The sequence below is a fragment of the Leucoraja erinacea genome, chromosome 6, assembly GCF_028641065.1.
Source record: "Leucoraja erinacea ecotype New England chromosome 6, Leri_hhj_1, whole genome shotgun sequence".
Classification (NCBI taxonomy): Eukaryota; Metazoa; Chordata; class Chondrichthyes; order Rajiformes; family Rajidae; genus Leucoraja; species Leucoraja erinaceus.
Genome location: NC_073382.1, coordinates 15,018,778 through 15,262,570, shown reverse-complemented (window position 1 = coordinate 15,262,570; position 243,793 = coordinate 15,018,778). Strand labels below are relative to the sequence as shown.

The 243,793-nt window shown below is 43.8% G+C and overlaps 4 protein-coding genes across 6 annotated transcripts; 1 reads left to right on the top strand and 3 right to left on the bottom strand.

Annotated features, from left to right (window-relative positions):
• The first annotated feature begins 12,158 nt into the window (after positions 1-12,158).
• ubac2 (UBA domain containing 2) lies at positions 12,159-205,260 on the top strand. Its single transcript, XM_055636664.1, has 9 exons — positions 12,159-12,226; positions 24,522-24,649; positions 37,990-38,109; positions 40,675-40,781; positions 116,319-116,442; positions 120,093-120,140; positions 141,039-141,284; positions 194,251-194,373; positions 204,819-205,260. Exons 1-9 carry the CDS (start codon positions 12,196-12,198, stop codon positions 204,924-204,926), a joined length of 1,035 nt encoding a protein of 344 aa, XP_055492639.1. The 5' UTR covers positions 12,159-12,195; the 3' UTR covers positions 204,927-205,260.
• On the bottom strand, positions 41,600-48,305 carry gpr18 (G protein-coupled receptor 18). Of its 3 annotated transcripts, XM_055636665.1 has the most exons (3): positions 48,050-48,303; positions 46,563-46,683; positions 41,600-45,662 (listed from the first exon to the last, which is right to left on the bottom strand). In XM_055636665.1, exon 3 carries the CDS (start codon positions 45,628-45,630, stop codon positions 44,650-44,652), a length of 981 nt encoding a protein of 326 aa, XP_055492640.1. In that variant the 5' UTR covers positions 45,631-45,662; positions 46,563-46,683; positions 48,050-48,303; the 3' UTR covers positions 41,600-44,649. The 3 variants fall into 3 exon arrangements, with proteins under 3 accessions (XP_055492640.1, XP_055492641.1, XP_055492642.1); XM_055636666.1 differs by having other exon boundaries at positions 41,600-46,683; positions 48,050-48,305; XM_055636667.1 differs by lacking the exon at positions 48,050-48,303 and having other exon boundaries at positions 46,563-48,011.
• LOC129697928 (G-protein coupled receptor 183-like) lies at positions 84,395-87,582 on the bottom strand. Its single transcript, XM_055636663.1, has one exon. It carries the CDS (start codon positions 87,294-87,296, stop codon positions 86,220-86,222), a length of 1,077 nt encoding a protein of 358 aa, XP_055492638.1. The 5' UTR covers positions 87,297-87,582; the 3' UTR covers positions 84,395-86,219.
• A 28,351-nt stretch (positions 205,261-233,611) lies between the features above and the next one.
• LOC129697927 (G-protein coupled receptor 183-like) lies at positions 233,612-236,499 on the bottom strand. Its single transcript, XM_055636662.1, has one exon. It carries the CDS (start codon positions 236,447-236,449, stop codon positions 235,385-235,387), a length of 1,065 nt encoding a protein of 354 aa, XP_055492637.1. The 5' UTR covers positions 236,450-236,499; the 3' UTR covers positions 233,612-235,384.
• Between the last annotated feature and the right edge of the window lie 7,294 nt (positions 236,500-243,793).

Below are 243,793 nucleotides of genomic sequence, written 5' to 3'. Positions count from 1 at the left end.
TTCTCATCTGGCCAGCTTTCCCCCATCACCCATGCACACCTTTCTTCCCACACCGCCCCCTCCTCCCCCCCCCCCCCCACCCCAAGCCCCAATACTGAGTTCCTTTCTACTCTACCACCCCCTCCATCCATTAATCTCCTACACCCTCCCTGCTTTGAATCCCCCAGTTTACTTGCTCTCCCCCACCCAGCATCCTTCTACCCACCATCTCTCCCTTAAGTCTATTTCTCCTTCTTTATCAGATTCCACCTTCATCCTTTTGCCTTCTTCACATCACTTCCAGCCACGATTCCTATTCCCTCTTATCTCCCCCACACGATTAATCTGCCTATCAATCCCTCCTCACTTGGATCCACCTACCACTTGCCAGCTCTTTCCCATTACCTTTCCCCTCATTTCTTTCTACCGGAATTCTCCCCTCTACTCCTTCAGTCCTTAAGTGCAGCACGGTGGTGCAGCAGTAACGTCGATGCCTTAGTGCCAGAAACCTGGATTTGATCCCGACTACAGGTGCTGTCTGAACGGAGTTTGTACGTTCTCCCCGTAACTTGCGTGGGTTTTCTCTGAGATCTTTGGTTTCCTACCATGCTCCAAAGACGCACAGGTACATAGGTTAATTGGCTTGGTATTAATTGTCCCTAATGTGCAGGATAGTGTTAATGTGCGGGGATCGCTGGTTGCTGACTTGGTGGGCCGAACGGCCTGTTTCCATGCTGTATCTCTAAAACTAATAAGCAAAACTGAAGAAGCTTAGTTTAGTTTACAGATGCAGCATGAAAACAGGCCCTTTGGCCCACCAAGGCCACACTGACCATCAATCACTTAAATGTTCACACCAGTTCCATGTTATTCCCACTTTCTCATCCATTCCCTACACACCAGAGGCCAATTAACCGACATACGCGCATGTCTTTGGGATATGGGAGGAAACTGGAGCATCCGGAGGAAACCTGTACAGTCACAGGGAGAACATGCAAGCTCCACACAGACAGCACCAAAAGTCAGGATTAAACTGGCATCTCTGGTGTTGTGAGGCATTTGCTCAACGAGCTGCACCACTGTACCACCTTCGTATCGCAACCTGAAATGTCATCTGTCCATTTCCCTCTACATATGCTGCCTGACCCCCTGAGTTCTTCCAGCAGTTTAGCTTGAGCTCAGTACCACTGCCCTGGTTATTGTAATTTTCCTGAGTTTCTCCTTTCCTTTCTATTCCTGATTTTCAGCCATTTCTGTAGTGTTATTGGTCCTACGGTTAAGACCCCTTTAGTTCTTTTGCCATCTCCTTACTTTCCATTATTAATACTCCAGACTCATTTTCTAAAATCACGTTGAGTTTGTGGTTCTTTTGCATAAGTATAGTGAGGTACATCTATATTACTAAAAGTCTGATTTTGACCGCATTTGGCTCGCTGTGCTGCGATTTCCGAGAGAACGCCTCCACCTACGGTCGTCATTTTTGGCCACCTCGCTCAGATCCCCCCTCCCCCTTCTGGGACCAGAGGATTTTTCCCATCAATGAAAAATCAGAGAGATATTAATGTTTTTAAATAATTTGCCATTCGCTCTGCTGCCACTGCTGGAGGGAGGTGGGAGGGGGGGGAGGGGGACACTATAAAACCAGAAAGTGGTGTGCCTCACTCAGTGTCTGCAAGATGGAGGAAGCCAGAGGTTCGTGTCTCTCTGAGCTCTAAATAACACTGACCACATGTCAACTGTGAGTGCCCTTAATGTGGTTTGAAAATGAAAATATTGTTGGGTTGAAGTAACAATGCACTGCTAATAGCTCTTTGGGTTGAAGTAAAAATGCACTGCTAATGGCTCTTTGGGTTGAAGTAAAAATGCACTGCTAATGGGTTGCTATTCGAGTTGAAGTAAAAATGCACTGCTAATGGCTGTTCGGGTTGAAGTAAAAATGCACTGCTAATGGCTGTTCGGGTTGGTGAAGTAAAAGTGCACTGCTAATGGCTCTTTGGGTTGAAGAAGTGAAAATGCACTGCTAATGGCTCTTTGGGTTGTTGAAGTAAAAATGCACTGCTAATGGCTCTTTGGGTTGAAGAAGTGGAAATGCACTGCTAATGGCTCTTTTGGTTGTTGAAGTGAAAATGCACTGCTAATGGCTCTTTGGGTTGAAGAAGTGAAAATGCACTGCTAATGGCTCTTTGGGTTGAAGAAGTGAAAATGCACTGCTAATGACTCTTTGGGTTGTTGAAGTAAAAATGCACTGCTAATGGCTCTTTGGGTTGTTGAAGTGAAAATGCACTGCTAATGGCTCTTTGGGTTGAACAAGTGAAAATGCACTGCTAATGGCTTTGGGTTGAAGTGAAAATGCACTGCTAACGGTTGTTTGGGTTGAAGAAGTGAAAAATGCACTGCTAATGGTGCTTTGGGTTGAAGAAGTGAACATGCACGGCTAATGGCTCTTTGGGTTGAAGAAGTGATAATGCACTGCTAATGGCTCTTTGGGTTGAAGCGAAAATGCACTGCTAATGGTTGTTTGGGTTGAAGCAAAAATGCACTGCTAATGGTTGTTTGGGTTGAAGCAAAAATGCACTGCAAATGGTTGTTTGGGTTGAAGTAAAAATGCACTGCAAGTGGTTGTTTGGGTTGAAGTAAAAATGCACTGCAAATGGTTGTTTGGGGGGGGGCAAATGTTTGGGTTGAAGTAAAAATGCACTGCAAATGGTTGTTTGGGGGGGTTGGGTTGAAGTGAAAATGCACTGCAAATGGTTGTTTGGCTAAACTTGACAACTTCCAGTTTGCACTATATTGATTTTAGGTAAAATGCTACCACTTATGGCTGTGATTTTTGCCCATCTTACTCAGTCCCCCTCTGCTGATCAGGTGCAGAGGATTCTTCCCATCAATGAAAAATAAAAGTGTTATTAGTGTTTAAAAATGTTGAGAATCTCTCTCCTGTCAATCACACCATGAAGGCCACACCTTTTCTGGTGGAAGGGGGAGGGATTATAAAACCCGGAAGTGTGGGTGTGGCTCAGTCTCTGTATGATGGGGAGGGAGAGGTCACAACTGTCTGAGCTGTGAATCAACTGAACACACTGAATGTCTACTGAACTGTGAGTGTGGTGTTTTGTGTGGTTTTATGGTAGTTTCACCTTGCTTGAAATGGTATGAAACTGCATTTGAATGTGGTGGCCTTGCACCCTGCATGAAATGGTATGAAACTGCATTTGAATGTGGTGTCGTTGCACCCTGCTCGAAGAGGTAAGAAACTGCACTTGAATTTGGTGGCCTTGCACCCTGCTTGAAATGGTAGGAAAATGGATTTGAATTTGGTGGCCTTGCACTCTGCTTGAAATGGAATTTCAAGGAATAGCCGTAAGTCAACTGCCAGCCCACCAGCCGTGAGTGAGCTGCCAGCACATCAGGCTTGAGGGACTGAGCTGCCACCCCAAGAATCCATTTGGCCCACAATGTCCATAATAGCCTTCTGGAGACCAGTAATCCCTGCAACCAACAACACCCATACCAGCTATCCAGAAAGCCCACCCCCACCATTGGCCACCAATATTGGAATTGGTGGAGAGGTGGAATATTGCGCCGGGGGACCAGTCCTCCCGTGTGAACATGGGACCCAATGGGTCCCACTTAGTCTAGTATACAACTAAAATCTCATTTGTAGCAACATGACAGGCATGTAGACTCAGACCATTAAATAAAAAAACATCAATTATACATACCTTACCCCAAAAAAGACACACTACAACATCAAGGATATTAAGTGGTGGGACAATCAGAGCAATAGTTGTAGGATGCATCATCAGCAATAATGTTGGAAACTACTTGTCTCAAAAATGATTTGGCTCATCAGTAATTATTTGCTGAACTCGCAATGATGCTTATAGATACCGTAAAACTGAACTTTTTTACTGGTAAACACATCCAGCAGATGTCACCCATTTTCGACAAGAAACCTCAGGCTATTGGCAATATTCCAATTCTTTTGGTTTTGATTATATTTAGCATGCTTTGAGACACCAAGGCGAGAGATGCAATGCACAAGCAGTTGCTCACTACTATTTCTCACTTCTGCAATGGTTTCAGTTCAACTAAATCTCACAAGGGGCCAACTTCTGCAATCGAGCACATACAGCACAAGAGTCTGAGGACACATTTCTGTCACTAACCATCCAGACCTTCTGTCAACATTAATGGAGACATGCCAAAATACTGTAGATATACATACCAAAAGTATGGGAAACGTTTGGCTTGGCCGCGTGTGGTCCAGAGAGGGCTGTAGCAGATGGTCTGCTGTCCCACAACTCCAAGGATCTGGGTTGGATTCTCACCTCAGCTGCTGTGTGGCACCTGCATGTTTCCCCAATACCATGTGGGAGTCCTCCAGGATACATCAATTTCCACACACAATCCAAAGACGTGCTAGCCATTTTAAAAGACTCCTTAATGTACGTAAGTGGAAAAAATAATTAAAGCACATTCCTGGGTGTGAACAACTCTGATGGTCTGTCCTGGGATCACCACATTGTCGCAATTGCAAAGAAAGCTCATCAATGCCTCTACTTCCTCAGAGATTTGAGTAGTTCAGCATGTCACAGAAAACTCCATTGACCTTCTACTGTGGAAAACATACTGACTGGTTGCATGACGGCCTGATTCGGTAGATAAAATGCACAAGAACGATGGACCAAGATAGCGCCCAATCCAGGCGACTATTTGCGTGCTAGCCACAGAAGCAGATCTACAACCACATATTACAATCGCTTCACACTTTTAACCATATAACCATATAACAATTACAGCACGGAAACAGGCCATCTCGACCCTTCTAGTCCGTGCCGACCACACAATCACCCCTAGTCCCATATACCTGCGCTCAGACCATAACCCTCCATTCCCTTCCCATCCATATAACTATCCAATTTATTTTTAAATGATAAAAACGAACCTGCCTCCACCACCTTCACTGGAAGCTCATTCCACACAGCTACCACTCTCTGAGTAAAGAAGTTCCCCCTCATGTTACCCCTAAACTTCAGTCCCTTAATTCTCAAGTCATGTCCCCTTGTTTGAATCTTCCCTACTCTCAGTGGGAAAAGCTTTTCCACGTCAACTCTGTCTATCCCTCTCATCATTTTAAAAACCTCTATCAAGTCCCCCCTTAACCTTTTGCGCTCCAAAGAATAAAGCCCTAACTTGTTCAACCTTTCTCTGTAACTTAGTTGCTGAAACCCAGGCAACATTCTAGTAAATCTCCTCTGTACTCTCTCTATTTTGTTGACATCCTTCCTATAATTAGGCGACCAAAATTGTACACCATACTCCAGAATTGGCCTCACCAATGCCTTGTAGAATTTTAACATTACATCCCAACTTCTATACTCAATTTTAAATCTCTACTCCTACAGGAACAGGTCTTACTTTAACGACGATCTTCATAATCTCCTCTCAGATCTATTTATTAGAAACATAGAAACAAGGTGCAGGAGTAGGCCATTCGGCCCTTCGAGCCTGCACCGCCATTCAATATGATCATGGCTGATCATCCAACTCAGTATCCCGTACCTGCCTTCTCTCCATACCCCCTGATCCCCTTAGCCACAAGGGCCACATCTAACTCCCTCTTAAATATAGCCAATGAACTGGCCTCAACTACCCTCTGTGGCAGAGAGTTCCAGAGAATCACCACTCTCTGTGTGAAAAAAGTTTTTCTCATCTCGGTTTTAAAGGATTTCCCCCTTATCCTTAAGCTGTGACCCCTTGTCCTGGACTTCCCCAACATCGGGAACAATCTTCCTGCATTTAGCCTGTCCAACCCCTTAAGAATTTTGTAACTTTCTATAAGATCCGGCAGATTATTTATGTCTTCCTTAGTGAAGATGGAACCAAAGTAGTTATTCAATTGGTCCGCCATATCCTTGTTCCCCATGATCAACTCGCCTGTTTCTGACTGCAAGGGACCTACATTTGTTTTAACTAATCTCTTTCTTTTCATATATTTATATAAACTTTTGCAGTCAGTTTTTATGTTCCCTGCCAGTTTTCTTTTATAATCTATTTATCCTTTCCTAATTAAGCCCTTTGTCCTCCTCTGCTGGTCTCTGAATTTCTCCCAGTCCTCTGGTATGCTGCTTTTTCTGGCTAATTTGTACGCATCATTCTTCGCTTTGATACTATCCCTGATTTCTCTTGTAATCCACGGATGCACTACCTTCCCTGATTTATTATTTTGCCAAACTGGGATGAACAATTTTTGTAGTTCATCCATGCAGTCTTTAAATGTCTTCCATTGCATATCCACCGTCAACCCTTTTAGAATTAATTGCCAGTCAATCTTGGCCAATTCCAATTCACGTCTAATACCCTCAAAGTTACCTTTCTTTAACTTCAGAACCATTGTTTCTGAATTAACAATGTCACTCTCCATCCTAATGAAGAACTCTACCATATTATGGTCACTCTTGCCCAAGGGGGCACGTACAACTAGACTGCTAACTAACCCTTCCTCATTACTCAATACACAGTCTAAAATAGCCTGCTCCTCTACATGTTGATTTAGATAACTATCCCGCATACATTCCAAGAAATCCTCTTCCTCAGCACCCCTGCCAATTTGATTCACCCAATCTGTATGTAGATTGAAGTCACCCATTATAACTGTTTTGCCTTTGTCGCACGCATTTCTAATTTCTATTCTCCACGGACTTCACTGGGTTTACCTTGCACAACACGATATTCCCTTATTTGTATGGTGTGTGTGGCTCGATTGAGAATCGTTACCTCCAGGTCAAAGAACAGCTTAGTCCCATCAACCATCAACATAGAAACATAGAAAATAGGTGCAGGAGTAGGCCATTCGGTCCTTCGAGCCTGCACTGCCATTCAATATGATCATGGCTGATCATCCAACTCAGTATCCTGTACCTGCCTTCTCTCCATACCCCCTGATCCCTTTAACCACAAGGGCCACATCTAACTCCCTCTTAAATATAACCAATGAACAGGCCTCAACTACCAAGCTTTTGAACCACACTGCACAACTCTAACCACTACGCTACGCTACACTACATATTATCTAAATGGTGGCAGATTGGGAAAGGGGGAGATGCAGCGAGACCTGGGTGTCATGGTACACCAGTCATTGAAGGTAGGCATGCAGGTGCAGCAGTAAAGAAAGCGAATGGTATGTTAGCTTTCATTGCAAAAGGATTTGAGTATTGGAGCAGGGAGGTTCAACTGCACTTGTACAGGGTCTTGGTGAGACCACACCTGGAGTATTGCGTACAGTTTTGGTCTCCAAATCTGAGGAAGGACATTATTGCCATAGAGGGAGTGCAGAGAAGGTTCACCAGACTGATTCCTGGGATGTCAGGACTGTCTTATGAAGAAAGACTGGATAGACTTGGTTTATACTCTCTAGAATTTAGGAGATTGAGAGGGGATCTTATAGAAACTTACAAAATTCTTAAGGGGTTGGACAGGCTAGATGCAGGAAGATTGTTCCCGATGTTGGGGAAGTCCAGAACAAGGGGTCACAGTTTAAGGATAAGGGGGAAATCTTTTAAGACCGAGATGAGGAAAACATTTTTCACACAGAGAGTGGTGAATCTCTGGAATTCTCTGCCACAGAAGGTAGTTGAGGCCAGTTCATTGGCTATATTTAAGAGGGAGTTAGATGTGGCCCTTGTGGCTAAGGGGATCAGGGGGTATGGAGAGAAGGCAGGTACGGGATACTGAGTTGGATGATCAGCCATGATCATATTGAATGGCGGTGCAGGCTCGAAGGGCCGAATGGCCTACTCCTGCACCTAATTTCTATGTTTCTATGTTTACCTCTGCACTGAATTACTGTGGATTTTGCACTACTCGGGGTGCTTGACATACATTGGCTTGCAATGTCATGGTCTGGTCTTTGAATAGCTGTAAATGTATTTGTCAGGTTGTTGCTTTTAATGACCCTATAAAACTTAACAGGCAAAACATTCTTATTTCAGTCCCAATACATACGACAATTAACCAATCTTGACTCCTGTAGGGGAGTTCAACAAGTGGGAGAGAATAACATTCAAGTCACAGGGAAGCCCTGGGCCCAGACTGACCTAATATAGCTCAGTCTTAAATAATGAAGAATAACAAAGTCCAGGGACATTTCTGTTCACCCCTGGCACGGAGCCAGCGTTCTTCCCGCTTATCATTGTCACCTGCTTCCTGTTGCCGGGGCTGTTTTCATTCCAGTTACTCTGAAGTCACATATCATTAATTCCACGATTAGATCAGTTTATTCTCATTTACACCAGGGTGCAATAAAATCCATGTTCACATGAGCTCACAGAGTACACAGTATACACGCAGTAATGATAAATGCAACAATAATTACAATGAGGAGTGCAAAATAACAGGAAGGATTGTAATGTAAAATCCAAGTAGTGCAGCAGACTACTAAAGTACAGTAAAACAAGTCAAATACAATAAGGTTAAGAGTAAAGTCTGTGGCAGCATCTCTGGCGATGAGGTGTGAAAGATGTGATTGGTTCAGGAGTTCATGGCAGTGGGATAAAGCTCTTCTTAAGTCTGAACATCCATTCTTTTTTTGCTTCTGCATCTTGTCCCAGAAGGTGGAAGGCAGAAAAATAAGTATCCTTAGACAGACAAGACTCCTTAACGGTACTTCCAGCCTTGCTGAGGCAATGGACTGTGAAGATGTACTGGATAGAATAAAGTGACGAGCCTGTGATGGATTGCGCTGTCATTAACCACTCTCTGCAGGTTCAGGCAGTCAAGAGCAGAGCAGTTGCCATAAGAGGCTGAGATGCATCCTGTCAGAATATTTTCTTTTGCACGTCTGTACAGGTTTGAGAGAATCCTCATGGATATGCCAAATCTTCTCATACATCATTAGAAATAAATACACTGTTGCATTTCTTCATCGCCGCTTCAGTGTGAAGATACTAGATTAGGTTGCGGTTGATATTGATGTCCCACATCCCAAAGATGTGCAGGTTTGTAGATTAATTGGCCTCTGTAAAATTGCCTCACCCCTCATCCTCCTGCACTCCAAGGAATAGAGTCCCAGCCTACTCAACCTCTGCCTACAGCTCAGACCCTCCAGCCCTGGCAACTTCCTCGTAAATTATCTCTGTACCCTTTCCAGCTTGACAATATCTTTCCTGTTATACAGTGCCCAGATACCTCCTTTAGATATCTTCAATGGTAGGGAAGTCAGTACCCATGTTGCTGTTGTAGATGTTATTATGGTGTTGTTATGGTATCATAGTGTTAAAGGTTGAACCTATGCATCTTGATTATAGCTGTTCCAATTGTCAAGGTGATTCACAACTGAATAAGTGTTTTGCAAATGTATGAAATTGCACCTGACTATTATACCCAAGTAATAGTCAACCAATAGACAACTAATTCTCATTCCATGTCCAACAAAGTGGATTGTCAGCATGCCACAAAGTGTGGGCATAGACTTTGCGTGAATTCCATATATCCACATTCATATGTCAGTATTACAAAGGAAGAATATTTTCTCCCAGTTACATTACCTGTAATTAATTACTACTATAATATTATCGAGAGACTTCAGAGCAGTGGTTTGCCGATATACTCTCTCACCTGTGAGGCTTGAATTGTAGGTTCTATGCTCTCTCTGAGTATTCATGATCACCAATCAAGTCAAGACCAGTCCAGCTCCATAGATGCTGCTGCACCCACTGAGTTTCTCCAGCATTTTTGTGTACCAGCTCAAATTCAAGATTACCAGTCCCACTCCTGCAAATGATGCATTAAACCAAGCCACTGTCTGTGCACTCTCATACACAGTATGTAAAATATCCCACAATACCATTATAAAGAAGGGATATACTTGCACCCCAGTTATTTTACTCAACCCATTCCACAAACACAGGTAGACTATTATTGGCTGTGCACAAATTGGTTGCCACGCAAATGATCATCGTTTCCTGATGCAGGATTTTGACCCCCTATGTGGGCCATACATTTACTCCACAGAGGCTGCCAAACCCGCTGAGTTTTCACCAATTTTGCTCCAGTTTCCAGCATCCTCAGTCCTTTGCATCTACGCTTGAAAAGTAGTTTGTTGGGTCGCAAACATTATGGAATGAATTGAGGTTGTGTAAAGTGTGTCCTTGTCAATTGATTGAGTGAGTGCAAGTGTCAGAGAGCATGCTAGAGAGAGTGAGATAGAGCATGTCAGTCAGTGTGTCATTAAATGAGCGTTGAGGAAAGAACTGCAGATGCTGGTTTAAATTGAAGGTAGAACACAAAATGCTGGAGTAACTCAGCGGGTAGCTCAGCATCTCTGGAGAGAAGGAATGGGTGACCTTTCTTCAGACTGTCAGAGCGTGTCAGGAATTGAATGAGTCAATGATTTTATCAGTGAGTGAGTGTCAGTAAGTGAACATGTCATTGAATGAGTGTCAGCCCTTGATTAGCCAGGTTGTGATCTGGTGCAGTTGGTGATCCCACCGAAGCCAGGGTGTGGTGTGTGAGGGCTATGGTTTGCTAAAGGGCGTAGTCAGGGCTCACAGGTGGGCATGGTTCCCCAGGAGGATGTGCCGATAGAGCTCAGTCAGAGTGAATTGGCAGCAACGCCTCCTCCTTGCTGTCCATCTGCGCAATGGCAGCGCAGGGCTGATTACTCAGTCCACTGCTCCACTCCATATTTACCCACCGCTGTGTAGCCAGATGAAGCTTCAACGAAACAGGACTTTGGGTCAACCAAGTCTGTACCAACCAACCATGTCTGGCCGAGCCAGCTGGAGTTGTTGCGTCTGTTGGGGACGTGGCCAAAGATCTTAGAGTGAAGATACCAGATTAGGTATCTTCACTCTGACATTCGGTGGGTGGCGCGACTCTGGTCAGCAGCGGCCTCTGCAGTCTGTCCGCGTTTTATTATTTTCTGTCTGTGCTTTTATGTAGTTTTTGTTATTTTTTGTTGGGGTGTGTGTGTGTGTGGGGGGACGGGGGGGGGGAAACTTTTTTAAATCTCTCCCTGCACGGGAGACCCGACCTTTTCTCGTCGGGTTTCCGTTGTCGTTGGGGCCGAAACGAGGAGCGGCCTCCAACAGGAAGAGACCAGGGACTCTGGTGCTACGACTCACCGTCGCCGTCGCGGGGCTGGCCGAGTCCGGAGCGGGTGGAGCGGTGGTGGAGCGCTGCTGCTGCTGCTGCTGCGGCCCGACCGGAGAGTCAGAGGCTCCAACCGCAGGTCTGTGGACGGCGGCACCGGGAGCCCGCGGCTCCCTGGAGGGAGACCGCTTTTCAGGGCTCTCGCAACGGCGACTTCCCCCGCCCGAGTTGCGGGGTCGAAGAGCTCCTGGAGCGGGGCCCACATCACTGCCCCGCGCGGCTTGGAATGGCCGCGGGACTCTGCGAGCGCACGCCGGGGGCTCTAACACCAAGACCCGGTGTGCGACCTCGCACCACCCGGCGTGGCTTTAATGGCCGCGGGACAATCGCCATCGCCAGCCGGGGGCTTTGACTTCGACTCTGACATGGGGGGGGGGGGAGAGGGCAGTGGAGAGATAAGTTTATTAGGCCTTCCATTAGAGCGATGTGATGGATGTTTATGTAAATTATGTTGTGTCTTGGGTCTATTTGTTTGTAATGTATGGCTGCAGAAACGGCATTTCGTTTGGAACTCAAGGGGTCCAGATGACAATTAAATGTATCTTGATCTTGATCTATAAGATCTTTGGACGTGGCTGCACCCGCGGGGGCGTGGCTTCCCTGGAAGGCGTGGCTCTGGGCAGGGGCGGGGCTTCCCTTTGATGGCATGTCCGGACGCGGGGGAGGGGCTCTAAGCGCGGCCCGTCGATGCGGGCGGGCGGGGTGATAGAAAGCGGGGGTGGGGGCAGGGTTCTAAGCGGGGGCAGGGGGGCGGGGGCGGGGCCTGGTGGCAGGGCGGGGCAGTGGCGGGGTTCAAAGAGGGGCGGGGCTACGCGAGGCGGGGGGACTGTCGATGGGGGTTGGGGGCGGGGCCTGTCGATGGGGGCGGGGCCTGGTCGATGGGGGGGTTCAAAGCGGGGCCTGTCGCGAGGCGGGGCCTGTCGTTGGGGGGGGACCTGGCGGGATTCTAAGCGGGGGGCGGGGCCTGGTGGTGGGGGCGGGGACTTGTCGATGGGGGCGGGGCGGGGCGTTGGGGGCGGGGCCGGGCGTTGGGGGCGGGCTCTGGGCGGGGGCGGCGGAACAATGCTGAGCGGCACCGGCTCCAGCGGCCTGTGTGAGTAGAAGGAGGGGGTGAGGGCGGAAGGTGCAGCCAGTCGAAGGGCAGCGTAGCCGAGATCGCTGTTTCCGGCCCTCGGGGTGCGGGCTGCCCACGAGCCGGGACCCTGGCGTCAGGCCTGTGCCCACCTGCGGGCGCTGGGACACGGCCTGTGACAGGATCGGTGGAGCAGACACGCCCTCCACTGATGCGCCGCTGCTTCACTTCCCCCAACCCCAATTCCACCCGTTAAACCGGGCCGGTCCCCGATCCCCATCCCAGGGCCGCCCCTCAGCCTCATCCCTACCCCTCATCCCGGGCCGGTCCGACCCCTTCCTGATTCCCACCCTCACCTTCACCTCTCCCACGCCGGGCCAGTCTGGTCCATCTCCTCGGGGGCTGTCCGGCCCCTCACCCCCGACTGTCTGACCCCTCATCTCTTCCACCCCAACCCCCGGGCTGTGTGGCCCCTCACCTCCTCTCCGGCCTGTAGATGTCCAACCTCACCCCAGGGTCCCCACCTCCACCACCCCTGGGCAGGTCTGGCCTTTCACCCCCTGGGTTACTTCCAGGTACTCCGTCTCCGAGGAGCATTGAAGGAGTCCCCGCACTCTGGGGTACTTACTGCCTTCTGATATGTATAGGATATTCCACTGAACTATCAGAAAGAGAGACAAAATTCTTCCTTATCTACTGGGCACAATTTTCACTTTGTTTAACCATTTATTATGGATGCTCTCTGTGAATAAATTGTTTGTGGGGTTTCCTACATTGCAGGTTCATAAATGTCCGATGTTGGCTATATATAATGACAGGCAATACTGTCAATAGAAATGTTTCTGTCCCAGTAGTGGAATGGAGATCCCTTTGTTTTAATGGTTAAAATGTATTCCTCGTTCATAATAACTTGATATAAGTATATTTGAACAGTGATCAAAAAATAAACTGCTGAATAGAACTATTTCATTGGGTGAAATGGACAGACTGCTTTTTGGGACCGTTTTTGTATTTTGATCAAGATTCCAGCAACTGCAGTCTTTTGTGTCTCAATATCTGGACATTATCTTGGGCAGATGCGTGGCAAATGCAGTATAATATAGATAAATGTGAGGTTATCCACTTTGGTGGCAAAAACAAGGATTATTATCTCAATGGGGTTAGGTTAGGTAAGGGGGAGGTACAGCGAGACCTGGGTGTACACCGGTCACTGAAAGTTGGCGTGCAGGTACAGCAGGCAATGAAGAAAGCTAATAGAATGTCGGTCTTCATAACAAGAGGATTTCAGTATAGTAGTAAAGAGGTTCTTCTGCAGTTGTATAGGGCTCTGGTGAGACCACATCTGGATTATTGTGTACAGTTTTGGTCTCCTAATTTGAGGAAGGACATCCTTGTGATTGCGGCAGTGCAGCGTAGGTTCACGAGATTGATCCCTGGGATGGCAGGACTGTCATATGAGGAAAGATTGAAAAGACTAGGCTTGTATTCAGTGGAGTTTAGAAGGATGAGGGGGATCTTATAGAAACATATACAATTATGAAAGGACTGGACAAGCTAGATGCAGGAAAAATGTTCCCAATGTTGGGCGAGTCCAGAACTAGGGGCCACAGTCTTAGAATAAAGGGGAGGTGAGAAAAAACGTTTTCACCCAGAGAGTTGTGAATTTATGGAATTCCCTGCCACAGAGGGCAATGGAGGCCAAATCACTGGATGGATTTAAGAGAGAGTTAGATAAAGCTCTAGGGGATAGTGGAGTCATGGGATATGGGGAGAAGGCAGGCATGGGTTATTGATAGGGGACGATCAGCCATGATCACAATGAATGGTGGTGCTGGCTCGAAGGGCCGAATGACCTCCTCCTGCACCTATTTTCAATGTTTCTATGTATTATCTCACTTATTGTGGAAACTTGAATGAAAATTAGCTGCCATATTTACTGCATTACATGGATGACTGTATCAGGCTGCTCATCTTCTGTGTTCAAGTAATGCTGGTCACTGAATAGTTATTTTTAGAACCCATACACATGTCTACAAGATACAGAGGATGATCGACTGATACATGTTCTTTTTAATAGTGTGACTGACTGTAAAACTATTTAAAGCATTTAATGTAGGTTTAAAGCATTTAATGTGGGATGGGCCCTCTGCTTATAATGACTTAATTTCCTTTGTGGGTGTTTACAAAGATAAAAATTGTCTGCTGACGCGTAGAACATCCTGCCCATGGTATTATTATGGAAGAAATGTGTATGTAAAACCATGTTTGTATGGGTGAAAAAATGTGAACTTTAACCATGACTCAACCTGAAGACGCACCAAAATTAATGTAGGCGGCAGTGGGTGGAAACACTCAACAGGTCAGGCAGTGAGTGCAATAGATCAATTTGATGATGTATCGCTTGAAGGGGAAGTTTAAGATAGGTTAACAGCTTTAAAAAACACACAGCCAGGAAAAAGAGTAGGATTTGGTGGGGGAGAACAAAATTTGTAATAGATTGGATTGCAGACCTGTTTGTTACATAAAGGATGTACTACAAGTCAGAAGATAATGGTAAAGAGAGGTGGAAAAAGATGGGCCATGAGAAAACGTTAATGGGAACAGCAGATTCATAACCAAGAGGTTTGTGCATGAAAATGAGAATGGTGATTATGATCTAAAGTCATTGACCTGGACAGCTGTAGAGTGACAAATTGGAAGATGATATTGTTATAACAGGGCTCCCACTTAACTTTTTTTCTCTGTTGTCAGCCTGGCAACCATGGCAGCTTTTTAGGTTGCCAAATGACAATTTAGGTGGTCATTTAAGACAGCTTGCATGACGCGTGCGATAATGTGCTTGGACGAAGTGCGTAGTTACCAGTAGGAATTATGCTCAATGAATCATTCACATTTTATTTCTGTTTCAAATAAAGTCACAATCTAAACATATTCACCAATCAAGACATGATATATACCACAGTGACATGCTGCAAAATTATAATACAGTATCTCAACTCTTTTTACATGTTGCAATGAATGCAATTTCTATTATTTCCACTTCCAAACAAAAATGTGGTTGGATTATTCAGCGTATATGATCAACCTTGGTGAGACCAAGTGCAGGCTTGGCGCTTGCTTCGCACAACACCTCCACTCAGTTTGCAATAACCAACCTGATCTCCCGGTGGCTCAACGCTTCAACTCCCCCTCCCATTCCGAATCTGACCATTCTGTCCTGGGCCTCCTCCATGGCTAGAGTGAGGCCAAATGCAAATTGGAGGAACAGAGCCTCATATTTCGCTTGGGTAGTTTACACCCCAGCGGTATGAACATTGGCTTCTCCAATTTCGGGCAGTCCTTGCTTTCTCCCTCCTTCCCCTCCCATTCCCAGCTCTCCCACAGCCTACTGTCTCCACCTCTTCCTTTCTTTTTCCCATCCCCTCCCGACATCAATCTGAAGAAGGGTCTCGACCCGAAACATCGCCTAGTCCTTCGCTCCATAGATGCTGCCTCACCCGCCGATTTTCTCTAGCTTTTTTGTCTACCAATGGGATCCCACCACTGACCACATCTTTCCATCTCCTCCCCTGTCGGCTTTCCGCAGAGACCGCTCCCTCTTTAACTCCCTGGTCAATTCATCCTTTCCCACCCAAACCACCCTCTCTCCTGGCACTTTCGCTTGCAACCGCAGGAAATGCTACACTTGTTGCTTTCCCACCCGCCCTGACTTCATTCAAGGATCCAAGCAGTCGTTCCAGGTACGACAGAGGTTCACCTGCACCTCCTCCAACCTCATCTATTGCATCCGCTGCTCTAGGTGTCAGCTGCTCTACATCGCTGAGACCAAGCATAGGCTTGGCGATCGCTTCGCCCAACACCTCTGCTCGGTTCGCAATAACTAACCTGATCTCCCGGTAGCTCAGTACTTCAACTCCCCCTCCCATTCCGAATCTGACCTTTCTGTCCTGGGCCTCCTCCATGGCCAGAGTGAGGCACACCGCAAATTGGAGGAGCAGCACTTCATATTTCGCTTGGGCAGTTTACACCCCAGCGGTATGAACAATGACTTCTCCAATTTCATGTAGTCCCTGCTTTCTCCTCCCCTTCCCAGCTCTCCCTCAGCCCACTGTCTCCGCCTCTTCCTTTCTTCTTCCCGTTCCCCCCCCCCCCCCACCCTCACATCAGTGTGAAGAAGGGTCTCGACCCGAAACGTCGCCTATTTCCTACGCTTCATAGATGCTGCCTCCCCGCTGAGTGTCTCCAGCATTTTTGTCTACCCATTCACACAAGTTCTGTTATCCCACTTTGCTCACCCACTCCCGACACATTAGGGGCAATTTTACAGAGACAAGTTAACCTACAAAGCTAATGCGTCTTTGGGATGTGGGAGGAAACCCACACGCTTGCAGGGAGAATGTGCAAATTCAACACAGACAGCGCCCGAGGACAGGATCGAACACAGATCTCTGGCGTGTGAGGCAGCAAGCCAACCAGCTGTGCCAATATATTTTGTTTTCTAACACACAAAAAATTATACGTTGATAACTTTGGTTACTAAAAACAAGAAACTATCCATTTTCAGTTTTAAATCTCCAAGTGAAGCTATGTCCCACTTTACAGCTACTGTATGTTTTAATTCAGTTCAAGACTATGGGGCAGTACATTGGCAGTAAAGTTGCTGCCTAAAAGTGCCAGAGACCCGGAATTGATCCTGAATGTGGGTGCTATCTGTATGGAGTTTGCTCCTTTTCCCTTTGATCGCATGGGTTTTCTCCGGGTGCTCTTGTTTCCTTCCACATTCCAAAGGTGTGCAGGAACCTTTTTCAGATCCAACCCAAAACGTAATATTTTCCTTTTGTCCCAAGATTCTATCTGACCTGTTGAGTTACTCCAGCTTTTTGTGTCTATCTTCAGTTTAAACCAGCATCTGCAGTTCCTTCCTACACACACGATACTATACGATAGAACTTTATTAATCCCAGGAGGGAAATTATGTGTGTGTGTTTATATATACACACACACACACACACACACATATATATTTATATAGTTATATATTCATATATAAATATACACTGTTTTGTTTTCTCGTTTATAACATTGTTTACAGAGTACTGTGTTTACATATTCTGTTGTGCTGCTGCAAGTAAGGATTTCATTGTTCTAACTGGGACATGAGAGAATAAAACACTCTTGACGCGTTGTTAATGTGTAGGATAGAACTAGTGTAGGGGTGATTGGAGGTCCGCATGGACTCGGTGGGCCGAAGGGCCTGTTTCCACTCTGTATCCTTAAATTAAATTAAAAACACTAAAACTAGAGGGAGTCTAAAGAAAGGTCTCTATCCGAAACGTCACCCAATTTCTTCTATCCAGAGATACTGGCTGCTCCATGGAGTTCCCCCGCACAATTAAAGCATGGAATAGTCTTCATCCTACCACAGTTACCCAACCAGACGCAGCTAAATTTAAGGTAGCTCTTTTTTCCCCAAGAACCATTTTTTGCTTAAGTCCAAGTCAAGAGTCAAGAGAGTTTTATTGTCATGTGTCCCAGATAGGACAATGAAATTCTTGCTTGCTGCAGCACAACAGAATATGTAAACATAATTCAGAACAGGGGGTAAAAGCTCAGTGTGTTTATAAACCATAGACAATATATATACACAATAAATAAACAGATAAAGTGCAATAGGGCTGTTATTGTTCAGAGTTTGGAGTTTGGTGATGGACCCTCCACCGTCTCCAGTTTAAATTCCATTTAGAATATTTTTGGAGGACCAGGAAACCAAGAAGCAAGAGTTACTCCAGAGAGTTACTCCAGCTCCAGGGAGTGATTCTGCATTGGTTTTCAGTGGTCACGGCGTGGCGGCGACCGGATAGCAATGGTGGCCAGATCTCCCACAATGCAAAGGGAGAGAGAAAGTGCCCGGCGCGACCAGTTGCCGTGGCAGTGCGCATGTGTAGGGCTGCTGATGATGTACTGACCATTGTTGTGTGCATGTGCAGGGGAAGGATGTGCTGGCTGTGGCAGTGCGCATGTGCCAGCGGATGATGAGTGGCAAGAGAGCGAAGACCCGGACACGGATGGTGGGCGGAGATTGTGCATGACGGATAGAGAGGGGGACCGGCTCAGAGTTGAACGGCGCGTGTCCCGGGTGCTTGCCAAGCCGGGCAAAATACAGACCGGCTCAGAGTTGAACGGCGCGTGTCCCGGGTGCTTGCCAAGCCGGGCAAAATTACAGGACTTTCAGGTTGTCCGGCAGGACGTTAGATGGCCATTGGCACCCGGGCAACCGTTAATTTCGAGCCCTGTATAAGCATCTATAAATCAGTGTAGGATTTTTTGAGTTGGAGTTGAACTCTGCTTTTTGTGCCAGTTACGTTAGAGCATTGGAAACTAAATGACTTTCCCCTGGCGCCATCAGTGAAAATAGATTTCTTGGATCGCTCATAATTTTGAACACTTTTTCAAAACTGGTTAACATTCTTTATTCTTATAAGAAGAATCTCAATTTCTCCAGTTACTCTGCATAATTGAAAGCTGCAGCTCTTGAGACCATTCTTATAAATTTTGCAAAGCGTCTTCTCCAAGACCTTTCCCTCTTTCATAAAGTGTGATTCATAGTTATGAACAGCTGAACTGTGTCTGAGATGAAACTCAATTAGTGATACACAGAAGACAGACACAAAAATCTGGAATAACTCAGCGGGTCAGGCAGCATCTCGAGAAAAGGAATAGGTGATGTTTTGGGTCGAGATCCTTCTTCAGACTGTCTTTGGGTTAAACCAACACCTGCAGTTTCTCTTGCAGGGGCCGTGGAGCGTTTTTGAAAGTGTGGGGGGCTGAGTGATCAGTGGCCTTCTGGGTACCCAGCGAGGGAACGGAGCAACTGAGGGGGGTATTCCCCCTCCCACAGTAGGGACATTTTGAAATGTGATGTATTAAAATCATGTTTTAGTCCATTGTAGAAGGATGATTCCAATGTTTTTTGTTTGAAGTATTTTTAAAAGATAATGTAGGACCTATATGAGAGATAGGAGCAGGAGATTATTATTTTTGTTATTGCTCGACCACCGAAACTGGGGGATAATAATACATGCCATCCCCCGTCTCTAAACCAGAGGACAGATTTAAGGGGAAGGGGAAAAGATTTCATACGAATCTGAGGGGTAACATTTTCCACAGAAAGGGTGGTGGGTGTATGGAATAAGCTGCCTGAGGAGGTAGTTGAGGCAGGGACTATCCCAACATTTAAGAAACAGTTAGACTGATACATGGATAGGACAGGTACATGTTGGTGGGTGTGGGCAAGTTGGGCCGAAGGGCCTGTTTTCACACTGTATCACTCTATGACTACATTATACCTCCACCATGCATGAATGCTTCAAAATTAAGTGGTTGAGTGTTATTGCCATATACTCAAGCGTAGAAACATAGAAAGTAGGTGCAGGAATAGGCCATTCGGCCCTTTGAGCCAGCAATTCAATATGATCATGGCCGTTCATCTGAAATCAGTACTCCTTTCCTGTTTTTTCCCCATATCCCTTGATTTTGATCCCTAGCTCCAAGAGCAAAATGTAACTCTCTTGAAAATATCCAGTGAATTGGCCTCCACTGACTTCTGTGGAACAGAATTACACGGATTCACAACTCTCGGGGTGAAGAAAGTTTGTCCTCATCTCAGTCCTATATAGCCTACCCCTTATTCTTAAGCTGTGACCCCTGGTTCTGGACTCCCCCAACATCGGGAATATTTTTCCTGCATTTACAGTAAGTGAAAAGCTAGCAGGCAAGCAGGATGCTTTCCCCAACCACCCCCATTTGAAGGCCACTATCTTCCACCGCTCCTACCCAGTGCTAGGTGCCTACTTCCAGCAGCCACTGGTTGTCCTCCAGGATGTACCGAGCCGCAGTCTGGTCCATGCCGGTCACCAGGGAGAATTTGGTGCAGAGACTCTCATGGCAGCGGCACAACGCTTCTGACGGCCCAGGACTCTTGCATTGAGGTGACTCGCCAGCCCGGCAAACACTCGCCAGCCCGGCAAACACTCGCCAGCCCGGCAAACACTCGCCAGCCCGGCAAACACTCACCAGCCCGGCAAACACTTGCCAGCCCCGGATCCCCGTCCGCATCTGCCCCCGCTGCTACTTCTGCTTCCATCCCTCCCTCCGCCCCGGTTCTCCAACACCCACAACCAGGTTGCTCAGAGCACACCAGCGCCTCGTCCAAAGCCGGAGACATTGAAACATATCTAGCCCCAAAGTGGGGGGGGGGGGGGGGGAGGGGCCCGCAGCTCTCCCCCCTCCCACCCCACCCCCCCCCCCCCCCGGTTCCCCCCCGGTTCCACGGCCCATGTCTCCACAACAGAACAATGAAATTCTTAATTGAAACAGCTTAATAGGACCATAAACATAGTGTACACAGATGAAATATAATTTTAAAAAATCTATAAATTAATTCACTTCTCCAGAAAAACATTAGGCTGAATGATTTTCTCCCATTTCCCAAAGACGATCAGGTTTGTACATGAATTGGCCTCTGAAATTGCCCCTAATAGGTAGAGACTGGATACGAAAGTGAGATAAGATAGATCTAGTATAAACGGGTGATCGATAGTCAGCACGGACTCAGTGTGCCGTGGGGCCTGTTTCCATGCTGTATCTCTAAACTAAACTAAACATTCCATACCTGAATGGTCAAGTTAAAATCTGTTGGGGATTTATATGCAATTGAATCTTTCAAAACGTGAGATTAGTCAACTTACAAAATGAAAGTGACCAACTTCGATAATTTCCATGTACAGTCAATCTAGTCATTATGACAAGTTTTAAAAAAAAAGAGCAGGGCCAGGATTGGTCTCAATAAATATCAGACAGAATATCTAATGCTCTTGTGACTATAGCAATGATTTGAATGTAAATATAAGCAAGTGAATATGGAGGCGTACGAAATCATGAGCGGAATAGATCTGATAAATGGTTGGGAAAATCATGTATTGGCTTTCGGCTGGCTGGATAGCACGCACCAAAAGCTTTTCACTGTACCTTGGTACACGTGACAATAAATGAAACGCACAGAGTCTTTTGCCCAGAACAGAGGAATTGAGAACCAGTGGACATAGGTTTAAGGTGAGAGAGAAAAGATTTAATAGGAACCTGAGGGGTAACTTTTTTACACTATGGGTTGCGGGTGTATGAAACGAGCTGCTGGAGGAGGTAGTAGAGGCAGGTACTATCGCAATGTTTAAGAAGCATTTAGACCAGTAGAAGCATCCGGTAGGCGGCGCGACTCTCATCAGCAGCGGCCTCTGCAGCCCGTCCGCGTTTTTATTATTTTTTGTCTCTGTTTCTATGTAGTTTTTGTTTTTTTTTGTTGGGGGTGTGTGGGTGGGGGGGGGTGGGGTGGGGTGGGACGGAGGAGGTAACTTTTAAATCTCTCCCTGCACGGGAGACCCGACCTTTTCTGTCGGGTCTCCGTTGTCGTTGGGGCTGCAACGAGGAGCGGCCTCCAACAGGAGAAGACCGGGGGCTCTGGTGCCGACGACTCACCTCACCGTCGCGGAGCTGACCGAGTCCGGAGTGGGTGGAGCGGTGGTGGAGAGCTGCTGCAGCTGCGGCCCGACCTCCGGAGATTCGGAGGCTGCAAACTGCGGGTCTGGCGGACGGCGGCACCGGGAGCCCGCGGGTCACTGGAGGGAGACCGCTTTTCAGGGCTCCCGCAACGGCGACTTCTCCCGCCCGAGAAGCGGGGTCGAAGAGCTCCTGGAGCGGGGCCTCACATCACCGCCCCGCGCGGCTTGGAATGGCCACGGGACTCTGCGAGCGCTCGCCGGGGGGCTCCAACATCAAGACCCGGTGTGCGACCTTGCACCACCCGGTGTGGCTTTAATGGCCGCGGGTCAATCGCTATCGCCAGCCAGGGGCTTTGACTTTGACTCTGACCTCGGGGGGGGGGGGGGGGGGAGAGTGCAGTGGGGAGATAAGTTTATTTGGCCTTCCCTCCCAGCGGGGGGAGGGATGTTTATGTAAATTATGTTGTGTCTTGGGTCTATTTGTTTGTAATGTATGGCTGCAGAAACGGCATTTCGTTTGGACCTCAAGGGGTCCAAATGACAATTAAAATGAATCTTGAATCTTGAGCATTGGATAGGTTTGGAGGGATATGGGCTAAATGCAGGCAGTGTAGATGGGGTATTTGGTCGGCGTGGGCAAGCTGGGCTGACGGGCCTGCTTTCATACTGTCATTTCTTTGATGTTTAAACTCAGCAGTCCTTACTGAAGGCTTTTACTTCCTCAAATTTACAAATTAATGATGACAAATGACTCTTTCCAAATTATCAGTACCAGCTTTCCTCAGCATTTATGATAAAATTATTGTGCTGCAGGAAAATCCATGGACATCTTGCACATAAAAAGCTCCCACTCACAGCAATTCGAAGATGAAGACATCATCTGGTTTAATGATATTGCTTGAAAGATGCCTCTGTTATTGGTGATCTATTACATCCATTGAGAGCGTAGTCTGGGTCTTCTTTGAATGTCTCATTCAGAAGGTTGTCACCCTTGTACAGAATGCCATCCTAAATTATGTGCTCACATCTCTACAGGAGGACCTGAACACATGACTTTCTAACTCTGAGATTATGTACCTACCCACTGATATTTAAACAATTATGGTGATAGAGTCTTACAGCGTGGAAACAGGCCCTTTGGCCCAACGTCCACACCGGCCAACATGTAAGACCTGCCTGCGTTTGGCCCATATCCTTCGAAACCAACGTACTTGTCGAAATGTTTCTTAAATTTGCGATTGTACCCGCCTCAACTACCTCCTCCGGCAGCTTGTTCCATACAACCACTGCCCTTTGTGTGAAAAAGTTACCCTTCAGGCACCTATGAAATCTTTCCCCCCTCATCTTAAACCTACAGTGCCCTCCATAATGTTTGGAACAAAGACCCATCATTTATTTATTTGCCTCTGTACTCCACAATTTGAAATTTGTAATAGAAAAAATCACGTGAGGTTAAAGTGCACATTGTCAGATTTTATGAAAGGGTATTTTTATACATTTTGGTTTCACAATGTAGAAATTAGAGCTGTGTTTATACATGGTCTCCCCCCCCCCCCCCCCATTTCAGGGCACCATAATGTTTGGGACACACAGCTTCACAGGTGTTTGTAATTATTCAGGTGTGTTTAATTGCCACCTTAGTGCAAGTATAAGAGAGCTCTCGGCACCTAGTCTTTCCTCCAGTCTTTCCATCACCTTTGGAAACGTTTATAGCTGTTTATCAACATGAGGACCAAAGTTGTGCCAATAAAAGTCAAGTAAGCCATTATGAGACTGAGAAACAAGAATAAAACTGTTAGAGACATCAGCCAAACCTTAGGCTTACCAAAATCAACTGCTTGGAGCATCATTAAGATGAAAGAGATCGCTGGTGAGCTTACTAGTCGCAAATGGACTGGCAGGCCAAGGAAGACCTCCAGTGCTGATGATAGAAGAATTCTCTCTACATTAAAGAAAAATTCCCAAACACCTGTCCGACAGATCAGAAACACTCTTCAGGAGGCAGGTGTGGATTTGTCAATGACCACTGTCCACAGAAGACTTCATGAACAGAAATACAGAGGCTACACTGCAAGGTGCAAACCATTAGTTAGCTGCAAAAATAGGATGGCCAGGTTACATTTTGCCAAGAAGTACTTAAAAGAGCAACCACGTTTCTGGAAAATGGTCTTGTGAACAGATGAGATGAAGATTAACTCATATCAGAGTGATGGCAAGAACAAAGTGTGGAGGAAAGAAGGAACTGCCCAAGATCCAAAGCATAACACCTCATCTGTGGAACACGGTGGTGGGGGTGTTATGGCCTGGGCATGTATGGCTACTGATGGTACTGGCTCACTTATCTTCTTTGATGATACAATTGCTGATGGTAGTAGCATAATGAATTCTGAAGTGTATAGACACATCCTATCTGCTCAAGTTCAAACAAACGCCTCAAAACTCATTAGCCGGCGGTTCATTCTACAGTAAGACACTGATCCCAAACATACTGCGAAAGCAACAGTGGTAGACAAAAATGCTGGAGAAACTCAGCGGGTGAGGCAACATCTATGGAGCGAAGGAAATAGGCGACGTTTCGGCTCGAGACCCTTCTTCAAACTCTAAGATATGTGATTTATATGTTGATATAATCAAATACAGTGAGTAGTGTACACTGTGATGGAGTGTATCATGGTTAATCCTGGATTAGAGTGATGGTAAAGAAAACAATTCTCGGCTCGATCATTTGGTGCCATCCAATTTTCTCCTTTTTTGTTTTACAGATAAAGCCCCTCTTTCCAAGAGTCTTATGGTGGTGCTCAGTATTTTGGCCTTCATTTTAGCTGTGCCATTTCAGCAATATCAAAATTATTTCTTGTATGACCTAAAAGCAATTAAAGAAGAATCCAGAGTAAGTTCGGTTTGGCATTATTTTGATTATACTTTAAGTTTGTTTGTCGGCTTATCTTAATTTTCATCTCTAACTTTAAAAGAATGATTTTATAGAGTTGTGCGATGTCATGATAAATATTGAGAGAACAAGGATGTAGCAATTTTACTGGTTCAAGATTGAAAATGATTGAGTTTAACATGAAACTAAAATAGTAAATTTAAACAAAGCCATCTATAAAATATGAGTAATTTAACCACTAACTTCCACCTTGCCCTCAAATTCATCTGGACTGTCTGACACCTCTCTCCCCTTGATCACGCATGATCTCTCTGTCTCCATCACAAAGGACTGACTATCGACCGACATCTACTACAAACCTATCAACTCACACTGTTATCTGGTTTACACTTCCTCTCACCCTGCCACTGGCAAAGATCCTATCCCTTAAGGGCCTGTCCCACTTAAGCGATTTTTTAGGCGACCACAGGCGACTAGTCTGCCGTCACACGGTCGCTGCGGTGTCGCCTGTATGGTCGTGAGTAGTCTCCTCAGTCGCCTAAAGAGTTATAGCGTTTTTCTGTTTGCCGCTGGATTTTGGAATGTTCAAAACTTTTCGGCGACAGTCGGCGACCGTGGACTTGTCATAGCTTGTCTTTTCCTGACGTAGGTGCTGCCATAGGTTGTCGCCAGGATGGTGTAGGTTGTCGCCAGGATGGCGTAGGTTGTCAGCAGGATGACGTAGGTTTTCGCCAGGTGACGTAGGTTGTCGCCGGTGCTGACTTCGGTGAATTCTATTGTTGTAGTCGCCGGCAGTCGCCTAAAAAATCGCACAAGTGGGACAGGCCCATTAGTCCAGTCGCCGGTTTTTCGGCCACCTGCTACGACTATGACAGTCGCCGGCAGTCGCCTAAAAAATCGCCTAGTGGGGCAGGCCCTTTACTCTCAATTCCTGTCTCTGCTGCATCTGCTCCCAAGATGAGGATTTCCGTACGAGAGCATCTGACTCGTCCTCATTGGTTTCTCCCCAGCTGTCATAGATGGATCCCTCACCCGCGTCTCTTCTGTGTCCCGGAGTTCTGCTCTTATGCCCCTGTCCCACATAGGAAACCTGAACGGAAACCTCTGGAGACTTTGCACCCCACCCAAGGATTCCGTGCGGTTCCGGGAGGTTTTTGTCAGTCTCCCTAATGATAGAAAATAGTTTTCGCTTCTTCTATGTTCCGGCGATTATTTCAAAAAATACCTTTTTTTCACCCATTTTTATTCCACCAGGGAGGTCTTACCTTCCACTACCTGCAACCTCTGGCAACCACCTTCAACTAGCATCGCAACCGGCTTCGACTAAAAAATTACCGATTTTTAAAACGGCAACCTATTTTTAGTCGCGGCCGGTTTTGAATTTATTAAAATAATCGCCGGAACATAGAAGAAGCTCGACTACACGGAAACCACTTTCGACCATTAGGGAGACTGACAAAAACCTCCGGGAACCTCACGGAAACCTTGGGTGGGGCGTAAAGTCTCCAGAGGTTTCCGTTCAGGTTTCCTAAGTGGGACAGGGGCATTACTCTCTCTCGCCCCAGACACAACAAGGACTGAGTTCCCTTTCTCAGCCCACCAACCTCCGCATCCAACACGCAACCTCCAACATTTCTGCCAATGTGATCCTACCACCCGTTACATCTTTTCTTCTCCACCCTTTACCGCCTTCCACAAAGACTGCTCCCTCCGCAGCTACTTGGCCACATTCATTCCTTCCCACCCAGGTACTTTCCCCTGCAACCACAGGATATGTAACAACTGTCCTAATACCTCCTCCCTTGACTCCATCGATGGACCCCAGCTGAGACAGAGATTTACATGTACCTCCTCTAACCTCATCTACTGCATCCGGTGTCCTCAATGTGGGCTCCGGTACTTCAGCGAGACCAAGCGTAGACTCGGCTAGCACTTTGCCGAAGACTTGTGCTCGGTCCTCCAAGACTATTGGAAATCCTGATCGCTAACCATTTTACCTCCCTTTCCCAAACTGACCTTTCTGTCATGGGCCTCCTCCATTGCCAGAGTGAGGAACAAACTGACACAAACTGGAGGAACAGCACCTCATATTCCCCTTGGGTAGCTTACAACCCAATGGTATGAACATTGAATTCTCCAATTTTAGGTAACTTCTACAAACATCCACCTTCTCCTCACCTCTTTCTCCTCCACTGACTTTCCCCCACACTCCCTTCCCCTGAACCCTGGCTGACTTTGCAGCAGTTTCTCCCTCCCCCTACTCCACTAAAGGACCGTTAACTAGCTTCACAATTTGCAACTATGTACCCCTCTTGGGCTCACACCTGTTTTTATATCTAACCTTTGTCTAAAAATCTGCCTATCAGGAAACTCCCTCACCTAATCATCCGTTGCCAGCCATGATTTGTTCAGTCTCTTTTGGCTTCCCGTTTCTTTTTTCTCCTACAATCAGTCTGAAGAAGGGTCCTGACCCGAAACATCACCCATCCATTTTCTCTAGAGATAATAATAAGGGTAGGCCATTTAGGACTGAGACGAGGAAAAACTTTTTCACCCAGAGTGTTGTGAATCTGTAGAATTCTCTGCCACAGAAGGCAGTGGAGGCCAATTCACTGGATGTTTTCAAGAGAGAGTTAGATATATCTCTTAGTGCTAACAGAATCAAGGGATATGGGGAGAAAGCAGGAACAGAGTACTGATTTTGGATGATCAGCCATGATCATATTGAATGGCGGTGCTGGCTTGATAAGCCGAATGGCCTACTTCTGCACCTATTTTCTATGTTTAAATGAGGTGCTGCCTGACCTCTGAATTATTCTAGCATTTTCTGACAATCTTTGGTATAAACCAGCATGAGCAGTTCGTTGTTATATGAAGCTATCAGTTGGTTCTGCATTATGTTAAAGGTTTGAGTAGTAAACAAATTTTGGCTAACAATTAAAGATTTAATACATAGTTCACAATAAATATATCCCTTTAAAGGCAAAAGGAAGAAAAGTTAAAGGTATTAAAAATCGAAGAATGCCTGACCTGATGAGTTACTCCAGCACTTTGTGTCCTTTTGTGTATTAACCAATATCTGCAGATCTTCGTTTCTCCATTTTGACTGCTCTACTGTGAAATCTCCTCTCTTCGCTGGGAGTTCTGTGAAACCTTCCCTCCTCTCCCTTTTCCAGCTTTGGGCTCCCCCCTGCAATCAATCTGAAGATGGGTCTCCGCCCAAAACATCACCAAACCATGTTCTTCAGAAATGCTGCCTGACTTGCTGAGTTACTCCAGCATTTTATGTCCTTTTATGTAGTAACCTGCAATAGCAGTTCTTTGTTTCTATATATAAACACTTACTATGTTGCCAATGAGACTAGTAAGCCAGAAGGTTGGGAGATTTTTAGAATTCACCAAAGACGACAGCCTTCTCTGTGGATTTGGGGAAGAAGATTGAAGTGGGCTGGATGTGAAAGGAAGATTTCATAGAAACATAGACATAGAAACATAGAAATTAGGTGCAGGAGTAGGCCATTCGGCCCTTCGAGCCTGCACTGCCATTCAATATGATCATGGCTGATCATCCAACTCAGTATCCCGTACCTGCCTTCTCTCCATACCCTCTGATCCCCTTAGCCACAAGGGCCCTCTTAAATATAGCCAATGAACTGGCCTCAACTACCCTCTGTGGCAGAGAGTTCCAGAGATTCACCACTCTCTGTGTGAAAAAAGTTCTTCTCATCTCGGTTTTAAAGGATTTCCCCTTATCCTTAAGCTGTGACCCCTTGTCCTGGACTTCCCCAACATCGGGAACAATCTTCCTGCATCTAGCCTGTCCAACCCCTTAAGAATTTTGTAAGTTTCTATAAGATCCCCTCTCAATCTCCTAAATTCTAGAGAGTATAAACCAAGTCTATCCAGTCTTTCTTCATAAGACAGTCCTGACATCCCAGGAATCAGTCTGGTGAACCTTCTCTGCACTCCCTCTATGGCAATAATGTCCTTCCTCAGATTTGGAGACCAAAACTGTACGCAATACTCCAGGTGTGGTCTCACCAAGACCCTGTACAACTGCAGTAGAACGTCCCTGCTCCTATACTCAAATCCTTTTGCTATGAAAGCCAACATACCATTCGCTTTCTTTACTGCCTGCTGCACCTGCATGCCTACCTTCAATGACTGGTGTACCATGACACCCAGGTCTCGCTGCATCTCCCCCTTTCCTAAATGGCCACCATTTAGATAATAGTCTGCTTTCCCGTTTTTGCCACCAAAATGGATAACCTCACAGTTATCCACATTATACTGCATCTGCCAAACATTTGCCCACTCACCCAGCCTATCCAAGTCACCTTGCAGTCTCCTAGCATCCTCCTCACAGCTAACACTGCCCCCCAGCTTAGTGTCATCCGCAAACATGGAGATATTGCCTTCAATTCCCTCATCCAGATCATTAATATATATTGTAAATAGCTGGGGTCCCAGCACTGAGCCTTGCGGTACCCCACTAGTCACTGCCTGCCATTGTGAAAAGGACCCGTTTACTCCTACTCTTTGCTTTCAGAGGAAGTGTGATCTGTTGCTCTCTGCAAAACAATGATTTGAGTCTGATCTCACGCAACCACGGTACTTCCTGTTAATAGTTAAGTTCTGAGAAGATTTTGGCCAAAAATTAAATTTCTGTTTCCCATTTAGCCCCTTGACCATGGGTCAAGTCAGACTGAAACAAAAACAAAAACATGATGTAAACACTCAACAGGTCTGGCAGCATCCATGGAAAAAGAAGCAGAGTTAACCTGAAACATTAACTGTTTCCCATCCCTCAGATGATGCCTTTTCACTTTTGATCCGGATTTCCAGCCTCTGCAGCTATTTATTATTACCTTTTACTTCACCTTTGTCCTTTCAAAAGTTGTACTTTCTGGGGTTACTTTGATCAAAAGAGATGAAGTGAAGATGGAATCTCATGTTGAGAAAAGTAATCATTAAACTGTGTGATACCTTGTGAGTAATGCTATCATTTAAGTTTGCCAAGCTGATAGTTGCTGCAGAGAAGCAATGTACATTTATGTTGTGTTGAAGATGCTTTAACAAATAGCTTTAGAACTAAAAATAAACTATTCTCATTATCAAAAAACATGGATCCTGTTCCTCTGTGTCATATTGATAGTTTTGTATTTCCTACTGGAAGCAGTTATTCTCAGTTGCATTTGATTAATGCAATAATTTCCACTTTAAACCTGATGTAGCAGCGGGGTTGCATTGACAGCCTCCTTGTAACGAAGTACGTAACACGTGGCTGGTTAAAACAAATTATCATGGAGCACTGGCTTTACCTGCTGAATTCCTCAAGTAGTAGGTCTTTTGCCCCAGACTCCACCATCAGCAGTCTCTTGGGAATTCATGTTTGGTTCAGTTTAAATATCTCACTGCCCAAGAACAAAATGACCCAACGTCGCATGTTGAGAAAGGTAATCATAAAACGGTCTGGTTGAAGGGTTCTGACCTGATTCCTTTTCTCCTGTGTCTGAAGAAGGGTTCTGACCCAAAATGTCTCCTATTCCTTTTCTCCAGAGATACTGCCTGACCTGCTGAGTCACTCCAGAATTTTGTTTGATTCATTAGACAGCAGAAAGAAATTCTAAACACCAAGCAATCCATCCAATTTGTTTAAGAAGGAACTGCTGATGCTGGAAAATTGAAGGTAGACAAAAATGCTGAAGAAACTCAGCGGGTGATACAGCATCTAGGGAGCGAAGGAAATAGGCAACGTTTCGGGTCAAAACCCTTCTTCAGACTCCTATCCGATTTCCCTTTTTTCTAAATTTGCATCTGACCATCATGCAAATAATACATCAAAATATTTTTTCCCCCCTTCTACACTGTTCCTCACCACCACTTCCTTCCTTTCCTCAGGATCAGCTGACAATATAACAAATGCAAACAATCAGTTGATTGCAAATGGAAAATAAATTGCTGAACTCATCCATCAAATTTGTTTACTGTCAATGTTAGCCACTTATAAGCACAGTGCTTTCCTGACATAAGTTTGTCAGACAAAAGCTGGCTTCATTAAGAAGTTATACCAATTTCCCTCCTGAGATAAATAAAGTTTTATCGTATCATATACATCAATCGGAGGAACTCCCAACTCTATTGTTCCTTCCTTTGTTTAAAAAGGGGTCTAAGAGTAAACCTAGCAATTATAGACCTGTTAGTTTGACGTCAGTGGTGGGCAAATTAATGGAAAGGATACTTAGAGATAATATATATAAGCATCTGGATAAACAGGGTCTGATTAGGAACAGTCAACGTGGATTTGTGCCTGGAAGGTCATGTTTGACTAATCTTTTTGAATTTTTTGAAGAGGTTACTCGGGAAATTGATGAGTGGATGTTGATAAAGCAGTGGATGTTGTACATATGGACTTCAGTAAGGCCTTTGACAAGGTTCCTCACGGAAGGTTGGTTAAGAAGGTTCAAAGGTTGGGTAGTAATGGTGGAGTAGCAAGATGGATTCAACAGTGGCTGAATGGGAGATGCTAGAGAGTAATGGTGAATGGTTGTTTGTCAGGTTGTAGGCCAGTGACTAGTGGGGTGCTGTGTTGGGTCCACTGTTGTTTGTCATGTACATCAATGATCTGGACGATGATGTGGTAAATTGGATTAGTAAGTATGCAGATGATACTAAGATAGGTGGGGTTGTGGATAATGAAGTAGATTTTCAAAGTCTACAGAGAGATTTATGCCAGTTGGAAGAGTGGGCTGAAAGATGTCAGATGGAGTTTAATGCTGATAAGTGTGAGGTGCTACATCTTGGCAGGACAAATCAAAAGTGGACGTACATGGTAAATGGTAGGGAATTGTAGAATGCAGGTGAACAGAGGGATCTTGGAATAACTGTGCACAGTTCCCTGAAAGTGGAATCTCATGTAGATAGGGTGGTAAAGAAAGCTTTTGGTGTGCTGTCCTTTATAAATCAGAGCATTGAGTATAGAAATTGGGATGTAATGTTAAAATTGTACAAGGCATTGGTGAGGCCAATTCTGGAGTATGGTGTACAATTTTGGTCGCCTAATTATAGGAAGGATGTCAACAAAATAGAGAGAGTACAGAGGAGATTTACTAGAACGTTGCCTGGGTTTCAGCAACTAAGTTACTGAGAAAGGTTGAACAAGTTAGGGCTTTATTCTTTGGAGCGCAGAAGGTTAAGGGGGGACTTGATAGAGGTCTTTAAAATGATGAGAGGGATAGACAGAGTTGACGTGGATAGGCTTTTCCCACTGAGAGTAGGGAAGATTCAAACAAGGGGACATGACTTGAGAATTAAGGGACAGGTGTTTAGGGGTAACATGAGGGGGAACTTCTTTACTCAGAGAGCGGTGGCTGTGTGGAATGAGCTTCCAGTGAAGGTGGTGGAGGCAGGTTCGTTTTTATCATTTAAAAATAAATTGGATAGTTATATGGACGGGAAAGAAGTGGAGGGTTATGGTCTGAGCGCAGGTATATGGGAATGGGGAGAATACGTGTTCGGCATGGACTAGATAGAAACATAGAAATTAGGTGCAGGAGTAGGCCATTCGGCCCTTCGAGCCTGCACCGCCATTTAATATGATCATGGCTGATCATCCAACTCAGTATCCCGTACCTGCCTTTTCTCCATACCCTCTGATCCCCTTGGCCACAAGGGCCACATCTAACTCCCTCTTAAATATAGCCAATGAACTGGCCTCAACTACCCTCTGTGGCAGAGAGTTCCAGAGATTCACCACTCTCTGTGTGAAAAAAGTTCTCCTCATCTCGGTTTTAAAGGATTTCCCCCTTATCCTTAAGCTGTGACCCCTTGTCCTGGACTTCCCCAACATCGGAAACAATCTTCCTGCATCTAGCCTGTCCAACCCCTTAAGAATTTTGTAAGTTTCTATAAGATCCCCTCTCAATCTCCTAAACTCTAGAGAGTATAAACCAAGTCTATCCAGTCTTTCTTCATAAGACAGTCCTGACATCCCAGGAATCAGTCTGGTGAACCTTCTCTGCACTCCCTCTATGGCAATAATGTCCTTCCTCAGATTTGGAGACCAAAACTGCACGCAATACTCCAGGTGTGGTCTCACCAAGACCCTATACAACTGCAGTAGAACCTCCCTGCTCCTATACTCAAATCCTCTTGCTATGAAAGCCAACATGCCATTCGCTTTCTTTACTGCCTGCTGCACCTGCATGCCTACCTTCAATGACCATGACACCCAGGTCTCGCTGCATCTCCCCCTTTCCCAATCGGCCACCGTTTAGATAATAATCTGCTTTCCCGTTTTTGCCACCAAAATGGATAACCTCACATTTATCCACATTAAACTGCATCTGCTAAACATTTGCCCACTCACCCAGCCTATCCAAGTCACCTTGCAGTCTCCTAGCATCCTCCTCACACCTAACACTGCCCCCCAGCTTAGTGTCATCCGCAAACTTGGAGATATTGCCTTCAATTCCCTCATCCAGATCATTAATATATATTGTAAATAGCTGGGGTCCCAGTACTGAGCCTTGCGGTACCCCACTAGTCACTGCCTGCCATTGTGAAAAGGACCCGTTTACTCCTACTCTTTGCTTCCTGTTTGCCAGCCAGTTCTCTATCCACATTAATACTGAACCCCCAATGCCATGTGCTTTAAGTTTGTATACTAATCTCTTATGTGGGACCTTGTCGAAAGCCTTCTGGAAGTCCAGATACACCACATCCACTGGTTCTCCCCTATCCACGCTACTAGTTACATCCTCGAAAAATTCTATAAGATTCGTCAGACATGATTTACCTTTCGTAAATCCATGCTGACTTTGTCCAATGATTTCACCACTTTCTAAATGTGCTGCTATCCCATCTTTAATAACTGACTCTAGCAGTTTCCCCACTACCGATGTTAGGCTAACTGGTCTGTAATTCCCCGTTTTCTCTCTCCCTCCCTTCTTAAAAAGTGGGGTTACGTTTGCTACCCGCCAATCCTCTGGAACTACTCCAGAATCTAAGGAGTTTTGAAAGATTATTACTAATGCATCCACTATTTCTGGAGCTACTTCCTTAAGTACTCTGGGATGCAGCCTATCTGGCCCTGGGGATTTATCGGCCTTTAATCCATTCAATTTACCCAACACCACTTCCCGACTAACCTGGATTTCACTCAATTCCTCCACCTCCTTTGACCCGCGGGCCCCTGCTATTTCCGGCAGATCATTTATGTCTTCCTTAGTGAAGACGGAACCAAAGTAGTTATTCAATTGGTCCGCCATATCCTGGTTCCCCATGATCAACTCACCTGTTTCTGACTGCAAGGGACCTACATTTGTTTTAACTAATCTCTTTCTTTTCACATATCTATAAAAACTTTTGCAGTCAGATTTTATGTTCACTGCCAGTTTTCTTTCATAATCCATTTTTCCTTTTCTAATTAAGCCCTTCATCCTCCTCTGCTGGTCTCTGAATTTCTCCCAGTCCTCCGGTATGCTGCTTTTTCTGGCTAGTTTGTACGCATCATCCTTTGCTTTGATACTATCCCTGATTTCCCTTGTTATCCATGGATGCACTACCTTCCCTGATTTATTCTTTTGCCAAACTGGGATGAACAATTTTTGTAGTTCATCCATGCAGTCTTTAAATGCCTTCCATTGCATATCCACCGTCAACCCTTTTAGAATTACTTGCCAGTCAATCTTGGCCAATTCACGTCTCATACCCTCAAAGTTACCTTTCTTTAAGTTCAAAACCATTGTTTCTGAATTAACAATGTCACTCTCCATCCTAATGAAGAACTCAACCATATTATGGTCACTCTTGCCCAAGGGGCCACGCACAACAAGACTACTATCTAACCCTTCCTCATTACTCAATACCCAGTCTAAAATAGCCAGCTCTCTCGTTGGTTCCTCTACATGTTGGTTTAGATAACTATCCCGTATACATTCCAAGAAATCCTCTTCCTCAGCACCCCTGCCAGTTTGATTCACCCAATCTATATGTAGATTGAAGTCACCCATTATAACTGCTTTGCCTTTGTCGCAAGCATTTCTAATTTCCTGTTTGATGCCATCCCCAACTTCACTACTACTGTTAGGTGGCCTGTACACAACACCCACCAGCGTTTTCTGCCCCTTATTGTTTCGCAGCTCTACCCATACCGATTCCACATCCTCCAAACTAATGTCCTTCCTTTCCATTGCGTTAATCTCCTCTCTAACCAGCAACATTACCCCACCTCCTTTTCCTTTCTCTCTATCCCTCCTGAATATTGAATATCCCTGGATGTTCAGCTCCCAGCCTTGGTCACCCTGGAGCCATGTCTCCGTGATCCCAACTATATCATAATCATTAATGGCTATCTGCACGTTCAACTCATCCACCTTATTACGAATACTCCTTGCATTGAGACACAAAGCCTTCAGGCTTGTTTTTACAACGCTCTTACCCCTTATACAATTATGTTGAAAAGTGGCCCTTTTTGATTTTTGCCCTGGTTTTGTCTGCCTGCCACTTTTACTTTTCACCTTGCTACCTATTGCTTCTACCTTCATTTTACACCCCCCTGCCCCTCTGCTCTTGTACCCATCCCCCTGCCACATTAGTTTAAATCCTCCCCGACAGCAGTAGCAAACACCCCCCCAAGGACATTGGTTCCATTCCAGTCCAGGTGCAGACCGTCCTGTTTGTACTCGTCCCACCTCCCCCAGAACTGGTTCCAATGCCCTAAAAATTTGAATCCCTCCCCCTTGCACCATTTTTCAAGCCACGTATTCATCTGCAATATCCTCCTATTTCTGCTCTGACTGGCCCGTGGTACTGGTAGTAATCCAGAGATTATTACCTTTGAGGTCCTACTTTTAAGCTTATCTCCTAGCTCCCTAAATTCATCCTTTAGGACCTCATCCCTTTTTTTACCTATATTGTTGGTGCCAATATGCACCACGACAACTGGCTGTTCACCCTCCCCCTCCAGAATGTTCTGCAGCCGTTCAGTGACATCCCTGACCCTTGCACCAGGGAGGCAACATACCATCCTGGAGTCTCTTTTGCGACCGCAGAAACGCCTATCTATTCCCCTGACAATTGAATCCCCTATTACTATTGCCCTTCCACTCTTTTTCCCCCCCTCATGTGCCGCAGAGCCACCCATGGTGCCATGAACTTGGCTGCTGCTGCATTCCCCTGATGAGCAATCTCCCTCAACAGTTTCCAAAATGGTATACCTGTTTAGGAGGGAGATGACCGCAGGGGACTCCTGCACTACCTGCCTACTGCTTTGCTGACTATTGGCCACCCGTTCCCCTTCCGTCCTCTTACCTTTTACCTGCGGTGTGACCAACTCACTGTACGTGCTGTCCACGACTTTCTCAGCGTCGTGGATGCTCCAGTATGAATCCAACCGCAACTCCAATCGTTCAATGCGGTCTGCCAGGAGCTGCAGCTGTACACACTTCCTGCAAACATAGTCACCAGGGACACCGACCATATCCCTGATCTCCCACATGTTGCAGGCTGAGCAAACCACGGGGCCAATCTCCACCGACATATCCTACTCCCAATTTAACTATATTAAATATTAAAAAACACAAAACTTTATCTGTTAAACTTTACTAATAAATACTGTACCCTTAACTCCCAGAATCCTTACCTCCCAGAATCCTTACCTCCCAGAATCCTTATCTCCCAGAATCCTTACCTCCCAGAATCCTTAAAAGGCAAAAATGTAAAAATGTAAACCAATCAGAGGCTTCCTCTGAACCAATCAGAGACTCCTTCTCTGGAACGTTGGCGATTTGGTCGCAGGTTCCAGCGCAGGTACTCCTCCCCTCTCACCAACGGCTCCCTGGGCCTCTACCTCTCAAGCGTATTGCGTGGTCTCCTCTCCTCAGCCTCCTCTCCGAAGATTCTCGAGCCAAAGACTCACACTTTTCTCACAGGGCACTACTCTCGAGCCAAAGACTCACACTTTTCTCACAGGGCACTACTCTCGAGCCAAAGACTCACACTTTTCTCACAGGGCACTTCACTCACTGCCGCTCGCAAAGCGCTGTCCTGCTTAAATTGACTGATAAATTGCCTGATTTACCAATTTACACAGCCAATTCCTCAGTTTTCACCCCTCTCCTCACACTTGGGCTAGAGCCAATCAGTGGTATCTCTTGCTAATCTGTTGCTGCTGTTGTTCCTCCCAAATCCTCCCATGGCCTGTTTTCGTGCTGTAATTATTATATGGTTATATGGTAGAGGTACATGTAGTGAACACTTTATGTAGAAATGCCTCCATTCCAATTTAAGGCCATGGACAAAAGATGTGGCGCTTGAGCGGATTTCATTTGTGTCTACGTTCAATTTCTGACGAGGACAGCATTCTGTTTCTGGGGGGGGGGGGTCAACAATGGGATTGGAAGCTGCAAATCTATTGAAATGTAGAGAGCATTTTCACAGAGAATGCTGCATCTTGATGGGGGATACCTGAAATTAAGAGCACTTATTTTTTACCAACTTATGGTTGTCTGTCCTGAAGCCGAAAGCGACACACCATCAGGTTCAGCAACAAATACTTTCCGATAACTATTAGATTCATGGACCTACCCATACCAGGGCAATGGAACACTGTGGAATATCTCTTGCACTGCCATGGACTGGCTTTTTTTCCTTCTAATTGCATTTTTGCACTAATGTCGTGTTTTGCTCAGACTTATCCTTTTCACTGTTTTTCAGAAATTATTGTTAAATTTCTGTTTAATTAAAGTATAACATATTTTTGTATGCTGACTGAGTCTATGATTTTCATTCGTCTGCATCTCACGGTTTTTGTGCATATATGACAATAAACTTGACGAGACAATTATAATAGTTTACACAAAAAATGTAATTAAAAAAACAAAAAATACAATGATGAGAAAATTATACATTGACGATAAAATTCAGAAAATATTAACAGGTGAAAAAGAAATTAATTTGATCTGAACAAATTATAAAACAAGATAAAGTTGGACATTTGGCAGGTAGCAATAGACCAGCTGGTCTTGTCAAACCATGCTTACGATGGCTGGAGTATTGCGAATTATGATTTCATCCCTTCCCTCTGGTACTCTCCCCTCCCTCCATCAGCCTTCCCATTCTTCCCAGCCTTTCCTTCTCTTTTGTCCTAGCATCCATTTCTTCTTCCCTCTAACTCCTTCCTTTTTAATCCTTCCTCTTTCCTGCATCCTGTTCTGTCCCGTTCTCTTCATTTTCCTCCCTGTTTCCCCTTCTCTGCAGGGGCTTTTGTGGAGTGATTGCTTTTACATGAAATATCCTTGAAATGTAATTTTCAATCTCTGATTTATGATCTCTTTCAGATATGGAGATTGATTGCTGCTCGGATCGTTTACCTCGACCTCAAGGACGTATTCTGTAGTTGCCTTCTTATCTACAATTTTAGAATTTTTGAAAGAAGATATGGTAGCCGGAAATATGCGGTATGTTTCATTTTATACCTATTATATTTTTATCTGCAGTATCAACTGAAAAAGCTTATTGAGCCAAACACAGTGCTGGAGTAACACAGCAGGCCAGGCAGCATCCCTGGAGGGAATGGATAGATGATGTTCTGACTAAAGACTCTTCTTCAGATTGGAGAGCTGTCCTGACCTGAAACTGCACCTATCCATCCCCACCACAGATGCTCAAAAAAGCTGGAGAATCTCAGCGGGAAGCAAACTCAGAAACTCAGTTTCTCCAGCTTTTTTGTGTACCTTCGATTATCCAGCATCTGCAGTTCCTTCTTAAACCCACCACAGATGCTGCCTGACACACTCCGATACGCCAGCACTTAGTGTTTTACTCAAGATTAATTATCTGCAGTTCCTTGTTTCTCCAAGCTTATTTCTCCACTGCTTCTCATTGAAGTATGATATCTTTGCATGTACTTGAGAAAGAAAACAAGTCACCAATTTAATACCTCATCAATAGATTCACCTCTCACAGTGTGGCACCTTCTCTGTGCTACTTTTTAATGCCAGCCTAGATTGAGAAAGTGAAAGTATCTCCTGCAAGATTGTTTCCCCCCAACTTTAACATCATCATGACTTCTAAATGTAAAACCATTCCTTCATTCTGTCAGGATCCAAATCCAAACACACTGCCCCGAGCAACAATGAGAATACCTTCACCACACAGACTGCAGTGGCTCAAGGAAGTGGCTCACCGTTAAATATTTATCAACGTGTAAGGATGGATAATACATGTGGAAGCTAAAAATATGTCTTAGCTTAAGTGTTAGCTTCTTTTACTGTTGTACCCATGTCTCCGTATTAACTTCTTTAAAATAGTAAGTGCCAAATATTTAGGTGTTAATTTCTCACACCTCTTTTAACAGTGTTAAGAACTACATATTGAATAAAATGTGTGAAAAAATGCTGAAAATACAAAGATCAGGCCAAAGTCAGAGTTATAGACCAGTGGAACATCTAGTGTGATGTATGAGATGAGATGTAATCTGAGAAAAGGCATTCTTGCCATCGAGGGAGTACAGAGAAGGTTCACCAGACTGATTCCTGGGATGTCAGGACTTCCATATGAAGAAAGACTGGATAGACTCGGCTTGTACTCTCTAGAATTTAGAAGACTGAGGGGGGATCTTATAGAAACTTACAAAATTCTTAAGGGGTTGGACAGGCTAGATGCAGGAAGATTGTTCCCGATGTTGGGGAAGTCCAGAACAAGGGGTCACAGTTTAAGGATAAGGGGGGAATCTTTTAGGACCGAGATGAGAAAAACATTTTTCACACAGAGAGTGGTGATTCTCTGGAATTCTCTGCCACAGAAGGTAGTTGAGGCCAGTTCATTGGCTATATTTAAGAGGGAGTTAGATGTGGTCCTTGTGGCTAAAGGGATCAGTGGGTATGGAGAGAAGGCAGGTACGGGATACTGAGTTGGATGATCAGCCGTGATCATATTGAATGGCGGTGCAGGCTCGAAGGGCCGAATGGCCTACCCCTGCACCTAATTTCTATGTTTCTATGATATATTTGGGAGGTATGGACAAATCAGACAGATCAGAGTTGGAAATACACCCGAGACGAGAGGAACTGCCTATGTGGTATATGAAGACATTCTGTAGTTGCCTTCTTATCTACAATTTTAGAAATTTAGAAATAAGTTATGGCAGCCAAAAATGTTTAGTATATTTAATTTTACACCTGTTATATTTGTATCTACAGTATAACTGAAAATGCATATTGAGCCAAACACAGTCTAGAGTAACTCAGCGGGTCAGGCAGCATCTCTGGAGGGAATAGATAGATGATGTTCAACCAACCAGAAAAGGCTCTCTTTAATCCCACTCTTTGCCTTCTGCTAGTCAGACAATCTTCCATGCTCTATGACTGACTTCGAGCCTGACCTTTCTAATTCCAGAAAAAAAAGCTCGCAGGGAATAGTTCCCTTGCAACTACCGCCTTATGTATGTTTGGGACGTTCTTTTGAAGAACTCGTAACTTGTTGAAGTAGAACCATAGAATCACATAGTATGGCAACAGGCCTCCATTCACTGACCATCAGCCATCTATTAAACACCCAGCCTACGCTAATTTCACTTTATTCTTTGCACATCACCACTCATCCCCCAGGATTTCATCGCTCACCTGCATAATAAGTTGTCCTACAACTTTAGGCTGTGTACGCCATATGCAAGAAGGAGAAGATCCTACACAATAGGGGCAATTGGTAGTGGGCAGTTATTATGTCTTTGGCATGTGGGAAAAAAGCTGAGTAACTGGAGGCAACCCATGTAGTTACAGAGGGAGCATGCACACTTCTCACACACAGTCCCACCTTCAAGAGTGAACCTGGGTAACTGGAGCTGGGAAGCAGTGGCTTTACTAGCTGCATGACTGTGCCGCCCCATAGATCCGTAGATAATGAGTTTGGAAGAGGATAGGCTAACACATTAGAGGCTGTAATTCTGTAATTAATTATATGTATTAAACTTAAACAACCTTAAATAGGGTTTGGTTACATGGAAAATTATTTATTTTCTATAGTCCTTCCTTCTGGGTTCCTGGGTGCTGTCTGCATTTACGGACTTGCTGCTAGTGGAAGCCCTGCAATATACACTTGGCATGTCTGTGATCATCTTGCCGTCTGGTTTGTAAGTTAATATTCATTTCTTGTTTTATTTTGTTCTAGACAAATGAACCTTTCGACTCTTATCTATTATATATTATCTATTGACTAAAAGTATGAGCTAGTATTGCATTTTTGGGGATGTTATGTTTTTTATAAGGTGAAAAAAAAGAAGTCTTGTATTGTAAGCTTTTTTTTCATAACGTCAATGTCAATAAAGTCTAATCACTATAATGCAGTAAATGAGGCAACTGATTTGTACTTAGAAAGATTCCACAAAGCTACAAACCTTAAAATCTTTGGGATGTGGGAAGACACTGGAGCATCTAGTGGAAACAAAGAATCGGAAGGAGTACGTGCAAACTCCACACTGACAGCATTAGAAATCAGGATCAAAGTTGGGTTGCTAGAGCTGAGAAGCAGCATTGTTTAATTTAATAATTTGGTAATTAAGGGCCTTTCGGAAAGAATGATCATATTGGTAATTTGTCTGCTAGTGAGCATGCAATGGCTATTTAAAGAATGAATGCACAATTTACAACAAATGTACTGCAAAGCTCAATAGGAAACTGCCTAGCAGTGGTTTGTTTGCAAGAGAAGTTAAAAATATATTGGATCAAAGGAAATGCCTTACAAAAAAAACAATAAGCCTGAGGCTTTGGAACATTTCAGAATTCGGCAGAAGAGAACCAAAATATTGACATGGCAAGGAAAGCAGAATACAAGAATTATCTTGTGTGAAACATAAAAACAGACTAAAAAAACTTGTTAAAGCAGAAGATTAGAAAAAAGTTATAGTGGTTTCCTAATCTGGAGAACACCAGGTCCTGAGTGAATGAGAAATTGTATTGGAAACTGCAAATCCATTTAGCTACAAAACCTGATAACCCGTAGACCAAGGTTTTGAGAGAGGTGGATGTTGGGATAATGGATGGATGTTTGTCATCTTTCCATAGATTCTCAAACCGTGTGCACACATTAAATGGTACAAATGTAAACCCGCTATATCAGAAAGAAGGAGAGAAAACTGAGAGCTATTGATCAGTTAACCTGATGTAAGCAGGAAAAATGCTTGAATCTATTTATTAGTGGTAACTCGGCACTCGGAAGTCAACCTTGAATTTTTGAAAGGGGACTCGTGTTTAACAAATAGAAAGTGCTGCCAATCCGTAGGTCAGAGAACATCTAAGGAAAGTGAAACAAAATTAATGTTTCAGATTGACTATCCATCTGATGGAGGTTGTTATGAGCAGAATAACGGGGAAAACCAGTTCATGTGGTGTTAGTAAATTAATTATCCCTAGAACTTGTCAATTGGTTTAAATTGCTGCTTTCTTTACATTGTTGTTTCAAAGTTAAACATTATTGGAAGTCAAATGGCCAATTGAGTTTGCTGTGCTGTTCAATAAGATTATGGCTGATGTTGTATTTAGTCCACATTCCTGTATACAATTTTCCCAGTGTCTAAAAGTCTATGGATCTCGGTCCAGAATGAACTCAATACTGTAATTGAATATTTGTGGTGGAGAATCCTAGATTCTATACAATGCCTTACTCTAACAAGACATATATCCTATTTACTCAAGATGGGAACAGTACAGAATAGTTATAGTTATACAGAATGGAATCAGGCACTTTGGCCCTACTACCCTTGTGGCAAAAGGTATCAGGCAAAAGGTATCAGAAACCAAACCCAGCCTGCCATAATGACTTTCGACCAGTGGCCCTAACACCCATTGTAATGAAGTGTTTTGAGCGACTAGTTATGCAGCACATCAAAAATAGTCTACCTGCCGACCTAGACCCACTGCAGTTCGCCTACAGAGCCAACCGATCCACAGAGGACGCAGTCTCAACAACACTGAACCTCGTATTGTCACATCTCGATCAGAAAAATACCTATGCCAGGATCCTCTTCATAGACTTCAGCTCTGCTTTCAATACAATCATTCCGCAGCAGCTGGTGGAGAAGTTGGAGCTATTGGGGGTTGATGCTGGCACATGCAACTGGGTCCTGAACTTTCTGTCGCAACGGCAGCAGACAGTCAGGGTGGGCAGTAGGACATCAAAAACCATAGCCGTGAGCACGGGCTCACCGCAAGGCTGTGTCCTAAGCCCCCTTCTGTTTAGTCTGCTGACACACGACTGTACTGCCAGACTCAATAACAACTTCATCAACAAGTTCGCTGATGACACAACAGTGGTGGGTCTCATCAGTGACAATGATGAATCGGCGTACAGGATGGAGGTGGAGCTGCTCACAGGTTGGTGCAAATCCCACAACCTCATTCTTAACGTGGGAAAAACTAAGGAGATGGTGGTTGACTTCAGGAGGGCGGGGAAACAACACCATACACCTCTGCACATCGACGGAGCTGATGTGGAAAGGGTCAGCAGCATGAAGTTCTTAGGACTACATCTGTCTGATGACCTGACGTCCACGGCCAACACCACAGCTCTGGTCAAGAGAGCCCAGCAGCGACTTCACCCTCTCCGAAGACTACGTAAAGCAGGCCTCCCCACCACACACTTACGGACTTTTTATAGGGGGACTGTCGAGAGCACACTGACATACGGCATCACTTCCTGGTTCGGGAGCTGCAAGGCGTACGAACGGCACCAACTGGACAGGATAGTGAAGACCGCAAGCAGGATTATTGGTGCTCCCCTTCCTGCTGGACATATACAGGAAGAGATGTATCAACAGAGCCATCTCCATCATCAAAGACCCTTACCACCCATCGCATGACTTTTTCTCCATCCTCCCATCGGGGAAGAGGTACAGGAGCATTAGCTGCAAAACCAGCAGGATGCTCCTCAGCTTCTTCCCACAGGCTATAAGACTGTTAAATGGACTTTGCCCCCTGCCAAGTATCGCGCACAAACCCCCACACTGCAGCAGAGCCACTGTTGTGCCGCTGCCGGTCGGAACGGCTGTTGAATGTTTAGTAGAGTGTTAAATTTGTTCATGACATGTATTTTTTTTTTTATTTCTATTTATTTTTTCATGTACACTGAATGGACACTGGTTGAGCAACGTTTTTTTGTTTCCTCTGGGTATGCGAATACTCAGGAAATGACAATAAAGATATACAATACAATACAATACAATACTATCCATGCTGACCTAGCTGTCTATCTGAATTAATTCAATTTGCCTGCATTTGAAACATAGAAACATAGAAAATAGGTGCAGGAGTAGACCATTCGGTCCTTCGAGCCTGCACCGCCATTCAATATGATCATGGCTGATCATCCAACTAAGTATCCTGTACCTGCCTTCTCCATACCCCCTGATACCTTTTGCCACAAGGGCCACATCTAACTCCCTCTTAAATATAGCCAATGAACTGGCCTCAACTACCTTCTGTGGCAGAGAATTCCAGAGATTCACCATTCTCCGTGCGAATTTGACCCACATCTCTCTAAATCTTTCCTAACAGCATATCTGTCCAAATGTTTTCTAAACATCGTAATTGTACCCACATCTATTACTACTTTGGACAGTTTACACTACATACCCAAAATTCTTTCATATATTCGGCTTCTACATCTTTTGATGTGATGATCTAGTAATAGGAATGACAAAGTTGTTAAATTACAAAGAGGTGTGATTTCATTACTAAATATTCAAGGATAAGCATTTATTAAGAATCAATTTGAGAGCAGTTTCATCATAGAATTATATTTGCATGGTTTTCTGATCATCATTCTTCCTTCCATTAGCAACATTATAAACAAATCAACTGACCATTCTGGCGCAATGACATTTCATTTACTGCATTTACACACAAAATGAAAGGTCTCTTTCTTCAAAGGTACTTTCAGTTTGTAAAATACTCGGAGGAACTGAAACAAGATAAAACTCAATTACTTGGTCCTTATTTCATAATTTACATGTTGCTAATGTTGACGTTGCTCAGTGAATGGAAACTCCCATGTCTGAAGCTTTTCCTTCGTACGCTCCTCAGGTAGTTCCTATAGTAGATGACGCTGATGACTCTGGCCTGAAAGTGCTTTGACACTATGTAGTACAGGATCATGTCGAGACATGTGCTGAGGTTCATCAAGAAGGTTGTAAAGGCAGCCCAGGCGTTGAAATTACTACGTCCAGATTGTAATAGTAAGAAAATGGAACATATGTGATATGGGACAAAACAGACAAGCACCTGAACGATGAGGGTCACAATTATTTTAATAGATTTTTCCTTCGTTTTTGGCTTCAGTTTGGAAGTTTTTCCTTTTATTAGGCTTTTGATGATAATGCAGTAGCATCCTATCATAATGAAGAGAGGCAGAAGAAAAAACAATGTCACTCGGATGAAGTTCAGACTGTTGACTTCCTTCAAGTGCATGATGTCGAGCATTTTGAAACAGGTTGTAAAATTAGAAGCCCTGTCTGGGTCGTTCTTGGAAAACATGAAGGGAAGAACAGACACAATTGTCATTACCCAGATTCCTACACAGCTGGCAATAGCTTTACCAGTGTTACGAAGTTCCTTGCTGTGTTTGGGTTGCACCACTGCCGTGTAGCGGTCAACGCTGATGAAAGCCAAAAGCCACAGAGCAATGCTCGGGTAAAATATAGTGACGGTGGCATTGATGCGGCAGAAGATATCACCAAAGGGCCAGTAATTCTTCCCATAATAAATCAGGTGGAAAGGCAGCAGCATTATAAACATGAGGTCCAACAGAGCGACATTTGTCATGTATATGTTCACAGATGTGCCTTTCTTAGTGGTGCAGCTGAAGACCCAAATTGCAGTGGCATTTACAACCAGTCCAATTGTGAAAATGATAACGTAGAAGGTAATTGCACCAATTCTGAACTCGAGAGGCTGATGCTCAAACATGCTGCTGTTTTGTGATTGCATTTTTAAAATCCTGTTTGAAGATTTTCATAAACCTGCATCAAAAATATTTGAACAATAAAATTAACTTTTCATAAAGAGGCTTTGTGATTTTTTTTTTTTTCAAAAGTTCATTGACTGGCATTGGTATTGATATGGTATATTTTTGTCATATGTACTGAAGTACAGTGATAAGCTTTTGTTTACATGCTATCCAGTCAAATCAAATCATACTATATATATTACAATAAGCTATACGCGTGCAACAGGTAGTGCAAAGAGAAAAATACCAGAGTACAGAATTGAGTTTTACAACTTTATAGCATTGCAGTTACAGAGAAAAAGTCCAGAGTTCACAATGAGGTAGGTTGGAAGATTGAGATTTCATCCTGGGTTATGGGAGCATTGTTCAATAGTCAACAGGGAAAAAGCTGTTCCTGAATCTGGTCATTCCAGCAGTTATTAATCATCCCTATTTGCCTTTGAGGTGGTAATGGTGAGCTGCCTTCTTGAGCTCTTGATATCTGTGTGTGGTGATATGCTCCCAGAATATTTTTGCTTGTGTTTGGTAGTTCCAGATTTCTAAACAGTGGCAGTGAAGGCACAGCCGTACATTTTAAAGAGGGTATGGTATGTAACTTGCGCTTGTCCTCCCAAGTACTCAATGTGGTGGGTTTGTGAGATATTGTTGAATAAGCCCCGACGAGATGCTGCAGTCCATTTTGTAAATGGTATGTAATGCAGCATGGTCTTGGTGCATATCTTGTAGCAAATAGGATCAATTTACAGACTCCATTTTGAAAGTGTCTACAGCAATAGAACTGTTGTTCCGACCAAAACTGTAGAAGTCTCCAATCAGCAGTGGGCTAATTCTCCACCAAATTGCAGGACCTCTCCTATAAAGTGAGGGATTGGCACTGTTGTGAAATCGTAATCAAAAATGAATCATTACTTACTGCAAAGCGGTCATCCAGGTGTAATTGACAGGATAACAGGATAATTATTTCACCCTCTCCATTCCAGCTTGGGGGTTTGTGGTTTCACTGCATGTGATTCTTTTCACAGATGAGACTTGTACTGTGGACAGAGATGTGAAAATTCAGCCTGATTTAAAGTTCTGTATGCGGTCACGTATGCGTGAACACATGGACGGGAGCTTCAGTTTGTTTCCATTCTAGGCTTCAAATCGCATATCAACAAAATCTAATGGTGTGATTGTTTGCAAAATTTTCCAACAAAAAGTCAGCACTGCTGAAATAATCCCTGCAGATTTTGCACTATGTCGATTCGGAAAATTTTACATTTAACTTAAGATGAACATGAATGAATAGAAGAAGGCAAAAACATGTAGATATGATCATAAATGTGGTCCTAATCAGCTGGATCAGAGGATATTGTTTCCTCGTGCAAATAAAATGTCATGTTTGTATGAATGGGAAACACGATCATAAGTAAACAAGATAGGCTTAGCTAGAGTTTTGAATTCTCTGCAGCTTTGCTTGCATTTATTCAATGAGTTTGCAAACTCACTGACTTCTAGTTTGCTACTTTGTAGCAATTGTGTTAGCTTGGCTATAGGGGATTTTTTTTTAATAGTTAATGTCCAATTCTAATTCTGTAAATGTTTTATGGTTAAATCGAATCTGAGTGATGAATTGTTTGTCATAGGATCATACGACTCGGTACGCTAATCAAACCCTTGTGCATATGTTGACTTTAAGTGAGATTGAAGTCACTGGAGCAATTGTTAAAATGAAAGTTGAGAGCAGAGACCAGCCTGCACATTTAACAGTTCTACCGAGATGGTTTGTACAAATTGGTATATCTGCAAAGAAAGACTAAAGATATTTACATTACTTTCAGCGCACCCTGTATTCCTTTTCAGATGTCCAGCTGAACGTAACAGCTGCTTAAATGCTTTTAAACTGGTGTTACTGTTGTAATGGAGAAACTATGGGTGTTAATTTGCACACAATAAACTTCCAAAAGAATCACTCGGGTCTCCCCCTTGCATCCTGCATTTCAGAATAGTGCCTTGGAATCTTTTGTGTCCATCTGGGAGTAGATTGTGCCTTGTTTTAACATCTCATCTGAAACGATGGCATGTCCAACAGTGCCCCTATTCCTTCTGTGCTGTGTTGGAATATTGCCTGGATTGTGGTGTTTAAAGTTGGACCCAGGGTTTTTCGACTCAAAGGTGAGCAAGATATCTGCATTGTGTAAAACTTGAAAGTTTGATTAAAATCAGGACTTTATTGTACAACAACAATATCATCCTGTAATTCAAGATTAACCTTAAGTCTTGAGGTCCTCAGCCTAACTCGGAAGATCCATTGTTAAAATCACTGACTTTGCTACGTGCCATTTTCTGTTCTCCAAGATGTTAAGGTTAAGTTTAAACATAGGATTTATCAATGTAACAATATTTTCGACACATTCTTACCTTAAGAAGCCAGCAAATTGTAAATGTCAGACTGAACAAGTTCCGGAGCGTAAAGGAAATGTGTTCCTCTTTTGCTTGTGGCTGTTTCAATAGTGTTCTAAAATAGCATTGAGCTGTTTGCAGATTTGTAGGGGCGGAAGTGATAGCTCCACTGGTTAAACTTACCACCAGTGCTGTTGGGAACTGTGAACAACTTTCGAGATTGATTGCAGAAACTCTGTCTTCCTTCTTCTGTCTGCTGTTGGAAGCCTTTCACTTGTAAATCCTTTCTTTTTAATTTTTGTATTGAATGTTTATAGGATTAAAGTGTTTTTGAGGGAAACTTGGTTCCAGAGACTCAGGTGACGATGACCAACCCAGAATGAATCAATGAAATTATAATAACTCAAATATTCATCTACTTTGCAATGGATTTATCAGGAAAATATACTTCTTGCAATCTCCCTCTATGATGAGTAACAGGGAATTACAAAGAAACGAGTTTAAAAATAATAGTTTTAATTGCAGGTCCATATACAGTTGTTTATAGGTGGTTTAAAACCATGTATAGTCAACAGGAAATGTGCATAATAGGAACATATTACATTTAAATTTCCAGATGCAAATAAACATTAACTCTCAAGTGCAGGCAGGAACTACAGATGCTGGTTCATATTGAAGGTAGACACAAAGTGCTAGAGTAACACAGCAGGTCAGGCAGCATCTTTGGAGAAAAAGGATGGGTGACATTTCGGGTTGGAACCGACTGAAAGTGGAATCTAGATTGTACATGGCTTTAAAATTTGTGTGCACAGGCAGGGTAAATTTTATGAAACTTCAGCAGCTATTGAGGTCTCATAGGCCAGCTGGTAGATTGGTGATTCAAGTCTCAATCAAAAGGCATGAACACAAATATTATAAGCTGGCACATCCAGCACAGTGCACTGTCAGAAGCTCCATCTGCTCCCTCAGGTACATGGAAAAGATCCCAATGCACTTTTTCCGTATAAGAGCAAGGATAGTTTATTCTTGCTGTTTTGGACAATATTTATCCTTCACTAGACATTATTGAAACCAGATGGTCGAGTCATTGACATGTTCTGTTTGTGGGGGTGCTCTGCTGTGCTTTAAGATGTCCTGAGGCGGTCAAAAGTGATGTCGACATTCAAGACTGGCTGCTCTTTCTGATGCAGGTACTTTGGCCTTGATTTGTTAGGTTTTGGGCAGAGCCAATATCTATCAATATGTTTGAAACAAATGTTTTTGAAGTGTAAGATGTGCGTTTTTTTATTCTTTTTATTCAATTGTGACTCTCCACAAAAGAAAGATTCTCCATCCATCCATCCATCCATCCAGTTTTTAAATTTGCGCAAAACGGTAACCTATTTAGCTAGGATTACTCGCCACCTTACACCGTTCTCTGCTCCAAGCCACCAAGTTTTGTTCCGATTGGTGGAAGATTACAAAAGTTATGAAGGTTTAAAAAATCGTCAGATCAGCAGATTAGTCTTCTCGCCTTTCAGGCACCATGAAGATAACGCTCCTTCCGGCACCCGCTGGAGAATAAAGCCCTGGAGGTGGGACTAAATCCGTGAGCACGTCCACAAGCCGCCCGTCCTGAAGCCGCCGAGAAAAAAGCTGAAGCAGTGGAGTTTGGGCTGTGTTCTGCGGGTGGGGGCGGGCTGTGTTCGCGGGTGGGGACTGTGAGCACGACAGGTGCTGGAGACGGGAGCAGCTGAGTGAGTCTGGAGCCGGGTCCTGGAGCCAGGAGTGCAGTCGGAGCCGGGGCCAGGAACCGGTGAGCCCACACACCTACCTCCCACACCCCCCCCCCCCACACCCCCCCCCTGCCCCACACCCCCACTCCCCTACACCCCCCCCCTACACCCCCCCCTCCCCTACACCCCCCCACATACCCCCCAACCCCCCTCCCCCACACCCTCCATTTTACACTGTAGGCATTTGTTCAGTATTGACTCTTCCCCAGTTCAGTGCTCCCTCAGGACTGCTCCAACATTGCAATGTGACCTTGGTGCTGTCCCTTTGATAGTGCAGCTTGGTTTCAGTACTATATTCCAACAATGCTAAACAAGGATATTTGTGTCCCTGTTTTTGGACTGAACCTTGAACCATCTGACTGAAAGACAAGTGTACTTTCACCCGAAACAAAATGAAAAATGAACATATTCTCTCATTCCCCTCAATGTTCACCCTAGGACATGTCATAAGTGATCGAAGTAGAATTAGGCCATTTGACCCATCAAGTCTACTCCACCATTCAATCATGGCTGATCAATCTCTCCATCCTAACCCTATTCTCCTGCCTTCTCCCCATAACCTCTGACACCTGCACTAATCAAGAATCTATCTATTTCTGCCTTAAAAATATCGACTTGGCCTTCACAGCCTTCTGTGGCACAGAATTCCACAGATTCACACCCTCTGATTAAAAAACATTCTCCTCTTCTCCTTCCTATAACTCCTTCCCCTTCTAGTCCGTGCCGTTCCTATAGAATGTCATTTAATTCTGAGGCGATGGCTCTTGTCCTAGACTCTCCCACTCATGGAAACATCCACTCTATTCAAGCCTTTCACTATTCTGTATGTTTCAATGAGGTCCTCCCTCATTCTTCTAATCTCCAGCGAGTACAGGCTCAGTGCTGACAAACGCCCATTATAGGTTAACCTACTCATTCCTACTGATACGTGGATGTGGTAAAAGCACAGGATGTAAAGCTGACCTTTAAATTCGTTATTCAATCCAGTTTTATGTTTTAGGTAAAATGATGCAGTCACAACAAATTAACATATCATGAAAGGCTGAAAGGAAACAAATCAATTGTAAATCCACTTGTATATTATTGATCAAGTGGTGATATTTTTTTTGCACCAGTGTTTATTGCTCACTTCTAACTGTACTCGAGAAAGTGCGAACCACTATTGTCCATCTGGTGAAGACATTTCCACAATGCCTCTACCGAACTTAGACCAGCATTGTTGATGGACTACTGTCCAGTGGCCTAGACATCCACCATTATGAAATGTTTTGGATTGGATTGGATTCCTTTATTGTCATTCAGACCTTTCAGTCTGAACGAAATGTTGTTGCTTGCAGTCATACATATAATAAATAACAAAACATACAATAAACACAAATTAACATCCACCACAGTGAGTTCACCAGGCACCTCCTCACTGTGATGGAGGCAAAAGTCTTAAAGTCTCTGTCTCTTCCCTCCTTGTTCTCCCTCTGCGCTGAGGCGATCCAGGCTTCCGTTGTTGTGACCCCGCCGGATGATGGTGAGTAAGTCCCGCGGCTCAACCAAGCTCCGCGAACGGGCCGGTTCAAGCTCCGTGGCCTGGGGTGGTAGAAGCTGCCGAAGATGCCGCCCTCCAGTCCAGCGGATGCAGTTGTAGTTGCGGGAGCTCCGGAAAAATAGGTCACCAACCTGTGACCTGCGAGCTCCCGACGATGTCGTCCACTGGGTCCGCGGCCGAGCCCCGAATTCAGGTCGCCGCCACCAGAACGCCGCCTCAGCCCCAAAGCCCCAAAGCCGGGCCACCGCCACCGGAACGCCGCCGCAGCCCCGAATTCGGCCAGCCTCGCGTTGGTAAGTCCTGGCGGGCTCTGCCTCCGGAGCCTCGAGGTCGGTCGCAGTTGGAGACCGCCAGCTCTGCCATTAGGCCTCAGCGCAGACGGAGGCAGAGAAGGGGGATACGACAAGAAAAAGTTGCATTCCCCCTGAAGGAAGAGACAAAAAAACATGCTTCATCCCCCCCCACACACATATACACAACCTAATAAACTAAAATTTAACCAAAACAAGACAAAAAAAAAACAACAAAAAAAGTAAAAACAGACGGACTGCAGGCAAGCCGCAGCTGTCAACAGCGCCACCACTTCCGGAAGGGTAGTTATGGAACGCATTAACTCCAGTCTACATAGCACCCTTGATCCACTGCAGTCCGTCTACCACCGCACCAGGTCCACGTTGATGCCAATGCCTTAGCCCTACACTGATCCTTAGAACACCTGGATAAGAGAGACGTCAGACTCCTATTCATAAACTACAGCTCTGTCTTTAATGCCATTATACCATCCAAGCTTGTCATCAAACTCACGGAATGGTGTCAGCGCCCATCTCTGCAACTGGATCTTCAACTTTCTGACCACCAGACCCCAATCAGTGAGGATAGGGGACAAATCATCTACGTTAATCCTCAACATGGGGTCTCCACAAGGAGGCATTCTCAGCCCCCATTTTTACTCTTTGTACACCCAAGACTGCAGTCATGTACAAATCAAATTCAATTTTCAAATTCACTGACGCACCTCCATTGTGGGCCGGAAAGCATATAATGATGAAACGGAGTATAGGAAGCAGATCAAGAACCTTGTGTCCTGTTGTCGAGATAACAACCTTTCTCTCAAAGTCACTGATTTGACTTCAGGAAGCGAAGTGGTACACATACCCCAGTTTGCATTGACGGTGCCAACGTAGAGATGGTTGAAAACTTCAATTTCCTTGGAGTCAATGTCGCCAACAACTTCTCCTCGACCACCCATATTGAAGCAATGGCTAAGAAAGCACACTATTGCCTCTACTTCTTTAGACGGCTTAGGAAGTTCAGCATGTCCCCTACAACTCTTACCAGTTTCTACAGATGCGCAATAGAAAGCATTTTATCGGGAAGCATCACAGCATGGTTTGGGAACAGCTCCATCCAAGACCGCAAGAAATTGTGGATGCAGCCCAGACCATCACACAAACCAACCTCCCTTCTATTGAATGTTAGCTTTCAATGGTATGTTAGCTTTCATTGCTTTCATTGCAAAAGGATTTGAGTATAGGAGCAGGGAGGTTCTACTGCAGTTGTACAGGGTCTTGGTGAGACCACACCTGGAGTATTGCGTACAGTTTTGGTCTCCAAATCTGAGGAAGGACATTATTGCCATAGAGGGAGTGCAGAGAGACGGTTCACCAGACTGATTCCTGGGATGTCAGGACTGTCTTATGAAGAAAGACTGGATAGACTTGGTTTATACTCTCTAGAAATTTAGGAGATTGAGAGGGGATCTTATAGAAACTTACAAAATTCTTAAGGGGTTGGACAGGCTAGATGCAGGAAGATTGTTCCCGATGTTAGGGAAGTCCAGGACAAGGGGTCACAGCTTAAGGATAAGGGGGAACCGAGATGAGAAGAACTTTTTTCACACAGAGAGTGGTGAATCTCTGGAACTCTCTGCCACAGAGGGTAGTTGAGGCCAGTTCATTGGCTATATTTAAGAGGGAGTTAGATGTGGCCCTTGTGGCTAAGGGGATCAGGGGTATGGAGAGAAGGCAGGTACGGGATACTGAGTTGGATGCCATGATCATATTGAATGGCGGTGCAGGCTCGAAGGGCCCAATGGCCTACTCCTGCACCTAATTTCTATGTTTCTATGTTTCTATGAATCCATTTATACCTCACGCTGCCTCGGCAAAGCCAGCAGCATAATCGGGGACGGGTCGCACTCAGGCCACTCCTTCTTCTCCCCTCTCCCATCAGGCAAAAGGTATAGAAGTGTGAAAACACACACCTACATATTCAGGGGTACTTTCTTCCCAGCTGTTATCAGGCAACTGAATCATCCTACCACAACCAGAGAGCAGGGCTGAACTACTAACTACCTCTTTGATGACCTTCGGACTATTCTTGATCAGATTTTGCTGGCTTTACCTTGCACTAAATGTTATTCCCTCAATATGTATCTATGCACTGTTAATGGCTCGATTGTAATCATGTGTTGTCTTTTTTTGTTTCCTCTGTCAAACATTCCTCTGGCAAACATTGTCAAACATTCTGTTTGTAGTTTGTTTGGTTGTTTGTTTGGTTGTCTTTTTAAACAAAGTCCACCAGCATTGCCACTTTTCATTTCACTGCACATCTCGTATGTGTATGTGACGAATAAACTTGACTTGACTTGACTTGACTTGCTGACTGGATAGCACACAATAAAAAGCTTTTCACTGTACCTTGGTACACGTGCCAATAAACTAGACTGAACTGAAGGAATGGCTATATATTTCCACATTTGGGTGGCAAAGCAATTTTTTGGGGAAACTGCAGGTGGTGATGTTGCCTTACACTTGTTGGCTTACACTTGCTGCCTCAGTGGTAGTGATATGAGTTTGGGAGATCCCATCAGAATAGCCTAGACAAGATTCAGCAGTGCCTTTTGTAGGCAATATTGCAGTAATTGTGTGCCAGGGATAGAACATAGAACAGTTCAGCACAGGAATGGGCCCTTCAGTCCACAATGTTTGTGCCGAACATGATGCCAAGTTAAACTTATCTCCTCTGCCTGTAAATGATCTATGTCCCTCCGTTCCCTGCACTCCCACGTGCCTTTCTAAAACCTCTTAAACACCTCTGCCTCCACCACCGCTCCGAACAATGCATTCCATGCCCCCACTACTCACTGTGTAAAAAAAAACGTACCCCGCATATCTTCATTGAACTTTCCCTTCTCACCTTATAGCTCTGCCCTCTAGTGTTGAATATTTTCTCCCTGGGGAAAAAAGGTTCTGACTGCCTCTCATAATTTTATATACTTCTATTAAGTCTCCCCTCAACCTCTGTCTTTCCAGAGGAAACAACCCAAGTCTATTCAACCTCTCCCTGTAGCTGAAACACTTCAATCCAGGAGGAATTCTGGTAAACCTCCTTTGCACCCATTTCAAAGTATCCACATCGTTCTTATAATGGGGTGACCAGAATGTCATGCATTAGTCCAAATGCGGCCTAACCAAAGTCCTATAGAGTTGCTCGTGGCTTTCTGTCTCCTATATTTAATGCCACTAGCAATGACGGCAAGCATACCATTTACCTCCTTTACCACCCTATCTACTTATAGCATTACATATAGTAATGCTATAAGTAGCATGAACTTATTAAACCAGATGAATTTCCGCATAATATTGGTAATTCACAGGAACTTTGGTTGTAAATCTTTCCATGAAAACAAATTATTATTTTTATAATTGAACAGATTTGCTTTCACTCCTAGTTTATGATTGGGTTTAAGATCATGAGGAAAGCCTAGAATACTGCCTGAATATATCTCTGACCATGCTTTGGGGTTGCCTGGTGTAATATTTCCTGAGCAAGGTCTCTATCCAAAATATCAACAATTTCCTCCCCCCTCCAAAGATGCTGCTCGACCTGCTGAGTTCCTCCAGCTGTTTGCATTCTGCTCCAGGTTCCAACATCGGCAGTCTTTGTATCTCTAATATTTCCTTATGTGGCCTGTGTTTTTCTGTGCTATAAAAGCAGCGGATGTTTAAAAGATGTTATAAAAAGTTGAAGCAATGTTTCAAATGATTAAATTGATTATTTACCTGGTAAATGTTTTTTTTAGATTGGAGAGGATTTGTAACCATTCATGTAGAGGGAAAATTTCACATGTAGAAAAGAACATGACTGAGGACCATCAACATAAGGTGGTCACTTGCAAATTCAATGAAGAATTCAGGGGAAATTACTTTGACCAGTTAGCACTGGGAATATGGAAGCTGTTCCCACAGGGAATGGTTGAGATGTATTGTGTAAATGTGTTTATTGTATAAACCCATCACGGAGAAAGTTTATGAAGGACTTGTTGATACAGTGAGATAATGGGTGGAAGCCAGATTGAGTGATGCATGAAAATCAGCTTAGATTAAATGATCTGTTTTGATGCTGTGTCCACCATGTAATGTAATTCTGGTTGAGTGGTGCCAGTAACAACAATCTTATTCTCAATGTTCGTAAGACTGAAGTGCTGATTGTTGACCTGTGGAAGGGAAAGCTGAGGAATGATGTACCTGCCTTGATCGGCAGGACGCCAGTAGAGAGAGTCAGCAGCTTCATGTTCCTGGGGTGCACATCTCTGAAGATCTGCCATGCACCGAGCCCATTGATGCAATCACAAATGCACTCTACTTCCTCAGGGGTTTGAGGAGATTTGGCCTGTGAACTTCTACAGGTATAGGGTGCAGTGACTGGTTGCATCATGGCCTGAAGGTAATGGTTGTCAGACCTATATCTTTTTCCCCTTAGTTTCAGCAGGTTGAGAGTATGATGAGTTTTGTGTGTGTGACACTAACTGCCTTCTTGAAACACCGCTTCCTGTAGATGCCTCTGTAGCCAGAAAGTATCTGCTGGTAACACGAACACCCAAGAACAAAGGTAGTTGCAGATGGTATCTACAGGAAGTACTGCTTCAAGAAGGCAGCTAATATCATCAAAGACCCACACCAACCTTGTTATGCTCGCTTCTCACTGATACCATAGGAAGAAGGTAACAAAATTACCTCCACATTTCCGCTTCCTCCCTGTTATTCTAATCAATCTGAAGACATGTTCTGACTTGAAATGGAGTTTGTCCATTCCCTCCACAGAGCCTGACCAGCTGAGATCCCCCAGCACTTTGTGTTTTGTTCAAGATTCCAGCATCTGCAATTTCTTGTGTGTCAAGAATAGCATCTTCCCGTCAGGGTCTTGAAACACACTGCACATGTCTAACCACAACCCTACCTCAGCACTGAACTGTTTATACTATTGTGGTTCATTGTTCCGGTCCTGGTAAATATGATAATTCAAGACTCTTGACTCTTATTAATTGCATAAAATGTTAAGTGCCTGCTAATAAAACGTGTATATTCAGACCCTTAGTCACTTTTGTTCTTTTTCTTTGGTTAAGCAACATTAAAGGTTGGCATTTGTAGCGTGGCATGAACATGTGAATATATTTTTAATGCAGCATCATAATGTAGCAAAGTATATATATTTTCAAATGCTAAGTGGACCAGATTGTTGCATATTGTTAGAAACCATCCAGGCTCATTACTGTGCAAAACAAGAAGACGTTATTAATTTTAGTGTTTTAATTTATATGAGTATTTTCAAAGGCTTTTCCACCCAAAATTAATTGCATTCTTGAGGATCGAAATAATTACCTTTAATGTATGAATGAGTATACGTTAAGACTATTTTTGTTACTCTAGCAGCTGATTAGTGCACAAATTATTTGCAATATTCTGAAAGAGGATTTTCGAAACATAGAAACATAGGTGCAGGAGTAGGCCAATCGGCCCTTCGAGCCAGCACTGCCATTCAATATGATCATGGCTGATCATCTAAAATTAGTACCCCGTTCCTGCTTTTCCCCCATATCCCTTGATTCCTTTAGTCCTAAATGCTAAATCTAACTCTCTTGAAAACATCCAAGTCGTCAAGTCAAGTCAAGTTTATTTGTCACATACACATACGAGATGTGCAGTGAAATGAAAGTGGCAATGCTCGCGGACTTTTGTGCAAAAGACAAACAACCGAACAACCAAACAAACTATAAACACAATCATAACACACATATTCTTTTACATAATAAATAATGGAAGGAAAAACGTTCAGTAGAGTTAGTCCCTGGTGAGATAGGCGTTTACAGTCCGAATGGCCTCGGAATTGGCCTCCACTGCCTTCCATGGCAGAGAATTCCACAGAATGTTATATGTTTCTATAAGATCCCCTCTCATTCTAAATTCCAGTGAATACAAACCCAGTCGACCAATTCTTTCATCATATGTCAGTCCCGCCATCCTGAGAAATAACCTGGTGAACCTACGCTGCACTCCCTCAATAGCAATAATGTTCTTCCTCAAATTAGGAGACCAAAATTGCACACAATGCTCCAGGTGCGGTCTCACCAGGGCCCTGTACAGCTGCAGTAGGACCTCCTTGCTCCTGAACTCAAATACTCTAGCAATGAAGGCCAACATGCTATTGGGTTTCTTCACTGCCTGCTGTACCAGCATGCTTACTTTCAGTGACTGATGCACAAGCACACCCAGGCCTCGTTGCACCTCCCCTTTTCCTCATCTGACACCATTCTGACAATAATCTGCCTTCCTGTTCTTTCCACCAAAGTGGATAACATCACATTTCCACTAAGAAGGAGTTTAATGCAGGAATTTCCAGATTTGGACAGCAAACAAGTGAAATAGAGAATAAGAGTTAGTAAAAGTGGTCTAATAGGCTATTTCAGTTTGGCCCTGAAATTCAGGATGATTCAGCCCTTGTTTGGTGGACACTTTTAACACAGCCATTGAAAAGTAATCAAGATTGATTTATTTTTTTAGCTCATTCACCAGCTTTCAGGTCAAATTTAGTATTTTTTGCATTGGTGGTTGGGATGAAAGCTTGCTGGCATTGGATAAGTTCTGCCTAGTTAATTCTATTGCTGTTGCCATTGTTCTGCCTCTGCCTGGGACTAGATAGATTTTAGCTGTCGTGATCATCTATTTGGTGTGGAGTTCCGCTTCATCAATCAATATCCTCCCAATCTTTTCTCTCCCTGTCTCTGGCCAATGTTATCAATACTTGCACTGTTACCACCTTATAAGTAGTAATGGGAAATAAAGATATGACAGATGAATTGAATACATTTTTTGCACCAGTCTTCACAGTGGAAGCCACCGGCAACGTTCTCGAAATACAAAAAAGTCAGGAGGCATTAGTTAGTGAAGTTACTGTTACTAAGGGAAGGTAGGCGGCGCGACTCTGGTCAGCAGCGGCCTCTGCAGCCTGTCCGCATTTTTATTATTTTTGTCTGTGTTTTTATGTAGTTTTTGAAAGATGTTGGGGTGTTGTGGGAGGGTGGTGGAGGGGGTTAGCGGGGGGGGGAAACTTTTAAATCTCTCCCTGCACTGGAGTGGCCCCTGAGACTCGTCGGGTCTCAGCTGTCGTTGGGGCTGCAACGAGGAGCGGCAAGAAACAGGAAGAAGCCGGGGGAAACTCCAGGTGCCGACTCACCTCACCGTCGCGGAGCTGGCCGAGACCGGAGCGGGTGGGTGGATGGAGGAGCGTTTAGCTGCCGCTGCCAGCATGCTTGCTGCTGCTGAGTCGGAGGCTGCTGCTGCGGGTTGCGGACGGCGGCACCGGGAGGACGGCTCCCTGGAGGGAGACCGCTTTTCGGGGCTCCTGCAACGGCGACTTCTCCCGCCCGAGTTGCGGGGTCGAAGAGCTCCTGGAGCGGGGCTTAGCACCACTGCCCCGCGCGGCTTGGAATGCGGGACTTTGCGAGCGCACACCGGGAGCTCCAACATCAAGACCCGGTGTGCGACCTCGCACCACCCGGCGTGGCTTTAATGGCCGCGGGACAATCGCCATCGCCAGCCGGGGGCTTTGACTTTGACTCTGACATCGGGGGGGAGAGAGTGCAGTGGAGAGATAAGTTTATTTGGCCTTCCATCACAGCTATGTGATGGATGTTTATGTAAAATGTAATTATGTTGTGTCTGGGGTCTATTTGTGTGTAATGTATGGCTGCAGAAACGGCATTTCATTTGGACCTCCAGGGGTCCAAATGACAATTAAATATACTCTTGATAAGGAGAGGATACTTGGGAATCTGAAAGGTCTGAAGGAGAATAAGCCACCTGGACCAGATGGACTACACATCAGAGTGCTGAAAGACGTCACTTTAGAGATTGTGGAGGCATTAGCGGTGATCTTTCAAGAATCACTAGAATCAGGAGTGGCCCCTGAGACTGAAAAATTGCAAATGTTACCCCGCTGTTCAAGAAGGGAGCGAAGCAAAAGAGAGGAAACTCCAGGCCGGTTAACCTTTCTTCAGTGGTTGGTAATATTTTTAAGAGTCCATTACTAAGGATGAGGTTTAGCAGTAATTAGAGGCACATGTCAGCATGGTATTGTGATCTTGCCTGACAAATCTGTTGGAATTCTTTGAGGAAGTAAATAGCAGGACGAAAGCTTGGCTGAATGGCAGAAAGCAAAGAGTGTGGATAAAAAGGGGGCTTTTTCTGGTTCACTGCCAGTGACTAGTGGTTGGTGTTGGGGCTGCTACTCTTCACGTTGTATATCATTGATTTGGATGAGGGAATTGATGGCTTTGTGGCCATGTTTGCGGATGTTACAATGATAGGCGGAGGGGCCGATAGTGTAAAGGAGGCAGGGATTCTGCAGCATGACTTAGACAGGTGGGAGAGTGGGCAAAGAAGTGGCAGATGGAATACAACGTAGCAAAGTGTGCAGTTATGCACTTTGGTCGTAGGAATAAAGGCATAGACTGCCTTCTAAATAACCATATAACCATATACCAATTACAGCACGGAAACAGGCCATCTCGGCCCTACAAGTCCGTGCCGAACAACTTATTTCCCTTAGTCCCACCTGCCTGCACTCATACCATAACCCTCCATTCCCTTCTCATCCATATGCCTATCCAATTTATTTTTAAATGATACCAATGAACCTGCCGACACCACTTCCACTGGAAGCTCATTCCACACCGCTACCACTCTCTGAGTAAAGAAGTTCCCCCTCATGTTACCCCTAAACTTCTGTCCCTTAATTCGGAAGTCATGTCCTCTTGTTTGAATCTTCCCTATTCTCAAAGGGAAAAGCTTGTCCACATCAACTCTGTCTATCCCTCTCATCATTTTAAAGACCTCTATCAAGACCTGTAAATGGGGAGAATGTTCAGAAATTTGCAGTGCAAAGGTTCTTGGGAGTGTTGGTGCAGGATTCCCAAACGGTTAATTTACAATTTGAATCAGCAGTAAAGAAGGCAAATGCAATGCTATCATTTATTTTGAGAGGACTAGAATTAAAAGCAGGGATGTGATGCCTGCATTTGGAGGATTTGTGCAGTTTTGGGCCCTGTATCTGAGGAAGGATCTGCTGGCATTAGAGAGGGTCCAGAGGACGTTTATCAGAATGATCCCAGGAATAATTGGGAAACATTGAGCATTTGATGGCGGTTGGGGTTGAGAAGGAAAGATTGATCGGCCATGATTGAATGGCGGAGTAGGCCAAATGGCCTCATTCTGCTCCTATAACTTATGAACGTATGTGCATAGGTGTTAAATTTGAGAATTGCTTTCTAACATGTAAGTGCAAGGTTTGGTTCATTCGTGCACAAAACAGTTTAATGGGGAACTATAAATGAGGTTGACCAAGGAAAGTTTTTATGGTGGATTTTGTGGTTCCCAAGAATGGAGTTGAAAATTGTTGGGGAGGGTGTTTTTGCGAGGTAGGCAATAAAACCATCAGCATTGATCTATTTTCCAAAGAATCGTATGAATACTATCATTCAATTGGTCAAAATTCAAAAGAAACTGCCTATATGAAACACAATGATTTGAACGGATTCAAAAGTAGAATGTAAATCTAACCAATTATTTGACAATGCTTATTGACATAAAGCCATTTATGGGATGTGGGAATTGCTGTATGGCCATTATTTATTGCTCAGAAATTATGATTTGAATTGTCATTCTGATCTACTTCAACCAATGTTGTGAAGGTGTTTCTGCAATGCTACTTGGTGGCAAGTTCCATGATTTTGATCTGATGAAGATGAAGCAATGGTAAATTTAGTCTGGAGGATGGTGCGTATGACTCGTGTGGAAACTCAAAGTTGCTGAAGTACCCTTGCACATATGGGCCTTGCTTTTTTCAGTGTTAAAGATCGTGACTTTCAGAGGTGCTGCAGAAGAAGCCACAGCCTTTTGCAATCTTTTAAATGCAAAAGTGGATAAACATTGTGTTTTTTTTAAATTCAGCTGAAGTGTCTTTTAAAAAAAATATTTCCAGATATTATCATAGTTCATTCAGGCCAAATGAAACAGAGGATCTACAAATGCTCGACTGAGTTCAAATTGGAAGGAGCTGATATTTCATCATAGTTTTCTTTTAAAAAAAACCTCGGGTTATGTTTTTGAGTGAGGGAAAGTGGTGAGAAAACTCTTAAAACCACAGACAATTTTGTTCTTCAAGCATCTTCAATCTTGCCACATCCTCCTGCAGCATAGATTGTCCAGCTCTCAAGATATATGGGTATAGGTTGTTACATAAAATATATAGTATCGAAACAGTTGCTGAATTCCTCCTTTGCATGCTGGTGTTTATGTTCTACACAAGCCTTCTCCAGCCGCCTTCTTCGCGTCCTATTAAACATCCTTTGGTTTGTTTCTCCATCAGATGTTTATTCATTTAACCCTAAGTGTACATGCAATTTGCTTCAACCAGTTCTTGATGAACTATTATATATTTTGTTGTCAAAATGGTGATGCGTTTGTATAGAAAGACAATTTTGGGGTTGAAGTAAGAAACCTTTCTTGGAATGCTCTGTATAAAGCACCTGAGTGTTCTGTTCATCGTATTAATCATCATTTTCCTCAATGGACATATCTTTGAGGTACATCCAGAGAGTGCATCCAAAGACCTGTATGGCTAATGGAGAGTTTATAATGGGGACATAAATAAATAATAGAGGAATTAATAGAAATAGTCGACGGATAAGAAAATAGGAAATCAAGGATTTTTTTGTCTGTCGTCATGGAATAAGGCACAAGAAAAACCCGCACAACCATTGGGGAGATAAAACTAAACTGGTTCAAATGAGTGCCAAATGGGCAGCACAGAAATAATGGGCAGATGGGCCTGCTTCCATACCGTATAACTGTGAAACATTCTATTGATTCAAAAAGGTTTGTTATTCTGAAATTGTACATTAAAGGCTCTGGAGTAATTAATTTGTGTTTGATCAATGGGGTTAAGCATGTCTGAGGTGAGACTGAGATTCAGTGCAATTGAATTTCGAGGGGTGAATACAAGCTGCTGGCCAATATTCTTTCAACTGTTTAGTGTGTTCAACCAAAAAGGAATTTCTCCTCTCACTATTCCCTTCCTTCCCTGCAACTTTGCTAGAAGGAGGAAAGTAGGCTTTTTATACTGCATCTTGACCCCTGCTGCAGTTGTTCATAAATGTACGGAGGAAGTCATGTCTTCCAAACTTGATTGAGATTTTGGGGAGGTGACAAAGATGATGAATGATGCTAGGGCAGTGATATTATATTTGTGGATTTTTGTAAAGCTTTCAACGGGTTTCCTCATGCTAAGCAGATGCAGAAGAGTTAAGTACATGGGTTCCATGGAGTTAATAGATTGGATTCAAAATTGGTTTAGCCACAGAAGACAGACAATATTGGTGGTGGATTGTTTGTCTGACTGGAGGTCTATAATCAGTGGCGTTCTGCATGGGTTAGTGCTGGGTTCTCTGGTTTGTGATACGTTTAAATGATTTAGGCAAAAATGTGGTGGTTTGATTGAGAGGTTTGCAGATGACATACAAAATTGGTGGAGTTTTGGATAGTGAGGAGGGGTCAAAGGATTCAGTGGGCCTTTGACCAATTGTGGGCAAATATGGACAAGGAAATGGCAAATAGAGTTTAATCTAGACAAGTGTGAGGTGTTGCACTTTGGGAAGCCAAATGTAAAAGGAAAGTATACAGTAAATGACAGGATCCTTAGCAGTGATGTATGGAGGGATCTTGGGGTTGCAAGTCCACAGCGCTCTAAAAGTGGCAGCACAAGTAGACAAGGCGTAAAGAAGACGTGCAACATATTTACCTGAATTGCTTGGGGCATTTTGTATAAAATCAGGAATTATGTTGCAGCTGTAGAAAGGTTTGGTTAGGCCACATTTTGGGTACTATGTGCATTTCTGCTCACCACACTATAGGAAGGATGTGGAACTTGGGGTGCAGAAGAGGTTTGCCAGGGTGTTGCCAAGATTGGAATGTGCTGGCTATATAAGCGTAGGTTAAACAAACTTGGTTTATTTTCTCTGGTTTAGAGATGACCTGATAGAAGTATATAAAATTATGGGAGGCATAGATAGGGTTGTCTTTTTCTGAGGGTGTGAATGTCAAATATGAGAGGACCTAGTTTTAAGGTGAGAGGGGGCAAGTTTAAAGGAGATTCATGAGGCAATATTTTTGTTACACAGAGAATGGTAGGTGCCTGGAAGATGCTACCAGGAGAAGTAAGGGACACGGATGTGATAGTAATGTACTTTCCAAAATAAGAGAACCATAGACACAAGCAACTGCAGATGCTGGAATCTTGAGCAAAACACAGATTGCTGGAGGAACTCAGTGGGTCAGACAGCCCACTGCTCTGTCTTCTTCTTGGGTATGGCATGCACAGCCTAAAGTTGGAAGACAACTTGTTCTGTTTGACCTTCTGTTTGTGCACGCCAGGTTGATTGCATTTGTCGAAACACAGTGGACCACATGAAGATTGCAATCCCCCACCCCACTGGTCTGTCAAGGGAATGTAAGATTACTTTTTGGGTCACAGGGAACGGAAACAGGCCCTTTGGACCGACTTGTCCATGCCAATTTGATCCATATCCCTCTAAACCTTTCCTGTTGATGTACCTGGCCAAATCTTTTGAATCTTTCTGCCTGATCTACCTCCTCCTGCAGCTCATTCCATATACCCACCTTCCTATTAAATCCTTCCCCTCTCACCTTAAACCAATGCCCTCTGGTGCATGCAGTTCGCATACCAAACAAAGATGGGGGTCGAGGACACCATCATCCACCTGCTCCACCGTTCCAAAGCTCACCTGGATAAGCCGAGAAGCATTGTGAGAGTCATGTTTTTTGACTTCTCCAGAGCTTTTAACACGATCCGGCCTGCACTGCTAAGGTGCAAACTGACGAAGATGTGGGTGGATGCTCCATTGGTGTCCTGCATCACCAACTACCTGACCGGAAATACCACAATATGTCAGGCTACAGAACTGTGTCGCGGACATGGTGGTGAGCAACACATGGGCCCAACAGAGGATGATCCTCTCTCCCTGCCTATTTACCATCTACTACTCAAACTTTGGATATATCTCTGTCTCCTGCCAACTGCAGAAGTTTTCGGATGACTCTGCAATTGTGGGCTGCATCAGTGAGAGGAGGGAAGCTGAATACAGAGGCCTAGTCAACAACTCTGTTGAGTGGTGTGGGCTGAATCACCTGCAGCTCAACACCATCAAGTCGAAGCAGTTGGTGGTGTATTTTAGGAGGAGAGGAACATGTCTGTCTCCATCAATTGTGAGGATGTGCAGTTTACTAGGGAGTTCAAATACCTCGGAGTGTACCTGGACAGTAAACGGGACTGGTCCAGGAACACTGAGGCCCTGTACAAGAAGGGATAGAGCCAATTGTACTTTTTGAGAAGGCACCACTCCTTCAATGTCTTCATTAAGATGCTGCAGATGTCTACCAATCGGTGGTAGCCAGTGCCATCTTCTTTGCTCCTGTTTGCTAGGGCAGCAGGGCAAAGGCTGCAGACACCAATAAGATCAACAACCTCATCAGGAAGGCTGGCTCTGTCATGGGGCAGAGTTGGATTCATGGGAGATGGTCTTGGAGGGGAGGATGCTCCTCAAACTGCGGAGCATCCTGAACAATACAGCTCGCCCCCTCCATGACACACTGGTCATCCTGAGGAGTACCTTCACCAACAGACTGGTTCCACCAAAATGCAGGACAGAACGCCACAGGAGATCCTTCTTCCATGTGGCTATCAAACTTTACAATTCCTCTCCCTTCTGTCTTGGGATAGACTGAGACTGAGATTGACTCCCCTCCCCCCCTCCCACAGCCGGAATGGTGCTTCTGTTTCGTTTCGGGGTGTTAGAGTTAGGGTTAGGGTATGGGTTTGGGTTAGGGTGCTACAGCGGTGGGCCAGTGGAAAACAATTTCCAGACTTGTTAACATAAAGCTGGTACACAAAAATGCTGGAGAAACTCAGCGGGTGCAGCAGCATCTATGGAGCAAAGGAAATAGGCAACGTTTTGGGCCAAAATTCCTTCGCTCCATAGATGCTGCTGCACCCGCTGAGTTTCTCCAGCATTTTTGTGTACCTTTGATTTTCCAGCATCTGCAGTTCCTTCTTTAACATAAAGCTGATCTCACTTGCAATATCCTTGGCATAGGAACTTCTTGCAGAGGGTGATGAATCTCTGGAATTCACTATCCCGGAGTATTGTGACGCATAGTAAGTAAGTAAGTAAGTTTTATTTATATAGCACGTTTTAAGTCAACTCGCATTGACACCAAAGTGCTTTACATAAATTAAATAATAATTTTCCATACAAACCATAGAAAAAGTTTTAAAAAATGAATAAAATGGACACAACACATTATAGAGTTCAACACAAACGTCCCCCCACAGCAGAATCAAAAATTTCCAATGTGGGGAAAGGCACCAGAAAGTTAAGTCCTCTTCCTCTGTGAAACACCCGAGGTCGGGGCCCATTTGTGGCCTTGCAGCCAGTCCGATGATTTTCAGGGCCCTCTTGCCGTGAAGATGGAACTTCGGCGTCGGGTGAAACATTCCTCAGCGGCTTGGAAAAGTCTGGAGCGGCTGTCTCCTCCCCGGACACCGAGGCACTCGTAGTCCTCAGGCCACGCCAGTTGGAGCTCCGACCCTGGTGAACTCGATCCCTGGCTCTGCGACGCACCAAATCCAGTGCCGCCCGCGGCCGAACGCACGCAGCCCCAGCTCCGCGATGTTGGGATCGACGGCCACAGTGCTCCAGAGCTTACCGCACGGCGGCCCGGTAAGGCATCGCCCGCTCCGTGTTGGTATCCCAACGCTGCACCATCGCCGCCGAAGCTGTAGTCCCGCCCGGTCCCGACAGGAAACGCCGCTCCATTCTCGATGGTAGGCCGCGAGGACGGGGCGAAGAAGCAGCTTGGAAGGATGCTGCCTCTCCGACCAGGTAGGGGACTAAGAAATAAAGTTTCCCCCTTCCCCACCCCCACCCCCCACATAGAAGACCTCCACTAACATTTTTTAACAGGACTTAAAATAAAATAAAATAAAAAAAAGGTGTAGAGACGGACTGCGGGCAGGCTGCCATACACAGACGGCGCCCACTCCTGCACATCCGCCATCTTGAGGGAAAGAGGGAGGGGCTCTCCCCCAAGATGGCGCATGGAACACTTTTATTTATCTGGAGGTATTTACAGAGGTTAGGGTTCTGATGAGTACAGATATTATAAACGGAGGCGCCGAAATAGCGGCGCCGAAAAGTACCCGATCCCCCACCGCAACCTCCTCAATCTTTGCACATCCCCCAAGCCTTCCCACTCGTCACATTAATTTCATGTTTCATGTATTTTGTGTGTTTTATGACTGTTGGCAGATCAATTTCCCTCCTGGGATAATAAAGTTCTGTTGTATCGTATCATATCGTATGATTTTCCTACACAGGGTAGAAGACTGTGCCTCTACCCTATTCCCCTCATGATCTTGTACACTCTATATCACCTCTCATCCACCTATGCTCCAAGGAATATAGCCCCAGCCTGCGCACCCTCTCCCTGTAGCTCAAGTCCTGGCAGCGTAAATCTTCTCAGTACTCTTTCTGGCTTAACAACATGTCTCTCCTTTAGCAGGGTGACCAAAACATAATACTCCAACTGTGGCCTCACCAGTGCCTTGTATAGCTGTAACATAACATCCCAACTTCTATATTGAAAACCCTGATTGATGGAGTTCTGCAGCACAGAAACAGGCCCTTCGGCCCAACTTGCTCATGCTGACAGACATGCCCCATCTACACTTTGGCCACATCCTTCTAAACATATCCTACCCATGTACCCGTCCAAATGTTTTTAAAACGTTCTGATCGTATCGGTCTCAGTTGCCTCCTCTGGCAGCTCATTCCATATACCTATCATCCTTTGGGTGCACGCCTAGATTCCTCTGCACCCCAGAGCCCTGCCATTCACTGTGAAGGTCCTGCCCTCGTTAGACTTCCCAAAATGCCACACCTCACATTTATCTGCATTAAACTCCATTAACCATTCCTGTGCCCACTTGCCAAACTGATCAAGGTCACGTTGTAACCTGTGATAACCATCTTCGCCATCTACAATACCACTCACTTTAGTGTCATCTGCAAACCTAAGGATCAGGACGCTTGTTCAGAATTAGAGAAGAGATTTTGGAATGAAATAAATTGGCATCACTTTTCAGGGAGGCCATTGCATCAGTCAGTGAACCCGTGGGCATGAGAGTCCAAAGTACTCTTGTGCAGTGAATTGTGATTGTAGATTTCTCAATATGAAATGATGCACAATGCTGTGTTTTGCTCCAGGTTGAATGATGCTGGATATTTCAGTAGGTGGCAGTAAAGGTTCATGGTTAACGTATGTGCATGTTAATAAATGAATACTTCAATATTCATGCTTATTTTAATACCTCTGCAGCAATGCATGGTTGAAGAAGGCTTTAGTTGGCTTGTAAACAGTACGATATTTCAGGTAAGTGCAGTTATGAGAAATTGACCTTGTAAATTCTTCCCAGCTTTCAAAGTTTGCGTGCCAATAGATACATTCCTTTCATTCCAATTTATTCACAGCAAAAGAAAGAAATGGCAGGATGTGTTCATAAGCAAATGGCAGCAACTTAGAACTGTGCAGCATCTTCAATGTGGGGAAGCAGCCCATGGTGTTGTGCTGAAGCATTTTCATATGAAATTGTATGCCTTGTCTAAAGAAAGTATTAGGTCAAAGAGGTTATTTTTTAAGATGCCGGTTAAAGGATGAATTAGAAGTAAAGAGTTGTGAGAATGGGGAAAAGATAAGGCAGCATCCATGGCAAAAAATACAGTCTCATGTCCCATCTGTGACGGGGGGTGGGGGTGGAGGGGGACGACGACACGAAAAGATACTGAATGATATAAATGGTGGTGCTGCTGGCAAACTTGGGGTAATGAACATTTGTTCACTGCAGCTGATCTGCCTGGAGGAGATGTAAATAGAAGATGAACAATAGTAGAGGAGGGAGACAGGAAAACTGTGCCATGGGAAACATTGCATTTTCTGGAAAGCCTAAAAAGAGAATGCTTTTAGAAACTCAGCAGGTCAGACTGCATCTGAATATTGCAACATTTCCAGGATTCTCTGTTTTATGATGGCAGGACATATGCAGTTAAAAAGTCTTATTGGATCCTGGATCCTGGCACAGAATTAAATGCAAGATTGTTAAATTGAATTGTTATAAAACACCCTATTGACCAGAAGACCGCGTGGCCCACCAGCTCTTCTGCGCCTGATTTTATACACCTCTATAGGTCACTCCAGCTTCCTGTGATCCAAAGAATGAAGTCCTAGCCTACCGAATCTCCCTACAGCTCAGCCCCTCAAGTCCTGGCAACGTCCTTGTGTGTCTTCTCTGCAGGGGTGGAAATCCCAGGGGGGGCCAGGGGGGCCAGGGGACACACGTCCCCCTCTGTTTTGAGAGGTGGGGGACGATCCCCCCAAGTTTTTGAAATCCGGATTTTAAAATCCGGTGAAATCTCCACTTTCCGCGAGACAGTGGAGGTGGGACTGAGGATAGAGCGCGATGATTGGACGAGAGAGATGTTGGTCAGCAGGCAATGGGGGTGGGACATGATGATTCAGCACGATCATTGGAGGAGGGAGGAGTAGGGGGGGGGCTGGGACTGAGGATAGAACGCGGTGATTGGAGGAGGGAGACGTACCAAAACACTATCGGCACAGACCTACGCCTCATCAACAGCCAGGATCGTTCCCGGCTGAGTCTCCGGCGCTGTCCCGTTCCCACCCGAGTGCCCCCCTCCCCACTGGTGGCCAGAGACGTCGGGAGTCAGACAGGAGCTGTACCCCCAGGCCCACAGCCAGCGCAGAGAAGCAGAGCAAAACCCAGCTCAACTCTGCCTGTCCTGCCAGGTTAACCTACAGCCCTACCTGGGCTTGCGGGAAATATGGCCCAGGTTTACAGCCAGCGCAGAGAAGCAGCGCTAGCTCCACGACTCCAGGCTGGTGTCCCGTCAGTCCAGGCAGGGCTGTAGGTTAACCCGGCGAGACAGGCAGAGTTGAGCTGCATTTAGCGCTGGATTGAGCCTCCGAAGCCTCGCGCGCGTGTGTGAGTGTGCGCATGCGCGTGCGGCCGCCAAGAAATTGTGTCCCCCCCCTGTACCCCGGTCCCCTCCATATTTTGATAGCGATTTCCGTGCCTGCTTCTCTGCAATCTTTCCAGCTTAATGACACCCTTACTATAAACCATAACTGAACAAATACTCCAAACACAGCCTTACTAGTGTGTTGTACAAGTGTAACATAAAATCCCAACTTCAATATTCAATACCCTGAAGTTTATACTCAATACCCAGTCATACTATAAAGGGCAGTAAAAGTCTTAACGTGCAGCTAATATTCATGAGAACAATCCCGGGACAAACTTATTTGGAGAAATTAGAGAGACCAGGTAGTTCTTGCAGCAAAGAAGGTTAAGAGGTGATTCGATAGCCATGTTCAGGGTCGTGAAAGGTCTGAACAAGGTAAATAAAAATACATTTGTTTCATTATGCAGGAGAGTTGAGCACTACAGATTTAAAATTACTGAGTTAACACAGATGAATAAACTTTCCCATGCAGTGAACAGTTATGTCACGGAAATCACTGAGAATATTCAATCTTGGGTTTTGAACAGAAAGTTGATTAATGCTTGAACAAAAAATAATATTGCAGCATTCCAGAGAAAGATCTAGAAATGAGACTAAGCGAGACCTGTGACTAAATTCTACATGGATTCAGCGGTCAGAATGGCATCTTTCTGCTGCAATGATTATACATTTCTTGGACATTATACTGTCATATGCTCCCTTGACCTTCTGGCTGTTGAAAGTTGGGAAGATGATGTTGACAAAGCGCATTTGCAAAGCAGAATTATTCCTGTATCATCAAACGGAATGGAGAGCAATTCCAGTATTAGCATGAGTGAAATGGACAGCGATTTCTGTATCAATGTGGGGTGAAGTGGACAGTGATAGTTGAGTAGACAGCAATTCTGTGGTGAGATCCACAATTCCTGTATTGGTGGGGTTAAAATGGACAGCAATTCCTGGATTGGCAAGAACCACATAGACAACAAACCCTATGCAAATGTATGATGGGATTCCTAAATCAGCAATGGTGTGATGTAGGCAGTGGTTCTATTATCACAGGGGTGAAGTGGATAGCATTTCCTCTGTAAGCAGGCAATGATTCCTGTAGGTACACAAAAATGCTGGAGAAACTCAGCGGGTGCAGCAGTATCCATGGAGCGAAGGAGATGGGCAACGTTTCGGGCCGAAACCCTTCTTCAGACTGCTAGGGGGTGGGGGGAGGCGGGGAGAAGTAAGGAAAAAGGAGGAGGAGGAGCCCGAGGGCTGAGGTAGGAAGGGGAGGAGACAGCAAAGGTTAACAGAATTGTGAGAAATCAATATTCATGCCACCAGGATGCAGACTCCCCAAGCGGAATGTGAGGTGCTGTTCCTCCAATTTCCAGTGTTGCTCACTCTGGCCGTGGAGGAGGCCCAGGACAGTGAGGTCGGATACGGAATGGGAGGGGGTGTTGAAGTGCTGAGCCACAGGGAGGTAGCAATGCTGGGAGGAACAGACTGCAATTAACGCAGAGAGCAGTGCACAGCGATCCTTGCACTTGATAACGTGTAGAATGGAAAATACTTTCTTTGCTGTGAGAGAAGTGCATGGAAAATGATGAATTCAGCAATTTTGAAGCAATTTTATTCAGAATGCTGGCAAGAATATGGACATGATCGGATGGACTTAGTGAAATAACTTGTCTGGGAAGAATTATTTGCTTTGATCAGCATGCCTCAGAACTGTTGCTGTTCAGTGAGATAGCTCTCAAACTTCAGAATGTGTGAAGTCCAGCAGGCCAGTATATCCTCTGCTCCAAGAGAGGAAAAAAGGAAGGAAAAGAAACAAGCTGAGCTAATATTACAGATAGATGATTGATACAGACGGAAAAATCATGTTAAACTGCATTGAAAATGATGGAGATGGAAAGATGTGTCTAGTGGTGAAGTCTCTTTGAAGATGGCCAAAATTGCAGAAAATGATCTGTTGAGTGCATAGGCCGGTGGGGTGAAAGGTAAGGATCAGTGGAATTCCTATGATTTCCTGGCCCATTCTTCCATTCCCAAACCTTTGCAATTTTCCCTTGCAACCACATGTAATGCAACATCTGTCTTTTCACCACTCCCTTTCCCTCCATCTAATGACCAAAACAGTCTTTCCAGGTGAAGCAGCAATTCACTTGTACGTCTTCCAATCCAGTATAATCCTGTGAGGTTATCCGTTTTGGTGGCAAAAACGGGAAAGCAGACTATTATCTAAATGGTGGCCGATTGGGAAAGGGGGAGATGCAGCGAGACCTGGGTGTCATGGTACACCAGTCATTGAAAGTAGGCATGCAGGTGCAGCAGGCAGTGAAGAAAGCGAATGGTATGTTAGCTTTCATTGCAAAAGGATTTGCGTATAGGAGCAGGGAGGTTCTACTGCAGTTGTACAGGGTCTTGGTGAGACCACACCTGGAGTATTGCGTACAGTTTTGGTCTCCAAATCTGAGGAAGGACATTATTGCCATAGAGGGAGTGCAGAGACGGTTCACCAGACTGATTCCTGGGATGTCAGGACAGTTTTATGAAGAAAGACTGGATAGACTTGGTTTTATACTCTCTAGAATTTAGGAGATTGAGAGGGGATCTTATAGAAACTTACAAAATTCTTAAGGGGTTGGGACAGGCTAGATGCAGGAAGATTGTTCCCGATGTTAGGGAAGTCCAGGACAAGGGGTCACAGCTTAAGGATAAGGGGGAAATCCTTTAAAACCGAGATGAGAAGACTTTTTTTCACACAGAGAGTGGTGAATCTCTGGAACTCTCTGCCACAGAGGGTAGTTGAGGCCAGTTCATTGGCTATATTTAAGAGGGAGTTAGATGTGGCCCTTGTGGCTAAGGGGATCAGGGGGTATGGAGAGAAGGCAGGTACGGGATACTGAGTTGGATGATCAGCCATGATCATATTGAATGGCCGAATGGCCTTCTCCTGCTCCTAATTTCTATGTTTCTGTGTTTCTATGTTTCTATAATGCCTTCCATTTTCACACACATTGCAGAATTAGTGTAGGCTTATTATAGGCTTGTGTACTGAGATACAATGAAAAATATGTTTGCGTGTGACCCAGTCAAATCATTCCGTACAACAAAGCCATCCACTAGCACAACGGACATGCAAAGAGAAAAAACTAAACATAGTGCACAAACCAAATACGGAGAAAACACAGATTAGAAAAACAGGACTGCACACTAAACTTCCTTTCAGTAGTCCAATAACAGCAGGGAAGAAGCTGTCCCTAAATTTGCTTGTTTGTACTTTCAAGATTTTGTCTCTTCTACTCGAAGGGAGAGGGGAGGATGGAATGACTGAGGTGTCAGTTGTCCTTGATTATGTTGGCTGCTTTCCCAACTCCACTCAGAGCTATTGTTTTGTGGCCTCCTACATCATGGCCTGCTGTGAAGTATAATTGAAGAGACATGTTGCATTGTGTTGTTCACAGGTCCCAAATCTCCTTTTTGGAGAAGATACAGTTTCAGCCCTCAGGCAGGAATTGCAATGTGAAAACTGCAAGGTGCAGTGGACAGTCACTGGTGTTGTTTTTCCGTAACATCACAAAATGTTTAAAGCTGTGTCAAAATTAAGGGCCTCTGAATCTCCAAAGAACTTATACTTCCACAGGTAAATAATCTTGATTGCTCCTAATGGACAGTGGTCTATGTTCATCTTGTCAATTGGCTTAAATATTTCATTGACAGGAGGTGAAAATAAACCTTCTGTTCACCAGAGAGGTAGGTAAAATTTCATTTCTTAATTAGTGAAAATCTATGATGAATTCTTGTAAACTTTGTTGAAATTACACAGTTACGACCCAGTAATTACCACAAGATGAGCTAGCAATTTTGCTAAGTTTGATCAACATCTTGCCTTACAGATGGATTTTTTTTCTTCTCTCAGTTGCACACTTTTGCATGACTAAAATTGATGCAGCCACTTTAAAACGAACATAATTCTGAAAAGGATTACATTTTCCTGATTACAAAGTTATTTTAATAATGCTTTGAAAGTACCTTGGTTAGTATTTCCCTCTTGAATTGTGTCGTTTAAAGTCTAACCACAGAGTATTTGACAAAATCGTTTAAGTATTGTGAGGAATATGCAAACTGCAATGAGTAACTTACTTCTGATGACCTATTGATTTACCGAGAATTTTACATCACAGAAACAGACTATTTTACTCCCACTGGGCCATGCTTACATTTATATTACTCATGAGCCTTGCATCTTGTTCCTCTTTTGCTTTCACGTTTTTATCAGGCTTACCGTTAAATATGGTCTCATTCACCGTAACTGCTCTCTGTGGGAGTGAGTACAATCTGATTCAAGTTGTTTTGCCTGAGTTTGCTTTTAGGTTCATAATAATTGACTAGCCCTCTCGATGGCCCCAAGTTTTGGTCACACCGTAGGTAAAAGGTAAAAAGATCTACCGTTCTCAACATCTTTCTTGAAGAGAGTGGTGATTCATCCTAACAGATAAAGTAGACCAATTCCTAAGGATTTGGTCTCCATTTGTCGACTTCTTACAAGCATATGGTGCAACACAAACGTAGAAACGATCCGTTTCAGGACTGGGTGAATGGTGGTCAAGAATAACAAATAGCTATCTCTCCTTTATTCTTCTGCCTTCTACCTCTGCTTCTTTTCTCTTCAATTTCTTTCTTTTCCCCTCTTCCTTTTCTCACTTTCTGATATCACACACTTCTCTATTTATTTCCTATTCTTTTTCTGTCTCTTTTTTATTGTTAAAATAAAAATAATAAGAAGCTGTACATGAATTGTAACATGTCAATATATACTAGGTATCTATGGTATCATATTATTGTACTTCTAATTTAAAAAAAAAGAAAACATTTTTTTTTAAAGAAAAGAGTGGTGAATCTGTGGAGGGAAATGGGGAGGTGACTCAGAGTTTGACCAAGAGGAAGGTCTGAATTATTTGTAAGTTGAATCTTTCTTTAATGGATTCTCAACTGTCCAGAGGAAGGCTCTCAACCCAAAGTGGTGATTGTTCATCCCCCTCCACGCATGCTACTTGATGTACTGAATTCCTAATTCAGGCGACAGATAGCACAATGGGCTAAGAGTTCGGCTGGCGACCGGAAGGTAGCCGGTTCAAATCCCGCTTGGAGTGCATACTGTCGTTGTGTCCTTGGGCAAGACACTTCACCCACCTTTGCCTGTGTGTAATGGAATGTAATTACGGCGGCAGGCGCGGGCACACCGCGACGCCCTGTGTCTCCCTTTCAAGGGAGATGCTAAAAATGCATTTCGTTGTCTCTGTACTGTACACTGACAATGACAATTAATTGAATCATTTCATTTCATTTCATTTTCTAATGTTCTCCTATCCATCTTGTATATCTATAATTATGCTCCCATGTGTCATCTGTAATCATTTGATGTAATAATATCTAATTTGATGCAATCATATTAAAAAAATACTAAACAAATCATGTCATTTAACTTTTCCTGCTTCTGATTGTACTTCCTTATTAGTCATTTGGTTATGTGTTTGATATATAAGTATGTGGAGGTGGGGGATTGCAGGAGAACGGTGGTTAACTTGACTGTTAATGTAAAAAAAAGATATTGGTAAACCCCTTGAATTTTTTGTGCATAACATTTTGTGTCATAGATGGAACATTGATAGAAGATGGTTAGCATGCATGGATATCATTCGTCATTCACAAATTTATTTTGTTTCTTTAACTGCAAAATAGTTTTTGTTCCTATTTAATTTCTATTCTTCAGCCTCACAATGACAGTTATCTAAAAATAAAGTATAGAAACAAAGTTGAGCACAATCTTTCTAAAAGCTGTTTTAGTTTTGGGTACCTTGCACTATGACCACATTGTACTCGCGCTGTTGGGAAGTTCCTGGCAACTGAGCCCACGTGTCCTGTGAAGCACAACGGTAACACTCTTTTCAGAGCAGTTAACGGTGCATTATATTGATTGAATTAAAAATTGGTTCATTGAAAGAACACTTATGGTAATGGAGAATTGAATTTTAAATGACTGGCGAGCTGTGTACAAAGAATTTCTATAAGGATCCCTTTTCAGCCGCTTGCTGTTGTGCACTTCATTGCAGAGGCCATGATTAGGAATGTTGCTGATGATTCCCGAACTGGCTGTATGGAAGTAAAGTAGAAAGTCCAAGGCTGCGCATGAGATAAATGTAATTGTTTAGGTTGGTACAGAAGTGGCAAATAGAAATCAATCTGAAGAAATATGTGGTGGTGCGTTTTGGAGAGGGGAACCTGCCGAACAAATAGGTAAAATGCTAAGAAACGGAAAGGAACAAGGGAAATCTGCCAAGTGCACGTCCACAGATACTTGGAAATAGCAGGAAAGGTGGGTGTAATGGCTACGAAGACATACGGGATACTTGCCTTAATTGGGAGAGGCCAGAGTAGAAGCGCAGAGAGGAATTGTACCAAACCTAGGTACAACTAGTTATGTGTACGGTTTAAGTAGACAAAAAATGCTTGAGAAACTCAGCGGGTGAGGCAGCATCTATGGAGAAAAGGAGTAGGCGACGTTTCGGGTTGAGACCCTTCTTCAGACTGATGTCGGGGGGGGGGGAAAGAAAGGAAGAGGCGGAGACAGTAGGCTATGTGGGAGAGCTGGGAAGGGGGAGGGGAAGGAGGGAGAAAACTACCTGAAATTAGAGAAGTCGATGTTCATACCGCTGGGGTGTAAACTACCCAAGCGAAATATGAGGTTTTGTTCCTCCAATTTATGCTGGGCCTAACTCTGGCAATGGAGGAGGCCAAGGACAGAAAGGTCAGATTCAGAATGGGAGGGGGGGGGAGGGGTAGAAGTGCTGGGCAACCGGGAGATCAGGTTGGTTAGTACAGACTGAGCGCAGAGCGAAGCGGTCGGTGAGCCTACGCTTGGTGTCGCTGACGTAGAGAAGGTGACACCTACAACAGCGGATGCAGTAGATGAGGTTGGAGGATGTGCAGGTGAACCTCTGCCTCACCTGGAAAGACTACAGTTTAGATCATTACATGATCTGAAGATGGGACTTGCAAGAATTTTGCTGGAGCTGGGGAAGAGAGGTCTGAGGAGAGATTGTCAGTGGGTTTCTTGGAAACTTGGTGTTAGAGATTGGAATTTATCTCCAAAATCCTCACCGTCTGTAAAAAAGTACGTGTGACATTCAGAACCCATATCTTCAAAGGTATGTGGACCCAGAACATGGGGATAATGTTAACATTAGCTTTATTTGTATCTGCCATGGACACAGTGGGGGAAATAGCTTATTTCTAAGTCATCAGTTTCAGATTTTTTAACTAGTTCATCGCTGTTCATTTGTACATCAGTGTGAAGAAGGGTCCCGACCCGAAACATCATCCACCCTTGTTCTCCAGAGATGCTGCTTGATCCAGCATGTCGCCTTTTTTTGTAAACCAACATCTGCAGTTTCTTCTTTCCAACAGTACATTTGGTTGACAGTTCGCAGACATTACTGCAGATTACAGAGGCATACTACCAAACTCTCTTGTGCTTGCATGCTCTGATGTTACAAACTGCACTCTAGTTTGTGCAGTGAGCAGCCATACCAAACTCTCTGACAGAACTGAAGTCAATGGTATTGACTGTCATTGTAACTTTAAAGTTGGACCCAACTCGATGTTCCTGGTGGTATTGAAAATCATCTTTCCTCAAGAGAGCTTGTGGAAAGACCCAGACCTAACAATCTATTAGGACCTTTCTGAACCCTGCAACTTGCCTCATGGTTTGCTCTTGGAACCCTAGCTTTGTTATTTTCATCTGCAATGATGAATGAAATAAGATTGGACCATCAAAAAACCAAGAAACACATTCTGGAGCTAATAGGTTCCATGGGTCTTGCCAGCCTCAGAGGCCAAGGGAAATAAGGCCATTTATGCACACGTGGTATAACAAGCCTCTTCCTATGAAATTGGTTTTACAGATCAAATACTGGGTTTTGCTCTCAGTACAAATTTGACCAAGGTGTTTATGAGGGAAACACCCTCTCTGAAAAGGCTGCGCTGTGACTTACAACATTTGTACGTAATTTATACATCTTGTTGTAGCCACATGCAAAAAGCAGTGAGTACAGCATTATACTGTGCTACCCAGTTGCAACTAGTTTATGCGTGCACTTTCAAGTCATTCTACAGTCAAAAGAGCAAAAACTTTGCAAGGCTCTGAATTGGTTCTGTATGCCAAAGGTGCTGTATTTGAAGGTAGATAAAAATGCTGGCGAAACTCAGCAGGTGAGGCAGCATCTATGGAGCGAAGGAATAGGTAACGTTTCGGGTCGAGACCCTTCTTCAGACTGATGTAGGGTGGTGGGGGCGGGAAGAAGAAATGAAGAGGCGGAGACATGAAGTGGGCTGTGGGAGAGCTGGGAAGGGGAGGGGAAAGAGGGAGAAAGCAAGGACTACCTGAAATTGTAGAAGTCAATGTTCATACCGCTGGGATGTAAACTACCCAAGCAAAATATGAGGTGCTGCTCCTCCAATTTACAGTGGGACTCACTCTGGCCATGGAGGAGGCCCAAGGCAGAAATGTTGGATTCGGAATGGGAGCAGGAGTTGAAGTGCTGTACCACCGGGAGATCAGGTTGGTTAATGGGGTCCGAGCGGAGGTGTTGGGTGAAGCGATAGCCAAGCCTCCCCTTGGTCTCACCGATGTAGAGCAGCTGACACCTAAAGCAGCGGATGCAATAGATGAGGTTGGAGGAGGTGCTGGTGAGCCTCTGCCCCACCTGGAAAGACTGCTTAGGTCCTTGGATGGAGTCAAGGGGGGGAGGTTAAGCGACAAGTGTAGCCTTTCCTGCGGATGCAAGGGAAAGTACCAGGGGAGGGGGCAGTTTGGGTGGGAAGGGAAGATTGACCAGGGAGTTACGGAGGAGCGGTCTCTGTGGAAAGCACATTTGCTTCTGCAGAATGTACATTTGAATGTACATTGCACTTGAACCACTCCCAAGTGCACATTAACTGTTCTTTGGCTCAATTTGAAGAAGTCAAATGGAGCTCTCAGTGATATCCTGACCAATATTTACGCTTTAACCAACGTCAGTCAAAAAACTGAAGTTCCATGGATGGGAAATTCTTGTTTTTTTTCTCATTTAGTAATTAATTCTCTTTTTCACTAACCTTTTGTAAGATTCATTTTCCCTTTTGTGCACTTTGCATGTTTTTAACTTTTCCCACTCGATTGCAGGAATTATTTGTCATTTATGCTCGTCGAGTAGTGTGTGTGGGGGAGAATATTACACAGGTCTGACAATTCTCTAATTTTCCCCAGTTGCATCAAATTTAGTGATTTTTAGGATTGTTAAGTTGTCTTCATTGCATAATTTGTTATTAATTCCTCCCAATTCAAGCGCAAATTCTTTATTTTCTTGTTTCCAGTTACATCAGAGTGACTTAGTAAAGTACTCTAGCATTTGTAAATCTAATGCTTGATGTGTGTACAAGAGTAATATAATTGAGATGTTTGAAAAATTCGGAAAATGGACTGATAAGAAATCACTTTGGGTTTGGGTTTGGAGTGGAAGGTACAAAGTCATGTGATCAAATCTAAGCCCAGTTACTTAGGACTGATGTCAGGAAGCACTTCTTGACATAAAAGCTGGTGGAAATTAGAACACTCATCTGATCAACGTGCAATGAAAATCTTTCAAGACCGGGATTGGTCTTGAATCCTTATTTTAGAAAATTGTGTTTGAGTAATGGTGCAAATTTGAACAAGGATGTTCAGAAGGATGTGGAGGGAACTCATTGAAAAGTACCGAATAGTGAAAGGCCTGGATAGAGTGGATGTGGAGAGGATGTTTCCACTGGTGGGAGAGTCTTGGACCAGAGGCCATAACCTCAGAATAAAAGGATGTGCCTTTAGAAAGGAGACGAGGCGGAATTTCTTTAGTCAGAGTGTGATGAATCTGTGGAATTCATTGCCACAGATGGCTGTGGAGGTCAAGCCAATGGATGTTTTTAAGACAGAGAGTGACAGATTCTCGAATAATAGTCAAGGATGTTGGGCGAAGGCAGGAGAATGGGATTGAGGGGGAAAGGATAGATCAGCCTTGATTGAATGGTGGAGTAGAATTGATGGGCCGAATGGCCTAATTTTGCTCCTATCACATGAACTTTTGAATGAATGAAGGATATCTTGCAAGGATGGATGAAACCCAATGTCTAGTGCGATCTATTCCAGCACGTTGTGAGATACGAGGGATGAGATTGCTGGGGCGCTGATGGAGATTTATTCATATCTGTTAGCCACAGGTGAAGTGCCAGAGGACTGAGAATAGCTAAGGTTGTTGTCATCTTTAAGAAAAACATCTAGATGAGCTACATAACTGAAGGCTCGTGAGCTTTATGGCAGGAAAATTATTGGAAAACATTCTGACGGACAATATTGAAGTACACTTGGAATGACTTAGACTGATTAGGGATGGTCAGTGTGGCTTTGTCAAAGGGAATCCTGTTTCACAAATGTGATTGTGTTTTTTGAGGAGGCAACAAAGGAGATGATTGCAGGTAGGCTGGTAGATGTTGTCTAAATGGACCAGTAAAGCATTTGACAAGGTTCACTCTGGTAGACTAACCCAGAATTTTAAAGCACATTCAATTCATGGTGAGCTACCTAATACCAATATGGCGATAGACAGCAGAGGGTAATCGTGAAAGATGTTTTTCTGATTGGCAGCTGATGACCAGTGGTGTACAGCAGTGACCTGTGCTGTTCGTGATGTATATTACCAACTTAGATGTGAATGTAGGAGGTGTGTGTGCAAGGACACAAAAATTGGTATTGTAGTTAGAGAGGAAGGTGTCTAAAATTACAGCAAAATATAAAAAAAATGCAATGTTAACTGGAGCATTGGCAAGGAATCTCAGGGGTGGCTATATAGAAATATCTAAGATTATGGGTGGCTTTGATGAATTAGATCAAAATCTATTCTCCCATGGGAGGGGTATCATTGAGGTCCCCCCTTCATCTAAAACTCCAACGAGTGCAAGCCCAGTGCCATCAAACGCTCATCGTACATAAACCGAATCATCCGCGGGGTAATTCTCTTAAACCTCCTACGGACCCTCTTCAGCACCAGCACAACCCTCCTCAGATATGTGGAATAGTTTATTTGAATTCTTGCCTGTTTATTCCACAGTGCCTTGTACAGAAGGCTTAATTTCTCCATTGTTTCTGAGTATTAGCTAGAGTTTGATATAGAGTGATATTAGTGATGTTTTATCATTTGTGGTAGGGTGGTTTGCAGATTTTGCAGCAGGATAATGCTGAAGGACTTTCAATGTTCTTGGGAATTTCTCTTTTGTTGGCAAGAATGCCGATGTAATCGTGGAATTATGGTCTTCAGTCAGGGGAATTGTGCTTTGTTTCTTAGAAATCATGAATGTTGCAATCTCGAAGTTGGGTAAGTATTTAATGAAGCAACATAGTGCTGCAAATCAACAATGATAGATTGCAGGATTTGGATTACAACATATATATTGCACAAGCTGATTTCAGCTTAATGTTGCATGAAATTTGTGCACTGTTTCTACAGCAGGAGACTTCTGAATAATAGCATAAACGAAGAAACTTGCTTTCATTATAGAACTTATCAAATGTTAGGAGATATCTTGCAAATATCTGCAATACTTTACATTGTTTTTCACATTGTAGTAATGTCAGATATGACATAGTGTTGGAAAAGAACAGCCAACTTACACATAGCAAGGTCCAGCAAACAAACCTTGAGCTGAAAACCCATTTAAGAACCCAAGATGTAGCAACAGGAGCGAGCCCCAGCTGCCCAATTCAATAAATATGTTGTTTCCCTGATATTGGCGTAATCTCCACTTTCCTGCTTTGAGACCAAAACCTATCTATCTTAGCGCTGAGTATATTCAATGAGCTTCCACAACCCTCTGGGGTAAGGAATTACACAAGATTCATTCTGTCTTGAGAAAGAAACTCTCCTTCATCTTCATCTTAAACAGTGGTTAAACAATCTCAACTCTGTCAAACCCCCTCAAAATTTTATATCGTAGTGATATTTTTTTGAAGTGATCTTTGCTAGAAATCTGAGAGGGATCTCCTTTAAAAAGGATAAAAGTAATAATGGCATACAACATGGAAAGAGGCCCGTTGGCCCAACTCATCAATGCTGACCAAGATGCCCTATCTAAATTAGTCCCTGCATTTGGTCCAGATCCATATCCTGCTCAACTTTTTGTATCCTCTCCTACCTTTGCCGTCTAATTGTATTTTAAATGCTGTGAAAGTACCTGCTTCAATTATTTCCTCTGGCAGTCCATTCCATATACCCATCAGTGAGTGAAAAAGTTGCCACTTGGATTCTTATTAAATCTTTCCCCTCTCACCCTAAACCTATGTCCTCTGGTTCTTGATTCCCCTACCTTGCGTAAAATACTCTGCATGCACCCAATCAATTCCCCTCATGATTTTATACATCTCTATATGATTAGCTCACAGCCGCTTGCGCTCCAAGGAATAAAGTCCTAGCCCGGCCAACCTTTAGCTCTCCCTATCCCTATATAGTACGCGTCTTTGAGTACTGGCACCACGTAAATCTTCTCGGCACTATTTTCAGCTTAATGACATACTTTCTGAAACAGGGCAAACAAAACTGAACTAAATACTCCAAATGCAGCGCCCCCAACATGTTGTACAACTCCCAGCATGTTGTAACATCCTAACATCTATCATCAGCACATAATACAACCTCGCCACTACCAACCAAATCCCACCACTAGTCAATCAACCCATCCCCACCCCATTCCGTTTTCCGCAGAGACCTTCCTTGCAACCGCAGGAGATGCAACACTTGTCCCTATACCTTCCTTGACTCGATCCAGGGACCCCTACAGTCCTTTCCGGTTGGGCTCCAGTGTGGACCCCTATATATTGGTGAGACCAAGCACAGACTGGACGACCATTTTGCTGTCACTTAGTTCGCCTTGACCTACGCGATATCCCATTTGCCAAACATTTGTATTCCCCTTCCCTTTCCCGTACTGATCTCTCGGTCCTGGCCCTCCTCCACTGTCATAGTGAGGCCACATGCAAATTGGAGGAGCACCTCATATTTCGCTTGGGTGGTTTACAACCCAGAAATATGAATATTAATTTCTCTAATTTCAAGTAACCCTTGCATTACCCCTCTCTCCCTCTCTCCCTCTCTACCCCACCCTGGTCGTCTTGCTAGTTTCACGGTTGTATCCCATCATTATCACCTCTTCCACAGCCAACAATGGACCATTGTGGACTTCACCTTTCTTGAGTCATCGGTGCTGGCTCTGATTTGTTGTGTACCTTTTCATACCTCTAGTTTCCCTTTCTCCTGACTCTCAGTCTGAAAAAGGGTTTTGGCCCAAAACATCACCTGGTCCTTTTCCCCAGAGATGCTGCCTGACCTGCTGAGTTACTCCAGCAATTTGTGTCTATCCCAACATCTATACTCAATACAATGACTGCTGAAGACCAATGTACCAAAAGCCTTCTTTACTGCTCTATCTTTCATATCCACCTGAGTGGGCAAGCTTGGCCACAGCTTTAAGTTTAAGTTAGCTCTCTACTCTCTTAGATGGTTAAATACATGATTAAGAATTCTCTTAAATTTAGTAAGATTTCAAGAAGAATAAACTCAAAGACTGTTGCCCCTCTGGAGAAGAGAACTACTAAATGCCATTACTAAAGAAGTTACTCTGGTGGGGAGCTGCTATTTGAGGGACCCTGCTGTGTGAAAGTTTATTGTGTTAGAATAGTGATCACACTATAAAAAAAAGCACTTATGTGTCGGTAAGGTGGGTTTGGACATCTATAGATTAAGAATGGCACCATAAAAATACTGGTCTTTATTTATTTTTCAGTAATGACCAATGAAGAGTATTGTGAACGTTGTATTGAAAAGGTGTTATTGACATTGCATAGAGTAGAGATAGAAATAGTCACAGGTCAGTGAAGTTATTCAAGATGTTAGTTTAATATGCAAAACACTGCAGTAAAAACATTTAATAGAACTTACTTTGAGCACATTACTAATCATAGAAACATAGAATATAGGTGCAGGAGTAGGCCATTCGGCCCTTCGAGCCTGCACCGCCATTCAATATGATCATGGCTGATCATCCAACTCAGTATCCCGTACCTGCCTTCTCTCCATTCCCCCTGATCCCTTTAGCCACAAGGGCCACATCTAACTCCCTCTTAAATATAGCCAATGAACTGGCCTCAACTACCTTCTGTGGCAGAGAATTCCAGAGATTCACCACTCTCTGTGTGAAAAATGTTTTTCTCATCTTGGTCCTAAAAGACTTCCCCCTTGTCCTTAAACTGTGACCCCTTATTCTGGTTCCTTCCTACAAAAACGATACTATGCGATAGAACTTTCTTAATCCCAGGAGGGAAATTGTGTGTGTAGGTATATATATTATACACGCACACACACACATATATATATTTATATAGTTATATATTCATATATAAATATACACCGTTTTGTTTTCTCGTTTATAACGTTGTTTACAGAGTACTATGTTTACATATTTTGTTGTGCTGCTGCAAGCAAGGATTTCATTGTTCGATTAGGTCATCTCTAAATAGCACCTTCTGCAGCAAAATACCCCAGCGCACTTCACAAATCTGACCCAAAGCCATATATGGGGTCTTTAGGGAAGATGACCAAAAGTTTGGTCAAAGTAGGTTTTGAAGCAACATCTAAAAGAAGTAGAGTGATAAAACAACAAATGGGTTTTGGGACAGAATTCTAGAGCTGTGGCTACTGAAAGGAAGGTTGCCAATGGTGGAGCTTAGGGATGCATGAGGGGCCAGAATCAAAAGTGCAGATATCTTGAAGCATTGGAGGACATTGCTGAAGTGAGAAGATCCAAGATTATGCCAGGATTGGAACAGGAAATGATGAAGATAAGACCATGCAGAAAGCTAGTGTTGCTCCTTAATTGTAGAGAAGATGGGTCAACAGGATTTTTTGCAAGCTAAGGTGGTATTAGATAACTCCGTTTTACTGTGGTCTAACCTTATGACCAGGGATACATGAAAATAGACGAGCTTCGAGGTAAAGGATGAAGAATCTGGTAGAACTGCCTAGTGCACATTAAGAGTAACCTCAACCAGAGAACAGTGCTGAACTACTATCTACCTCTCAGGCTATCCTTGATTGGCCTTGGCTGGCTTTACCTTGCACTAAACGCTATTCCCTTATCATGGATCCATACGCTGTAAATGGCTCGATTATAATCATGTATTGTCTTTCTGCTGACTGGATAGCATGCAACAAAAGTTTTTCACGGTACTCGGTACACATGACAATAAACTAAACTAAACTAAAGGGTTTCGGCCCGAAACGTTGCCTATTTCCTTTGCTCCATAGAAGCTGCTGCACCCGCTGAGCAGCTGCGAAGTTAAGTTGAATGAGAAGCTATGTTTGAGCAAAGTTGAATGTGTAACCCAATCAAAGTGAAGAAATGGAAGCCAAAGAGACTGCAGATGCTGGATTCTTGAACGAAAAAACAAAATGCTCAAGAAAACCAGCAGGTCACGCACCATTGTAGAGGAAAGTAGACAGATGACATTTCAAGTCAGGACAGGGAATAGGTAAGTCCCCTCTACTCCAACCATGAAGAACTGAACCGACCTGAAATGTCATCTATCCATTTCCATCCACAAATGCAGCCTGACCTGCTGAGTTCAAAAAGGAGTTTGTTTTTGCACTAAGTGAATAAATCTCACACCATTGCAAACATTAAGTTATCACTCATAGCCCCATCTCATGGAATAGACAAATGGAAAATTATTGACATTATCTCTTTAATATTTTACGTAATTAAATTTCAAGATAAGAGGAAACTACAAAATATAAATTAAAATCATTTATCCTTCATCCTGTTGAAGACAAGGCCACTATTTACTGTGTATCATTAATTGTTGCTGATCGGTCTTGATGAACCGCTGCAGTCCACTTGGTGAGGTACTGTTGGAAAGCATTGTCTGGGATGTTGATGCAATGTCATTAAGGAAACTGCAAATATTATTTCCAAATATTACCAAGCGTAACGTGAAAGTGCTGCTTTTCTCACATTTGTTCTCTCGTTTATCTGAGGAGGGATGTGGGCGACCAGACAGAGGTTGAAAGGTACTGTCAATGGAACCGTGATTTGTTGCTGCAGTGCATCTTGTGGATGAAGCTTTACTGCAACCATGGTGCATGGGAGTGAATGTGTTTAGAGTGTGGATTGGAGCGGTAATCAGGCAATACACATTCTGCGAATGGATCCGGTTAAGGATCCGGTTATTGCTGTGGTTTACATATCCACGAATTACAACAAAATGTTCTATAAATTGCCGTCAGAATCCGTCCTTGCGTTCTGCAAGATACTCCTTGTGCCAGGGGAGCAGTTGTCCGCTGTACTCTTAACTCCACTTGAAATGGATACACTAACAGACCGCTTGATCATCTTGAAGACGATGTTTCTGTAGCCCTTGCAGGCAAAGAAATAGATGAAAGGGTCCAGGCAGCAATTTAAGTTCATTATGGAAACAGTTATATGGAGAGCCATTTGAAAATACTGTTGTTGCTGGCAGGTTGGTGTATACTGCAGCTTTTTGATCATGTGCTGCATAATGACCACGTGGTATGGGGTGAAACATACGAAGAACACGAAAAGGACAAGAAGGATAACATTGTTGGCTTTTTTGTTCCGTCCGGATCGTTCAGTTAAAGGATTCTGTTTCGCTGTCCTGATGAGTTTTGAACTGACTTTGGAATAACTAAACACCATAAAGACCATAGGTAGGATGTAACCCACAATGCAAGCAACAAGGAGAATTTCTGGGAGTCTTGGCAATTGTTCAAAATTTGGATATTCCATGCAGGTTATGAGGTTGCCTTGAACTTTTTTGGACATTGTTGTCAGTAACAGTGGTACAGTTTGGCAAAGTACAACGCACCAGATAACTATGCATATCTTTTTGACGTTTTTGATGTTTCTAAATTTGGAATAGCGGATTGGATATATGACAGCGATGAACCGATCCACGCTTAGGCAGGTCATGAAGCTTACACTAGCGTATATGTTGCTGTAACAAATAAGTGCCGTTATTCTGCAAAATACTTCACCAAATGGCCAGTTAAATCCACGTGCGTAGTACACTATCCGTGCAGGTAAAATAGCTGCAAAGAAAATGTCTGAGACCACCAGGCTCATGGAGTAAAGTGTCGTTGAATTAACTTTCTTCTGTTTCCTTTTAATGGCCAATATAGCCAGGATATTCCCAAAGATACCAACGATACATATGATAGAGTAGACAAAAGGTAAAAAGATTCTGGCTGTATTGCGGTGAAAATACAGATCACATTCTTCATTGGTGATATTTGTAGAAGTGTTCTGATGCGCTGTTGAATAATTCATGGTCTAAATCTCTCCCACTGGTTCCTTGGAAACTGGAAGTCAGCTCTGTTAAAGAAACATATCATTGTTTTAGTTCAGGATTTAGCAGGCATTTACCATTTGTGCTGTGGGGGCAATAGTTTAATGAACGTGGCATATTATTGTAAAATTTGGCAGGTCTCCAATAACTTACCAATTTCTATAGATGCACCGTAGAAAGTATCCTATGGTGATGCATCACAAAACGTGTAGTAAGGAACTGCAGATGCTGGTTTATACCGAAGATAGACCCAAAGTGCTGGAGTAACTCAGCAGGCCAGGCAGCATCTCTGGAGAAAAGGAATAGGTGATGTTTCGGGTTGGAACCCTTCTTCAGGCTCTGAGTCTGACCAAAAGGTCACCTATTCCTTTTCCCCAGAGATGCTGCCAGACCTGCTGAGTTACCCCAGCGTTTTGTGTTTTTCTTTGGGATGCATCACAGTTTGGTTTGGCAGCTGCACTGCCCAGGCCATAAGAAATTGCAGAGAGTTGTGGACCTTTCTCATTGGGCAGAAGATACAAAAGCTTGAAAGCACATACCACCGGATTCAATAACATCATTCTTCACCGTTATTATCAAACTACTTGAGCAGAGGGAGAAGAGGAGGGAAGAGACTGCGACCTAAGACTTTTGCCTCCATCACAGTGAGGAGATGCTGGGTGGACTCACTGTGGTGGATGTTAATGTGTGTTTATTGTTGTTTTATTGTATGGTATTATATGTATGACTGCTGCAATTTCGTTCAGACTTCGGTCTGAATGACAATAAAAGGCTATCTATCTATCTATCTATCTAAATGTTCTTCCCAATCTCCCAAGCTATGTCATTGCAGCCATTGACCCTTTTAAACTCTGCATTTTCCCTGTAGCTATAAACCACAATGATGTAGCATTATATGTTCCTCTTTTCACTACTTGTAATTGTAGTTGTATGGCATGATTGTATTCATGTATGATGTGATCTGACTCAACAGCATGAAGAATAACTCCATAACTCTTTCTCCATATGCATGATAATAGTAAACCAATATCATTCCCAATACCAACGTGGAAATTGATGCCTTAAGAAAGTGTGCAAACAGTTTCACTTACAAGTTTCAAAAGGGGAACATTAAATACTTGAAGGAGACTAATAGCATAAATATTGTGTTTAAGAAGGAACTGCAGATGCTGGAAAATCGAAGGTACACAAAAATGCTTGAGAAACTCAGCGGGATGCTGCTGCACCCACTGAGCATAAATATTGTGGCTGTTTATTGATTTCTTTAAATTCTTTTGTATTATCTATCTGTATTGCATTTCAGGCCTGTTACGCTGCTACAAGTAACAAGTTATTTGTTCTATTGTCGGTACATTTGACAATTAAACACTCTTGACTTGATAAAAGAGCAAGAGGAACGTGCCTATTTGGAGATCTCTTTTGTGAGGAAAGGCACACATAATTGGATCAAGTACATTCCTGTGCTGATTCTTTGATTGTTCATTTGATTTTTAAAAACCTTTTAGCTTACCCTCTGGTTGACTTATATTTTGTCTTTTAAGCACAATCTTTTTGGTTTTTTTTATCGGGTAAACCTTGAATAATATAACCACTTGCTGGCCAAACAAAGAATATATCTCGTACTGTTTTTTTGAGAAAGACTATGCACATGAATGCATATTTCAGGGATGTGGATTTTTGATTAAGTAGAGAGACCGAAGCAGCTATGGTGGTTTACCTTCAAACAAACAAGTTAAAGGGAGACTCAACATGTTCAAAATTATTATAATAATAATAATAATAATAATAATAATAATAATAATACATTTTATTTATGGGCGCCTTTCAAGAGTCTCAAGGACACCTTACAAACATTTAGCAGGTAGAGGAAAAACATGTAAGGGGAATTAAATAAATAGTAGAGACATGACTAGTACACAAAGTAAAGACAGAATTCAATACAAAACACAATATGAGGCAATTAATGCACAGATGAAAAGGGAGGGGGACGTGGGGCTAAGGATAGGCAGAGGTGAAGAGATGGGTCTTGAGGCGGGACTGGAAGATGGTGAGGGACACGGAATTGCGGATCAGTTGGGGGAGGGAGTTCCAGAGCCTGGGAGCTGCCCTGGAGAAGGCTCTGTCCCCAAAACTGCGGAGGTTGGACTTGTGGATGGAGAAGAGACCGGCTGATGTGGATCTGAGGGACCGTGAGGGTTGGTAGGGGGAGAGGAGGTCAGTGAGATATGGGGGGGGGGGGGGGGGGGGGGGGGGGACAGATGGTGGAGGGCTTTGTAGGTGAGGATCAGGATTTTGTAGTTGATCCGGTGGGAGATGGGAAGCCAGTGAAGTTGTTTGAGGACTGGAGTGATGTGATGCCAGGATTTGGTGTGGGTGATGAGTCGGGCGGCTGCGTTCTGGACCAGTTGGAGTCGGTTGATGTAGGTGGAGCTGATGCCAAGGAGAAGTGAGTTGCAGTAGTCCAGTCGGGAGGAGATGAAGGCATGGATGGGTCTTTCAGCAGCGGGAGGTGTGAGAGAGGGTCTGAGTTTGGCGATGTTGCGGAGATGAAAGAAGGAGGTTTTAATGACATGGCGGATGTGAGGCTCAAGGGAGAGGGTGGAATCAAAGATCATGCCAAGGTTGCGGGCCTGGGGAGATGGGGAGACAGTGGTGCCGTCGATGGTGAGAGTGGGGTTATTGATTTTCCTGAGTGTTGCTTTGGAGCCTATGAGGAGGAATTCTGTCATCGCTGTTGAGTTTGAGGAAATTATGTTGCATCCAGGTTTTTAGAGCTGACAAACAGGAGTTGATATGGGAGAGGGGGGGGGGGGGGGTTGTGGGGGGATTTGGTGCCGAGGTAGATCTGGGTGTCGTCAGCGTAACAGTGGAATTGTTATTATGAATTGTTTTGGAGGGGTAAATTGGGAGAACGTTTCTAATACAAAAGATTTAGCAAGCTAAAGAAAGGCAATCGGCAAGCGTGGCTCAGCAGGGACATTTACTACATATTATGATTTGTCTGAGGCGCTGAATGGAATCTTCCTGTTTTTGCCTCTTGTGTACATTTTATCTCTTCCGGCACAATTATGCAAGCAACAAAATGATATGACGAGCCTCCCCCTTGTAAGCTATGGCACCATTCTATCCCAAAATCACGCATTTATTCCAAACCCTTTATAAATTAAGCAAATTTAACATGGAATTTGATTGTACACTTGAAAAAATATTGCGGGTCTTTCATCCTGCATTGCTCAATTTAACTTGAATCCACAGCCTCCAGAGGCCAATAACTGAAAACACCACTAAATGGTTTTGATATGCATAAACTATAAAGGTTGTCGACATTCGCTACCCAAGCTCAGACACAAATTCCACTTTATTTGTTGTGGAAGGGAAAGAAATCAGAGCCATATTGTTAGTTTGTTCATAAAAACAGAAAAAACAGAAAATTCTGGGAATACATTGCAAATCAGGCTGCTTCTATGGAGAGAGAAGCGAGTTAATGTTTCAGCTCGAAGATCACAAGTTATCTCCTTGTGCTTTGAAGTTCAAAATTCGAATGTAATCTTTTATCAACCTGAAACTTTAACTATGCCTTTGGGTTAAAAAGTTACCCTCATTATTTTTAATATGAAGACTTATTTTTATCATTATCATAAACACAACAAAAAAGCAAAGATAAACCTAATTTATTATCAGGTGTACGAGGCCTTTTACTTCCAGAGGTATTTTCTTGCAAACCTTTCATGAAACCTTTTTGTTTTTTCCCCAAAGGATTACATCGAATTTTGCACTTCAAAGCACAAGGAGAAACCTTTAAAAAAAATTCATGTGATGGTTTTCTGATTAGTTCAGAACTCTTAGCTTTTTATTTGCTACTTAAATACTTAGTTGAGCAGATTTTTGATTATCTGCTGATGCGCTTTTCCTCATAATGTTGTACACCTGATAATAAATAGCAAGGCAGAGGGTGGTGAATCTGTGGAATTAATTGCCACAGAAGGCTGTGAAGACCAAGTCAATAGATATTTCTAAGGCAGAGATAGATACAGGGCTGCCAACTCTCGCGCTTTGAGTGTGAGAATCACGCCCTCAAGCAATCTCTCACGCCCTCACGCTGATCAGAAATTTCTCCCGCTCTGTGGTGAGAAATTCTGTGATCAACGAAAATTTCAAAACTCGGATAAACTGCATGGTCCACGGGTGTTGGAGAGCCGGGGCTGAAGGAGGGATGGGAGCAGAACCAGCGGCGGGAACAGATGCGGGGTGCCGGGATCGGCGAGTTTTTGCCGAGCAGTCGAGTGTTTGCGGGGCTGACGTGTCGCTCGCTGCAGCTCTGGCCATGGAGCACTCCGGATAGTGCAAGTCCCGGGCTGCCAGGGGCGTCGGAGGCGTTGCGCCGCTGCCACTGCCGCGGGAGTCTCTGTGCCGAAGGGACAGGGAGGTGGAGAGAGAGAGAGAGAGGGGAAGGAGACAGGAGTGGCGTGGAGAAGTGTGAGTTGCGTGCGGTATCGCGCAGCGCGCCAGGATTTCGTGCTGCACAAAATCTTCGTGCGCCACCGGCCTGTCGCGTAAATGATGGCCAAGTGGAACAAGGTAGAATAGAATAGAATAGTTTCTTTATTGTCATTGTACCATGAACCATGTACAACAAAATTAAAAAATGTCAGCCAGTCAGTGCACCATTCAAACATTTCTAAAAGCTAACGATACATACAAGGTAAAATATTAAAAAAAGATGAACAACTAAAATAAATATCTTGAAAATAGCACGCATAAACACCCAACCCTACATCCTTCTGTCGATTTCACAGTGTACGACAGTCCCTTAGTGTGTATCGCCCCTGCGTTCCTTGGCAGCTACATTTAGTGCTTTTATAGCAGTGGGGTAAAAACTGTTTTTAAGTCTGTTTGTCCATGTCCTTGTATATCTGTACCATCTGCCTGACGGCAACAGTTCAAACAGGGAGTGTCCGGGGTGGGAAATGTCCTTTATATTACTCTGGGAATTTTTGATGCAGCGGGAACTGTGTAAGTCCTCCAAGGTAAGGAGAGGGCAGCCGACAATCCTCTGGGCGTTGTCAATGGCCCTCTGGAGCGCTGTCCTCTGAGCCGCTGTGCAGCTGGTGTACCATACGCATACACAGTATGTTAGGATGCTCTCAATGGAGCACCGATAAAAGGACAGCAGCAGTCTCTGAGTGATGTTATTCTTCCTGAGCACCCTCAGGAAGTGCAGTCTCTGCTGGACCTTTTTCAGCAGCGCAGAGGTGTTCACGCTCCACGTCAGGTCCTCCTCAATATGGATTCCCAGGAAGCGGAAATCCGCCACCCTCTCCACACAGTCCCCTCTGATAATTAATGGTACCATGTCCGTTTTATTCTTCCTGAAGTCTATTATTATTTCCTTTGTCTTTAAGGTGTTGAGGAGCAGGTTATTTTCTCCACACCACACTGTCAGCTGCTCCGCCTCATCCCGGTAGGCGTACTCGTCCCCCCCGGAGATGAGTCCCACCACCGTAGTGTCATCCGCAAATTTGACAATGGTGTTGCTGTGGTGGGCGGGGGTGCAGTCATGTGTGTAGATGGTGTAGAGCAGGGGGCTCAGCACGCAGCCCTGTGGAGAGCTGGTACTGAGGCTGAGGGCCGTGGATGTGTGATGGCCCACTCTGACTCTCTGGCTGCGACCCGACAGGAAGCTATTTATCCACATGCAGGTGGAGTGTGGAAGTCCCAAGTCCCCCAGTTTGTCCACCAGTTTGTGGGGAAGGATGGTATTAAAAGCAGAGCTGTAGGTGACGTTTCGGATCGAATTGGTGACGTTTCGGGTCGAGACCCATCTTCAGACTGAAACATCATCCATTCCTTCTCTCCAGAGATGCTGCCAGTCCCGCTGAGTTACTCCTGCATTTTGCGTCTATCTTCAATTTAAACCAGCATCTGCAGTTCCTTCCCACAGATTAATTTGGTCTGCAGCTTGCTACTTTTCATTCACCTCTTTTTTTGAATAGGGGCATTACATCTGCAGTTTTTCCAATTGCTAGTATCACTCAAGAAACTGGAACATTTTAGAAAATCAACATAAATATCATAAACTGGGTAAATATCATAAACTGGGTATTCAAATGATGTCACGCACTCCAGACGACTGTGCGGACGCATGATGATGCACGCGACAGTCGCACGTCAGTCACTATAACCATATAACCATATAACAATTACAGCACGGAAACAGGCCATCTCGGCCCTACAAGTCCATGCCGAACAAATTTTTTTTCCCCTTAGTCCCACCTGCCTGCACTCGTGCCATAACCCTCCATTCCCTTCTCATCCATATGCCTATCCAATTTATTTTTAAATGATACCAATGAACCTGCCTCCACCACTTCCACTGGGAGCTCATTCCACACCGCCACCACTCTCTGCGTAAAGAAGTTCCCCCTCATATCACCCCTAAACTTCTGTCCCTTAATTCTGAAGTCATGTCCTCTTGTTTGAATCTTCCCTATTCTCAAAGGGAAAAGCTTGTCCACATCAACTCTGTCTATCCCTCTCATCATTTTAAAGACCTCTATCAGGTCCCCCCTTAACCTTCTGCGCTCCAGAGAATAAAGACCTAACTTATTCAACCTATCTCTGTAACTTAGTTGTTGAAACCCAGGCAACATTCTAGTAAATCTCCTCTGTACTCTCTCTATTTTGTTGACATCCTTCCTATAATTTGGCGACGAAAATTGTACACCATACTCCAGATTTGGTCAACTACCAGCCTGTCACGTAAATAACGGCCGTGGGACAGGCCCTTTAATGATTGCAGTATTTCTGTTTCTGAAAAGAACCCCAAACTCATGGTCATTAAATACTATCATTGGAATCTGCTTTGTACCACAAATTTGTTACACAAGAATGCAGAACTTGCAACCTCATGCGGTAATTCAATTGAAAAACATAAATGCATTTCGGTGAAGACTAGAGATAATAGATAAACACATGGTGATAAAATGTAGAAGGATGTTAAGAGATGTGCAATATAAGCATCAGATATAGGTTCTTGAAATGAGATGACGGGACAATGGAATAAAATTCTGTAAATGCTTAGTAGCATAGGTGTAGAAAAGATCTGCAAGTTATAACAGGTAACAGCTCTACTGACAGCACCTGTGATTTGGATTCATTCCCGACCTCCCGAGTTTCCTTCCATAATCCAAAAATGTCTGGGTTGGTAGGTTAACCGGACACTGTACATTTTCAAAACTAGTCTTAAAACCCTTTTCAATTCCTTGGCTTTCGCCCCTGCATGAGACATTGCTCTTGTTTTAGTGTTTCTATTATTGTTTTTTTTATTGTTTTTACTGTCTTTTAATGTTTTTATTGTTTTGTTTTATGTTTATGATTAGTCATGTACAGCACTTTGTTGCAACAGTGGTTGTTTTTAAAGTGCTCTATAAATAAAGTTCAGTTTAGTTCAGTTCAGAAACGTCACCCATTCCTTCTCTCCAGAGATGTTGCCTATCCTGCTGAGTTACTCCAGCATTTTGTGTCTAGCCTGCTTCCAAGCTCTATGACTGATCTTTTGTTTGAATTAAAGCAGGGAGAAGAATCAAAACTCAGTCTTGCAAAGACCTGTCAGATGAATACCAAGGAATAGGTAATTAACGTTAATGAAGAAAAGGGTGTATCAGAGACACGGATAGAAAGCGTTTGGTGGGATGTGGGCCAAGTGCGAGAAAATGGGATGAGCCTTGGTTAGCATGGACATGGTAGGTCGGATAGGATAGGATAATTTGATATAGACAGGCAGGGAAAATAGCTCATGATGCATTTATAAAATGTTCAATTATTTGTTCAATGTTCAATCATTTGGTGAACTTCTGACTAACTTGTGGGGAAAATAGCTAGGTTTATGAGGGGTAAAAAAATGGATGGGTCTGCTGATGGGTAAAATTTAAAGAATTAGGAAGTGGATCATGAGGGGAATAACCATGAGCCAAAAGGACACAGTGCTGGAGTAACTCAGCGGGTAAGGCAACATCTCTGGAGACCCGTTCTGGTCGGGACCCTTCAGAGTCTTTTTAGGTGGGAAAGGGCTGGACAAGGGAGGATAGGATGGAATCAAAGCATGTGGAGATAAATTTAGTGGGGCAGGTGCAGGCAGAGATAATAGGTTTACAGGGCAGTCCTGTTTTTGGATTTGGAGGCAGGATATAGTGAGGGGCAGTGCATTGCTGTAGAATGATAAATTTGGAGGCTGTGGAGGGGAGATCACCAGAGGCGATCAGATTTGATTTTTTTTATGTGGGAAGGGAATAGATCAAGTGGGCCGAATGGGCTGGTTTTATGTTGACAGTTATTTAACTCTTTGCACTCTTAACTATGTGTTTAGTTTAATTAAGTTTAGTTTAGAGATACAGTGTGGAAACAGACCCTTCTGCCCACCAGGTCTGCGCTGACCAGCGATCCCCGCAAATTAACACTATCCTACAACCACAAGGGACAATTTTTAGATTTACCAAGCCAATTAACCTACAAACTTGAACGTCGTTGGAGTGTGGGAGTAAACCAAAGATCTTGGAGAAAACCCATACAGATCACGAGGCGAACGTGCAAACTCCATACAAACAGCACCCGGACTCAGGTTCGAACCCTGGTCCCCGGCGCTGCATTCACTGTAAAGCAAAAACTCTACCGCTGCGCCACCGTGACCGCCCGTGTGTGATTTAGCGATAGATGTAGTAACTTAGTTACATCAATTTAATCTGCTTACAATTCATGTATTTAAATAAATAATTTCTTATTTTCTTTTTTAAAACGTCCATCTGAATATTTTAACTCCACATTAATATTGCATGAGGGCTATTCCCCTGACTATTTTCCCTTCCAATTTCTAAATTTCTGACCCCAACCAGCCTGATCCCACCCTCTCTTTTCAAATACACTGTTCCAAGTCTTTTCCGAATATCCACCTCCATGCCATTCTCATTGCAATCAACCAGTGATCACAGTTTAACGCTGCTTGAGAGGTTTTGTAGGATGGAATGAAGTTGGCTCTGGTTAATTCTCTTCCGTTATTTTTAAGAGACCCCGTTAAAATTTAGGATCTCACTGCTTGGAGAGCAGGAGAGAAGTAAATCACATATTTTAGTACCCTGTAAGTTGATTGAGCTTTTCACCTATAACCCTGTATTTTTATTATTGAAATATGTTCATCGATAGTATAAACCATGTTTCATTTTGGGGAAGGAATTACATGATTGCTAAAATATTGCTTTTAACACTTCCAGATTATCTGGTCCTCATTTGTCTCAAATTGTCAATTTTAAAGCCTTTTCAGAAATACTTTGACAATTTACAAAATGTGTGCATTCAAAGGTATTTTTAGGAAATTAAAACTGTCAGCGCTCTTGAGGAAAATTGTTCCCCAATTCTCACATACTTTACCCCGTACAAACTCGTAAAAGCACTTTACCCAAAATTATTGTTCATATTGAACAAATATTACATATTATACCATTTTAATAGAAATATATCACAATATGTCAAAATGATCTATTACAAGATTAAATGTAGTGATTAATTCTGAAAATTATATAAACACTGCAACAAATTTCTCAAATTCTGAGTGCTGGCACTTACGTACTGTAATTTCTCTCAGTAGCTGGACCAAACTGCCGATCTTGCGATGTTGTACCTGGTTTCAAATTATATTCACTGAACAAATCCGCTATATATCAGATAAATGTAGTTATGATGCATTAGCTTTTTAAAATACGAGCTGAACCTTGAATAGCTTATCTGTTTCCTGTGGTTTGTTCCGACAATGTGCTCAACTCATGTCCATCTCGTTCTGAGAAGTGAAACCTTTAGCGGTTCTTACTCACTACACGTGTATCTGTACAAACGTTCTGAAAGTTATACACCCACATTGGTTGGGTTATCCCACGATGACCCTCCCCTCAAGCTTCGACTCAAAGCTTTTTACCTGACAGTACAAAGTGAGGATGGTGGAGAGATGGCAGAACAAAATCTGGTTTGTTCATGAACAATTTGGAAGAACTAAGGAGAAGATGATAGCACATAGAAGAACACTACACAGGAACCTGCCCATCAGCTCAAGATACTATACAGCCATGCGAATAAAAATAACACAACACACGATAGAATTTAACATGAACATCCTCCCACAGCGGAATCAATGTTTCCCACTGTGAGGGAAGGCAATAAAGTTCAGTCATCTTCCTCTTTGTTCACCCTTGGTCGGGGCCTATGAGCCCTCCGCAGTCGCCGTTACGGCGGCCCGATGTTCCGGCCCTGTTGCCGGGATGATCGGAACTCCGAGGTCGGAACGGAAGAACATTCTCAGCGCCTTGGAGTTTCCGAATCGGCCGCTTCTTACCGGAGACCGCGACTCCCGAAGTCTACAGGCCGAGCTGGGTGGAGATTCAAAGGAATCCCACGACTCCTCGATGTTAAAGCTCTGCAACCACAGCTTCACGATGTCAAAGCAGCAGGCCCAACATGCCGGAACTTCAACATGGCGATCCCCGGGAAGGCATTGCCCGCTTCGTGATGGTAAATCGGTGCTGCGCCGCTGCTGAAGCTCTGGTCGGTCTCCGGCAGGAACGGTCACGCAAATCCAGATGGTAGAAGTGTCGAGATGGCCTGTTTCCGTGCTGTAATTGTTATATGGTTATATGGTAGGCTGCGAGGGGAGGGGTGAAAATGCGACTCGGAGAATAGTCGCATCGTCGACCAGGAAGTGACTGAGAAACGGTTTCGCCCTTACCCTCCCCACCTCTCCCACATAAAAAGACTAAGAAACCTCCAAAAAAATACTTTTAAACAAACTAAAAATAACAAAAAGACAAAAAAACAGACAGACTTTAGGCAATTAATTTAAACAGACAGACTGTAATTAAATTAATCCTCTCTGTCTACACATGTTTGACAGCACTGGGCCTGTACTCGCTGCAGTTTAGGAGGATGACCTTATTGAAATTTACCGAATGGTGAAAGGCCTGGATAGACGAAGGACAAGGACAAAGGATAGAGTGGATGTGGAGAGGAATTCCACTAGTGGGGGAGTCTAGGACCAGAGGCCATTGCCTCAGAATAAAAGGATGTACTTTAAGAAAGGAGATGAGGAAGAAATTATTTAGTTAAAGGGTTGTGAATCTGTAGTATTCATTGCCACAGAAGGTTGTGGAGGCCAAGTCCATTAATAGTTTTAAGGCGGAGGTTGACAGATTCTTAATTAATACAGGTGTCAGGAGTTATGGGGAGATAGCAGGAGAATGGGGTTGGGAGGGAATGATAGATCAGCCATGATGGAATGGTGAAGTAGAGTTGATGGGCCGAATGGGCAAATTCTGCTCCTAGAACTTATGAACTTATGTTCAATATCCCACCAATTCCTGCATATCCAACTGCCCACCTGAAATACATTTAAATTTTACTACATATCAGCTCCCACCACAACCACTGGCAGCATGTTTCAGGCACCAGCCACACTCTGCGTTAAAAAAAAAGCCCTGCACGCTCCCTTTAAACTTTGCCCCTCTCACCTGAAATCTCAGCCCTCTAGTACTTGACATTTCCACCCTGGATGAGAAAGATTTTAACTATCTACCCTTTTTTGTGTCTCTCATCTTTTTATATAGTTTTTATCAAGTATCCCCTCAACCTCAGATACTCCATGGAAAACAATTCAAATTTATCCAACCTCTCCTTATAGTTATCACCCTCTAATCCGGGCAGTATCCTGGTAATCCTCTTCTGCATCCTCTTCAAAGCCTCCTGGTCTTTCCTGTATAGGGGCGACCAGAACTGACACAATACTCGAGAGAGTCAAGCGTGTTTAATTGTCATATGCACTAGATCCAAAATAATGAAATTTCATCCTTACTGCAACTTTACAGACACATTAATACAATAAATAAAGCAACAATACAATAAATGTTCAGCTGCACGAGGTAACCAGACCATTATAGTGCAAGTTAGAGTATAGAGTGCAATTATCTACTAAGTCCATAGTAGTTTGGTGATACAGTAGGGTGTAGTTAGGGTTATGTAGTGTGGTTCAACAGTCTGAGCGTTGATGCGAAGAAGCTGTCCTTGAACCTGGAGGTAATGCAACCTGTATCACCTTCCTATCGAAGCAGTGAGATGAGAGCCTGGCCAGAGAAGTGTATGTCTTTGGAGATATTAGCTGCCTTCTTGGGGCATTGCTTCCTGCAGCTCCTTTCAATGGTTGACAGGTCAATACCTGTGATAAACCTGACAATGTCCACCACTTTTTGCAGCCTCTTTTGTTCCTGAGCATTTGAAATTGCCAAAACAAGCTGTGAAGCAACCAATCAGCATGTTCTCCACTGTAAACCTGTGGAGATTTGATAGACTATGCGACAACATGGCAATTCTCCTAAAAAAAATTAGAAACATACCATACTCCTACTTTACCTCTCTATCTATTTGTGTTGCTACTTTCAGGCAGCAATGGACTTGGACCCCTCTGCATGCTGTTAAGGTTCTGCCATTAATCGTATACTTCCCCTTACATTTGACTATCAAAGGGCTCACCTCACACTTGCATGGATTAACACCATCTGGCAATTCTCTGCACACATCTGTAACTGATCTGTATCCTGCAGTATCCTTTGACAGCCTTCATCACAAGCCGCTATAGTACCATCAATTTCTGTGTTGGCTGCAAACGTGCTAACCAACATCAACCTTTTTGTCCCAAGTCAGTTCATACACAAGCTCACACTCATACTCTCCTACCCCTACCCCCACCCCCAGAGCAACGGATTCCTGTGGAACAACATCACTAGCTGATAGAATGGAGCGGCTGGGCTTGCATACTTGAAATTTAGAAGGATGAGAGGTGATCTTATTGAAACATAAGATTATTAAGGGTTTGGACACGCTAGAGGCAGGAAACATGTTCCCGATGTTGGAGGAGTCCAGAACCAGAGGCCACAGTTTAAGAATAAGGAGTAAGCTCTCTGAGCTCTGAATAACACTGAACACGTGTCTACTCAACTGTGAGTGCCCTTAATGTGGTTTGAAAATGAAAATATGGTTGGGTTGAAGTAAAAATGCACTGTTAATGGCTCTTTGGGTTGAAGTAAAAATGCACTGCTAATGGCTGTTCGGGTTGAAGTAAAAATGCACTGCTAATGGCTGTTCGGGTTGAAGTAAAAATGCACTGCTAATGGCTGTTCGGGTTGAAGTAAAAATGCACTGCTAATGGCTCTTTGGGTTGAAGTAAAAATGCACTGCTAATGGCTCTTTGGGTTGAGGTAAAAATGCACTGCTAATGGATCTTTGGGTTGAAGCAAAAATGCACTGCAAATGGTTGTTTGGGTTGAAGTGAAAATGCACTGCAAATGGTTGTTTGGCTAAACTTGACAACTTCCAGTTTGCACTATATTGATTTTAGGTAAAACACTACCACTTATGGCTGTGATTTTTGCCCATCTTACTCAGTCCCCCTCAGCTGATCAGGTGCAGAGGATTTTTCTCATCAATGAAAAATAAAAGTGTTATTAGTGTTTAAAAAATGTTGAGAATCTCTCTCCTGTCAATCACGCCATGAAGGCTACACCTTTTCCAGTGGGGGGGGAGGGGCTATAAAACCCAGATGTGTGGGTGTGGCTCAGTCTCTGTATGGTGGGGAGGGAGAGGTCACAACTCTGTCTGAGCTGTGAATCAACTGAACACACGGAACGTCTACTGAACTGTGAGTGTGGTGTTTTGTGTGGTTTTATGGTAGTTTCACCTTGCTCGAAATGGTATGAAACTGCATTTGAATGTGGTGGCCTTGCACCCTGTATGAAATGGTATGAAACTGCATTTGAATGTGGTGTTGTTGCACCCTGCATGAAATGGTATGAAACTGCATTTGAATTTGGTGGTCTTGCACCCTCCTTGAATGGTATGAAACTGCACTTGAATTTGGTGGCCTTGCACCCTGCTCGAAGAAGTAAGATACTGCACTTGAATTTGGTGGCCTTGCACCCTGCTGCTTGAAATGGTAGGAAAATGGATTTGAATTTGGTGGGCTTGCACTCTGCTTGAAATGGAATTTCAAGGAATAGCCGTGAGTCAACTGCCAGCCCACCAGCCATGAGTGAGCTGCCAGCACATCAAGCTTGAGGGACTGAGCTGCCACCCCAAGAATCCATTTGGCCCACAATGTCCATACTAGCCCTCTGGAGACCAGTAGTCCCTGCAGTCAACAACACCCATACCAGCTCTCCATTAAGCCCCCCACTGGCCACCAATATTGGAATTGGTGGAGAGGTGGAATATTGCGTCGGGGGACCAGCCCTCCCGTGTGAACATGGGACCCAATGGGTCCCACTTCGTCTAGTATATATATATATATATATATATATAATATATATATATATATATATATATATATATATATATGATATATATATGTGTGTATATATATATATATATATATATCTATATATATATATATATATATATTGATATATATGTGTGTATATATATATATATATATACATATCTAAGAATAAATGAATGAGACAGCATTTTAAGTTCTTAACCAGAATTGGAGAGATTGAATGCCATTGCACCAGCGGTCTCCTTTTGGATTGTTTAAAAAAAAAAATTGTAAGATCTGGACACTATATTTACACTAACCTATCTGTTGGAAAATTGCAGTGGGTTTAACAGCATCTGATCGACCCACTGAATTCCTACAGCAGATTGTTTGTTGCTCCATATTCCAGCATCTGCGTTATCTTGTGTCTCCATTGTAATTGTAACTGTAATTGTAATTGATTTTAGATTAGATTAGATTCATTTATTGTCATTCAGACCTTTCGGTCTGAACAAAATTTTGTTTCCCTGCAGTCAAACATATAATTAAAAAAATGACAAAAACACACAATCAACACAAATTTAACATCCACCACAGTGAGTTCACCAAACACCTCCTCACTGAGGTGGAAGGCAAAATCTTTATTAGCCAAGTATGAAAACAAAACAAGTATGTAAATCATACGAGGAATTTGATCTGCCACTGTCAAGAGTCAAGTCAAGAGTGTTTAATTGTCATAGGTACAGACAATGGAACAATTAAACTCTTATTGAATTCTTGGAATTCTCTTGGTTGGGTGTATGTGTAACATGTTTTTGTGTAATGGGTAATGAATGTTCAAATGTAACAATGTTAAAGATGACACCTCCACAATATTCTCAACGCAGGTGCCCCACAAGGTTGTATCCTCAGTCACCTACTATACTCCCTATACAGGCACAACTGTGCGGCCGATTTTGGCTCTAACTCCATCTACAAGTTTGCAAATGACACCACTGTGGTGGGCTGGATCATGAACAATGTCAACACGGAGTACAGGAAGGAGATAGACAACTTAATAACTTAGTAACAAGATCCTCCCTCGTTAGGCCCACAAGGCCTCTACTTGGTTTGGGAACAGTTCTGCCCAAACCGCAAGAAATTGCAAAGAGTCATGGATGTAGCCCAGTTCATCACACGGATTACTCCATCTACACTTCACGCTGCCTCAGACAAGTAGCCAACATAATCAAAGCCTTTTCCCATCACAACCATTCCTCCTTCTTCCTGCTCCTGTCGGGTAGAAGATACAAAGCTTGAAAGTGTGCACAGGAGCAGTTTCTACCCCTCTGAGCGATCCTTCTCTAAACTAGGGTACTGTCTGAATCATCTCTACCCCATTGTGAACATTGGACTTTGTCTATGAATGCTGAGAAATATATTGTGCCATCTGTATCTTGCCCTTTGTTCTACCTATTGCACGAGTTTGTACTTAATTGTATTTATGTATCTGATTTCATTACATAGCATGCAAAACAAAGCTTCACGCTACATTGATACACATGATAATAAATAAACCTAAACCTAAATTCTAAACTCACCAATAAATTCCATTGGTGTGAATTGATAGAAAGAAGTGCAAATCATCTGTCAACCTGTGACAGTTCGTAGTTCAGTTGCTAACTTTTCCTCATGTTGAAAATTCAGCGGCAACCAGAAAGACGCTACGACTCTTTGGGCGACTGAGGAGACTATTCACGACCATACAGGCGACACCCTGGCAACATGTCGCGGGTTGAAGCCTGTATGGTCATGAGTAGTTGCCCACAGAGTCATACCTTGTTCGGGTCGCCGCTGAATTTTCAACATGTTGAAAATTTTCGGCGACCTGCAACGACCTATGACAGGTGCCAACAGTCGCCGAAAAAGTTGCGTAAGTGGGACAGGCCCATTAGGCACATAGACCAATAGACGATCAGTCTGAAGAAGGGTTTCGACCCGAAACGTTACCTATTTCCTTTGCTCCATGGATGCTGCCTCACCCGCTGAGTTTCTCCAGCATTTTTGTCGATCACTGCATGGAGTTCAGTTCTTCATGTTATACGACGGGTACAAAGACAGCAGTAAAGATACGGAGAAAGGTATGGAGAACTGACTGTCAGGAAAGATTGAATGCAGCGAGGCTGTTTTCTCTGATAGGGAGGAACAGGGGTGAGCAGATAGAAATCTTTAAATTTATAAAAAGGGTTTGAAAGGATAGTAGAAGGGATTATTCTATTTATAAGGTACTACAAACTAGGGGCCATAAAAATAACACGAATACCTACAATTCAAGCAGGAAATTGCATGAGTAACTTGATTACGCAGAGAATTGTGAAATGTGGAATTTACCACCCTGGGGATGATTGAGACAGTTAGCAGAGACAGGGGCAGATAAAATCAATACACAATGGAAAGATATGCAAATAAAGTGAGATTAAGAGATCTATAATTAGCTTAACAATCCTCTGCATTTATGTAAGAAGCTTTCTTATTTTCCTGCCAGTTTTTTCCGCATTGTGTTCAGTTCAGTTCAGTTTTATTTGTCATATGTAGGGTCAATGGGACAATGAAATGTGTTTGACAAGACAACGGGTCACCTCAGCAATGATATTACAAGGATAAAATTAAGGTAAAAAAAAGATAAGATAAAAGTGACATTGGTAGGTAAAAGACAATAATAAATAAAATAATCAACATATATGAAGTGTTTATGAGTTCAGAAGCCTGATGGTAAAAACTGTTCTTAAGTTTGGTGGTACATGCAGCCATGCTCCTGTATCGTCTGCCTGACGGTAACAAGGAGAACAGTCTGCGTGCTGGGTGGCTGTGGTCCTTGATGATACTGTGTGCCTTCTGCAGGCATCGCCTGGGAAAAATGTCTTGAATGGCCAGGAGACAGCTGCCAATGATGTGCTGTGCTGCCTTCACCACTCTCTGTAGTGATTTGCGGCTGTGGGCAGAACAGTTCCCGTACCAGACTGTGATGCAGCCCGTCAGCAGACTCTCGATGGTGCAACTGTAGAAGTTTGTGAGGATGCTGGCGTTCATGCCAAACTTCCTCAGTCTTCTCAGGAAAAAGAGCCGCTGGCGGGCTTTCTTAGTTATTGTGTCCGTGTGTAGTGTCCAAGAGAGGACCTCAGTGATGTGCACACCAAGGAACTTGAAGCTGCTGACCCTTTCAACCTCAGCATCACCAATGTGGATAGGAAGGTGACCACTCCCCTGCTGTCTCCTGTAGTCCACGATCATCTCTTTAGTTTTGCTGACATTGAGAGAGAGGTTATTTTCCTGGCACCAGCTGTTTAGTGCCCTTACCTCCTCTCTATAGGCCGTCTCATTTTGTCTGTGATGAGGCCCAGGATGGTCGTGTCATCAGCAAACTTTAAGATGATGCTGGATCTGTACTTAGCAGTACAGTCGTGCGTGAACAGGGAGTACAGGAGAGGACTGAGCACACAGCCCTGTGGTGCGCCTGTGTTGAGGATCAGTGAGGAAGAGGTGTGGCTGCCAATTCTCACCACCTGGGGCCTGCCCATCAGGAAGTCGATAATCCAGCCGCAGTGCTCTATTTCCCAGATCTCTGATATCTGATATCCCCTTATATCCTCCTAATAGTCTCTTAAAAAGTTATTTTCCCACCTATCTTTGTTCAATCAGTACCTTTACCAAGCATACCTTCAGTGCCTTTATACAAGCCATTTATATAAATTTCACAACCTCCACCCTTCTTGACCAGCTTCAGCTTTTCGCTACTGAACCAAGTCTTTACTACATAGGGATCTGGTTTCCCCTTCATGCTGTATTGAAGAGTTGCTCTGTCCACTGGCCACATGCTTTAATCAAAGTTTAATTCAAAGTGTCTTGACTTGTTCCTTAAAACACTCACACATCTGGATCCCAATCCTCATCTGCAATACCCATCCTTCAAATTGACCAAACTAAATTCAAATTCCTCATTTAATCAAAGATAGCATAGTTTTGTTCAGAGAAGCTTCTGTCTAACAAATTTGACAGTGTGTATTGATGAGGGTGGTAGATGGAGTGTATGCAGATACATTTAAATGTATGCAGATCCATTTCAATAAGGCCTTTGAGGTCCCAAATGACAAACTGGTCCAAGAGGTTCGAGCCGATGGAATCCAGGGCAAAATTGATCCAATACAGGCTTGAGAATGTAGAGAATGATGTTTGACGGTTGTTTTTTTGTGATTTGAAGCCCGTAAAAAAAAGCATTTGGATGTGTGTGTAGGAGCTATGATTAGTAAATGCGGAGATGATACAAAAACCAATGCAAAAAACAAAGTGCTGGTGGAACTCAGTGAATCAGGCAGCATCTGTGGAGGAAATGGGCGTTGATGTTTTGGGTTGGAACCTTACTTCAGGCTTTGCTGAGAAAAGACAAGTGGCTGTGGTAGTCAATCTGGGTGAGAACGTTTGAAGAGCAGAAGAGCAGCAGGAATCACAGAGGGAGGGGGACAGTGAGAGAGGGTCTCACAGAACTCACATCGGGGGAGGACGAGAATTTCAAAGTTTGCATACATTCAGGTGACTTCGAAGTGGAGCAGTAAAATTGAGACACAAGAGATTGTAGATGCTGAAATCTTGAGCACAAAACAAAGTTTCTGGAGTCTGAAGAAGGGTCCCAACCCAAAATATTGTCTGCCCATTCCCTCTGAAAGTACTGCCTGACATGCTGAGTTTGCAGTCTTGCCATGCTGTCTGACGTAGGTTTAATGTATGAGGGGCAGGATTTCATACGAACCTGAGGGGCAGTTTTTCACTGAGAGGGTTGTGGGTGTATGGAATAAGCTGCCATAGGAGGTAGTTGAGGCAGGTACTCTGATGGTATTTAAAAGCCTTGCATAGGTACCTGGATAGGATAGGTTTGGAGGGATATGGCTAAGCACAGGCAAATTAGACTAGCTTAGATGGGGCATCTTGGTCGGCAAGGAAGAGCTGGGCTGAAGGACTTTCCTCCATGTTGTATGATCCAAAGAGATCGGATTTGAAGTGTGAAGAGGTCAAGTAGAGGCAGAGTTTGTAGTTCTCTATTCGTCATTCTTTTCTTGCTTTTACTATGTTTTCAAACGACAAAAAGGCTTGTAAAAATATGATTCTATACTTGTGTTTTGAATTGTATGGCTGTGGTAGCAAAATGGTTTTCATTCATTTTGATAGTTGATAAAAAAAAAGATACACATCAACATTTGTATCAGAACTAATGAACAGAAAGACGCAGACTTGAGTATAAAAATGCACAGAGAATTCTTGCCACAAGAATGGCCGATTATCTGATTGATCCCGTGTTAAGACACAGCATGAGTGGCACTAATGGTTACGTTCCTACTGTACAGAATAAGCACGACACACCTATACGAAACCTCTACCACGTAATTCTAAAAAATCCACTTCCCTGACAGACTTCATTACTCATGATCTATGGGCACAAACAACTCAGAAATTTTGCCCCTTTATGATATTTCTAACCACCAATACGATCAACAAAAATGAGACCATACAGTTATTTGTAGATGAAACTCAAAACAGAAAATGGTGGAAATACCCAGAAGGTCAGACAGTGTCTGTGGAAAGAGAATTTGGATTGAAGACACTTTGTCAGAACTTTGAGAGTCTGTTTTATAAGGTCATAAGAGATAGGAGTAGAATTAGGCCATTTGGCCCATCATTGCGTACAGTTTTGGTCTCCTAATCTGAGGAAAGACATTCTTGCCATAGAGGGAGTACAGAGATGGTTCACCAGACTGATTCCTGGGATGGCAGGACTTTCATATGAGGAAAGACTGGATAGACTCGGCTTGTACACATTGGAATTCAGAAGACTGAGGGGGGATCTTATAGAAACTTACAAAATTCTTAAGGGGTTGGACAGGCTAGATGCAGGAAGATTATTCCCGATGTTGGGAAAGTCCAGAACTAGGGGTCACAGTTTAAGGATAAGAGGGAAGACTTTTAGGACCGAGATGAGGAAATCATTTTTTACACAGAGAGTGGGGAATCTGTGGAATTCTCTGCCACAGAAGGTAGTTGAGGCCAGTTCATTGGCTATATTTAAGAGGGAGTTAGATGTGGGCTCTTGTGGCTAAAGGGATCAGGGGGTATGGAGAGAAGGCAGGGATGGGATACTGAGTTGGATGATCAGCCATGATCATATCAAATGGCGGTGCAGGCTCGAAAGGCCGAATGGCCTACTCCTACACCTATTTTCTATGTTTCTATGTCTACTCTGCCATTCAATCATGGCGAATCTATCTCTCCCTCCTAACCCCATTTTCCTGCCTTCTCCCCATAACCTCCGACACCTGTACTAATCAATAATTAATCTATCTGTGCCTTAAAAATATCCACTGACGGCCTCCCTAGCCTTCTGTGGCAAAGAATTCCACAGATTCACCACCCTTTGACTAAAGAAATTTCTCCTCATCTTCCTAAAAGAACGTTGTCTAATTCTGAGGCTATGACCTCGCGTCCTAGACTCTCCAACTAGTGGAAACATCTTCTCCATATCCACTCCATCCAAGCCTTTCACTATTCTTTATGTTTCAATGAGGTCCCCCCTCATTCTTCTAAATTCCAGCGAGTACAGGCCCGGTGCCGACAAACACTCATCATAGGTTAATCTACTAATTCCTGGGATCTTTCTTGTAAACCTCCTCTGTTTTCAAGAGAGTTAGATTTAGCTCTTAGGGCTAAGGGAATATAAGGGATATGGGAAAAAGCCGGAACGGGGTACCGATTTTGGATGATCAGCCATGATCATATTGAATGGCTCGCTCGCTGAATTGCTGACTTGAAGGGCCGAATGGCCTACTCCTGCACCTATTTTCTATGTTTCTATGGGCCCTCTCCAGAGCCAGCACATCCTTCCCCTGATATGGTGCCCAAAATTGCTCACATTGTTGTTTTTGTTGCAGTTTACTTATTGTCACGTGTACAGATGGTTATAATCGAGCTGTCCACAGTGTACAGATACAGGATAACGGGAATAACATTTAGTGTAAGATAAAGTCCAGTAAATTCCGATTAAAGATAGTCCAAGGGTGTCTGATTAGGTAGATGGAAGCACAGGACCCCCATAAAATGCTTTCTACAGCACATCTATAGAAATTGGGGAGACTTGTTGGGGACATGCCGAAGTTCCTAAGACTGCTAAAGAAGTAGAGGCATTGGTGTGCTTTCTTCGCCATTGTTTTGATATGGCTGGTCCAGAACAAGTTGCTGGTGATATTTACTCCTTGGAACTTGAAGCTTTCAACCATCTCTATTTTGGTGCCGTCAACGTTGTCAGTGGGAATGTTTGTCACCTTTGCTCACTGATTGTGGTCTGTTGGTCTGGAAGTCAAGGATCCAGCTGCAGAAATGAGTGCTGACTTCAAGTCCCATGAGTTTGAGGATGAGCTTGGATGGGATAATGGTATTAAAAGCAGAGCTGCAGTCTATTAATACAAGTCTGAAGTAGGTGTCTATGTTATCTAGGCTAGTGTTCCTGGCCCTACACTACCAGGAATGAGTGTAGGGCCAGGGAGATGGCATCAGCCATGGATTTGTTGTGGTGGTTGGCGAAATGCAGTGGGTCAAAGCCGCTTCAAAGTCATGAACAGCACATGTTAATTCATGGCATTGTATGTCCAGAAATCTGGATGAGATAAGAACAGTGCCTTGAGAAAGGCACGATACTTTGACAATACAATACGGTTTTATTCGTCACATTGCACATAAAGTGCAAGTGAAATGAATTTGCCAGCAGCGGTACAATGAAAAAGAATACACCTACGACATACCTATGATTCCCACTTCATTCAAATTGTGGAGGGTGATATTTCAATTGGAATGCACATGAGATGAGTTGGAGCCCGAGACATTTGCTCTGGTGTAGGAAGGAACTGCAGATGCTGGTTTAAATCAAAGATAGGCACAAATGGCTGGAGTAACTCAGTGGGTTGACAACATCTCTGGAGAAAAGGAATAGGCGACGTTTCGAGTTGGAACCCTTCTTCAGACTCTGAGTCTGAGGAAGCGTTAAGACCTGCAACGTCACCTACTCCAGCTTGACCTTTCTTCAGACCCTTCTTCTTGAAGAAAGAATTCGTCCTGAAAAATCGCCTCTTCTTTTACTGCACTTTTTGTGTCTATCTTACATTTGCGCTGGTAGTGCGTTTTGGTCGGTACACAAAAATGCTGGAGAAACTCAGCGGGTGCAGCAGCATCTATGGAGCGAAGGAGATAGGTAACGTTTCAGGCCGAAACCCTTCTTCAGACCCATCTCCTTCGCTCCATAGATGCTGCTGCACCCGCTGAGTTTCTCCAGCATTTTTGTGTACCTTCGATTTTCCAGCATCTGCAGTTCCTTCTTGAACACAACAGAGTTTTGGTCAATGCTTTAAAGAAGACAGAAAGAGAAACAGAAATCATTGAAGATGAAGAAAGCAAAAGGGGCAGATAGAAATCCTACTGGAGGAAAGAGCAGATCTGCTTCAAAGTTGGCCTTCTTAGAAGCACAGTGGCAGTGAGCTAAACAATCAAAATATATCAGAAAAACTGCAGATGCTAGAAATCTGACATCAAAATAGAATATACTCCAATGTTTTTCATTAGAGCTGGTTCTGAAGAAATGTGTCGGAAGGAACTGCAGGTGCTGGTTTAAACCGAAGATAGACACAAAATGCTGGAGTAACTCAGCGGGGCAGGCAGCATCTCTGAAAAGAAGGAATGGGTGACAGTTCAGGTCGAGGCCCTTCTTCAGACTGAAAGTCACGGGAAAGGGAAACGAGAGATATAGGCAATGATGCAGAGAGATATAGAACAAATTGTAAATCTATTGTAAATGAATGAAAGATATGCAAAAAAGTAACGATGATAAAGGAAACAGGCCATTGTTGGCTGTTTGCTAGGTGAGAACGAAAAGCTGGTGGTAAAGAATGACCTTCGAACTGAAACATCAACTCTCTCCGCAGATGTTTCTCTTTCCACAGAAGTCATTAGACTTGCTGAATGTATCCAACATTTTCTGGTTTTATTTCATGTATAAGTTTGGACTGTCTAGCCAGACCGTATCTCCGTCACTGACATTTAATAATCAGAAGTACTTCAAATCACCCAATTCTTAAAGCATGGAAACAGTAATTTTATCTCATCAGTTTGTCCACGTGTTTGTTATCTGTATAAAAACTGGCAACGTTTCTGCAAAACATAAATGGTAAAATGAAATAATTTATTTTGCAACGTTGACCACAGGATATCAACGTTCACCTCAGGATATAAGAGACCTTTACAGACCATGAGGTCGCTTTGAAGTGCAGTAAATGTTGTAGAAATCATGACAGCTAAATAGCCTTGTGATAATGATCACATAATTTATTTTATGGGTGTTGATGGAGAAAATATTCAGGAAGACAAAAAGTTAAAGAGACACAAGAGACTGCTAATGCTGAAATCTTGAGCTGAAGAAGTTCATTGAGTCTGGCGGCATCTGTGGAGAAAAATGGACAGAGACATGGACATACTTCTGACCGACATCCACTACAAACCCACTGACTCCCATGGCTATCTGGATAACACTTCTTCCCACCCTGCTTCCTGTAAGGACTCCATCCCCTACTCCCAATTTCTTCGTCTACGCCGCATCTGCTCCCAGGATGAGGCGTTCCACACCAGGGCATCTGAAATGTCCTCATTCTTCAGGGAACGGGGGTTCCCCTCCTCCACCATAGATGAGGCTCGCACCAGGGTCTCTTCCATACCACGCAACACTGTTCTCTTTCCCCATCCCCGCACTCGCAACAAGGGCATAGTCCCCCTAGTCCTCACCTTTCACCCCACCAGCCGTCACATACAACAAATAATGCTCCGTCAGTTCGCCACCTCCAACGTGACCCCACCACTCGCCACATCTTCCCATCTCCCCCCATGTCTGCCTTCCGCAAAGACCGCTCCCTCCGCAACTCCCTTGTCAATTCTTCCCTTCCCTCCCGCACCACCCCCTCCCCGGGCACTTTCCGTTGCAACTGCAAGAAATGCAACACCTGTCCCTTTACCTCCCCCCTCGACTCCATTCAAGGACCCAAGCAGTCGTTCCAGGTGCGACAGAGGTTCACCTGTATCTCCTCCAACCTCATCTACTGCATCCGCTGCTCTAGATGTCAGCTGATCTACATCGGTGAGACTAAGCGGAGGTTGGGCGATCGTTTCGCCGAACACCTCCGCTCGGTCCGCAAGAACCTACCTGACCTCCCGGTGGTTCAGCATTTGAACTTCCCCTCCCATTCCCCGTCCGACCTCTCTGTCCTGGGTCTCCTCCATGGCCAGAGTGAGCAACACCAGAAATTGGAGGAATAGCACCTCATATTCCGCTTGGGGAGTCTGCATCCTGCGGGCATGAACATTGAATTCTCCCAATTTTGTTAGCCCTTGCTGTCTACTCCCATCCCTCAGCCCTCGGGCTCCTCCTCCTCCTTTTTCCTTCCTTCTCCCCGCCACCCCCTATCAGTCTGAAGAAGAGTTTCGGCCCGAAACGTTGCCTATTTCCTTCGCTCCATAGATGCTGCTGCACCCGCTGAGTTTCACCAGCATTTTTGTGTACCTTCGATTTTCCAGCATCTGCAGTTCCTTCTTGAACAGATACATTTTGGGTCAGGTCCCTAATACAGGCTCCTTTAAATCAGTTTCATTGCTCTCTTCAAATAGCACTATATGTTTTTTTGTTTACCTGGGAGAACATCCAGAACTTCAGTGTAACATTTTGACCATAAGATGACACTTCTGACATTGAATCTCTGAAATATTATACACTGGAGTATTGGCCAGGGCTTCATGCCCAAATCTCTGCAATGAAATTTAAGCCTGGGACCATCTGACTCGGATGTAAGAATATGATCCACTGAAAGATGGCAAATATGATTTTCATTTTAATGCTAATGGACTCCGGATTATATCCATACCATCATCTGGTAGTTAGCAATGCTAAATGTTATTGAAGGAACCAATTTTTCGACCTAGTGCTGGTGTTCTACGTGTCTATTTTAATCATAAATTACTAGTAATTGAATTATAGGAAGTAAATGGCATTTCCCCACCCACTGTTAAAATTTGACTCTCTCCTTCAACACCACATGTATTTCCTATAGTTTTAGTCTATTGTGTTACTCATTTCTTCTTCTACATCTGAGTTGTGGTAGGCCATTGTGGTAAATAAAATATGATCATTACAAGGGATAAATAGTCATGTGTTCTTTGGAGAATTCCACCCTTAAAAAAACATTTCTGTTGCACCATATGTAATATTAGGATATCCCAAGTGCTTTTTTACGTGCAAAATCTGTGTTAATTTTAGCTAAGGAATATTTGTATTATCACTGTATACTTTTCCCTCTCCTTTTGCTTACACGTGTATTTACCTATTTACTCACCTATTATTTTTATTATTCTCTGCCAGGCCCTCTCCAATCCTTCCTTCTTGTCTTATTGTCCTGATTTCCAGGATCCAAGCACCATCCCGAAACAGCACCCACCATTAACAAAATCAACGTATGAATCCATTACTCCAGCTTTCTCACTCATGGTCTCTCTTAACAAACCTCATTTCCTTACAATGACAAGGTCCATTTCCACCTGCACAGCAGCAACCAGCTCCAGCCCTCCTCAATCCATTTGCAGTTGAAACCAACATTACAGTCAGTTCCAGCCCTCAATTCATTAAACCTGAAACCGACATTTTTATATACATTTTTATATCGCGGACTTGTTTATTCAACTGCACGCTTCGCTGCTTCCCTCATTCTGATCTCTTAGCATATGAGATCCTTCAAAACTGATGACAATGCCTTAACCATACCACTCACCCGGCATGCCTGTTCTTGATGACTTGCATTGGCTCTGGTTAAATTGTGCATCACTTTCAACATTCCTATACTTGATCTCGTAACATTTCCATTGTCATGTTCTATGTATCTTTGTAACCTTATAACTCCTCGTGATATGGAAACTCATCCAATTAAGACCTCTTACTGCTTTCGGATTTCCAATGCACTTTATTGCTGCCCACTGTAAGCCTAGAACTCTGGAATCCTCTTCTTACACCTCTCGATCTCTTTATTCTTTCCCCCTTTCAAATACTGTTTAAAAAGCAATCTCCAGAGGAACTTTGCTGATGTTCCAAATATGTGGTTCGCATCAGTTATTATTATTTGACGATGATTTTGTAACTCCCTATACATCTATGCTGTTTAAGGTCTGGCCATTAACTGTAGACGTTCCTCTACATTTGACCTTCCAAAGTGCAACACCTCACCTGAATTAAACTCAGTCCACCATTTCTCTGCATATTACTCAAAATGATCTATATCCTTTTACTGCCTTCTTAATTGTGGGTGACATGTGTTTTCTTGCACAGGCAATGTACAACAAGCAAATTAATAATTTAGTCTGAAACAATAATCATGATCAGAATACAGCACCATAAAATGAAATACAATTCAGAAGTGCTATGGCTGATTGCTTTGCTTGTGATAACTATGACAAGATAGATCTTATACCCTTGACATTGAATGTTATAAGAATAAAGAAGCAGCCAGTCTGCCCAATTGATCCAGATTATTTTGCTCCACATGAGCTTCTTCACTAGTACTGACATTGTTTAACCCAATCACCATCTAATTATATTCCTTTCTCTCTCATGTGCTTATCCTGCTTTCTTTTCAATTCATTTTCAATCTTCCCTCGAAAAACAATAATATATTCTATTCATAGAATCATACAGCACAGAAACAGGCCTTTTGGCCCACCATGTCCACACTGACCTTCAAGCAACCACTTACACTGATTTTATACTCATCCCATTTTATTATCCACACATTCCAATCAAATCTCCGCACATTCAACCACTCACCTACGCACTAGGAGGAATTTACAGCAATCAATTAATCTACCAACCACACATCTTTGGGATGCGGCAGGGAACTGGAGCATCAGGAAGAATTCAATGCAAGGTCACTGTGCAAACTCAACACAGGCACCCTGGAGGTCATGATTAAACTTGGTTGCTATAGCTGTGCGGCACTAGAGCCTCTATTCTCTATAAATGTCTTCAAAATCAGAAAAACCATGGCAGATTATAACCGGCCTGATTTTCAATTTAGTGAAGCCAATAGAAGACAAAGCTGATGGATTCTATTGGGGATATAGTATGCCCCTGTCATCTAAATGGAAAACTGGTGTATTGGGAAAGCATAGAAACACAGTCAGCACCGCCATTCATTGTGATCATGGCTGATCGCCCCCTATCAATAACCCGTGCCTGCCTTCTCCCCATATTGCTTGACTCCACTAGCCCCTAGAGCTCTATCTAACTCTCTCTTAAATCCATCCAGTGACTTGGCCTCCACTGCCCTCCGTGGCAGGGAATTCCATAAATTCACAACTCTCTGGGTGAAAAAAATTTTTTCTCACCTCAGTCTTAAATTACCTCCCCTTTATTCTAAGACTGTGGCCCCTGGTTCTGGACTCGCCCAACCTTGGGAACATTTTTCCTGCATCTAGCTTGTCCAGTCCTTTCATAATTTTATATGTTTCTATAAGATATCCCCTCATCCTTCTAAACTCCAGTGAATACAAGCCTAGTCTTTTTAATCTTTCCTCATATGACAGTCCCGCCATCCCAGGGATCAATCTCGTGAACCTACGCTGCACTGCCTCAATCACAAGGATGTTCTTCCTCAAATTAGGACACCAAAACTGTACACAATACTCCAGATGTGGTCTCACCAGAGCCCTATACAACTGCAGAAGAACCTCTTGTACTCCTATACTGAAATCCTGTTGTTATGAAGGCCAACATTCCATTAGCTTTCTTCACTGCCTGCTGTACCTGTAAGCCAACTTTCAGTTACCGGTGTACAAGGACGCCAAGGTCTCGCTGCACCTCCGCCTTACCTAACCTAACCCCATTGAGATAATAATCTGCCCCCTTGTTTTTGCCGCCAAAGTGGATAACCTCACATTTATCTATATAATACTGCATCTGCCATGCATCTGCCCACTCACTCAACCTGTCCAGGTCACCCTGCAACCTCCTAACATCCTCTTCACAGTTCACACTACCACCCAGCTTTGTGTCATCCGCAAACTTGCTAGTGTTGCTCCTAATTCCCTCTTCCAAATCATTAATATATATGGTAAACAGTTGTGGCCCCAACACCGAGCCTTGCGACACTCCACTCGCCATTGCCTTCCATTCTGAAAAAGACCCGTTCACTCCTACTCTTTGCCAACCAAAGCAGTTGTGCTTATATTAAAGATAGATACAAAATGCTGGAGTAACTCAGTGGGTCAGGGAGCATCTCTGGATAAAAATAATATGTGATGTTTCGTGAACCTCACCTATTCACTTTGTCCAGAGATGCTACCTGACGAGCTGAGTTACTCCAGCACTTTGCATCTATCTTTGGTATAAACTAGCATTTGCAGTTCGTTCCTACACATTTTTGCATTTATATTGATATCTGCCAGCCTTTGTCAAGAAGGTATCTGATAAACAAAAAAATTGAAACCACAGAGAAAATTATGCACATTTCCAAAATATGCCAACCTCTAACCTCCAGACATTTATCATATTTTTCTTCTGTCTTTCCAGCCTAGGTCCTGTTTTTGGATTATTTGTGCCTTTCTACTACTCCATTCCAAGTATTCAAGTGACTCAAATCCTGGGCAGATTTTCCATAACAAACAAAACCCTTGTCTATATTGTGGGTCTGCAGGTATGTATATGATCGAACCTGATATCTAATTAACCCAGGGCAACTAGCATTGAGCTGCTGATGGGAAAGTCCAATTGATGATCATCAATGGAAATCTCTTCAACTAAAGGTGTTTTATGGGGGTACAAACTGAACATGGTTTCAGCGGCATGGACGATTGATTGGACGAAATTTCAAGTCAGTTTATTGAAATAAATCTGGAATAAAATGCTAGCTTCTGCAATGGATACCATGCATCCTTGAAATACCCAAGTGGTTCAGTCCTGTTCCTCGGGGGGAAAAAAGTCTGCCTTCATTACCCAGTTCAACCCACATGTGGTCCCGGACCCAGAATATTATGATGAGCACCCTTTGAAATGGCCCATCAGCCGTTCAGTTTAAGGTTAATTTGTGACCAGCACTAAATACAGGTTTTGTCAAGGATATCCACTTCAGTGCAATCCAAATTATGATTATGCCTTGTAGTTGTGCTGATTTGGATGTCTGTTTGTATAAATTAGTATTATTGAGAATCAGTTTTTTAATTTTTTTCTTACAGTTTTTCCTCAAATATCTTTTTTTCTCCCTGTTCTCAACCACTGATCTTTCTATTGCAATACAATGCTCTGTGCATTTTCACCATGACATGCACACAGTGAAAGCTCTTTGATTGCCTTAAAGAAACAAGTGTTTAAAATCGGTCTGAAGAAGTGTCTCAACCTAAAACGCCATCAATCCATGTTCTCCAGAGATGCTGACAGATCACTGAGTTACTCCAGCACTTTAATTCTTTTTTGTTAGTGTTTATCAAAAAATGCATGTGCCGGATGCGGACACAAAGTAGACGGATGTGGACACCACGTAAACAGCAAAAGAGAAGAGCTATATTTAACCATAAAGGTACACACCTTTTGTGGTGAAGACCATATCCCACCTATAAACAAAACACAGTGTCGGCCATATGGTTACACTCTAAAAAATGACGGATTTTCAGGAGGGGATTGATATTAAACAAAAAGGATGTATAAATAGGTATGAAAGTGAGTTTTCTACTGTAATCTTGAGAAACATGCTTGGTAAACACCCATCCGGTTTCTTAACCTTTCATTAACTTCAATATCTCTGCAAAGGGAAAAAGAACGTCTTCAGTTTTGTCTTTTCTTTTATTTTCAGGAAATTTGCTCCTCAAGAGTACATATCATCCAGAGTTGCTTTCAAAGACAGCTAGGTTGTGCACAACAAGCTCCCACTGGCAACATTATGATAATGTTCAGATAATCTGATTCAGTGATGTTGCTGAAGAATAAAACAATGACCAAGAACCAGAAAGAATGCCCCTGATTGTTCGTGAAATAGTACCATCGGATCATTTTCATTTAATCGAGAGCTCTGATTGTGCTTCAGTTTAAAGATAGCACCGTGACAGTATAGCAGTCTCTAACTGCTGTACTGGAATGACCAGTATTTTTTGTGCACAAGTAACTGATGTGTGACTTGAATTCACTCATAACCTTCTGAATCAGACGAGAATACCACCAACTAAGGCAAACAGGTATCTGTCATTGGATGAAATACTTGAGCAACACGTTGTGAAAATCCCACCCCGCCCCATGTGCAACCACCCCATGTACAACTTAGACCACTTCCTTCAGCATCACAGACTAGCGTAATTTCAGAGTTGTCACCCCTTCCTTCCCTCGAGAGCACATTTTTCCTCTGCTTAAAATTAAAGATGCTGGAAATTGGCAATAAAAGCAGAAAATGCTGGAAAAAACTCAGCAGGACAGGAGCATCTATGGAAATTTAATGTTTCAATTTGAAGACTCCTCAGAACAATGTTTTTCTGACATCTTCACTCAACTTCAAACTATTATTCTTTGAAGTTTGGGTTGTATAAAACTGCTGTCAGTGTACTAAATCATATCAAGTGCCTTCATTGCCATATTTTATAATTGGCACTGCTCCCAGGCTGGGAGCATCTTGATGTTATCCCCTCCCCCTCCCTCCCCTACTTTCCAATCTATGACCTCACCCTTCCTTTATCTAGAACTCCTTCAGTTCCATGGCCTTTGGAGAGTTTGTGTTCTAGATTATTCAACTCAAAAGCTCTGCCTCTCCAGTTTCCCCTTCTTTAACATGTTCTGTAAAACCTACCTATTTGCTCACCTCATTTCATTTTTCTTTTCTTTGAGGACCCATCCTCAAATTTTGTCTATTAGTATTATTGGGAAGTATTTTGACTCATTATATGATGTTCAATGTGAATATGTTTACATTGTTTTCATTGTTATGCTCAATCTCATAGTGATGACCTTCAACTCACCATCCTGACTTATTATACTGTTTGTTTCTCTCTTAATGTGTTCCCCCTAAATAGATTTGTGATATGGGCGGCATAATGGTGCAGTGCTAGTGATCCGGGTTCGATCCTGACCTTGTGTGCTACGTTCTCCAGTGACTGTGCGGGTTTCTTCCGGGGGGGGCTCCTGTTTCCTCCCACATCGTAAAGATGTGCTGTTTACGGAATAATTGGCCTCTGTAAAATTTTCCAAGTGCGTAGGGAGTGGATGAGAAAGTTGGATAACATAGAACTAGTGTGATCGATGGTCAACAGGGACTCAGCTGTTCAAAATGCTGCATCGTCTAAACTGAATTCACCTCAACCTTTCCTCTGGGAACGCATTGTGCATTCTCGCCACTCTCGAGGGAAAAAGGAATCCAGACTGGATTAAAACCTACAACCACCTACCCAGGGCAAATCAGAACTACTTTAATCACTAGAACTCCAGTGGTTTAAGAAGCCATCTCACCGCCAGCTTCACAAGAGGCCATTGAAGAGGGCAATAAATGCTGGTCTTGTCAATTGCACTCGATCCCAAGAATAAGTTTACAAAATGATAAAATCTATAAGAAATTAACTGACACTTATTTGCATTAATCTCCCTTTGAAATTGTAGCTTTTCCAATTTATCATTCCAATCCAAGTACATACCAAATGGAGTTGTGCTTTAGCGTACTGACAGGGTACGTTTGCCCTGTGGACACTTGTCTTCACTCGGGGTGATTTTTTAGGTTGCTTAGCCCAGCTCAGGTTATTGTGTTCTCCATTCACTACCTGAATGTATGTTACAAACATTCCTGCTACGGTTTTAATTTGCAGATCTCACTCAAATTTGGTAGATAAATGGGAGCTCTTTCCTCTGGAAGACTGGTGACAGAAACAGAAAATAAACTGTTTTAAGTTTAGAGTCAGGCACTTTGTGATCTTAAGCAGAAGCTACAGGAATTCTGGAATGTTCTCTCTCTCCTAAAACCTGTTGAGATTGAAATTTTAGGGCGAATATTGAAAAACCTTTGTGAAGCAAGAATTAAGGAAACAAGGGAGAGATTGAACAATCAAATAGGTTATGATTTAATTAGGGAGGAAGCTGAGGTGATATTCATCAGCATGCCCTGAGTTCATATAATGAGCCAGATCTGAGTCGGGTAATGGTGATGTGAATGGTTGGCTGATATATGAGTGATCACAGTTTAAATAGTAACAAAGTAAGCCTCTTTATCTCTTCTGCTATTTGACGGTTTTAACTCTTTTACTGTTCCTTAGCTTGAATATTCATGTCATGCTGGTCTGATCTGTAGTTGCTCATTAATGGTCTTGCTTAACTTTGTAGCTTTTGACATCAAGTACCAATATATGGATCTTGGCATTCAGCGGATTGGTAAGCACGCTTCCTGGTCTAAAGAAAAATGCATTTACTGTGGATGTAATTTTACATTTATTGTGACTGTTTTACAAGTTATATTGCAGACATAACATTAATTATGTCATTGCTGAATATTATTAGCTTTACAGAGAAATAGGCCATTTGATCTATGAGCCTTTTCTGAGTAAACATCAATCACTTTACAAGCATTTATTTAGCTTTCATCGACTTACTCAGCTTCCCCTCGAATATTATTTGCCTCAACTTTGTGGTGACAAGTTCCACATTCTCACCGTGCTTTGCGTAATGAAGTTTCTCCATATTTTTCTCTTACGTTTTTCTGCAACCTCCACATCCTTCTTGGAATTCAGTAACAGAACTGCACACAATACTTCAAATGAAGCCTAAAACCAACGTTTTGTACAGCTGTAACATGAGTTCCCAGAATTTATACTCAATACTTCAACCAAACAAAAGTAAATATATGGAGTCTCTTCTTTACGACCCATTCTACTTGTGTTGCCACTTTCAGTGAGCTATAGACATGCATCACAAGATTCCTCTGTAAATCATTGCTCCACGAGGTCCTACCATTTACTGTATACTTTCTTCTCACATCTGACCTCCCAAAGTGCAAAACCTTACAGTTATCCCAGTTAAATTCCATTTACTATTTCTCCAACAATATTCCTAACTGATGCATATCCTGCCTTATCCTCTGATAACCTTCATCACTATCCATGCCGCCAATGTTTGTGCCATGTACAATCTTATCAGTCACTTACATTTTTGTCCAAATCACTTATTTATATCATGAACAACAGAGCTCCCACCGCTGATCCCTGCAGAACACCACTGGTCAAAGCCTTACATTCAAGAACCACTACCCTCTTCTATGGCGAAGCCAATTTTGAATCCAATCTACCAAATGCCATGGATCCCATGTGCCTTAATTTTTTGGAGCAACATACAATAGAAACATAGAAGTAGGTGCAGGAGGAGGCCATTCAGGCCCATCGAGCCAGCACCGTAATCATTGTGATCATGGCTGATCATCCACAATCAGTAACCGTGCCTGCCTTCTCCCCATACCCCTTGATTCCGCAAGCCCCAAGAGCTCGATCTAACTCTCTTTTTAATGCATCCAGTGACTTGGCCTCCACTGCCTTCTGTGGCAGGAAATTCCACAAATTCACAACTCTCTGGGTGAAAACGTTTTTTCTCATCTCAGTTTTAAATGCCAATTCTTAGACTGTGGCCCCTGGTTCTGGACTCCTCCAACATTGAGAACATTTTTTCTCCATCTAGCTTGTCCAGTCCTTTTATAATTTTATATGTTTCTATAAGATATCCTCTCATCCTTCTAAACTCCAGTGAATACAAGCCCAGTCTTTCCAATCTTTCCTCCTATGACAATCCCGCCATCGTGAACCTCGTGAACCTGCGCTGCACTGCTTCAATAGCAAGGATGTCCTTCCTCAAATTAGGAGACCAAAACTGCACCCAATACTCCAGATATGGTCTCATCAGGGCCCTGTACAGCTGCAGAAGGACATCTCTACTCCTTTATTCAAATCCTCTCGTTATGAAGTCCAACATGTCATTAGCTTTCTTCATTGCCTGCTGTACCTGCATGCTTACTTTCAGAGTCTGGTGTACAAGGACAACCAGGTCTCGTTGCACTTCCCCTTCTCTTAATCTGACACTATTCAGATAATAATCTGCCTTCCTGCTCTTGCCACCAAAGTGGATAACCTCACATTTATCCACATTATACTGCATCTACAATGCATCTGCCCACTCATTCAACCTGTCCAAGTCACCTTGCAACCTCCTAACATCCCCTTCGCAGTTCACATTGCCACCCGGCTTTGTATCATCTGCAAATTTGCTAGTGTTACTTTTAATCCCATCGTCTAAATCATTGATATTTATTGTAAATAGTTGCGGCCCCAACACCGAGCCTTGCGGCACTCCACTCGCCACTGCCTGCCATTCTGACAGGGACCCATTTATTCCTACTCTTTGTTTCCTGTCTGCCAACCAATTCTCTATCCATGTCAATACCCTACTCCCAAAATCCTGTGCTCTAATTTTGCCCACTAATCTCCTGTGAGGGACCTTATCAAAGACTTTCTGAAAGGAAGGAACTTGTCAACTTCTTTACTGAAGTTCATGTAAACTACATCCATTGCCCTACCCTCATCAATCATCTTTGTCACTTCTAGTAAAAAGCTTCATCTTGTGTGTAAGACATGACCTCACCACACAAAGCAATGCTGACCATCTCTAATAAGTCCATGCTTTAGTGGATGTTGATGAATCCTAATGCCAATGTTATTCCCCAACATTGATGTAGGGCTTATCAACTTATAATTTCCTGGTTTGTCCATATTGCCCTTCTTAACAGGAACAATTTTGAATAACTTGGGATAGATACCATATGGCCCCGGGGACCTATCAACCTTAATGCCCTTCAAAAGAGCCAACACCTTCTCATTATCAACGTTATGAAGAAGGATTATTCAATTTAAATAAGAGGATAGAAGGCATGAAATTTCATTGACGTTTCACTGTGGGTTCTTTATTCGAATCATGGAAGAGAATTTCAGCTTGTTCTTCAATAGAATAATGCTTATTAATAGCTTTAACAATATTGCTGGCTGAGCTCAGCACATTATCAAGAATCACTGTCAAATCTCGGCTGATTAGACCAGTAATGAATTGTATTAAGTCCACCCACTGTGAAGCCTTTTTTGTTGCCATGATTATGTGTTTTGATACTGAATTTACATGACAATCTTGCCAAAATGAAAGCATTGAAATGGCAAGAACAGCAAGTAACTGGTAGGCAGCAGGTCAGAGGCAAAAATAAATGAGCTGTTCCCTTTCATGGGGGTTGCCAATGCTTGGCATTTCACTTTGGCTGAGGATGCATTCATCTGCATGCATCGGTTTCTTGAGTTTCTCAAGAAATGGGAGACATCACCAAAATCTTGCCCCATAATTATCACTCAGACACTAAGTTTTCATTTTTATGAAGCACTTCCAACATAATAAAATGTCCCAAGGAGTTTGACAAAAATATTATCAACCAACATTTTGATATATGCCATAGGAAATAATCTCGGTAGAGATGACTAAAGAGTTGATCAGCAGTAGATTATAAAGAGAATCTTAAAGGAGGAACAAGGGAAAAGGGAAGGGAATTTTAGAGTTTCAAGTCTCGGATGTGGGAGTGGGAAGAGAAGCCAAAGTAGATGATTCTATAGCTGCAATGAAAGGATTTAAGTAAATAAACACTGCACAATTGGACAAAGGGAAAATGAGGGGATTGGAAACAAATCAATTATGTTGAACTCTAATGACCAGTTGAGAAGAATGAGGGAGGATAATATCCCACTTGTCAAGTTCACAAAGGAAAATACAGTTCATTACAAGGTTTAGTGTTTTCGGGAATTTGGTGTGCAGATATTCCAGTTGCATTTCCAAAACAGCTGCAAGTGACTTCAGTTCGAAAGGCACATATCAGCGTAGGTTTTGTTTACTTGTAAATGAGATTAAGGGGAAAACTAGGAAGGATGCAGATGCACAGTTAGTGGAAGGATACCGAAAACTGTTAACACTGCAAGCAAGGAGTGTCATTAATCAGAGGACAAAGGTTTTAAGTCAGTTGGCAAAAGAAAATGAGAGGAAATTGGGATTTTTATGCAATGAGTTGCTTTCACCTGGAAGAGCGGAACAAGCAGTTTCAACAAGAATTTTCAGAAGGACTTATCCAAGTACTTGAAAAGGAAAAAGTGCAGAGTGATGCAGACAGAACTAAGTAGACGCGGGAGTGTGATTAATTTGTCCTCTTTTGTGCTTTGATTCTCCAAATTCCTGTAAAAAGAAAATGCTTTGTTCATGAGAGTGGAAATGATTGTGGCCAGGAATTAAAAATGAAAGAGGAAGAACTTAGTCATAAAGTCATACAGTGTGGAAACAGGCCCCTCGCCCCAACTTGCTCACACTGAACAACATGTCTCATCTACATTAGTCCCATTTGCCTGCCTGCGTTTGGTCCATATCCCTCCAAACCTATCCTATCCATGTACAGTACCTGTCTAAATGTACCTATACTCCCAAGCCTTTCCTGACGTCCACTGAGCGAGGGCTATATGTATATATGTATGTAGTTTGTTTGTTTATACTATTCTTATAACAAATGTAAAGCACTTTGGCCAACGAGAGTTGTTTTTTAAATGTGCTATATAAATAAATGTGACTTGACTTGACTTAAATGTTGTGCTGGTACCTGCCTCAACTACCTCCAGCAGCACTTTCCGTACACCCACCACCATTTGTGTAAATAAGTTACCCCTTAAGTTTCTATTTAATATCTTCCCCTTCACTTTAAACCTATGTCCTCTGGTTCTCGATTCCCTTACTCTGGGCAAGAGAGTCTGTGTGTTTACACGATCTATTCCTCCCATGATTGCATACACCTTTATAAGATCACCCCTCATCCTCCTGCACTCCAGGGAATAGAGTTTGCCTTCACTGCCTTCTGTGGCAGAGAATTCCACTGATTCACAACTCTCTGGGTGAAAAAGGTTTTCCTCATCTCAGTCCTAAATGGCCTACCACTTATTCTTTCACTGTGACCCCTGGTTCTGGACTCCCCCATCATCGGGAACATTTTTCCTGCATCTAACCTGTCCAATCCTCTAAGAATTTTATATGCTTCTATAAGATCTCCTCTCATCCTTCTAAATTTCAGCGAATACAAGCCATTCGACCCATTCTTTCATCATACGTCAGTCCCGCCATCCCGCGAATTAACCGATGAACCTATGCTGTACTCCCTCAATAGCAATAATGTCCTTCATCAAATTAGGACACCAAAATTGCACACAAAACTCCAGGTTCAGTCTCACGAGGGCCTTGTACAACTGCAGTAGGACGTCCTTGCTCCTCAACTCAAATCCTCTCGCAATGAAGGCCAACATGTCATTAGCTTTCTTCCCTGCCTGCTGTACCTGCATGCTTACTTTCAGTGACTGATGCACAAGCACCACCCAGGTCTCGTTGCTCCTCCCCTTCTCCTAATCTGACACCGTTCAGATAATAATCTGTCTTCCTGTTCTTGCCACCAAAGTGGATAACCTTACATTTATCCACATTATACTGCATCTGCCATGCTTCTGCCCACTCGCCCAAGTCACTCGACAGCCTCATAGCATCCTCCTCACAGCTCACACTGCTACCCAGCTTTGTGTCATCCGTAAACTTAGAGATGTTACATTTAATTCCCTCATCTAAATCATTAATCTATCTACATTACTAAAACTCTGTTCTTGACCGGTTTCGGCTTTCTGTGCTGCGGTTTCCAAGAGTACGCCACCACCTATGGCCGTCATTTTTGGCCACCTCGCTCAGAGCCCCCCTCCGCCGCGTGTGTGCCGAGAATTTTTCCCGTCGATGAAAATTGACAGAGATATTAATGTTTTTACAACATTCCCCATTCTCTCTGCTGTTGGAGGGAGGGGGAGCGACTATAAAACCAAGAAGTGGTGTGCCTCAATCAGTCTCTGCAAGTGGTGTGCCTCAATCAGTCTCTGCAAGTGGTGTGCCTCAATCAGAGCTTTGAATGACACTGACAAATGTCTACAGCACTATGAGTACCCTTAATTTGGTTTGAAAATAAATGAAAATATGGTTAGAGGTAAAAAAAGCATTGCCTGCAAATAGTTGATTGGGTTTGGGTTGAAGTAAAAATGCACTCTCTCTCCCCTCCTCCTCTCCCCCCCTCCCCCCCCCCCCCCCCCCCCCCTTCCTCCCCCCCCCCCCCCACCTCCCCCCCCTCTCCTCTCCCCCCCTCCCCTCTCCCCCCCCTCCTCCTCTCCCCCCCTCTCCTCTCCCCCCCTCCTCCTCTCCCCCCTCTCCTCTCCCCCCCCCTCTCCTCTCCCCCCCTCCTCTCCCCCCCCTCTCCTCCTCTCCCCTCCTTCTCCCCCCTCTCCTCCCCCCTCTCCTCCCCCCCCTCTCCTTTTCCCCCCCTCTCCTCCTCCCCCCCCCCCATTCTCCTTCTCCCCCCGCCATTTCCTCTCATGGGCTGATCCCAAACTCCTCTCCTCCTCCCCCCTCCCCCCCTCCCCTCCCCCCCCCTCCCCCTCCTCTCCCCCCCCTCTCCTCCTCTCCCTCTCCTCTCCTCTCCCCCTCCTCCTCTGATCCCTTGTCCTCTCCTCCCGGAGCAATCTTCCTCTCCTCCCCCCTCTCCTCCCCCCCTCTCAATCTTCTAAATTCCCCCCCTTTCTTCTCCCTGACCCTCCCCTCCCCCGTCTGTGCTCTCCCTCCCTCTCCCTCCCCTCTCTCCCCCCTCTCCTGCTCCTAACTCAAATCCCCCCATCTCACCTCCCCCCCTCTCTCCCCCCTCTCCTTTTTTTGGCCCCTGCATCTGCCAAACATTTGCCCACTTCCCCAGCCTCCCCCCCCCTCTCCCCTCTCTCTCTCCTCCCCCCTCTCTCTCCCCCATCCCCTCTCCCCCCCTCTCTCTCTCTCAAGTGAGTCCATGGGGTAAAGAGAGAGAGAGAGGGGGGAGAAGGAGGAGATTCCTTGAACGGTGTGAAACTCTGACACCACGTCTCTCTGCCTCATCTCTCTCCTCCCTCTCTCTCTCTCCCCCTCCCCTCTCTCTCTCCCCCCCTCTCTCTCCCCCCCCCCTCTCCCCCCCCTCTCTTCCCCCCCTCTCTCTCTCCTCCCCTCTCACCCACCCTACCCTGGGATTTCTCTTCCATTTCCACCCGCCACCGCCTCTCCCACTCTTGCCCACTCTCTCTGTGTCTTTGCCCCTTCTCTCTCTCCTCCCCTCACTCTCCACCCCCCCCCCCCTTTCCCCCTCTCTAAATGTGCCTGCAAGTTGTGGGCTTTGCGCTAGTGTAGATAGGGTGGTTATGGGGTAAAAGGAGCAAATTAATAATAAATATAATATCATGGGGGGTAATTAGCATGAGTGCGGGGGATAGTTAGTGTGTGTGACGCTGCATGCCGCCTCCCCCCCCCCCCCCCACAACCACACGTTGGGGGAACAGACCTGGTCTGATGGGTCTGCACTTGGCCTAGTATATATTGTAAACAACTGGGGTCTCAGCACCGAGCCTTGCTGCACCCCATTAGTCACTGCCTGCCATTCTGAATAGGACCCGTTAATTCTTACTCTTTGCTTCCTGTCTGCCAACCAGTTCTTTATCCATGTCAATACCCTACCCCCAATACCATGTGCTCTAATTTTGCACACTAATCTCTTGTGTTGGACCTTGTCAAAGGCTTTTTGAAAGTCAAGATACACCACATCCACTGGCTATCCCTTATCAATTCTACTTGTTACATCCTCATAAAATTCCAGAAGATTAGTCAAGCATGATTTCCCCTTCATAAATCCATGCTGACTTTGACCAATCCCGTCGCTGCTTTCCAAATGCGCTGCTATAACATCTTTAACATCTTAAATGGTCTATAATCTAGGATGGCCTGCCTTTTAATCGGATCCTCTACATGTTGGTTTAAAAACTCATCCCGTATACATTCCCGGAAATCCTCCTCCTCAGCACTGCTACCTATTTGGTTGGCCCAGTCTATATGTAGACAAAAGTCACCCATGATAACCGCTGTACCTTTGCTACACGCATCCCTAATTTCCTACTTGATGCTATCCACAACCTCCTTACTGCTGTTTGATAGTTTGTATACCACTCCAACAAGTGTTTTCTGCTCTTGGCTATTTCACAGTTCTACCCATACCGATTCTACAGTATCCAAGCTAATGTCTCTCCTTGCCATTGCATTAATCTCCTCTTTAACCAGCAATACCACCTCACCTCCTCTTACTTTCTGTCTATCCTTCCTGAATATTGAATACCCCCGCATGTTTAGCTCCTAGCCTTGGTCACCCTGGAGCCATGTCTCTCTATATCTTATCCTTTAACTACTAACTGCGCATTCAATTCATCCATCTTATTTCGAATGCTCCTCGCATTAAGGCTCAGGTTAGTTTTTCTTATCTCCCTTCCACCTTTTGCTTCTGTCCTCCTTTTATGGCCCTGTCTCCCTGCATTGTGTCCCATTCCCCTGTGTGTTATTTTAAACGTGACCTTTCCTATACTCTCTTTCCCGTTAGCTGCACGGATACGCTTCCATGTTGTGGACTCCACCCCTCACTTTTTAGTTTAAACCCACCCGTGTAGTGCTAGCAAACCTGCCTGCCAGAATGTCGGTCCCCTCCCAATTAAGGTGCAAATACTTTTTCTGAAATTGAAAAAGTGCGATTTAGCTTCTTTATATGTTTTGCCATAATTTCATAGAGTCATAGTCATAGAGAGGTCATCCAGCGTTGAAACAGGTCTTTCGGCCTAACTTGCCAATGCCGACTAACATGCCCCATCTATACTGTTCCCACTTGCCTGCATTTGGCCCATATCCCTCTAGATCTATCCTATCCACATACCTGTCGAAATATTTTTTAAACGTCATGATAGTACCTGCTTCAATTAACTCCTCCTGCAGCTCATTCCATTCACTTATTACCCTTTGTGTAAAAAAGCTGCCCCACAGGTTCCTATTAAATCCCCCCCCCCCTCACCTTAAACCACTGGTCTTGATTCCCCTAGTCTGGGTAAAAAAACTGCATTTATCCTTTCTATTCCTCTCATTATCATATACATCTCCATAAGATCACCCCTCATCCTCCTGCGCTCCAAGGGGTAAAGTCCTAGCCTGATCAACCTCTCCCTACAGCTCAGGCCCTCGAGTCCTGGCAACATCCTCGTAAATCTTCTCCGCACCCTTTCCAGCAGAATAACGTCTTTCCTATGACATGGTGCCCAAAACTGAACGCAATTCTCTAAATGTCTTCAACAACTGTACATGACCTCTCAACTTCTATGCTCTTGACTGATGAAGGCCAATGTGCCAAAAGCCTTCTTGACCATCCTATCTGCCTGTGATGCCACTTTCAAGGAACTATGCGCTTCTAGAACCCTCTGGTCTACAACATTCCAACACAGCCTATCATTCACTGTGTAGGTCCTGCTCTAGTTAAATTCCCAAATGCAACACCTCACACTTCTCTGCATAAAATTCCATCAATCATTCCTCAGCCCACTTGCCTAACTGATCAAGATCCCTCTGCAATGTTTGCCAACCATCTTCACCATCAAGAATACCAGAGTTATCTGCAAACTTACTAATCATGGCTTGTATGGTCGCATGCCTACTTTTCTTGCCACCTCTGACTAACAGGGTGTAGAATGTTTTTTTACAGGCAATGGGTGTTCTTTGATATCTAAATGCACAATGTGATGTTAGCACAGAACCTGACATTTACCGGAGAGTTTCCAGTGGAGAATTTGTGTCGTGGAACATTAAACAAGTGGTTAAAATTACTTTTCAGCTTCTCAGCAAAATAAATGCAGTGGTATTGCTTAGAAACAAAAATGCTCACTGGAAACTATGTAAATATGTTCATGAGCCGTTAGAGAGGCATGATTAAGAACAGTGAAGAAGGTTTTGTGAGCAAAAATTGTGCTTAACAAATATCTTATGAGTTCTTTTGGACTTACAAACATGAATGATAAAGGGCCAGTATAGTGGCGCAGCGGTAGAGTTGTTGCCTTACAGCACCAGAGACACGGGTTCAATCCTGACAACAGGTGCTGTCTGTATGGAGTTTGTACATTCTCCCCGTGACCGGGTAGATTTTTCTGGGTGCTTTGGTTTCCTCCCACATTCCAAAGACGTACAGGTTTGTAGGTTAATTTGCTTCGGTAAAGATTGTAAATTGCCCCTAGTGTGTAGGACAGTGTCAGTGTATAGGGATCACTGATTGGTGCCGTCTCAGTGGGGCAATGAGCCTGTTACCGCGCTGTATCTCTAAACTAAACTAAACTAAACAAAAAAATAAAAGATAATTAGAGCGTATACCTTGTTTAGATTTCCAAAACACATTTGATAAGAGGCCACAGAAAAGGTTACAGCATAAGATATGCTCATGAGTTTGAAGACAATGTATGATTAGAGGATTGATGAACCAACAGAAAAAGTAGCAGGAAAGAACGGCTCATTTTGTTATAGGCAAGTTATAATTTTATATCGAAGTCACGTGAGTGACTACGTGAAGAGCCCGCCAGCCCGCATGCGCGTCAATATGTCGATGCATGGCGCGAGGTTTGGCTGGGGGGGGGAACGTCGGTCTCCCCAGTAGTAAGTTTAAAAACCATACAGGTGAGTACAAATGTTTACAGGAAATATTTGGAGTGAACTAATTCCGACGTTGACCTAGGTTTTTATTTTGGAGAAGCCTAGGGCGAAAGGGAAATGGGCTGCTGAGAAACCAGCAGCAGAGGACCGCGGCAGTGGGAACAGCCGACGGCCATCCGTTTCCATTCCGGAGTCGCTGGCAGCCGAGATCTGCACAGCTAGTTCTGATTCGGCCCCAAGAGGGAGCAGCTTAGCAGCCCCGAGTCGGGGCAAAGCCAAAGCTAAGTCTGTGAGACAGGTCTAGTCGGACGATTCTGGACAGGAGGATTCTGTCCCCATCTAAACTGGATCTAAACTGGAGCAACTAATGGAACAAATGGTGGCACAAAATATGCTCCGTGCTACGGAGGCATTCACAGGCAGCTCGAGCCATATGCCTGTGGCAACACCTGGTTCAGGGTTGCAATATTCCTCCCACTCTGATGAAGAGAGTGTCGGAGATATTTATAGAACTGATTCCGATTATGGGGATGTGTCTGAATCCCATGATTTAATGCATGATATGCGGGAGACGCATGATATGGAAGAGCTACCTGCTCTTGCCTCTAAATTTGCTGTTCCCTCGGGGACAGGCAAGCCACTACAGAAGGAATTGGCCAGCAATCTAACATCGCACCAGCTGAAGGAAGAAGTTATGCTGGAAACAGCTGGGAGATATCCCAGCCCAGAAAATTGCAAGACCTTGGACATCCCCCAAAGTCAATACTACCATTTGGGAAAACATCGGGAACAGAACAAGGTCCAGAGAGATGAAATTACAGCGAATCCTGAGACTATTGTCAGGAGGTATTACGGCCTTTGCTAGTTCAGTGGATGGGGCTCAGCTGTCGGAAGCACAGCAGGATGCGATGGCACTGCTGTGCAATACTCATTTGAGATAAACTGCTTCCGTAAAGATGCCATTAGGCCAGAATTAAACCCCAAATTTGCACATTTATGCAGGTCCAGCAATGTTCAGCCTGTTAAATACCTCTTCAGAGAAGATTTGTGTAAGCAAGTCAAGGACTTGCAGGAGGAATTAAAGGCTGCTGCTGGCATGGTCAAGACACCCTATATGTGTAAGACTCCTCTATTCCGGCGATATCACCCCTGTGTGACAACCAGCAGGAATCGGTTCTCTGAGGCTGCTGGGAATATAAGATCTGCTCAATTTAGACCCAGTCACAGGGCTTTTTTAGGCCAAGGCCCATCTCGTCCGTCTTGGAAGATGCGGCAGCCTCATTTCCCAACGGCTCAAGATTTCAGAGCGAAGGGGAAGGAGACCGAACAGAACTTAGGGTCTGCTGGTCCTGGTGTTAAACCGCCTATGACCTTTGAGGTAGGTGGATGTGCATCCATCAGTCACAGGGGGTGTGCGGAGGAATTGCAAGTCGGTGGCAGGTTAAGTCTATTTTTGCACGAATGGCGACAGATATATACTGACCCGTTTATACTGCATAGTATAATGGGTTTCAAAATTGAGTTATTGGCTAACACATTTCCACCTAGACAAGATATGCCGAGTCGGGCGTATATTCGTTCCAAAAAGGAAACTTTGGATATGTAAGCACAGATAGAGGCACTGCATAAAAAAGGAATGATTGTGCGGTCAGTCCATGAGAAAGAGGCATATATCTCTAACATATTCTCAAGGGAGAAGAAAAATGATGGATGCCGTATCATTCTTGATTTGTCAAGCTTCAACTCAAATGTGCAGTGTAAACATTTTAAAATGGAAAATTTCCACACCACTAAACAGCTAATTACTGAGCGTTGTTTTCTGGCATCCATCGATCTTAAGGATGCATATTATTCGGTTCCTATTCATAGGAATCACAGGAAATATCTGAAGTTTACCTGGCTGGGGCAGTGCGGCAATTTAAGGTGTTACCTAATGGTTTAAGCTCAGCCCCTCGGCTATTTACCAAACTGCTTAAACCATTGCTTGCCCTACTCAGAGCTGAAGGGCATATTGTTGTGGGGTACATAGGTGACATTCTGATAATCGGGAGAACGTTGCATCTCGCAAAGCTAGCTGTTTCAGCTGCCAAGCTTATCTTTGAGAAATTGGGATTTCTCATCCATCCAGCTAAATCCAGGCTGATACAAACCAGATCTATTTCTTATTTAGGGTTTATCATCAATTCAGCGGAGATGTCTGTGATCCTGCCCATGGAGAAAAAACAAAATTTGGTAGAGGCTTGTTCAAATCTACTGATTAATGAGAAACCATCTATCCGCCAGGTTGCTAGGGTAATTGGCAAGATAGTAGCTGCCTTCCCAGCCGCATGTTATGGGCCTATGCGTTATCGGAATCTGGAGCGTGAAAAGGATCAGGCACTAACTCCACAAAGGTCATTTTGATAGACCTATGCAGTTGTTGTCAGAGTCTAAAGCTGAATTACAATGGTGGATTGCGAATATTCATCATTGTTCAGGCGGCTTTCTACCTAGTAAACCCACAACAACACTGCAGAGTGATGCTAGTGAACTAGGATGGGGTGCAACTAACACCCTCTCTAGTCGAAAATATGGCATAAATTGTTTGGAAATGTTGGCAGCATTTCATGCCTTGAAAGCATACAGTGGGAAGATACATGGTGTGCATATTAGACTTCAATTGGATAATTCGACGGCAGTGGCATATGTAAATCACATGGGTGGATGTAGATCACTATCCTGTGAAGCTTTGGCAAAACTTATTTGGGCTTGGTGCATAGATAGCAGCATTTGGATTTCAGCTGCTCATTTGCCGGGCAGAATTAATAGGGTAGCAGATGCTAGATCACGAAGGTTCAATGATCAAACTGAGTGGATGTTGAATCAGGTAGTATTCAACAACATAATAGCTCATTATGGAACATCATACATTGAATTGTTTGCTTCCAGGCTTAATCATCAATTGCACGATATGTAGCCTGGCAACCAGACCCAGGGGCATAAGCTATAGACGCATTTTCTATAGACTGGTGGGAGTGTATTCTATGCCTTCCCTCCATCCTGCCTTATTGGGAGATGCTTGCAAAATATAATGCAAGACAACGCATCAGGTATTTTAGAAGCTCCTAATTTTCCTACGCAACCATGGTTTCCATTATTGAAAGGATTATTTAAGGAACCACCCATGGTTGTTCACAGGCATAAACATTTGTTAATTCAGCCTGTCTCTCGGGAGCCTCATCCTTTGCATGATCGAATTGACTTGTTAATTTGCAGAATTTAAGAAGGCCTTTCGTGGGGCTAGGATTATCCAACCGGACGGTGGACGTAATAACTGCAGCTTGGCGTGATGGCAAAAAGAGGTAGTACTACTCATATATCAATCAATGGGAGAATTTTTGCGAGAAGACACATATAAATTACTTTACGGCAGACATAGCCAAATTGCTGGAGTTTCTTTTAACTTTATATTTTGAAAAAGAGTTAAGTTACAGTGCTATTAACATTGCTCGTAGTGCCTTGTCATCATATTTAGTGCTGGGGTCTGGACATCAAACTGTGGGCTCGCACCCATTGGTATCTAAATTCATGAAGGGGGCTTTTAACAGAAACCCTCCAAGGTCTAGATATCGTGCGGTATGGAATGTTAAAATAGTGTTAAGGCTGCTTCGCAATTTGGCACCTGCCGCATCATTATCTTTGCCCCAGCTCACTCACAAATTGGTCATGCTTATGGCTCTCGTCTCAGCACAAAGAGTTCAGTCTTTACAGAAACTGCGACTGGATAACGCGGTTATATCTGACAATAAAGTGACCTTTTATATAGATGAATTATTGAATTTATATAAAGCAGGTCAGGTGCATTGGGCTTCCAATTGGAGCTGTTGGCGTATCCTCCAGATCGCAGATAGTGTGTGGTTACCTATGTTAAGAAATACATCGAGGTTACAAAAAACCTTCGAGGCAGCGAACAGGCTGTCTTCATAAGTTATAAAAAGCCACACAAAAGGGTAACGGTGCAAACCATTTCAGGGTGGATAAGATGCGTGTTAGCAGATGCGGGAGTGGATACTGATATTTTCAAATCTCACTCTACTAGGGCTGCAGCTACCTCGGCAGCGAGTAATATGGAAGTTCCGCTGGATCACATTCTTGCGACAGCAGGATGGGCCAATGAGCGAACTTTTCAGAAGTTTTTACAATAAACCAATTAACAGGCCTGGTTTATTTGCTAGTAGAATTTTAAGTTGTGTAGATTAAATCAAGTGGTTATTCCTGATGTAAAGGGACTGTGTATTAAAGCATGGACATGTTTGCGAATTAACATCATGTTTCAATGAAGTATGTTTCTTTCAACCATGTTTGGTCGATTGGTGCAGTGTGTCTACATATAGATTGGTTCACTGCATGAAACCACAGAGCTTTGAAGGCTTCACGTAGTCACTCATGTGACTTCGATATTAAATAGAAAGATTAAACGAGAACTTACCGTTTGAAGATGATCTTTATTTTATGAGAAGTTGAAGTGAGGGAATAAGTGCCCTCCACTCCCAACCCTGATTCTCATAAAAGATCATCCGGTAACTCTAAGGTCGTTAATCTTTCTATAATTTAAGTTCTGCAACTAGTTGCTCTGAAGATTGACGCGCATGCGGGCTGGCGGGCTCTTCACGTATTCCCTCACTTCAACTTCTCATAAAATAAAGATCAAACTTCAAACGGTGTTCTGGTTTAATCTTTCTATTTTATGCCACAGGCTTCAGTGCTGGGTCATAAGTAATATGCAATTTATATTATTATTTTAAATGAATGGGCAGCACAATGTGCAGCAGTCAAATTTGCTGACGAGACAAACGTCAGTGGATAAATAAGGGTTGAAGAGGATATAGATGTTAAATAGATGGGCAAAATGATGGCCGAAAGAGGAAAGTATAGAAATGTGGTCGAGCAGAAATTTGGAAAAGCAGATTATGAAGCAACCTAGTTGATTTCGTACTTCACAAATTTATTTTATAATTAATTGTGTTTTGATAAGTTTGGGTAGGGTATATGGTGCTTTAGCTCTCATGTCTGAGCGCAGAAGCTTCAGAGGATATTTTCCCCCACTGTTGAGGATATGATGATTTACAACATAATTGGGAAATTAAATCCAACATTTTAGTTTAATCAGAATAGCATCTTAACACTGAAGGCTTTGCAGGAACAGCTTTTATTTTTAAAACTTTTCTCGCATGAAACTGGCATTTACTTAATAAGAAAAGAATGGACACCAATGGGAGATAGGTTGAAAACTTGGTTGATAAAATTGGCTCGCTGAAGGTTTCATGGGTATATTACAAGGTGGCTAATTAAGGATAATGCTGAAAATTAGTAAGTCGCACATAAAGGCACAGACAGTATTAGTTTATTATATTGGAAATGGTATTTTTGCACCTAATATATTTTGTAAGATGACATTTCTACTATCTCAGGAAGTTACACCACTTCATGTTTCCACAGAAGTATCACATTTTTACTTACACAGCATTCTTTATTGGGCTTCAGGCTTCTTTTAGTTTCAAAACCACAATGGAGGTAAACATGCTAAAGAACAAAGATTAGTAAAATAGTGTCACTTGCGAAAGGAATCAAAACGTAATTTCCTGTTTTTTGTTTTTCAATGTTCATGTAATCATCAAATTTTATAGCATTGGAGATGACTATTTGGCCCATCATTCCTCACGTGGTTTTTTGAAAGAGTTATTTAGTTAAACGCATTCATCTAAGTTACCTTTCTCCTTAGCCAAACGATGCACTCCACTTCAAATGTGTGTGCAGTTCATTTTGGGCAGTTTTAGCTATAGCTATTCATGTTTGGCTACAGTTTTCATGTGATCAGAATCTTCAAAATTATGCTTTAAAAAAATGAATGATTCAGTTGATAAGAGGCCATGGTTATTAAGATCTACAAGAGCTACTTTTTACCAGGCTGCTTCTAACCAACATCTCAGATTCTTATCTATGCCTTGATGCCTGGCTCACTGCAGAGGTTTGACGTGAAAAATCATAGATGACATTCTCAAGGAATAGTTTTTCAATTAATACCAAAAGCCAGACCTGATTACAATGCTAAGTCAATTCTGCAGATATTTTGATTTTGAACGATATTTACTAATAATTATACATTTATAGTTACGTGCATCCAAAATTTTTGGGTAGAGGAGCTTGGTAGTTATTTTAGTGGACTAGTAACTCCCACAATTTGACAAATAAACTAGCAACCGGTTCAAATCCCATCACACCAGTGGTGAGATTCAGTTTATATATACCCTGTATGTGAACATTATTATGAAACTGTTAGATTGTTATTAAAATTCATCTGGTTTGAGAAAGAAAAAGTTATTATCTTTTATTTACTTGCTTAAATCAATTCAGAACTCAGAGCACGTAGTTGACACTTACAGTATATATTAAAATAACCAAGCAAAAATAACAATTAGGCATGGGTGATATTTGGTGGCTTTGAGAATGAACCTCATTCATCTATAAATGGCCAGATCAATGGCAGATCTGGTAGAGGTGCTGCCCCACAATTCCAGTGTCCCAGGTTCAATTCTAGCCCGTGTGAAGTTAGAACATTTCCCTAGACCTTGTGGGTTTCCCTGGGTATTCTGGTTTCCTCGCACATTGCAAAAATGTGTGGTTTGATAGGTTAATTGGTTGCTATAAATTGTCCCCAGGTGACCGAGGAACCTCTTTCTCTGCTGCATGACTCTATGACTTTAATAATAGAAAATCAATCTTGAAAACAGCTAGTTTGTTGACTTTTTGATGAGGTGTTAAACTAGGGTATGATTCCTGTTGACTTCAACTTTACTAGAGCATGTCGCTGTGAGACAATGCTTATTTGAAGCGTAATCGATATTTCATGCACACAACATTCCTGCTGAACCCTGCTGGTGTTGAAACTCCACTGCTGGACATAAAATGTATTTCAAACCCAAAAATGTAACTAGATTTCTTCTCCTGACAGAGTTCAGAACAGAGGCCATAATCTCAGAGTAAGTCAATTTGAGATGGAGCTGAGAAATCATTTATTCTCTTCGTGGTTTGTCAGTCTGTGGAACATCCTTCCACAGAGAATTGTGGGGTCAGAGTGCTTATACATATTTATTATTGAGGTAGATAGATAGATTTCTGCTTGGAAGATCGTGGATTATAGTCCAAGGGCAGATGGCAAAAAAATGCTAGATTAGCCATAATCCCATTGAATGTCGCAGGAGACTTGATGGGCCGAATGGCTAAAATTCTGCTCCTATCAATTATGAATGGAGACTCTTTTGCCCACTTATGGTCATGTGAATTTTTATCCTCCTTCTGGGTGATTTTAATATAGTGAAGAGGACAGAAGCTTCTGGGAGTGGACAGAGAAGAAACAAGCTGCATTGTTAGGTAGATGTGATATTCAGCTGGCCTAGATACCTTCCAAAACCCAGCCATCACCAGTATTCAATAAGATAGCTGGTTTAGCTGGCCCATTTGCTCGTAAGATTTAAATCAAATTTAGGAAATGAAAGCAAAAAGATTTGAACACTAATTATGGCCAGTGAAAGCAGATGTAGAAAATAATGAGTCAAGCTGAGTTATACTGCATCTGCAGTCTGCATCTAGGACTGATAAACTTATAACCGCAAAACACCAGTAAACCCAGTCTGTGAAGAAAGAAGGTCAAAATCATGTTGGCACAAATTACATAGGAGGGAAGAGGGAGGAGGTTCTGCAACAAGAATTTACGGAATTGGGTAGAAGACGGAAAAGCAGGACCTGCAGGGTAGTGATCTCAGGATTGCTTACAGTACCTTGTGCTAGTGAAGGTAAGAATAGGAAGATAGGGGAAATGAATGTCTGGCTGAGAAGTTGGTGCAGAGGGCAGGGATTCAGATTTCTGGATAATTGGGATTTCTTCTGAATAATTGGGAGTTACCTGTATAAAAGGGACGGGTTGCACCTAAACTGGAGGGGGACCAACATCCTAGCGGAAAGGTTTGCTAATGCTACACGAGAGGGTTTAAACTAGATGGGAAGGGGGTGGGATCTCGTGCAGCACAGAGGCACTTGAGAGGTCGGAAAGATGAGTGGACAGATTAGGCGGAGAGCTAGGAAGGAGAGTTGGTTTAAACTGTATGTATTTTAATGCAAGGGGCCTGACGGGTAAGGCAGATGAGCTTAGAGCATGGATAGGTACATGTGACTAGGACATTGTAGCCATGACTGAAACAATAGACAATTCAGGGGTGACATTACGGACGGTTCGTCTAGTGAGGCTATATGGGTGGAGCAGAGGAACTAGAAAAGTACGATCACTTTGTTGGGGGTGTTCTACAGACCCCCGAATAGTCAACGGGAATTGGAAGAACAAATGTGCCGAGAGATTGCAGACAGCTGCAGGTCAAATAAGGTTGTTGTAGTTGCGGATTTTAACTTTCCCAATATAGACTGGGTAAATCATAGCATGGAAGGTTCAAATGGGGTGCAATTCCTCAAAAGTGTTCAGGAATGTTTTCTTAAACAGTATGTGGAGGCCCCCACACATGAGAGGACAATGCTGGATCTAGTATTGGGAAATTGGGAAGGGCAAGTTAATGAAGTGTGTGTGGAGGAGCCTTTTGGGAGAAGTGACCACAGTTCGATTAGGTTTAAGTTAATTATGGATAGGGACGGAGGGCCTACGTGTTAAATTGTTCAACTGGGGTAAAGCCAACTTTGAGGGTATGAGAGAAGGTCTCGCTCTGTTTAACTGGAGCAGGTTATTAGAGGGGAAAGGAACATCGACCAAGTGGGATGTTTTAAAAAGTGTACTGAAGAAAGCTCAGGATATATATGTCCCCGTTTGAGTGAAGGGCAAAGCAAACAAACGTAAAGAAAGCGCTTGGCTGACGAGGGAAATTAAGTCAAAAACAAGAAGGATGCATGGGACAGGTATAGGCAGCTGGGATCAAAACATCTCTGGAGGGGTTTCGGGAACTAAGGAGTAAACTAAAAAAGGAAATCAGAAGGGCAAAATGGGGCCAGGAGATAGCTCTGGCGGCTAGTATTAAGGACAATCCCAAAAGATTTTATAAATACATAAGGGGGGAAAAGGGTAACTAGAGAGAGAGTGGGACCTCTCAGGAATCAAAGCAGTCACCTCTGTGTGGAGCCACAGGAGATGGGCAAGGTCCTCAATGAGCATTTCTCCTCTGTATTTACCGAGGAGAAAGACAGTAGGACGGAGGAAATTGGAGCAGTCACTGGAAGTGTCTTGAGAGCAGTCAGGGTTACTGTCGAAGAAGTACTGTCAAAGAAGGTACTGTCGTGTTTGAAGGTGCACAAATTTCCAAGGCCTGATCTGATATATCCGAGGACATTGCGGGAAATTAGAGAGGAAATTGCGGGAGCCCTGTTTAAATTTACGAGTTGTCCTTAAATACAGGAGAGGTGCCGGCAGACTGGAAGGTGGCAAATGTTGTACCTCTTTTCAAGAAGGGCTGCAGGGAAATTGCTGGGAACTATAGGCCGGTGAGCTTAACATTTGTAGTTGGAAAGTTACTGGAGGATTAGAATATACAGGCATTTGGATGGGCAAGGGCTCATTAGGGATAGTCAGCATGGTTTTGTGTGTGGGAAGTCGTGTCTCACAAATCTGATTGATTTTTATGAAGACGAGATCAAATAGGTTGATGAGGGCAGAGCTGTAGATGTGTAAATGGACTTCAGTAAGGCATTCAACAAGGTTCCGCATGGTAGGCTGCTCTGGAAGGTTAGATCGCATGGGATCCAAGGAGAGATAGCTGACTCCATGGAATGAAGCAGAGGGTAATGGTGCTTCTCAGATTGGATGCCTGTAACTAGTGGTGTGCCTCAGGGTTCAGTATCTTAAAGATAAAGATATCAAGGGATATGGGGAGAAGGCAGGAACGGGGTACTGATTGTGGATGATCAGCCATGATCACATTGAATGGCGGTGCTGGCTCGAAGTGCCGAATTGCCTACTCCTGCACCTATTGTCTATTGTCTATTGAAATTATGTCAAATTTTTATAAATTTTTTGGAGTTGCACTTATCCAGACATTTCATCATGGTCCTAATTCGTGGATTAGCTCATGGTGGCAGGAATTAAGTAACCTACTGAGCCATCCAGCCTTTAATTAGTTCTCAGAGCCACTGTATTTATTTGACTGATTCTGGTGAGTTTCTGGTTAATAAGGACTGCCAGAATGTTGATGATGGGAGAGTTAGTGGTAAAGCAATGCCATGGGTAGCCGGTTGACTATCTTGTCAGAGATGATCATGGCCTGGCATCATTGATCACCGGTTCATCAACTTTGACCAAAGTTGCATTGTATCCCACAACTTCCTGATCTCTTACACTGGCAGCAGAAGACTTGTCTGGTTCTGCAGCATTCAGATCATTTACCCATTCAGTTAGACTAACTGCTGGGTGAGGTAGATATTGAAAATAACCTTGTGCAAAAATCAGCAACATTTGGTAAGCCAATCCTCCTGACAGGAACTCTTTCTCCTCTGTATGTAGATCCCTCTCCTGTACAAGTTGGCACTGGCTGTCCACCACTTTATGTCAGAACCATTCCTGATGTCATGTTGTTGTCATGTGCTTCTATTTGAAGATTATAACATGTAGTTTTGTTTTATTGTAACGATTTGTTTTTCAATCTTCTTCAGATCTCCGGGATTATGTACCATTGTAACGTGTTGAAGGTGCAGAAGTTGTTTTGCGTGCCCGAGTGCATGGCCAGATGTGCCTCGTTTACCCTTGAACCTCTCTTATTGTCTGCTAATCCCACCCAAGAGACCCCCATTGGGATGGGTGCAACGTTGGAGATTCAAAGGCAACAGAGGACCGAACTCCTCGACCAGCAAATGATGCTGGCTCAGCTGAATCAGAACAACAGGAGGCATCGAGGGCAGGTAGTGATCACCGTGACAATTTACATCTTTTTTCCATATGTTTCCATTTGCCCCAATCACTAGTTCAAGTCTGGTGGGATCAGTTGCATGGAATTTTACAGTTCATTTGGTTCACCAATTGCCTTCATCATCCATCCATTCATTCTGTCAGCATTATCCCATTTATTGTTCCTTGCATACCCAACCTGATTTACTTAGGGACTGTTGCCCATCCCTATAGCCCTTGAGAAGGTGTTGATGAGCCACTCTCTGGAACTGCTGCAGTCCTTTGAGTAATGGTTGGACAGGCTAGATGCAGGAAGATTATTCCCGATGTTGGGGAAGTCCAGAACAAGGGGTTACAGTTTAAGGATAAGGGAGAAGTTTTTTAGGACCGAGATGAGAAAATCATTTTTTACACAGTGGTGAATCTGTGGAATTCTCTGCCACAGAAGGTAGTTGAGGCCAGTTCATTGGCTATATTTAAGAGGGTGTTAGATGTGGCTCTTGTGGCTAAAGGGATCAGGGGGTATGGAGAGAAAGCAGGTACAGGATACTGAGTTGGATGATCAGCCATGATCATATTGAATGGTGGTGCAGGCTTGAAGGGCCGAATGGCCTACTCCTGCACCTATTTTCTATGTTTCTATGTTGTTGGGTGAGGAGTTCCAGAGTTTAAACTCAGTGCCAAAAAACATCCCACTTTATTTCCTCAACCTCTGTCTGTGAGAACCAGGACCACATTCTAACTACTCTCCAGGGAAAGACATTTGCCATAGAGTCCTTACGGAATTTATTAATGGTTAATGTCATTTTATAATTGATTTGGATAAAATAGTTAACAAAAATTTCTGAAGATGTGTAAAATTCTAAAGACAGATAATTAAGAATGAAGATGAAGGAGGGTGGTGAAAAGAATATGGTATGTTTGCTTTCATCTGTCAAGGCACTGAATATAATAGTTGAGACATTATGCAGCAACTTTACAAAAAATATAGTTAGACTGCACATGGATTATTGTAAACAGTTTTGGTTGTCACATTATAGGATGGATGTGGTTCACTGGAGAGAATGCAGAGGAGATTCACCAAGGGATGTTGTCTAGATTGGAGGACTTCAGCTTTTGGGAGAGATTGGATAGGCTGGGCTTGATTGTCCTGGAGTGAAGGGAGCTGATGGGTGATCTGACAGACTATTTACATTTTATATGCCTCTTATAATATACAACAATATATAAGGTAAATACTCTGATAGCAGGGTTACCAAAAGTAAGAGGCCATAGGTTTAAGGTGAGTGGAAAGAGTTTTAAAATAGCTTTGAAGAAAAATAATTTCACACAGAGAGTACCAGTAGTTTATATCTGGAATTGGTGGAATCAAATACTATCACTGCACTTAACATTGTTCCTTCCAAACCAACCTAACTCCTATCCAAGTACTTTCCCTAGCAACCGCGAGAGATATAAGACCTGTGCGTACACTTCATCCCTCACGTCCTTGCAGGGACCTGGGAAATCTTTCCAGGTGAGACAGAGGTTCGCATGCTTCTCATCAAACCTCATCTACTGCATTTGGTGCTCCCAATGTGGCTTCCTTTACTTCGGCGAGATCTAACGACTAGGCGATCGTTTTGCTGAACACTTACGCACTGTCTGCCAAGTTCCGCTGGATGTCATAGTTACTCACCACTTCAACTCTGCTTCTCATTCCATACCAACCTTTATCCTTGGCCTCCTCCATTGTAGAGAAAGGTCACGCGCAAACTGGAGGGATAACACTACATATTCCACTTGGGTAGCTTACAACCAAACGTTATGAACATTGAATTCTCCAATTTCTCTCTTTCTGGTACCCCCACCCTGACACCCCAATGAAGCCCCCGGCCATCCCAACACCTGTATCACCTATCACTTGCCAGGCTTTGTCATGCTCCCACCTCTCGTTTTCAACCTTCCCCTTCTGAACAAGGGTCCTGACCCTTGTCACCTAGATAGAGTCATACAGCGTGGAAACAGCCCTTGGGCCCAACTTGTCCATGCCGGCCAACATGTCCCAGTTACCCTAGTCCCACCTGTCTGAGTTTGGCCCATATCCCTCTCAACCTGTTCGATCCATGTACCTCTCTAATTGTTTCTTAAACATTGCATGGTCCCTTCCTCATTCCATACACCCACTACCCTTTGTGTGAAAATGTTACTCCTCAGATTCCGATTAAATTTCTTCCCCTACACCTTAAACTTATGTCCTCTGGTCCTCGATTCCCCTACTCTGGGCATGAGACTCTGTGTGTCTGTGCGTCTACCCGATCTTTTCCTCTCATAATCTTATACACCTCTATAAGATCACCCCTCATCCTCCACACTGTAAGGAATAAAGATCCAGCCTGCTCAACGCCGCACTATAATTCAGACCCTCGAGTCCTGTCAACATCATCGTAAATCTTCTCTGTACCCTTTCCAGCTTGATAACATGTTTCCTATAACATGGTGTCCAGAACTGAACATAATGCTCTAAATGCGGCCTCACCAATGTCTTATATAACTGCAGCAAGACCTCCCAACATCTTTATCATTGTTACTTTTTTGCCTTTCTTTCATTCATCTCTCCACATCACCGTCTATATCTCATTTCCCTTATCCCTAACCAGTCTGAAGAAGAGTCTCAACCCAAAACGTCACCCATCCCTTCTCTCCAGAGATGCTGCCTGTCCTGCTGAGTTACCCCAGCTTTTTGTGTTTATCTCCCAACCTCTATATTCATGTGATGAAGACTACTCTAAGTGATGAAGGCTAATGCGCAAAAAGCCCTTTTGACCATCCTATCTACCTGCACCTCCACCTTCAAGGAAGTCTGTATCTGCACTCCGAAAACCCTCTGCTCTATAACACACCCCAGAGCCCTACCATTCACCGTGTAGGCCCTGCCCATGTTAAACTTTCCTGTCCATTTCCTTCATAGATGCTGCCTATCCCTCTGAGTTAGAGTAATAGAGTCATACAATGTAGAAACAGGCCCCTTGGCCCAACTTGCCCGCACCAACCAACATGCCCCACCTACACTAGTCCCACCAGCTTGCATTTGGCGCATATCCCTGGCTGAAATCCATATATATGTCTATAGCACTGCCCTCATCAATCAGATTCGTGAGACACAAACTCCCACTTACAAAACCGTGTTGACTATCCCTAATCAGCCCTTGTCCATCTAAATCCACTTATTTCTTATCCCTCAGAATACTCACTGGTAACTTTCCAACCACAGTTGTTACAGTAATTGGCCTGTAGTTTCCATGCTTTTCCCTGCAACCCTTCTTAAGGCACAGCATTTGCTACTCTCCAATTTTTCGGCACCTCACCTGTATATAATGATAACTCAGAAATCTCAGCAAGGGCATCTGCAATTTCCTCTCTACCATCCCACAGTGTTCTTAGATATATCTGATATGGCCCAGGAGATTTGTCTACCTTAATACCCGTTAGGACCTTCAGGACCTAGTTCCTCCAGTACTTTTGCTCAAGATTCCAGCATCTGCAGTTGCTTGTGTCTACATTTAAGAGATGTTTAAATAGGCACAAATAGGCGTCATAGAAGGATACGGACCCAAATCAGGCAAATAGATTAGGGTACACAAAATTGCTGGAGAAACTCAGCGGGTGGTGGCAGAGGATTATGTGTTGTATTTGCCGGCTGGTGGGGTGAAAGGTGAGGACCAGGGGGACTCTGCCCTTGTTGCGAGTGCGGGGATGGGGAGAGAGAGCAGTGTTGTGGGGTATGGATGAGACCCTGGTTCGAGCCTCATCTATGGTGGCGGAGGGGAATCCCCGTTCCCTGAAGAACGAGGACATTTCCGATGCCCTGGTATGGAATGTCTCATCAAATAGATTAGTGTTGGTGAGCAAAAAGATTGGAGTGGAAATGGTGGGCTGAAGGGCCTGTTTCTGAGCTGTATAACTCTAGAAAATATAATCTTATTCAGCCATGAAAAGAGACCATCATAACTGATAAGGGACCTTGACCCCTGATCAACTATGGCTGAAAATACTTGTGAACCTCTAATTTAAAATTAATACTTGGCCCAGCATTGCTGTCAGTGAAAGAAAGCAAAAGTTCCCAGTGCTTATAATGGGGTTTCCTGACTTCATTTCCAAAAAGGCCAGGCCCTAATTGTGTCCTGAGTATACCATTCATTTTGTAAAAAACTGATGTAATGTACAGCACTTTTATGGTGACATTTTGGGCTCACTGTTTCCATTTCCCGCATCAAGTCCCTTATCTCTTCCCAGTGCTGTACAACTCCCACACCTTCCTTGAAGTCAGGCTGTCATTATACAAGCAGTCATGATTTGCATCGCCCACACAAAAACCTAACAGTTTTAACTGATAACAGAGAGTGTGCATAAAACTTGTGAATCTTGCATTTTTGTATGGATTTATAGTTCCGCTGCTGTAAAACAATCTGAGATTAAGTAAAACTAGTGATTAATTGACTTTTTACACAGTAAGTACAACACAAATAAGCTACTTTAACTAACAGTTCTGCACTGGTTACACAAAAAGTTCATTTGTGAAACATATTTTCTCCCACCTCCCACCAAACTGCATCTCATGCTGTTAGCAAAACCTTTTTATTTTCCTCTTATCTATTTACCTAACTTCCCTTATTTACGTCTATAGTGTTCACTTTGATCACTCTATGTGGCAATAATTCCACATCCTCATTGTGAAAAGGCTTTTTTTTTTTAAATTGAAGACTGGTTTGTATTTATGTCCCTAATTTTGGGCTCTTGCCATTTCTGCAAAAAGTGGAAACTTAATTTTTGTAACAACGCTACCAGCTTCCTACATAATTTTAAAGTCTGCTCTTAGGATAGTCCACGGCAATCACTTTGCTTGTGAAGGAAACCAGCTCGCCTTTGCAGATAATTATAACCTCTTAGGTTGTGTGATGTTGTCAGTTTGTATAATCTTAAGATATAGGTCACTTCTCTGCGGCGTGCCTCCAGTGGTTCTGCTCAGATGTTCTGTCTTCTCTTTTACTCTTTGATATTTTGCACTCCTTTTACAACTTGCTTCAAGAATGATACATTCAACATAGTTCCATCTTAATAAGAGGAACAAACTGCAGACATTGGAAATCTGTAATAAAAATAGGAAATGCAGCAAATATTGAGCTGAGAATAAGATGGGAGGGGATCGTCAGATATTCTGACCTCAGAAGATAATGAACATCATATTGTTGTTGGGCTATAAAGCAATCTGATCACCGTGACATTAGAGGTAGTACTGTTACTCAGGTGCTCCCTGTAGAGAGGTTGGGCTTGTAGAAGGTCTGTAGCCATGTCAACAACCAGACTCCTGAAGGGAATGGGAGTTCGAGGACAGGCCTTCCGGCAAGCCGTCAGGTCGCTGTCAGAGGCTGCCGAGCGAAGCAGCAAGTGGCTGTGGCTGAAGAGGAAGGACTCCTACTGGGCTGCAAAATGACCAGCAAGAGGGGTAAAATGGAGGAGAGAGCACAGGTGTTGCTGTTGAGCCCTCTGTTGAGACCTATCAACGAAACACCAAGGAAGGAGAGTGCCCACCTGATGACCCCAATGAAGTTTTTACCCCTACCCTACACTCAAGATAGTAAGAAGGTGCCATTTGTAGTAGGGATTGTAATATCAAGTCCTATAAGCCCAACTGTTAAGTTGCATTGTGTTTGCAGCACAAACAGCTGTTTTGATCAACAGGTCTATGCTGGTGTTTGTGTGCCACACACCTTCCACTGAACATGATCTCACGTTATCATCAAAACTTTATTTTCATTTCTCCCTTATCCAACTTTACTCAAATGCGCCTTTCACTTTAAGTATCTTATATTATGAATTAAAGCAAAGTTAGCCTATAATAGCAGGACAATGATCAGAATGCAGTGTCTTCTTTTTGCACGTATTCATTTTTTCTTATCAACAACACCGACATTCACCTCCTACATCACCAATCCCTCTTTCAGCCTCATTACGCGCTTTGGTTATCTCTAAACTTACTTATTACAGTGTCCTATCTTGAACCTTTGTACACATCAGCTTCTCTTCAACTCCTTCCGCCCTATCAGCACTGTTCATGACTATTTTGCATTCCTTGGGTATGCAGGCACAGAATTTCACTGTGACCTGTCACATGTGACAATAAAGTATTCAATTCCAATTCAATTCCATTGATTACAGTGAATACAAGACTCATTTGCTTTTCATCTCCATGCTTGCTCTTAGTTTGGTCACATCCTCATGTTAAAGTTTTCATGCTTTAGTTCAAAAGTTGCTCCATGACCTCACATCTACAACATAGACATGACGGACTGAATGGCCTACATGGAAAGCATTAGAATACATTCCCTAAATCCTTTTATGTCATTAGATCGTAGATGGAAGCCATTCAGCCCATTAAATCCATACTCGCTCCTGGAAGAGCAGTCCGAACTGCCCATTCCCTTGCTATTTCCCCTATAATTTATTTTTCACAATGCGTCTATCCAATTCCATTTTGAAAACCCTGATTAATGATGTTTCTTCTACCCTTGCATGGAGTGAGTTCCAGCTCACAACAGCTCTGTGACAAAACAGTTTTTTCTTATATACCCGTTGTATCTTTAATCCAAAATTCTATACCTGTTGGCCCCCGGTCTCTTTAAAACTGTTCTTTCAACCTTTATTCTTTCACCTGTCCCAATGTCGACTTTTGTGATTTGGTTTCAAATTTGATTTGATTCTGCTTCTGTGAAGAACTGACGTTCCTTTAAAACAGAGGTGAGTAGATAAAAGTAGTTACACAAAAAAGCTGGAGAAACTCAGCGGGTGCAGCAGCATCTATGGAGCGAAGGAAATAGGCAAGGTTTCGGCCCGAAACGTTGCCTATTTCCTTCGCTCCATAGATGCTGCTGCACCCGCTGAGTTTCTCCAGCTTTTTTGTGTACCTTCGATTCTCCAGCATCTGCAGTTCCTTCTTAAACACAGATAAAAGTAGTTATTGTTTATCCAGCTATGATGACCTTACCTATCCTGCTTTTTCTGCCACTTACGTTGACTGATATTCATCGGTAATTTTATTAATTCTTTAATGGTTGCTAGAAAACCAGCTTTAATTGCTCTTATGGAACCATTTCGGAGGAAATGAAGGGTCAACTGTGTTAGTGGTTCTGAAGTCACATATGTACCAGATGGATGACAGCAGGTTACCTTCCTTCAAGGACTTTTGTGAGATAGACAATTTTTTACAGCTTTGTAGTTTAATGGGACCATTACTGACAGTCAGTTTTTATTCCTTATTTTAATGACTTGAATTTAAATTGCCCAGCTGCCTTTGTAGGGTTTGAACTCAAGTTACACAATTGATATTCCAGGCTTCAGCTCACCATTGTATTATTTTCTGGCCTGGTGTGCACTCGTCTCCTCGTTATTTTCAGAGTTTCTGATTTAGCTGGAGAGCAGGCACCTAGCAGGTTTGAAGCACACAAAAATGCTGGAGAAACTCAGCGGGTGCAGCAGCATCTATGGAGCGAAGGAAATAGGCAACGTTTCGGGCCCGAAACGTTGCCTATTTCTTTCGCTCCATAGATGCTGCTGCACCCACTGAGTTTCTCCAGCATTTTTGTGTACCTTCGATTTTCCAGCATCTGCAGTTCCTTCTTAAACAAAGGTTTGAAGCACTGTTACCGAGCACTCACTACCATCATAAGCAAATATATCACATTTATTCTTAATCATCTGCACACCTCACTCCACTGGCCAGATTACGAACAAAGGCAGGTTTGCCTTTTTAAGAGACCAGGATGAACAAAAACACATTTTTTGACATGCAGCTAAATTTGTAATGAGGAGAGATTATATTGCCCAAGATACTCGAGATAACACATTTGTTCTTTTACTTAACAGTTCCGTAGGATCTATCATGTCCATCTGGGCGTGTCAACATTTCCTTGGTTGAACATGGCATCTAAAATGTGGCATTCCTGTTTGGCGCAGCCCTTTCTCTATTGCAAGAGAATTGTTTGCCTCGATGTGAGAATTATGCCTCTATAGAAAAATGCTTCTCATTATCTTAAGGGCCTGTCCCACTTGGGCGACATTTTCGGCAACAGCCTGAAAAGAGGTTTTCGCGTCGTGGTCGGGTCGTGTGACACGTGGTGGCGCATGTAGTGTTGGGCGGTGTCTCTCTGTCACCCCTGGATTTTGGAATGTTCAAAATCCCAGAGTGACATCTGGGTGACTCATCATGTTGTGCGCCCTGTCACACGCTGACGTATGCTGTCCTGTGGGTGACGCCCGGTTAGGGTTAGGGTTAGGGACCACAGATGGGCTGTAAAATATTCCTCCTTCAATGCATGGATTTTAAACATTAATATATTAAAATTAATACAATAAAATCAATTATGCGAATGAAAAGATGTCTGAGTCATTCAGATTTATTTACAGATGTATTGGTCCACTTCCAGATCCAATCACTGTCTCTAACTTTTCACAGGGATGGATTCAGTGAGTGTAGACAGAACTCCTCTCTCCCCTCCACCCCTCTCTTATCCCCTCCTGCCCCCATCCCTCCTTCTCCACTCCCCCCCCCCCCCCCACCATTCTCCCCTCCCCATCCCCCCCCCCCCCCACCATTCTCCCCTCCCCATCTCCCCCCTCCCCATCCCCCCCCCTTCCTCCCTCCCCCCCCCCCCTTCCCCCGTTCCACTCTCCCCACTCCCCTCTTCTCCCCTCACATCCCCTTCTCCCCCTCTCCCCCTCCCTTCTCCCATTCTCCCCCCCCCCCCCCCCCCCCCACTTTCCCTGACTCCCCCCCCCCCCTTTGTGGACCTAGCCTGTGACAGCTAGATCCCACTAATAGTACTACACAAAGGCCACTGCATCATTCATCTCTTTGCACGGATGCAATAGATGAGGTTGGAGGAGGTGCATGTGAACCTCTGCCACATCTGGAAAGACTGCTTAGGTCCTTGGATGGAGTCAAGGGAGGAGGTAAAGCGACAAGTGCAACATTTCCTGCGGTTGCAAGGGAAAGTACCAGGGGAGAGGGTGTTTTGGGTGGGAAGGGCCAAATTGACCAGGGAGTTACGGAGGGAGCGATCTCTGTGGAAAGTTGACAGGGGAGGTGAAAGGAAGATGTGGCCAGTGGTGGGATCCCGTTGGAGGTGGCGAAAACGTTGGAGGATCATCTGTTGTATGTGATGGCTGGTAGGGTGGAAGGTGAGGACAAAGGGGACTCTGTCCTTGTTATCAGTGGGGGGATGGGGTGTGAGAGCAGAGTTATGGGGTATAGAAGAGATCCTGGTGAGAGCCTCATCTATAGTCAAAGAGACTATAGATGAGAACCCCCCCCCCCCCCCGTTCCCTAAAGAATGAGGACATCTCCGATGCCCTGGTTTGGAACACCTCACCCTGGGTGCAGATGCGACGTAGACGGAGGAATTGTGAGTAGGGGATAGGGTCCTAAGAGGAAGCAGGGTGGGAAGAAGTGTAATCCAGATAGCCATGGGAGTCAGTGGATTTACAGTAGATGTCGGTCAGAAGTCTGTTGCCTGCGATGGAGATAGTGAGGTCTAGAAACGCTGGGGAGATGTCGGAAATGGTCCAGGTGAATTTGAGTGCCAGTTGGAAGTTTGTGGTGAAATGGATGAAGTCAGTGAGTTCTGCATGGGTGCAGGAGGTAGCACCAATGCAGTCGGCGATGTAGCGGAGGTAGAGTTCGGGGATAAGGCCACGGTACGCCTCGAACAAGGATTGTTCGATGTACCTTACAAAGAGGCAGGCATTGCTGGGGCCCATGCGTGTGCCCATACCTACGCCTTGGATTTGGAGGAAATGGGAGGAGTAAAACAAAAGGTTGTTGATGGTAAGGATCAGCTCCGCTAGGCGGAGGAGGGTATCGGTAGACGGGGATTGGTTGGTTCTGCGATCGAGGAATAAACGGAGGGCTTTAAGACCTTCCTGGTGGGGGATGGAGGTATAGAGTGACTAGACATCCATGGTAAAGATGAGGGAATGAGGGCTTAGAAAATGGAGTCATGGAAGAGATGAAGAGCGTGTGAGGTGTCTTGGACATAGGTAGGGAGGGATTTAACTAGGGGGGATAGGATGGAGTCGAGGTATGTGGAAATAAGTTCGGTGGGACACGAACAAGCAGAAACAATGGGTCTGCCAGGACAGTCAGGTTTGTGGATTTTGGGGAGAAGGTAAAATCGGGCCGTGCAGGGCTGGGAAACGTTGGAGGCTTGGGAGGTTTGGGAGGGCAGGGAGCTGGAGTTGATGAAGTCAGTGATGGTGCCAGAGATAGTGGCCAAGTGCTCGTCTGTGGGGTCATGGCCCAAGGATAAGTAGGAGGAGGTATCTGAGAATTGGCGCGTGGCCTCAGCCTTATAGAGATCAGCGCGGCAGACTACCACGGCACCTCCCTTGTCGGTAGGTTTGATCACCAAGTCTGGGTTGTTGCAGAGTGAGTGGAGGGCTGTATGCTCGGGGGGAGAGGTTAGAGTGAGAAAGGGGAGTGGAAAAGTTGAGGCGGTTGATGTCCCGCGAGCAGTTTAAAATAAAAAGGTCTAAAGCAGGTAGATGGCCATGAGGGGGGTTCCAAGAGGAGGGGGTCCGTTGGAGAAACCTAGGAGCCTATGTGCCTTTGGAGTGCAGGAGGAAACCCTAGCCCTACCCCTGACCCTAACCCTAACACTACTAACCAGGCGTCACCCGCAGGACAGCATACGTCAGCGTGTATGTCGTGCAAATACGGGCATTCTAGACGCTCGCAGTCGCCGGGAAAAAATCGCAAAGTAGGACAGGCCCTTAACTCAGCGGGTCAGGCAGCATCTCTGGAGAAAGTGGATAAGTGACGTTTCGGGTCGGGACCCTTGTTCAGACTGATTGTTATGCGGGGATGGGGGCAGAAAGCTGTGAGAGAGGGGAGACAAGACAAAATTTGGCAAGTAATAGGTAGTCACAGATGAGGGTGTTTTGATAGACAGATGGTTGGAACAATGCAGATGGTGTGACACAGAAGTATCGAAGAGTTGTGAATTATGAAGCCAGAGGAAGAGATGTGGGGGAAAGGCTGCGGAGAAATAGATGCCAGCCCAGGTGGGGCACAGGGGAAGGGTGGAAAGAGGGAAGGTGGGTGCAAGGGGAAGGAAAGGGGGATGGCTGTAGTGGTAACCTAAAATTGGAGAATATCAGTGTTCATACCATAGGTTATCACTTGCCACACTTTGTCCTGCCTCTCCTCTTTCCCAGCTTTCTTCCCCCTCCCTGCCTGTCTGAAGAAGGGTCCCAACCTGAAACGTCACCGATCCATGTTCTTCAGGGATCCTATCTGACCCGCTGATTGACTCCAGCACTTTCTGTCCTTTTTGTAAATCACCATCTGCAGTTCCTTGTTTCAACAGCAACAATGCATTGAATGTTTTCAAACCGTAACATTTGCTTCTGTTTTTTTCTGATGGCCGATTGAATCAGTGAGATTAAAAGTTTTCAGATAACTTTCCTGAATTGTTAGTCTGGCACGGATGGAGATAAATCAGCCCAACAAATCTTGGATGACTCTTTCAAGCAGCTATCCAATTAGCCTCATGTCCACGCAAAAAAAAAAAAAACTACTGAAGGAACAGTGGGTCAGGCAGCATTTTTGCAGGGAATGAATAGGGTTAGGACCCATCTTCTGTCTGAAACGTCATCTGTCCATTACTTCCACAGATGCTGCCTGACCCACTGAGTTCCTTTAGCAGTTTGTTTTTTGCTCAAGATTCCAGCATCTGCGTTTTATTATCTCTCCATGTTACTACTGTTTGTTTTAATTATGTTATCTAGTTCATCATGTATTTGGAGGTTGCTGTTAAATCTGTGTCCACCATCTTTTTGAAAGCAAATTTTGAAATCCTTACCATTTGTGACAATGTTTTCTTCATGTAGCCTCTTCTTTTTGCAAGTCATAATTCTCAACCCCATTAAAACCCTTAGTAAGTGATTGAATAGAATAGAATAGAATGCCTTTTATTGTCATTCAAACAGTTTGTAGCCGAAATCTTCTTTTAACAATTACAAAATCATAATTTAACACACCCCATTAAAACCCTAATCACCTCTAAGTGATTGCCCCCCCCCCCCTAGAACAGAATAGATATTATAAGGGTTTTATTTGAATCGCATTCAAACCAATTCAATTGGTTTGAACGGAATTGCATTTTGAAGAGCTACAGTCGTAACAATTACAAAAGAACCCAAAAAAAAAACCCAAATTCTAACACACTTTACACCTAGACAAATCAAAAAAAAATCGAAACTGACCCATCTCCAACCCCCCTCACTTCTTTACCAACACCATCACTCCACTCACTGTGATGGAAGGCAAAAGTCTTATCTCTTCCCTTGTTCTTCTCCCGCGGTCCAGCAGTCTAACTGCAACGTCGAGGTCAACTGGGGCTCCCGATGTTGAAGCTCCCGGCGGGCGATGGTAAGTCCCGCGGCCGTTAGGCCACGCCGGGCGATGGTGAAGATGGGTGTGACAGATAGTGAAGATGGTTGTGAAAGATTGCAGCAGGATCCGGATCGATTGGCCAGGTGCGCTGAGGAATGGTTAATGGAATTTAATACAGAGCAGTGTGAGGTGTTGCATTTTGGGACGTCTAACAAGGGCAGGTCCTGCACAGTGAATGGTAGGCCTCTGGAGAGTGTTGTAGAGCAGAGGGATCTAGGAGTGCAGGTGCATGGTTTCTCATCTTTACTACGGATGTCCAGTCACTCTACACCTCCATTCCCCACCAGGAGGGTCTTAAAGCCCTCCGCTTCATCCTCAACCGTAGAACCAGCTAATTTCCATCCACCAATACTCTCCTCCGCCTAGCAGAGCTGGTCCTTACCCTCAACAACTTTTCCTTTGACTCCTCCCACTTCCTCCAGATCCAAGGCGTAGTTATGGGCACTCGCATGGGCCCTAACTATACCTGCCTCTTTGTAGGGTACATCGAGCAATCCCTGTTCCGGGCGTGCACTGGCCCTATCTCCGAACTCTATCTCCGCTGCATTGATGACTGCATTGGTGCTACCTCTGCACTCATGCAGAACTCACTAACTTCATCCACTTCACCACTAATATTCATTCTGCACTCAAATTCACTTGGACCATCACTGACATCTCCTTACCGGAATCAGACTCCGACATACTACAAGCCTACTGACACCCACAGCTATCTTGACTACTATTCTTCCCACCCTGTTTCTTGTAAAGACTACTCCCAATTCCTCCGTCTACGCCGCATCTGCGCCCAGGACGAGGTTTTCCATACCAGGGCATCGGAGATGTCCTAATTCTTCATGGAACGGGGGTTCCCCTCTTCCATTATAGATGAGGTTCTCACTACGGTCTTCTCGATATCCCGCAGCTCCGCTCTTACTCCCCCTCCATCCACTCGAAACAAGGACAGAGTCCCCCTTGTCCTCACCTTCCACCCCATCAGCTGTCACATACAGCATACAATCCTCCAACATTTTCGCCACCTCCAAAGGGATCCCATTACTGGCCACATCTTCCCATCTCCACCCCTTTCTGCTTTCCGCAGAGACCGTTCCCTCCGTAACTCCATGGTCAACTCATCCTTTCCCACCCAAACCAGCCCCTCCTCAGGTACTTTCCCCTGTACTGTCCCTTTACCTCCCCCCTCCTCGACTCCATCCAAGGACCCCGACAGTCTTTCCAGGTTTAGGCAGACGTTCACTTGCTCCTCCTCCAAACTCATCTACGGCATTTGCTGTTCCAGGTGTCAACTTCTCTACATTGGTGAGACTAAGCGCAGGCTCGGAGATCGTTTCGCTGAACACCTCCGCTCAATCCGTCTTAACCAAGCTGATCTTCCGGTGGCCCGGCACTTCAACCCCCCCCCCCATTCCCAATCTGACCTTCCTGACATTCCTCCATTGTCAGAGTGAGGCCCAGCACAAATTGGAGGAACACCACCTCATATTTTGCTTGGGTAGTTTACACCCCAGCGGTATGAACATTGACTTCTCTAACTTCAGGTTGCCCTTGCGTTCTCTCTTCAACCCCTCCCCCTTCCCAGTTCTCCTACTAGTCTTTCTGTTTCCACGTACATTCTCTGTCCCACCCCCTCCCCTGACATCAGTCAGAGAAGGATCTCGACCCGAAACGTCGCAAATTCCTTCTTTCCACAGATGCTGCCTCACGCGCTGAGTTACTCCAGCATTTTGCGTCTACCTTCGATTTTACTAGCATCTGCAGTTCTTTCTTAAACATATAGAGTATAGAAGTTGGGAGGTCATGTTGCAGTTGTATAAAACGCCGGTGAGACCGCATTTAGAATATTGTCTTCAGTTCCTGGCACCACGTTATAGGAAAGATATTGTCAAGCTTGAAAGGATTCAGAGAAGATTTACGAGGATGTTGCCAGGACTAGAGAGTGTGAGCCATTGGGAGAGGTTCAGTAGGCTGGGACTCTATTACTTGGAGAGCAGGAGGTTTTTTTAAAGCTTTTTAAACATATTTCTCATTGTACTCTTCCTGTTCGGTCTCACTATGATTTTCCGCACCTACATGTTGAAATGCAGAGGCAAGTAGGGGTCAGATCTAATCTCCTCCTCCATGGCTGTGCACCATGGAGGAGCTCAGGTCTACTGATAGAATGGAGGTATATCTAGCCCACATCTTTATGCTTGCAGTAGTTGTGGTTGCTAGCATGGAGTAAAAAGTCGGTTGTAGTTAAAATTTTCACCAAGCATATTTTAATTTTGTCATTGATAACAATTAAGGTATTTTTATTTACATTTATTTTTTATGATTTAAAAACATTTAATATTTTTATTATAAATTTATTGATTTGACTTTTAAATGCTTGTATTGACATTGTGGATGAGCAGACGGCAAGTCTGCTTGACATGGACTTCATCTAGGATCATCCACTATCACTCTGATTTCCCATGGATAGAAGCATAATCTTCAATGGCATTTTCAATGAACAGAATGTCACGGAGAGTTCAGAATCTTTGTAGATCTCTGGTCTAACACACTACTTGATGATTCAGGATACTGCTGTAAAGCAAAGTTCTCAGAAGTGAGGTGGTTACTGTATACTACATGTTTACCATATACCATATACCATATACCATATACTACATGTTTACCATAAAGCATGAAACTAATTATCTTGAGCCACTGGTCTCAATTTCAGACTCGCGGTTACCTTGCATTAACAAAGTCAAATTTATATCATAAATCTCACTTCCTACAGAAGCAAGCATGAATGAGATAATAGTTTATCATTTATTCTTCCTCGTGAATTGCGTGTTTGTGTTCTGCAATCATATAGTCATAGAGCCATGGAGCAAATACATCATGGTTACACCTCCATCCCCCACCACGATGGTCTCACAGCCCTCCGGTTCTTCCTCGACCAGAGAAGCAACCCATACCCAGCCACTGACACTCTCCTCCGCCTAGCGGAGCTGGTCCTTACCCTCAATAACTTCACGTTCGACTCCTCCCACTTCCTCCAAATACAAGGCGTAGCTATGGGCACACGCATGGGCCCCAGCTATGCCTGCCTATTTGTAGGTTACGTCGAGCAATCCTTGTTCAATACATACCAGGGCCCCATCCCCAACCTCTACCTCCGCTACATCGACGACTGCTTTGGTGCCACCTCCTGCACCCGCACACAACTGACTGACTTCATCCACTTCACCACTAATTTCCATCCGGCACTGAAATACACCTGGACCATTTCCGACACTTCCCTACCATTCCTTGACCTCACTATCTCCATTGCAGGTGATAGACTTCTAACCGACATACACTATAAACCCACTGACTCCCATGGCTATCTGGACTACACTTCTTCCCACCCTGCTTCCTGTAAGGACTCCATCCCCTACTCCCAATTCCTCCCGTCTACGCCGCATCTGCTCCACGGATGAGGCGTTCCACACCAGGACATCTGAAATGTCCTCACTATTCAGGGAACGGGGGTTCCCCTCCTCCACCATAAATGAGGCTCGCACCAGGGTCTCTTCCATACCCCGCAACACTGCTCTCTCTCCCCATCCCCGCACTCGCAACAAGGGCCGAGTCCCCCTAGTCCTCACCTTTCACCCCACCAGCCGTCACATACAAAAAATAATCCTCCGTCAGTTTCGCCACCTCCAACGTGACCCCACTACTCGCCACATCTTCCCATCTCCCCCCATATCTGCCTTCCGCAAAGACCGCTCCCTCCATAACTCCCTTGTCAATTCTTCCCTTCCCTCTCGGTCCACCCCCTCCCCGGGCACTTTCCCTTGCAACCGCAAGAGATGCAACACTTGTTCCTTTACCTCCCCCCTCAACTCCGTTCAAGGACCCAAGCAATCGTTCCAGGTGCGACAGAGGTTTACCTGCATCTCTTCCAACCTCATCTATTGCGTCCGCTGCTCTAGATGTCAGCAGATCTATATCGGTGAGACCAAGCGGAGGTTGGGCGATCGTTTCGCCGAACACCTCCGCTCGGTCCGCAATAACCAAGCTGACCTCCCGGTGGCTCAGCACTTCAACTCCCCCTCCCACTCCGCCTCCGACCTCTCTGTCCTGGGTCTCCTCCATGGCCACAGCGAGCAGCACCGGAAATTGGAGGAACAGCACCTCATATTCCGTTTGGGGAGTCTGCACCCCCGGGGCATGAACATCGAATTCTCCCAATTTTGTTAGTCCTTGCTGTCTCCTCCCCTTCCTCAGCTCCCCTGCTGTCTCCTCCCACCCTCCAGCCTTCTGGCTACTCCTCCTTTTCCCTTTCTTGTCCCCACCTACCCCCACCCCCGATCAGTCTGAAGAAGGGTTTTGGCCCAAAACGTTGCCTATTTCCTTCGCTCCATAGATGCTGCTGCACCCGCTGAGTTTCTCCAGCTTTTCTGTGTAACCTCATGGTTACATGCTCTTCAGCACAACTTGTCATGCTGACCAAGTTGGCATTCTGTGCTGGTACTTGTTGCCAGGAATGAGCCCATATCCCTCCAAACCTTTCCCATCCATGTGTCCGTCATACAGGCACACATGGGCAAGGACAATAGATTTCCTTCCATGAAGGACAAAAGTAAACAGTGACATTCATGGTAACCAATACTCTTTTAAACTTCTGATTCACTTATTATTTATATTTTAGATGCCTCAACTGCCATGATAAGATTCAAATTAGTGTATTTGAATTTAAATTAATAATGCTCAGAGCTGTTTGTCTAGTATTTTATTTACAATTGTCCCCTTTTTATGATTATACATTACATATTATCCCTAACATTCCCTGGGAATAAACAATTTACGCATTGTGTTATTCCTGGTCGCAATGCAAATCCACTAACTAAGTGGAAGGGGACCAGAGATTAAATCAAAATCTAATTATGCACACTGTTATAAATTGAGGCCTGACATGTATTGAGTGACATTAGATGTCAATGCACGGAAGTCACCTTGTGATAGGAAGTATTTAGAGCATCTATTTATAATATGAGCATTTGTTTGATTTTGGATGCCTTTCTTCACTTGCTGGATGGGGATGTCTTTACTCCACCATTCACGCATCAAGTACCTGTCTCTGCCTTTCTTGAATACAACACGATTTGGTGTTGGCCAGGGCTTGAAAATAGACAGGAAAGCCTTTTCATTTGGTCTTAGATTTATAGTATCATTGGAGTCTTTGAGTACTCCCTCGGGATTACCACAGATGAGCTTCACGAACGAGGGGCTGCAGAATCAGCAGGATTTGGGTCTTAGATGCAGAGAATTCTGCAAATTAATTGGAATTTCAAGTATGACTTTCAATTGGTCACACATAGATAAGTCTCGGCATCATTGGAAACAATGAAGAGAAGAGGATCAGCAGTTTTATTCTGGCATATAACCATATAACAATTACAGCACGGAAACAGGCCATCTCGACCCTTCTAGTCCGTGCCGAACACGTATTCTCCCCTAGTCCCATATACCTGCGCTCAGACCATAACCCTCCATTCCTTTCCCGTCCATATAACTATCCAATTTATTTTTAAATGATAAAAACGAACCTGCCTCCACCACCTTCACTGGAAGCTCATTCCACACAGCCACCACTTTCTGAGTAAAGAAGTTCCCCATCATGTTACCCCTAAACTTCTGTCCCTTAATTCTCAAGTCATGTCCCCTTGTTTGAATCTTCCCTACTCTCAGTGGGAAAAGCTTATCCACGTCAACTCTGTCTATCCATCTCATCATTTTAAAGACCTCTATCAAGTCCCCCCTTAACCTTCTGCGCTCCAAAGAATAAAGACCTAACTTGTTCAACCTTTCTCTGTAGTTGCTGAAACCCAGGCAACATTCTAGTAAATCTCCTCTGTACTCTCTCTATTTTGTTGACGTCCTTCCTATAATTTGGTGACCAAAATTGTACACAATACTCCAGAATTGGCCTCACCAATGCCTTGTACAATTTTAACATTACATCCCAACTTCTATACTCAATGCTCTGATTTATACAGGCCAGCACACCAAAAGCTTTCTTTACCTCCCTATCTACATGAGATTCCACTTTCAGGGAACTGTGCACAGTTATTCCCAGATCCCTCTGTTCACCTGCATTCTTCAATTCCCTACCATTTACCATGTACGTCCTATTTTGATTTGTCCTGCCAAGATGTAGCACCTCACACTTATCAGCATTAAACTCCATCTGCCATCTTTCAGCCCACTCTTCCAACTGGCATAAATCTCTCTGTAGACTTTGAAAATCTATTTCATTATCCACAACCCCACCTATTTTAGTATCATCTGCATACTTACTAATCCAATTTACCACACCATCATCCAGATCATTGATGTACATCCAGATGCTTGTATATATTATCTCTAAGTATCCTTTCCATTAATTTTCCCACCACTGACGTCCAACTAACAGGTCTATAATTGCTAGGTTTACTCTTAGACCCCCTTTTAAACAATGGAACAACATGCGCACTACGCCAATCCTCCGGCAATATTCCCGTTTCTAATGACATTTGAAATATTTCTGTCATAGCCCCTGCTATTTCTACACTAACTTCCCTCAATGTCCTAGAGAATATCCTGTCCGGACCTGGAGACTTATCCACTTTTATATTTTTCAAAAGTGTCAGTACTTCCTCTTCTTTGAATCTCATAGTTTCCATAGCTACTCTACTCGTTTCCCTTACCTCGCATAATTCAATATCCTTCTCCTTGGTGAATACCGAAGAAAATAAATTGTTCAATATCTCCCCCATCTCTTTTGGCTCTGCAGATAGCTGTCCACTCTGACTCTCTAATGGACCAATTTTATCCCTTGTTATCCTTTTGCTATTAATATAGCTGTAGAAACCCTTTGGATTTACTTTCACCTTACTTGCCAATTTCCCTTGAAAACCATGGCTCTTTCCAATTTTTACTATTTCCTTTCAACCGAACAGGGACATAAAGATTCTGTACTCTTAAAATTTCACCTTTAAATGTCTTCCATTTCTCTTCCACATCTTTCCCATAAAACAAACTGTCCCAATTTACTCCTTTTAAATCCTTTCGCAACTCCTCAAAGTTATCCTTTCTCCAATCAAAAATCTCAACCCTAGTCCAGTTCTGACCCTCTCCATAATTATATTGAAACTAATGGTATTGTGATCACTGGTCCCGAACTGTTCCCCAACGCATACCTCTGCCACCTGGCTCATCTCATTTCCTAACAGGAGGTCCAGCACCACCCCTTCTCTAGTAGGTACTTCTATGTATTGCTGCAAAAAACTATCCTGCACACATTTTACAAACTCCAACCCATCCAGCCCATTTACAGAATGTGTTTCCGAGTCTATGTGTGGAAAATTGATATCTCCCACAATCACTACCTTGTGTTTACTACTAATATCTGCAATCTCCTTACATATTTGCTCTTCCAATTCTCGCTCCCCATTTGGCGGTCTATAATATACCCCTATAAGTGTTGCTACCCCTTTCCCATTTCTCAGTTCCACCCAAATAGCCTCCCTAAACGAGCCCTCTAATCTATCCTGCCAAAGCACTGCTGTAATATCTTCCCTGATAAGAAATGCAACACCTCCACCTCTTGCCCCTCCAATTCTATCACACCTGAAGGAACGAAATCCTGGAATATTTAGTTTCCAATCACAGCCCTCCTGTAACCATGTTTCACTGATCGCCACAACATCATACTTCCAGGTGTCAATCCAGGTTCTAAGTTCATCCACCTTTCTTACAATGCTCCTAGCGTTAAAATATACACATTTAAGAAACCCACCCTCTCTTATTCTCTGTCTATTGTCTTTTTCTTCTCTCTCCCCTACATTTTGGGTCAGAGTGCTACCATTCTCTGCCTCCTGCCTCACACACTGACTGCTAGCTTTCCCAATTTGAGTCCCTCCCCCCAACCATACTAGTTTAAAGTCTCCCCAGTAGCCTTTGCAAATCTCCCCGCCAGGATATTGGTCCCCCTCGAGTTCAAGTGCAACCCGTCCTTTCTGTACAGGTCGCACCTTCCCCAACAGAGGTCCCAATGATCCAGAAACTTGAATCCATACCCACTGCACCAGTCCCTCATCCACTCATTTATCCTCCACCTCGCTCCATTCCTTCTCTCACTGTCGTGTGGCACAGGCAGTAATCCTGAGATTGTTACCTTTGCAGTCCTTCTCCTTAACTCTCTCCCTAACTCCCTAAATTCTTCTTTCAGGACCGCTTCTCTTTTTTTACCTATGTCGTTGGTACCTATATGTACCACAACCTCAGGCTCCTTTCCCTCCCATTTCAGGATTTCTTGGACACGTTCAGCCACATCCCTGACCCTGGCACCAGGGAGGCAAACTGCCATCCGGGTCTCCTGTCTGCGTCCACAGAATCGCCTGTCCGACCCCCTGACTATAGAGTCCCCTATTTCAATTGCCCTCCTCTTCTTTTACTTACTCTTCTGAGCAACAGGACCGGTCTTTGTGCCAGAGGCCTGGCCGCTGTCGCTGCCCCCAGGTAGGCTGTCTCCCCCACCCTTATTCAAACATGAGTACTTATTTTCAAGGTGTACAGCCACCGGGGTACTCACCAGCCCCTGCCTCTGCCCATTGCCCTTCCTAACTGTGACCGAGTTTTCAGTCTCCCGTTTCTTCTTCCATAAGGTTCACAGGGGGAGCTCTGTGATCAACAGCCTTAGGGCGGAAGACGGCTCGGTAGCATCCTCGCAGACAGACATGCTGAGGGTCTGCAAATCCTTTTACACGGCATTGTATGACAGAAAGGCCACAGACAGCACCGCCTCCCAGAACTTCCTGTCCTCTATCACGGAGGTCTTGGATGACAGCAAGCGGGAGAGTCTGGACCAACCACTGACCCTAGAGGAGCTGACTGGCTCCATCCGCTCCGTTGACTCGAGTAAAACTCCCGGAAGCGATGGCTTACCGGCCTAGTTGTATTCGGCTCTGTGGGACTGGGTGGGCCTGGACCTGCTGGAAGTGTACAACGACATAAACTTTATAAACTCCACCATCAATAGTGTCACCTCCCTCAAACAGGTGACCATATTCCCGAATCAGAAGCCATGGATTAACAGCGAGGTCAGGCTACTGCTGAAAGCACGGGACACCGCTTTCAGGTCAGGCGATGCTCGAGCCTACAGTTCAGCCAGGGCTAACCTGAAGAGGGGCATCAGGAAGGCCAAGCACTGCCAGAAGCTCAGGATTGAGGAGCACTTCAACAACAACTCCGACCCCTGACGCATGTGGCAAGGCATCCAGGCCATCACGGACTACAGACCCTCCAACACCACCCCCACATCCAGCGACGCCTCCTTCCTTGAGGAGCTTAATCACTTCTATGGCCGCTTCGACAGGGACAATCTAGAGACAGCCATCAAGGCTGTGCTCCCTGCCGATCACCAACCCCTCACACTCACCCCCTACGACGTATACGTGCACTGAGTAGGACTAATGCACGTAAAGCTGCTGGCCCTGACGGCATCCCCGGGCGCGTGCTCAGGGCCTGTGCTGCGCAGCTGACAGACGTCTGGACTGACATCTTAAACCTGTCACTTGCCCAAGCAGTTGTCCCCACTTGCCTTAAAACCACCTCCATCGTGCCAGTGCCAAAACACTCCACTGCGGCAAGCCTCAACGACTTCCGCCCAGTTGCACTTACCCCCATCATCACCAAGTGCTTCGAGAGGCTGGTCCTGGCACACCTCAAAAGCTGCCTACCCCCCACACTGGATCCCTATCTCAACGGCACTTCACTCCGCCCTCTCCCACCTCGACAACAGAGACACTTACGTAAGAATGCTGTTCATCAATTACAGCTCAGCATTCAACACCATTATACCATCAAAACTGATCACCAAACTCGGTAACCTGGGCATCGATCCCTCTCTCTGCAACTGGATACTGGACTTTCTAACCAACAGACCCCCGTCTGTTAGGTTAGACAAGCACACCTCTTCAACCCTCACCCTGAACACCGGCGTTCCACAGGGCTGTGTGCTGAGCCCCCTCCTCTACTCCCTCTTCACCTATGACTGCACATCTGTACATGGTACTAACACCATCATCAAGTATGCAGATGATACAACGGTGATTGGCCTCATCAGCAACAACGATGAGTTGGCCTACAGGGAGGAGGTCCAGCACTTAGCAGCATGGTGCGCTGACAACAACCTGGCCCTTAACTGGCTTGGCTGGCGGTGAGGGGAGCCCTCTCAGTTAGATCCTTCCTGCACCGTCGGAACCTCACTACCAGCGCACGCTGCCCCCGGGACAGTTGCTATGGAGAGGAGACGGTTGCCCATCTCTTTGCAGAGTGTGGGTTTGCAAAAGAGTCTGGAGAAGTATGCAAGGGTCCCTGGAACGATTTATCCCGAACAGCTCCGTCACAGAGGACTCTGTGATTTACGGACTGTTCCCAGGGACACATTCAGAGACTGACATCGAGTGCTGCTGGAGGGTCATCAACTCGGTGAAAGATGCTCTTTGGTCTGCCCGAGCGTTGCTCGCCACCCAGCAGAGCGAGATGTCCGTCAGGGAATGTTGCCGACTGGCCCACTGCAGACTGCAGGAGTACGTGCTAAGGGACTCGCTGAAGCTTGGTGCAGCCAACGCCAAGGCTCGGTGGGGGAGGGCCACAGCCTAGGGTCCTTCCGCTGCTGGACATAGGGGGCACGGTATGGTGGAGACGCCTCTCAAATTAAATTAAGGGAAGGTATCCCACGCCAGGGGGCCACATGAGTGGCACGGGTGGGGGACATTTTTGTGGAACTTAAAAGACTTGTAAACGGTATTGAACAATCTCTATAGCCGACGAAAATGTCAGATGGAATTTTCGCACTGTGTATACATTGTATATATTTATTACTTGGTCAGGGGCCACTGAGTGGCACGGGTGGGGGACTGTTTGGTGGAATTTGACAAATGTAAAAATATTGCACTGGAAAAATTTGTATAGTCTCAGAAAATGTCGGATGAATTCTGTTTGTTTAAATGGTTCAGGAATTGTATATATTTATCAATTGAATAAAGTCTATTTTGAAATTAAAAAAATTAAAAAAAAGTTTTCTGTCTCCCGTGGTCTTGGAGTGACCACCTCCCTGTAACTCCTTTCTATGACCTCCTCGCTCTCCCTGAGCAGAAAGAGGTCATCGAGTTGCTGCTCCAGGTTCCTAACACGGTCCCTTAGGAGCCCCATCTCGACGCACCTGGCGCAGATGTGGACGTCTGGAGGGCACTCCGACTCCATGACCTCCCGCATCTGACATCCAGAACAGTAAACTGCCCTGGCCCTCATTATCCCCCTTATCCGAATACAAAAAAGCCTTACCCGGGATACAAGCCAATCAGCTGCTTCCTCTGATCCTCTTCCACCAATTAGAGGCTTCCACCAGACTCCTTCTCTGGAAGTGAGATGGAACGTTGCAGATTTGGTTATACTCACAGCTCCAGGTAACTCCTCCTCGCACCAACGGCTCCCCGGGCCTCTGTAGAAGCAAGCCCCGCGCTGTTTTTATACTCACAGCTCCAGGTAATCCTCTTCGCACCAACGGCTCCCCGGGAGTTGATTGTGTAGGAACACACAGAGAAACCATCTGTGGAATTGGGGTGACCAAAATTAGGATAGGTAACAATTGAGTAACAAGTGCCAGAGTGTGTGAAAGTGTAGGAAGCTGGGAAAATGAAAAGGTGGATTTGCAGAATGTACAATATTTCAATTGTAATTTTGTCCAGAGCATATGCAGAAATTTTTTTCATTCTCATTCGAGGATGTTATTTATGAAATACATAGAAATAGATTTGTTAGTACAAGAACTTGCACAGCTTTAAGGTATCCCAAAGCAAGTTCCAGCTACTAAAAATTGGGTTTGGAAGTGCGTGAATAAAATGGAAAAACAGAATTACTTGTGCATATTTGACTCATTCTATACCAGCCATATCAAAAAATACAATCTCAAGGTTTCACCCATGGAACCCAAACACTCTCAGTATAATTACTGTGGCTAGAGAGCATGCCTGCTACACCATTATTGTGGTGCAAGAACTTTCTTATTACGTTTACCAGCTTTCTTGTGGGAAATCATTCAGCAGAAGAGTTGCAGTTTGGGGTCACCTACCGAACTGGTGGCCTGCAGGCAGAGAAATCTGCTTGCTCAGAAGCAGATAATTGTGGCACAAATGGGTTTCTTGGGCTGCCACACAAACCTGTGGGAAGAAATTGACTGGTACCGCAATGCTTGTGTAAATTCTATGTTGACTATTTATTTATTTCTTCGTTTACCTCCATCTGACTGAGCTGACAAGGCGATATTTTTTGTCAATTCCGAATTGCTCTTGAGAAAGTTATAGTGAACTGTTTTCTCGAACTGCTGTAGTCTCTCTGTTCAGGGTGTTCCCGCAGTATTATTGGGGAGGGCATTCGAGGATTTAGACACAGTGACAATATATTTCCAATTGCAGGTGAACCGCTGGTGCAAGATTGTTGTCACATTTTACTTGCTGGTCTCCAAGCAGAAATATTTGCTTCTTCAGGTCTCAGCAGTTCATTAGCTGGTATCATTGTCAACAGATTGAAATTGAATTAAAATCGAAACGTGCCACACTGTGTTAATTTTACGTTGATATACAGTAGACTCATCTGCAATTATGTCTTCTCATATCACATCTTGAATGGAGTAAAATATTCTGAAATACTTCTCATAACTGTTATCAGGCAATATTTACATCCAATGGGAGAATGGCGGAAACAGAAATCCTAACTCCATTAAAAAAAAATACCCAGATGTGGACTCTCACCATTAGAGACGCCTAACGCTCCATTCCTCTCCCACACTTTGGATAATTGGACCACCTGGTTGTGTTCCTCCTTACTGTGTGACTGCATTGTGTAGCTCCAGTGAAAAGGATTGCACAGAACTGGTCAAGGGAGGCAGACTGGTCACTGTTCAAGGACTTGTTAATGGTTGTTACTGACTTCATAAGCAAATGTGTGGAGTAGTGTGTTTTATGCCAATCGAGTGTTCTGTCTCTTGAAGCCTTTGATGAACCGGGAGTTCTGCAATCTTCTGAGAAGCAGTTCTGCGGCCTTCAAGTCAGATCATCCCGGGTCACACAAAAAGTCCAGGTTGGGTGAGTGGGCAGATGCATGGCAGATGCAGTTTAATGTGGATAAATTTGAGGTTATCCACTTTGGTAGCAAAAACAGGAAGGCAGATTATTATCTAAATGGTGTCAAGTTGGGAAAAGGGGAAGTACAATGGGATCTGGGGGGTCTTTGTTCATCAGTCAATGAAAGTAAGCATGCAGGTACAGCAGGCAGTGAAGAAAGTGAATGGCATGTTGGCCTTCATAACAAGAGGAGTTGAGTATAGGAGATAAGACGTCCTTCTGCAGTTGTACAGGGCCCTGGTGAGACCACACCTGGAGTATTGTGTGCAGTTTTGGTCTCCAAATTTGAGGAAGGACATTCTTGCTATTGAGGGAGTGCAGCGTAGGAGAGAGTTGTGAGTCTGTGGAATTCTCTGCCTCATTGTATATGTATTTGTCGTGTTGCATTTAATATGCCTGTAAAGCTGCAGCATATAAGAATTTAATTGTTCTGGTCCAGGTGCTTATGACAATTAAATCCTATTAACAAGATTTTTGATATGCAATGACATTACAAAGCTTTGGGCTGAGAAATGGGTCATAGAATTAGTCTGAAAAGTTGCTTCCTTGGGTTATTTGGGCATAATGCATCAAATGGTTGTTTGCTGGTCAAACAGGTGGATCTTAAGGAATAGTATAAAAGAAGCGGGATATGAGTAATAAGGACAGAGTCTTGGAGCTTATTGCTGACGTAACTGTAGTTTTGTGGGTGGGGCGATATGAATCGGTGTTGTGCAAGTGCTCAGAATTAGATGCCATCGTTGGCCCAGAATCTGAGCTAGAATCACAATCAACAAATTTGACAACCCACTGAATTTCATGAAAAGGAAATGGTGTACTCAAATGAAGGGAAGATTGGACTCAAAAGTATCTTCACAATCTGAGGAGATTCAAAAGGAAGATGTGTGGCAAGGGCACATCAGCATTGATTTGCAGCATTGTTGTGTGAACAGTTAGACTGATGAACCAAACCACTTCCTGGGCCCACTCACGAGAAACGCTTTTACTGTTAACTCTGTATGGCTGGATTACATTTTTAGTAACATTGAAAGCTCACATTATTCGCTCAACATGTCTTTGCTGCTCCTCTCATTGCCTCTCCACCGCTCTACTTAGTACTACTCTGATGAGTGCCTTGCTGCTCCATTGAGGTGAATCCTTGAGATTCTGTACCTGAGGGGGCTGGAGAGGCTTAGCTGAGTGTGTTCAACAGAGAAACGGGTTGATTTTTAGATACAGGTATTTGGGGAATCGAGGGATGGGGTCTGTGCAGGAATCTTGTGAGGTAAAAGATTATCGATGATCGTACTGAATTGAGGAGCTTATGGATGTTTGTGCTTCCATTTCTTATCGTCATATGTCCCTTGCTGCGAACCTTGCTGCCCCCGCTTACTGCCTCCCTGACTGCCAAAGTGCTTTCAAGCTTTTATACCTTCTGCCTGACAGGAGAGGGGAGAAGAGGGAATGACCAGGGTTAAAGTGGTCCTTGTTTATGTTGACTGATTCCCCAGGCAGGGTGAAGTGTAGATGGTGTTGATAGGGGGAGAGCCTGATTTTGTGTGAAGGACTGGACTGCGTCCACAACTCTCTGCAACTTCTTTTCAGGTTTCTTTCCAGGCGAGGCAGAGGTTCACTTGCACCTCCTCCAACCTCATCTGTGTCCGCTGTTCCAGGTGTCAACTCCTGTACATCGGCGAGACCAAGCGCAGGCTCGGCGATCGTTTCGCTGAACACCTCCACTCAGTCCGCCTTAACCTACCAGATCTCCCAGTTGTTCACCACTTTAACTCCCCCTCCCATTCCGAATCTGACCTTTCTGTCCTGGGCCTCCTCCATTGTCAGAGTAAGGCCCAGCGCAAATTGGAGGAACAGCACCTCATATTTCGCTTTGGGCAGCTTACACCCCAGTGGTATGAACATTGACTTCTCTAACTTCCCTCTCTCTCTCCATCCCCTCCCCCTTACCAGTTCTCCCACCAGTCTTACCACGTCTGACTACATTCTATCTCTGTCCCGCCCACTCCCCTGACATCAGTCTGAAGAAGGGTCTCGACCCAAAACGTCACCCATTCCTTTTCTCCAGAGATGTTGCTTGTCCTGCTGAGTTACTCCAATTGAGACATGCCAAATCTCCTTAGTCTTCAATGGAAGTAGAGACATTGGTGTGTTCTTGGCCATAGGGTCAATGTGGTTGGACCAGGACAAATTGTTGATAATATTTATGCCCAGGAACTTGGAAATCTCGGTCATCTCCACTCCGACACCATTGACGTTGACTGGGACATGTACTCCACATCGTATCCTGCTGTCAGTGACTGGCTCCTTCATCTTGCTGACATCAAGGGAAAGGTTGTTGTCTTGAATGTTACTCGACTCTCTCCACTTTCTTCTGATAGGCAGATTTTTAGATGTTGAGATAATCAAGACAATTGGGATTGGAACAGGAAAATGGCGCTGAAGTTAAAGATCAACCATCAGTTTATTGGAAGGCATGAGCGGCTGACCTACTCTTTCTTACATTCTTATATTTAGTTTAGAGGCTGCAGGCAAAGCAACTAAATTGATTCCTAGGGCAACCGAGCTGTTTTAATATGAAAGGTTGACTGGGCTAGATCTTGTTTAAAAAAATGGAAGATGATTCCTTTGCAACACAAAATTCTGAAAAGGTTAAACAGGATCTCCTAGCTAGGAGATCGTTTTACTCTCTCTGGAATCTGCAATTTGGCTTTGATGTATTTGAGGGTTGACCATTTAGGAATAGGGACGAGATTTCTTTACTGAGAGAGTTGCCAATCTATAGAGTTTACTGTGGAGAGCTGTGATGCTCAGTCATTGAATGCATTCGGGGCAGAGATTGAAAGATGTTTTGTTGGAAACTCGAGTCAATTTGTGTTCAACAAGGATCGACATATAATGAATGAATGAATGAATGAATGAATGAATGAATGAATGAATGAATGCATAAGTTTATTGGCCAAGTATTCACATAGAAGGAATTAGCCTTAGTGTTCTGCCCACAAGTGACAACATGACATACAGTGACAGTTAGGAATGACACATAAAACATTAAACATTAATAATAAAACATTATTGATTAAACATGTGAATTAAATAAAATGCCAGAGCAAAGGGGGGATTTTTGGTTATAGAGTAGAGCTACTACTCGTGGTAAAAAGCTGTTTTTATGTCTGGCTGTGGCAGTTATGACAGTCCGGAGCCGCCTTCCAGAGGGAAGTGATTCAAAAAGTTTGTGGTCGGGGTCAGAGATGATCTTACCCGCTCGCTTCCTGGCCCTTGCAGTGTACAGTTCGTCAATGGAGGGAAGGTTGCAGCCAATAACCTTCTCAGCTGATCGGACGATTCGCTGCAGCCTCCAGATGTCGTGCTTGGTGGCTGAGCCAAACCAGACCATGATGGGGAAGGCGAGGACAGACTCTACAATGGCCATGTAGAATTGGACCATCATTGCCTGTGACAGATTGTGCTTCCTCAGCTGCCGTAGGAAGTTCATCCTCTGTTGTGCCTTTTTGACTGCGGAGTCGATGGTGGCCCCTCATTTAAGGTCCTTGGAGATGATGGTTCCAAGGAACTTAAAAGACTCCACAGATGAGATGTGTCTATATTGATGTAATCAAAACACAGATAATCTGTTAGCAGTGAGGAATCAATGTTGACCAGGACGACAGAAGATTTGGATCTTTTATGGTTATGTAAAAGGGTGACATGCCTTGCTTTAATTTCATTCAAGTTGTGGCATCTTCAAGAGCGCAGCACTCCATCAGGGTCAGCTGAGCATCTTGGGTTTGTGTGTGGCATTTTCTGGAGTGGGCTTAAATCAGTAATAAGAGAAATACAGTAGCCAATAACCAGATAGCAGACAAAATAAAGGTGACAGTATTGACTGTTAGTTGTACTTGTTTCCTGACTTTTTCTTCCTATGTCTTCAGTGGAGGTGAGACTGGGGAGATGAGTGAAACCAGTACCCATTCTCGTTGACTCACTTAGCACTAATGAACCAATTCATTTTCTCCCATGTCTATTTTAGTGCTGTTAATTGTTAATGTTTTTCTCAAAGGCTCGTTCTTTGATGAGGCCATTGGTTTCCTTTCATAATATTCTTGGCTGATGGGAAATGGATTCTGTTAGCATGATTTTGTGCGTATGTGCCATAAACATCCTCACGTCTTCTCTGCACTCTTTCTAGCTTAGTGGCATCTTTCCTATTGGCGGACTGACAAAAACTGAACACCAAGTGCAGCCTCAACAACGCCTTGTACAACTGTAACATAAATTCCCTGACTAATGAAGGCCAGAAGCTTTCCTCACCACTATTTATCTACAATGCCACTTTTATGGAAATTCTTTTTTTAAATGGCTGAAAGAACAGAATGGCCAACTCCTCTATCTAATTCATGTTTTCATAATAGCTCTGGGGACCAGTGTCAAAATGTATTTGTACTGCTTCTTTCTTTGGACACAGTAAATCTGTAGCATATAGACAGGTTTCCATTAGGAATGTGGTCTACATACATTTGAGAACATTTCCCACTTTCACAAATTATTTCATCTTCATTAATTTGAATTCAGTATCAATCTCTTGTCGAAGCTCCTGCAAATACAGTCTTTCCGTTTAGCGGATGTCAAACGCAACCGACTGCTGGCCCAGGAGATTAAGGGTGTAACGTTGCATCAAACCATTATAGGTGTGATCCATCTGAGCCTTTGTTATTTATCTTGTTATTACTCATTCGTAGATTTCAGTTTTAATTCGGTGAATATTAAAATGCAATTTGGATAGTCTCATAGAATCATATCGCACAGAAGAAAGCCATTTGGCCAATGAACATGTTATTTCTTTAAAAGTGATCTCAATTAGCCCTGCCATTTCTCATAGACCTATCAATGGTAGATGAGAAGAATTTCTCAGAGGCAACAAGTTGTCACCATGTGTAATACCCTGCAGTAGGCACATTCAATAGGAACTTTCATAAGTGAACTGGACATAGATTTGAAAAAGGAATGTTAGTAAAGCTACTGTGAAATGCAGTAATTGGACATTCATTAGAAAGCTATGCTGCAAAGTTTGGTGGACTCACATATATTTAAACCATTTTCTTCCCAACTGTCCTGTGGTTGGTAAGTTTGAATTCCTCTCTGGTTGAAGATCTTCCTTCTGTAATAATTTATAGATGTTATACTCTACTGATGCACAAGTTGTAATGACCCTCATTCATCCCACACATACATTTTGAAGTGACAGCTGGATACCCTTTTCTCAAAGTACAGAGGGGATCATTTTTTCCAAAATGTACTTTTCATGAGACCATCTCATTCCAATCTGGAAGCTCCATGCTGGGCCGTTTCAATGATTCTTTATTGTCATTTGTACCCAGGTACAGTGAAATTCTTTGTTTTGCATATAATACACAAAGTGTGCACGTATAGGGTGCCGACAAAGTTACAAAAGTATTCATTATAGTCCCGATGGTTCCTCTTTGTCTACAGCACCCCTCCCCACACCAGGTCCCTCTTTGTTGTCGGCGGCGTGTCCTTGACCAACCGCCGGGACTCACATGCCCGTCCTCGACTGACCACTGGCACTCATGCTCACTGGGACCTTTCCTACTGCGCTGCCACGACGCTCATAATGTGCTGAAATGTCTGGGAATATGCAGGAATATCATGTCCATTTTCATCTCAAGCCTCTTTTAGATCAAACATCTCCAAAATTAACGCCTCATCACGCTCTCCACTTATCATCCTGGGGGGCGATTTCAATGTCCCGGGTGTAGATTGGTCTGACGGAGGCATACAAAGCAAACCAAAAGGGGCTCTCCAGGAAGCCCTAGCTGATCTTACTCTGGAAAATCACCTGTCCCAAAAAGTCACTTTCCCTACCAGGCGTGATGAGACAAGTGGCACCGAAAATACTTTAGATTTACTGTTCACTTCACACCCAGATTTAATCTCGGAAGTTTCATCGTGTGCAGGAATTAGCGATCATTATATTATCCAAGCAAAACTGCACTTAAAGCTTAAAGTTCCTTCAAAACCATCGCGTAAAATTTCCCTCTGGAAAAAAGTGAACAGCGAGGAATTTAAAGTCTTAGCAAAAAATCTGAGGAAAGATTTCTTCAACCTGCAACCAGATAAAAGATCCGTAAAAGACAACTGGGTGTGGCTGAAAAACTCTTTAAATAATATTGTTACAAATCATGTTCCTCAAAAACTCATTAAGGGCCGTATGCGTCCTCCTTGGTTTTCGGCAAAACTGAAACGTCTCTGCTGTAAGAAAGTAAGAAAGAAGAAGTTTTTTATGTCCGTGCCAAAAAATTCTTGGGGGAGATAGCAAAGATATGGACTCCAGACGGACAGACAACACTTTTCCACTTAGTGAGTCTGATGCGGCGAAGCAAAGTCGAAACGTGCAATTTTTCACCTGGAAGATGCTCATCAGACAGCCCGTATGCATGCCTGCTATTCTTCTATTCTTGAAATTAGGTGCGAGCAAGGCCATTCGGCTTTCGAGCCTGCACCGCCATTCAATATATCATGGCTGAAATCCTCAGATCCCGTACGGACTTCAACCACCCTGATCCCCTTGGCCCAGTTAAACTCCCTCTTAAATATAGCCAATGAACAACCCTGTGGCAGAGAGTGATCACTGAGGAAAAAAAGGCGAAATCTCGGTTCTAAGCATCCTTAAGCTGTGACCCCTGTCAAACATCGGGAATTTTCCTGCAACAGCCTTTTCAACCCCTTAAGAATTTTGAAAGTTTCTATAAGATCCCCTCTCAATCTCCTAAATTCTAGAGAGTATAAACCAAGTCTATCCAGTCTTTCTTCATAAGCCCTGACATCCCAGTATCAGCTGGTGATGCTCTGCACTATCTATGGCAAAATGTCCTTCCTCAGATTTGGAGACCAAAACTGAAGCAATACTCCAGGTGTGGTCTCACCAAGACCCTGTACAACTGCAGTGCCTCCCTGCTCCTATACTCAAATCTCTAATAAAGCCAACAAACCATTTGCTTTCTTTAGGATCAACAGATCCAAATACAGAAGATCAAGCCCTCCCTCAAGATCGCAGCCGAAGAACTGGCATCCAATTTTGCAGTTCATTTTCCAACAATCGCTTGATTCAGGCGATGTTCCGCTGGATTGGACGAAGGCTAACATCACTCCTCTCTTTAAGAAGGGTTCAACCACCAACCCAGCGAATTATCATCCTGTTTCACTAACAAGTACTTGCTGCAAATTGCTGGAGCATATCATTGATAGTAATCTGATGCGTCACGTGAGCAAACATAATATTCTGGCCGACAACCAACATGCATTTAGGAGGCATAGATCATGCGAGTCTCAGCTTATCCTGACGACAAATGACCTGGCCAAGCACCTTGATAGTAACGTCATCACGGATTTAGTTGTGCTGGACTTTTCTAAAGCATTTGATGTCATCCCACACCAGAGACTGCTTCGGAAGCTTGACTTCTATGGTATTCGTTCCAACACGAAACGATGGATTTCCAGTTTCCTGACAAAACGTCTTCAGCGTGTGTGTGTGAACGGAAAGAGCTCCAATTGGCATCCAGTGTTGAGTGGCACACCTCAGGGCACAGTACTTGGCCCACATCTATTTTTGCTTTACATAAATGACATCCATGAAAAAGTCGCAAGTACGACCAGACTATTCGCTGATGATTGTTTGCTGTACCATCCAATTAAGTCAGCTGATGATGAAGATGCTCTCCAAAAGGATCTCGATACTATGGTTGAGTGGTCACAACAATGGGGCATGCAGTTCAACCCTTCCAAATGTGAAACCATGCGTGTCACCAGAAAGAGGAATCCAGGCGAAACATCTTACAACATACTTGGTGCCACCCTTGAAGAATCCAAACAAACCAAGTATCTTGGCATCAAATTGCAGAATGATCTGCGTTGGAATGGTCAGACTCATCATGCAACGGTGAAAGCAACAGGTGTCCTAAACTTCCTGAGGCGCAACTTTCATCATTGTTCAACTTCTGTCAAGGAGAAGCTATACTTCACCCTCGTTAGACCTCATTTGGACTACGCAGTTGCAGCATGGGACCCATACACAAATAAAAACATTTCTTCCATCGAACGTGTCCAAAGACAGGCAGCTCGATTTGTTACTAACACCTATGAGAGAGAAGCGAGTGTCACCAAACTTCTGAATTCTCTGGGGTGGAACCCTCTCCAAGACAGACGTGAAGCTCACCGTTTGACCTGTTTTTACAAAATGTTAAATGGTCAGCTAGACATAGATTACAAGACCTACACCAAACCCAAACCAATTAGGAGCAGACGAGGGCATTCGATCCAATTTGTGATCCCAGCTACAAAGACAGATGTGTACAGCAATTCGTTCTTCCCACGCACAATTAAAGCATGGAATAATCTCCACCCAACTATAGTTACCCAACCAGATGCGACTAAATTTAAAGTAGCTCTTTCTTCCCAATAACCCTTTCTGGCTTAATCCCTCCCTTCACCACCTCCAGTTTAAATTCCATTTGGAATATTTTGGACCAAGAAACCAAAAACCAAGATCTAAAGTTACATAATTGATATTCTTTTTGCTTACTCCATCTGTCGATCTTGGCCTCACATCTTTTCATAAGTCAAAACTCTAAGTCTTTGTTTTTTTAATTTTTCATGCGTCCCTACTCACAAACCTCTCAGTGGAAGGAAGGTAGAAAAAAGTGCTGGAGAAACTCAGCGGGTGCAGCAGCATCTATGGAGCGAAGGAAATGGGCAACGTTTCGGCCCGAAACCCTTCTTCAGTCTGAAGGACGTCGCTCCATAGATGCTGCCGCACCTGCTGAGTTTCTCCAGCAATTTTGTCTACCTTCGATTTGCCAGCATCTGCAGTTCCTTCTTGAACTCTCAGTGGAAGGAGCCCAATATCTCCATAAACCTTTGTGTGAGTAGATGATTCCTAATGGCCTAAAAAGTGGGTCAGTGGATTGCATCAGCCCTATGGGCCGAGAAGAAGTGTATTCAAATTCCACAGAAATGTGACCATAAGGTTCAGGCTGGCATTCCAGTAGGGTGCTCAGTGGGTACTGCACTATCAGAGGGCCGATCTTCAGAAGAGAGATTAAATCAAAGTCCTGGCTGCCCTCTTGGATGGATGTCAAGGAGCAAATAGTATTTGTTTGAAGAAAACCTGGAAAGATTATTTGACTTTATCATATTGCTATTGTGGGACCTTACCAAATACATTTGCATTGCCTGCAGCCTTGTCTTCAACATTTGAAATATTTTCTCCCACTGCGAAATTAGAGAAAGACATTACACAAATAACCTGACGATTTATTTTTTTCTTTTCATCCAAGGCAGCGTTTGCATCCTGTAGCTTCTCACCTCATATAACACTTTGAAACTCGTGCCGCTTCTGACTCTGATTCATCAACCAGAGACATTGCATTTTAAGACTGTGACCAATAAAGTGTCAACCACCAATGTCATCTTCAAATTCAGCCTGAAAACTCCTCTACTTTCAATATCTCCAAAGTGACAGTTTTGACCCTGTGATTGCTCGGTCTTGCACCCATATTTGCTTTGCCGATACACAACCAGTGGGGGGCAAGTGACCCAGAGCTGTGCACAGGGTGCCAGTACTGATCTCAGCTTCAGCCTGGGTTGGTATTTACCCTCTACCCATAGACCCAACTCCTTGTTGCAACCTCTTCCCCAGCCCCCACAACCTCCACATTGATGGACTGAGGCATGTAGCCATCACCCGGCTGTGACAAAGTCACAGGCCTCACTGAAACTGAAGCTAGCACATTTGGATGAGGGAGAATGCTCTGGAGCTACTGTATTTTTGACAGAATCTGAAAACAAAATTTCTTTGAGTTGACACGTTTGGGTTCTTGAGACCCAAACCCTAGGAATGGGTTTGTTGTCTGCAAGGACTAGACAACAGATCAAAGTTTAAATATAAAGTTGCCCATTTATGTGAAGGCAAGAGATGACTGTGACCTAGATTTTATAGGTGTAAACTGAAGGCACGATTTCCTGTACCATGCATTCTCAGAAGGGGAATAGTTGAACCACTTAATAATCAGAAAAACACAACTTAATCAAAATGTAATTAATTGTCAGCCCAATAGGGCATGTGCTGGACAACTATCCCTAGTCTTCACTGACATTTTCAATCTGTCACTGGCCCAGTGTGTTGTTCCCACTTGCCTCAAGACATCAACCATTGTGCCAGTGCCCAAACAATCAGCTACAGGGAGTCTCAACGACTTCCACCCAGTGGCACTCACCCCTGTCATTGCAAAGTGCTTTGAGCGGCTGATCTTGGCTGACCTCAAAGCCAGCCTCCCCCCCCCACACTGGACCCCCATCAGTTTGCCTACCGGACCAACAGGTCTGCAGAGGACGCCATATTGGCCGCACTACACTCTGCCCTGACCCATCTGGACAGCAATAACACCTACATCAGGTTGCTGTTCATTGATTTCAGGTCTGCCTTTAACACTGTCATCCCCGCTAGCTTGATCACCAAACTCAGCGGACTTGGCATCTCCACCTCCCTCTGCAATTGGACACTGGATTTCCTCACCAACAGACCACAGTCTGTTAGGGTCAACAACCTCACCTCCTCCACTATAACACTGAACACCGGCGTGCCACAGGGCTGTGTGCTCAGCCCTCTCCTCTACTCCCTCTTCACCCATGACTGCATCCCTAAGAATGGCTCCAACGCCATCATTAAATTTGCCAACGACACCACGGTGGTAGGACTGATCAGTGACAACGACGAGTCAGCCTACAGGGAGGAGGTCCAGCACCTGACAACCTGGTGTGCCAACAATAACCTCGTCCTCAACTCCAAGAAGACGAAGGAAATTATTGTTGACTTCAGGAAGAACAGAGGGGGCAGACATACCCCCATCCATATAAACGGGACTGAGGTGGAGCGCGTCTCCAACTACAAATTCCTCGGGGTACACATCTCGGAGGATCTGTCCTGGTCCCTCAACACCTCCAAGCTGATCAAAAAGGCGCAGCAGCGCCTTTACTTCCTGAGGAGGCTCAAGAGAGCTCACCTGTCCCCCCCCAGATCCTGACCAACTTTTACTGCTGTACCATCGAAAGCATCCTGACCACCTGCTTCACGGTATGGTACAGCAGTTGCACCGTAGCAGACAGGAAGGCACTACAACGGGTGGTGAAAACCGCTCAGTACATCATCGGTGCCTATATTAATATATTACTACGGACTGACGCTAAACTGCATTTCATTGTACCCATACTTGTATCTGTGCAATGACAATAAAGTTGAATTGAATTGAATTGAATATATTTTGCACAATTCTTGATGAAGATTTTTGTGGTATTAAAGACATTGAGATGCTACCTCAAAAAAAAGAATAGATTTCTCAAATACAATTATCCTTTCATAAATCAATTTTGACTTTGTTCAGTTTATTGTTTTGTCAGTACTCTTTGCACGTTCCAATTTCCAGTAGACATCTAGAGCCATTAATTTTTCACTGTCAGATTTTTCTGATATTTTATAGTTTAGCATTGTGCACTGTGTTTATCTCAGAGCTTTTGGAAACATTGAGACTCATTCATTTCCCCTTCAATGGTCAAAACCATTTCCTATAAACACTCGCTCCACCAGATGACATTGCATCAAATTCTACTTTGCAAGTCACTGTGGGATTGAGCAATAATTCACTTGAAAGGTAAGTTTTAACTTGTGACTAAACCATTTAATAGTAAGATTAAACGAGAACTTACCAGTTCGAAGTTTGATCTGTATTTTATGAGGAGTAACGTTGAGGGAATACATGAAGAGCCCGCTAGTCCGCATGCGCATCATTCTTCAAAGCAGCGGTGTGAATCACAGATACCTGTAATGACTTAAACATAGTAAGATTAGAGAAAAAAATACCAGTCAAGTTTATGATCCAGGGTGGGAGCGGAGGGCATGTATTCCCTCAACGTTACTCCTCATAAAATACAGATCAAACTTCGAACTGGTGAGTTCTCGTTTAATCTTACTATTTTACTTCGGAGTCACGTGAGAGACTCCATGAAGATTTCAAAGCTCTGTGATTCTTGCCGTGGACGAGTCTATGACACACATCTGCCTTGGTATAGGGGAGAAATATATTCGACATCCATACGGTATGTAGATGCAACAAACAAATTTATTAACAAAAGAAATCATAAAACCCCGTATATTCATGGGGACAAATTATATTACAGACCTTAAAATAGTTTTTGAAAAAGTTCCAGTTTCCTCCACTGGTTTATTATAAAATTTACGGAAAGTTCCTTCTGATGACCATCCTGCCGTCTTGAGGATCTGATCCAATGGAACATCCTACTTGTATGCTGCCGACGTAGCTGCAGCCCTGGTGGAGTGAGATTTAAAACAATTAGTATCTATACCTGCTTTAGTAAGTACTTGTTTTATCCATTTGGAAATGGTCTGTTTTGTTATTCGTTTATGAGGCTGTCTGTGGCTAATGAGCAGTGCCTTTTCTGTGCCTTTGATGGTTTTGGTTTGTTTAATGTATTCTTTTAGATGTGTTACCACACACAGTCGCTCATCTGCAGGGTAGTTATTAAAAATCACTTTTAGGCCTGCCGACCCCTGTCTGTTCTGTTTTACCAGTTCCTGGATGTAAAAATGTAAATTTCCCTGCGAACTGGTCATGTTATCCAGCCTCAATTTGTGTAGGGAGTGCGCCCTTTGTGCTGTGACCAATGCCATCAGCATGACCGTTTTTAAGGTCAAAGTCTGTAATGACAGGCTAGTGGCTGGAGTCCAGTTCCTTAGTAGATTCAGAAAGATGTCAACGTCCCATATATGGGAATATCTGGCCTTAGGAGGGTTAGCATTGAATATGCCCCTCATGAGCTTGGTTACCAAAGGGTGTGACCCCACAGGCTGTCGTTCCGTTTCTCTCCAGAGGTTCTGGCACAGTTGATGGCGCTGTACGTAAGTCGTTCGTCATGGTGTAAATTTACCAGAAATTCCAATACCGGTTGAATGTTCGTAGGTCTGTGGATAATGTTGTTCTGGTTGCAATACCTGTGCCATTTTCTGATATATACTAGGTATTGATTTTTTCTTGACTCTCGTTGGGCTCCAGCGATCATGTTCATAGCTCTCGTTGTTAAGCCCAGGTGTAATAAAGGAGCTTTCAGACTCTACAAACCAAAACGTTAATGTGACAATGACAAGGATGACTTGTCCTAGTTGCTGGATTTACCAGTAGATCCGGTCTGTGTTGAATGGTGTTGTGAGGTTCTAATATCATCTCCTGTACCACTGGGAACCATGGTTGGGTAGGCCAATCGGGTACTATTAAGATACCAGACGCAGAGTCTTGTCTTATCTTACTTAGTACCCGACTGATGAGGCAGAAGGGAGGGAATGCATAAAAGAACAATTTCCCCAATGCAGTGAAAAAGCATCTGTAGCTGCTGCCCCAGGGTTAGGTTCCCATGATACATATTTTGGCACTTGGTGGTTAAGCCTGGATGCGAATAGATCGACATCTGGTGTTCCGTATCGTGCTGTAATTTCAGCAAATACTTTTTTGTCCAACATCAATTCGATGTTCTCATTAAATTTGCGTGACCTGGTATCTGCCACTAAGTTTTGTCTACCTGGTAAGTAGGTAGCTGATATCCAAATTCCTCTGCGGATACACCATTGCCAGATCTTGTTTGCCAGATTGTCACATGATGTCGATTTGTTTCCACCCATGTGGTTGACGTATGCTACCACAGTGGTGTTATCAATTTGTAATCTCACATGCTGGTGAGATAACCCTAAGCAATATGACTTAAGGCCGTGAAAAGCTCCCAACATTTCTAAATAATTTATGCCCAAAGTGTGTAGAAATGATGATTCCTGTTCATTCCATCTCCCACCACAGCTGGTGATGGAATCCGTGGCACCCCATCCGAGAGCACTAGCATCCGTTTGTAGTGTGATAGACAGATTGCTGATAATGATTGGATTGGAACAATGCCTAACGTTTTCTTTCCACCATTGTAGTTCTAATATGGCTTCTTTTGGTAGTTCCATAGGTCTATCAAAATGACCTCCTTTGTATTTTAGAGCTCTTATTTTTGCCCTTTGTAAATTCTGATAATATAAAGGTCCGAATTGTGCAGCTGGAAAAGCTGCTATTATCTTGACAATCATTCTCGCCACCTATCTAATAGATGGTTTTCTTGTGTGAATGATTTTGCTGCAATCCTCCTCGAGGGCTATTGCTTTGTCTTGTGGCAAAGTCACTGACATAAGAACTGAGTTAATGGTAAATCCCAAGAAATCCATTATTGTTGAAGTTAGATTTAATTGGATGGATAATGAATCCTAGACTTTCAAATAATTGTATTGTGGCTGTTATTGTTAATTCTACTTGTTTTACCCTTTTGCCCAATATAAGTATATCATCCAAATAAGCCATCACAATGTGTTTATGTTCCCGTAGGAAAGCTAAGGCTGGTTTTAATATTTTAGTACATAACCTAGGTGCAGAAGTAAGTCCATTTGGTAGTGCTCTGTATTGCCAGATTTGATCCATCCAATTACATTTCAAATAACGTCTGTGATCACCTGTTATGGGTACTGAATAGTAAGCATCTTTTAAATCAATGCTTGTCATGTAGTAACCTTTGGAGATTAATAGTTTAGCAGTAGCAAAGGTTTCCATTTTGAAGTGAATATATTTTACAAAAACATTCAAATTACTCAAATCTATGATGATGCGGCAACCACCATCTTTCTTATGTTTAATAAAAATGTTGGACACAAATTCTAAAGGTTCGTGTTGGGTTTGTTCAATTATCCCCATTTTATGGAGTCTCTGCAGTTCAGCATGTGCTTTTGCTTTATCTTTGCCCTTAAGCCTGAACACTCTGTTCAGTACATGCTGGACTGGAGGATTACGTGGTTGTAAGAACTCCATCGTGTATCCCTGGATACTGCTTAGGATATAAGTATCTGATGTTAACTTATACCATGCATCCAGAAAAAAGTGTAATCTGCCACCAACACCCATGCTTTCGTTAATAAGTAAGGGACCAGACCTACCTACCTACCTCTATGGTTACCAGTGGTCTTATTTCTTCCCTTGTCCCCGAGGACGTTGAGGCCCCGGTGTCTTGATTTGTGTTGTTGTAGATGGGTGCATCCTCCACGAGGGCCGGCCTGGGCCATGTCCTAAAAAAGACCGCTGTTGGATTGGTCTTGCCCTCGACTGTTCCCCAGAGTAGTCCTTGCGACCCATGAGTGCATGGGGTGGTACTTCTGGGGGTGGCGTTTGGTTGCTTTTATGATTCCCAGGGCTTTGGATTCTTCGTCCAAATCTTTTACCTGTTTTGGTAGGTCCCCTCCAAACGGGTAAGTCTTTTCGGTGGTCGGTTCCGTTCTGCATAATCCTGCAAATTTTGGGTCTAGTACCGGCTGTATGCTCTTCTTTCTGATATTATTTAGTTCATATTGTGTATTGCAGAAGAGGGCCAAGGCATCTTTCTGGTGTTGATTCATATCTTCCTCATCCAGGGATCGTGTGAATGCTGTTATCCCTGCGGTGTGGGTTTTAAGTACTTTTTGCAGCAAGACATCCCTTGTCCTGATGCTTGCTCCTACATGCTTCCAAATACATGCGTTCACGGTTGGGACATTAAGGGATTTACAGTTTCCAGGTTGCAAGTGACGCACTGAGTTTTCCATCAGTTCCTGTTCAGGGTCAGTCCAAACCTGCCCTGCTATGCGGTTTTACGTTTAGCCTTTCCACCCGCCGGTGGTGAGGCCAGCTCCGGCACAGGTGCTCCCGACAATGGAGACAGCCCTGCCGTCTGCCGCCGCTGGCTGCCAGTTCCTGCACGGCTCTCCCCCGCCAGCTTTTTTGCAGCTTTGGTTCGTCTTCTGTCCATCCTAGAGGTAAGAAAAACGTAGATCTCTTACCTGTCTTTGCTAGTTTTATACACCAGCCGTTTAGGAGGAACGTCCTTCCTCCATCGAAATGACTCGTGCAATGCGTGTAGCGTAATGATGCGCATGCGGACTAGCGGGCTCTTCATGGAGCCCCTCACGTGACTCCGAAGTAAAATTATCTATATCAATGCGCATCATGGTGTCAATTAGGGCTTGTCCCTGTAGCTGGTTCAGGGACATGTAATTAATACTTGCCGCTAACCTGGCTGGTAAATTATCCCCTGTGAGTTCTGGTTTTGTGAATTGAGCCACCATTTCAAGTAATTTCCCACTCACCCCTTGCACTGAGTTCTCCATCAGTTCCTGTTCGGGGTCAGTCCAAATCTGCCCTGCTATGCTGTCCTGGGAGGCAATAGATGCCGAATACAGCCCTGAATAAGGTACTGCAGAGGGGCTGAATGTCTGCCCAGTAGAGCCAGACCCCCCTCTGGAGTATTGCCTCCATCAGCTGCTCCATTTTCGTCCAGTGCTCTCGGGCACCTGGCTCTTGCGGCTTATCCTGGACCAGCTGCTGCTCCAACGCGGTACAGAGCTTTCGAGCGCTGACCGCTCGCGGTCGCTGGTCCAGCAGCTCAAACGCGTTCCAGTGATCTTGGTCACTGGTCGCTTGCTGCTCCTCCAATTTCTTCAGCCCCACAGGCCCCTGAGCGTAGGTGGTGTGGGGCTGTTCGAAATCCGAGTCGTCCGAAAGAACGACTCTGTCAGTTTTACGTTTAGCCTTTCCACCCGCCGGTGGTGAGGCTAGCTCCGGCACAGGTGCTCCCGACAATGGAGACAGCCCTGCCGTCTGCCGCCGCTGGCTGCCCATTCCTGCACGGCTCTCCCCCGCCAGTTTTTTTGCAGCTTTGGTTCTTCTTCTGTCCATCCTAGAGGTAAGAAAAACGTAGATCTCTTACCTGTCTTCGCTGGTTTTATACACCAGCCGTTTAGGAGGAACGTCCTTCCTCCATCAAAATGACTCGTGCGATGCGTGTAGCGTAATGATGCGCATGCGGACCAGCGGGCTCTTCATGGAGCCCCTCACGTGACTCCGAAGTAAAATTATCTATATCAATGCGCATCATGTTAAGGGGCTGTCCCACTTTGTCGACCGAATTGGCGAGTTTAGAAGAGTTTGAAAAAATGACATGCTGAAGACCTCCTTCGACTATGTAGAAGACCTCCTTCAACTTTGTTGAAGACCAGCTTTGACCAGTTACGACCTGCTACCACTAACTTCGGGAAAGTTGGACATCGAATAGTGGAGAGTGAAGATGACCTCCTTCGACCTCCCTTCGCCTATGTTGAAGACTATCTATGACTACCTCCGACTACCCTCGATTATCTACGACTAACATGCCGACCTACTACGACTAAACATATGAGTAAAAAAAGTATCGAATTTTTTCCATGGCAACCTTTTTTTACTCACGGGCGTTTTTTAACATATTGAAAAAAATGCCGCGATCTAGCTGAGGCCTCGAGTACGCGGAGACCACTCTCGAGCATGAAGGAGAGTTACAAAGACCTCCTACGACCTTGTGTCGTCCATGCTGCGAGTATGAGTCGAGGGCAAACTCGCCAGAACTCGCGGATTAGGTCGCCCAAGTGGGACAGGCCCTTAATATTATTTTCAGTACATACGTTATCCAGTTTGTGCAGTAACTGTCTAGTGTCCAATTATAGTGCTAAGTGGGTAGTGTATAAATACCAGTGTAAACACAGGATGCATAACAAATCTACCTGTACATCTCTCTCCCTTATTCAAGTATTAAAATAAGTGTTATATGCAGTGTGGCACTGGAGCTACTGTGTTTTTGACGGAATCTGAAAACAAAATGTTCTTTGAATTGACAAGTTTGTGTACTTGAGACCCAAACCCTAAGTAGGGGTTTGTTGGCTGCAAGGACTAGACAAGAGATCAAAGTTTAAATATAAAGTTGCCCATTTATGTGAAGGCAAGAGATAACTGTGACCTAGATTTTATAGGTGTAAACTGAAGGCACGATTTCCTGTACCATGCATTCTCAGAAGGGGAATAGTTGAACCACTTAATAATCAGAAAAATACAACTTAATCAAAATGTAATTAATTGTCAGCACAATATATTTTGCACAATTCTTGGGTGAAGATTTTTGTGGTATTAATGGCATTGTGTTCTGTCACATGTAATAGAAACATAGAAATTAGGTGCAGGAGTAGGCCATTCGGCCCTTCGAGCCTGCACCACCATTCAATATGATCATGGCTGATCATCCAACTCAGTATCCTGTACCTGCCTTCTCTACATACCCCCTGATCCCTTTAGCCACAAGGGCCACATCTAACTCCCTCTTAAATATAACCAATGAACTTGCCTCAACTACCTTCTGTGGCAGAGAATTCCAGAGATTCACCACTCTCTGTGTGACAAATGTTTTTCTCATCTCGGTCCTAAAAGATTTCCCCCTTATCCTTAAACTGTGACCCCCTTGTTCTGGACTTCCCCAACATCGGGAACAATCTTCCTGCATTTAGCCTGTCCAACCCCTTAAGAATTTTGTAAGTTTCTATAAGATCCCCCCTCAATCTTCTAAATTCTAGTGAGTACAAGCCGAGTCTATCCAGTCTTTCTTCATATGAAAGTCTTGACATCCCAGGAATCAGTCTGGTGAACCTTCTCTGTACTCTCTCTATGGCAAGAATGTCTTTTCTCAGATTAGGAGACCAAAACTGTACACAATACTCCAGGTGTGGTCTCACCAAGACCCTGTACAACTGCAGTAGAACCTCCCTGCTCCTATACTCAAATTGCATTGGCAGACTACTAGTAAAGTACCAAACAGAGTTACCACTAAACTCTCCACCTTTCGCTCTGCATTTGATCATAGTCTTTGACATTGTCATCATTCCATAGCTCAGTCAGAACAGAAGCAGTAATTTCTTCCCAACCAGTCCGTTTATGGTCCACTTAAGCCTCATCTGTCTGTTTTCCTATTTGCTGACCAGTGCATTCCTTATCCTCTCATGTGCTCACAAAAACATAAATAGGAGTAGGAGTAAGCCTTACCCCTTTGAAGTTGTTCTGTCATTTATGAAGATTGTGAATGTTTTTCATGCCTCTGAAATCTCAGCCTGATTTCCAGCAGTATCCCCATATCATTGGTTTCCACTGATCTCTGGTGTGAATAAACAGTGGCTATGCTTCCACAGCCATCTGAAGTTGCAAATTCCAAACTTTGACACTCACTGAGTGAAGAAATATTTCCTCATTTCAGTCTTAAACTATCTACAGCTTATTCTCATACTATGCCCCCAGTCATTAGGTCATAAGTGGGAGTAGAATTAGGCCATTCGGCCCATCAAGTCTACTCCGCCATTCAATCATGGCTGATCTATCTCTTCCTCCTAACTCCATTCTCCTGCCTTCTCCCCATTACCTCTCACACCTATCTAATCAATAATCTATCTATGCCTTAAAAATATCCACTGACCTGGCCTCCACAGCATTCTGTGGAAAAGAATTCCACAGATTCACCACCCTCTGACAAAATAAATTTCTCCTCATCTTCCTAAAAGACGTCCTTTAATTCTGAGGCTATGACCTCTGGTCCTAGACTCTTCCACTGGTGGAAACATCCTCTCCATATCCACTCTATCCAAGCCTTTCACTATTCTGTATTTTCAATGAGGTCCCCCCCTCTAAAATCCAGTGAGTACAGGCACAGTGCCGATAAACGCTCATCATAGGTTAACCTACTCATTCCTGGGATCATTTTTGTAAATCTCCTCTGGACCCTCTCCAGAGTCAACACATCCTTTCTCAGATATGGTGCCCAAAATTGCTCACAATATTCCAAATGCAGCCATACCAGTGCCTTATAGAACCTTGGGATTCTATCCCTTTTTTTGTATACAAGCCCTATTGAAATAAATGCTAGCATTGAGTTTGCTCGCTTTACCACCGTTTCGACTTGCAGATTGACTTTAGCCATGTCCCCGCAAAACACCGAGTTCACTGCACTCACGGCACTCCCTCCGAGTCCTCACCAGTGCTGGCAGCACGTCCATCTTGTTTACTCAGCGACCTCACATTCCCCACTGTGATGGAAGGCAAATAACTTATACCATCCTTCCTCCTTTTCTCCCGCGGTTGGGGCAATCGAAGCTCCCTCAGTCGGGGCGATTGAAGCTCCCACAGTCTGCGATCGAAACTCCCACATTATGGCGAACGAAGCTCCCACGATCAGGGCGGTCGTAGCTCCTGCAGTCGATCCCTAACAAAAGGACCGCCAGCTCCATGATGTTAAAGCCGCAATGCAGACGGAGATACGATGAAAAAGTTGCATCTCCTTTGAGGAAAGAGATAAAAATAGGTTTCCCCCAACCACATAATACAAAATCTAAAAGCACACTAAAAACATGCAAGTAAACACAGACAAAAACAGCAAAAGAAGAAAAAGACGAGACAGGCTGTTGGCGAGGCTGCCATGTACGGCACCGCGCAGTGGATACAATGAGATGGCAAATTTCTGGAGTTTACTTGGATTTTCAGAAGGCCTTTGATAAGCCTGCTGAACAAGATAGGAGGTAATGGTATTAGAGGCAAGGTACTAGCATGCATTAAAGATTGACTGACTGACAGAAGGGAAATAGTGGGAATAAAGGGACCCTTCTCTTGTTGGTTGCTGCTGACTAGTGATGTTCCACAGGGGGTCGGTATTGGGTCTGCTGCGGATTATGGAATTTATGGCTTTTTGGCCAAGTTTGGGGATGATATAAAGGTAAGTGGGGGGACAGGTAATGTTGAGGAAACAGGGAGCCCGCAGAAGTGCTTGGACAGGTAGGGTGAGTGGGCAAAGAAGTGGCAGATGGAATACAGCGTGGCAAAGTGTACTGTCATGCGTTTGGTATAAGGAAATGGGGAGAGGATTTAGAAATCGGAAGTGCCAAGGGGCTTGGGAATGCTGGTGCGGGATTTCCAAAAGCTTAATTTACAGGATGAGTCGCTAGTAAGCAAGGCAAATGCAATGTTAGCATTCATTTTGAGGGGACTCGAATATAAAAGTAATGATATAATGCTGAGGCTTTATAAGGTGCTGGTCCCATATCTGAGGAAGAATGTGCTGATGTTGGAGAGGGTCCAGAGAAGGTTTACGAGAATGATCCTGGGATTGGTTGGGTTGGTGAATGAGGAGCATCTGATGGCTCTGGACCTGTATTCGCTGGACTTTAGAAAGATGAAAGGGAGAATCCCTTTGAAATCAACCAAATAATAAAATAATTTAGTGGATGTGTGGAGGATGGTTCTCGTAATGGAAGAGGAATTTCTTTAGCCAGTTGGTGGTGAATCAGTGGAATTCATTACCACAACAACTGTGGCGGTCAAGTCATTAGGTATTTGTAAGGCGGAGATTAATAGGTTCTTGACTAGTAAGGGTGTCAAAAGTTATTGTGAGTAGGCAGATCAATGGGGCTGAGAGGGAAAAACAGATCAGCCATTATGGAATGACAGAGCAGACTCGATGGACCGAATCGCCTAATTCTACTCATATGATCTTATGAGCTTGCAAATGGAAGGAACAGCATCCCATATTCATCTTGGGTAGCTTACAACCTAACAATTAATTCTCCACCCTCTCTCACTCCCTCTCCTCCTGTGCCCCACCAGAACGCACATTCATTTCCACCCTTTCACATATTCCTTAAAGTATATTCCTCTACCTTTGGCTTCAAAGTTCACATCTCTCCTCTTTTCACCTCGGACCTTTGCCGAACCATCTGCCTATCAAGCCCACCTCACCTCTGTCCACCTCTAACTTGCCAGACTTTGGCCTGCTCCTCCTCCATTCCAGCTTTCTTCTCCCCACCCACACCACTGTCAATCTGAAGAAGGGTCACAACCCGAAACATTACCTATCCATGTTCTCCTGAGATGCTGCCTAACCCACTGAATGACAACATTTTATGTTTTTTTTAATATTGTATCTGTGTTGTCTCTTTAATGTGGTTTCCCCGAGCTTTTCAAATATCAATTCTGAGTGACAGTTTGCTGACCTGTACCGACCTGTCGACCTACTACTACTTTCAAATGGATGTAAAGAACCAACTGCCCTTATTTCAAACAACACAGTGTCCAGTCAATGTCTTATTGTAGCCAGTGGAAACTTGTTTTGTACAAGTTGGCTGCTTTATGTTCCGCATTAGACTGGTAACTTTACTTAAGAGAGTGCCGCATAGACTAGAACCTTTTAAGACATCTCAACATCATAGTCAAGGCTAAAAAACTGCGTCTTCCTTTCAGTGCTTTATTTACTGTGCCACTGGCATCTTAAACTTGGTCACACCATGTGGAACTAGTATTTATATTGTTATGTTACTCCAGTTCTTTCATGGAATATATGTGATATTTTTAGCTTCTTTCGAATAAGGAAATGTTCGTCAAGTTAATTAACCTAGAACAACCACATCGAAGTAATAGCCAAGAAGACCTCAACTTCTTTAGAAGGCTTAGGAAGTTCAGCATGTCCCCAAACAACTCTCACCAACTTCTACACATGCGCCGTGGAAAGCATTTTATCAGGCTACATTGCAGCATGGTTTGGGAACAGCTCTACCCAAGACCTCAAGAAACTGCATGGTTGTGGGCATAGTCTAGACCATCACACAAACCAATTTCCCTTCCGTTGACTCCATTTACACTTCACGCTGCCTCAACAAGGCCATGAAGTATAATCAAGGATCAGTCTAACCCCGGTCACTCCTCCCATTCGGCAAGAGGTAAATAAGTTGCAGGTATATGGGACTAGGGGAGATTATGTGTTCGGCACGGACTAGAAGGGTCGAGATGGCCTGTTTCCGTGCTGTAATTGTTATATGGTTATATTATATGGTTAAGTTTGAAAACACATACCTCCAGATTCAGGAACAATTTCTTCCCAGCTGCTACCAGGCAACTGAACCATCCTATCATCAATGAAAGTGCCGTCCTGATCTCCCATCTTCGAACTGTCTTTAATCGGACTTTACTGGACTCTATCTTGCTCTAAATGTTATACCCTATATCTTGCATCTGCACACTGTGGACTGCTTGATTGTAATCGTATAGTCTTTTCACTGACTGGATAGCGCGCAACAAAAAGCTTTTCGCTGCACCTCAGTACACGTGTCAATAATAAACTAAACTAAATGAAACTAAACCAAATGTAAGTCGGCCTAATTGGAAGCATGACTAAAGGGGCTGTCCCATTGTGGCGGCCTAATTGGCGAGTTTAGAAGAGTTTAGGAGAGTTCGAAAAAGTATCATGTTGAAGACCTACTTCGACTATGTAGAAGACCTCCTTTGACTATGTTGAAGACTAACTTCGACTAGCTTCGGGAAAATTGGACACCGAATAGTGGAGAGTGAAGACGACCTCCTTCGATCTCCCTTCAACTATGTTGAAGACTATCATATCTCGACTACCTTCGATTTCCTTTGACTACCCTCGATTACCTACGAATAACATGCCGACCTACTACGACCTAGTTCAACTAAACCTACGAGTAAAAAAAATATCAATTTTCTTCCATGGAGACCTTTTACTCGTGGGCATTTTTCAGCATGTTGAAAAATACTCCACGACCTAGTTGAGGCCTTGAGTATGCGGGGACTACTCTCGAGCATGAAGGAGAGTTACAAAGACCTCCTAGGACCTCGTGTCAACCATGCTGCGTGTACGAGTCGAGGGCACTCTTCTAAACTTGCCAATTAGGTCACCGCAATGGGACAGCCCCTTTAAAAGTGTTTCATTGTCATATGTATCGACAACAGAACAACGAATTTGGGGTCATATTTTCATTCCATGCAAATTTCTTTTGAAATTCAGTCCCATTTAAATCGCTGACGCCAATGTTTATGAGGGGAATACAGATTGCCACTTCCATGTACTGTAACTACTACAGATGAAAGACAAATCTCTAATGTGGCCTCCACATTGATGTTTATCAAAAAGTGTGCCCTTCAGATTTAGATTCGCAAAAAGTTGCTTTACTGACCTCTTTATTTGTCTTGTTTATTTTAATAAAGAGGATTCAACAGCATGGGCTGGGCTTTTTGGTGAGATGTTGAATAAATATTCAGCTTTCTTGGTGCTCATTGATTAACTAAACACTTTGGTACTGCAGCAATTTGACACTTTTCAGAGAAACAGGACTTGATAAAATGCAAGATCAAATGTCCCTGAAGGCATGACCATTTGCAGTTTGCTTTATGTTTCCAGCTTCCAGCTACTTTATGCAATAATCATACCATGATGGCATAATCAGAGGTTTTAACATTGTTTACAGAATATTGCTCAATCCTTGTCAGAAGTTATGCATTTAAAGAGATTAAGTTAAGAAAAGGAGAAATGAATATATTTTAATACAGATTAATGCGACTTTTGCTTGCATAAGCCAGATAAGTATCAAGCAACTAACAATGCAATGGGGTGGTGGGGGAAGTAGTTTTGTGCATGACATTTCTGGTTGATTCCCAGCTCCAAGTCAAGTCAAGTCAAGTTTATTTGTCACATACACATACGAGATGTGCAGTGAAATGAAAGTGGTAACTCTGTCAGAATAATTTGCTTGTGTTGGCTCCAGGCGTACAATACTCAACCTTGCTTTTGAATCTCCCCATGTTTTACCACTTCCTATCTCTGTAGTTTCCCGCTGAGCAATAACTATTGAAAACTCAACTTACTGGCAATTCCTGTGCATTCCTGACTTTCATTTCTCCAACATGGACATCCCTGCCTTAAACAACCAAACAGGAATTTTCTTTATTGTTCCTTTTGTCTCTCAATTCTTTTAGCTGCTTTTTAAATTCTAACGTTTTACCATGTTTTTGGCTGCATGTTTAAATATCTTTTTACGTCATCAAATTTGGTTTGATGACCACTCTTTGAAATAACTTGGATATTTTGTATGTCAACTGCTATATAAATGCGGTTTGGTATCAGTGGGGAAGCAGAAACCTCAGAATAAATGCCTGCCCACAGAAAATACGGAGAAAGACCTGATTTAACTCATTGCCAGGAGGCTGGTTCAAGGCTTACACTCCGTTAGTTACTGGCACTATACATTTTAGGGCAGCCCAGTGAAGCAGCTGATGGGTCACTGCCTCACAGTGCCAGAGACACGGGTTTGATCCTGATTTTGCGTGCTGTCCACATGGAGTTTTCAAGTTCTTCCATTGACCATGTAGATTTCCTCTGGGTGCTCCTGTTTCCTCCCACAACCAAAAGACCTGCATGCTGATAGATTAATTGGCCATAAGAAATTGCCTCCATGTGTAAGTGAGTAGGAAAATCTGGGGGGAGGTGTGGGGATGTGGCATGCATGCAGTGGGATAATGTAGGATCCGTGTAAATGGATAGTTGCTGGAAGTTGACTCCATGGGCTTGTGGGCTATATCCCTATAGGTTTGCATTTTGGTTTTGCTGGATCGGAGAAGAATGGAAATAGTTTTTTAATCAGTTTATAGATCTCCATTAGACTGCTCATTTACTGTTCACTTATGCTTCAGTAACTGAATGCATATTTAGCATCATTGAGTGGCATAGCACAAATGAAGACCATGCTGCCCATCACAGTGGTGCAAGCATTCCATCTACCCCAGCCACCAAGTCCAATTTCACTCTTCTGCGTCACCCCTCTCATAATCATGTATTGAGTTTCCTTTTAAAATGTGTTAATGAACTTCACTGAACAAGGATTTAGAACTCTGAATTTCACACTATAATCCGCCTCTGTTTGAAAAATCTTCTAAGCATGCCTTGTGAAAGTCTGAAAAAGGGTCCCATCCGAAACGTCACCTATCCATGGCATCCAAAGATGTTACACACTAAATTACTCCAGCGCTTTGTGTTCTATGTGTGAAGGTTAATGTGGGCCTGCTTTGTAGCCACTTGGGGAGAATTATCACTCATAATAATCTAGAATACGTCTAACAATTTGTAGCTTCACAGCTGCGATTATATCGATGTTTCGTTTCTGCGTATTGGTAGGAATCCAAAATACACAAATTATTTTTTGGTTACTCTTCATCACGCACTCTTACTTTTCTGAGTCAAATGCACTTAATGCACCAGACTTAAACCAAAAACTTTCATTTAGACAAGACTGATCCAGCTGGGAGAAAATAACTATCATGAAGAAACCCTTTTGGCCAGTACAGCTGCTCCCTTTTTCCAGAGTACAAAATTTCATTTTCTCGTCAGTTGAACCAATTTATGTCTCTTAAATTCAAAAGGTTCAAAGGTATTTTATTGTCAAGAGTACCAATTAAGGTACAGTGAAACTCGATTTACCATACAGTCATACTAAAAAAACAGCAAGACACGCAACTACATAAAAGTGAACATAAACATCCACCACGGCGTATTTCCCACATTCCTCACTGTGATGGACAGCAATAAAGTCTAACCTTCTTCACTCTTTATTCTCCCGCGGTCGGGGCAGTCGAACCATCCGCAGTCGGGGCGATCGAAGCTCCCGCATCCGGCCATCGAAGGCCCCACATCGGGGCAGTCGAAGCTCCCGCGACCAGTGCGGTCAAAACTCCTGCGGACTGGAGCTCCCGAAGCCGGTCCCTAATCAAGGGACCATGAGCTCCACGATGTTAAAGTCTGCAGACTCCCGCGGTTGGAGCTCCAAGGCCGGTCCCCAGCATGAGGCCGCCAGCTCCACGATGTTAGGCCGCAGTGCAGACGGAGAAAAGATACGGAATAAAATTGTATCTCCGTCGAGGTAAGAAATTAAAAAAAGTTTCCCCAAACCCCCCTTTCCCACACCCCCACCCCCACATAAAACAAAGCTAAAGATCACTAACACATATATTTAACACAGACTAAAAAACAAAAAATAGAGAAAAGGACGAGCAGACTGTTGGAAAGGCAGCTATTGTGGCGCCACCCGGTGGTATTCTCCATAATAATTAAAATATAATGAGTGATAAATTACAAAACATTGAAAGGGTAGGAGGTAATATTGTGTGTTAATTTTTTACTTCTGCTTGGATTAACCATTGTTTCTTAAATTTGGATTTTATATCATGGAGCCTAAAAATTGGTTCACTTCCTTATACTTCAGTTAACTTTTCTTATGGAAGTTTGGCAAGAATGCAACAAGCAGCTGCCTTCACTTGCCTATTTTTATCTCTTCATCAATTCTTGCACTATCGTAGTATATGCCTCAAGAAAAAAAGCCGGCACTGTTGCATGTTAGGTTCAATGTACAGCTGGCCTTGCAGCGTTACTTTCTGAGAGTTGAGTAACAGAATTTATTGCATTGTGAAATCTGTTAAATTTCTTTGCATTTTCCAGGGTGGTTTGATTAACTGGGAGAGGTTCTTTCCTCCACTACGTCGCAGATTGAATACCAACAACCAGCAACAAGATAGTGGACTGAACAACCCTTCAATGAGTGCAGCAGTTTCTGAAGAACAGGTGGGCATTTCTGTGGTATAAAGCCATCATTTTTCTTTAAAGTTACATGCCTGTAAATCTAGGGTGCCTGTAAATCTAAAGTGCTGGAGTAACTCAGCAGGTCAGGCAGCATCTCAGGAGAACATGGGTAGGTGACATTTCAGGTTAAGACCCAACACAAGGTGTCACCTGCCCATGTTCTCCCGAGATGCTGTCTGACTGCTGAGTTATTCCAGCGCATTGTGTCTTTTGTTTTTTAAACCAGCATCTGCAGTTACTTGTGTCTCCATGCTGTAAATCACATCATCTTTCAATATAAGCCTTTTCACGGGGGATATTTGGAATCTGCTGTATCTCTTTTTCACTGATCAGCGATGTTGCACATATCTGGTTTTTCTTCAGGAAAAGTGCTTCAAAAGGTGGAAATCCAAAATAAAATCAGAAAATGCTGGAACCACTTAGCAAGTCAGGCAGCATCTATGAAGGGACTGAAAGAGATTTCAGGTCAGAAGGGGAGTTGGATACTTTTTAAGGCAGTGAGAAGCTACGCTATGAAAGGGCAGGGGAAGCTTGAGGAGGGAAATAAATGAATGTTTGTTAGGAAGAACCATAGAGATTATGGTGTAAAACTAGAAGGGGTTTTCATGAGTCCAAACGAGGTGTAAATGCTTACGCCACTAAGCAGCAATGATATGGCAAACTAGACAAAGAAAAGGCATCATCCATTTCCCAGACATGGAATGGAAGATCTCAGTGTAGCAAAGAACTGCAGATGCTGGTTTAAACCAAAGATAGACACAAAATGCTGGAGTAACTCAGCGGGACAGGCAGCATCTCTGGAGGGAAGGAATGGGTGATGTTTCGGCTCGAGACCCTTCTTCAGACTAATGTCAGGGGAGAGGGAGATACATAGATAAGGAAGTGTGAGGAAAACAGGATGGAGAGCAAGAAAAATGTAGAATAGATCATTGTTATCTGGGGGAAGGTCCCACTTGGGCGTCATTTTTGCGTAATTTACGCAACATCATTTACGTGTCGCGTCGTGCCGTGCACGTGATGTGCGCATGGTGCACATTACGTGTGCGTGGTGACATAGGCAGTGACGCGCGATCGCGCGCGGTACCCCAGGATTTTGAGATGTACAAAATCTTTGCTTGCCATCTGCGTGACGTGCAAATGGCGCCCAAATGGTACAGGCCCTTAACAAAGCAGAGATAAAATGTAGTCAGAGACAGTAAGTCTGGTCGGAGAACTGGGAAGGGGGAGGGATGGAGAGAGAGGAAAATCAACGGTTACTTGAAGTTAGAGAAGTCAATGTTCAAACCGCTGGGGTGTAAGCTGCCCAAGCGAAATGCGAGGTGCTGTTCCTCCAATTTGTACTTGGCCTCACTCTGACAATGAACAGAAAGGTCAGTGTGGGAATGGGAGGGGGAGTGTTTAGCAACCGAGAGATCAGGTAGGTTTTCGCGCTTTAGGTGGAAGATCTCAGGCTGGGGATGAGAGTTGTGCAGTGGATGAAAAGCAGAAGTGTTGGGCTCTGCAGTATGCAGCGATACAGTTGCTGCCTTACTGCGCCAGCAACCCAGGTTCGATCCTGACTACGGGTGCTGTCTGTACAGTGTTTGTACGTTCTCCCTGTGACTGCGTGGGTTTTCTCTGGGTGCTCCGTCTTCCTCCCACACTCCAAAGACGTATAGCTTTGTAGTTTAATTGGCTTCTGTAAATTGTCCCTAGGATGTAAGGATAGTGCAAGTGTCACTAGTATCACTACATGACCACTGCTCGACACGGACTCAGTGGGCCAAAGGGCCTGTTTCCATGCTTGTATCTCTCAAGTCTAAAGGTGTAAACCACCATTGGAAAGCAAGAATCTCCATACCAAGCAAGGGCCTACTCTTTCTCTGCTGTAGTCCTTACCGTGAAGATGGAAGCAATTGTGATGGTCTAAAGTCGTTAAATGATATTAGGCCCAGAATATTACAAACTGTAAAATTGACAGGATTAGAAATGTATCTTATTTATATGCAACAAAGCAGAAGTGACCAAGAAATGTCCTCCAGTTTCATAATATGGCTATACTGACGTCAACAGAACTGAACTTGCAGAGGCAAATGTATAAATATGTATCATTTAAATATTGGCCTTGTGGTATAATTTGAATGCATTTCCTCAATACTTTAACAGAAACAGAAAATGATGGAAAATCTCAGCTTGTCAGGCAGCATGAGTCGAAAGAGAAACACTCCTAGAAGGGTCTCGACCCAAAACATTATCCATTCCTTCTCTCCAGAGATTCTCCCTGTCCCACTACTCCAGCTTTTAGTGTCTATCTTCAGTTTAAACCAGCATCTACAGTTCCTTCTTATACACTCCACATTTTAGTCCTGCAATCCTTAGTCAGGCACCGTTTTATCCTATGGTTTTGTTTTTGTTACTAATTTCCAGCCTTGGCATTTTTTTTTTGATCATCGATACTTTATTCCATTGTAACAGACATTCCAACAGGAAAGCTAAAATGTTCATGGCATTCTAGCCCCTGAAACCCCAGATCGTTTTTTGGCAGGTCACTGAATTTATATATCCATAGCACTCAAATTTCACAACCTTTCAAAAAACAACCAACACTGTAGGAAATACAATGAAAGGGCCAGCCAATGAGAGATGTAACCAATGGCATCCAGAATGTAGGGTCCAGAGAAGGTGATAGAGTTATACAGCACAGAAACAGCCCCTCTGGCCCCAGCTTGCCTATGCCGACCAAGGTGCCCCTCCCACAGTAGTCCCACCTGCATGCGTTTGGCCCATAACCCACTAAAGGGCCTGTCCCACGAGCATGCGATTCCATGCGTCTAGCGCGACCTAACGTGGTCGCTTGTGCCGTACGGCCTCGCGGGGCCGGTCCCACTTCGATTGACGGAGCCGTATGGAGTTGTGCGGAGCTGGTCCCGACATCGCACGGGGCTCCGAAAAACTGACCCTGTTCAAAAATTCCACGCGGCAACGGCCTGCCGGCCCGCAGCCGCCTCGACGGGCATGCGCAGCGTCTCGACGCAGTACGCAGCGTCTTTACGCCGTACGTCAAATGCGAACTTCCCGCGGAGTTCGCTCGAACTTCACGTCACTCACTCGACCTCCGCGCGGCCCACGCTTCCGGTTTGGTCGCACTCGCCGCATGCAGGTCCATACTGGTGGGGCCGGCCCAGTACGGGGATCACTCGACCTCCGCGCGGCCCCCGCTTCCGGTTTGATCTCGCTTGCCGCATGCAGGTCGCATGCTCCTGACCATAGTTTTATGAGGCCTGTAATGACCACCTCGCCAGCAGTCTATCTTGTCCCATCTCTGTTTTTATTATTTTAAGTATGGCTTGAATGTTTGTTTTAATGTCTCTTGGTATGTTTTATGTGTGGGGGGGGGGTTTGGGGGTCGGGTGAAACCTTTTTCAGTCACTTACCTCGACGGAGATGCAATTTTTCTCTGTGTGGCATCTCCACGTTCCCTTTACGGCCTGCAACCTGGAGTGGTGCGGCTTACCATCGCGGAGCCTAGGATCTTTTGTCAAGGATCGCCAGTGTTGGCCGGCGGGGCCTGGGGACTTTAACACCGTGAAGCAGCGTCCTCCGGTAAGAAGCGGCCGACTAGGGAGCTCCATGCCACGGAGTGTTCCGATCCATCCCGACGCCGGAGTTTCCATCATCCCGACGAGAAGGCTTGAACGGTGGACCGTTGGCAACGGCAACAGCCCCGTTCTAAGGCCCCAACCACGGGTGAACAAAGGAGGAATATGACTGAACTTTATTGCCTTCCATCACAGTGAGGAATGTTGATTCCACTGTCGTGGATGTTTACGTTAAACTTTATTTTATGTGCTGTGTGTATTTTTGCTTTTTACTTGGTATGTCTGTATAGTAACTCAAATTTCACTGTCTTAATTGGTACATGTGACAATTACATTGAATCTTGAATCTTGAATCTCATGGGAATGATCCCAAGGATGATGTTATGGGGTTAAGGGGATAAGGCAGGCAAATGGGATTAGGGGGCTGAGATGAGCCATGATTGAATGACGGAGTAGACTCGATGGGCCGAATGACCAAATTCTACTCCTGTAACTTGTGAACTTGTGTTTGCGTTAACATATGAGGGTGTTTGCTGGTTCTGGACCTGTACTTGCTGGACATTTGAAGGATGAGGGAGGATCTCATTAAAACTTACCAGAAATTGAATGGTTGAGATACTGTGGACATGGAAAAGATATTTCCAGTAATGGGAGAGTCTAGAAGCAGCGGGCAAAACATCAGAATGAAAGAACGTAGCTTTAGAATAGAGATGCGGAGGAATTTCTTTAGCCAGAGGATGGTGAATCTGTGGAATTGGTAAATTCATTGCCACAGACAGCTGTGCAGGCCCAGATATTGGGTATTTTTAAAGCAGAGATTGATGCTCTTGATTGGTAAAGACATCAAAGGTTACGAGGAGAAGGCAGGAGAATAGGTTGAGAGAGAACAATAGACCAGCCACGATTGAATGGTAGGACAGACTCGATCTGCCAAATTATCTAATTCTGCTCCCATGATTTATGATCTTATGGTCTAATTTAAGGTAATAGAATTCCCCATTAGATTATTTCATATTTATGATTTAAGATTTTCTTTCCTATTAAATCACTTCTTAAATTGTATTATGTTATTTGGGTCACCCGCTATTCTAAAGTAAAGTGAGTGATATCATAGATAGTGAAAATGGCTATCAAAATTACAGCAGGATCTTGATCAGCAGCGCAAGTGAGCTAAGGAATGGCTAATGGATGCAGATAAATGTGAGGTGTTGCATTTTTGGAAGTCAAACCAGCCCAGGACCTTCACAGTGAATGGCAGGCCCCTTGGGAATATTATAAAGCAGAGGGATCTCAGAGTGAAGGTGCATTGTTCCGTGATAGAGGCATCATAGGTTGATAGAGTCAGCGAGAAAGCTTTCAGCCTTGGGAAGTTGGGATGTTATATTACACTTGTACAACATGCTGATGAGGCCGCAATTTAGCGTTGTGTCCTGTTTTAATCACCCTTCTATACGAAGGATGTCATTAATCTGGAAATAGTGCAGAGCAAGGCAGATTAGAGTACGTCTTGGCATCATATTTCGGCACCAACATTGTGGGCCAATGTACCTGCTCTTGTGCTGTGCTGTTCTAAGTTTTATTTTGCCAAAGAATTGCCAGCGCTTACCAGTGAGATTTCGCTCACTGAACTGTGGAGCACGTCCAAGGGGCAATAGCTGACTATTTTTATTTTTTAGGTTCTTAGATGGTGGACTTGCCAACTTTGGCTGGTATTATGTTGAGAGTTGACCTCTTTGAAGTTACCCCCTTGCCCTCCCAAAGTTACAATGTAACAGGAAAGTAAAGTCCATCGGTACTTGACCGGGGTTTTACCAAAGTCTTTACTTCCTTAGCACACCAGCTGTTATCAGGCAACTGAACCATCCGGAACAACAACCAGTCCTGAACTACTGTCTATCTCATTGGAGAACCTCAGACTATCTTTGATCGGATTTGACTTGCTTTATCTTGCATTGAATGTTATTCACGTTATTCCCTTTATCATGTATCTATCTGTACACTATAAATGACTTGATTATAATCATGTATTGTCTTTCCACTGACTGGTTAGCACGCACCAAAAGTGTTTCATTGTACCTTGGTACACCTGACAATAAATTAAACTAAACTAAACTAAAACATTGCTTGCTAATTTTCTGTCTTAACCAAATTGTTCATTTTTGACAGATACTCTTTGCTGTATATCTTTATGTTGTCCCCTTAAGTAACAATCTTACTGACATGCACTCTTTAACCTCCAGTCGTCAAGGTATGTTTCACTGTGGTTGGGGATGATTTGCAAACTACATCCTCGTCCCTGAGGTCTCTGACAAATTGGGTCTCCGATATTCAGAGGTGGGAGGAATGATGGAGTTTTATTCTTAAAGTATCAGATTCTTCTATTTTGATAACTTGGTGGCCTTTCCTTGGAAGAATCCTTATACTTTGTAGTGTAGCCGTACATTTTGCAGCGGATTTGCAATGTTTGGGTCGCAGTATTACTGCCCTCTGCTGCTGGTAGATAGTTATACAGATTAACAAGAGCTTTTGTGAAATGGGGATGTGGGAGGCCATTAAGATCTTTCCTAAATGACTCGTCAGAAAATTTTGAGTAGTTACGAATTTCTCCTTTACAAAAAGCCAGTTTTGATACGTCCAACACTTTGTTGAAAAGTCCCTTATCGCCCTTCCAGTACATTATAAGCAGTAGGTTTCATTGCACTGAGTAACCACTGTAGCGTGTACATGTCTCTCTCATGCTTTATTCATAGGGACTGCAACCTTTTTTATGTGTGCGTTTCACACAAAAAAAGTCTTCACTTCCATGAAATTACGGTATGTTTAAATTTTCAGATCATCCATCCACCTCTGTGCTTTAGCTCCCGATCGAATACCAACAGATAGATTTATATTTATATTCATAATAACAATCTCCAATTGTATAACACTGCCAGTCAATAAAGTAAGTTTCAAGTGGCATATAAGAGGAGAGAGAAAGAATATTAAGGGAAGTCATTGCATCAGCTTTCTGAAATAGCCAAATAAATCTTACCCAGAATAAACAGAATCAATAATCAAAGCACTTAGGTTTAAGGTGAGAGAGGAATGATTGAATAGGAACCTGACGAAAGAACTTTTTGTGTGGGGTGTATATGGAACGAGCTGCCTGAGGAGGTAGTTGAGGCAGGTACTATTGAAAAAACATTTGGACAAGTACATGGATAGGAAAGCTTTAGCAGGATATAAGCCAAACACTGGCCGATGGGACTAGCATTAATGGGCATTAATGAATCAAAATCCTTGGGTAGACAGGTCCGTTCGTGTTGCCTTGAATGCTCGCACCGCTGCCTACAACTCGGGCCTGGCATCAGGAAACATGGACGTCTACAAGGCAGAGTCCTACCGACTGCGAAGGGCGGTGAAGGACGCAAAAAGGAGGTATAAGGACAAGATGGAGTTGCAGATGGAGCAGCAGGACACCAGACGCCTGTAGCAGGGGCTACAGACTGTAACCAACTACTGGAGCAGCCCCCCCCCTCAACTGGAAGTGCCGGCACCTCCCTAGCTGATGACCTGAACTCCTTTTACGCTCGTTTCGAGATGGACAACACCACCCCAGGTCTGCCGACTAACGACAATACCGCCAGCATGCTGGCTACCGAAGCTGAAGGGAGGAATGTGCACACATTCTCGCTGTCCGAGCACGACGTGAGGAGAGCTCTGACACGGGTGAACACGAGGAAAGCCACAGGCCCAGATGGCATCTCAGGGCGAGTACTTAAGTCCTGTGCTACGCAGCTAGCTCCGGTGCTCACTACAATATTCAACCTCTCCCTGGACAAGTCCGTGATCCCTGCCTGCTTCAAAAAACCCATCATTGTACCAGTACCAAAAAATGCCTCCCCAGCTTGTCTGAATGACTACTGTCCGGTGGCCCTCACCTCGGTGGTCATGAAATGCTTTGAGAGGCTGGTGAAGAATCACACCTGCGCCTTCCTCACTCGCAACATGGACCCGTTACAATTTGCATACCGTCCGAACAGATCCACGGACGATGCGGTCTCCCAGGTTCTGCACACTGCGCTCTCTCATCTTGACAGCCAGAAGGGGGGCTACGTGAGGATGCTGTTCATAGACTTCAGTTCAGCCTTCAACACGATAGTCCCCACCAGACAGGCCGACAAGTTCCTGGAATTAGGGCTCAACACCTCCCTGTGTGCCTGGGTCCTGGACTTTCTCACCGCCAGACCCCAGGTAGTCAAGATGGAAGGGAATGCATCAAAGTCCCTCACGCTGAGCACAGGATCGCCCCAGGGTTGCGTCCTCAGCCCCCTATTGTACTCCCTGTACACACATGACTGTGTGGCTAGGTTCAGCTCCAACTCTATAATCAAGTTTGCTGATGACACTGTGGTGGTGGGCCTGATCTCAGACAATGATGAGAAGGCCTACCGGGAGGAGGTGGCTGATCTGGCACTCTGGTGTCAGGACCAGCCTCCTCTTGAACATCAAAAAAACTAAGGAGCTGATCGTGGACTTTAGGAGGGCACATCATCCGACGACGCACACACCATTGAGTATAAATGGGGATCCTGTGGATAGGGTGAGCTGTTTTAAATATCTGGGAGTCCACATCTCTGAGCATATGACATGGACATCACACGCCGCAGCAATCATGAGTAAGGCAAGGCAGCGCCTTTACCACCTCAGGCAATTGAGGAAATATCAGGAGGTGCAACTCCAGAGCCAATAAGATCATGGGAGACCCCTTCCACCCCAGCAACGGACTGTTCCAACTGCTACGTTCAGGCAAACGCCTCCGTTGCCATGCTGTGAGAATGGAGAGGTTGAGAAGAAGCTTCTTCCCAGAGGCCATTAGGACTGTAGAAACTTCCATAGAAATTAGGTGCAGGAGTAGGCCATTCGGCCCTTCGAGCCTGCACCGCCATTCAATATGATCATGGCTGATCATCCAACTCAGGTACCTGCCTTCTCTCCATACCCCCTGATCCCCTTAGCCACAAGGGCCACATCTACTCCCTCTTAAATATAGCCAATGAACTGGCTCAACTACCCTCTGTGGCAGAGAGTTCCAGAGATTCACCACTCTCTGTGTGAAAAAAGTTCTTCTCATCTCGGTTTTAAAGGATTTCCCCTTTATCCTTAAGCTGTAATCCCTTGTCCTGGACTTCCCCAACATTGGGAGCAATCTTCCCTCATCTAGCCTGTCCAACCCCTTAAGAATTTTGTAAGTTTCTATAAGATCCCCTCTCAATCTCCTAAATTCAAGAGAGTATAAACCAAGTCTATCCAGTCTTTCTTCATAAGACAGTCCTGACATCCCAGGAATCAGTCTGGTGAACCGTCTCTGCACTCCCTCTATGGCAATAATGTCATTCCTCAGACTGTAAACTCCTATCTCACCAGGGACTAACTTTACTGGACCACTCTACTGCTTTTTTTTTTAATTGCTGTTTTTTTCCCTTTTTCCTTCCGCCCACAATATTTAATATGTAAAAGAATATGTGATTCTGTTACATTCTGTTGTAGTTTGTTTGGTTGTTTGTTTTTTTGCACAAAGTCCGCGAGCATTGCCACTTTTCATTTCACTGCACATCTCGAATGTGTATGTGACGAATAAACTTGACTTGACTCGACATCTTGCTCAGCATGGTCATTATGGACTGAAGGGGCAGTTTCCTGCTGTATGACTCTATGACTCTTTAGCTAGTAACGCCTCCAATCGCCATCCAAAGTAATGATTTCCTCCATCACGGATGAACTGTGTTTTATGTGAACCATCTGAAAAATACACAGCAAACGCTCACCAACATGACAACTGCCAATACTTCCAAAATCCACGTCCTCTTCCACCATGGAGAACAAAAGCCACACCAAAAACCTACAGTATGCCCTGCAATTCGAATACCAACTTGACTTGGAAATATATATGTGGTCCTTCATCATTGCTAGGTCTAAATCCTACAACTCCATACTCAAAAGCACCCCGAGGGACTGCAATATTTTAAGAAGGTATTTTGCCCACCCCAAACCAAGGGCCTTGCCAGTGATGGACAAGACATTTTATTATTAATAACCAATTATCTGTTATATGCACTTTATCATTTTATTTATTCATGTGTGTATATATTTATATTACGGTATATGAACACATTGATCTGTTTTGTAGTAAATGCCTACTGTGTTCTGTGTGCTGAAGCAAAGCAAGAATTTAATTGTCCTATCAGTGACTCATGACAATAAACTCACTTGAACTTGAACTTGATGCTCATACCCTGTAAGTGAATAAATAAGGAGATTGTACTGCATAAAAAACATTAAATACGTGCAGGTTGTTCTTTTCCATTATGAATACTCATATTCAAAGATAAAAGTTTGAGGGTGCTGTAAGTTAGAATATTTCTTTCATCCAGAACCTGTGATCAAATGCAACTGATAATACTAGATGGGGAAATTTTGTAAAATGAGTTCCTTCGCTAACCTGTAATGTGCTGCCAGGAGGGGAGATGGAGGCAGATTCGACAACCAATCTTTGAAAGGGAGTGAGCTGCTTGAGGGGAAAAGCAAGAGCAAAATACTGATTAGATTTCTCTTTCATGAAGATGACACATGGACCAAATAGCTGCCCACCATGCTGTGTGGTTCGAATTAGGCAGATAGAGGATAGACACAAAAAGCTGGAGTAACTCAGCGGGACAGGCAGCATCTCTGGAAAGAAAGAATGGGTGATGTTTCGGGTCGAGACCCTTCTTCAGATAGAGGCACCGACCCAGTGCAGGACATATAATCATGCTTCCAGTGTTGTGTTAAGGTTATATTTAATCTGTTGGTCTTGTTTGTCTTTCACAGGTGGCAAGACTGATGGAGATGGGGTTTTCTCGTGTAGATGTCTTGCAAGCTCTGAGAGCTTCAAACAATGATCTTAATATGGCCACCAATTTCCTACTCCAGCACTGACAACGAATGGCTGACTTGAAGGACTGTGTATCTGACTTCAATGCTCAATATATACACGTTGACTGGTACTGTACAGCATAACAATCAGAGTTATTTTTGGCCAAAAGAAGGGTTACCCAATTTAAAATTGGAAGAGTTGATTATGTTTTGGCATCAAGTGCATATTTACTGTATGAATCACTAAAAGATATTTGCCAAAGGGAGTGTCATAATGGCAATATTAAGGTATACAAGTTTTCAAAGGTGCAACATAATAGATTTTTAATGGCACATTGGTATGTGATGTCTCAAATTGAATGCAAGTTGGCCAATAAAGTTGTTACCTTGATACAAATTGTTGTTTCTACACTAGCTCAATTATGTTAATCGTGAAATTTTAGAACCCTTCTTCCTCTTTTTTTCTCTCTTGCATTCTCTTGTTTTTCTCTCCTCCTGCTTTCTTTTTCTTTCTCTTTGCTTACTCTTTCCCACTCTCACTTCTTTTGCTTACCGTTTCTCACTCTTTATCTCTCTCTTTCTCAATCTTTTATTTACCCTTTTCAATAATTCCCCCTGTTCTCCAAGTTTATTCATAGCCAGCAGTATCTCTCTCAGCCACTCCCCATTCCCCATCCCATGCACACTCTTAACATATTAGGCTGTACCCTCCTACTGTCACAAAAGAGGCCCAACATAAGCTTGAAGAACAGCAGTTCATCTTTCACCTGGACATGTTGAAGTCATCAGGAACACATTATTCTACGACTTTCGATATCTCGATTTCCATCTGTATCAATTATCCATCTGAGATATTAGCAGCTTGTTTTTTTTTCATTTAATTTCCTCTAGGAATGGAGGGCACACCCAGCCTGACCTGCTGGGCTGGTTCTTCTGATTTGCATTTCCCAACTCCCACATTCATTGTCTATGTGCTCATCCTCCCATTTCTTCCATTCACTCATTGACTCGACAACATGTTCACAGTTTATCCCCACATTTGCCCCAATTTTACCTGTCGGCGACATTCCCCCCTCCCCATTTTCCCTCCACCTTAATGAGCTTATCTCCACTTGTCTCATTCCCAATTCTGACAAAGAGTCCACACTTGAAACATTAACTTTGTTTCGCTAATTCCACCTGACCTTTTCAGTGTTTCCACAATGACTTTGCTATTTTAATTGTTTTTGCACAAATGCTTGTTATTTGGACCTTTCCAACATGAACTCACATTGTGTTTGTCCCAACAATGGACTTGATGACATGTCATAGCAGATTTGCCAAACAAATCAAGTCCTTTGACCTAAATTAGGCACTTATGTCATAATACGTAGATTGTTTTCTATAAAATACCAATTTGTGCCAATTGCTCATGAAATTAGCCAAAACGGTGTTAAATGCATCAACATTTGCCAACTCACAGAGATTATATGCTAATTTTTGAGTGTGGCCTTTTAGGTAACCTTAATGTGAACAAAGGAAACTAATGCACAGAAAACAGGGAGAAGCCATGAGATTCCTGCAGTTATGAACTTCATATTGTGACATTCATCAATGCTACACACCTGAAAATTGTGCCCTCCGCTAATTCTGCTCTCTTTTTGAGTTACTGATTTCTATTGCTTCGCCATTTACAAACATGCCTTCTGCTGCCTTGAACCGAAACACTGGAATTCCTAAACCTCTCTACCTCTCTCCCACTTTCTCTTCTTTAAGACACATTATAAAGATTGTGTTTTTGTCAGAGCTTTTGTTCATCCACCTCAATCGTCCCAGACGTGGCTTGGTATCAAATCTAGGTGGAGAAATCTCTGGAATTCTCTGTCACAGAAGGTAGTTGAGGCCAGTTCATTGCCTATATTTAAGAGGCAGTTAGATGTGGCCCTTGTGGCTAAAGGGATCAGGGGGTATGGAGAGAAGGCAGGTACAGGATACTGAGTTGGATGATCAGCCATGATCATATTGAATGGCGGTGCAAGCTCGAAGGGCCGAATGGCCTACTCCTGCACCTATTTTCTATGTTTCTATAAAAGGAGTCTGCACAATTCCCCTGCGACCCCATGGGATTCCCCCGGGGGCTCCAGTTTCCACGCATATCACAAAGACCTGCAGATTGGTAGGTTAATTTGCAACTGTGAATTGCCCCTAGGGTGTTGTTAAATGGAGGGAATTTGGGGAGAAAATGATGGAACATGGGGAGAATATTATAGTGGGATTGGTGTAAATTGGTGCTCAATGATCATGGATGAAGGGCCTGTTTCCGTGCTGCATGACTCTACAATTCGAAGGTGATCTGTGTAGACAAGGTGTTGCCATCGGTTTGGACTGGAAAGAGGGAATAGAACATTACAATCAAAATATGAATATTGAATGCTGATTGACAGGAGACAAATCAAACCAATGGGCGTGGGAATTGGCTCCAAAGGTTTTGGTCAAGCTGAAATTTTACAGAGTGGACAAGTGGGAGGCCAGCTAGCAGAGTTTAGTGTGGTCAGTTCCAGAACTACCGCACGCAAGGGTAGCATTTTACAGAGAAGCCTTATGCATAACTATTGCTGAACCGCTGGTCAAACTATTTACATTGAGGATCTCAGATCATTGTTTGAATCATTACAATACCTAGTTTGGACGCACATGTACAGGGCTGTTAATGTAGTCAAATTAAAAAAAGGTGTACTTGAGGTGAAATAATTGTTTATAAAACTCAATAATTACAAATAAAGTAAAACTTTGTTCAGAAATTGTGAAATAGTTTTTTTGGCCATTTTGTCGATGAGTCAAACGTGGCATTACAGAATAAAATCACAATGCGGTCTTTACAAGCATTTCGTTTTCAAGACGGATTTTCATCATCCTTCCCTTGTTGTTTTATGCCTAGTTGCCCCAATGTTGCATGTATGTGTGCCTGAGACTGTGGAATGTACATATCGGTCAGTGCCCGCGGATAGATCTGACATGCCCACGGTCTATACTTGAGATGCCGCTGACATGCCCAGGGATGGGTCTACCACCTTAGGTCGCAACCTCTGCCAATGAGGGTTCAAAAGTTGGCAAGGTTGACAAAGTGAACCATTTCTTACTTCAAAAATGTTCTATTTCAGAGGACATTAAGCATCCGTCACAAGGTTCTGATCTCGGCAGCCTCTCCCAGCACTTATCTGCATTAAACTCCACAAGCTCCCCTTCTCGCCATACAATCCACTATGGATCTATTGTGCTTTGGTGGTCAAGCTTCACACTGGAACATCTGACAGAGATCCGAGTTCATTCTGACCCAGGGTGTTAGCTGTGCAGAGTTTGAAGTTGGCGTGGCTTCCCTCAAGTTTTCTCTCACACACTAAAGTTGTATGGATTGGTAGGTGATTTGGCCGCTGTCATGTGTCGGTGAATGGCGGAATCTGGAAGGCTTGGTAAATGCATGGAATTAAATAAAAATTGGATTAATGAGAATTTGTGTAAAGGGGTTACATAGAATTAGAAATTAGGTGCAGGAGTAGGCCATTCGGCCCTTCGAGCCTGCACCGCCATTCAATATGATCATGGCTGATCATCCAACTCAGTATCCCGTACCTGCCTTCTCTCCATACCCTCTGATCCCCTTAGCCACAAGGGCCACATCTAACTCCCTCTTAAATATAGCCAATGAACTGGCCTCGATTACCCTCTGTGGCAGGGAGTTCCAGAGATTCACCACTCTCTGTGTGAAATAAGTTCTTCTCATCTCGGTTTTAAAGGATTTCCCCCTTATCCTTAAGCGGTGACCCCTTGTCCTGGACTTCCCCAACATCGGGAGCAATCTTCCTGCATCTAGCCTGTCCAACCCCTTAAGAATTTTGTAAATTTCTATAAGATCCCCTCTCAATCTCCTAAATTCTAGAGAGTATAAACCAAGTCTATCCAGTCTTTCTTCATAAGACAGTCCTGACATCCCGGGAATCAGTCTGGTGAACCTTCTCTGCACTCCCTCTATGGCAATAATGTCCTTCCTCAGATTTGGAGACCAAAACTGTACGCAATACTCCAGGTGTGGTCTCACCAAGACCCTGTACAACTGCAGTAGAACCTCCCTGCTCCTATACTCAAATCCTTTTGCTATGAAAGCTAACATACCATTCGCTTTCTTCACTGCCTGCTGCACCTGCATGCCTACTTTCAATGACTGGTGTACCATGACACCCAGGTCTCGCTGCATCTCCCCTTTTCCTAGTCGGCCACCATTTAGATAATAGTCTGCTTTCCTGTTTTTGCCACCAAAATGGATAACCTCACATTTATCCACATTATACTGCATCTGCCAAACATTTGCCCACTCACCCAGCCTATCCAAGTCACCTTGCAGTCTCCTAGTATCCTCCTCACAGCTAACACTGCCCCCCAGCTTAGTGTCATCCGCAAACTTGGAGATATTGCCTTCAATTCCCTCATCCAGATCATTAATATATATTGTAAATAGCTGGGGTCCCAGCACTGAGCCTTGCAAAGGGTTGTTCACCTTTGGCATGAATTTTGCTGACTTAAGGGTCCATTTCTGTGCCGTGTCTGTATGAATTTAAGCTTTATATGCTGAGTACGAAATTCTGGCATTTCACTCCGATCCCCAAAATAAATATAAACATTGGTGAGGCTGATTTGGAGCATTGGATTCCGTTTTGGTAACGCTGCTCTAAGAACTTTGTTAAGCTGTAAAAGAGATCAATGAAGAGTTACGAAGATGTTGCGAGGACTTAAGGGACTGAGTTATAGGGAGAGATTGGCCAAGCTAGAATTTAATTCCTTGGAGTGCAGGTAGCTTATGGTAGCAATGTTACAAATTTTTGAGATTTAAAAAATCAAGTCTGCAATTTATCGCATCAGATAAACCATAAAAAGAAGTTTAATTTGAAACCTAATTCACTTTCATATCTTCAGTATTAAAAAAGTTATGGCCATTTTCATACTCGGAAATTAGCATCATGTTCCCTATTGTTTTTGCATTGACTTAACACAAAAGCTGTGATAGAGGACAGTCAAAAGCACATAACATTCTTCAAAATTAAGAGAACTGAATGAAATTTTCAGATATTATAGATTGAAGCATTCTGAAACAAAAATAAAACATCTTACTTGGATGACCTGAAATTAAAGCATATTAGTTAATTACCTAATTGTACTTAATTTCAAAATTGACCATTGTGACGGAAATAGTAATAAACATCCAGACTGCCTTGAAAATTCAAAAATGTGATGTCCTCAATATCAGAACTTTAATATTATTGTATTATATGCTGTAAGTCCGTAACAGATAGGTAAATAAATTACAATTTCTAGCAATAGACCAAGTCTTTATGAAGATCAGTTGCTAGCTGGTACATTGCTAGAAATTGTAATTAACAGATAGGTAAATAAATTACAATTTCTAGCAATAGACCAAGTCTTTATGAAGATCAGTTGCTAGCTGGTACATTGGCATATCATAATCAGTAGTATCATCATACTCCTCAGATTGTAACCAATTGTAACCAATAAGCAACAACTCTGTACACCTTGTTTTTCCTCAACTTTTCAATTCAGTTTTTGCTCTTCAGACTACGCATGCCATGCCTTTCTATCCGCTACTTTCCCATTAACAATTTACTGTAGATTCCATTTCTTAACAAAAAGATATATTTTTTAAATGGCCTGGGTATCCAAATAACAAACTAATCGCAATCACACATGAATTCACAATATAACATGATTTTTAAATCTCACTGTCATGAATTCATATGCCAGATGGAAGGAATTTAATGTTTAATTCCCATAAATTAATCTGGAAACATCCACTCAATATAATCAACAATTTTATATTTTTGCACAATAGATGGGACTAAAACTGATATTTAGTATAAAAATATTGACTATGGGTAGACAATAACACAAAATATAGACGATTTAGATGCTCTTATGACATGATTGTCCAAAGAAAAGAGCATTTAAATCATCTTGCGAGTGGGTTTTTCTGGAACGCGATCGATTGGAACGTTGTATTTGCGGTGAATTTGAACTCCATAGTGGGAGGAAAAACACTGTTGGTTCGTATGGGGCCCAAATCACATTTTCGCAACGTAAAATTAGATTAACGCCATCCCAAGAAGCAAGTTTATATGCAAAATATACGACTCTCCCTTTGTTTTGTCCCGTTCTTGAGATCCGTCACGTTGTAGGCGTTGAGGGCGTTAGAAGTCGCTTTTTATTTTAATCAAATTATTAAATTGTCTCGCGATTAAAAAAAAAAAAACGGGAACGGAAGTCGGATCGATTATCCTTCAGCAGCTTAGCAGACCGAGGAAATCCGCCGCTGACAGGCAGGAGGAAAACAGCATTGTAATCCCCCCCCCCCTAAAAAGGCGCCAAAGTCGCGCACACGGCCAGTGGCAGAACTGCAGCGCCGCTGAAGGTAAGTTTTGTAACATCGCTACATATGGAGGTGTATAAAATCTCAAAGGGAATAGATTGGGTGAATGAAGAGTCTTTTGCCCAGGGGAATCAATAACAAATGGAGGTAGCTCAAATTCTTAGAGCAGCTTTTATTGGAGCCTAGCAGGGAGAAGGCAATTCTGGGTTTAGTGTTGTGTAACAAACCGGATTTGATAAAGGAACTTGAGGTTAAGGAGCCGTTAGGAGGTAGTGACCATAATATGATCAGGTTTAATCTACAATTGGAGAGGGAGAAGGTTAAACCAGAGGTGTCAGTGTAACAGTTGAACAAAGGGGACTATGGAGCCATGAGGGAGGAGCTGGCCAAAGTTGACTGGAAAGATCCCCTAGCAGGGATGACAGTGGAACAACAATGGCAGGTATTTCTGGGAATAATAGAAGGTGCAGGATCAGTTCATTCCAAAGAGGAAGAAAGATTCCAAGGGGAGTAAGGGGCGACCGTGGCTGACAAGGGACGTCAGGGACAGTATAAAAACAGAAGGAAAGAAGTACAACGTAGCAAAGATGAGTGGGAAGCAAGAGGATTGGGTAATGTTTAAAGGGCAACTGAAGATAACTAAAAAAGCAATACGGGGAGAAAAAATGAGGTACGATGGTAAGGTAGCCAAGAATATAAAGCAGGATAGTTAAAGCTTCTTTAGGTATGTGAAGAGGAAAAAATTAGTTAAGACCAAAGTTGGAGCATTGAAGACTGAAAAAGGTGAATTTATTATGGGGAACAAGGAAATGGCAGATGAGTTGAACGGGTACTTTGGATCCGTCTTTACTAAGGAGGACACAAACAATCTTCCTGATGCACTAGTGGCCAGGGGATATGAGGTGACGGAGGAACTGAAGGAAATCCACATTTGACAGGAAATGGTGTTGGGTAGACTGATGGGACTGAAGGCTGATGAATCCCCAGGGCCTGATGGTCTGCATCCCAGGGTACTTAAGGAAGTGGCAAAAATCTAGAAATCATTGGCGCATTGGTGATAATTTTCCAATGTTCTATAGATTCAGGATCAGTTCCTGTGGATTGGAGGGTAGCTAATGTTATCCCACTTTATAAGAAAGGCGGGAGAGAGAAAACAGGGAATTATAGACCAGTTAGCCTGACATCGGTGGTGGGGAAGATGCTGGAGTCAATCATAAAAGATGAAATAGCGGCGCATTTGGATAGCAGTAACAGGATCGGTCCAAGTCAGCATGGATTTATGAAGGGAAAATCATGCTTGATTAATCATCTGGAATTTTTTAAGGATGTAACTGGGAAAATGGACAAGGGAGAGCCAGTTAATGTAATGTACCTGGATTTTCAGAAAGCATTTGATAAGGTCCCACATAGGAGATTAATGGGCAAAATTAGGGCACATTGTATTGGGGGTAGAGTGCTGATATGGATAGAAAATTGGTTGGCAGACAGGAAACAAAGTGTAGGGATTAATGGGTCCCTTTCAGAATGGCAGGCAGTGACTAGTGGGGTACCGCAAGGCTTGGAGCTGGGACCGCAGCTATTTACAATATACATCAATGATTTTGATGAAGGGATTCAAAGTAATATTAGCAAATTTGCAGATGACACATGGCTGGGCGGCAGTGTGAACTGTGAGGAGGATGCTATGAGAATGCAGGGTGACTTGGACAGGTTGGGTGAGTGGGCAGATGCATGGCAGATGCAGTTTAATGTGGATAATTGTGAGGTTATCCACTTTTGGTAGCAAAAACAGGAAGGCAGATTATTATCTAAATGGTGTCAAGTTGGGAAAAGGGGAAATACAACGGGATCTGGGGGTCCTTGTTCATCAATCAATGAAAGTAAGCAAGGTACACAAAAAAGCTGGAGAAACTCAGCGGGTGCAGCAGCATCTATGGAGCGAAGGAAATAGGCAACATTTCGGTCCGAAATGGTTTGAAGAAGGGTTTTGGCCCGAAACGTTGCCTATTTCCTTCGCTCCATAGATGCTGCTGCACCCGCTGAGTTTCTCCAGCTTTTTTGTGTACCTTCGATTCTCCAGCATCTGCAGTTCCTTCTTAAACAATGAAAGTAAGCATGCAGGTACAGCAGGCAGTGAAGAAAGCGAATGGCATGTTGGCCTTCATAATAAGAGGAGTTGAGTATAGGAGCAAAGTGGTCCTGTAGTTGTATAGGGCCCTAGTGAGACCACACCTGGAGTATTGTGTGCAGGTTTGGTCCCCTAATTTGAGGAAGGACATTATTGCTATTGAGGGAGTGCAGCATAGGTTTATAAGGTTAATTCCTGGGATGGCAGAACTGTCATATGCTGAGAGAATGGAGCGGCTGGGCTTGTACACTGTGGAGTTTAGAAGGATGAGAGGGGATCTTGTTGAAACATATAAGATTATTTAGGGTTTGGACACGCTAGAGGCAGGAATCATGTTCCCGATGTTGGGGGAGTCCAGAACCAGGGGCCACTGTTTACGAATAATGGTTAAGCCATTTAGAACGGAGATGAGGAAACACTTTTTCACACAGAGAGTTGTGAGTCAGTGGAATTCTCTGCCTCAGAGGGCAGTGGTGGCAGAGAATTCCTTTGGATACTTTCAAGAGAGAGCTAGATAGGGCTCTTAAATATAGCGGAGTCAGTGGAAATGGGGAGAAGGCAGGAACGGGGTACTGATTGGGGATGATCAGCCATGATCACATGAAATGGCGGTGCTAGCTCGAAGGGCCGAATGGCCTACTCCTGCACCTTTTGTCTATTGTCTATAGATTAGGATGAGATGAGAAGGACTTAATAGGAACATGAGGAGCAACATTTTCACTGAGGGTGGTGGGTATATGGAATGAACTGCTAGAGGCAGGTACAATAAATAACAAGACACTTGGGCAGGTATATTTAATAGGAAAGGTTTAGAGGGACGTGGGCCAAATTCAGGCAGATGAAACTAGCATAAATGGTGCCTGGACGATTTGGGCTGATGGGTTTGTTTCTGCGGTCTGTGAGTATATAAGTTACCTTTTAAAACATCAAACCACTTTCGGGCACAGCAAGCCGGCAACTCTGACAGATTAGCTACTGAGTGTATATCAGTCCATCTACCTTCACATCTGTTTACTGCAACAAAAGCACAAATCATCCACGATCTGAGACCTGAATGCGTTTTGCCTCTTGCTGAGCCCTTGCTTCCTTCCTTGTACAGCACCAATTAAACGAAGCAACCCACCTATGAGGAAACATAAAAACATAGAAACATATAAAATAGGTGCAGGAGTAGGCCATTCGGCCCTTCGCGCCTGCACCGCCATTCAATATGATCATGGCTGATCATCCAACTCAGTATCCTGTACCTGCCTTCCCTCCATACCCCTTGATCCCTTTAGCCACAAGGGCCACATCTAACTCCCTCTTAAATATAACCAATGAACTGGCCTCAACTATCTTCTGTGGCAGAGAATTCCAGAGATTCACCACGATCTGTGTGAAAAATGTTTTTCTCATCTCGGTCCTAAAAGATTTCCCCCTTATCCTTAAACTGTGACCCCCTTGTTCTGGACTTCCCTAACATCGGGAATAATCTTCCTGCATCTAGCCTGTCCAACCCCTTAAGAATTTTGTAAGTTTCTATAAGATCCCCCCCCCAATCTTCTAAATTCTAGCGAGTACAAGCCGAGTCTATCCAGTCTTTCTTCATATGGAAAGTCCTGACATCCCAGGAATCAGTCTGGTGAACCTTCTCTGTACTCCCTCTATGGCAATAATGTCCTTCCTCAGATTTGGAGACCAAAACTGTACGCATTACTCCAGGTGTGGTCTCACCAACACCCTGTACAACTGCAGTAGAACCTCCCTGCTCCTATACTCAAGTCCTTTTGCTATGCAATGAAAGTGAAGTAACAATCTGATATGTCCTTTATTTTAATGTATAGTTGATGGCTTAAATAAACTTACGAAATGAAATTCATCTGTAATCCTAAAAGAATTGTAAATGTTTTCATTATTTACAACATGTACTTGACCTGTTTCTAAATCTCTCTGATCATCAGGGCGTTGCAAGGGAGGGCCCCAGTTTGGCTGCGGGATGTCTGCTGCAACAAGGATTTAAAGATATAGAAAGATAGTGTTCTCACACCATATACTCAATTCAGTACGCAATACTGAATTCAGCAATTTCATGTAAATGGCCTTCCTACTTGATGAGCTTGGCTCAGGTTTTCCCTCTCCATATATACTGCCCTAACTTCCCAGCATTTTCTTTTACATCAACTTCCCATCAAGCTGCTGTTATCTGCATCTCACAATTCTTTTGATTTTTTATTCCCTGCACTGACTGCCCACATCTGTGCTTTAAAGGTTCTTGCGGGTAGCTGTTTCCAGCAATTTCTGTTTGTTTTTTTAATTTCCATCATCTGAGGGTTTTTTAATTTTCTGAAAGACATCACATTACCTGGATAATTTAGAACTCCACCCAATTACTGAAACTTCCATTCTTCTCTCTCAGTCCTTCAACCTCTCTGAGTTAAAACATGCTGGGGTTCTCACTTTTCTATATCTGATGAAAATTAATTGACCTGAAATACCGACTGTATCCCGAGATGTTGTTAGACCAGCTGAGATTTTCAGGCATTTTCTGTTAAGTCTATTACCTTCTTGACCAAGTTTCAGGTCCACTGCCATAGTATCTCCTCAGGCTGTCCAAACGTGAAGCATTTTGCAGTGTTAAAGAGGTGATACAAATGTAGTCTGCCGTGTGAATCTGGAGCCAGATGTTCCATTCTCTTCATGTGCCAGACTGCTTTCTCTGAACCATTACAGGATTTTTTACTCTGGAGTTTAGAAGGATGAGAGAGGGGATCATATAAGATTATTAAGAGTTTGGACACACTAGAGGCAGGAAACATGTTCCAGATGTTGGGGGAAGTCCAGAACCAGGGGACACAGTTTAAGAATAAGGAGTAAGCCATTTAGAACGGAGACGAGGAAACACTTCTTCACACAGAGAGTTGTGAGTCTGCCTCAGTGGAGGCAGGTTCTCTGGATACTTTCAAGAGAGAGCTAGATAGGGCTCTTAAAGATAGCGGAGTCAGGGGATATGGGGAGAAGGCAGGAACGGGGTACTGATTAGGGATGATCAGCCGTGATCACAATGACTTTGACTCTGACATCGGGGGGGGGGGGGGGGGGGGAGAGTGCAGTGGAGAGATAAGTTTTTTTGGCCTTCCATCACAGCGATGTGATGGATGTTTATGTAAATTATGTTGTGTCTTGGGTCTATTTGTTTGTAATGTATGGCTGCAGAAACGGCATTTCGTTTGGACCTCAAGGGGTCCAAATGACAATTAAATTGAATCTTGAATCTTGAATCTTGATCTTGAATCTTGAATCTTGAATGGCGGTACTGGCTCAAAGGGCTGAATGGCCTACTCCTGCACCTATTGTTTATTGTCTATTGTCTATTGAAGACAACATGGCCAACAAGTTGCACACAGTGACATTTTACAAAAAAAAACAGCCAGATAATTTGCTTTAGTGATGCCGACTGATGGATAAGAATTAACCAGTGCAGTGCAGAAAGTCCCTCACTTTTCTTTGCCTTTCTCTTGAGGAAGGAGTTAGCGCATTTATCAACTCAACTCCAATAGTAAGTACATTTAAAAAAAAGAAATCTATGGAAGTAACTTTGTCCAATAAACCTCTGAAGGGTATAGGTATGCATATGCCTCTCTTTCTTTCCAAATGTTGTATTATTGGTTCACTTCTAATGTGTTAGCCCCTTTATGTTGCTCTATTTAATCAGTATTTTCATCAGCAATTGCTGGGAATTTAATATCGGTTGTAACCTGAAGAATTGCAATACTGTAATGCAAGCATTTTTGCTTGCTCTTTTACTTTGTTCTTGTTTTGTAGCTTTCCTCCAGTTCTACCCACTTTCAGATGTTATCAGTAAGAACAGATAACAATCCAACCAGTGCAATGTTTCTGCTCTCTGTACAGATTCTATCATAGTTACACCACTCCGCTGTTATTATGCACCAAGGTCACCATGATTGTTCCTCATCCACGCCTTTCCTACTCCAAGTTTCAACTATTCCAACAATTTGTGATTCAACCACATACCATCCATACAGAGAGGAGGAAACACTTCTTCACACAGAGAGTTGTGAGTCTGTGGAATTTTCTGCCTCAGAGGTGGAGGCCGGTTCTCTGGATATTTTCAAGCGAGAGCTAGATAGGGCTCTTAAAGATAGCGGAGTAAGAGGATATGGGGAGAAGGCAGGAACGGGGTACTGATTAGGGATGATCAGCCATGATCACATTGAATGGCGGTGCTGGCTCGAAGGGCTGAATGGCCTACTCCTGCACCTATTGTTTATTGTCTATTGTCTATTGAAGACAACATGGCCAACAAGTTGCACACACTGACATTCTACACAAAAAAAACAGCCAGGTAATTTGCTTTAGTGATGCCGACTGATGGATAAGAATTAACCAGAGCAATGCAGAAAGTCCCTCACTTTTCTTCGCCTTTCACTTGAGGAAGGTATGAAGAAGGGTTTCGGCCCGAAACGTTACCTATTTCCTTCGCTCCATAGATGCTGCTGCACCCGCTGAGTTTCTCCAGCATTTTTGTGTACCTACCATCCATACATGTTTCATTGTTCCGTTTCAGGGTAAACGACAATAAAACACTCTTGACTCATCCGAAGCTCTGCTGCCCACGTTGTAGAACACGTCATTCACCCCCGAGCATGCCCCTGCTCTTGGTTACTCCTGTGTACAATTTTACAATCCCTATCCTTGTTTTCAGAACCCCCCACCCAGTGACCCTGCCTCTTCCCATTTAAGCAATCCGGTGGCCGGGTGGAGCAGCGGTAGAGTTGCTGCCTTACAGCACCAGTTCGATCCTGACTGCTGTCTGTACGGAGTTTGTGCGTTCTCCCCGTCACAATGTGGGGTTGTCCCCTTGTGCTCTGGTTTACTCCCACATCCCAAAGGATGCAGGTTTGTTGGTTGATTGGCTTGGGTAAAGATCGTAAATAGTCGCTAGTGTGTGTGATTGTGCTAGTGTACGGGGATCGCTGGTCGGCACGGACTCGGTGGGCCAAAGAGCCTGTCTCTGCACTGTATCTTCAAACTAAACTTCTAACTCATGCATTCAATACTTGACCAATGAAGGCAATCATGCCAAACACCTTCTTCACCAACTTCTCCACCTGTGTCACCACTTTCCTAGAACTATGTACCTACATCCCTTGTTTTTCCTGTTGTACAATACTACAATAGTAATGCTATTTATTGTGTAAGTACTGGCCTGTTTTGTCTTAACAAAATGCAACACCTCGCGTTTCACTAAATTAATTCCAAGCGCCATTTTTTACAGCCCCTCAGCCCAGTTGAGTACGATGCCTTTGTAATCTTAGACAAACCATCTTCACTGTCCACTATAGTCAAGTCAGGTCGGGTTTATTGCCATATGCACGTACAGTGAGTTAGAGATACAGTGAAAATCTTACTTGCAGCATCACAGGCACGCAAACTCAGATAACCCACAAAACGTAAATTATACATCAATTATTCATAGATGACATGCAAAGAGTAGGAGTGAACGGGTCCTTTTCAGAATGGCAGGCAGTGGCAAGTGGAGTGCCGCAAGGCTCGGTGTTGGGGCCGCAACTGTTTACCATATATTTTAATGATTTGGAAGAGTGAATTAGGAGCAACACTAGCAAGTTTGCAGATGACACAAAGCTGGTTGGCAGTGTGAACTGTGAAGAGGATGTTAGGAGGTTGCAGGGTGACCTGGACAGGTTGAGTGAGTGTGCAGATGCGTGGCAGATGCAGTATAATATAGATAAATGTGAGGTTATCCACTTTGGCGGCAAAAACAAGGGGGCAGATTATTATCTCAATGGGGTTAGGTTAGGCAAAGGGGAGGTGCAGTGAGACCTGGGCGTCCTTGTACACCGGTCACTGAAAGTTGGCGTGCAGGTACAGCAGGCAGTGAAGAAAACTAATGGAATGTTGGCCTTCATAACAAGAGGATTTCAGTATAGGAGTAAAGAGGTTCTTCTGCAGGTGTATAGGGCTCTGGTGAGACCACACCTGGAGTATTGTGTCCAGTTTTGGTCTCCTCATTTGAGGAAGGACATCCTTGTGATTGAGGCAGTGCAGCATAGGTTCACGAGATTGATCCCTGGGATGGCGGGACTGTCATATGAGGAAATATTGAAAAGACTAGGCTTGTATTCACTGGAGTTTAGAAGGATGAGGGGGTATCTTATAGAAACATATAAAATTATAAAAGGACTGGACAAGCTAGATGCAGGAAAAATGTTCCCAATGTTGGGCGAGTCCAGAACCAGGGGCCACAGTCTTAGAATAAAGGGGAGGTCATTTAAGACCTAGGTGAGAAAAAACGTTTTCACCCAGAGAGTTGTGAATTTGTGGAATTCCCTGCCACAGAGGGCAGTGGAGACCAGGTAACTGGATGGATTTAAGAGAGAGTTAGAAAGAGCTCTAGGGGCTAGTGGAATCAAGGTATATGTGGGGAAGGCAGGCACGGGTTATTGATTGGGGACGATCAGCCATGATCACAATGAATGGTGGTGCTGGCTCAAAGGGCCGAATGGCCTCCTCCTGCACCTATTTTCTCATGCTTCTAGGTTTCTATGACATGTATGTTCTGCAAGAGTAAAATGAAAAAATAAAGACGATGCAAAAAAAAACAGGACATTAATACTATATACAATATATAAAACAATCCATGGTAATGCACGAGGTAGTCCATTGTGGTCTGTTGCCGAGGTAGGATAGGGTTATGCAGGCCAATTAAAAAACCTAGTTGTATGAAACTGTTACGTTCCTGAACCTGGTGGTGTGAGACTTCAAGCTTCCACTCTCCTCCTGCCCAATAGCAGTAGTGAGAAGAGAGATTGATAATAGATGCCACCTTGTTGAGGCCTCATGTAAATATTTTTGTTTATGATAGAATCTGTACAGAGAGCTGTGTTCACAATGGACTGTGCTGAGTCCGCCACTCTCTGCAACCTTTTGCATTCCCGAGCGCTGGAATTGCCGTACTAGGCCATGATGCAACTAGTCAGGAAATGTTCGAGACCCTTCATCACCTCCATTGCTGAACCTCCATTTCTGTCTGATGAACGGTCTCGACCCAAAACGTCATCTATTCGTTTTCTACAGAGATGCTACCTGACCCGCTGAGTTACTCCAGCATTTTGTGCCTTTCGTTGGTGTAAACCAACATCTGCAGCTCCTTCTTACACATTTAATTTACTGTTAAGAAATGAACAGGTCTTTCTTCCCAGGTACATAAAAATGCTGGAGAAACTCAGCGGGTGCAGCAGCATCTATGGAGCAAAGGAGATAGGCAACGTTTCGGGCTGAATCCCTTCTTCAGACTGATCCCTGTGGCCTAACTTGCCTTTTCACCAGAAAAGGGGAGATCTCAGTATAACCCAATTTATCGTTCTGTGATCTACACCCATTCATTTATTCAAGCATATTCCTTCCAAACATTATCGATTCCCATAGATTTCTGTCCTATTCAATATCTGTCAGGTAGTCCACATTAGATGCACAATGACTGCCATGTTCCCTCCATTACTACAAATGGTCTTTGAAGCACTTTGAGACATTTGGGAAGAAATAGATTGTGCATTTGCAACAACCTAAACTTGCACTGTATTCCACAGGTGATTTGGTTTCCAATTGCAGTAAAACAGTTCAAAATTTTGCAAACAGTTGTTGCACCAGATTCTGAAAGATCCTAATCATGTTCTGCTAGATATTAATGGTTTGTGTACCTATGTCTTATTTTTCAATCAGCATGTGCGCTCTGACATTCATTGGCTACTCGTCTGGCAACACCTCATATTCAACTTCTCACTCTCACTAGCTTTTCCCGTTGTGGTGTGGCGCTTGCAGACCTCTCTAATCTCTAGCAGCACGCCCTGTACGTCAACACTACCTTCCATCATTTGGGGTGGTACAATGGCGGGTACGGCTGCTACTACACAGCTCCGGGTTCAATCCCGTCCTCTGATAATAATAATAATAATAACTTTATTTGTTAAGCACCTTAAAAACAACCAAAGCTGACCAAAGTGCTGTACAGAAAAAAGAAAACAAGCAAGACATCATAAAACAGGCAGAACAACAGAACATACAACTAACACGAGGCGCATAAATTACATACAAAAAATCCAAACAATAAATTAAAAAACATAAAACACGAGTACGAACAACGCAGCAAAACCAAGCAAATAAAGTTAATAAACAATTCAACACCTCACTGGTCTACAAAGGCCATGGAGAATAGATATGTCTTCAGGAGTGACTTAAAAACAGCTAGAGAAGGGGCCTGTTTAACGTGCAGAGGCAATTCATTCCACAATCTCGGAGCCGACACAGCAAAGGCACGGTCCCCTCTGAGCTTCCGCTTAGTCTTTGGCTCAATCAGGAGCAGCTGATCATCTGTTTTTAAGAGGGAACTGCAGATGCTGGAGAATCGAAGGTTACACAAAAAAGCTGGAGAAACTCAGCGGGTGCAGCAGCATCTATGGAGCGAAGGAAATAGGCAACGTTTCGGGCCGAAACCCTTCTTCAGACTGATCGGGGGCGGGGGTGGGTGGGGACAAGAAAGGGAAAAGGAGGAGTAGCCAGAAGGCTGGGGGATGGGAGGAGACAGCAGGGGGGCTGAGGAAGGGGAGGAGACAGCAAGGACTAACAAAATTGGGAGAATTCGATGTTCATGCCCCCGGGGTGCAGACTCCCCAAACGGAATATGAGGTGCTGTTCCTCCAATTTCCGGTGCTGCTCGCTGTGGCCATGGAGGAGACCCAGGACAGAGAGGTCGGAGGCGGAGTGGGAGGGGGAGTTGAAGTGCTGAGCCACCGGGAGGCTCTCTCTCCCCATCCCCGCACTAGCAACAAGGGCCGAGTCCCCCTAGTCCTCACCTTTCACCCCACCAGCCGTCACATACAAAAAGTAATCCTCCGTCAGTTTCGCCACCTCCAACGTGACCCCACTACTCGCCACATCTTCCCATCTCCCCCCATATCTGCCTTCCGCAAAGACCGCTCCCTCCATAACTCCCTTGTCAATTCTTCCCTTCCCTCTCGGTCCACCCCCTCCCCGGGCACTTTCCCTTGCAACCGCAAGAGATGCAACACTTGTCCCTTTACCTCCCCCCTCGACTCCGTTCAAGGACCCAAGCAATCATTCCAGGTGCGACAGAGGTTTACCTGCATCTCTTCCAACCTCATCTATTGCGTCCGCTGCTCTAGATGTCAGCAGATCTATATCGGTGAGACCAAGCGGAGGTTGGGCGATCGTTTCGCCGAACACCTCCGCTCGGTCCGCAATAACCAAGCTGACCTCCCGGTGGCTCAGCACTTCAACTCCCCCTCCCACTCCGCCTCCGACCTCTCTGTCCTGGGTCTCCTCCATGGCCACAGCGAGCAGCATCGGAAATTGGAGGAACAGCACCTCATATTCCGTTTGGGGAGTCTGCACCCCGGGGGCATGAACATCGAATTCTCCCAATTTTGTTAGTCCTTGCTGTCTCCTCCCCTTCCTCAGCCCCCCTGCTGTCTCCTCCCATCCCCCAGCCTTCTGGCTACTCCTCCTTTTCCCTTTCTTGTCCCCACCCACCCCCGCCCCCGATCAGTCTGAAGAAGGGTTTCGGCCCGAAACGTTGCCTATTTCCTTCGCTCCATAGATGCTGCTGCACCCGCTGAGTTTCTCCAGCTTTTTTGTGCAGCTGATCATCTGACCTGAGAGAGCGGGAGGGCGAATAAGGGTGAAGAAGCTCAGATAGGTAGGACGGGACAAGACCACTTAGGGATTTAAAAGTAAATAAAAGAATTTTAAAACGAATCCTATACTGAATAGGCAGCCAGTGGAGAGAGGCCAAAAGGTGTGAAACATGATCATGCTTTCGTGTGCCAGTCAAGAGACTGGTGTGATGCTTGTGTGAATTTGGCACGTTCTCCCTGTGACCTCTTATGTTTCCCACAACTTGCTCCGATTTCCTCCCACATCCCAAAGATGTGCTTGTTGGTGACACATATGGCCGCTGTAAGTTGCTCATGGTATGTAGGTGGGTGGCAGGAAAGAAAGGGTAGTGTTGCTGGGAATATGAGAGTGAAATGGTTACAGAGAAAAAAGTGATGCTGATGGCAGTTTTGCATCTTTCTGTGCTCTAAAGAAAATGAGAAAATCACCTCCACTGGTGACCATCCATTCAGCCGAGACCCTCCCTGACATTCCTTCTCTACCACTGCATTCCTTTCTTTGCTTTTAAGAAAAAATCAACAGCCCCAGCAGAATTGAACAATAACCACAGCTTGTAACAGAAGGCCTCAGAACACCTCTCTCTACTGTTTCAATTCAACAAGGGATCAACCTTGATTTGATGTGGAAGGCCGTTTCAAGTGCAGCATCAAGCAGACCTAAAAACTGTGGAGTAAGGGTTAGAGCCAACACCAATGCTGTGTGTGTGTCTAAGGATTTTAACAATTTTTTTAAATGGAATCATGTAGGCGGCACAGTGACGCAGCGGTTGAGTTGCTGCCTTACAGCGTTAGGGACACAGGATCAATCTTGACTACTGGTGCTGTATGTTCGGAGTTTGTACATTCACCCCCTGACTGCTCCAGATTCCCCCCACATTCTAAAGACGCAGTGGCTTATAGGTTAATTGGCTTTGGTAAAATTGGAAATATGGAGCAGGATAGTGCTCGTATGCGGGAATCGCTGGTCGGCGCGGACTCGGTGGGCCGAAGGACCTGTTTCTGTGCTGTATCTCCAAAGTAAACTAAAAACGCCACATTTTTTCAAACTTCTGTATTTTCATCCCACGCCACTACACATGTTGCACATGTATTTCCACATTCAGATTCTCAGAGGTCCACACTGATGATCTAACAGCTGCAGCGACTGTCTGAATAATGAGCATCTCATTCATTCCTGAAGGGCGTTTAATGAAAGATTAAGATCAAAATCTGTCAGGGTTAATTAAGCTATTAAAGATTGGTAGATGCCTGGAATGTTATTGAATGTAATGAATATTTTGCCTTTGAAGTCCAATGAAATCAAATTGTCACAATGTCACACATTTTCTGTTCTAGAATTAAACCTGAATAAAGCAAGTCGCTTTATTAAACTTAACTCAGTGCATAATTGCAGCATGTGTTTCCATTCAAGCAAGATACCGAGCAAACCGAGGAAAAATGTTCCCAATGTTGGGTCGAGTCCAGAACCAGGGGTCACAGTCTTAGAATAAAGGGGAGGTCATTTAAGACTGAGGTGAGAAAAACTTTTTCACCCAGAGAGTTGTGAATTTGTGGAATCCACTGCCACAGAGGGCAGTGGAGGCCAAGTCACTGGACGGATTTAAGAGAGAGTTAGATAGAGCTCTAGGGGCTAGTGGAGTCAAGGGATATGGGGAGAAGGCAGGCACTGGTTATTGATAGGGGACGATCAGCCATGATCACAATGAATGGCGGTGCTGGCTCAAAGGGCCGAATGGCCTCCTCCTGCACCTATTTGCTATGTTTTCTATGTTTCTAAACCCAGAAATATATATCCATTTGCTGGATACAAATCCTGGGCACTACCCAGCACGGCTGTGGGATCTGCTTCATCATACTGACTACTGCCGATCAAGAAGACAACTCACCTCCACCTTCTCTAGGGCATTTAGAGATTGGCCATAAATGCTGGACCATGCTGGTGACACCCCCATCCCAAGAGTAATTTTAACTCATAAATAACTGGGTTATTAGGTTTTATTGGATGATATTCCACCCAGTTCTTTCCTTGTTTTGTAATGAAAAATGCAGATGAAAGATCATTGGGTGTAGAGTAGACATGGGCAGTGTTGAATATATTTAAAAAAAAAACATCTGTTAGTGCTTTATTTCAGCCAAAAAATAAATCCCCGTCAGTAATTGGGAATTATTGTTTGATCAAACTATCATCCACTCAATGAATTTCACTGGAGTAGTAATTCTGCATTTATCAAATGACTTTGCTGCAATGATAATCATAAATTCTATTTTACATAACTGTGCAGATTTTGTTTCTGTCGACTGTGTCGACTGTCGGGGAATTACAGACCAGTTAGCCTAACATCGGTAGTGGGGAAACTGCTAGAGTCAGTTATTAAAGATGGGATAGCAGCACATTTAGAAAGTGGTGAAATCATTGGACAAAGTCAGCATGGATTTACGAAAGGTAAATCATGTCTGACGAATCTTATAGAATTTTTCGAGGATGTAACTAGTAGCGTGGATAGGGGAGAACCAGTGGATGTGGTGTATCTGGACTTCCTGAAGGCTTTCGACAAGGTCCCACATAAGAGATTAGTATACAAACTTAAAGCACATGGCATTGGGGGTTCAGTATTGATGTGGATAGAGAACTGGCTGGCAAACAGGAAGCAAAGAGTAGGAGTAAACGGGTCCTTTTCACAATGGCAGGCAGTGACTAGTGGGGTACCGCAAGGCTCAGTACTGGGACCCCAGCTATTTACAATATATATTAATGATCTGGATGAGGGAACTGAAGGCAATATCTCCAAGTTTGCGGATGACACTAAGCTGGGGGGCAGTGTTAGGTGTGAGGAGGATGCTAGGAGACTGCAAGGTGACTTGGATAGGCTGGGTGAGTGGGCAAATGTTTGGCAGATGCAGTTTAATGTGGATAAATGTGAGGTTATCCATTTTGGTGGCAAAAACGGGAAAGCAGATTATTATCTAAATGGTGGCCGATTGGGAAAGGGGGAGATGCAGCGAGACCTGGGTGTCATGGTACACCAGTCATTGAAGGTAGGCATGCAGGTGCAGCAGGCAGTAAAGAAAGCGAATGGCATGTTGGCTTTCATAGCAAGAGGATTTGAGTATAGGAGCAGGGAGGTTCTACTGCAGTTGTATAGGGTCTTGGTGAGACCACACCTGGAGTATTGCGTGCAGTTTTGGTCTCCAAATCTGAGGAAGGACATTATTGCCATAGAGGGAGTGCAGAGAAGGTTCACCAGACTGATTCCTGGGATGTCGGGACTGTCTTATGAAGAAAGACTGGATAGACTTGGTTTATACTCTCTAGAGTTTAGGAGATTGAGAGGGGATCTTACAAAATAGATCTTACAAAATTAGAAACTTACAAAATTCTTAAGGGGTTGGACAGGCTAGATGCAGGAAGATTGTTTCCGATGTTGGGGAAGTCCAGGACAAGGGGTCACAGCTTAAGGATAAGGGGGAAATCCTTTAAAACCGAGATGAGGAGAACTTTTTTCACACAGAGAGTGGTGAATCTCTGGAACTCTCTGCCACAGAGGGTAGTTGAGGCCAGTTCATTGGATATTTAAGAGGGAGTTAGATGTGGCCCTTGTGGCCAAGGGGATCAGAGGGTATGGAGAAAAGGCAGGTATGGGATACTGAGTTGGATGATCAGCCATGATCATATTAAATGGCGGTGCAGGCTCGAAGGGCCGAATGGCCTACTCCTGCACCTAATTTCTATGTTTCTATGTTTCTATGTGTACCTTTGTACACTGTTCATATAGATTCTGTTTGTTGTTTGCTGAAAGATAAAATACTCAATAGAAAAAAACAAATGAGGTACAGTGATCTCCATAGAAAAAATCAGATGTGGTTAAAGTGCACATTGTCAGATTTTATTAAAGGCCATTTCTATACATTTTTGTTTCACCGTGTAGAAATTACAGCTGTGTTTATACATGGTTCCCCCATTTCAGGTCACTATAATGTTTGGGACACATGACTTCACAGGTATTTGTAATTACTCAGGTGTGTTTATTTGCCTCTTGAATGCAGGTATCGGTGGGGGCGCTGCAAGCCGGCGTCCTGTCAGCAGCGTGTCCGTTTTTTTCAACTTTATTTGTTTTTTCAGTATGTTTTTTGTGTTTCTTTGTGCGTCTTGTGTGGGGGGTGGTGTGGGGGGGTGAGGGGGAAACCGTTTCGATCGCCTCCTCCATGGAGAGAGGCGATTTTTCCAGGTTGCCTCCCCCGTGGCCTAACAGCGAGGATTGGGCGGCCTTTCCCGGAGACGCGCCCGGGGCTTCAGCGGCGGGTGCAGTGTGGACTCTCGGCGTGGAGCGGGCGAGCCCTCGCTGGGGCTCGCCGGAGGGGAGCGCTCCGTTTCGCTGGCACGCGCCAGCCGGCAGCCTGAAGCCGCGGTCTGCAGAGGTTCAGCTGGCACGGCGTCTGCAGCCCGGGGGAAGAAGGAGCTTCCACCGCCGGCCCGCGGCCAACTTCTACCGCGGACCCGGCGTGGACTTACCATCACCCCTAGAGGGGAGCTTCGACCGCCGGCCCTGCAGCCTGCGGTGCTTCTGGCTGCGGCGCGGCGGGGACTTTAAATCTTCGACCGCCGGCCTGCGGCCTACACCAACCTAAAGCCGCGGTCTCCGGTGGGGATGAGCCGATCCTGGACTGACTCTGGACTCTGGTCCCGACCACGGGGGGAAATGGAGGAGGACTGGACAAATTTTGTGCCTTCCACCACAGTGATGAATGCTGTGGTGGATGTTTGTGTTAAATTTTTATTGTGTATTGTGTGTTCTTTATCATTGTACCGCTGCTGACAAATTCATTTCACTTGCACTTTATGTGCAATGTGACGAATAAAACTGATTGTATTGTAAAAAATAGATTGTATAAGAGAGCTCTCAGCACCTAGTCTTTCCTCCAGTCTTTCCATCACCTTTGGAAACTTTTATTACTGTTTATCAACATGAGGACCAAAGTTGTGCCAATGAAAGTTAAAGAAGCCATTATGAGACTGAGAAACAAGAATAAAACTGTTAGAGACATCAGCCAAACTTTAGGCTTACCACAATCAACTGTTTGGAACATCATTGACAAGTAAAAGAGCACTGGTGAGCTTGCTAATCGCAAAGGGACTGGCAGGCCAAGGAAGACCTCCACAGCTGATGACAGAAGAATTCTCTCTATAATAAAGAAAAATCCCACAACAACTGTCCGACAGATCACAACATTCTTCAGGAGTCAGGTGTGGATTTGTCAATGACCACTGTCCGCAGACGACTTCATGAACAGAAATACAGAGGCTACACTGCAAGATGCAAACCACTGGTTAGCTGCAAAAATAGGATGGTCGGGTTACATGTTGTCAAGAAGTACTTAAAAGAACAACCACAGTTCTGGAAAAAGGTCTTGTGGACAGATGAGATGAAGATTAACTTATATCAGAGTGATGGCAAGAGCAAAGTATGGAGGAGAGAAGGAACTGCCCAAGATCCAAAGCATACAACCTCATCTGTGAAACACGGTGGTGGGGGTGTTATGGCCTGGGCATGTATGGCTGCTGAAGGTACTGGCTTACTTATCTTCATTGATGATACAACTGCTGATGGTAGTAGCATAATGAATTCTGAAGTATATAGATACATCCTAACTGCTCGTTCAAACAAATGCCTCAAAACCCATTGGCTGGCGGTTCATTCTACAGCAAGACAATGATCCCAAACATACTGCTGAATCTTAAAAAAATGTCAATTCTTTAGTGTCCAAGTCAATCACCCGATCTGAACCCAATTGAGCATGTCTTTCATATGCTGAAGAGAAAATTGAAGTGAACTAGCCCCCAAAACAAGCATAAGCTTAAGATGGCTGCAATACAGGCCTGGCAGAGCATCACCAGAGAAGACACCCAGCAACTGGTGATGTCCATGAATCACAGACTTCAAGCAGTCATTGCATGCAAAGGATATGCAACAAAATACTAAACATGACCACTTTCATTTACATGACATTGCTGTGTCCCAAACGTTATGGTGCCCTGAAATGGGGGGACTATGTATAAACACTGTTGTAATTTCTACATGGTGAAACCAAAATGTATAAAATGGCCTTTAATAAAATCTGACAATGTGCACTTTAACCACATCTGATTTTTTTTCTATTACAAATCTCAAATTGTGGAGTACAGAGGCAAATATATAAATAATGGGTCTTTGTCCCAAACATTATGGAGGGCCCTGTATATCATGATACAAAATGGCTCCTTGAAGGAAGTGTGCTGTGGTTTGCAATGGTGCTTCCCAAGGTCAGTTTGGAGTCTCTTGCTTTTGTTATGTTTATAAATGTTATAGATATCCATTTTAGAGGCAGACTTGTGGTTCGTAGGTGACACAAAGTTTGGAAAAGCAAAGGATTGTGACCATCTTGGTTGAAGGTTTCAGGATGGTTGACTGGTGGTGAAATGGATAGAAACATTGGAGGTTTAGAGCAGAAAACTATATTGTGCTCCCCTTTGGGATTAAAATGCAAAGAAAATATAATCACATAGTCTTATAGAGGCTTGCAGCATGAAAATAGGCCCTTCTGCCCAAATTGCCCTTGCCGAGCAAGGTATCACAACGATCAGCCATGATCACAATGAATGGCGGTGCTGGCTCGAAGGGCCGAATGGCCACCTCCTGCACCTATTTTCCATGTTTCTATGTTTCTTTGTATCCATCTACTCTATCTCCATCTGCTTGCGTTTTGCCCAGATCCATCCGAAACCTACCTATCCACATACCTGTCCAAATGTTTTTACATTATGTTATAGTACCGACCTTAACTACAGTATCTCCTCTGACAGGTCGTTCCATATACTCACCACCCTCGGTGTGAAAAGGTTTCCATGACGGCCAGCTTCAAGAACAGCTTCTTCCCATCACCCACTCGGATTTTGAATACTACACCACATTCACCTCAATAATAATAATAACTTTATTTATAAAGCGCTTTTAGACAACATCAGTTACCACAAAGTGCTGTACATGGGAAGTCAACAAAAAGTTATTACAAACTACTAAAACCATTAAGACGACAGGACTATAAAAACAGTAAAAATTAAAAGACATTAAAAGCACTAAAACAGGAACAATGTCTCAGCCAGTGTCGAAAGCCAGTGAATAAAAGTGAGTTTTTAGGGAGGATTTAAAGATGGACAGTGAAGGGGCCTGTCTGATCTGTAGCGGCAAGGTGTTCCAGAGTGCCGGGGCAGCAACAGAAAAGGCTCTATCCCCTCTGAGCTTCCGCTTAGACCTTGGTACCTCAAGGAGCAGCTGATCCGCTGACCTGAGGCACTGGGTAGGAGCATATAGGTGGAGCAGTTCAGAGAGGTTAGGTGGGGCGAGGCCATTCAATGATTTAAAAACAAATAAAAGAATTTAAAAATGAACTCGAAAGTGCACTGGGAGCCAGTGAAGGGAGGCCAAAATTGGCATTATGTGCTCCCTCTTTCGAGTTCCGGTTAAAAGGCGAGTGGCAGCATTTTGGACCAACTGGAGACGAGCCAACGAAGCTCGTGAGACTCCAGTGTAGAGTGCGTTACAATAATCCAGCCGAGATGAAATAAAGGCGTGAATTACTGTTTCAAAATGCTGCCGCTCGAGAATGGGCTTCACGTTTGCCAGCTTCCTTAGGTGAAAGAAGCTGGACTTAACCACTGCGCCTATTTGTTTATCTAATTTAAAATCATCGTCCATCATAAAACCCAGGTTTAAAACTGTTGGCTTTACGAACACTGCAAGTGGACCCAAGTCAACAGAGGGAGGTTCACGGCAGCCATTAGGGCCGAACAAAATCACTTCTGTCTTTTTTTCGTTAAGTCCCTGAAAGTTTAAGGCCACCCAGGACTTAATGTCCTCAAGACAAGACAGAAGTGATTTTAGGGAATAATTATCTTCTTTCCTGAGTGGCATGTACAACTGGCTATCATCCGCGTAAAAGTGAAAGGAGATGCCATGCCTTCTTAAAATTGAGCCCAGTGGAAGTAGATAAAGGGAGAAAAGCAGGGGCCCTAAAATTGAGCCCTGTGGAACCCCATATGCCAAGGGAGCAGAGGAGGATTCAAAGCCACCAAGGCTTACACGCATGGTCAATGACTATGTTCTTTGATGCATTGTGTCTTTGGTTACAGTACAGACTTTGGGGTTTGCACTATTATGGTTACCTATTATTGTAGTTATTAATTTATTCATTTATTAATAATAATTAATATATATTTACCTGTGTGTTACTGCATTTATGGTCCTGTTAAGCTGCAGCAAGTAAGAATTTAAAAATAAATTGGATAGGTATATGGATGGGAAAGGAATGGAGGGTTATGATCTGAGTGCGGGTAGATGGGACTAGGTGAGAGTAACGCCCCTGTCCCACTTAGGAAACCTGAACGGAAACCTCTTGGAGATTTTGCGCCCCACCTAAGGTTTCTGTGTGGTTCCTGGAGGCTGCAGGTGGTTGCCGGAGGTTGCAGGTAGTGGAAGCAGGTAGGGAGACTGGCAAAAACCTCCGGGAACCGCACGGAAACCTTGGGTGGGGCGCAAAGTCTCCAGAGGTTTCCGTTCAGGTTTCCTAAGTGAGATAGGGACATAAGTGTTCGGCACTGACTAGAAGGGCCGAGATGGCCTGTTTCCGTGCTGTCATTGTTATATGATTATATGGTTAATTTTGTGTTACGTTGCCGGTACATATGACAATTGACTTTTGACTCTTGATACAAATGTAGAGGACTACGTTTTGACTAAAGATAATCGCAGCTGAACCATTCATTCACACCCAGTGCCCAGGCCCAATTTGTTGTGTGATATACTGTGCTGTGCTGTGTCGGCACCCAAATTATGGAACGATCTGCCTCTCCACATCAAACAGGCCTCTTCCCTGTCTGTTTTTAAATCACTTCTTAAAACCCATCTCTTCTCCGTGGCCTTTGATACCCAGTAAGATGTCGACTTTATTTATTTATTTACTTGATTTAATTTCTTATTTTTTGATTGCTTTTATTCCGCGGCTATTATTTTTACTCATGTTTTATGTCTTTTAATTTATTGTTGTATTTCATATGTAAATTTTTGCGCCTCATGTGAGCTGTTATGGTGTCTGTTTATGATGTCTTGTTTATTCTTCTGTACAGCACTTTGGTCAACATTGGCTGTTTTAAAGTGCTTAACAAATAAAGTTGGATTGGATTGGATTGGATACTCGCTGCCTTGATGCAAATGAGAAGTGAGAGTTGAAGTTCATGATCTTTTCATCTAATTTTTGCCAATGTGTAAGAAATGTTCAGTGCATGTCAAAGACATCAATGCCCCAGCACGAGATGTGATGGAGAGGCAGCTCCTTTGTTGTGTGAAATCCTGGATGCCATTCTCTGATGGGCAGAATTTCTGCCAGAGGTGCATCACACTTCCCATGCAAGGTTTACATGTTTTAATAAACTGCAATGTCTTTCTGATCTATAATTTGTCTACAAAAGGACACAAAGTGCCGGGGTAACTCAACGGTTCATCAGGCAGCATCTCTGGAAAATATTGATTGGTGACGTTTTGGGGTTGAGATCCTTCCTCAGAGTGTGGAGTGTTAGAAGAGCCAGCAATGAGCGTGCAAAAATCACATGAATCCATTCTGAATATGTTTCCAGGAGCTAATGCCAGTTACTTAGACTTGTTGGTACCAAAGATAGACCCAAAATGCTGAAGTAACTCAGCAGATCAGGCAGTATCTCTGGAGAAAATAACAGGTGATGTTTAGGGTCGAGGCCCTTCTTCAGACTGAGCTCAAAATCATACTTGTGCACAAATCGGAGATAGTGACAAGAGGTTTGGAAGGAGGCTGCAAAAAGTGGTGGGCATTGCCCAGTCCATCACCGGCAATGATCTCCCCACCATTGAAGGGAAGTTCAGGTCATCAAAGACCCACACCACTCTAGCCATACTCTCATCTCGCTGCTGCCATCGGGAAGAAGGTGTGGGAGCCTGAGAGCTGTTACCTCCAGGTTCATGAACAACTATTCCCAGCATCTATCAGATTCTTAACCCACGTGGCACAATCCTACCTCCGCACTGAATAACAATGGACTTTGTGTAAGGTTGCACTTTTTGATACTATATTTTGGTCTGGCCGCCTAATGTAACTGATATTTTACTGCATTTTTATTGTTTCCTGTAAATCTATTTGTTGTGTTTGTGCGTTTAATATGTCTGTAAACCTGCAGTGAATAATAATTTCATAGTTCCAGTCCTAGTGTCCCAGTATAACAATTAAACACTCTTGACTTGACTCTCGTTGTAGGATTAGTCTCAGTGAGTAACTGCAATGCATTTTATGGACAGTGCACTATGTAGTCTTTGGTAGAGGGAATGATTGAATGTTTAAGATGGTGGATAGGAAAGCAATCAACCACATTGCTTAGTCCCAGATAATATTGAAGCGCTACTCATCCAGGCAAGTAGAGTGTTCCCAATCACACTCCCGCAAGTACCAACCCGGAGTACATTCTGTCCCTTATTATCAGAGCTTCTTGCAAGTGCTGCCCAATGTGTACTAGTAGCTGAGGGAGGGCAAGAGGTGGAAACCTGGGGGAGGTTATCTTGACTCTGTTTGGCCTTCTGCTATGAGACTCCAGGGAACCTGTACTCATGGTTAGGGGCTCCCAGGTCTACTCCAACACTTGGACCAGTCCTTCATTAGATTAAAGGCAGCTCAAGCCCACCCCGACATGGGGATGGGTAATAATCCCATGCCTTGTCTGTTGCACCCGCATTTCATGAAGAAAATGAAGGAAAATGTGGACAGTGGGAAGAAGACTGACGAAGCTTGTAAGTTTCCAACCACATCATTTAATCACACATTGATGCTTCTTCCAGTTTGTTAACAGATGCATTGTGTGATCTTCCTATACACATCTGCACAATGAACGATATTTATGATGCAGGGCCTGCAGTCAATGTATGGCAGGCACACAAAAATGCTGGAAAAATTCAGCGGGTGCAGCAGCATCTATGGAGCAAAGGAAATAGGCGACGTTTCGGGCCGAAACCCTTCTTCAGAATCTGGAAACTGAACCCTCCCTCAGTCAATGTATGGCAGGCAGGCAGGCAGGCAGTGCAACTCGAAACAAACATCAACAATGATCATATCTTAAACAAAGCTATGTACATCATGCCAACACTGTGTTTTCATTCACAAGACATTATTTAACAGCATATGAATTGAGCTACTTGTCATGTGGGTACCTGTATTACATTTGTCCTACTTCAATCCACCAGACTTCCCACTTTCATGAAAAACAGCATTTTGATTATCCACATTTCAAATAAAAATAAATGTCAATTTTAAGTAGATCAGTAATATAACAACAGCAATGAAATATTGCAGGCAGGGAGAACAAATAACAGCACTTAAAGGCAATCACATCACCTCATTACATTCTACTACTGGGAGAAGTTCTTACCAGGAAAAGGGCTCATTTCATCCATGACAGGGTTTGGGGAAAGGGATCACAAACTGTAAACTGCTTGGGTTTCAATGCAGGCTTTGGGAAACACTTCTGCATGCAGAAAGTGAGAGAAATTCAGAAAAGTCAAAGGCATATCGCAATAAGCGATGAGTCCATTGGTAATTCTAAATCCATCATTGCTAGATTTATGGTAACCAAATTGTCGGGAAATTGTGGCCGTTGGGAATGAGGTCTCGGATCAGAACAGATACGAGTGGAAATCCTGACATTTCTTTGGAGCAGCTCAGTGCACAGGCTTAGCATGATGAAGTGGATTTGTGAAGTATGTTCTCTCTTTCCAACTGTGCAGTAATCCCCAGAGCTGACCCTGTGACAGTGTAGCACTCCATAAGCACTGCCCTCCCGCTGTGTGACACTCCTATACAGCTACTCCTATACAGGCACACTCCTACTACTGGCCCTCCAACAGTGGGACATTCCCTCAGTACTACCCCTCTGACATTGCGGCACCCTCTCAGTACTGCCTTTCTGATAGTGAGGCATTCTCTTAGTACTGCCCCCTGACGGAAGGCCTTATGTGTTCAGATTGCTGAAATGGGGCTTCAAGAGGGTATGAGGGTAGGATTCGCTGTGGGAATAACATGTCCCCCAATTCGGCTGGGTAAGATGAGGGTAATGCAGTCAGTCAAAACATTCATTACATGAAATGCCAGTCCATGGACCTGGAGAAGGGTTGGCCCAACAGTGTCAGTCTTTCCACCACTCTGGGGGATGGTTTGGCAAGCATCAGTTTCCAGATCCTGATCCTGAGGCTTGGACCTGACTCAATGTTGCGTGACTGCTGTTGTTTTCCGAGATAGTCTTGGAGGAGGTAATCACAGATAGCGTAATGTGGCGCCTTATTATTTCAAGGAATTTATTTTTGTAGCCCTTGAATGCAAAGAAGTAGATGAGTGGATCGATGCAGCAGTTGAGGTTCATGAAACAAACGGAAACTTGCAGACTTGTTTTAAATGCCCGTTGGTGCCAACAGTTCTGTGGTGCAATGAGTTTCCTGATCATGTACTGGATAATGGTCATATGATACGGCGTGAAGCAGATCAGAAAGGTCAACAGCACAATCAGGATGACTGTGATTGCCTTTTTGTTCCTGCCTAGTTTCTCAGTTAGAGGGTTGTTCTTTGCAATCTTACAGAGTTTCACGTTGACTCGAAAGTAGCAAAAGATTATGACTGCAACTGGCAGGCAGTATCCCAGGACACAGGCACCAAGCAGCATCTTGGGCAGGTTGGGGTTGCTTTCAAGGTTTGGGTACTCCATGCAGGTTGTCATGCCTTTGCTCTCATTTGTCATTGGGATGAAGAGCAGGGGAGAGGTCTGGAGGAACAGAAAGACCCAAACTGCAAAACAGATGTACTTGACGTTTTGCACCTTGCGAAACTTGGCGAATCGAAGAGGGTGAACCATAGCAATGTAACGGTCGATGCTTAACCACGTCATGAAATTGATGCTGGCGTAAGTATTGATATAGAAGAGGACAGCAAACATTCGGCATGGCACCTCACCAAACGGCCAGTCAAACCCTCGGACTATATAGACTATCCGAGACGGAAGAGCGAGTGTAAAGAGAGCATCAGAGAATGCAAGGTGGATTAAGTAAAGTGTGGTTGAGTTAATCTTTGAGTGTTTCTGGACAGTTATGTACAGGGCTAATATGTTTCCTGACAAGCCAACTGTGAAAACAATGATGTAAAACAAGGTGAAAATGACTTTCGCTGCCACGAAATGCATGTAAACGTCGCAGGTCACGTTGGTGGAACTATTGTCGGATGTGTGAAGAACGGAATCCATTTGGCCTGGAAGTGGTGTCGTTCTCCTGTTGAAGAAACAAAATAAAACCCATCAAGATATCTCCTCGTTAAGAAGAAAATGTAATTTGAGAAGCTGAATTTATATGACATAATCTTTGGACACAGAAAATGCAGACAGTTGTGGAAGAAGGGTGAAAGGAGATTTTATGCTGTATACTTGGGGTTGAGGTACCTGTGGAGTGACAGCAGAAATGAAGGTTGTTCTCCCCACAGGAGAGAAACTGCACTGGTTCTTCTTTCATGGGTGATAGTTAATTCTTTAAAGATGTTCCTTGAAAATGGCACGCAGATAAGGTGGTCAATAATGCTTACGGCACGTCGAAAAATAGCGTGTAGGAGTAGGCCATTCGGCCCTTTGAGCCAGCACCGCTATTCAATATGATCGTGGCTAATCCTCTAAAATCAGTACCTCTTTCCTGCTTTTTCCCCATGTTCCTTGATTCCTTTAGGACTTGATATACTTCTTGATTCAGGACTTTCATATGAAGAAAGACTGGATAGACTCGGCTTGTACTCGCTAGAATTTAGAATATTGAGGGGGGATCTTATAGAAACTTACAAAATTCTTAAGGAGTTGAACAGGCTAGATGCAGGTAGATTGTTCCCGATGTTGGGGATGTCCAGAACAAGGGGACACAGTTTAAGGATAAGGAGGAAATCTTTTAGGGCCGAGATGAGAAAAACATTTTTCACACAGAGAGTGTGTGAATCTCTGGAATTCTCTGCCACAGAAGGTAGTTGAGGCCAGTTCATTGGCTATATTTAAGAGGGAGTTAGATGTGGCCCTTGTGGCTAAAGGATCAGGGGGTATGGAGAGAAGGCAGGTACAGGATACTGAGTTGGATGATCAGCCATGATCATATTGAATGGCGGTGCAGGCTCGAAGGGCCGAAGGTCCTACCGCTGCACCTATTTTCTATGTTTCTATGATTCCTTTAGTCCAAAGAGCTAAACTATCTCTCTCTTGAGCACACCAAGTGCACATTAGTCAGAGTATTGAGTATAGAAGTTGGGAGGTCATGTTGCAATTATATAAGACGTTGGTGAGGCCAATAACTGGTATTGTGGTATAGAGTATTGTGCAGTTGTGGGCACATTGTTACAGGAAAGATGTTGTCTAGCTGGAAAGGCTGTAGAGAACATTTTGCCAGGGCTCGAGGGCCTGAGCTATAGGGGGAGGTTGAGCAGGCTCGGACTCTATTCCTTAGAATGTAGGAGGATGCGGAGTGATCTGAAAGAGGTATACAAATCCATGAGGAATAGATCAGGTGAACGCACAGAGTCACTTTCCTAGAATAGGGGCACCAAGAACCAGACAACATAGGTTTAGGGTGAGGGGGGAAAGATTTAATAGGAACCTGAAGGGTAACTTCTTTACACAAAGGGTGGTGGGTGTATGGAATGAGCTGCCTGAGAAGATAGTTCAAGACGGGTACTATTGCAATATTTAAGAAACATTTAGACGGGTTTAGACATTGATAGGATGGGTTTAGAGGGATATGGGCCAAACGCAGACAGGTGGGACGAGTGTAGATGGGATATGTTGGTCGATGTGGGCTGGTTGGGCCAAAGGGCCTGTTGTATGACTCTATAACTCTATGACTCAATGTGACATGAAAAGTTGATCGAGGCAGACATGCAATGATTTAGATCTCCTAACAGATTTAGATTTGACAAGATGCCACGTACGAGGCCAGTGCATAATATAAGAGCCCAAGGTATTGGAGGATGTATGTGAGCAAGTATTGAAATATAGAAAACAGAGAATTGAAACATGGGGTCCTTTTTTTAAGCTGGGGGATGGAGGAGCCCAGGGTTCGGTTCTTGGCCCTCAAATGTTTACTATTTACATTCATGACCTGGAGGACAGAATGAAATGTAAGGTTTACAAGTTTGCTGATTATACAAAATTGGCAGAAGGAGATTTTAGTTTTGCAACAAGATACAGATAGATTGAATGATTGCATGCAAATCGGGCAAATGAAGTTTGACGTGGAAAAATATAAGGCCATGCGCTTCGGCAAGAAAGATCAAAAGGTACATTATTATCAAAATGGAGAGAGACTGCAAACGGATGAAATTTAGAGCGATCTAGAAAATGAATGTGTATGAATCATAAAATGTTATTATAGGTCCAACAAGTAGTTACGAAATGGCATGTTGGTCTTTTTGGCAAAGTGGTTGTAATTTAAGAATGGGGAAGTTTTATTATAGCTGTGATGGGTGTTGGTGAGACCACACCTAGAGTACTGTGAACAGTGTTACCCCCTTGCCCAAAAAAGGACATGATGACTTTGGAGACAGACCCAAGGAGATTCCCCAGGCTATATCCTGGAATGAGAAGGTTTTCTTACCATGAGAGGCTGGACAGATTGAGTCTGTATTCCTTGGAGTTTAGAATAATTCAGGGAGACCTTATTCATACATATAAGATCCTAAGGGCACTTGACAGGGTAGGTGTGGAGATGCGTTCACTTACGGGAGAGTCATGAGCATGGGGATGTGGCTACAAAATAAGCGATTTGAATCTGAAGGGCGCAGAACTTACTTCTCTCAGAGGGCAGTGAATCTCTGGGCTTCTCTGCCCCTGAATGTGTTGGAGATAAATATTTGCAAGATTGAGGAAATTAGGTTATGGGAAACTGGCATAGCGAGGAATTGAGGTCAGCATAGATCAGCTAAGATCGTTTTGAATGTTGGGCCCACGTGGCCTACTCCTGCTCCTATTTTCTTGTATAGGAAAGAACTGCAGATGCTGATTTAAATCGAAGGTAGACACAAAATGCTGGAGTAACTCAGTGGGACAGGCAGCATCTCTAGAGAGAAGGAATGGGTGACATTTTGGGTCGAGGCCCTTCATCAGGCTGAAGACCAGTTTCCCACACTGGGGTGCCACTTAAATAAAGTGTAATGCGCACAAGAGTCTGATCAGTGCTGGGGGTATTGGGAGTATGATCTTGTTCTGAAAATGAGCTGAGGTGCAATTTTGAATTTAACTGTGAGCTTCAACGGTTAAGCTTTTTTTTTATACAGTTTTACTCAATGGTTTAAGAAAGTTATCATGAAGTGTACAACTTAGAATGCAGCTTGAACTAAATGCAAAGTCAGAAATTTGTACAAGGTAAAAATTAAAAGCAATTTTAAAGCAAACTTAGGAAGGAGGGTTATAATATTTAAATTGCTTTAAAATAGAAAACATGAATGCTTTTACAAATGTATGACTTTAAAGGCAAAGTTAACAAAAGTGAAAAGATAGGTAATAATGGATAGCAAATCTATTGGAAAGGGGGATAGAATATGTAAAGTTCCCAGGATCAGAGATGGACAAGTGAGATCTGCCGCTTGCATTCCTTGTGCCTTCAGGGCACTGCATCTGCCGTGGACCACGTGTGTAGGAAGTGCCCCCAGATGCTTGAGTACATGCTCAGGGTTTTGACCTTGCCAATTGTCTGGTCAACAGGCACTTGCAGCAATCTCAGGGTTTTTTAAGCGGCCAATTGATTTTTTTCAATGAAAAATAGATTTCTAATTCTAAAATTTATTTTACCTCAGAAATCTTGGTTCAAGCAGCACACTTTTCAACAAGCAAAAAGCAAATCATTCAATGTCACCAATCTTTGTAATTCTTAAATAGGGTTTATCACAAATAATGGTTCTCAATCTCAAAGGGTTTCTACTGTTCCATTGTGCAATACTTGTATTGCTGTTTAATGCATCTATTCTGAAATGTCGCAGAGACCTCACTTGCTCTTGAGTCTGAACATTGTCGGTTCAAGACCCACTTCAAAAATATAATGGGACAGAGTAGAAGAATGTGGCCTTATACATATTGGTTTAAGAGAGTAGAGAACATAATGCAAAGGGTTCATCTCGCATTACTTGCTTCCAGATCACTAAACGAATAATGTGTGGATTATGTAGATGATGTTTGAATGTTGGAAAATGCAACATTGACGTTATATTTGTATAGCACCTTTAACACAATAAACCACCCAGAGGACAATAGATTCACAGATGTATCGCAGAGAAATGGGCCCTTTGGCCCAACTCATCCATGCCAACCAAGATGCCTATCTATACTAATCCCATTTACCTTCATTTGGCTCATTATCCTTCCAAACCTTTCTATCCATGTATCTGACCAAACAACTTTTCAATATAGTAAATGTACCTGCCTTTACTATCTCCTCTGGCAGGTCATTCCACATATCATCGAGCACTTTGTGTGATATACTGGATGCTCATTCCCCACCTATCACCTTAAACCTGTGCCTTCTAGTTTTAGACTCATTGGGTAAATGTATGTGACTGTCTACCCTCTCAATACCTCCTCGTGATTTTATAAACCTTTGTAAAGTCACTCCTCAGCCTCCTTTACTCCAGGTAAAACACTCCAATCCTATCCGATCACTCCTTATAATCCAAGTACTCCAGTCCAAGCAGCATTACCGCTGCGAATGCTTTCTGCACGCTCCCTTGCGCAACCACATCCTTCCTGTAGTGTGCTGACCCAGACCTCCACACTGCACTGTAAACTGTAACATGGCATCCCAAATCTTAGTCCTGAAAATCATAATTTACCTCCAACTATGTAAGAATAACCAAATGCTTGATCTGAGAGTTGGGTTTAAGATGTGTGGAACGTGGGTGGGGAGGTAAGGGGTGGATTTCTAAACTCTGGAGTCATGGCAGCTGTTCAAAGAATGAGAAAATAATGAGGCTCAAGGAACAAGTAGATTGCTTCAGGTCTGCAGAAGATCATCGAAAGAGTGGGAGGAAAGGCCGTGGAGAGTTTTGAACCCAGTTAATAATTTTAAAGTGAATACATTATTTTGCAATTTGCCAACATGTACCAATTCAGAACTGTGCTGGCTATTCATGATGATTATACCACACGTTGTGTAGAAATGTGACATTAAATTCACACAGTTAGGTCGATAACACCACACCTTCACATTTCCCCATCTAACCCTTTGCTTATCATTCCACCCTTTCCCTCAGCTCTGTTCTCTCCTTATACCCAAGCACCAGCCACCACGTGCGCCTACTGACTGCTGTACAGTTCTCCCATGGTCAGATGTTTCTGCCCACTTGCCTCTCATAATTCAGGGCTCAGGCAGAATTCATTTAACGATAATAGTAACAACATAAAATAAGCAAGCAAAGAAAGGACCCTCAGCTCCTTGCTTGGTCTCTGCCTCCTTCACCCACCCATCTCCATCTCCATCTCCATCTCCCTCGTTAACATCCCCTTCTGATCCCCTTTCCTTCCATGTGTTTACCCTGCATCCCCGTAAACCATTCTTTGTTCTTCACCTCGACCCCAGGAGCAAGATCTACACTCTCCCTACTCTCAGGGGAATGACATTGCCCTTGAAACTTTTGGCAAAATTATTAGCAATAATCTTATATTTAAAGTCTCTACTTTTGGAAGCAGCCCATTTCCTGTCTACCCGGCTAAACCCCTATTGTATTTAACATCACAGCTCAGTTCCAATCGAAAATAATCTTAAGTGGTTTTTATGAATTGAATTTATCCTCCTTTGTATTTTTTTACATCTTCTCCAATCCTTCTAGATCTATTGCGTAGGTTTGTTGGCCAAGTCCGCCCCCCCTTTGCCTCAAATGTGTGAAATCCAAAGATATCTGGCAAAAAATATTAGGCGACAAGAATAACACCTTTACCTCATTATTAACCACATAAATTCTCACCTCTGAACAGATTTCCTTTATGCCTCACTTTGTCTCAGAATAAATGCCAGCAGAATGTTGGTGATGGTGAGAGGTGTATGCCCCACAGATGAGAACTGGAATGAATCAAGTCTGAAGCACTGCTCTTTTAACGTGCAATCAGTTCAATCTCTTTGTGTGGTTTGGTTTCTGCGTTAACCATTTTCAGCGTACCAATCAGCATCCTCAGACCCACTTTTTACTTTACATCGTGCTCCAGATAAAGTTCATTCTTTGCTTGAAATGTGATTAATACTTCAGAGAAAAATTATCTTTCATTAATCTGACCTAATTTGAATAACATTGCTTCTTCACTCTCGTTCTGATTGCTTTGATAAAGTGCATTGAAACTTTCCCACAGGTGTCAGTCTGTGCCATTTGCTTTAATCAGTCATCAGGACAGCGCATCAGAACTTCGAGAGTAGGAGCAGGAGTGGGAGTGGGTCATCAGTAGGGTTGCCAACTGTCCCGTGTTAGTCGGGACATCCCGTATATTGGGCTAAATTGGTTTGTCCCATACAGGACCACGCTTGTCCCGTATTTGATTGCTACTACTTGGGTTGAGGGGACTGTTGGGTCGGATTGCTGCGTCTGGCCCCGCCTTATCCGTCCTGATGTAGTGCAGCCCATGGAGTGCAACAGCAGCGCCTCGCCAGTGGCCCCGTCGGTCGGCAGCCTGACCTTCAGACCTTCGCTTATCGCCGATGCCACCACCTCCCCTTCTCATGGCCGATCATCGGTTCATGAGTTGGAAGGGGTGCTGGACTTTGCGTGCAGCAGAACACAAAGCCCCGCTGGTTGGCCAGCTGAGGAGTTTTCGCCCGGGCACCGGACTTTGTGCGCGACGTCGCAGTCCAGCACCCGGGTCAACTCATCATTCACCCAGCCACGGCCGAGTCGGTCAACAAATTGCCCCAGACTTGGCTGATGTCCTGCCACTCTCCGCGCATCAGTTGCACTCCTGGTTCGTCGAAAAGATCAAAATTCAAAATTCGACGTACGGTTTCTACTGAATGTGTATCATTTTTGCACCATCGTAAAGTCGAAATATCATAAGTCGAAGCATCGTAAGTTGAGGAGCATCTGTACTCTGTAATCACCAGAGGGCACACTTACAGACAGATCTTAGATCTGATACAACAGATTTTTCCCTTAAGCCCCTGTCCCACTTGGGAAACGTGAACGGAAACCTCTGGAGACTTTGCGCCCCACCCAAGGTTTCCGTGCGGTTCCCGGAGGTTCCTGGAGGTTTTTGTTAGTCTCCCTACCTGCTTCCACTACGTGCAACCTCCGGCAACCACCTGCAACCTCCGGGAACCGCACGGAAACCTTGGGTGGGGCGCAAAGTCTCCAGAGGTTTACGTTCAGGTTTCCTAAGTGGGACAGGGTCATTATTTGACCTTTTGTCCCTTATTTGGGAGTGAGAAATTTGGCAACCCTAGCCATCAGGTTCTTCCAGTCATTTCATTCACGGGCTGATCTCCCTCAGTAACATTTCCTGCAATATCGCCATAATTCTCAGATTATCCTGCATGTATCCATTTCTGTTTTGAATGTACTCAGTGTCAGAGCCTCCCCTATCCTGTCGGGCAGA

Bases quoted from the DNA above. Each gene is read 5' to 3' on its own strand.
- LOC129697927 (XM_055636662.1), bottom strand. From the start codon at position 236,449: ATGGATTCCGTTCTTCACACATCCGACAATAGTTCCACCAACGTGACC.
- LOC129697928 (XM_055636663.1), bottom strand. From the start codon at position 87,296: ATGAATTATTCAACAGCGCATCAGAACACTTCTACAAATATCACCAAT.
- ubac2 (XM_055636664.1), top strand. From the start codon at position 12,196: ATGCTGAGCGGCACCGGCTCCAGCGGCCTGT. The intron at 38,110-40,674 runs GTATGTTTCATT...TATTTTCTATAG, and splicing joins ATGGTAGCCGGAAATATGCG to TCCTTCCTTCTGGGTTCCTG. The intron at 141,285-194,250 runs GTAGTGATCACC...TGCATTTTCCAG, and splicing joins ACAGGAGGCATCGAGGGCAG to GGTGGTTTGATTAACTGGGA.
- gpr18 (XM_055636666.1), bottom strand. From the start codon at position 45,630: ATGCAATCACAAAACAGCAGCATGTTTGAGCATCAGCCTCTCGAGTTC.